This window comes from Archocentrus centrarchus, chromosome 1 (genome assembly GCF_007364275.1).
Source record: "Archocentrus centrarchus isolate MPI-CPG fArcCen1 chromosome 1, fArcCen1, whole genome shotgun sequence".
Classification (NCBI taxonomy): domain Eukaryota; kingdom Metazoa; phylum Chordata; class Actinopteri; order Cichliformes; family Cichlidae; genus Archocentrus; species Archocentrus centrarchus.
Window position 1 is genome coordinate 1,507,255 of NC_044346.1, and position 203,356 is coordinate 1,710,610.

General features: G+C 43.6%; 13 protein-coding genes and 2 pseudogenes across 15 annotated transcripts; 6 read left to right on the plus strand and 9 right to left on the minus strand.

Moving 5' to 3' along the window:
- Positions 1 to 7,828: 7,828 nt before the first annotated feature.
- LOC115789337 (E3 ubiquitin-protein ligase TRIM39-like) lies at positions 7,829 to 9,466 on the minus strand. Its single transcript, XM_030742715.1, has one exon. It carries the CDS (start codon positions 9,464 to 9,466, stop codon positions 7,829 to 7,831), a length of 1,638 nt encoding a protein of 545 aa, XP_030598575.1.
- Positions 9,467 to 18,957: 9,491 nt separating this feature from the next.
- LOC115789354 (zinc-binding protein A33-like) lies at positions 18,958 to 20,586 on the minus strand. Its single transcript, XM_030742737.1, has one exon. The coding sequence runs from the start codon at positions 20,584 to 20,586 to the stop codon at positions 18,958 to 18,960; it is 1,629 nt and encodes a 542-aa protein (XP_030598597.1).
- A 14,306-nt stretch (positions 20,587 to 34,892) lies between these two features.
- LOC115789386 (uncharacterized) lies at positions 34,893 to 44,740 on the minus strand (annotated as a pseudogene).
- Positions 44,741 to 47,993: 3,253 nt separating this feature from the next.
- On the minus strand, positions 47,994 to 49,868 carry LOC115789394 (E3 ubiquitin-protein ligase TRIM39-like). The gene has a single exon (XM_030742791.1). It carries the CDS (start codon positions 49,866 to 49,868, stop codon positions 48,420 to 48,422), a length of 1,449 nt encoding a protein of 482 aa, XP_030598651.1. The 3' UTR covers positions 47,994 to 48,419.
- Positions 49,869 to 57,185: 7,317 nt separating this feature from the next.
- Positions 57,186 to 59,772, minus strand: map1lc3c (microtubule-associated protein 1 light chain 3 gamma). Its single transcript, XM_030732196.1, has 4 exons — positions 59,645 to 59,772; positions 59,515 to 59,570; positions 59,331 to 59,437; positions 57,186 to 57,455 (listed from the first exon to the last, which is right to left on the minus strand). Exons 1-4 carry the CDS (start codon positions 59,703 to 59,705, stop codon positions 57,293 to 57,295), a joined length of 387 nt encoding a protein of 128 aa, XP_030588056.1. The 5' UTR covers positions 59,706 to 59,772; the 3' UTR covers positions 57,186 to 57,292.
- A 2,380-nt stretch (positions 59,773 to 62,152) lies between these two features.
- LOC115781951 (striatin-like) lies at positions 62,153 to 117,558 on the plus strand. Of its 2 annotated transcripts, XM_030731909.1 has the most exons (18): positions 62,153 to 62,536; positions 99,498 to 99,601; positions 101,077 to 101,150; positions 101,626 to 101,710; positions 104,704 to 104,874; positions 104,953 to 105,088; positions 106,213 to 106,375; positions 109,031 to 109,144; positions 110,365 to 110,508; positions 110,599 to 110,735; positions 111,002 to 111,177; positions 111,938 to 111,985; positions 112,187 to 112,308; positions 112,418 to 112,585; positions 112,934 to 113,074; positions 114,611 to 114,712; positions 114,824 to 114,910; positions 115,603 to 117,558. In XM_030731909.1, exons 1-18 carry the CDS (start codon positions 62,318 to 62,320, stop codon positions 115,770 to 115,772), a joined length of 2,361 nt encoding a protein of 786 aa, XP_030587769.1. In that variant the 5' UTR covers positions 62,153 to 62,317; the 3' UTR covers positions 115,773 to 117,558. The 2 variants fall into 2 exon arrangements, with proteins under 2 accessions (XP_030587769.1, XP_030587777.1); XM_030731917.1 differs by lacking the exon at positions 109,031 to 109,144.
- Positions 117,559 to 119,927: 2,369 nt separating this feature from the next.
- On the plus strand, positions 119,928 to 124,227 carry LOC115782041 (BTB/POZ domain-containing protein 3-like). The gene is made up of 4 exons (XM_030732025.1): positions 119,928 to 120,514; positions 120,851 to 120,941; positions 121,507 to 121,625; positions 121,706 to 124,227. Exons 1-4 carry the CDS (start codon positions 120,363 to 120,365, stop codon positions 122,736 to 122,738), a joined length of 1,395 nt encoding a protein of 464 aa, XP_030587885.1. The 5' UTR covers positions 119,928 to 120,362; the 3' UTR covers positions 122,739 to 124,227.
- A 2,674-nt stretch (positions 124,228 to 126,901) lies between these two features.
- On the plus strand, positions 126,902 to 134,164 carry acaa1 (acetyl-CoA acyltransferase 1). Its single transcript, XM_030732048.1, has 12 exons — positions 126,902 to 127,279; positions 128,138 to 128,231; positions 128,344 to 128,401; positions 128,480 to 128,559; positions 128,640 to 128,682; positions 129,513 to 129,611; positions 130,199 to 130,279; positions 130,806 to 130,996; positions 131,069 to 131,248; positions 132,401 to 132,456; positions 133,399 to 133,544; positions 133,645 to 134,164. The coding sequence occupies exons 1-12, from the start codon at positions 127,094 to 127,096 to the stop codon at positions 133,718 to 133,720; spliced, it is 1,290 nt and encodes a 429-aa protein (XP_030587908.1). The 5' UTR covers positions 126,902 to 127,093; the 3' UTR covers positions 133,721 to 134,164.
- A 9,636-nt stretch (positions 134,165 to 143,800) lies between these two features.
- Positions 143,801 to 145,480, plus strand: LOC115789419 (E3 ubiquitin-protein ligase TRIM21-like; annotated as a pseudogene).
- Positions 145,481 to 150,317: 4,837 nt separating this feature from the next.
- ppp3r1b (protein phosphatase 3 (formerly 2B), regulatory s1ubunit B, alpha isoform, b) lies at positions 150,318 to 153,680 on the minus strand. Its single transcript, XM_030732139.1, has 5 exons — positions 153,586 to 153,680; positions 153,223 to 153,396; positions 152,821 to 152,880; positions 151,107 to 151,291; positions 150,318 to 150,593 (listed from the first exon to the last, which is right to left on the minus strand). Exons 1-5 carry the CDS (start codon positions 153,608 to 153,610, stop codon positions 150,546 to 150,548), a joined length of 492 nt encoding a protein of 163 aa, XP_030587999.1. The 5' UTR covers positions 153,611 to 153,680; the 3' UTR covers positions 150,318 to 150,545.
- Positions 153,681 to 154,957: 1,277 nt separating this feature from the next.
- Positions 154,958 to 157,642, plus strand: LOC115782018 (E3 ubiquitin-protein ligase TRIM21-like). The gene is made up of 2 exons (XM_030731990.1): positions 154,958 to 155,067; positions 155,993 to 157,642. The coding sequence occupies exon 2, from the start codon at positions 156,002 to 156,004 to the stop codon at positions 157,640 to 157,642; it is 1,641 nt and encodes a 546-aa protein (XP_030587850.1). The 5' UTR covers positions 154,958 to 155,067; positions 155,993 to 156,001.
- A 3,014-nt stretch (positions 157,643 to 160,656) lies between these two features.
- On the minus strand, positions 160,657 to 164,269 carry cnrip1a (cannabinoid receptor interacting protein 1a). 2 transcript variants are annotated; one of them, XM_030732161.1, is made up of 3 exons: positions 164,021 to 164,269; positions 163,156 to 163,262; positions 160,657 to 161,815 (listed from the first exon to the last, which is right to left on the minus strand). In XM_030732161.1, exons 1-3 carry the CDS (start codon positions 164,197 to 164,199, stop codon positions 161,652 to 161,654), a joined length of 450 nt encoding a protein of 149 aa, XP_030588021.1. In that variant the 5' UTR covers positions 164,200 to 164,269; the 3' UTR covers positions 160,657 to 161,651. The 2 variants fall into 2 exon arrangements, with proteins under 2 accessions (XP_030588021.1, XP_030588013.1); XM_030732153.1 differs by having other exon boundaries at positions 160,657 to 162,169; positions 163,118 to 163,262.
- A 674-nt stretch (positions 164,270 to 164,943) lies between these two features.
- Positions 164,944 to 167,509, minus strand: fbxo48 (F-box protein 48). Its single transcript, XM_030732174.1, has 3 exons — positions 167,394 to 167,509; positions 166,233 to 166,543; positions 164,944 to 165,304 (listed from the first exon to the last, which is right to left on the minus strand). The coding sequence occupies exons 2-3, from the start codon at positions 166,515 to 166,517 to the stop codon at positions 165,143 to 165,145; spliced, it is 447 nt and encodes a 148-aa protein (XP_030588034.1). The 5' UTR covers positions 166,518 to 166,543; positions 167,394 to 167,509; the 3' UTR covers positions 164,944 to 165,142.
- Positions 167,510 to 167,848: 339 nt separating this feature from the next.
- Positions 167,849 to 178,998, plus strand: aplf (aprataxin and PNKP like factor). The gene is made up of 11 exons (XM_030732012.1): positions 167,849 to 167,958; positions 168,101 to 168,236; positions 170,599 to 170,670; positions 172,670 to 172,833; positions 173,264 to 173,408; positions 174,803 to 174,932; positions 175,034 to 175,200; positions 175,288 to 175,565; positions 175,997 to 176,107; positions 176,572 to 176,618; positions 176,932 to 178,998. The coding sequence occupies exons 2-11, from the start codon at positions 168,144 to 168,146 to the stop codon at positions 177,132 to 177,134; spliced, it is 1,410 nt and encodes a 469-aa protein (XP_030587872.1). The 5' UTR covers positions 167,849 to 167,958; positions 168,101 to 168,143; the 3' UTR covers positions 177,135 to 178,998.
- Positions 178,999 to 182,033: 3,035 nt separating this feature from the next.
- prokr1a (prokineticin receptor 1a) lies at positions 182,034 to 188,516 on the minus strand. The gene is made up of 3 exons (XM_030742838.1): positions 188,492 to 188,516; positions 185,290 to 185,741; positions 182,034 to 182,718 (listed from the first exon to the last, which is right to left on the minus strand). Exons 2-3 carry the CDS (start codon positions 185,715 to 185,717, stop codon positions 182,034 to 182,036), a joined length of 1,113 nt encoding a protein of 370 aa, XP_030598698.1. The 5' UTR covers positions 185,718 to 185,741; positions 188,492 to 188,516.
- Positions 188,517 to 203,356: the final 14,840 nt, after the last annotated feature.

Consider the following 203,356-nt stretch of genomic DNA (forward strand, 5'->3'; position numbering starts at 1 on the left):
CCACCAAGCAGTCTAATTATGCCTGTGGTGGTTGTAATGGAAAATGTGTTTTTCAACTCTAATAACCTCTGTGTACCTCTTGGGTATGTAATTGTAATTTCCTTGTACAAAGACCGAGTGTGCGAAGATGAGGAACAACTAAAAATGTGAGCTGTGTCCAAGGTCATGACACAGGTTATTATCATGCTGATGCTACATGGTGGTGGGAACTCAAACTCCCCACAGCTAACAGAACAAGATCGTGTCCACACAGTGAGTACAAAGGAGCCCTTATTATTTTGCTCCTTGGTCAATGCCGGTGCAAAGACTGTTCATACTGTATTGATTTTTTTGCAAAGGTTTACGCTTTACTTTCTTTCCTTTTTTTTTTTTTTTTTAATAAAGCCTGTCATGTCTGGCAGTGTTTGCAAGCAGAATTGTGATCTGAATGCACTGTTGTGCCAAACATATTTATTCTTCCAAGATAAGCTCTATAGAGTCTCTATGAGCTTTTCTTGTTAATGTTTGTGTTTTTATTTTATTTATTTATTTATTTGTGTACATATACATTTAGTTCCAGTTGACAGGCTGAGGAAAAAAAAGAGAAAGAAAGAAAAAAAAAGGGAGAGAGAGAATGGGGAGAAGACAGAAAAAGAGGACAGGGCATCACTAAACTAACCAAAACAATTCAAATGCTGCAACTGCAAAAAAAAAAAGAAAAAAGACAACATACCAAAAAAAACAAAAAACAAAACAAGCAATGCCTAGAAAAATAACTATGTGGAAAAGGCACAACAAAATGAAGCATGATTGTATAAGAACAAAAATTTCATTATGCTGTGATTGCATTAGTGTCTGTGTCATGAAATGCACTTACCAACGAGGGCAGAAAGCTGCTGCTTCGCCCATAAGGAGCCAGAGGCAGGCAGAGAGGGACCCAGGAAATCCAAACCATCCGCAGCCCATCAAGAGCCACAAAAACCCGTGGCCGCACATTCCAGCGACAACCGCATGCCCACCTCAGCAGAGGGGAGAGGGAGGTCCCAGATGGAGCCCCTCCAGTCGAGGAGCAAGGGCCCCAGGGAATTCAAGGCAACAGGAAACCAGCCCCCCCAGAGGCCAGCCCCCAGTGCAGGCCGGCGGCAGGGCCCCAGGGCCCAGGTGCCCATGAACCACCCAACATACCGCAGACCCCCCCCCACGCCGGAGAAGCCCAAGCCGCCTTGGCCCACGGCCCCCAGGAGAGCAGGTCGACACCCACGCCGAAACATCCAGCCCGGCCCAGGAACCCCAAGGCGCCCACACCCCGGGGAGGCAGAGGACGTAGGAGCAACCAACAAGAAGCAGCCGGGAGGCAAGGCACAAGAAGGCCCAGACTCAGGTTCAGCCATGCACACACGTACGCACACACACACACACCCACATATGCTCATGCGCACACACACACACCCACACATGTGCACACATATACACACACACATCCCTATCTACAAGCATTCACCCACCCAAATACACCCACAAGGAATGTGATAAATGCACAAAGATGCACATTCATCCACATCTATCCACCCTCTGAAGCCAGGGCAAGTAGACACCACCCCCCACCCCCCCCCCCCACCCCCCCGGGCCAACAGCGACCCCAGGACGCTGCCAGCCTGGAACCCGAAGCCCCACCTGATTCCCACCCTGGGCGAGGTGCAGGAAACCTGGTTGTGGGATGGCCCACCCCACCCCACACCCAAATTATAAATGTTGAAGTGTATGTTTTCATGTTTGTGAATGCATGAAGTGTATAGGATGCAGTTAAAATTGAGGGGACAGCTGTGCCTCAAGCATCCAACTGCTGGCCGTCAGCGCTCAACCACACCACCCCCTCAAAGCCCTTAATGTCTAAAGTGCCATTAAAATTGGGGGGTGACAGTAGACAGGACCAGAGTGGGGCCACCTTAATAGCCCCCTCTCATCATCCCCTAGGTAGCATGCCTGCCCCCCAAGGTCCTATGTGTATCAGAATGTATTGTCACTTGTAATTTTGTTGTGTGCCTTGTGCGCACAATGACAATGAGTTGAATCTAACATCTAACATCTAATGGCTGTAATGCAATGAAAATGGAGAGGCAAGTGCAGCTACGGCCTGAGTTGGGAAAACAGAAAATGGTGCCCTGTCCACCCCAGCCACTTTACGACGGCCGCCCCCACCCCCCACGATGCAGGCACCCCAGAGCCCCAGAAGCGCTTTACTTTCAATAAATCTCAGAAAATCAGTTTGGTTTCAGAGCTTAATATTTTTTCCACCACAATCTTGGCGATGAATGGTGGGATTTCTCAAGTGACTTCTTCTCTGCTTTTGTGTTGATCCAGGAAAATCTGCAGGTGGACTCAACCAGCCTGAAAAGTGTTTACCTCTGAGCCAGTTATTGAGGAGACTTGCACCTGACAACCGGGAGCAGAGGGGGTCACCGCTGAAATCTCAATTGATAAAGAACTCAGAGTGGAGTGCGGGTGAGACCAACTTGATTTTCTGACTGTGTTATAATTTCAAGGACAAATAATTTAATTAAAATTTGGCATTGTTCTGTGTTTGGTAAGAGGGCCAGCCATTCAGAGAAAAGTTCTGTAAACATCTGCCAGACCCCAAAAAGGATAGTGAGGACTTTGTGGGGTCCAACTCGACTCTTTTCTGATGGAATTTAAATTAACAGCAACTGAGATAAAGACTGCTTGTTTGAAAGTGGAACAGACCATTTCATCAAAAGTCAACAACAGGTGGCCAGACAACAACACTGACCTCAACCTTGCAGGGGGACCAGCAGCATATAATAATATATAAATGCCAAAACCACACTGTGTAACAACTTCACCACTGCATAGTCATGGAGATTATACTTTTGCAAAGTATCTACCTGTATGGAACAGGAAAAAGAGACACACACGGACTATTTAAACTGCCTGATGGAAATACATTTAAAGCATGGATGGAGAGATGCCCCCAAATCACAAACTGGAAAATTCAACTGCAATATCACTTTGTAAAAGGAACTGAACTACAAACATGTACACAAGCATTATGTGCAACTGGATTTGGCACATCACAAACATGAACTGCTGTAGCATGTGGGAGAGGCAGACAGCAGCAGAGAGGTGGGGGGAGAAATACAGACGGCTGCTTTCATTGTGGAGACACAGGACACTGGATTAAGGATGATCCTGGAAAGGAGGAAACTGAGGCCAACTGACTCAGGGTGGAGGCTGAGAAGGGGAAGGGTCCTCGATCATCGCAACAAAAGGTAAAAGATGGAAATAAGACACACAAACAGAGAATGCTTTAACCAGCCTAGCGACAGACACAGACAGGCACACACACACACGCACACACACACACACACACACACACACACACACACACACACACACACACACACACACACACACACACACACACACACACACACACACTCACAGGCAATGAAGAACTGCTTACACTCATAAACATGGCCATATCTCTTTCATAAACTGAAAAACCTACTGTAACAGTCACTTGTTACCAAGTGCTTATCCACTGCTCACAGACACTTGCCACAACTAACTCTCCAGGTTGCAGGACAACAGGTTGACCTTCTAGTAGATTCTGGTGCTGCTGAATCAGTGACCAGTCAATAAACTTAGTGGTTGCTATATTAAAACTTTGAGATGTTTTCTAATGACTGAACAACAAAACAGACTTACAATGAGAAGACACTGATGGATCTTTTAAACATGCGTTCCTGTTGTCTCCGTGCCGTCCTGTCAACTTGTTGGGTGCAGATTTGATGTGTAAATTAGCTGATTGTTGATTATTGTTGATTATAACACAAGTGAAGAGAATGTTGTAAAAAGTTGAATACATGTCAGATTCACTGCCGTATGCATATGTGTGGAGATTGCAACAGACCTCTGATCTGATGAAACTCAACAACACACATCTGATTACATGAAATTTCATGTAATCAGATGTGTGTTGTTGAGTTTCATCAGATCAGACTCACTAAGCAGACTCACTAAGAGTGCGTGTGTTTGAGGGTGATAATGAACAGTTTGAGAAAACGTACAGGGAGAGGCAGGAAACTGAAATGGTATGGAAAGATAGTGTATGTTGAACAGAAGATAAATGTGCAGCCTTAAGTTTTGTTTAGTTATTTTTATTTATTTAATTTTTTTACAGTGTCCATGAAAACATTCCACGTATTTCTTTTCTAAAAGCTGAAGAAGAAGCAAATAATGTTTAACAGTGCACTGAAAGAAAACCTGTAAATTTTTATCCCTCCAGAGGGGCTGACACTGTTGCAGATGTCAGTGAATTAATGATCTGTTCTCCTTCTAAACAGGCCTGTGAGACTGACACAAAAGTGCTGTTGAACAGTAACAAGGTGAGCCTCTCCAAATTACAGTGGACATTGGAGAAACTCACTAATCTGGGAAACATGATCATGTCAGACGGTAAGTCCCTCTCTCCAAAAAGGATTGCAGCGATTCCAAAACCACAAACAGAAACAAATGATGAATTTTCCTGGCATGACGTCATATTGCTGCCAGTGGATACTCAACTATGCTGCGTGAGAGGCTCTACTGTCAGCAATGAGACATGGGAGGGGACTGACTCCATATAGCAGACTACAGTGGACTGTAGTCTGCTATATGGAGTCAAGTGCAGACTGCACCAACTCTAGGATTACCAAATCCTGGCAAACCATTCACCCAGACAGTGGACAGCAGGAGCACAGTGGCATATTTCTCATTCTACCTGGATTCAGTAGCAGCAGACCTTCTTCTTAACATGTGAGCAGTAACAGCAGCTAAAAACACTGTTCTAACTTCATATCACCTTGTGGGTTATTCAGACTTAATCCTTTTGCTGCCACATTCTGTGTCACTGATCTTCGAGAGCTAAAACTATGCGTATTAACGTTTTTTTGGTTATGGTATCAGATTGTATCAGTGGAAATACCAAATGTTACAGTTAAAAGATTCACTGTGGTTACTGAGGCAGATGGTGAACCTCAGCATTGTATAGCAGCTATTTCTGAAGTCTGTTCTCCCAGACCTGACCTGGAGCACCCACCACTGACTAACTCTGATCCGGTGGTCTGACTGTTTCATCTCCACCTATGGCACCACTGATGTGGGCACAGTAAAAGCAAATTGTAAATACCTTTGGGATGTTCACAACCGATACCATAGCAACATTGATAAGGTGCTGTGACATTGTTCCCGAAGCCCTGTTGCCATGTTCTTTTTAGAGAGAAGAGGTTTTCTCCTGAAACCCTTCCAAACAGTCCATACCTGTTCAGTCTTTTTCTAATTGTGCTGTCATGAACGTTAACATTTAACATGTTAATTAAGGCCTGTAGACTCTGAGATGGAGCTCTTGGTTTTTTGCAGGTTCTCTGATCATTGCACAGTCGTCTGAGCTTACATTTGCTGGAGTTCCCACTCCAAGGAAGACTGGTTATTATTGGATTACTAGTGAAGGTTAAAAATGATCTTCTTACAGCCTCTGACAGTGGACTCATCTCTGTGCTTGTTCTGTTGGACCCCAGCTTTTGAAACTATTGACTATAATATTTTATTACAGAGATTAGAGCATACTATAGGTATTAAAGGTACTGCACTGCAGTAGTTTGAATCATATTTAGCTAATAGACTCCAATTTGTTCATGTAAATGGGGAGTCTTCTTCACACACGAAGGTTAATTATGGAGTTCCACAGGGTTCTGTCCTAGAACCAATTTTATTTACATTATACATGCTCCACTTAGGCCGCATTATTAGAAAGCATTGCATAAATTTTCATTGTTATGCAGATGATACTCAGCTTTATCTATCCATAGCCAGATGACACACATCAATTAGTTAAACTGCAGGAATGTCTTAAAGACATTAAGGCCTGGATGACCTCTAATTTCCTGCTTCTAAATTCAGATAAAACTGAAGTTCTTGTTCTCGGCTCCACAAATCTTAGAAACATGGTGTCTAACCAGATACTTACTCTGGATGGCATTACTTTGGCCTCCAGTAACACTGTGAGAAATCTTGGAGTCATTTTTGACCAGGATATGTCCTTCAATGCACATATTAAACAAATATGTAGGACCGCTTTTTTGCATTTGTGCAATATTTCTAAAATTAGAAACATCCTTTCTCAGAGTGATGCTGAAAAGCTAATTCATACATTTATTACTTCTAGGGTGGACTATTGTAATTCATTATTTTCAGGCTGTCCTAAAAGCTCCCTGAAAAGCCTTCAGCTGATCCAAAATGCTGCAGCTAGAGTACTGACAGGGACTAGAAAGAGAGAGCAGATTTCTCCCATAGTGGCTTCTCTTCATTGGCTCCCTGTTAAATCTAACATAGAATTTAAATCCTTCTTTTCACATACAAGGTCTTCAATAATCAGGCACCATCTTATCTTAAAGACCTCACAGTATCATATCACCCCAACAGAGCACTTCCCTCTCAGACTGCTGGCTTACTTGTGGTTCCTCGGATACTTAAGAGTAGAATGGGAGGCAGAGCCTTCAGCTTTCAGGCCCCTCTTCTGTGAAACCAGCTTCCAGCTTGGATTCAGGAGACAGACACCCTCTCTATTTTTAAGATTAGGCTTAAAACTTTCCTTTATAATAAAGCTTATAGTTAGGGCTGGATCAGGTGACCCTGAACCACCCCTTAGTTATGGTGCTATAGGCCTATAGGCTGCTGAGGGTTCCCATAATGCACTGTTTCTTTTCATTCACCTTATTTACTTTGTACAATGCAGCCACTCCACTCTGCATTTAATCATTAATTGATATTAATCTCTGGCTCTCTTCCACAGCATGTCTTTTCTCTCCCCTCAGCCCAACAGGTCACGGCAGATGACCCCCCCTCCCTGAGCCTGGTTCTGCTGGAGGTTTCTTCCTGTTAAAAGGGAGTTTTTCCTTCCTGCTTTCACCAAGTGCTGCTCATAGGGGGTCGTTTTTGACTGTTGGGTTTTCTCTGTATTATTGTAGGGCCGTTACCTGCAATACAAAGCGCCTTGAGGTGACTGTTAGTTGTGATTTGGCGCTATATAAATAAAACTGAATTGAATTGAATAATTCAATGAATTTTTCTAGTTTAAATTAAAATACCCACAGTAATGCAAAGGGAAATACAAACCCTCCACAAAAATTTTTTATCAGGTTTTAAAAGCCAGTAAAAGGCATTTCTAGTCTTTGTGATCTAGCAATTTGTGGAGTATGATAACAATGGGTGGTATCTGCTGCAGTCTAATATCGGCACATAGAAAATTTGGGATGGGTGAGGCATGCGCTCTACTTAGTGCCCTTCTAGTTTTTCATGTGACAAATACAGATTACAGAGTTCTGCTTTAGTCGTAATCTGCTGTGAAGGAAATCTTTCAGGAATTCAACAGCTTTTATAAGTAGGATCATCAGATATTACAGGATTATGAACATTTATAATATTGTCATGTGTTTATTGTAGATGCCTCACAGTAATGCTTACAGACAGCTGTTACAGTTATTAAATCTGATTATTTGCATTTATTGTAAAATCTCGCAATCAAATTACATACTTGGTCCATCCACCAATTTTCATCCCCTTATCTTCTTCAGGGTGTGTGTGTGAGAGAGAGAGAAAGAGAGAGAGAGTTTGGTGGTTTAAACAGTTTCTCCTGGCATGTTTGTCATGATGGATCCATGACTGAGGGTCACAGGGGGAAGAGCTCCATGAAGTAATAGTGGGAAGATTAAAGAGTAAAACTTAAAATACTATTATAATACTATTATTATACTATAAAATAATATTTGTGATGCGTCATATTAAATTAACTTCAGATAGTCTGACTGACAGGACTGATGATCAGAGGAGCAGAGTTTTTACCATCTGCATTATAACCAGGATTGAAGAATGGGTGGAGTTCCTGAGTGAAGAAGCAGCCAGTAAAGGAGTAGATCAGAGCTGCAGCATCTACATCATAAAAGGAGACCAGACCCTCCTCATAATCTACAAACACCCCCACCTTCTCAGGAGCAGACTGAAGACTGAGAGAGACTGGTGGGTCATCAAGAGCTGTGTACTCATTTCCATCTTCCACCCCCAAAAGCCACAGACCTTCCTCAGGACTCCCTGTCATCTCTTTTTTCCTGCTGACTGACTCTCTCACCACTCCTAAAATCCAGTCAGTCTTTCCTTTAACCTGAACCTCAAAGTAAAACCTGCCTGAAGAGAAACTCTGAGTTCCTAAAACTAAAATATATTGTGTAAATCTCTTTGGATTGTCTGGAAGATTCTTCCAGACATCACCATGATTCACTTGTTTTCCATCATCAGACAGGATGAGTGCAGGATGTGCTGTATCAGGATCAAGAGTCACATCTACTGCATACTGCTGGACCTTCTTCAGCTCAGCCTCAGCAAGCAGGTTCTTCTTCTCTTTCCTGAGTCTCTCCTCCAGCTGAGCCACAGCTCTCACCACAGTCCCATCATATGATGGATGGACGCTAACCTTTGTCCAGTCTTTGGCGGGTGGAGCAACTTTCAGGGATGAGAAGCTTTGGAGGAGGTGGAGGTGGTCTTCAGAGTGTGAGAGCTGCTCCACATCAAATCTTCTCTCCATCAGCTCAGAGATTTCCTGTTCCAGATCTCTGATGAAACCTTCAGCCTGTTTCTCTGCTGTTTCCTGTTTGTCTTCGATCTCTTTTATGAGCTCCTTCGGGCCTCTCTCAGCAGACTCCATCAGAGCAGTGAAGACCTGAACACCTTCTGCTTTCTCTCTGTCTGCAGCATCTTTGCTCATCTTCACTGACTCTTTGATCTTCTTAATCTTCAGTCGTCTCTTCTGGATCATCTGCTGAATTCTAGCCTCTGTCTTCCTCAGATCTGCCTTCTTTCCTTCAGATTCTTCACTCAGAGGAATAAGCTCATGGTTCTTGTGGTCTAAAACAGAGCAGAGCACACAGACACATGTCTGGTCGGTCTTACAGAACAGCTCCAGAGGTTTGTTGTGTTTTGTACACATCCTGCTTTCCAGGTTGTCCACAGGCTCCATCAGCTGATATATGAGGCCTATCAGACATGCCAGACAGAGCAAACACCATGGCAGGCTGGACTTCAGAGTTTTCCATGATGAAAACATCTTAAAGGCTTTCTGAAACAGCAGCTTCCAGACAGAAGGAACTTCTTCTGGTTTGGCAGCTTCTTGGTCTGAGCTGTTGCCTTTCTGCTGAGCTTCATGTCTGAACTGAGCGACCATCTCAGAGATGAAGGTGTTGACTCTCAGCTTAGGTCTAGTGTCAAAAGTCTCTTTACACATGGGGCACTGACGTCTGGGATTAACATTCCAGTGCTGAGTGATGCATTTTTTACAGTAGTTGTGTCCACATGGTGTGCTGACTGGATCAGTGAACACATCCAGACAGATGGAGCACAGAAACTGATCTTCAGCTCGCAGATTGCTGGCAGCAGACATGTCTGCACCCTGAGAACAAAAGCCAGAATATAAAAGTTCAACTCTAAATATTTAAGTGGGTTAGAGAAATCAACATGTAACTGAAACATTGAGGTTAGGCACCAACAACAGAAAGTAGAAACAACAGGAAAGGCAAAGAGTGGAGAACAGCCCCGAGTGATGACACAACCGTTGTGTGTAGTTTAAAGGAAAAGAACATTTTCTTTCTCTGAGTTTTGGTTCTTGACTCCTGGAGTTTTAAGTGAGGCAATTTTACAGTAAACTTAATTGTTTTTTTGACAAGAGTTACTAGAAAGTGTCAGAAGTAAAAAGTGTTTGTTTTGTTTTATCACTCAGTAAACTAAATATTTCTGTTGTACTCACTGGTGTCTCCAAAGACTCAAAGACTGTGTTGACAACAGTCTTTGTAGTCCTTTAAATTTGTCAGAAAAAACAGAAACAGATTTGAGCTCGACTGCAGCTCTGCTGACTGACAAAAATGCTAAATGCTGTGAAGGCAGTGAAGAGAGACCTCTACACTGGAGACACCAAACAGCCTCTTCACAAACACATAGCACAGCATGTTTGGACCAGGAAGACAGATGGTTTGAAAGAAGAATAAAAAAAAAAAAACTATATTTCCACTGTGAACGACCATCATTGAACAGAGGAGGTGGATTATGACACCAATGTTCCCCACTCTATAATGCTGTCCTGAGCTCCCTCCCAGGTGCCTCATTCCCCACTCACAGCTTTGTTCAGGTGACCTCAATAGGTCACTTGATAGAATTGGGTGAAGGCCTAACTTGGTTTCACCCAAACCCACTGATTGTAATGACCCACACCTTCTTTCACACCTTGGTGCATGTGATTATGCACATGAACAATAGTGGGTCACAACCACCTCCAGGTAGGAACCCTCACTGGGGTTTAAATATCTGTGTCTTTCCACCTTTTGGTTTGAGAACTGAAGAAGCCTTTCAGATGAGAGGGAAACATCTTCAAGAAACTTAAAGAAGTCCAGTCGCCTTTTTCAAGCTCCAGAGATACTATGACCTGGATGACTGAGAACCTACACAGCCAACCTGATACAGTGTTTAAGATTTGGGGTTAAAAACATGGCTGTCTTCTCTTATATTTGCAAAATTAATTTTACTTTTAGTTAAACTTTGGAGCTGTTTTATCTGATTTCATCGTAGCAATCTCAGATTAAAGGCAGAAGACGTGTAATGAAGTGTGGAAACCCATATTTTAAGTCAATATTTACTCTTTATTCTAAAGTTTAATACTTGCTGTTCTATTGTTCATGCTAATTTGCAGTTTAAATAAACTTCAAGTCCATTTAATTTAGTCAGTATGGAATCTGTATGTAATATTTTAAGTAAGTGTAAAATTGATGAGCTGTACTCACCTGTGTTTGAGTCGGTTGTTGATTAAAAACAGATTACCTGAGTTTCATTTTCTTCAGACACAAACACAAAGATGAGTCTGACTGCAGCTCTGCTGTTCCTCTCACTAACCTTTAGTTTCATTTAACAAACCTGATGTTCAGCCTCGTCTTTCTGCAGACGGTCAGGTGACTCTCTCTCTCTCTCTCTCTCTTATCCATTGTCATTGTGCTGAACAGAGACACACCTGCAAGGTAACTGCAGGGCGGTGTCTCCCTCAGCATAAAGTCACCCGGGCTGCCTCTGCTTTCACCAGAACTTCAAATTATGGCATCGATCTGATACCAAGTAAAGACAGAGCCAGGGTTGCCAATACTGATGCTTTTACCTTATAAAGGCAGCTCATGTAGCAGACAGCAGTGCGTCATGATTTATGAAATGAATCATTAATTTGTCAAATCTGAAAACATTTAACGACCTCTAAATGACTGATTTTTGTTTTCAACTAAATTACAAAAACACAATAAAACACACCTTACAGCTGTGTTGTGTTTGGAGACCTAGGCCTGTACTGTGAAGCGAGTTCAGCATACCCCGGGTATCTCTCCACTATCTGGATTCACTGACTCTGACACTGGTGGTCATGGTCAGGGTTTCCCCTGCCTGGCCACGTCAAAGGGATGCTGTTGGCAGCATCTAAGCGATCTAAAAGAAGTGTTTCACGGGTCTTTAGTTCCACAGAAAAGGGTCCCTGTGAGCACCACCTACTCCTGAGATATTATGAGATAAAGAACATAATAAATACACCAGTAAAATCCAACACTGCTGTAAAAAAGGACACATGATTAATCTGGTGATTCAGCGCGCAGAACGGCAAAATAAACATTTTTATTCCAGTTAATTATTTTATTGCTGAGTCGCTCTCAGTGCTGCTGTTTATTTCTAAGGCGACAGCAGAGCTCTGAGACTTTAAATGTATTAAAGCTTCCTGTCCCACTGCTGACTCAACAGGTATTCTTGGCATGTGTGTCTGTTTCCAGCAGAGACTCAGCAGCAGGTTAGAATCAAGTAGAACAACATTTGATACAAATCACCAAATTAATACACACACATTCCTGTGACAAGGCGACACAGTTTGTGCTTCATTCAGGGAGAATAACCTCCTCCTGACAGCTTGAGGTTTTTTTAAACATAATATTCAGTGGGCTGAATATAATATGTGACCATCTGAATGCAGTCTATATGAAATCAGTCTCCTGAAGGAACAGTTAAGATGACCACTAACACTGAAGAACCAACATGAGTGATTACTGAAACATCACTTTCACCATCAAGTGAGCTGCCTGGTTATTTGCCTCTGAAAAGGCTGACAGTGACCTCTGACCTCTGTGCTGGGGCTCTGGGTCTGTCTGAGGGATTTCCTTCCTCCTGCTCGTTCCAGGACAAAGCTTTTTCTTTTTCGTGCTCTTTCACGTCTTTATATAAGTTGGTGGTGTTGCCACAGTAGAGAATTTCCTCCCAACACGCATCACTGTTTGCAGTGTTTTCATTTACAGCTGTAAAGTACCTCAGTGCCCCTGAGTCACCTGACCACAGACAACTAATCACAGCAGAGCAGGGAGCTAGGGGGCGGAGCAAAGTGTACCTGCAGGGGAGCAGGTGTTTGCACAGACGTGTCTGATTTCTGATTAACAGGAACGTACTGAACTTACAGGAGACAAACAAACTAAAGCATCAATCCTATCAAACTAGTATCAATCCAATACATTTGTTTTTTAGATCGATCTGCCTAAAACTACCCAGAAAGTGATGTCTCACTGGCAGTGACTTGTGGGTTTAACCCATGTGAGTTGGATCAGGGTTTGCAGCAGGTACAGGTAGGATGGATGCCTATCTCCTTTGGTTCTCTCACTTTAAATATCGTTTTTGTCGCGTACCCACAATTTTGTTTATAGTGTGGCTCTTAACTCCCAGCTATTGCAGAGAAAGCAGCTATATGATTATCAGCAGTTATGACACAGCATCCTTTCACACTGCTGATTGGCTTTGGAGACAGTATGTTTATCAGTCACTAATTGATAAATATACACTAATGTGCTCATTTTATTTTTAGGGCTCTGTCTCCCATGGCTGATGGTGTTTGATGCCTTCTGGCATTCCAACCACATTTAAAGATGGGATTATATAACTTTTGTATTTTAATTGTATAACACATACTTGCAAAACAGCTAATTTCTTTATTTTATATATAACCCCTTCATAAATCAAGTTGACTACAGTCTGTTTTCCAATATAAGCAAAGATATTGCACAGAGAAAACACACAGAAACACAGGAAATCACTTTCTGGCAGACCATCAGTTTTTGGCACAACACTAGCTCCCCTGAGCCCTGCAGCTACTGACAAGAAAAGGTCTGGAGCTGAGCTGCTGTGATTATATGAAGAAACTGTGAATTAGCAACACTGACAAGATTAAAACCACAGATCATTAAACATATTATTTGCCTCCAGCTTTCATTTATTTGTGGGGTTCATAAGGCAAACTACAGATGTCATTAACATTAAAAGAAAACTGAATCACTGAAAATCAGTAATTGTGTCTGTAGTCAAATACTTTAGCATACGGGACCCATAATGCCATCATCAAACCACATTTCTGAGACATACTGTACAGCTCTGCCTCACAACTGACGATTACAGCTCACCATGGCAGCTCCTGGAGGCACAATTTTAGCAGGTCACCAGGTTTGCACACAAACCTCGTGACCTCTACACCCATGACTGTAGTCTGGCTCACAATAACCTCATCGTCAAATTTGCTGACAACTCCACAGTGGTCGGACTCATCTTAAGGGGAGATGAGGCAGCCATCAGAGAGGAGGTCCTGAAGTTGACAGCTTGGTGTTCAGAGAACAACCTGCACTGAACACCATGAAAACCAAAGAGATCATCATTGACTTCAGGAAGCACAGGACTGACCCAGCCTCCCTCTACATCAACGGCGAGCATGTGGAGAGGATCCACACCTTCAGGTTTCTTGGTGTCCTCGTCTCTGCTGATCTCTCTTGGTCAGATAACATCACAGCTGTTATCAAAAAGGCTCAGCAGCGACTTCACTTCCTGAGGGTCCTCAGGAAGAACAACTTGGACTCAAACCTGCTGCTGACCTTCTACCTATCATCCATTGAGAGCCTGTTGACGTACTGTATCACAGTATGGTACGGCAGCTGCACTGAGGCAGACAGGGTCAGGCTTCAGAGGGTAGTCAAGACAGCACAGAGACTAGTTGGCTGCCCTCTCCCCTCCCTGATGGACATCTATACCTCCCGCTGCCTCAGCAGAGCCACAAACATCATCAAGGACAGCTCACACCCTGGCTTTGACCTGTTTGACCTGCTGCCCTCTGGCAGGAGCTACAGGAGCATCAAAGCCAGAACAAACAGACTCCAGAACAGTTTCTTCACCAAAGCAATCACCACCCTGAACTCTCACACTCACCCACTGTAACTGTGCAACACCCACATCTCTGTGCAATATTATATTATTCATACTGAACAATATCCATCACTCCTATATTGTGTAATATCCAATATTCATTCACTAAGTGCAATATTCACCATCTTCATTATTATATGTATACTCTTATTTTTTTTTTACAATGTATATTTTTTACACATTCTGTTTTATTTTATGTGTATTTTTAGAAGTTCTATTTTATATTTTTATAAAGTTTGACTTTCTATTGCATGGCACTGAACAGGAGTGGCCCTCCAATCTTATTGTACATTCTGTATAATGACAATAAAGGCTTTCTATTCTTTTCTGAATTGAAGTCACCCTGAACATCAAAGTGAAGAAATGGTGTGGCTGGCAAGTCTATTTTGCTGAAATTGTATTGCAGCAACTCAAAATGGTCCTCAGTAGTTTGTAGAGAACCACGGCATCAGACTTGGAGGTGCTGCTTCTCATTTCCAGTGCGAGCTGGAGGCCACCTCCTGATGAAGTCACCAGCACGACATCCTCCACAGAAAGCAGGTGGATGATGTGGGGCCAAGGCAGAAGCCTTGTGCCACTTGGTTATGCCTAAAAATTCTGTCCATAAAAATTCTGAACAGAATTGGTGAAAAAAGGCAGCCCTGGCGACTAACCCATTGGGGTTAGTCCAACTTATTTCCAGCAGTACGGACCAAGCTCTCGCAACGGTTATAGTGGGACTGAATGGCTCATAACAAGCCAGACACCTCATATTCTTGAAGAGCCTCGCATAAGATCTCTTGAGGGAGGTGCCCTCCCCAAGCCCACAAAACACAAGAAGATTGGTTGAGCAAACTCCCACATCCTCAAACTGAGCTGGTCCAGTGTTCCACAATGAGTGTTCCTCCTGAACCTAAGGTTTGCTTAACAGATGAACTCTCCTCTCCAGGACCCTGGTGTAGACCTTCCCAGGGAGGATGAGCACCACCCCAGTCTGCTAATTCAGTGGCCCTGCTGCAGATCTCTTGTTATAAAATATATAATTTTTAGTATAACTTACTTGGAACTTTCAGATTTAGATTTAGGTTTACATCATTGCACTAACTGCTCTGAGAGTAACATCATTTTAATCCTCTGTATCTCCTGCACATATGTGTTATTGATATTGACAGTGAAGATACTTTGACTTAAGAAAATGTGTGATAAAGATCAATATAAATGTGATAAATGGACTATATCGCTTTTCTACTTTAGCTGAGAACTCAAAGCACTTTATACAACAAGTTTGCACTCACACAAGCACTTCCTTCTACAGCTAAGTGCTTACTATCTAACATTCACACACGTTTATACCCCAACGGTTGCATCGGAGAGCAACTTGGGGTTCAGTATCTTGCCCAAGGATACTTTGGCATGCAGACTGGAGGAGCCAGGAATCAAACCACCAACCTTCTGATTAGTAGAATGGGCCACAGCCACCCCAATGCCAACAGTACCAGTCAAAAGTTTGCACACATTTGCCCATTCATGGGTAAGTGTGTCCAAACTTTTGACTGGTACTGTATGTCTGTGATAATGATGCTGATGGACATGCTATTGATGAAAGAATTAGAGATATTACAAGAATGGTTAACTTAGTTCCTGCACATCTGGATTTTCTTATTCGTTGTCCTCGTTATTTCCAGGCTGGGACTCTAATTTGTTGTGACTATGTGCTCCACTGTTAATTGTACTTATGACTCTGACTCTTCTTCTCTGTTGTGTAGTATCATGTTTTAGGTTGATGATGATGAGACTGATCATCCTCTTTTGGGTCAGTTAATTCAGATAATGCAGTTAATGCAGGTGCACTCAGCCTCAGAGTGACGGATCCTCAACCCCTGATTGGATTCCACCTCATTTTGATATATAGAATATAGATTATAAAGAATCTGAAAATTCAGTGTAAAATTGATGTATTATTTTTAGTTCTCCTTACTGATTGTTATACACGCAGGGTTGTCTGTGCTGTGAGAGAACATGTGATATGCTTTCTGTATGACTCACAGTGAGGGCCTTGGTTGAACCTGATTAGATTTTTAGGTCAGATGTTTAAAACTGTGTGATCAATAGATGATCAAATGGGGGGAATGTGATGGAAATTTTAAGATTCTACTGTTCTCTGTGTTAAGCTCACCTGACTGAATTAAAGGCTCCATACTATCATGTTTTGTCTTTATATAATCCTCTATTACAAGCTATACTCATCTGTACACATTATCCTTTGCACAGAATGTTCTGAATGTATTCTGTGACCATGGCGGGTAGATTCATTTAAATGATTCATTCATCTATCTATCTATCTATGTATCTATCTATATATCTATCTATCTATATATCCCCTTTTTCAAAGGCCAATTAAAACCTCACAAAGACAACCTGTTTGTGTAGATCAATTTATTTCAGATTTCCATAACACATTTAAGCATTCATCCTGCTGTAACCAGGTTTCTGTAAGGCAGAATTAATCAATATGTTGATCAATTATTAAATCATTTACTAACAGGGACTTGGAAGAGAGAGACTTAATGTTTAATAATCCACATTTAACTGATTTACTCTTTGGTGCAGTTGACGATGCTATATTGTTCTTTCTTTTTGAATTTTTATGCTTAAATAGCTTTTTGCTGATTTTAGCTTTGTCTTTTGGTGGTCTGCGAGCAGGCACCGACTCTATGGGGATGGGGTTTTGGGGGGATAACAGGAGGAGAGAAGCTGCAGAGGTGTGTAAGACTGCAGCTCTGCTTCCTGGTCTCAACCCTGGGTAGTCAGGTTTTATAATCCACTTGAAGTCTTCTCATTAGCAGTTACATCATTTATGATGCTCATACGCTTCATATAATAACTAGACAAATGTCAATACTTAATAATCATACACACTGCTATGCACTACAACCCACCTCAGGCTCATCTCTGTGATCTGGCCACATTTCAACACCTCCAGTGGCATTTATCCATTGCCTCTGAGAGAGGGCGCCATTGAACCATTAAACCTACAATTAACATGTTGTGGTTATTATGGCAAGTGGAATCCCACATACAACAGAGTGAGTTTTTCTCTTCAGCTCTCAGCAGAGACGGTCGCACTTTTCTTCTCTCCCCAGCTCTTCCTTTTTCCCCTGCTTTGCTGCTTTAGAGCGTCTCTTTACACAGCTTCCGAACTGGAATTTGTAATTATGGATCTGGTCAGCTGGTCTCTCTACACCATTGTTTTGATCAAATTTTCACCATGAGGAGATTGGGGGAAGGAGAACCTTATTCCCTCTTATCAATGGACATTCCAGCTGGCTACGTTATGGTTCCTGTGTGGTGTGGAAGATGACGTGCCTGGCCATATATGGAATACACACACATTTGACTTATTGACACTGGGGTTTCTCCTAATTGGACCTGGAGATACCTGGTTTGTTGTTGCAATTAAGGAAGTCTAGGCAGCTGTCTGGCCTTGGTAAGGCTGCTTATGATGGGAATGCAGGAAGGTAAAATGGACTAGTTCTTATATAGCGCTTTTCTACTCAGTATGAGCACTCAAAGCGCTTATACAACCTTATAAGGCTTATAAGGTACAGACTCAAACTCAGACTCTGTGTATCTGGAGCTGATTCGGAGGGGTAAGATCTTGGAGATGTATGTATCTGTTTCTGCACGGCGAAGGAACAAACCAAGAAGATTCGGATGAACTGGATTTTTTCGCCACAGCGGCCTTGAACTGCCACTTATCAAATTGTCTCCAGGATGTTTGTAAACAGATGCTCTACGCCCCCGCCGTCCCGTCTTCTTCTGACCTGTGTTGGACTGATCTCCCTGACCCTGATGAACTCTACATCTTATCAGAACTGTTAGCTGAGGAGGGAGTTTGAGTCAGCCCCACAGTTGATTTGATTTTTTCATATATCACAATAAAATTTGATACTCATTTATAAACAGTTACCATTGATTTCATTCATTTTCTTTTTCTATTTTAAATTAAAATGATCACATTAATGCAAAGTGAACTACAAACTTCCACAAAAGTCACACACATACAGTATACAATTCACATCTTTTTTTTCTAATTTTTTTTGCTGGATGCCATTAGGGTACATAAACAGATCTCATTTTTGTAAATAAGAATATAATTTTTTTTTACAGTTTTTGAAAGCCAAAAGAGATAGAGTATGACAACATTGGGTGTATCTACTGAAGTGTAATATCAGTACATAGAAAAGTTGGTGTGGGTGATGTATGCTCTCTACTAAGTGCCCTTCTAGTTTCTACCAAAGTTTTTCATGTGATAAATACAGATTACAGAGTTCTGCTTCAGTTGTAATCTGCTCTGAAGGAAATCTTTCAGGAATCCAACAATTTTTATATGTAGGATCATCAGATATTACAGGATTATAAACAGGATTTAAGCCCTGCGACAGGCTGGCAACCCTGTACGGGTCGCCAACACATACTCAGTATCTTTGTAAATGTTTCTAACAGCAAATTTTAAGGTTTGGTGGTTTGAACAGTTTCTCCTCACATTTCTCGTGACTGAGGGTCACAGGGGGAAGAGCTCCATGAGGTAATAGTGGGAAGATTAACGAGTAAAGCTAAAATATTTGTGATGCTTCATAATGATACACATCAGACACGGTGACTGAGAGGACTGATGATCAGAGGAGCAGAGTTTTGACCTTCATTATTGGGACCAGGACTGAAGTATGGGTGGAGTTTCTGAGTGAAAGAGCAGCCAGTAAAGGAGTAGATCAGAGCTGCAGCATCTACATCATAAAAGGAGACCAGACCCTCCTCATAATCCACAAACACCCCCACCTTCTCAGGAGCAGACTGAAGAGAGTGATGGACGGAAGGAGCATTAAAGTACCCATTTCCATTAATCATCAACATAAACCACAGACCATCCTGAGATCTGAGAGTGACTTCTCCCTTCCTTTTGATCGACTCTGTGGCCACTCCTAAAATCCAGTCAGTCTTTCCTTTAACCTGAACCTCAAAGTAAAATCTGCCTGAAGAGAAACTCCGCTTTCCTAAAACAGCAATGTAACGTGTAAATCTCTCTGGATTGTCTGGAAGTTTCTTCTTCTCATCCCCATGACTCACTTGTTTTCCATCATCAGACAGGATGAGTTCAGGATGTGCTGTATCAGGATCAAGAGTCACATCTACTGCATACTGCTGGACCCTCTTCAGCTCAGCCTCAAACAGCTTCCTTGTGTCTTTCCTAAGTCTCTCCTCCAGCTGAGCCACAGCTCTCACCACAGTCCCCTCATGTGATGGACGGACGCTGACCTTTGTCCAGTCCTTGGTGGGTGGAGCAGCTTTCAGAGATGAGAAGCTTTGGAGGAGGTGGAGGTGGTCTTCAGACTGTGAGAGCTGCTCCACCCCAGAGCTTCTCTCCATCAGCTCAGAGATTTCCTGTTCCAGATCTTTGATGAAACCTTCAGCCTGTTTCTCTGTTGTTTTCTGTTTGTCTTCGATCTCCTTTATGAGCTCCTTCGGGCCTCTCTCAGCAGACTCCACCAGAGCAGTGAAGACCTGAACACCTTCTGCTTTCTCTCTGTCTGCAGCATCTTTGCTCATCTTCACTGACTTTTTGATCTCCTCGATCTTCAGTCGTCTCTTCTGGATCATCTGCTGAATTCCAGCCTCTGTCTTCCTCAGATCTGCCTTCTTTCCTTCAGACTCTTCTCTCAGAGGAACAAACTCATGGTTCTTGTGGTCTAAAACAGAGCAGAGCACACAGACACATGTCTGGTCAGTCTTACAGAACAGCTCCAGAGGTTTGTTGTGTTTTGTACACATCCTTCCTTCCAGGTTTTTCACAGGCTCCAAGAGCTTATGTATTAGGCCTAACAGCAGGCTGAGCAAACACCACGGAAAGCTGGACTTCAGAGTTTTCTGTGATGAAAACATCTTAAAGGCTTTCTGAAACAGCAGCTTCCAGACAGAAGGAACTTCTCCTGGTTTGGCAGCTTCTTCATCTGAGCTGCTGCTGTTGCCTTTCTGCTGAGCTTCATGTCTGAACTGAGTGACCATCTCAGAGATGAAGGTGTTAACATGAAGTTCAGATCTTGGTATGAACATCTTGTTACATATGGGACACTGGCACCTAACATTAATATCCCAGTGCTGAGTGATGCAGGTTTTGCAGTAGTTGTGTCCACATGGTGTGCTGACGGGATCAGTGAACACATCCAGACAGATGGCGCACAGAAACTGATCTTCAGCTCGCAGATTGCTGGCAGCAGACATGTCTGCACCCTGAGAACAAAAGCCAGAATATAAAAGTTCAACTCTAAATATTTAAGTGGGTTAGAGAAATCAACATGTAACTGAAACATTGAGTTCAGGCACCAACAACAGAAAGTAGAAACAACAGGAAAGGCAAAGAGTGGAGAACAGCCCCGAGTGATGACACAACCGTTGTGTGTAGTTTAAAGGAAAAGAACATTTTCTTTCTCTGAGTTTTGGTTCTTGACTCCTGGAGTTTTAAGTGAGCCAATTTTACAGGAAACTTAATTGTTCTTTTGGCAAGAGTTACTAGAAAGTGTCAGAAGTAAAAACTGTGTCATGGCTGGCTGTGTGGTGGCAGGATTAAACCCCAGGATGCAGACTGAGACAGATCTGAGTTTGATTAGTGTTTATTAAGGACATGACAAGAAATACTAAATGTAAACAACTGGACTGAATGGGTGCCAGAACTAAACAGAAACCAATGGGCAGGGTGCCATACAGCAGCGAATCACTGATGACAATGCGACAATAAACAGACGCAGACTGAGAACTTACTGAGAAATACACACACAAGGTAATCAGGGAACAGGCAGCAGGTGAGGGGCACATCTGTACGTAATTAACCAAATGAGACAAGGGGAAGCAAAACCAAACTCAAAGCACCAATGAACAAAGGACTATCAAAGTAAAACAGGAAACAGACACAGGACAGAGACACAGGGGAGACAGGAACAAAGGCATACCTGTCAAGTCTCCCATTTTGGCAGGGAAACTCCTGTTTTTTACCCCTCTGTCCTGCCATGCACCAGTATTATTATTTTCCCGTAAATTTCCCATATATATAATCACATTACTCACATTAAATAGTTGGACTTCTGGACCTTGGCATCATGAAATTTTGTCAGACTTGACCTCTTTAAATTTTATTTGAATACCCCTGATCTAGGCTTTTTTACCTCTGTGAGATTATCTCACGTAGGCATGTTACAAATATTACTCCAAGCTGAGATCATGCAGCTATGTGTTAAAGCATGTGTTTAATTCGTTACTTATACTATCTTAATTAATCTGTCCAATTCAAACAGCGACCGTGCTTATCGCCCCTTAAATCTCTACATTTCTTACTCTGTATCTGGATAGTACCTGCCTGCAACGCCAAAGGCCTCCGCCAGGGGCGTCTGTCTGTCTTGCCCAGCAGCAGTACCTGACATTTAACTCTCCTCCTCGGTCCGCGTCATCATGCATGCCTCGTATTCAGTATTGTGATGTAGTTTGAGGTGTTTAACGAGGTTAGTTGTGTTGCCACCACTTCTCACTGTTTTCCCATAAACAGTTTCCGTCTTGGCTATTTGTGGAGCTGAAAGAGCTCCACACGTGACCATTTGCCATTGTGTCTATGTTTGAGTGAGTGAGTGAGAAGCAGCAGCACGCTTGGGCATCAATCCACATATCATTAGCCCAGACCTCGCTTCGACTCCACCCTCAAACCCCCGGACCTCACTTAAACACCGAGCCTGCCCACCCGCTCCCTCCGCTCCCATCCCCGGTCCTCGGGCCTTTATCAACCTTTGAGACAGCCGACAGCACAAGTTGGCCACAGGCCCAGATAAAGGAGGAGGGTTGAATCTAGCTGGCAGTCACACCCCAGTGTTTTCGTTAAATTTGATATTCTAACATTAAACAATTCGGGACAACATTGATTTATGTAATGTGGGTTTAGGCAAAGTTATTAAGTTATTTCATAAAGTTCATTTGTAGTTGTAAACATATTTAGGGTGTTTTTTCTTCACTTTTTGTCTCTCCAAAGATGTTATTGCTCTCTCCTACAGACTCGATTGCAAATACATGCAAATGACGTTTTATGCAAATTAGGTGATCATAGCGAATTCTAATTTTTATGTTTTGTTTTACCACTCACAATGAACCTGTCCTGGTCCTGGGCCTTTTTCCCAGCGTTTTCTGTTAGGTTCTGTTTTCACTGAGATTCTTGTTTCCCAATTTGCATGGTTTTAATTCTTTTTTCCTTATAGTTTATAAGTCCTGTTATTAAAGATATTTATATTGAATTCCTGTTTCCCTCTGTTCTTGTCTTCCCTACGTCCATGTCCCAGTGTCAGGTTTGTTCCTCGGTGTCATGCACTTGCCTTGTGTGTTTTGTTATTTAGTTTATTCCCAGCGTTGTGACAGCTACATCTCTGTCTCAGTATTTCCTTGTTTCCAGTTTGACTTTGTCAGTCTTAGCGTCATCTGCCTTGTATTTAGTTTTACTTCCTGGTCTTGTCAGTGTTTACTCTTTATTCTAAAGTTTAACACTTTAGAAAACGCTGTTCTATTGTCCATGCTAATTTGCAGTTTAAATAAACTTCATTGTTCAAGTCCATTGAAGTTAGTCAGTATGAAATCTTATGTAATATTTTAAGTAAGTGTAAAATTGATGAGCTGTACTCACCTGTGTTTGAGTCGGTTGTTGATTAAAAACAGATTACCTGAGTTTCATTTTCTTCAGACACAAACACAAAGATGAGTCTGACTGCAGCTCTGCTGTTCCTCTCACTAACCTTTAGTTTCATTTAACAAACCTGATGTTCAGCCTCGTCTTTCTGCAGACGGTCAGGTGACTCTCTCTCTCTCTCTCCACACTGTTATTGTGCTGAGCAGAGACACACCTGCAAGGTAACTGCAGGGCGGTGCAGTGTCTCCCTCAGCATAAAGTCATCCGGGCTTCCTTTGCTTTCCCCAGAACTGCAAATTATGGCATCGATCCGATACCAAGTAAAGACACGGACAGGATTGCCAATACCGATACTTTTAACTTATTAAGATAGATAGATAGATAGATAGATAGATAGATAGATAGATAGATAGATAGATAGATAGATAGATAGATAGATAGATAGATAGATAGATAGATAGATAGATAGATAGATAGATAGATAGATAGATAGATAGATAGATAGATAGATAGATAGATAGATAGATAGATAGATAGATTCAACTTTATTGTCATTGCACATGTCTCAAGTACATGTACTTTAAAAATGTTTAAACTGTTAAAACAGTTTGCATCCATGCAGAAGTGTTTTAGCAAAACTGAAAGTATACATATAATGCGTACATGGTATACTGTACAATATTGTTGTGAATGTGCCATGACTACAAGTACAGTATATACGGGCTATAACTGTGGTGAATGTACAGGCTGTGAACAGGATTATACATGTTACATATGTTCAAAGTCAAAGTGAACTTTATTGTCAATCAAACCATGTAATAATACATTACACAGAAAACTGAAATTCCGTTTCTCCAAACCCCAAAATGTGCAGTATTAAGAGCAAAAATGACACACAACTAAGCGTAAAAATCGAAGCATAGACTAAATATAAAACACTACTAGGCATAAAATGTAAATAAATAAATAAATATCAATAAATCACACAACATAAGACAGGCAGTGGGGATACAGTTTCTAGTCTAACACAGTGTACCAGAATGTAGTCAGCTTGAGGTATGTTACTCGAGTGCAGTGGGAATAGTACAGGTGTACAACAATACAAGTGCAATATGGCAAAGTGCAGAGTGCAGAATAGCAGAATGGAGATGAGTTTTAATAACATATGTGCATAAAAAGAGTATTTTGCAGACGTTGTGTCTGCCATTTACACAGTTTACTGGTCATTTCATGCGTGTTTTCATGAGTGAGTTGAGCAACCTGATGGCCTGTGGGACAAAGCTATTTCTGAGTCTGGTAGTCCTGCAGCACATACTGCTGTAGCGCTTGCCAGATGGTAGAAGGGTGAACAGTTTGTGTGAAGGGTGTGTGTGGTCTTTGATGATGTTGATGGCTCTTTTCTGGCAGCGGGACGAGTATAGGTCCTGGATGGAAGGTTGGGCTGATCTGGTGATCTTCTCTGCTGTTCTCACCACCCTCTGTAGGGCCTTCTGGTCAGCAACAGAGCAGCTGCCATACCAGACTGAGAGACTGCTGGTGAGGATGCTCTCAATGGCACCCCTGAAGAAGGTGGTGAATGCTGAAGGGGGGAGATTGGCTCTCCTCATCCTGCGTAAGAAGTGGAGGCGTTGTTGTGTTGCTGGTGTTGGTTGTCCATGTCAGGTCATCAGTGAGTTGCACCCCCAGGAACTTGGTGCTTTTCACTGATTCCACAGTACTGCCATTGATAGTGAGGGCTGTGTGTGGCTTGTGATTTTTCCTGAAGTCAACAATTATTTCCTTTGTTTTGTTGACATTGAGATGTAGATTGTTAATACCACACCAGTTGATGAGTTGGTGTACCTCCTCTCTGTAGGCTGAGTCGTCATCGTTGCTGATGAGACCCACTACTGTTGTGTCATCTGCAAACTTGATGATATGATTTGAGTTGTGTCTGGCACAGCAGTCATGAGTCATCAGTGTGAACAGCAGAGGACTCAGCACACATCCCTGGGGGACCCCAGTGTTCATGATGGTGGTCTGTGAGGAGTTTTTGCCAACTCTTACTGTGTGTGGTCAGTTGGTGAGAAAGTCTAGTAGCCAGTTGCAAAGCGGGGTGCTGATGCCTATAGCACTGAGTTTGTTTACCAGGTGTTGTGGAATGACAGTGTTGAAGGCAGAGCTGAAGTCAATGAATAGCATCCACACGCAGCTGTTTCTGTTCTCCAGGTGAGTCAGGCTGAGGTGGAGTGCTGTTGCTATGGCATCATTAGTGGAGCGCTTGGGACGGTATGCAAACTGGAGAGGGTCAAATGCGGTGGATAGGCTGGATGTAATATGAGCCTTGACCAGCCTTTCAAAGCACTTCATCATGATGGAAGTGAGTGCTATGGGCCGGTAGTCGTTCAGTGATGTGGCTGGAGACTTCTTGGGTAGCGGAATGATGGTGGTGGCTTTGAAGCATTCTGGTATGATGGCTTGGCTCAGAGAGGTGTTGAAGATGTCTGTGAGAACATCAGTAAGTGAGTCAGCACAGTCTCTAAGTATCAGGACCAGCAGCCTTCCTGGGGTTCACCTTTTGAAGGGTCCTCCTCACGTCAGCAGGGTCCAGTTGGAGTGTTGCATTGTCCAAACAGTGAATGGCTTTTGTTGGAGTGGTAGTGTTGTTTTCTTCAAAATGGCTGAAGGTGTTGAGTGAGTTTAGGAAGTCTGTGCTGTCCTTGCACAGTGGGGGTGTAGGCCTGTAGTCCGTTACTGACTGGATGCCTTGCCATACGCGTCTGGGGTCTTTTGTGTCAGTGAAGTGAGATTGGATTTTCTGACCATAGGCACGCTTGGCTGCTCTCACGCCCCGGTTCAAGTTGGCCCTAGCAGTTCTGAGAGCTTCTTTGTCCCCGGACTTGAAAGCAGTATTCCGTACTCTCAGCAGCTCACATACCTCCCTGGATGAACCAAGGTTTTACGTTTGCCCTTGTGGTGAAGTGTTTTATGACGGTCACATCTTCCATGCATTTGGATATGAATCCCGTTACAGACTCAGTGTATTCAGTTATGTTGACATGCTGGTTGGAAGTGGCAACCTCTCTGAAAACAGCCCAGTCTGTGCAGTCAAAACAGTCTTGGAGTGCTGAGGTAGCCCCCTCTGGCCAAATTCTGACCTGCTTCATAGATGGTTTGCTCCTTGTTAGCAGTGGTCTGTAAGCTGGAATTAGCATCACAGAAAGATGGTCTGAGTTTCCCGGGTGGGGGTGGGGAACAGCTCTGTATGTGTAACCCATGTTAAAATCTGACATAAAAAAGAATAAACAGTTGATTAAAAGTCTGTAGACAGAAAATAACGTCACTGCCCCTTTAAGGAACCAGCGTTACAGACGCAGCACCTGAGTGACGCTGCAGTACACAGACCGGAGGGAGAGAGCAGAGGAGGAGTCGGAGAGAAGAGCGGTGAAAAAAACATAATCTATCTGGTCGGGAACTGACGGGGATTTTATGAGAACTAAGCTACATCGGGTTTGGTCAGGTCTTTTGCTTGGTTGGAAGCTCGGTCGGAGCGAGGATTGGTTTGCCGTGTGCGGCGTGCACATTCACAGACGGGATTCAAGATGGCGAGCCAGACCCAGACCTTCAATTCATCTTCTCCATCGCATTAGGGAGGGATTCTCCTGCGTGTGGTGATTCGCTGCCGGAGCGGTAGGAATGTCAGGAACTAGTTCCAACTGAACTGACCAGAACTGAGAACTGATTGAATTATTATCCTTTTTGGACTGAGTCAAACTGAAGCTTTTCACTGAACTGAGTACCTGAATTTACATTTTGACTTGAACTTGAATTTAAAGTGCCATACTTTGATTTTCATATGTTTATGTGTCTGAATGTGAATTGAATAGTTGTGGTCCACTTTGATTTAATTGTGTTTGAAGGTATTTTTCTTACCTGTAAAAGAAAGGAGATTGAGTTAACTCAGGAAGAAAAATAGGAATCTTAAAATAAGCTAGGTGAACTAAAGAGCAAAAAGAAAGAGTGACATACTCTTTATTTTTTTCCTTTTCAATTATATTTGCCTCCTTATTAAGAACCTGCAGGGTAATTTTTGTTTTATGTATTGTATTTTATGTGTGTGTTTTTGCATTCAGTAAATTACCGGCCTGTTCCACTTAAAGTAGCGGTCTCTGGTGGTGTTATTCTTGCTCCCCACTCCTTAGAGCCTAGAACTGGTCCAGTGGCGCAGTTAGCGGTGTGACACCGGTGCTACATATGCCTGTTTAATGTTTGTGTAGACCTGGTCAAGAATGCTTTCTCCCCTAGTTGCAAAATCCACATATTTGTGATAGTGTGGGAGTACTGTCTTCAAATTGGCCTGATTGAAGTCACCCGCAATTATATAGGCACAGTCCGGGTTAGAGTCCTGCATTGAGCTCACAAACTGATACAGTGTAGTGCATCTTTTGTGTTCGCACTGGGTGGGATGTACACGGATGTAATATTGACGGCTGAAAATTCTCTTGGCAATGTTGTAATTTTCATATATATCTGGTGCATGTGCGTGTTCTTTTAAACGAAAAGGATTCAAATGACAACGGAATAAAAATCAATAACTTGAATTTAATCAGCCAAAAATCACACAAGTTACAGACCGGTCTGGGTGAGACTTGCAACCTATCTGAGCTAATACAAATCAGCTGGTTCAGGGCATGAATTCTGAACCCCTCTCTGGCTAAACCCAGACATGTAATTTTTGGTTAAAAACTGTGCAAGGGTGGTTCAGGCTGGTTCAGGCTGGTTCCCATCAGCTGTTGGTTTGGGGGACCTTGGATGTTCCCCTTATCGTTCTGTTTATCTCCTCAGGCGCCTGAGACGACCGTCGCCGCTCTGGCCAGCACTTTCTGGGATCTGTTATGAAAAACACAGAGACACAAAAGGCCTAGCCTGTTCTTGCTACAGCACAAAACAAAATGTACTTCTTCTCTGTTGATTAGCAACACTTTCTTCATTTCTCTCTTCTAAGATAATTTAATAAATTTGATTCAGCAAAGGCAGAAATGCGTAAGATGACTATGTCTGTGTAGATTCTCAGTTATCCAGGTCATAGTAGTCTCTGGAGCTTGAAAAAGGCGACTGGACTTCTTTTTGTTTCTTGAAGACGTTTCACCTCTCATCCGAAAGGCTTCTTCAGTTCTCAACCAAAAGGTGGAGAGACCCAGGTATTTAAACCCCTGTGGGTGTAGTCCCCTGGAGGTGGTTATGACCCTCTATTGATCATGTGCTTAAACACATGTGCCCAGGTGTGAAGGGGGCGTGGGTCATATTTAATCAGTGGTTTCAGTTGAAACCAATTTAGGACTCCGCTCCATTGTTTCCTGTGGCCTATTGAGGTCACTGGAACAAAGGTGTGAATGGGGGTTGGGACGTCTGGGAAGGGAGCTCAGGACAGCACTGTAAGCGGGGGAAAGTTGGTGACGTAATCCACCTCCTCTGTTCAATGATGGTTGTTCACAGTGGACATAGATGGCTTCTTTCACTCCTCTTTCAAACCATCTGTTTTCCCTGTCCAAAATGTGAACATTGGCATCCTCAAAAGAGTGCCCTTTTTCCTTCAGATGCAGATGTACTGCTGAATCTTGTCCTGTCGAGGTGGCTCTTCTATGTTGTGCCATTCGTTTGTGAAGAGGCTGTTTGGTTTCACCAATGTAGAGGTCCGAGCACTCTTCACTGCACTGAACAGCATACACTACATCGCTGATCTTGTGTTTGGCGGGTTTGTCCTTGGGATGAACCAGTTTTTGTCTTAGGGTGTGACTTGGTTTGAAGTATACTGAGATGTCATGCTTGGAGAAAATTCTTCTGAGTTTCTCTGACAAGCCTGACACATATGGGATGACAATGTTGTTCCTCTTGTCCTTCCCATTCTCTGTAGTTTGTGTTTGGCCTTCATTCCTGTGCATCTTAGCTGATTTGATGAAGGCCCAGTTGGGGTAACCGCATGTTTTGAGGGCTTTCTTAATGTGTGTGTGTTCCTTATGCTTCCCTTCTGCCTTAGAGGGAACACTTTCCGCACGGTGTTGTAGGGTCCTGATCACCCCAAGTTTGTGTTCCAGAGGGTGGTGGGAGTCAAAGAGGAGATACTGGTCTGTGTGTGTGGGCTTCCGGTAAACTTCAATGTTGAGGCTTCCATCTTCCTCGATAAGCACCGCACAGTCCAGGAATGGTAACTTGTTATCTCTGGTGTCCTCCCTGGTAAAACGTATGTATTTATCCACTGAGTTAATGTGACGAGTGAAGGCTTCTACTTCTTGGGTTTTGATTTTGACCCAGGTGTCATCTACATATCTGTACCAGTGGCTAGGTGCCTTCCCTTTGAAAGAACCAAGAGCTTTACTTTCCACTTCCTCCATGTAAAGGTTGGCTACAATGGGAGACACTGGGGAGCCCATGGCACATCCATGCTTCTGTCTGTAGAATCCATCATTGTATTTAAAATATGTTGTGGTAAGGCAGAGATCTAAAAGTGCACAAATCTGATCTGGGGTGAAGCTGGTTCTGTTCAGTAAGGAATCGTCTTCCTGTAGTCGTCTTCTGACGGTCTCCACTGCCTCAGTTGTAGGTATGCAAGTGAAAAGTGAAACCACATCAAAGGACACCATGGTTTCATCTGGATCCAGTACAAGATTCTGGACCTTGTTAGTAAAATCTGTAGAGTTTTCAATGTGGTGGGGTGTGATGCCAACAAGCGGTGATAAGATGGTGGCGAGGTGTTTGGAAATGTTGTAGGTGACCGAGTTTATACTGCTGATAATGGGTCGAAGTGGGACTCCTTCTTTGTGGATCTTTGGGAGTCCATAAATGCATGGAGTGGCTTCTCCAGGGTACAGGCGGTAGTAAGTGGGGCGGTCAATGGCTTTTTCCTTTTCAAGTTGTTGCAGGCAGCAAACAACTTTTTTCTTGTAGTTGCTTGTGGGATCACGTCTCAAGACCTCATAAGTATTGTTGTCACTGAGGAGTGTAGTAATTTTGTTGTGGTAATCCGATGAATTCAGCACAACCGTGCACCTCCCCTTGTCGGCTGGCAGTATGGTGATGTTTTGATCCTTGCTTAGGGCTGTGATGGCCTTCTTCTCCTGAATGGTGAGGTTGGATGGAGGAAGTCTTGCACTGGAGAGAGTGGCTGAAACTTTCATCCTGATCTGTTCTGCTACAGGATGAGAAAGTTTGTTATTTCTTATAGCGGTTTCTGTTGCTGTGATGAGGTCTACTATAGGAAGCTGTTGTGGGGCTATGGCAAAGTTGAGTCCTTTGGCTAGCACATTTTCTTCTGGTTTGGTGAGGACTCTGCAAACCAAGGCATACCATTCATCTGTTAACAAACAGGACGACACGATAAGCAATGGAAACCAAGGAAAGTGGGTGAAGAACCTATCAGACAGGGTCCTCACCAAACCAGAAGAAAATGTGCTAGCCAAAGGACTCAACTTTGCCATAGCCCCACAACAGCTTCCTATAGTAGACCTCATCACAGCAACAGAAACCGCTATAAGAAATAACAAACTTTCTCATCCTGTAGCAGAACAGATCAGGATGAAAGTTTCAGCCACTCTCTCCAGTGCAAGACTTCCTCCATCCAACCTCACCATTCAGGAGAAGAAGGCCATCACAGCCCTAAGCAAGGATCAAAACATCACCATACTGCCAGCCGACAAGGGGAGGTGCACGGTTGTGCTGAATTCATCGGATTACCACAACAAAATTACTACACTCCTCAGTGACAACAATACTTATGAGGTCTTGAGACGTGATCCCACAAGCAACTACAAGAAAAAAGTTGTTTGCTGCCTGCAACAACTTGAAAAGGAAAAAGCCATTGACCGCCCCACTTACTACCGCCTGTACCCTGGAGAAGCCACTCCATGCATTTATGGACTCCCAAAGATCCACAAAGAAGGAGTCCCACTTCGACCCATTATCAGCAGTATAAACTCGGTCACCTACAACATTTCCAAACACCTCGCCACCATCTTATCACCGCTTGTTGGCATCACACCCCACCACATTGAAAACTCTACAGATTTTACTAACAAGGTCCAGAATCTTGTACTGGATCCAGATGAAACCATGGTGTCCTTTGATGTGGTTTCACTTTTCACTTGCATACCTACAACTGAGGCAGTGGAGACCGTCAGAAGACGACTACAGGAAGACGATTCCTTACTGAACAGCACCAGCTTCACCCCAGATCAGATTTGTGCACTTTTAGATCTCTGCCTTACCACAACATATTTTAAATACAATGATGGATTCTACAGACAGAAGCATGGATGTGCCATGGGCTCCCCAGTGTCTCCCATTGTAGCCAACCTTTACATGGAGGAAGTGGAAAGTAAAGCTCTTGGTTCTTTCAAAGGGAAGGCACCTAGCCACTGGTACAGATATGTAGATGACACCTGGGTCAAAATCAAAACCCAAGAAGTAGAAGCCTTCACTCGTCACATTAACTCAGTGGATAAATACATACGTTTTACCAGGGAGGACACCAGAGATAACAAGTTACCATTCCTGGACTGTGCGGTGCTTATCGAGGAAGATGGAAGCCTCAACATTGAAGTTTACCGGAAGCCCACACACACAGACCAGTATCTCCTCTTTGACTCCCACCACCCTCTGGAACACAAACTTGGGGTGATCAGGACCCTACAACACCGTGCGGAAAGTGTTCCCTCTAAGGCAGAAGGGAAGCATAAGGAACACACACACATTAAGAAAGCCCTCAAAACATGCGGTTACCCCAACTGGGCCTTCATCAAATCAGCTAAGATGCACAGGAATGAAGGCCAAACACAAACTACAGAGAATGGGAAGGACAAGAGGAACAACATTGTCATCCCATATGTGTCAGGCTTGTCAGAGAAACTCAGAAGAATTTTCTCCAAGCATGACATCTCAGTATACTTCAAACCAAGTCACACCCTAAGACAAAAACTGGTTCATCCCAAGGACAAACCCGCCAAACACAAGATCAGCGATGTAGTGTATGCTGTTCAGTGCAGTGAAGAGTGCTCGGACCTCTACATTGGTGAAACCAAACAGCCTCTTCACAAACGAATGGCACAACATAGAAGAGCCACCTCGACAGGACAAGATTCAGCAGTACATCTGCATCTGAAGGAAAAAGGGCACTCTTTTGAGGATGCCAATGTTCACATTTTGGACAGGGAAAACAGATGGTTTGAAAGAGGAGTGAAAGAAGCCATCTATGTCCACTGTGAACAACCATCATTGAACAGAGGAGGTGGATTACGTCACCAACTTTCCCCCGCTTACAGTGCTGTCCTGAGCTCCCTTCCCAGACGTCCCAACCCCCATTCACACCTTTGTTCCAGTGACCTCAATAGGCCACAGGAAACAATGGAGCGGAGTCCTAAATTGGTTTCAACTGAAACCACTGATTAAATATGACCCACGCCCCCTTCACACCTGGGCACATGTGTTTAAGCACATGATCAATAGAGGGTCATAACCACCTCCAGGGGACTACACCCACAGGGCTTTAAATACCTGGGTCTCTCCACCATTTGGTTGAGAACTGAAGAAGCCTTTCGGATGAGAGGTGAAACGTCTTCAAGAAACAAAAAGAAGTCCAGTCGCCTTTTTCAAGCTCCAGAGAGTAAGATGACTATATTTGTGATTTTCATAAAATTACTTCCTTCAACTTCCCCTTTTGGCCTCAGGTCACCTGAGGCCAACCTTAGAAGCCAGTGCTTCCAGTGGCCAGAGGGTCATCATCCTCCTCACTGTCATCCCGTTCCTCCTGACCAAACACCGACATCTGATGAACAACCTGTCCTTCGGGTTCACGTCCTTCTATAACAGCAATAATACAACGAACACAACAACATCCACATACTATCAAAAAACCCAGTAGCAGAGCCAGAGAAACGAAGAGGGAGAGTGCCAGATCCTTCCAATTACCAAACCATGTACTGAGTAGGTCGTCCAGGGGATTTTCAATTCCAGCGTGGGAGGCCATGGTGTCACTCAGAGCTTTCAGGCCTTGCAGGGTGCGAGTCACTGAGCCGTCAGGTGCAGTGCTATTAGCAATCACTGTACAACATTGATCCCCAAACATGTGGCAGACGCCCCCTTCTTTGGCCAACAGCATGTCTAAGGCTAGTCTATTCTGAACTGCCATAAGTGAGGTTCCAGAAAGCTGCTCTGCCACTCCTCCTATTGCATCCCTCGAGAAATTGGATAGACGTTGCATGTTGTAATAGAGATAATTTATGCGATCCATATTTTTGTTGGGGGTGACAGGAAATAAGGCTGATATTAAAGGGAGATTTTCAAACCCTGCTGCTACCTGATTTGCCAATTTGTACTCATTTGGGACACCTCGAGGTATTCCAATTGTATCTATATAAGTGGGACCTGTTAAGTCCCAATTAGCACCTCTTTTACTCCTAATCTTGTCTAGGTTGGAGGCCTCGAGTGCTGTTATTATGGTTACAGGCTGATAAAGTCTGACCAGAGTGCACATACCTGACCATCCGGGAGGAAGGACATTCCTGAGTGTCACACCACCACAGTACCAGAACAGGTCCGCTCTAGACCAGACAAATTGGGAGCTGTTTTTCCAAGTTGTAACATCAATCAGACTCTCACACCACGTGTCATCTATCTGTCCTACAGTTGTATTTCCTCGTCTAGTTAAGCATGTGTAATTACCTGGGGTTGGAGTGAAGCCTGGAGGAGAAATTGTGTTACTGACTACTGGGTACAATTTTGAAAACTGAGCACAGCCTTTTGGATTTTTAGTGATGTGGAGTCCTAGAATGCAATGGAACCCCTTTGGGTCATCTTTGAGGTGCAGGGGAGCCGGTGCAGTCCTTAGGCCTAGCTGCTGCACAAGCTACACAAGGCGACCAATTATTTTCTTGTGCTGTGCTCACCAGCCAATCTAACCACAAGTTTCTATCAGCATAGCCAGTGGCTAAAGTTAGCGCCCCCTGTGGAGTTAATTTTGATAAGTCTACTTTCACTATCCCTTTCCCTACTGAGACTCCAGTCTCAATGTTACCTTTTTTTCCAAGTTTTTGGCCAGAACTTGATTTTGGGCTAGTCCTTTTTTCAGGGGCAATCAGATTGATTTTGATTAGGGCCTCGGGGTCTCTGCCTGAAACATCCACACCTATTGTTAAATATACGTCCTTTTTCCGTGACCGTCCTCTGAAACTATCTTGGGGGTTTTTAGTCAAATTTGAAAATGTGAATATCAATGTGTTTTTAGTTGGATCAGAGTTAGTTTGTCTTACCGGTTTGATCTTTGATACCTCAGAATTTTTCGTGATTGGGGCGGGGGTCCAGGGTCCCGTGTAGGCCCACACATGCTGCCATGAGGCACAGAACGTCTGACATCCCAGCCACCTGCAAGGCCACTCTTGTCTCCCACACATATCATCAATGTCAGGAGGTGCACAAAGATATACATCATAGCCATTCAACGCTGATGATTTTCCCCCCACAATCAATCACTGAACACAAATCAAAAATCCAAGCCACTTCAGTATTATAGGTGTTTCCCATATTAAAATAGGTAACACAATGACTATAATGACACAAGTTAATCCTGCGATCAGTTTCCAATTAAGCACTTGCATGATGAAGTGAAATCACAACTTAAGAAATTAAACTATGTCTTCAAATATTCTGACTATTCTGATTAAACTTGAGATTATGTAAAAATGAAAAAATAAATAAAAATAAAAATGAAGTGATAAACTCCTAACTGTCCCTTTTTTTTTTTTTTTTTTTAATTATGTCCTTCAATGGTTGGCAATACTGTCCTTGTATCGGGGCGAAACCTTCTCCCCGAGAGCGTTTAACCCTCACACCTTAGTCCATACCATTAGTCCTGCTGTCCAGCTGCGGTCACCTTGACCTGACTCCGGGTGTCCTTCAGTGTCCTGCTCGGTTCTGCTGCTGGAACACAATTACTCCAGTGATACCAAGTGTCACCTTTACCCTTTAACCTTACTGCGCATGTAGTGCGTTCGACCACTTGGTACGGTCCTTTCCACCTCAGCTCGGACCACTTCCTCTTGATGGCTTTGAGCCAAACCCACTCGCTCAAATGCGGTGTTCCTTCCTTGGTCTGGTCTCCTGGTTTGGCCTGTTTAGAGAAATCTGAGATAATACTCATTAACTGATCAAAGTATGGCTTATGTTTCAGAGAAAAAGCCTCTCCTCTGGAAACTCCTCCAGCAGCTGGACCTGGAAATTGCAAGCCATGAGTTAGTTCATATGCGGTAAATCCAGTACTCCTATTCACCTCACTTCTGACCCCTAGAAGAGCAATAGGTAATGCCTGAACCCAGGTCATTCCTGTTTGTGCACACACTTTAGCTAATTTGTCTTTTAATGTGCGATTCATCCTTTCCACTTTTCCTTGAGATTGAGGGTGATAAACACTTCCAAATGCATGTTTTAAACCCAATGCTTTTATAACTTGCTGCAAGTCTTTGTTTTTAAAGTGAGTTCCATTATCTGATCTGATTCTTTTTGGAAACCCGTGTCTTGGTGTATATTCACTGATCAAAAACTTCACCACTGATGCAGCATCTTCCCTTTGGTGGGGATGGCCTCTGGCCACGCTGTATATGCATCAACTGCCACCAAAAGGTACCTTTGACCTTTGACTCTTTCACCCATGTTCGTGAAGTCAATCACTACTTCCTATCTGGGCATTGGAGAAATAGGAAATTTGCCTTGATGAGGCTTCACTGTACTTTTTACATTATATACATCACAAACTGTACACTCCCTTACAAAATTCTCAACCATTGCTGGCAAATGCGGATGCCACCAATGGGTGCGTTTTCTCTCCATTTGTTGTTTTCCACAATGAGTTAGCCCGTGGGCCTCTTCTAACAGGCCCACGGCTAAGGAGGCCAGCAAAGCTGGTCTCCCATCAGGTGCTCTCCATACACCTTGGACTTGAGATGCCCCCCTTTCTTCCCAAACCGATTTTTCGTAAGGGGACGCCTTCTCCTGTTGTGTTTTTAAATACTCCACATCCAATTTAGGTAGCAGATCATACACTGTCATTTCAGCCTGAACCATCATGTACTGTGATGCGTAGCCAGCAGCCTGCTTAGCAGCCTTATCTGCTGCCTCATTTCCCTTCGCGATCCAACCTCCAGTTTTGTCATGTCCCTTACACTTGATTAATGCTACCTGTTTTGGTGCCTGCAATGCTTCAGCTAATCTTCGCACTTCCTTCTCATGTTTAATTGGAGCACCACTAGCTGTTCTGTAGCCTGCTCTTTCCCATTGGCTAAGTTCTACATGGACCACCCCACACACACATAAGCTGAGTCAGTGTAAATGTTTACAATTTTACCTGTTGCTTGTTGTAGGGCTGCTGTAAGAGCCAGGACCTCAGCCAGTTGGGCTGAAGGTTTCTCCATCACTCTTTCTGCTGTGACAGTTTCTATGTTGCCATCTGGGCGTTGCCTGATAACTGCATAGGCTGCTTTTAGCCCCTCTATCGGGTGTCTAAAACAGCAGCCATCTGTGAAAAAATTCTCTTCTGCATTGTCGATTTGTTGTCCTGTCAGGTCCGGTCTCACTTTGGTGTCTCTTTCTACTCTCTCCTCACACCTATGTGGTTCTCCTTCCCCTATTTGTTCAGTCAGGCGATGTTTGCTGCACTTAAGGTTTTCTCTAACCTATTTTGTCTCAGTGAAGACATGGTAAATGCTGCAGAGTTTACAAATGCCACAATGCTGTGTGTGGTGAGTACTGTTAGTGCATGTCCCATTACAATGTGTGCTGTTTTCTGTATCAGTTTGGCCACTCCTGCTGCATGTCTTGCACATGGTGGTTGTCTGATTTCTGTTGAGTCAAGTGCAACGCTAGTGTACATCAGTACCCCCCTTTTTCTGGAAAAGCACGCTGTCTGCCGTTCGTGCTTTAACAGAAACATCCAAGAAGAAGGGGTACTTATAATCTGGACAGGAAAGATCAGCAGCATGTGCCAAGAGTTGTTTCAAAGAAATAAAGGATTGTTCTGCTTCAAATGTCCAGTCAAGTTTTGCAGTGAGATTTCTCATGCCTTTTTCATTTACTAGGGCTCTGAGAGGGGCTGTGAGGTCACAATAGCCAAGAACATAGCTCCTGCTAAATCCTGTGAGACCCAGAAAAGAGAGCATGACTTTGACCGTTAGGGGCTTGGTGTGAGCCAAAATTGCATGTCTCTGAGCTGTTCTGCAAGGGGCAGACAGAAAAAAGCATTAGCCAAATCAATACAAGTGAACCACTGATGCTCTGGTGTAAGGGATGAAAGGGCTGTGTAAGGATTTGGAACTGGGACAGTTGGGGTGGTTATGATAGCATTAATTGCTCTAAGGTCATGTGCCATGCGATATTTTCCAGTGCCTTTTTTCTCAACTGGAAGAATCGGAGTATTCCAGCGAGATGTACAATATTCGAGCACTCCAGCCTTTAAGAGGCCATCTACAGTGTCAGAGATGCCCTCAACTGCCTGTGGTTTGTGCCTGTATTGTGGAATCCAAATAGGTTCACTAGTTTGATAGGTGAAGGTGACGTCAGGAGTGTTGGTACAATACCCGACGTCTTCTGGACCTGCTGACCATAGGTCAGGTGGAAGAGAGTCCGACAAAAATTGAGCTTGATCGTGATCTGTACGCTCCCGGCCGTGAGTCCTGGCCACATCCTCAGCTGTCAGTACAAAATTATCTTGTCCTGTATTAGCTATACGATAGGCCTTCATTGAAGGTGAATACTTGACCTGTGGGATCTGAGTGGTCAGCCAGTCTGTTGTTTCAGCTGCTCTTTTGCACATAGGACCCAATTCACGTGCTTCATGGTCCGCAGCAACCAGTAATGTAAGATGAGGCACAGCTGTGTCCTCCATCTTATACCACTGCAACTGTTCAGATGTTAAGTCAACCAGGGCGGCTACGCCCTCAGGACCAGCAATGATATCCGTAGATGTCATTGACCATGTTGCATCCTGCAGTTGTTGTGAGAAAGCTTCAAGATAAACATCATCATCCTGGCGATCATAATACAGGGTGACATGGTATGGGTCTGGAGGGGAAACGTAAGGGCGCAAAGCACGAAGCCACGGGGACCACGAGAGAAACCGTGAAAAAAAGACCACCTCCTTCAAGATCAGGCTGCAGAAGTCCCCAGTAGATCTTTGCCAGTGGGTTATAAGTTGGAGAGGTGTCAGCTTGAAGCATCATCTGAGTTGAAGACCAATGAGAGGTGAGGTGCAATTAGTGGAAAATCCATCTGGAAAAGTCACAATAATTCCACCTGGGCTGCATAAAATTGAAGCTCCACTTTTAGTCAGTAAATCACGACCCAGTAAATTAACTGGGCAAGACTGAGACACAACAAAAGAATGTTGATGTGTCTGATTAGCCAGCTTCACTGGCAGAGGATGAGTGACAGGCAGATCAAGTGGTTTTCCCGAGAATCCAATTACTGATACAGTGTCTTTAGATATGAAGTCTTTGTGCACAGCAGACGTCAAAGTAGAATATCTTGCTCCTGTGTCAACAAGAAAAGGCAGTTCAGTGTTTCCAGCCTTTATGTTCAGAAGAGGGTCTGCCAAAACCCCTTCTTGTGGCATTCCCGGGCCTCTTCAGTAGTAGTGTTGCTGTGGATATTGTCCACCTGGGGCAGCAGAGGGATTTGGTGCCTGATGAAAAGAAGCATTTGGATTTTGGCCAGCCTGTGGCGTTGGCACATATCCAGGGTCGTTGTGACCCAAAGCAGGACAGTAGATAGCCCAGTGTCCTTCACTCCCACAGTGGTAGCACGTATTATACCATTGCGACTGTCTCCCTCCAGAGGAGCCCTTCCCACGGCCCCTTCGAGAGCCACCGCGCGACCAAGGCCCAGCACCCCCACGCGAAGCGCCCCAGTCCATTCCACATCTCCTGTTACCAATAGCTGCCATTTGGAAGTTTTGGCTGTTTGCAAACGAATCCCCACCTGAATAAACCTGTTCTTGTGTCAATTTTGGACGCTGATGGGAATTGGGGTCTAGAAAATCAGGCCCATGTCCCAAAGTTGTGAGTGGTGTTGATTGATTTGCTGTAGAGATCACTGGGAATTGTAATTTACTCTTTTTGTCCATGCCCGATTTTCTCCTAGCCTCCTCTAGCTGTAGTTTCAACAACTGATTTTGTATTTTAGTCTCTTCCGCTTTTTCGTGACCATCCTGCTGTCTATATGTTTTCATATGGTGTGCCAAATGTCTGGACCAGGTTGCATCATCACAGCCGGGCAGATCAGGATTTTGCTGCATTTTACTTTGCACTTCTTTAGGTAAACCATCCATGGCTGTAGCTCAGTAGGTAGAGCAGGTCACCTACTGATTGGAAGGTCAGTGGTTCAATTTCTGGCTACTGCAGGCTGCGTGCCAATGTATCCTTGGGCAAGATACTTAACCCCAAGTTGCTCTCCGACCGTTCCATCGGAGTATGAATGTGAGTGAATGTTAGACGATTAAAGCATGGAAGTGCTTGTATGAATGCGTGTGCATGGGGTAAATGTGAACGTGTTGTGTAAGCGCTTTGAGTGCTCATTTCTGAGTAGAAAAGCGCTATATAAGAACTAGTCCATTTACCATTATTGCTTTTCTGAAGATGGAGTTTTGAAGTGGGTCATTACCAGAGGTGGCAAAAGTACTGACATTCTGTACTTAAGTAGAAGTACAAGTACTTGTGTTAAAAAATACTTTAGTAAAAGTCGAAGTACTGGTTCAACTTCTCTACTTAAGTAAAAGTAAAAAAGTACAGGCTCTGAAATGTACTCAAAGTAAGAAAGTAAAAGTAGTTCTTTGGAGGATGTTTCTACCTGCTATTTTTGTGTAAAACTAACCAAACCTCATTATATATTATTGTAATAATATAAAATAGTACATGAGAATACAAATGTTATTCCAATCTAAATTTTAATCCTAATGAATGCACTCAGCTTGAATCTGTTATGTAGGACACAAACTGTTAAAGGGAATTTAAACACAGCTCTGTTCTCTGTGTCCTCCATAGTAGAGGGTGACTGTGCCTCCACCTAAACACCAACATGAGGATACTCAGGGGTTACAGTGGGATTCAGAAGGTGGAGGAACCCTAAGATCAGCTGTAGTGGCTCTGCATGGGGAGAAGAATCACAGCTTTCTATTGTAGCTGCAGTAAATGATGTTAGTGTGCAGGCTGTGATCAGCTGACCTGCTGCTGCTGCTCTGAGGTTTACTGCTCTGTGTGGATGAAGTGAACTCACAAAGATGTAACCCAGTATTTCACAGCTCTCTGAGCTGATCTCCATCCCCTACACTGACAGCATACAGGCTGTAGAAATGTTGGATTCAGTAAATGAATCTCAGCATCAGCAGCTTTGATTCAAACTCATCTCTGCTGCACTGATGGAACCTGTAACTCTGACCATGAACACAAACACTGTGCTCCAGTCCAACACAGAGCTTTACTGTAAATACAGTACAACAAACTAACCTATTTATTACACACTAAACTGCAGTATTTTCATAGAATCTCTGAATTACACAAAGTCAGCATACTTCAGTTTGTTTTCACTCCTTACCTTTAAATCTAACCTCTCTTCTTCCTCTCCTGTCCTCTTTCTCCATCTCTGAGTGAACTTCTCTCTCTTTGCTCTCCCTGAAATACAGCAGCTCTTCTTTTAGCTAGCAGACACACTGTGTGACAAACTGCACACACTTTGTGTGTCTGCTGATATTTGTTGAGCATTTAGAAACGTTGCATTTACCTGCCACACGTTACTCCCTTCATGCTCGCTCCTCTTCAGTAGCGCTAGCTAAGCTGTTTGTGTGCCGCAGCGCAACTTACGGACTCGGTCCGGCCCGATTATAGCGCTATAAATGATACATTAATTATATGGGTTTGCGTATTTAATCCCTTTGTACGAGATAAGCCGGTGATGGAGGATACGCCAGTACGATTGTCTCTTATGTCTTATTATTCCTCCGTTTAGGCTCAGATCGTTTGATGTTTGACGGCGCACTGACCGGAAATAAAAACTTCTCTCTGACGTGTTAAAAAGTAACGAGTCTGTTTGAAAATGTAAGAAGTAGAAAGTACAGATACTTGTGTAAAAATGTAGGGAGTAAAAGTAAGAAGTACTCAGAAAAATAAATACTTAAGTAAAGTACAGATACCTGAAAAATCTACTTAAGTACAGTAACGAAGTATTTGTACTTCGTTACTTCCCACCTCTGGTCATTACCAGGATGTACACCTGTGGTATTAACCCAGGACTCTTGACAACGCATCAAAAATGAAGGAATGTCTTCTTTATTAGCAATCTCAAAAACCAAAGAATGTATGGCTCCAGAGGGCACTGGATATTTTGCTCACAATACAGTACCAAGCCCTGTAGCTACCTGGCTGAAAGGTGTAGCATGCGGTAAATCTATTGAGTCAGCTCGAGTTTCTATATCAGCTAACTCATGCTCTCCAATCTGTCTCCCCAAAACTCCACGCCAATATCCCAAAACCAAATTAAAACTCATTGTGTATTTGCTAAACATTTGCATCCACTTACTACCTCCTTCGGTGGGAGGGGGCATTTTGTCCACCACACAATTTAAATCAGTAAGAGTCCAATGGGTGTAAACTGGCTGCTGACCAGTTTGATATTGGAGCAGAGGAGCCATTATGCTTCCTCTGCCCCTAGCACATCTGCTCTTGTGACGTGAGTTATGTGTAAGAGGGCGTGAACCTGTGTGTGTGTGTGTTGCTTCACCTTCACTCCCTGCGTCTGCTGTTCTGCTGACTCTGCCTACCAACTGTACTTCCTCACCATCTCTCAGAAACCATTGCGGTTGCAGCTCATCAACATCCGGCCCGTCCGGGTCACTGTCTGCCTCTGTCTGCGCTTCAGCCTCAACTTTCAGAGTTTCTCTCTCTATTCTGGTTTTAAAAGGTGTACCCAAATTGGTTACAGGGGGCTTAGTAAAGGGTCCCTTTAACACAGAATCCACAGGGGCAGAAGGCACGACTGTTGTATTATCAACATCACCGTCGCCATCTGATTCACACAATACTGGATTAGCAGATAGCGACTCTACACAGGCAGCACTCGGCTTAGGGGATTCTTGTAACACTTGATGATTTGATTGAGCTTGTTTTAAAAGCTCTACTTGTTCCTGCAGTCATCTTGGGTGTGGAATCTACTTGAAGCTGACCCTCAATATGCAAAAGGGGCATTTGTGTACCCTTATTCAAACTTGCATTATAACATGGAGGTAACGGTGGGGCTGATGGTGGGGAAGTAGCTTTTAAAGCTTTCTTTTCCCGTCTGCTGGAGGGGACATCACAGCACATGTTGCCAAGTTTATGAAACACAGCGCGTATGGTATCAATATGCTGCTCCTCTTTTGACCATGACTTTTTACCTAATAAAGTTGGTGTAATTTTCCTGTGTTCTCTCAATCGGTTTTTAGCTTTAATTTCTTCCTCCATAAGTTTATTTTTCATTGCTCCGACAGAAGTAATCTTTGCATCTGCTAGGAACTCATCCCAAATAGTTTGCAAATCTCTTTTCATTTCTTCCTTTTTGGCTGCAACTTCCCCACTGACTAGCTGAGCCTTCATCGACTCCCAATGTACCAAAACATCATACTCGCCACCGTCAGCCATTCTCAGACAGTCAGACAATCACTCACTCACCCCCACACAAGCAAATGCAGCAGCAAATCAGCTTCAACCGCGCAGCGATCAGGCAATCAATCAATTAATAAATGCAACCCAGAGCAATTTCAACAAGTTACCAGTGCTTCTCCTTCTGTTGTTTTTTTTGTTTTTTGTTTTTTTTGTTTGTTTTTTTTAATTTATGTGTGTTTTACTGTTTTATTATGAAACTTATTTTGTTTTCTCTTCATTATATTTCTTTATCTTCTTTTATCTTCTAAGGCTTTAAATGGTTTTAGTTGCTTTTATGGAGTTCTGAAGTGAAGATTCTTATTAAGGAACCCTATAACCATAAGCTATTACGCTCGTCAACTTCTACCAGGAGTGCTATGTCTTTACGTGCGTTTGACCAACCTCTCTATACCGGGAGGACATTGGTAAAAAACAAATGGTCAGTTCACTTCAGAAAAACCAAACGCCCTCTAAACCTAAAAACCCCCTGAGAAGGGCACTCCTTTGGTCCACTGATCAGACGGCCCATGGGCTCCTCACCGTCCGACTCATTTTGCCTATATTTTCTTTACTCTGTTATAAACTCTTTTGCTTTAGTTTTTCTTGTTACTCTCTGTCTTATATATATACAAACACAAACTTGTGTGAGTTGGCTGCGATCTACACCGCTGCCTCTCTGACCACCAGTGACCACAAATTTAAACAATGCCAATATGCAGAATTTAGAAAGGTCTCTGCTTACCTCTTAGGTGGACGTCCAGGTCACTGATAGCCTCAAGGAGTCGGCACTGCCCCGCAGACCCTCGAAGCGGCGATTATCGGTTGCCAAAATACTCTTTATTTCCAAAGGACGGCAAAAAATCAAAATCCTGTTCGTTCCACGTCGGGGGTCACCATTTGTTGTAATTTTCATATAAATCTGGTGCATGTGCGTGTTCTTTTAAACGAAAAGGATTCAAACGACAACGGAATAAAAATCAATAACCTGAATTTAATCAGCCAAAAATCACACAAGTTACAGACCGGTCTGGGTGAGACTTGCAACCTATCTGAGCTAATACAAATCAGCTGGTTCAGGGCATGAAGTCTGAACCCCTCTCTGGCTAAGCCCAGACATATAATTTTTGGTTATCACATTTTATTACATCAATAAAAATATCTGAAAATGTGCAAGGGTGGTTCAGGCTGGTTCCCATCAGCTGTTGGTTTGGGGGACCTTGGATGTTCCCCTTATCGTTCTGTTTATCTCCTCAGGCGCCTGAGATGACCGTCGCCGCTCTGGCCAGCACTTTCTGGGATCTGTTATGAAAAACACAGAGACACAAAAGGCCTAGCCTGTTCTTGCTACAGCACAAAACAAAATGTACTTCTTCTGTTGATTAGCAACATTTTCTTCATTTCTCTCTTCTAAGATAATTTAATAAATTTGATTCAGCAAAGGCAGAAATGCATAAAATGATTATATTTGTGATTTTCATAAAATTACTTCCTTCAGCAAGTATACTGGACGGCATTTGACTGATAGAAATTCAATGTCCTCAGAACAGTGACTCGAGATAACTTTGCTGTTAGTACACCAGTTGTTACTGATGAAAATGCACACACCACCACCCCGAGATTTACCGCTGAGAGCGTGGCTCCTGTCCGCCCGGAAAGTTGTTAGCCCATCCACGTGGATGGCGCTGTCTGGAACGGCGTGATTAAGCCATATCTCAGTGAGGATGATGGCGCTGCAGTCTCTCACCTTTCTTTGTGTGATTAAATCCAATCTGAGGTAATCCATTTTGTTTTCCAGCAAATGAACGTTGGAGAGCAGAATTGAAGGAATTGCAGGTCTGTACGGTTTAGCCTTTAGCCCGGCACTGATACCTGCTCGACTGCCCCGCTTGTTGGGTCTAGCACACCGCTTGCGTCGTTTGCGATGCTTCCAGTGTCTGCCCCTGGCAGGGGTGAAGTCCACTGCTTTGCAGGCCCTTGGGTCTCGCCGGTGTAAAATGCCTAGCTCGCCGAGTACTTTGGAATCCAAGGCTAACATAACTCCGGAGAGATCATCTGAGAAATTGGAGTTTCGCAGTCTGAGTAGTAGGCTTCTGCTGTAGACTCTTCTTGTACAAGACGGAGACGTTTCAGACGACACATTTAACATAAAACGCACATCACTATCGGGAGCTGGAGATCTTGTTCAACCTGTTTGTTTATTTGAGATAAATATAAAATATTATAATAATTATATTATTAAATTATTATTATCAAATTATTAAATAATATAATAAATATAAAAAAATGTTACAGATTAATATAAGTATGTGCCAGTTGTTCAGTTATGGACGGCTGAGAGTGGTTGTGTGTGTGTGTGTGTGTGTGTGTGTGTGTGTGTGTGTGTGTGTGTGTGTGTGTGTGTGTGTGTGTGTGTGTGCGCGTGCGTGCGTGTGTATGCTCAGTCTATGATTGTTTATGTGGTTCAGATGTCAGGAAGCATAGTGGGGAAGAAGCTGTTCTGGTACCTGGTGGTCTTTGTCCGGAGGCTCCTATAGCGCCTCCCAGAGGGCAGGAGGGTGAAGAGTCCGTGTGCTGGGTGACTGGAGTCTTTGATGATTTTCCTAGCCCTTTTCAGACACCGCTTCCTGTAGATGTCCTCTATGGCAGGAAGTGGTGCTCCGGTGATGCGCTGGGCGGTTTTCACCACCCTCTGCAACACCTTCCGGTCTGAGGCAGAGCAGTTCCCGTACCAGACTGTGATACAGTTGGTCAGGATGCTCTCGATGGTACAGCAGTAGAAGTTCACCACGATGTCTGGGGACAGATGGTTCTTCCTCAAAGTCCTCAGGAGGAAGAGGCACTGGTGAGCCTTCATGACCAACTTGGAACAGCTGGTTGTCCAGGTAAGATCCTCGGAGATGTGGACTCCCAGGAACATGAGAAGGCAGCTTATGTAGCAGACAGCAGTGCGTCATGATTTATAAGATGAATCATTAATTTGCCAAATCTGAAAACATTTAATGACCACTAAATCACTGATTTTTAATAATTACTCAACAGAATAAAACACCTTACAGCTGTGTTGTGAAACTGGATTTTTATTTTTTTTTTTTTGAGACCTGGGCCCTGTAATGTGAAGCGAGTTCAGCATATCCCGGGTATCTCTCCATTATCTGGATTCACTAACTCTGACACTGGTGGTCATGGTCAGGGTTTCCCCTGCCTGGCCACGGTAAAGGGATGCTGTTGGCAGCATAGACATATATACATAGACGCCGCATTGAGCGCTGACTCGTACCTCAGAGGCGCATCAAAACTCAAACACGCAATGGTGGAGGAGAGCAGCCAAAAAGTTTGAAATAGTACTGTTTGTGTGACACAAAATAAACTTTTAAGATGTTTTCAGGTGAGAATGTAAATGTGTAAACCTCAAATATCAGCTCGTTTTATCAAGATATCGTTTAATTGCAAAAAGTGCTCTCACGTTTTCGGAGCTGTCCGTTGCCGCTGCTCTACCAGCAGCTCGTCTCCCTAGCTGTCAGATGACCGGGCTATCAAGGCTCTCTATACCTGGAGAGAGGACCTGACTCCCGGCACATCCTTTTGAAACCTTTGCTGGCTTTCTCCGCTGAGTGGAAGTTAAACACACAGATATAACTCACTCAGATGATCTCTAACAGCTGATGTTTGGTTTAACTCAGTGTTTCATTTGTTCCTGAGCAAATTGGTTTGGCTGAAATTACGCATCATAACTGGATAGTTTTATTCAACATTAATGTCTCACTTAATATAGTTGGAAGTTAATCATTAGCTCATCTGTATTCCTTGATGTTGAAATGTGTTATGATTGTTTTAACAGCTTATTTTGAATTCAAATTAAAGCACAAAAGGATCAAAAGTTTGGCTCCATTATATTAGCTTCTTTTCCACAGCTGTGCTTCGCATTGTCACGGTTACTAGACCACATGAGCTACACTGAGGTGAGGGCAGGCGACGCTGATATGAGGCCAAACCGTCCAATTTCACAACCGCTCACTTCCGGCCTTTGCGGTGGGCTGCGAAGGACCCGGTCTACATAGGCCAGGTCCTTGGAAGGATGCATCCCCTGAATTTGGACACAGCTAAAGAGCCGACAACATTTATATCTTTAAGTTTATAACTGCCCACTTGCCTTTGACCCCTCCTAAGTTACATAAAGTCTCAACCCGTAAATCTTAAACCCCAACCAATCACCTGTTGAGGCTCTCCCAACATTTATCCCACGTGGGCTAAAGAAACAAACGTCACCAGGGTACCTCAGTGATTTACAACAGCTCTGCCAGGTGTCATAATGAAGGATCTTCTTTCTATTGAAACCTCTGCTAAACTATGTTGCAAAAACACAGGTGGGTCTGCAGAACTTGGATCAGGTGACCCTGAACCATCCCTTAGTTATGCTGCTATAGGCCTAGGCTGCTGGGGGGTTCCCATAATGCACTGTTTCTTTTCATTCACCTTATTTACTTTGTTTATACTCCACTCTGCATTTAATCATTAGTTATTATTAATCTCTGGCTCTCTTCCACAGCATGTCTTTTCTCTCCCCCCAGGCCCAGCTGGTCGCAGCAGATGACTGCCCCTCCCTGAGCCTGGTTCTGCTGGAGGTTTCTTGCTGTTAAAAGGGAGTTTTTTCTTCCCACTGTCATCAAGTGCTTGTTCATAGGGGGTCGTTTTGACTGTTGGGTTTTCTCTGTAATTATTGTAGGGTCTTTACCTTACAATATAAAGTGTCTTGAGGTGATTGCTTGTTGTGATTTGGCGCTATATAAATAAAATTGAATTGTGTCGGCGAGTGGGGAAAAACGGTTAGAGACGTGAACAGGTTGGTGGTGTATCGGGGCTTCTGTTTAGGACTACGCTTCCTCCTCACTGTCACCAAGCCGGCCTGCTTTCTCAGCTGCTCGGGATCTGCTGGGGGGACCTAACAGCAGCTAAGCTACCTCAGTCTGCATTGACTACAGGGGTCTGGCTAGCTATAGGATTTTCCAGGGTGCGGAGCCGAGTCTCCAATTCATTGAGCCTGGCCTCCAAATCTACAAACAGTCTACATTGATTAAAAGTATGGTTACTGCTAAAGGAGGTGGACGAGAAACTAAACATCAGACACACAGAGCAGGAAAGTGCAGAAGGGACAGGAGAAGAAGCTGTTAGTTTTTCCTTCCCACTGTCACTAAGTGTTTGCTCACAGGGGGTCGTTTTAATGTTGGGTTTTCTCTGAAGGAAATTTTTCAGGAATCCAGCAGTTTATGTAGGATCATCAGATATTACAGGATTATGAACATTTGACATACTGTCACGTGTTTGTTGCACATGCCTCACAGTAATGCTTACAGATAGCTGTTACAGTTATTAAATCTGATTATTTGCATTTATTGTAAAATCTCATCATCAAATTACATACTCGGTCCATCCACCAAATTTCTTCCACTTATCCTTTTCAGAGTGTGGGGGGGCTGGAGCCTATCCCATCTGTCATAGGGCGAGAGGCAGGGTACAGGGTACAGGGTACAGGTCTCCAGCCTGTCACAGGGCAAATGCAAATTGGTTTCAGCAGTTTCTCCTCACGTTTGTCATGATGGATCCATGACTGAGGATCACAGGGGGAAGAGCTCCATGAAGTAATATTGGGAAGATTTAAAACTGTGAGTAAAACTCAAAATACAGCAAATATTAGTGATGCTTCATAATAATTCACATCAGACAGTGGGACTGACAGGACTGATGATCAGAGGAGCAGATATTTTACCGCTTTGACTAAGACCAGGAATGAAGAATGGGTGGAGTTTCTGAGTGAAGGAGCAGCCAGTAAAGGAGTAGATCAGTGCTGCAGCATCTACATCATAAAAGGAGACCAGACCCTCCTCATAATCCACAAACACCCCCACCTTCTCAGGAGCAGACTGAAGACTGAGAGAGACTGAAGGATCATCATAAGCTGTGTACTCATTTCCATCTCCCACCCCCAAAAGCCACAGACCTTCCTCAGGACTCCCTGTTATCTCTTCATTCCTGCTGATCGACTCTGTGGCCACTCCTAAAATCCAGTCAGTCCTTCCTTTAACCTGAACCTCAAAGTAAAACCTGCCTGAAGAGAAACTCTGAGTTCCTAAAACAGCAATATAATGTGTAAATCTCTCTGGGTTGTCTGGAAGATTATTCCAAACGTCCCCGTGATTCACTTGTTTTCCATCATCAGACAGGATGAGTGCAGGATTTGCTGTATCAGGATCAAGAGTCACATCTACTGCATACTGCTGGACCCTCTTCAACTCAGCCTCAGCAAGCAGCTTCTTCTTCTCTTTCCTGAGTCTCTCCTCCAGCTGAGCCACAGCTCTCACCACAGTCCCCTCATATGATGGATGGATGCTGACCTTTGTCCAGTCCTTGGTGGGTGGAGCAGCTTTCAGGGATGAGAAGCTTTGGAGGAGGTGGAGGTGGTCTTCAGAGTGTGAGAGCTGCTCCACCTCAGAGCTTCTCTTCATCAGCTCAGAGATTTCCTGTTCCAGATCTTTGATGAAACCTTCAGCCTGTTTCTCTGCTGTTTCCTGTTTGTCTTCGATCTCCTCTATGAGCTCCTTCAGGCCTCTCTCAGCAGACTCCATCAGAGCAGTGAAGACCTGAACACCTTCTGCTTTCTCTCTGTCTGCAGCATCTTTGCTCATCTTCACTGACTCTTTGATCTCCTCAATCTTCAGTCGTCTCTCCTGGATCATCTGCTGAATTCCAGCCTCTGTCTTCCTAAGTTGATATAGGCCTAACAGACATGCCAGACAGAGCAAACACCACGGCAGGCTGGTCTTCAGAGTTTTCCGTGATGAAAACATCTTAAAGGCTTCCTGAAACAGCAGCTTCCAGACAGAAGGAATTTCTCCTGGTTTGGCAGCTTCTTGGTCTGAGCTGTTGCCTTTCTGCTGAGCTTCATTTCTGAACTGAGCGACCATCTCAGAGATGAAGGTGTTGACTCTCAGCTGAGGTCTAATGTCAAAAGTCTCTTTACACATGGGGCACTGACATCTGGGATTAACATTCCAGTGCTGAGTGATGCAGGTTTTGCAGTAGTTGTGTCCACATGGTGTGCTGACTGGATCAGTGAACACATCCAGACAGATGGAACTGATCAGGCGGGCCGGCTCTGTGGTCGGCATGAAACCGGACTCTCTGCTGACAGTGGCAGAGAACTATGGACTACGGACAAACTACTTGACATTATGGATGATGCCAGTCAAATCTGCACACTGTCATCAGCAACCAGAGGAGCCTGTTCAGTGACAGACTGTTGCTTCACAAGTGTAGGACTAACAGGGGTGTGGGGGAGGAGCAGCAGCCTGAGCCTGACCACAAACACGAGGTAGTGTAACGCAATAATGGACAATAATGGGCAATATCAAGGTGCAATACCATATCTGTCAGACATTTTATATCTTCCTTTGTCATTGTTGTATCTTTGTTTATTATTTATCTATTTATTTATTTGCTTGTAAATTTCTGTATATTTCTGACTATATTTCTGCTTGTGTGTCTATAATGTAAAAATGCTACTGGAACTTTCATTTTGTGCAGTAGTTGTGTCCACATGGTGTGGTGACTGGATCAGTGAACACATCCAGACTTACAGAAACTGATCTTCAGATAAAAAGCAGTTGGCAGTCGACATGTCTGCACTCTGAGTGAGAAAAAAAAGAAACATTTTATTTATTTCAGATTTAGTTTTAGATTTAAAAAGAAAGAAAGAAATGTCATTGTTCTATTAGTGTGAATGTTGGCATTTTTGAATTATTCATGTTCTACTTTTAATGGATTTGGATGATTGAAAATAATCCAAATCCCACCATCAGGCAAAATATTTTCTGTTTGAAAAAAGCTAAATCACTGACATGATTGCTATGGCCACAAACCAGAATAGTCTCAGTGGTGATCCCAAACCTGGATCAATGGGAAGAGTTAAACCAGGAAGGGCATTTGGTGTAAAATCAAGTTAGTTAGGGCAGTTAGAGAATCAGGAAGTGAAGAAGATAAGTAAGGAAGAAGTGAGGGCAATGAAAAAGATGAAGAGGTGAAAGGCATTTGGTCCTCATAAGATAAACTCTTGGTTTCCCCACTCTGGTAGACCACACTGGTGACACTTCCCCTCCTGGTGTCTCTGGGGCAGGTTCCCTGTTGTCCACATGTCCCTCCAACTCTGTATCCTCCATAACACCCTCTGTTGGAGGTTCCTCCTGTATATCCTTAGGTGGTGATGAAACAGAAGACACCAACATTTGTGCTGGTTTTCGGGGTACAGATGGATGCGGTGCAATTTCCTGCTGCATGTCAGGCCGTCTCAGGCCTTTTCATCAGAGCTATCAGATTCATATTGTTTCTTTGTTGTGTGTCTGTCTGTGTCTTTGTGTTTCTCTTTTCCAGTGTACCTGACTCTGCTGATCTTGTTCCACAAGCAAATCATTCACAAGCAGGTTTGGATGCAGGACACAGAGGGTTTATCTCCTGGCTGTACTCTGGACACAGGCCCATCTCCAGCTTTCAACAATACGATATGATTCTCTTTTCCTGATAGGCACAGAGTTTAGATAGCCCACCTCTTGTTGCCCACCTCGCTCCTGGTTGCAATGCAATGCCTTTCATGTGCTGATCTTAATGCTTCCTCTCTTTTGCAGGACTTTGCACTGTTTTCTGAAACAATTTTACATGTTTCCTGCATGCTCAAAGCCCACTTATTGCATACTCCCATCTGGATAGTACAGGTTTTAAATCAAACATAAGAGAAGATATATTTATTGTCATTGCACAATACAATGAAATTTTGCTGGAGCCATCCTCCAGGTGGCAAAATAATAAATATTTTATAAGAGACAGAAAATAAGAAATATAAATAAAATAAATACAGGTATGATATTTACAGTGAGCAAAGGCAGGATAAACAGCAAATGAAAAATGTACTAAAGTGGTGCAGTGGATGTGTGAGGAGGTGGTCCATTGGGTTTGATATGGTCAGAGTCAGCAGTGTAACAGCTCTATAGAAGCTGTTTTTAGACCGATTCAGTCCAAAGCTGTGAGACTGTTTCAAACAGCAGCTCGATGTTTCTACAGTGGATCTGTGGCTACATGAGCACATTTCTATTGAGCCAGTGTGACTGTGATGAAATGAACAGCGTGAACTGAAGGAAATGTGATCAGCTGCACTCACCACTGTTGCTGAGAGAAACCTGATGGACTCCGGTGAATCTTCTTCTTTTAGAGACAAACAGCTTTGCAGCTGCTCTCAAACTTTTACTTTCACTTCTGGATTCTGACGTGGAAGCTCTCGTCTTTCACGTGTCGCTCCGCCTCTCCTGCAACTCGATCTGTCTGGGTTTGTTTCCTCCTCTGAGGAAGTTTGAACTTCACCCTCAGGCTGGTCGTTTCTGCACTGCTGACAGAAAAAAATAAAAGCATGACCTGAAGGACAGAAGTAATAAAGTGAGGGGTGTCTGCAGCACATGTTAAACACTGTATTTAGCTATAGAGCTGGAAAAAGCAAATGTTGGTAAAATGTGAAACAACAGCAAAAGAATAAAGTTAGATTGGAGGACTGAAGATGGAAAAACTAACAAAGAAAAAAGTGACTTGAGGACCTCGTATTAAAGTCCAGAAGAGAGCTGAAACAGAGGAGTTCATAGTCATCCATCTGTTTTCTTCTGCCCATTCAATTCAGGGCCATGGGGGGCTGGAGCTGTCAGAGTGTGGGAGGCAGGCATTTAGAATTACCAGCTAACCTAACCCCACCAACAGCATGTCATTGGACTGTAGAAGGAAGCCAGAGAGAACCCACACAGACACGAGGACAACATAGAAACTCCACACAGAAAGGTCAGATGGTGGATTTGAACCCAGGACCTTCTTGCTGTTAGGCAACAGTGCTAACCACCACACCCCAAGTTTATATACTTCTTTAAGTTTGTTTTCACTTTACAAATTTATGAATGTAACTCAGAAAAATTGGAGAACATTCTATAAATCATAGCCTTCGGTGGGGCCCTGCATTTGGAGCAAAAGACATCTTTGTTAAGCTCCGTCTTTTAACCTGGACACAAGTGCAGAGCACGGTGGTAAGGTTAAAGTTTTCATTCAGAATCAACACACCTTGTTCGGAGGGGGGGAGGAAGGGTGGGGGAAAACGCAGGGCGGCTACGGCGAGACGGCGACCGAACCAGCAGGAGGTGTGGGAAAGGGGAAGCGGGAGGCGGACGGGGCGGAAGGAGAGAGAGAGAGAGAGAGAGAGAGAGAGAGAGAGAGAGAGAGAAGAGATATATATATATATATATATATATATATATATATATTATATATATATATATATATATATATATATATCCTTTAAATTAAATCTGTATCATTAAGGAACATTGACAAGAATTTAATTGTCACTTTGCATCCCTTCTTCTTGAAGAGCACTCTCTATTCACTCTCTATTACATTCCCTGTCTCACCATAAAAGTCTATTTTCAGTGTAAATACTGCAGCTAAATAACACATGAGCTACATCCTCTTGGACTTGACACTCAGTATATAACCCATTGCTTTTCCCTATTAGCCTTTGTGCACTAGAACACCTGTGTGACCCAACCTTATTCTACTATATACAATCTCTTCCCTTCTGTTGAGACCTAGTGAAGTCGCCCTTGTCCCCCACACCTTATCTTGGATTTTAAGATAATGTCTGGCTGGCATCAGCTTGAAGGAAGCCTCCATCTCTTAAATCCAGGATCTTAATCAGCATGATATCCCACAGGTGAGGAAACCAGAGCAGGGACCACAGGCACTTGATTACAGGGATGGAGACCACTCCTTGGATCCCGACTCTAGTGGCATAGCCACAGAGTCTATGAACACACACACACACACACACACACAGAGGAGGAGGGGAGGAGGGAGGAGAAAGTGCAGACCGGTGATGAGGGAGGGGCCTGACAGTCTTTCTGTGACTTCTGTTTGGATTATTCCATAAATCATCAGCTCAGTTTTAAACTGCATTTTTTTTTCTTTTACTTTTTAATCATTAAATCTATTGGGGTTGATCTTTGCAACAGCCACAGAAAAATTGCACCATCAGAATTGCTTATAAAACTTCCTTTTAACGTTGCTGCTAGCCTGCCACCAGGTGGGAATTATATCACGCTACACCAGATTTGATTTATGGCTAAGGGTCAGTAAGTGCACAGATATATGCAGAAGCAGAGAGCGCTTATGCTTTCCACAGCACCTTAGCACTTAGTACTATCACAGACATCAGTCTCCACAAAGAGCCTTCTGTGGTTCTACATCCACCACCACGTGGAGCTACAGAAGTGATGACCTGAGCAAGGATGACCACACAAACAAGCAGACATTTGAAGTGACAATCATACTGCAGGGGAACTGCAGTCATTGTGAAGTGTGTCAGATCAGAGTTACAACAATGTGCCACTTTAACTTTTAATACAATTTATAATGAGGAGAGGTGTGGTTCCATAGGCAGTGATGTGTGTGAGACACCACTAAATATAGCAGACAACAACAACCACCAGTGAAAGTCATTTTTTTACATTGCATGCGTCATAGCTGGCAGTTTAGCCTGTGGGGATGCACCTGTTCCCATTATATGTGATGCAGTACTTGTTTAATTCTTTAAAACTGATCATTTGTTCAGTGTAAACTGTAATTTCATAGCCATCTATCCATCCATTTTATTCCGCTTATCCGGGTCTGGGTCATGGGGACAGAGAATACCAGACCTCCCTCTCCCCAGCCACCTCCTCCAGCTTATCTGGAGGAACACCAAGACATTCCCAGGCCAGCTGAGAGATATAATCTCTCCAGTGTGCTCTGGGTCTGGCCCCAGCCTCCTCCCAGAGGGGCATGCCCAGAACACCTCACCCAAGAGGTGCCCAGGAGGCATCCTAGTCAGATGCCTGAACCACCTCAACTGGCTCCTTTCAATGTTGGAGGAATAGCGGTATCCGTGATCTTGTTCTTTCTGTCATTACCCAAAGCTCATGACCACAGGTGAGGGTAGGTATGTAGATAGACAGATAAATTGACAAATCTCCCTCTTTGCCACGACGGACCTGTGCAGCACCCGCGTCACTGTAGAAGCAGCCCCGATCCATCTGTCAATCTCCCGCTCCCTTCTCCCGTCACTCCTGAACAAGACCCCGAGATACCTCCTCTTGGGGAAGCAACTCATCTCTGATGAAGCCAACAGGACAACATCATCCACAAAAAGCAGAGATGAGATTCTGAGGCCACCATCGCAGCAGCCTTCTTCCACTTGGCCATAAAAATTATGAACAGAATCTGTTACAGAGTCCACCACCCACCAGAAACAAGTCCAACTTATTGCCGGTAACGTGGACCAAACTTTCGCTGCAGTTGTACAGGGACTGAAAGGCACCCCATACTCCCACAGCACCCCACACAGCAGTCAAATGCCACAAAACACATGTATACTGGATGGGCAAATGAAACAAATGAGAAATGCAGTGAAGAGTGTTCGGACCCCTACATTGGAGAAGCCGACTTTTTGTCCTACAAGCTCCCAGTGAGGTCATATAAGGCGTTCATATCTTGTCTTCCTGCAGCTTTCTGAGCCTCTGTGGCCATCTTGTCGATATATGCCCTACCTGACAATTTTCTTGGTTTCCTTGCGCTTTGCCACATTTGTTGTTTCTGAGCTCTCTGAGAGCCAGTAATTGACAGGAGCGATCAGCAGAGGTGCAGCCTTTTTACCATCAGCATTATTGCAGGGATTGAAGAATGGGTGGAGTTTCTGAGTGAAGGAGCAGCCAGTAAAAGAGTAGATCAGAGCTGCAACATCTACATCATAAAAGGAGACCAGACCCTCCTCATAATCCACAAACACCCCCACCTTCTCAGGAGCAGACTGAAGACAGCGACAGATGTCAGGCCCAGCACGAGCTTTGTACTCATTTCTGTTTCTCGAACAGCCCAGAAACCATCCTGAGGTCTCAGAGGGATTTTCCCGTTCTTGTCAACTCATTCTCTGGCCACTCCACTACATACTGCTGGACCCTCTTCAGCTCAGCCTCAAACAGCTTCGTCTTCTCTTTCTGAATCTCTCCTCCAGCTGAACCACAGTCCCCCTCCAGATCTCTGATGAGACCTTCAGCCTGTTTCTCTGTTTCCTGTTTGTCTTCAATCTCTGTTATGAGCTCCAGGTGAGTCTCACAGTAGGAGGTCAGACACACCAGGCAGGACTTCAGGGCCTGAACTTCTGCTGGTTTGGCAGCTTGTTGCTCTGAGCTGCTGCTGCTGCTGGCTTTCTGCTGAGCTTCACGCCTGAACTGAGCGACCATCTCAGAGATGAAGGTGTTAACTTTCAACTGAGGTCTAGTGTCAAAAGTGTCTTTTTACCCATGGGACAGAGACAGCTCTCAATAACATGCTGGTGCTGAGTGATGCAGTTTTTGCAGAAGTTGAATTTCTTAAATCTCCACTTCAATCTTTCAGACACATCAGTGTGAAATTTCCTGTTTGAAGCTCTCAGGTTGTGTTAATGTTGGTGACTAAACAAATCTGATCAGCTGTACTCACCACTGAGTCAGTTAAGAACAGATGAACTCAGTTTAATATTTTATTTCCAGCCTCAAACACTGCAGTTCTGTTACTATCCTTCATTTCTGGAAACTGATGTTGACCTCCTGTTGCTCTGCCTGGTTTCCTCCTTCAGGTTCACATGATTACACACATCTGCATCATGTTTTAATGTCGAAGCTCCTTTAGTTTTTGAATTTTGTCGTTACGGCAGCTCAGTTTTCTAAACAGGTCAAACTTGAACATGTGATCTATTTACAGTCTACACTCTGCCTGTTGTGGCTTATTTACAGTTGTTATATCATACTTGACACTGAAATACATTTCACTTTACCCTGTGTAATTATGTACAATGTTAAATTCAGTGAATATTAATACTGCCAAATAATGTTCTGTCTTCATGTCTTTTAATTGCAGAGGATGTTGGTGCGTGCACAAATTCTGATGCTGTTATGCTGACCTCTGCTGGACACAGACAGGAACTACATCAGGCTTAAGCCAAATTATAGTCAGTGCCTGCAGTTCACAGCAAAAATCTGAGTTCATTTTAAATGAAAACCACACACACAAAAAGGTGAAACTTCAGGCCTCTGATCTGTGAACCCAGGTGGTGCAGTCACATGTCTGTCTAAAGTGTGGGGCCTCCTTTCAGAGGTTGAAATGCTAGTAAACTGAACAGGAAATACCAGAATTTACATAAGTTGATTTGGGGTGAGGGTGCAGTCACGTGACATTTCACTTTACTGAAGTCCATATGCCTGCATTTGCTTTGGTGCAACATCCAGCTGCATTTGCAGTCTCTGAACTCATGATCCTCCTGAACCATCAGTACTCATAAGCATCAACATATTTATTGGATCAATATAAAAAAAAAAATGCATCTCAGCCAATCAGCATGTAGAACAAATATTACAATATATACACACACTCTTTTGTATTTACAGCAGCTGGAGGCACACAGCCTGTAACAGGGAATAAAAGTCTGAAGCAGGATGAAGCTTCAGTGTCCAAACATCTCCTGCGAGGCGTAGGTCATGTAGAGGAAGCCGTCCTCATCCTGGTGGTCTTTGTACACCTGGGCCATGGTGAGAGACATGCTGGTCAGCCCGCTGTTGCTGATGAGCAGGTAGAAAGCCTGACTGGGCAGCAGCGCCATCCGATTCCTTAGAGGAAGACAAAGAAAAGAGGTGGCATTAATGAGAGTCACCCTGCAGGCTGTTAGCTGCAGCAGCACTGAAGTAAACCCAACACTGGTCTTCACTGTGAGATGAGCACGCGTCAGCAGTGTCCAGATTCCATTTATAATGCTGAGTATTTTAAGCATTTACGTTCACACTGGAGAGAAAAACCCACACAGGAAACTCAGCTAGAGCCCAACAACCTCAGCGTCGACTCAAAGCACAGACCAACTGAACAGGTCAAATCTTTAAATACAGGTTTTGTTGAATATTGATCACAATCAGAAACTAAAGCTTAATGTTCTGCGATTCACAATCCCTGTTTCAGTTCAACCATAAGTTACACAACTGTGAGCAAAATCTTGTCCACCTAAAGCAGCCACTTTCATCCTCAGGTGAAGTCAAACTGAACAGGGTGGAAGTACAGTGCAAAGCTTCATTAAATTAAAAAAAAAAAATTAAAGACATTAGTTTGGTCTAATTTTACAATCCATGTTTTACTGGGATATCTCCATGATTGAGCTAATTCTACTGGCATCTTAGCACTTCCAAATTAGAGATAAAAAGGCAGAAACCAGAGAGACAAGAGGATCAGGATTCAAATATTAAACATTTTAGTTTTGAGGCTATTAAAGTGACAGTAGTGTCTAATGCAAAAGCTGAAAGAGGTTTGCAAAGTGCAGCTTCTGCCTTTGTGTTCAGTTTCTGAGGATCATGTGAGTCAAACTGAGTTTGATGTTCTGATCATTTAGATTTTTATTTCACAGGTTTGACATCAGCCCTGATCTGATCCCTGATCAGATCAGAGCCAAATTACATGAAGTCACCATCAGTGAACCCGAGAGTTTGGACACCTGACGACGCTTCATGGACCAGAGAAATTACGTCACTGCAGCTTTCTGCTGCATCATCATGACAGCCACAAAATGTGGAAGTCCCCAGAAGTCTGCAGCAGTAACCCTGTCAGACTGTAAGAGCAGTAATAAATTTCAGTTTCCACTCTGCATGTTTAGCGTCATTGTTATGAGATCATTCAGATCTAAACCTGATCCTCTTTGAAACTTTTAGAAGGTCTTCAGTTTAAGATTTCCTCCAGTGGGTTTACAGCATGTTTCAGGAGCTCCATCCTCTGATATAAAGTTAGAGTTGATTTTTAAACCCTGCTCCTTTAACTGTTGCATATTCAGAACAGATTTAAAAGCATTTCTGTATTGACTGAAAGTCAGGAAGTGAGGCTCCAACTCATGAAGATAAACACTGATGTTCCAATCAGTGGAGCAGGTGTTTTTTGAAGGGTCACAGGGCTGAGACACCAAGCGTTTGTGCTCCTCAGACTACAGTAAATCCAGTTAAGCTCAGAAGACAATTACAAGTGAAAATTCAATGTTCCACAGACTCCTGCTGCAGAGACAGTGACTGGATGCAACAGCTGTGAGTAAATATGGAGCTCCTAGTTGTCTTTACCACTCGCCAGTCTGTGCTCCCCTTGTTCGGATCAAACCACTGATAAAGGGCCGGCACCGGCTGACAGTCCAGAGGGGTTCAGACTCCTGGCTCTACTGGAGGACTGCTGAAAAACTGACTTCAGAACAGCTCCCTCACTCCAGCCTGTGGACTGTCAGTTGCTGCGGCACAATCATGTCCAACAAAAACGGCCATTAAAAAGTGAGTTAACAAGATCCAAGTATCAAGGCTGGCTTTTATGGTCCTCAGCTGCTAATCAGATTTCATCCTTTATGCTCTCAAACACGTCCATCTGCAGTTCAGACACAACACCGAAAAACTGCACTCTGTAATAAAAAGCATCAGTGAAACACCAGCGCGCAGTCTGCAGTCGCTCTGGCCTCTTAGAGACCTTACCTGATGATGGTGACAAACTGGGTCATGGTGAGCTCATGCGGAACCAGGAACTTGGTTTTGTCCAGAGGAGGGAGATACTTTTCCTTGTCGTACCTCTCAATGATGACCTGCAAGGCGCAGTGAGCAGGTGAGAACAAGTAAAACCACCTTCACGGCCTCCGTGTGTGAGTCCCGATTCGCTTACCGGGATCTTGTTGGGGAACTTGGCCCTGATGCCCGCCACTTCTTGTTTCCTCACAGCTGTGAACAGAAGAGAAAACACTGAGCTTCGCTCTGACAGTTTCCTGCCTCCCGATCGTGTTTGTGCCATTTACCTAAGCTCTTCCTCAGCTTGAAGGGCTTGCTGTGCGGCTGGGTTTTCTCACGCGGAGGCATGGTGTGCGATGGCGCGCCGGTCCAGCGTGCGCGAAGCACCCGGCGGAGTTAAATAGAGAGCAGGGGCGGCTGCAGCGCATCAGCTGATTAGCACATGGCTGCAGTGAGCGCGTGAATCTGCGGGGTTTAATCAGGTTAGTGGCGCTCGGTATTCAAGCACAAGACAAAACAGTTAATCACCATGAAACAGAATGAACGACAGTAACTGCTTCATTTCCCTGGTTGCTGTGCAGTTAATACAAAAGTAATAAATACATTTAATTGACTGATGATTTATTTCTCTATCCAGTCTGCAGCATCCCACGACCAACTCCAAGGACCAAATTTGCCCAGCTCCACTCATCAGGGGCATCAGTGTAATTTAGAGTTGGTTTGGGGGTTTTTTGTTTGTTTTTTTTACTGTTTTCTTTGCGTCTTGTGTCGGGAAACCAACTAGTTTTGACCCTGTGTGGATCAGAGACATTCTAAATACATTCAAACTTCTGCACCTAATTCTTGTTTTAAAAGTCATTAAAGACGTTTGTTGTACAATCGTTCCACCCTGGAGGGGAAAAAAACTGTTCAAAGAAATCATTAAAAGCACAAAATTACCCTGAAATTCACGCCTGTGATGAGTGTATGTAAACATCTGAACACAGCTCTATCTATGTATGTATATCAGCTATTGTGCTTTTATCTTTTGTGGCTGAAATTAAGATTACACTTAAAATTTTAATCTGAGGTTTTTGGAATATTATGGTCAGTGTCTTAAACGCTATAAATCCTATGCCACTGAAATTTGGTGGGCAGCTTCCCCATTGTATTGTACTGCCTCACATATTCAAATGTGCTACCAAGTGCGCCACCATGTGGCGATGACCAAAAGCAGAAGACTGAGGATGCAATCAGCAGAAATGAGCTTCCTCTGAAGGCTGTCTGGGCTCTCCCTCGTGGAAATAGGGTGAGGAGCACATGGTGGAGCTGAAGTGGTTCAGCATCTGACTAAAATGTCTCTTACTTGAGGTGCTGCATGTATAACTGGGAGGAGTTTTCCTTCTAGGAGAGCTGGAGGCTGGGAGAGGGAGGTCTGAACATCTCTGGATATGCAGCTGCTCCTGAGACCCAGATTCAGGAAAGCAGAGGAAGGATGGATGGATGGATGGATGGATGGATGAGTTGTTGGATCACACATGTTTAGAGGGCTGGAGTTCTTAACAACTCATAACCTCTCCAAAGTGGCCCCAGCACTGTGCTGTCTTTAAGAGTTCAGTTGCCACAAAGACTGAAACCCACTATTTTTGTTTTAAGCTTTATTTAACCACAGAGTGAACTTCCCAAGGATAAGACTGTCTTTTGCAGGAGTCCTGATCAGACAATTAAGCACATTTTCCACGGGGGGGAAATGCAAACTCCACAAAGAAAGGAGCAGGACCGCCTTCAGCCCCTGCTGCTGTTTAAGAAACCAGTCTTTAAATGAGCTACGCAGAAACTTTTGAAATGATCTGTGTCTGAAAGCTTCATCTTCAAACTGACTGCTGTCAGGTAATGTGGTGGAGTGGTACTATCTGCAAGCTGTAGGCCTCCCACAGACACTGTAAAAACAAATATATTTCTAATAATTTTATGAGTTCAAAATTGTGTTTAAAACAGAAATCCAAAGTACTGCGAGCCTCATTATCATACCTGCATTTAATTTGAGTTCCTTATTGTGGGCTATAATATTTTGATTTTTTATTTATTGTGATCTCCCAGCTTTTAAAACCAATAATGTTTTTCTTCGCCTTCACCATCATCCAGGTAAACCGATGACGTGACAGGCGCTCTGCTTTACTTGGACCTTGCTCTGCCAATCGCCTGGCATCAGTCAATCATGTGAGAAAAATCAGTGCTGTAGGTGGGGCGAATCGGGGCCGACGTCATCGTCCAGGTGAGTCATGTTATTTCATGTCATCTGTAGAAATACACGTGGCTGTGCTTTCAAAATAAAAGAGTCTTAAACGCGGACCTGTTTGAATTTTAAGACCACTTTTAAGTGGCCTGAATTACTGGTTGTAAAAATGACTTGTTTTGTTAACTGATCACTATGACTTTCCAATCTATATTTTTTGTGCCTTTCCTGACCCTATATTATTTATTTAGTTATATTTATCTTTTGTGTTTGCTTGTTTTGATTGTCCTAATATTGGTCAAACCTAAAGTTAACATCAGTTTACGAATGGAGGATATTTTATGATTATACTGAATTTAATTCAAATCAACAGGACACTAATAAATGTATATTAAAACAAAAACATTTTTATTTTTAATTAAGAATTATTTTTCATATTTTATTAAACAACAATAATAATAATAATAATAATAATAATAATAATAATAATAATAATAATAATAATAATAATAATAATAATAATGCGTCGCTTCAGCTGTTATATTTTGAAAAGCCGGAGCGGATGCGGCTGTTGCGCTGGTTCCGGCAGCTCGGCACTCCGCTGCTGTGACAGCTGGCTCTGGCAGGAGCTGTGCGGTCGCGGGCTGAGGGCTGTTGATGGACTGTGTTTCCCTGCCGAGGATATTTCAGTGAAGCGGGTGTCAACACCGGACCCCAGCAGACCCGCATCCCTCCCGGTCCGGCCATGGACGAGCAGGCGGGCCCCGGTGTGTTCTTTAATAGCAGCGGCAGTTCGGGCTTACCCGGCGCAGGGAACGTTAAAGCTCCGCAGCCAGGGGACGGCGGCGGAGAGGCGGCTCGGGCTCAATACAGCATCCCGGGGATTTTACACTTTCTCCAGCATGAGTGGGCCCGCTTCGAGGTGGAGAGGGCCCAGTGGGAGGTGGAGCGGGCCGAACTGCAGGTAAGCCGCCACTCAGTCGCAGGAGTCTCTATTGTTTAGATTGCTAGCAGTACGGAGAGACGCTGTACCGAACTACATTGGAGAATGTAGAAATTTATAGAGAAATCAATTATCAGCAAATACACCGTATCAATAAAATAAGAGTTGTAGTTCAGTTTTAATACGAAGTGTTTGCTTTTTAATTCGGCATTAGTACAAACCAGTGTACCTCATGATTTTTGGTAGTATTTTAAACTTTTTGGAGGCTAGTGCTGTTTGCGTTTGTCTCGTGGTGCATGGAGCTCGGTACACAGAATGACGCACATTCATTAAGTAATGCAAAGTTATGTGTTTGTAAGGGTTTCCTCTCTAATCTTGTTATCGCCGAATGAAAGACCAGATCCAAGTGTTTCCAGAAATACTGCTCGATATTGTGTTTATTGTTTGTGTCCCAATGTCAAGCGAGAAAACACAGAATTGCGTAATATTTAAATGGCAGTTTCTCCTGATGTTGTGTTTATCGCACTCTTAGCTAAGCAGGCTAGCAGTGGATGAGATTTTAGTAATTACAGTCGGTGCTGTGTCTGTATGAGCAGCTACCGGTCCTATTAGTTGATGCGTGTGTTTAAAAATAATAATAATAATAAAACGCAATCAGGTCCAGTGCGTCTCTTCAGGTTTACCTGCGCGGGGCAAAGACAGACGTAGATCCATTATCGGACAGGCGGCGGTATTAATAATCAGTGCTTGCTTCGGTTTTAAGTGCTTTCCCGGATTCAGTTTATTCTGCCAAACCCCCCAGAGCCCGGACAATGACACGAGGGGGGGTGTCCCACAAAAATCAGTCTGCATATTCCGTTAAATGTGTCCGATAATGGATGCATACCGGCTACCTGACCGATAATGGGCGCATGCACGCTGCTTTTTCCGTGCGGTGCGTGATCCAGTTGAGTCACGAAACGTTTGTATACAGATTTATCAGCTGTAACCTTCAACCGAGAGCCTTGCAGGTGTTTTCCTTTCAGTTTGGCCTCAGCCTGTGTGGGACAGCACGCAGGTCCAGTTTCAGACCTCATAATCCTTGTTTGGGGGGGGGGGGGCTGTATACAGCGGTCATCCTCAGTTAAACATTTCAGTGACCTCTACTACAAAAGTGAGTAAAATTATTTCAAAAAGCACCACCAAAATATTTTCAGAATAAAATAAAAATGTAATTTATTGTAATAGTTTTCAGTGCTCTACATGGCTCAGTTTCTGTTTTTAGAATAGAATGCATTTATTGTCATTATACAGGATGTACAATGAGATTAGAGGAACCTTTTTAAGAAAGGAAGTGTGTCCAGAGAAAGCTTTTTACTAAATGATGCTTTACATTTCACCCTGGTTTAAATCCAAAGGTACCACATCAGCTCCGGCTGATATCTCTTCAGCACAGTGCAGATATGTTTTTGGATGTAACGTCATAGCGGTGGTTTCTTCACATTCTGCTGATTGCTTTAGTTCATTTTGAAGGTTTTAAACGCAAATTTTAAAATGAAGGCTCTCCTCTGTAAATATTTTAATAAGTATGTAGGTGCCTCAGTGACAGACAGCAGATTTTTTTGTGTCAGCTGCCTTTCCAGAGAGTTTCTCATCCTCAAACAGCTAAAATGTGTGAGCACATATACCTGAGATTACGCCCACACAGACAGAGAAACAGAGAAATGTGATTCCTTTGCTCATTTCTGAGAGTCATCCTACAAAACCAGTTAGATTAGCTTCATTTGCACAGCCTGTGGTTTGGCCCATGGCCTTCTCTTTCTTTTCACTCGCTCGCTCGAGTCATTTTGAATCAATGATCAGAATAGTCATATTTCCAAAGATTTCTGCTCCCTGTAGGTCTCCATCACATCACTTCATGTAAAAATGTGAAATGGAGCAAAGGACTTGGAGGACTTAATTGTTTTCTGTATAAAATCCAGGAATCAGTGAAAAGCAGCTGTTTTCACTGCTCACGCATCAGTGTGACATTAACTTTAGGAACCTTTAATATTATTAACTGTCCAAAACTCATAACTGGGCAACAATTAGCTTCCTCTCCAGATAGTCCCTCATCCTGTGGATGAACTGCAGCTGGTCACAGTCCTGCTTGTTCTTCTCTGCAGCCACAGTGAGCTCCATCCTGGCCAGCTCTGGTCAGTCTGTCCGATGGATGCTGTAGTGAACAGAGTGTTTTAAGCAAATACTATTTTCTATTTTTTCTATTTTCTATTTTAGCATTCTTGAGCCTGTGTCAGCTACTTAGTAATTCAGTGGAACACACAATACACCAATTTGTAAAATCAAATATACTGAAAAAATATGCTATGTTTATATACTATGTTTCCACACAGTTGTCTTTGGGCTCAGTCTGCTTTGGTTTTTTTTTCTTCCTTGGAAAAATCAATAAAAGTTTGTCATCAGGTTTGCTCTAAACTAGTGATGTTCCTGGCGACTAATTTCTCAGTTCATTAAGAGGATAAACAATTAGACTAATCGACTAGTCTAAACACTCAGATATCAAATTATTGATATATGAACGCTGCACGTTACACTCCAGACAACGGAGAACAAAAACAACAAAATAAATTGATGTTAAATCTATGAAAACGCGTTACTGTAAATGATGTTCACCCATCACTGAATATGAGAAAAATAACATTTGAAAAACAAATAAATTGCGACTTAAAAGTGCGGCTCGTTGTGCCGTGCATTATGAATGATACTCGTTGTTCTACAATTCGTGACACGCGTCGAAACAAAATCAATACAGTACAAACATCCGTTTCCTGATGGTGTCAGGGCTGCAGCTCCATCTGGTGGCAGATGACTGCATAACATGCAGAGATTGTTGGCTAAACCAATGGTTCTCAAATCCAGGCCTCGTGGCCCAGTGTCCTGCAGGTTTTAGATGTCTCTGCTTCAACACACCTGAGTCAAATATAGAAGTCATTAGCAGGACTCTGGAGAACCTGACTGCATACTGAGGAGGGAATTCAGCCATTTGATTCAGGCGTATTGGATCAGGGACACATCTAAAACCTTCAGGACACCGGGCCCCGAGGCCTGGATTTGAGAACCACTAGGCTAAAGTGAAGCCCTATCTTTCTTATAATGACTTTGAAGGAGTCAGTCATAACCTTATCATGACAGGACTGGATTATTGTAATTCTTTGTATGCAGGTTTACCACAGTCATCTCTTCATCAATGCTGCTGCTCGACTCTTAACAGGGACTAGAAAGCCTGAGCATATTCCTCCAGCTTTAGCTCCACTTCATTGGCTTGATTTTAGGATTGTTTTTAAGATTTGAAATGGGCTGGCACCTCTGTATTTGTCTAATCTTATTCATGTTCATATTCCTGTCAGAGCACTGAGGTCTGCCAATCAGATGATCCTAAAAATCCTCGATCTAGACTTAAAAATAGAGGTGACTGAGCTTTTTCAGTTGTTGTGCCGAGTCTCTGGAATGCCTTATCATTTCATATTAGAGCTGCTCGGACAGTTTCAGCATTTAAGGCTTTGCTCGAGACCCATTTCTGCTCTCTGGCTTTTAATTTGAGCTAATCTTCACATCTTGTATTTTATATATATTTTGTCTGGATTTTTGTTGGTTTATGTCTTGTCTTGTATGTATGGTATTTTTGGTTACCTGTGAACTTTCCACTGCGGCTGTTTAAATGTGCTACATAAATAGATTTGATATTGATATTGATGGAGCCATGCTTTCATATTATTTCAGCCAAATTCTGACTATACCGGGCAACAGTTTTCCCGCTGTTTGTTGTCCAATTTTGGTGAGTCTGTGTGAACCGTAGCCTCAGTTTCCTGTTCTTAGCTGAGTGGAACTTGTAGTACCAAGTGTGGCCTTCTGCTGCTCTAGCTCATATTCAAGGTTGGATGTTTTGTGCCTTCAGAGATGCTCTTCTGCATCTCTTGTTAAAACAAGTTGATATTTGAGCCACTGTTGACTGAATTTGAGCTCTGAGCAGTTCTCGTTTGATGTCGGACATCAGCAAGATGTTTTGCTGCTCACTGGATGTTTTCTCTTTTTCACACCATTCTCTGTAACACCTACAGATGGTTGTGCAGGAACATCCAAGTAGATCAGAAGTTTCTGAAAGCAGCCACACTCAGTCACAGTGAGCTACAGATCCACTGGAGTTAACAAGCATCAGGATATTACACACGCTCACTTTAAATACAGGTTTATCACCTGTCACTGGCTGAGTGATGCTTACCTTTGAAATTCATCTCTACAGTCACCAGTTACCTAGGTAACCACAGGTAACTGGTGACTGTTGAGGCCTCAAATTCTGAATGACGTTATGTAGAGCATTATTAGATTGTTTTAAATAATAGTTGTGTGTGTATGTATAACAAGACAACGCTCAAAAGTAAAAGTCATATCAAGAAAGTTAGAGTTGATTTTTTTTTTTTTTTTTTAATTCTTTTTTTTCTATAGTCCAAAATTGGGCAGTTATATAGTATTTGGCCCAGGTTAACAATAAGAATGAACATGGCAACAAAAATACTACTAATACTAATACTACTAATGCTACTATTATAAGAAGAATAATAGTAAAAGTAACAACAAAAATACTACTAACACTAGTGCTACTAATGCTACTACTACAAGAAGAAGAAGAATACTAAGAGTAATAGAACAAAAACAACAAAAATACTACTAATACTAATGCTACTACTATAAGAAGAAGAAGAATACTAAGAGTAATAGAACAAAAGCAACAAAAATACTACTAATACTAATGCTACTACTATAAGAAGAAGAAGAATACTAAGAGTAATAGAACAAAAACAACAAAAATACTACTAATACTAATGCTACTACTATAAGAAGAAGAAGAATACTAAAAATACTACAAATCTAATAATGAAAAGAATAAGAAAAGTATTGACAAGAATAGAAAGAAACCCCCTGTGAGCAGGGGAGGGGCAGTCATCTGCCGCGACTGGTAATTATCAACTAATTAATCAAACAAAAGCAAATAAACAAAAACCAAATAAGTAAGAAAAGAAAGAAAAGAGGCTAAGGGCCAGGCGTCTCGGCACGTGGTTGAGGTGTGCCTTGAGCTTGATTCTGCAGCCAGGGGTGCTGCAGCATCTGCTCTAAGGTGGCCCGCTCTCGTGGGTCTAGAGCTAAACATTGTTCCAGAAAGTTCTGGCAGTCTGATTAGAGAGAGGACAGAAAACAAAGCAAAGATCAGTAAACTGCAGCAATCCTTTGGAAATTGTAAGCAAAACATTTATACAGTGTCAGCACCAAAACACAGCTATTCTACCATTGTCTCACCTTGGGAGAGGTCACTGCTGAAAGAAATTTTCCCACGGAGGAACCTGGAGGTGGTGAAATAGTGGTCTTCATCCAGCATTTCGTAAAGCAGCGTGCCCAACTGCCAGACTGTGGTGGGGGCAGCCTCATACCGCCCACATATGTAAAACTCTGGAGGGGCGTACGCTGAGGTTCCTGCAATGCACAGACAGACAGGAAGGATGAGGAACAGGCTCAGACTGAAATCAAAACCATCACTCTGCAGAGCAACGGCTGAATCAAGGGCAGAAGCCTGATGTCATACCAAGGAAGCTGGTGAATGGCTTTTCTTGCACCGAGCAGCCGCATCCAAAGTCGATGACCCGCACTCGCAGGTCACCGGAGCTGGTCTCAAGGAGCAGATTTTCAGCCTTGATGTCGCGGTGAAAAACGCCTTTGTTGTGCATTTTTATGGCTGCATCCACCAGCTGCCTTGTGATGTTCTGAAACACAAAGGGGACAGTCAGAGAGCTGAAGAAGGGACTCCTTCCCGGCAGTGTGGTAACTATCAAACAAGCTCTGTGGAGCTTCTCTGGGCCGGACTTTAGTACCTTAGCAACTTCCTCCTTCAGGGGTCCACCACTATTCTCCATGTAGGTCAGCAGGCTCACACAGGGGACTGGTCTTTCCATCACCAGGAGGACCTCCTGGTCTAGGTCATACCAGTCCAGTATTGAAACTGCTGCAGAAGAACCTACTGACCCTGGACCACCTCCGACTTTCATCATGAGCAGAGCCTCCAGTGGGACCGTGGAGGTCTTCCCATTTACGACCTAAAGAAAAGAAAAGTGAGTGAGTGCGTGAGTTTTTCTGTCTGGTTTCCTCACAAACAGCAAAGCTACAGGAAGGTGAAACATGTTTGAATCACTCACCACTTGTTGATGCTCCACATCGTCTTTTTTGATGTGTTTGATGGCCACCTACAGATCAGTCAGGAGTACTTTGGTTAGTGCAGGGAATGGTGGCAACGTGCACGACATATAAGAATGTGTGCGTTATACTCACTGGTAAGTAGTCGGTCTTTCTTGTCCCAGCATAAACTGACCCGTAGCCTCCTTCTCCAAGCATGGTAACCTCTGTGTACTTTGCTTTGAAGCGAGCTGCACAAACACAGATACAGGTGTTACTGTTGTAAATAGGAAATGGGCCGGTTCTTATATAGTGCTTTTCTGCTCTGCTTGAGCACTCATAGCACTTTATACAGCCTGCCTCATCTCTAATCCCCCTCACTTGCTTACCTAAATGTGAATATGTAATGATGTTATCTTGAGATTAATAAAAAACTGGTTTCATATGTGAACTTAGAGAATTATGTGTTCCTTTTGTCCCATGCAGGATACAGCAGGAAACAGTTAAATTCAGACATGTTTGCACAACTAGAAATACTCTGGTTTATTTGAAGGAGCTGACAGGAAAGAGTGTGCAGAAGGAAGCACAAAAGCTGCACAATTGCTAGCTGTCAATTCTCACACTGGCTCACGTATCGTTAACATAACTTTACTTAAACAGAAAGGAAATCCCACAATATTCCTGTCATCTTCCGACTTCTTTGGATACATTCCACGACACATCAGTCGTACACGTTTGTGTCTGTGTATGTTAGCGCTTGCTAGTGTTGTTAAAGAGGGCGGCCATCATGTAAACATTTTGTGTCAGTAATAAAAAGTGTCCATCAGCTGCTGAGAAGCTCTGCTTCACATTTTAGAAAAGCACCTGGAAGCTAAACACGGCTCCAAAACAGAGTTGAGGAGGAGACTGATGCTGTGCTCCAACTCAGAAATGCTTGTTTGACTTCTGAAATGTTTGCATGTTTGTACTGCTGCTTACTGACCATCTGACCGCAACACTTTGAGCGCTGACACTGACGTCTGTTTGCATCAAATTACTATGATTACTATTAGTGAAAGAAATTCAGTGAGGGTAAATGTGGCAAGTGTTGATGGCAAAAGGCCTAAAACCTGCCGGCTAACAGAGAATTTGCAAACCTGACTAAACAATGCAAGCTTAAGCTCACTGTTACTGTCGATCACACTTTCAGTTTACCTCTGTCACAAGCAAATGGGAGGAATGCGTTCCCACTGCTTGGTACGGAAGCTGATGGACTGCTGCAGCCTGGGGAGGGGTCACGGGCGCGCTCCCTCTTTGCTGTCCCGGTAGTCTCTGATGCCGGCAGCTTCTCAGCTCCGTTGTGCTCCTTCCAATTAGCCCCCCTGATGGCGTCACTGGAAATTGTGCAGCTGGGTTCGCGCTTGAGCTTTTTTCCAGGCGTCCCCCTTTCGGTGCTGGCTGTCCTTTTCCGACCCTTTGCTGGCACAGCTTGGAATGCCAACGGAGCGAGCCCGCTGGCAAGCCTCTGCCATTTTTTGGGGGACTCTTGGCCTGTGTTGGCCTTCCTCTTTGCAGACATTCTGCAATGTTCTCCCAAGCTGGTGGTGGTACCACAGCTCTCTACAAATGAGACAAAGCCAGCTGTGATCAAGCTGCGTGTACTGCAGTGATTCCTCAAATCTATCATCAGACTGTGTCCAGGAAGTCTGGCTGATGTTCAGTGTCACCGAGTTTTAATGTTCAACATTTTAAAAATCTAAAATAAATCAATACAAAAATGAAGTCTGGAGAAAGACTGCAGTTTAGTTTGAGGCCTGTGACAGGACACAACCACCTGTCTGCAGTCACACATTCTACAGCACATCCAGCAGCACTGCGTTTACGCACGTGTACACTTACCCAGGTACTACACTTAAGGACAATTACGAGGAAATGACCTGGACAGAGACACTAAGGTGCTGCTTGGATGTAATTGTAAAATCAAACTAGTGCACACAAGTGTTTTTATTCTTTAACTTGAGTTGAACTGTGAACACAGGCCGTGGTAACGACACTTTAAACAGGTTACTGACTCTGACGGCCGAGCTGTGGAATCACAGCACCGTCATACTGCAAATAAACTGCATTTCATTAAAACGTGAAGAAGCTAGCCGTGAAAATACATTCGATCTGTTTCCAGTAACATTCAGAAGGTGGATCTTAAGACAAAAACAGAGGAATGCAGCTTACTGCAGTAAAACCAGGGAACATGAGCCTAACTGTAGAAAATACTTCAAATCATTTGCACTGAAAAACTTTTGAATGCACTGGCAGATTTTGAAGTTGTTTCTAAAAATCCAGATAAAAGGCTCCATATGAACTTTATGCATTGCATGAAAAGCAGCAGCTGACTCACCTGAGTTTCTCTGAGAGGCCGCAGGATGAAGGACGTTTCTGGTCTTAAAGAACATTTTGGACACATGTAAATTTTCCAAAAAGCAGCACCGCAAATATTCAGATGTTAGCTGATCTGATCTCACTGCAGAATGGCCGTGCAAGTGACCTGTGTGTTGACTTAACTGTCCAAGGTTCCATTCCGTCTCTCGGTGATGTCACTCTGATGTTCTTCTCTCACATTCTTCTCTCATGTCTTTCAATGAGACCAAAGAACAGGCTGAACATTCCAAAGTAAGATTTTTAGAATCTTTTATTAAAATCCATCCATTCACTTCCACTTATGCTGTTCAGGGTTGCATGGGGGGTGGAGCCTATCTCAGCTGACATAGGGCGAGAGGCAGGGTACACCTGTACAGGTCGCCAGCCTGTCGCAGGGCCAACACAGAGAGACAGACAGCCCTCCATCCATACTCTCATTCACACCCATGGACAATTTAGAGTAGCCAATTAACCTAACCCCAGTAAGTGCTGGTGATGTGAGAGGGAGGGGCCTGGGCCCAGGTGGAATCGAACCCAGCAGTGCTAACCACCGCGCCACCGTGCTGCCGTTATTTAAATCAATTAATTAATTATCAAAAGTTAAATCAAAACTCAAAAACATGTTGGTTTCCCTTTTCAAATGTATTACTGTGAATCCTCCATCACAGCCCCATGAGAACTGAGCCCATATAGAAATACTGTACATACAGTGTACCAATACTTAAACCCTCTTATGCCAACACCTTCCACCAACCTCAGTTATCTGGCCAACTTCCAATAGCATTACCATATCAACCAACACCTCAATCTGCTGACAGAGTTTTACTGTTTCTAAAATGTAAATGAATTGAAAATGGGACCCAGTTCACTCTGACACACTTACTCAGTTGGCTTCCTCTATCCTGGGGTTACAGGGCTGCTGGTTTGCTGTATTCTTCATGTCAACAAATCCTATCCAAAGACCCACTGAACAACAACGGGGAACAAGTATGACAAAGTTTCGAAACTTAGGCAATACCTGTTAATACACTGCTGCTTATGGCATTTTCATGTTATTTGTTATCAATACAAAAAATATAGAAAGTCCCCAGCCTCACAGTTCAACTGTATAACAACCATCAGCTGAAATACAACAAATAAAAATGGTACACACACAGTTAACACTTTCTATTCACTCCTAAAACTGATGTGAGGAAGCATTTCTCAGCATCTGTCATTTATATGTGCCAGTGTCAAAATGTTACAACTTTATTCTTCCTAATTTAAGAATTCCAAAGCACATTAGATAGCAATCTGATGGGACCTGCACAGAGCCAGTGATGTTCTGCAATGGAAATATTTCCAAATTAGAATGAACTGAAGATTTAGCTACACAAAGGGTGAACACACAGTAAACACTACACAGGAATAATGTTCCAGTCTACCTGCCATATCTTGTTCCTTCAGATCGTTTCTTTTTTTTAGCCCTTGAGCCTTTGTTGAGGCTGTTCCCCTCCATATATATGCTTTTAAAGTCTGTTGGGAAGCTCCAGTCCAATAAAGCATTTGCATGGCTCCCAGTGTTGTGAAACACTTCCACGCGCCTGAAGACGACTCCAACACCTTCCAGGTCATCTGTGGGTTCTGCATGTTCACGTTTCACGCGGAAACCTCATCACTGCAGCTTCTTGGTTGTCTTCAACATCCTTAAAAACAGAGCAAAAGAAGCTTTAGTCCAAACACGGGCACATCAGAACAAAACATGTAACACGTTCACCAATTCACCGTCCCTCCGGACAGCATTTGGTGAAGCTTTTTCACATCTGATATTAGCTGCTGTTGGTATGTTTGCATCTCTGGTCAATCGTGCACATAAAAAAGGTTTTTATTACAGAACCAAAATTGAAAAAATAAGCAGCACCATGGATATAAGCAGCAGGCTTTGACCACACAAGTACATGCAGCAAAACCTCTAGCAGTGGCACAAGTTTGTTTTTAATGCACTTTGATGCCTCTCTTTTCATTCAGATTATTTTTTTTTTTACATGTTCCTATGATATAGTAAAGATTGCAATATTTCAGCAATTAAAGGTTTAACAAACTTTGTGGGTGTGGTGGTTAGCACTGCTGCCTCACAGCTGGAAGGACAGCTAGAAGGTCTGGGTTCAAATCCACCTTGGCCTGAGCCAACACTGTGTGGAGTTGTTGTCTGGGTACTCCAGTTATCTCCCACAGTCCAAAGACATGCAGTTAGTGGGGTTAGGTTAATTGGTGACTCAGTGGTGAATTAGAAATTCTTTGTCATTTCTATGCAACAAATTTCTGTTTGTCAGCTCTCCTTTTCTTCACGGCAGCATATGAATTGGAACAAGATATAAATTGCACAAGCAATAAATAAAAAGAAGAACAAAAACAGAAACAAGAAAAGAACAACAAATATAAATATTCCTAATTGTAAATAGCAACAAAAATTAGGTAATACAGGCCTAAATGTCCATAAAGTGTGGATGTGGGTAAGGTGCAGAGTGTGAAGTCCAGTGGGAAGTCTATGCTCTGGCTTACAGCAGAGCTTTCACGGCTCTGTGGAAGAAACTGTGTTTGTCTTTCGGTGTGTGCCCTCATGACCCTGAACCTGCCAGAGGGGAGAGTGCCAAAAAGACATTGTCCAGGGTGTGTGTAATCCAACCTTTTTTTCAGCTCTTTTTGTCACTTGGGCAGAGTGAATTTGTTCCAGGGATGGGAGAGGGGCACCAATCACTGCAGGTCTTTTCTCTCCTCTGAGATGCTTCAGTTCACAGCTTCAGTTCTTTGAGGTTTGCAGCCTTCATGCCACCAAAGCATTCAGTCAGGCTGAGGTCTGGACTCTGACCGAACCGTTGCAGCACCTTCATTCTTGCTGCTGTGCTTGGGATCTTTGTCCTGTTGATGACCCAGTTTGGTCCAAGCTTCAGCTGTGGGACAGACGGCCTCACATGTGCCTCTAGAATATTTTGGTATACAGAGGAGTTCAGGTCACTCAGTGACTACAGAGAGCCCAAATCCTCAGCCCTCCTCCACCGTGCTGCTCTGAGGTGTTTGTGCTGATGTGCTGAGTTTGGTTTCCTCCAAACGTGCTGCAGTGCATTATGGACAAACATCTCCACTTCGGTCTCATTTGTTCCAGAAGTCTTGTGGTTTGTTCAGATGCAGCTTTGCAAACCATAGCTGTGATGCCATGTTCTTTTAGAGAGAAGAGGCTTCCTGCTGGTAACCTTTCAAACTAGCCATACTTGTTCAGTCTGTTCCTAATTTTAAAGAGTCTGCACAGGCCGAGATGGAGCTTCTGGGTTTGTTGCACTGAGCACAGCACGGTCTGAGCTTCGGGTGAATTTGCTGGGACTTCCACTCCTAGATTTTGGCACTGTGTTAACACACGAGAATGCTCCAGACCAGCACACTGTAAACATTTATCATCACAGTAACAGTGTTACAAACATCAGTAGCTGTAAACACTTATAAAAACATTTAAAATATATGCTGGTTTGATGCCTGCACCCTAAACATACATGAATGAGATGCATTAATTTAAAGAACTTTGCAAAAGGGCCATTTATGAAGTTATTTATGAAGATACGTGACCTATCACAGCAACGGGCGACCCACTCAATGTATATATGTCTTTGCTGCTAACTAAGAAAGCATGTTTGTCGCTGGGAGGTTTGATATTTGAGCACAGGAATGCAGAGCCAACAAGTTCTGTGTGGAAGTTTCAGTATTATTAAAAATGAACTCAAAGTGAGGTGCAATATAAACTGGGCCCAGGTAAAGCTAACATGTCACAGGTATGCAGCTCTTTATGAGCTGTTTGGTTTCTGACATTTCATTGAAGAATAGTCGTATAATTTCCAGCTAATATCAAATAAGAATGGCCGTTAATATGTGTGAACAGTCGCCCAAATAAAGGCTGTTTCCCTGTTTTATATTTGAGTACATGAACAAAAGTCTTATAATCTCATTTCACTCCTGATGAGTTCCTCAAACCTCTTTTAGGGGTGTTGGTGAATTTCTCCAAGCAGGAACAATTCTGTTTTTGGTTAAAAAAAAAAAAAGACTAAAATGATGAATATGATCATTTTTTCTGTGCCAGCTTTCTTTCTGTTCCTTCATATCTGCATTTGAATAATGTCATTCCCCTGATTTGCACTTTTATCCCATATTTTTGCTCTTTTTTTTGTTTTTAATCATGCTGATCAGAGTTTATCCCTGCTGCTCGATACGCGTTCAGCCTTTCCTCCCAGCTGATGTGGTGCAGGCTGGTGCAGAAAAGTTTTTTTTTTTTTGAACCCTGAGAACGATGCAGGGCAGTGAGTCAGACGCCTCTTATCTCACAGTGTGTAGGACGCTTTACGCTCTGTTATATAAGCTCGAGTCGTCATCATCTGCCGAGCTTCGCTGACAGCAAACGCACGAAGAGAATCACTTCCTGTGCGGCTCAGTTGGTGATATGTGGCATATCTGCACCATTTACCTTCACTTCCCCCCACCTCACCTCAACCAATCACACAGTGGCATTTCTTTGTGTCTCCCAGCTGTCTGAGGGGCTTTGCCGTTGAAAAGGACTGTGTGCCAACGATGTTCTCCATCCCCGTCTGATTTTTGATTTTCCTTCCCATTGAGGGGGGGGGGGGGGGTCAGTCAGAACGGAGCGGGACCGTGCCGGCTGGCCAAATCCATCTGTTCTGCTCCCCGGCAGGTTGCATGTCATTATAGGCTGAGATGGAGCGTGAGTGTCACTTCCTCTGAAGTAATCCTCCGCAGAGGAAAGGAGGAGGAAGCCAGCACACAAAAACAGGAGAGATTACTCATAATTTATTGTCCACAAACAGAGAGTGCTGTGTGAGGGAACGCTGCAGAAAAAGCAAAGGCAAGGGTTTTTTTTTTGTTTGTTTTGTTTTGTTTTTAAAGGGTCCATGCAGAAAATGTGCATCCAGTTAGTGCAGCTTTGAGTGATATTTTTCACTGGACATTTCATTACTTGTTTCTCATGATCTGTTTAGGGTAGCAGTCAAGGATGTTAAATTTAAGACTTCTGGACAGCAAGAATCATAATCATAGACTGCATGTTAAACAAAAAAAAAACAGTCAGAAAAGATGAGGAGGGAAAGTGTGAGTGTCCTCCACCTGTAAAACCATTCCTGATTGGGGGTTATCTCATTGTTGCCCCTCTAGGGCACCTGTTGTTACGTTCATAGTTTTTCCTGTTGGGAAAATTCAAATGGTCTCTGAAAGCTCAGAAATTGTGCTTCACACCCAGTCTGGGTTATTACAGTAATTGCTGCCAGAAGTCCAGAGATGGCGCGACATTTGAAATTCCTTGTTGGTCGTTGTTAAAGGGTTAACAACCCCCTCTGCTACTTACCTGACCAGACGAATATCTCAGAGGTTTAACTGACTTGATGCTAAACTCTAATTAAAAAGCGTGCTTTAAATTTTTTTTGAGCAGTGTAAAATTCAACCAGGTGAGTTTTTAAAGTTTTATTTTTCTGCTGTGGAGGCTGACTCTGTTCTGTTTTATGATTTTCAAAAACAATAAATTGATGATTATTTTGCTTGCAAAGATTTAAGGGACACTTTTCTGATCAGACAACAGCCAAAGTATTAACTGCTCACTAGAGAACAAAGTGACTCATGTTTAGATTTAGACTAAATGTGTTGAAATCACCTTAGAATTGAACGGACTCTCATATCAAGTGATCCTCATACCCAGTTTACATGTGTGATACCAACTTTCTCAGCCTGTCAGTGTTTACTGCCTCATCTGAAATGTGAGCAGAGCGTTGCTAATGCACTCACACGTGAGCCTCATTGAGCTAAATCGGACGGATGAAACCCAGGAATTTTCCTAAACTTGATTTGGCTCATCGGCATGACTGCCACAGTGGGCAGAGGCAGGCAGGATCACACCTTCGTCTTCCTCCTTTTAAGGCCTCTTTTGACAGAACATGAAACAGAGGCTGATGCCAGAGTGTAAAAATACATACAACCCAGCAGCAACCACGCCGGGCACATCGGTTAAACCGTTTAACTCCAGCATCCTCGTTCATCACGTGCTGCATACTGACACATTTTTGACACAGCCATCGTAAAGGAGTGGTTCTGACTCCACCGACACCGTCAGGGTTCTAGCCAGCAGTTGATTGCCTTGTGCTGTGCCATGATGAGGTCGTCTTGTCAGGCTGAGAATTTCACCAGTTCGCTATCAGAACTCTTCACTATCACTGCAATTAGGACGGGAGCATGCACTCGAGATCAGACTCTGGATTTTTTAAAAAAATTTTTTTCCTCTCTAGATCACTCCACTATAGGTGGATCTACCACCGGGCGCAGCCAATTTCATTCATAATGGCGACGTGCGATCTTGCGGGTTCTTTTCACGCTTGATTTTGTGGGGCTACAGCAAACAAAATGACAACTAGCATGAACACGAGGGGGAAGAGGAGGAAAAAGGGAGCTCAAAGGACAATTTCGGGCTTCCTATTAAACATAAAATCCTAGGAACCAGGAAGAGGTTTATAATGCCGTTATTCTACAAAAATGTTCCTCCATCCGTGTTCAGCCGCCTGCCTGTGTCGCAGTGGCAGCGGGTGCTGAACTACCTCTCAGGTCGTCTCCATCAAAAATATTCAAATATTGTGATCATTTCCACCTGATTGTGCTGCACCTGTGTTTACACATCACTTTGTGCTGTCTTAAGAATCACTTCCTGGTCGTGTTCACGGGGAGTTGGTCTCCTTGGATCAGGTTAGACCACCTCTCCCAGAACACAGAGGAACTCCGGGTCAGTGCGGATATTACTGTTGCTCAATTACACCTCAGAATAAAAAGTTGTTTTAATTCCCAGATGTCCTGCATCAGGGATGTGACACAGAGAAGTCAGATGTGAGCTCTGTGTATGTCACACACGCATCGCTCCGGCTCAGGAGGAAGTTGCCATTCAGCTTGTTTCCTGTCCGGCCTCCTCTATTTTTAAAAAAGGAAAAGGGAGGGAAAAAAAAAAAAGCACTGCTGTCTGGGCGACACACAGATGGAGGTGGAGTGAATGGAGAGCAAAGAGGTCAGCCGCCAGTTGATTAGAGTTAACAGTGCGGTTGATTGTGTATCTGATTGATTTTGGCATCGGACAGAATAATCAGCATCATCCCAGAGTCCACCCTCGTGTACCGCTGAAGTCTTAACTTGTCCAACCACAAAATATTAAAATTACAGTAGTTTAAGTCACATTTTAGGACCTTGAACTGCTGAATCTATTTTTTATTCTATCTATTTTCATTTTCATCTACATTCATTTCTAGAAACATTGGCCTGTTATTTATTCTGTGGAACAGCTAATCAGTTCACTAGTTTTTGGCGCCGTTGGTGACATAATCAGTACATTTAGAGTTTATTTACTGGAAGAGAAGGAGACGGCAGTTCTGGTGTTTTCTGACGAGTGCCAGTCGAGCTGGGCTGTGAGCACCTGTCCCAATAAAGGATGTCAGGACCTCAGGGATGCTGACAGTTTGGTCAGGGATGTGGACCTGCTGTAGGTCACTTTGTAGGACTCTTTCAGTGCTCCTCCTGCTCCTCTCACACAGAAGAGCAGATACTGGTCCTGCTGCTGAGTTGAAGCCTTTCTGTGGCCCTGTCCACCCTCTTCATGTAATGGCCTATTTCCTGGTATCTCCTCCACAGTCTGAGACTGTTTTGGGAGACACGGCAAACCTCCAGTTAGCTGGACGGGCCATCCTGGAGGAGCTGGACTGCATGTGCAGCCTGAATGAACTCCAGGTACTGGACAGCACAACACTCTGAGGCAACTGCCTGCTAAAGCATCCCCTTTTTTTGGGGGGGGTAGTGTCTGTCCTCCTGTTCCTGATGTTTGGTGAAGTAAATGCAAAGCAGTGCAGAGCTGATTTGAGCAGATCAGTGTGTTGTTAGAGAAAAGGCTGTCTGAATCAGGATCAGACTGATATCTGATCCAGGCCTTTTTTTTCTGTGTGAAAGGACTGAAATGATGAAGTAAAAATAACTTTATTGGCTAATTTTTGCAGCTCTACTCGAACCAATCCAGCGATCATTTAAAGCAGCCTTAACAGCAGTTACAGTTTCACTTGTATGACTGCTTTAACTTCAGTCTGACACTTACGTTGGTGATGTAAATTTTTTTTGGCTCCGTTCAGCTGACCATCCTCCAGCTGCACCTTTACTTATTTGACTTGTATGAAAGCAGCTGCTGTTTGAGGATTTCCTCAGAGTCAAACTCTCAGGCTGCAGGCGTGTCTTCATGTGGATCCAGGAAACAGGATCTTGAAAAGCTTCATCTTGTCCTCCCGCAGATTAACAGCTCACCTTTTGGCCTCCTCCCTCTTCGCTGGCTGAGTTTACATGAGGTCGTGTCCTTTGGGAGGGAAGTTTGGGAAAGATTCCTGTGTTTTACATCATCAGCGCGGCAGCTGTCAACCTTCTCTATCTGCTGCTTCTCTCATTCCTGCACACACCAGCTGTCTGAATCAACAAAACAGAGGCAAAGATCGTGTCTACATTTCTTCAGAGAGCATTAGTGAACCCTGCAGGCTGCTGTGCAGGAAAGTAATCTCAATAATGTGCAATAATGTGGGCGTGCGAAGGTTAAAAAAATACTGTGATTGTACAACACAGCCCTGTATATATAAAACCTCAGCTTTTAATCAACGTTAACAACAAATCATGGCTGAAGGTTTTTGCTTTTGCATTTTGACTCTTGCTAATCCATTCAGCAGGCTATATTAAGACTTGAGCCTTATTTCTAAGTGCTGGAGCTATAATGACAATAACTCTGATATAGCATGAGGGCAGCATTATTCTAGTTTTAAGGACATGAAACCAGCATCCTGCAACACCTCTACTACAGATTCTACAATCACCATCAGCGGAAGCTCCTGTTGGCCTCTTAGCCTGTCAGCAAACTGAACCAATTCATAAAAAATACATATCTTCTTCAGAATATATAGATTGGATTCAGGTTAGTTTGACTAAACTACATTTGAATGGGTTTGTCCTGATTTTATTTTACTTTTTTTTAAAACCATGTCGGCACTGCAGTTTATTTAACTCATCATGTTAAGTCTTAATTCCCTTTATTCTGGTTCAAAGTGAACATTCAGGGGGGGGCAGATAAAATACAGAAGCACTGAGACTTTATGTTAAAAAAATATATATATTAAAAATGAAATTTAAAGTTGACTCCCAGGTGGGGCTGCACAATTTTGCTTCCCACACTTACAGTGGGAAGCAAAATTGTGCAGCCCCACCTGGGAGTGAACTTTTTTCACATTTTGTCACCTTACAACCACAAACTTAAATGTATTTTATTGAGATTTTAAATGATGGACCAACACAAAGTAGCACATAATTGTGAAGTGGAATGAAAATCATACATGGTTTTCAAAACTTTAATCAAATAAAAATCTGAAAAGTGTTTTTAGGAGCTGCCCTTATAGATGAATAAACACTATTTATCTGCAAAGATGCATTAAGAGGAATGCAGCACAGTGTAAAAGTGAAAGCAGTGCCTGCCCAGCACATTCAGTTGGTCTTAGACATGGACTAAGACCAACCTACAGACTTTGGTCTGTTACCAGGTCAGCCGCTGCCTAACTAAGTTTAACTCATTTATACAAGTTTTGTTTCTGTTTTTTCTTTTTTTTTCTTATCTGTCTGAGTTAGTGATGCACTTCATGCTCCTCCACTCATCCACATCTGTTCGTTCTGCGATCATGCAATCCCAGCAAACATGGTAGAAACAGCAGTGTTATCTCACCAGTCAAAACCGGGCACTGTGTGACGGTAAAATCTGAGCTGTGGACGGGCGGATGCTGTTTCCTTATAGAAGAGAGGTCCAGTCAGACCTTCTCTTACGAAGTGAGAAATGTCTAAATAGTCACTAAATAGTTCTTGCACAGCCTTTTTTTTTTCTTTAAAGATTAAAAACAGGTTGAACCCATTTATGTTGCTGTAAGTCTGAGTTGTGCCCGGTGTGTTGCCTGATGGGCTGATCGTCTGTGGACGGTCACGGCCGTTGCCTCTCCACCCGTGATGTCAGCTTTATGAATATGAAATAACAGACGCACATTTGGCAGTCCTCCTGAGCTGACAGCTGTCTTTGTGTGCCCAAACGCACAAATCGAGGTCGAGCTTCACCTTTGGCGTGCGCACCATCGCTGCCGGAGCGTCGAGTCATTCTCCTGCTCTTATCTGTCCCCTGCCTTGTTTTTGCAGCTCATTTTCTGCTCTAATTAAATGATGATTCCACACACAGGTGTGTGTGTGTGTGTGTGTGTGTGTGTGTGTGTGTGTGTGTGTGTGTGTGTGTGTGTGTGTATGCATGCATGCATAGAATGAGTGCATGTCGGCTTGTGTGTGCACACAGTTTGACCCATCGTTCACATTTTTTATTAAGACAGAACGCGTCACTCACACCTGATTCTGTTCGTTTCCCTCACCAAACTTTGTCCCTGTGTTTTCGCTCTTAGCTCACGCAGGCTGATGTGGATGTATTGAATCCACTTGTTGTGGAGATCCGTAAGCAGCAGGTTTGCAAAGAACAAGAGAAGAGCAACATGAGTGGGCATGTTTTGCAGGACTGATGGAAGTCAGACACTGAAATCAGAGAGCTGCGCTAACTTCACATGCCGGACATGACTGTAAGGATCTGTTATCCCTGACTTCCTGTCCTGTCTGCTGTCCTCGGGTATACCTGGCGTGACTTTTCTGCAAGGCTCAGTCTCACGGCAGCAGGTGAACTGGTCCCGAGGAAACAATCTAAGTAGTGTCTTTCAATAGGAAGTGTATTTCATGTCAGATTAAAAGTTGTGGGTATTTTAAGGACTGCAGTGAGACTGTGTTATTCTGTAACGTCTGCTGTAGGCAGAAATCTTTAAATCTCACTCCTCTGATTCACACAGACACATAAAATGTCTTAACAAAGCAACAATTGCCGTGTTTCTTAGTGCTGCTGCAGGACAAAGCTCTGACTGGCCTGGTGGGTTTTTCTGATTTGATAAAAGCTGGCTTTGAGCCGTGTCAGAGCCTAACTGCACACATGGTGGGAAGGTTTAGTCGTGAATCTCACCCCGAGCAGCATCACTCGCTGCCTTTGTGTCTAAATAATGCAGCGGCAGGTTTCTGCTACTGCACGCATGAGAGGAGGCGAAGCTAAGTGTTTTATGTAACGCTGAGCCAGACCGTCCTGCCTTTAGCGCAGATGAGCTTCGACAACAACACTTCCTCTGCCTCTTTGTACTACAACAAAAACACTCCCCAGTCTGGATTCCTATAACGGTGTTTGTGTAAAGCTGCCATATGAGGAATGGCATGCACACCTGCTTGTTTTGCAGACGGGCGTTTACGAATGCCGCCCCGAGCCACGCCTCAGTGCTGCAACCGGGCTTTGTTTGAACAGGCCTTTGGCCAAGATTTCTCCTGACGGGAGCGCTCTCTGCTCTCAGGCGACATGCCGCAGCAGCAGCTCCACTGCAGGCAGAGCGACGCTGGCGTAAACATCAGATGATTACATTTACATTATCATCTGATGAACTGATCCTGTCACAGAAGGTCAGATGTCACCTCTCAGATAAACTTTGAGGTGTATGAACTTCTCTCTAGGGTCAGGATTAAATAAACTGTTAATGCAGTCTGTTATAGAGGCGTCTCACGATGTTTTCTTTCCATTTCATGTTAATGGTGTTGCTTTGTTGGTGCTGTGTTTAGGTTTCACAGTGGGTTTAGAAGACCTTGAATAAACCAGCATACATACTGGGATTTGGATATTTGCTCCCTCTTTACCTGATAAGGGCTCAGTCACACAAGGCTGCCTGGCAACCACCAGTCACTTGGGACAAATGTGGATTCTCCTTCCAGTTTGACGAGCGGTTGCTCGCTTTGGTTGCTAGCAGATTGCTGCAGTTCCCTTGCATGGAACTTGTCTGCAAACATTCACCACCTACTCTTTAAGCTGTAGTGAAAGTGTAAAAAAAAGTGCAACACAAGCTGGAAATGGAGAACATTCTCCTTGAGAGTTGTGCCTTTTGAAATGTGTTGTTTCAGCAGTCAGGCGCAACTTTTACTGTGAAGGTGAACGTTCGTATACAGAGAGGTCAGTGTCATCTATGCAAACTGCAGGCAGCTGTAGCAATCTATTAGCACCTAAAGCAATCACAGTGAGATTTTTGGTGCAGCAACCCATCTGCTAACCACTTGCCAACTGTTTGGGGAACATGCGTTTTTCCCTATAGCGACTGAAGTTTGCTAGGAGGTCACTGGCTGGTCTCTAAGCCTGTTCTTAGTAGATTGCATTGATCTTTACTGAAATGGACTGTTTACATTTTTGTTTCAAGATCAGTGCATTGATAGATCATCTGCAGGACCTTCACCTGGTTAGTAAATGCAGTCCTTAAAGTTTATTTCATTTTACCAAACAAAGACCCATCACACAATAAACCAGGCTAAAGGTAAAGTAGAATAATAGAGGTGCTCCTCCTTTTATTTATTTTTTTATTTTCTAAACTATATGAAGCAATAACATCATTGAAGTGAATTCTTTGGCCTCGGGAATTCCAAAGAGAAAATCTGGCATCACGATATCCTCACAGGGTTAACCTGCAGATTCAGCAGCCTGGGCTCCAGACAGATTCCTGCTCTTTATTATTTCTCTCCACTCAATGTCATTATCACCATCCTGAGGCTTCAGTGACCTTTGACCTCTGTTAGGTCAACACTGCTGACAGCTCTCAGTTGGCGGAAGAGGACCATCAGGTAGCAGGAAGCTGAGAAGTACCAGGAAGTGATGATGATGTTAAAACACACAGAAAAGTGCATCAGTGTGAAGAGAACATTTCTGGGTTCTCCTGCTTGCTTTGCAATCACATCAGTGCGCAATACACCCACTCTCTCTCTCTCACACACACACACACACACACACACACACACACACAAAAACACACACACACAAACACACACACAGCAGAGAGTGTGAGGAATGAGGATTGGCAGGCACACACACAGTGGAGTTTATAAGTGTCAAGCGTAGGTGGTAACTGCAGTGAAACACAGACACACACTCTGTGTGTGTGTGTGTGTGTGTGTTTTTGTGTGTGTGTGTGTGTGTGTGTGTGTGTGTGTGAGAGAGAGAGCGAGCAGGAATCCCAGCCTGCCTCAGACTCTGCTAAAGTTGGATTGTGGTAATGAGGGTGCTTATCTGGAGAGATGCTGGTTGTAATAATCTAATAAGTGATTTTAAAGAGCAGCAGACTCCCTCTGAGGGACTGAAGTGTTGTTGTTTATTTTCTTCTCCCTCCTCGTACCTGTGCATGTGGACCGGCTTCATCAGTAACAGTGATTAGAGTGAGATAAAAAAGAAATGGTCCCAGAGGGAGATTTAGTTAATGTTCAGTAATGGTCGTCTTATGCTCCTTTAAGAGCCTCTGTGTTTCTCAGGGGAGGAGCGAGCCACGGCTCAGTGCTGGAACTCCAGTTTGGCTCAAACTGCCACATTTCCTGCATCCCTGAGGGTGCAGAGGCTTCAGTAACTGCCTCACAGAGCCCACTTGGTGTTTGTCCTTCTGGGATGGAGGTCTGAAGAGCTTCTGCATTCAGCTTTTTACAAACAATTTAAAGAAGTCCACTCATGACTTGTAGGAAGCAGATGTCAGTTATCTTTGCTTTGTGCAATTACAGGATTTACTGATGGATAAAAATATTGTTTGACATTATATGGACGTAGTGTCATCTTAGCTAGTTGTGAAATGGAGATAGTTGCTGGCTAGATAACTCAGCTGCATGACATGATTCAGTTAGCCAGCTCATAATCATCTAAAAGTTGTTCTGGTTGTTCTGATAGAAAACCAGGCGTATTATATCAAATGTATGCATGAAAGCAACAGAACTGTATTTCATCACAACTTCTGCATTGTTTTTGACTCCTCATGATCACAACGCTGGAACCACCAAGAGGGTCATTTTGATCCTCAGCATTTCAAAAATCATATAAAAATCATCAGCCCTCATCTCATACCTCATAACTTGTCCTAAAATGGTTTATTCATCATGCATTCAATTTTTGGGTATGTGGGACAAAAAGGAAACAAAAAAAAAAACCACCATTTATACCTCAAACTGCTGAGCATGTTACAGTGACCCTGTAGAAACTGATTTAACTCCGGACTGTGCAGAGCAGCCAGGGAACCCCAGCTGAACTGAGCAGAGTGTGGAGAGCCAATCCGAGCAACTAAAGCGTGAAATCCAGAGCCGAGCAGCCCAATCGGACGGTTTCAGGCCTGAGGAGGTGAAGAGCTGCAGGTCCGGTCAAACGAGGGCGGGGTTGGACGGTGTGAAAAGCTTTCACTATTGTTCTTTTACAAAAACAAATGTATTACAGTGTGTTTCTTATTTTGCTGAAGCAGGCTGTGAGGCCGTTTTAAAATATGGGAAATGAACAGTTCAGTCCAGCGGTTCAAGCAGAAGAATTTAAACTGGCATCAACTGATGTTTTATTTTGGAAATGTCCAAAAACCTGAAACTGGGATCATGCTGGTACATTAGCAGCTTTCCAGATTCCTGTTCATTTTGTTGTAGATGTCCACAAAGGAAAACTTGAGTTTTCTAACAAGCAGCAAAAACCCAAAAACAAAGAGGATGCTGCCCTGCTTTCTCTCTCCAGATGTTCTCCAGTGAAGGTTTCCTATGGCACTTTGAACTCTCCTCCCTCTTTGTTCTGTTCATTCTTCCTCCTCCTCCTCCTCCTCCTCAGCTCCACTCTTCGAGGGATTGTGTTGTTCTAATTAAAGTCTCATCAGCTTCACAGCAGCATGTCTGTCTTTGACGCTCCCTGAGGGGAAGAGGCGAGTGCGCTTCGTCACGCCGTTACTCCTGTTCATCCCATCCAGCCCCTTCCCCCGTTTTGCTTTCTGTCTCTTGCTTGATCTCGCCTCCTCTGGGCATCATATCAGAGGACTTCTCATTTATTACCCCCTCTTCTCCTCCCTGCTTCCATCCAGCTCTTCTCCTCCTTTGTACAATCAGTCATGGAGTTTGGTGCTATGGTGATGCCAGCGGCGTGGGGTGCTCCAGTTTGCACCACCAAATCTTTGTGCAAAACAGAACTGAGGAGCAAGGATGATTGGGAGCTCATTACGGAACAATTGGAAGGAGGATTGGATTGTGGAGGCTTTGTTTTCCTCCTCGTTCCAAGCCCAGTTGGCTTCCACAAAAATCAGAGTGTTTCCAATCTTTGTGTTTCAGAAAAGTAGCTGAGGGAGGGAGTGAGGGACTCAGACCGTCTTCAGCTCATGAAGTGTCATTTATTTTACTTCAACTCAATAATGACAAAATTAAGTCACTTTAACCAGATTACCTCGGACCAATTAAAGAGTCTACATTTAAAAAAAAAAAAAAAGTCCAGCTGGGAGAGGGAGTGGTGTTAAGCCTGCTTAATTATGGCACCATTATTTAGTCAATTATTGCAGTCTTGATTAGTTAATACCATTATTCAGCAGCTTAACAAATGTGTGTATTGATAAAACAAATAACTAATGGAAGGAAAAGGAGGTGGGGGTGGTCTCACCTCCATAGAGACGGGACCCGACCAGCAGGTCCCTGCCAGCCAGCAGGCTCGGCCGAATGCTGCAGTTCTCGTTGAGGTGTTTGAGGTCACTGCTCACATGATCTGTGATGTCAGCACAGCCCGTAACCACTTTAATCCACGCTTGAGGCATTCTCTATTTTCTGCAGTCTGCTGATAAATGATAGGTGTCCCAACTTAGAAAAAATCTGTTTTATGGCTGAAAGAGAAATAAAAGAAGTCTCAACAAAGCAAAGAATGACAGTTTTGTGAAGAGCATCTCATCTTTGTACAGCTTCTCCCTCTGAGACATCCTGAGACATCAGCAAGGTCAACCCCACTGATAAAGTAGGTTTGAACTGAGCCCCCACTTCTCCAAAACCTCCTAGACTCTTTAGGGGAGCGTAACAACTGATTTGTTCAAACCGACTTTGAGGACCTTTTATGACTTTTTCTAGTTATAATTTTTCTTTCAGGAATATTCCCTTCAACCAGAGACCAGTGGGTTAAGCGACACTAGCAGCGCTCCTGTTGCGTCTTTCCTGTTGCTCCAGCATTGATACATAAATGAAATGTAGGTAGTGACTCGTGTGATTGTGCCAGCTTGAAACAACTGGGACGTGCACAAGAAGGCAAAAGTGTAGTGATGACCGTGCTGAGCATAAACTACCTGTTACGGAGAGCCGACAGCCGCTCCATATTTTTGTCGTACTCCGGGTGAGAGACCCTCGGCGATCTGAAGACAAAGGTGAGAGGTGGTCCTCCCACAAGATCCTGTCGATGCTTCGCCATAATTTTAACTTCCTCTACGACAAGTTTATTCATAAGTTCATTTATTCGTCTTGTCTCAAGCTGAGCTGAGTAAATGAGTTTACGGGTTATAGAGAGGGATGAAAGCACTGTTCTGTGAAGGAAAGAGGTGCAGTTGATTTTGTGTAGGGTAAGACAGAATGAGGGCTTCTTGGCCAAAGTGAAGGGAAAGGGTAAGCATTCAGTCCCAGTGGTCTTATTTTCTAATTGTGTGAAGCCATAGTGGTTAGCACTGTTCCCTCATAGCAAGAAGATCCTGGGTTCAAATCCACCACCTGGAGTTTGCGTGTTCTCCTCGTGTCTGAGTGGGTTTTCTCCAGGTACTCCGGCTTCCTCCCACAGTCCAAAGACATGCAGTTAGTGGGGTCCAGTATGACCCTGAATTGGATAAGTGGAAGAAGATGGATAGACCAAATTAAAAGGCAACATTGGCACATAGATTCAGTTTCATTTACATCTTATTTTAGTTTTTTTTTTTAACTTTGGTACCAAGTTGTTGCTAAAAATTGACACTAAGTGGCTTTTTGGCCTTTGTAATATGAACTTTATTGGCCACTGGCAGCTCCTGATCATGATCGTTGTCTTCATTATTGGTAGATGATGGATTTTTCCTGAAATCCGCAGTGACTGAGGAATCCTTCCGACTTTATCAAACTGACCACCCCCACGTCTCCCCTCTCACTCAGCAGCTTATCCTCTCCTCCACGCTCCCTCCTCGTCTCCTGGAGGAATAATCCCCTCACTGCTCCAGATTTAAGCAGCAGGACCCCCCCACCCCCCACCCCCACCCACACACACACACACACACACATCCGCTGTACCAGAATATTGTGCTTGCTCAATGCCTCGGCAGCGGGTGGGGGTCATTCACATTATGCAGTTTGAGGTGGGCTGCTGCTGATGGAGGTTAAATGGGGTTACAGAGGCTCAGAAGAGTGTGTGATGATACGGCTCTGTGACCTTTTCTCTTTCACATGGAGGATAATAAAGGAGCTGAAAACTCATTTCCTGTGACTCACATTCTCTTTGTAATTTTTAGATGGATTTCATTCTCTCTGCTCTCTAATACTTTTGGTTTCCAATCATTTCTAAGAACATAAACTTGCTAAAGCTTGAAACTGAATTTCATCACCTGCTGTTTGAATCTAGACACCAGTAAGGTCTCCAGGGAAGAACCAGTTTAAACGCACTCAATGAACTAAGCACAGACACCGTTGTTACCACACATCAACCTCTGAGGCTGAAACAGGAAGCTCCACAGCTGCAGTTCCTCTGCCGTCCAGCAGGGAGTCAGTCCCCACAGACTCCCATATTAAAACTTTTCCAGCAGGAATAAACATGTTTACAGCCCGATACAGAAACTGCTTTGGTCTCTGTGGCTAATTTTCCCCTTCATAACAGCTGTAGGGAGGAGGATGGTTTTATAACTCACCTGTTTAAATAAAGTTTGTATTATTAGGGGTGTGGCCTCTCTGACTGATAAGTGGATGGCGACACAAGTGGCTGTAGCTGCTAGCTGTCTGCTAGGCGTCACTTCAGCTAACTGGAGTCCCCGAAAATGACCTCTGAACCGTGTTTGGAGCCTTTTTTAATGAGATTATCTGACCAATAATATGGTGTGTGAGATTCTAGGATTTTAATTGAATGTTACCGAGCACTGATTAGCAGGTATCTGTGTCTGTGATTATTGCAGTTAGCTGAGTGTCTAGTGTTTATTCCACTGTCTCACATCAGTGGGACAGTCGAGCATCAGACCACATGCTCTAATCCTGCCCTGCTTTCTGGTCTTTGGTGACTCTAATGTGACCATAAACCCATCAGGAAAGTGTTTACTGAGGTCACTGACTTCTATCCAATCAGTCATCATTTTACATCCAGAGGCGTCGCCCCCTGCTGCTCATTAGAAAGGATGCAGGTTTAAGGCTTCACTATCAGACTTTAAAGCTTCATCCATATTTCATATATAGAGTCTGTGATGTGCAACAGACTCGTTTCTTTCAGACTCTGCAGCCTGTGAGGATTTGGAGATCTCGTTAGTGATCTGTTGATTTGTTCTGTGTGATGAGCTGCTCAGCTGTGCATCCACCCACGCTGCCTGTCCAGCAGGATGGAGGTGTTGCTTGTTTCTCACAGTATCTCTCAGAGGTGAAGACTGCAGCGGCACCTCAGGAGAGTATTGTGTGTGGGAATGTTCACTACTGGATATTGACTTTCTCCAGAAATTAGATCAGTTTTAGTAAACCGTCATCCCACAAGACTTAAGAGAAATTAATGGGCTTTATTCCATCCACCATATGGTAGAAACTAGAATATCTATTGATAGGCCTCCACTTTTAACTTGACTTTGCTTTCTTTTCTTTCTTTTACCATTTTCTACTTAATATTTTATGTGTGTATGGTATGTTTGAATAGTTAAAAAGGAGGAGGAGGAATGGAGGAATGGAGGAGGAAGAAATATGTTATTAAGAAGGAGCATCATTCACAGAACTTTTTCTTGTGTACCTCAGTTTTTGGGTCATGGTTCAGAGAAAGCCAAAGGCGTGCATGAAGTGACATTTTTCTCATTCATATATTAAAAATGAAAGCACAATTACAGCCTATAGCAGAGCAACTCAACTCTTAAAGTCAGAAAAACCTCAGAAAACAGTCCAAACTGAGGACGGCTGGAGCTGTACTGGAGAAAAGTGAGCAAAATCAGATGGCTTCATGGAAAGTTCTCATGAGCTTCACCACTGACGATGACCTGATTATGATTTTTAAGCTCCGGTAGATTCTGGCTTTGCATGACTGTAAAACAAGCCTGGTCAAAAGGTCACTTGACAACATTTTGGGATCAGATCAACAGTTCTGCCCACAGCTTTGGTTGGACTCATCAGAAGTTGTCCACAGAGTTGTCTGTTCCTTCAGCTAGAGGTAAAGGTCCAGCTCACCAAACTCTGCATCGAGTTTTCGCTGTGATTTTGTGAGTTTTACCTGCTGCGTGTGGAATCAGCAGTTGTTTGACAGGAAACAGCTTCGTGAAGCAGTTTTAGTTTCAGCTTATTAAGCAGCGGTTCATCATGAAGTGCGAGTGTGCACTTTGAAGGTTTCCACTGTGAAGCTCCACTGGGATCAACTCAAATCGTGTCCTCTCAGAAGATGATTTATTTCCCTTTTATTTTTAATTAGCACATAAAGAGTCGTTTTTCTTGGGGTAAATTTTATGAATGAAAGCAGCTCCTTCGAATTTTGACTCCCTCTCTGATCTGATCTGATCTGATCTGATGTGGAGCACCAACTCACTTCTAAAAATGAACTACAGGCTGATGGGAGCTTTGAAGAAATGGGTTACCCAGTTTGTAGAATAAAAGCTCCTCTGAGTGGCTGCACTTCCTGGCAGATGGCTTCATTTCAGGAGATGAAATATGAAATATATTTGGATTTGTTCCAGAAGGAGGTTTTTAGATGAGGCTTTATTTTGACTCTTAGCTCCTGAAACAGAACTCAAGATTTTACAGTTGTACCTGTAACCTCATCATTCAGGCAGCTCTCTGAGACTCACAGGAAAGGAAGTGCAGCCTGGCCATTTTAAAGTTTCTTTCATTTTTATTTTATATATCATAGAGTTATTCTATCAGCAATAATAAATTTTTTTAAAAAAGAGAAAATGACCAAATCCAATGAAATGCCCCAAATCAGCTGTGAGTCTTTCCTGTTATTTTATCCACAGTTTGATTTCATTCTTTGTTCACAACATATAAATAAGCTGCTCGTTGTTATTCCAAATAAGGACTGTACAGTTTTAGAAGGTCCACAGATTAAAAAATGTCACCACTGCAGAGAGTCGTTCCTGAATTCTAAAGAAAGAGTGGAAATTTCTCCCGAGAGAAAGATTTCCACTCCGAGCCGTTTGGAAACAGTTTTTTTTTTTAATTGATTTGCGTTTATCACAGTGGGCGATCAACTGCTGCCTACAACCCTGTACACCACACACACACACACACACACACACACACACACACACACACACAGATCCATGGCAAAATCTCTGCTGGTCGTTCTCTGACACTCGGGAGAAAAGATGAATACCGCGCTGGCTGAAAATGAGCACCTTCAGAACAGACGAGCCTTTTAAAGTTCTTGTAGTAAGTCCTCTTTTCTGTGTAGAGTCGTGGCCAAAAGTTTTGAGAATGACACAAAAATATTGTTTTTTACAAAGTTTGCTGCTTCAGTTTTTATGATACTCCAGAATGTTATGGCGAGTGATCAGTTGAATTGCAATTAATAACAAAGTCCTGTTTTTGCCATGAACCCCCCCCCCCCCCCCCCCCCCCCCCCCCAAAAAAAAAAAATTTCCACTGCATTTCAGCTTTGCCACAAAAAGACTTGCTGACATCATTTTGCTTGTTAACACAGGTGAGTGTTGATGAGGACGAGGGTCTGACTGAGTTAGAACAGCAAACTGGATCTTTTAAAAGGAGGGTGGTGCTTGAAATCATTGTTCTTCCTCTCTTAAACATGGTTACCTGCAAGGAAACACCTGCGGTCGTCATTGCTTTACATAAAAAGGGCTTCACAGGCAAGAATGTTGCTGCTAGTAAGATTTCACCTCAGTCAGCCATTTACCAGATCATCAAGAGCTTCAAGGAGAGGTTCAGTTGTTGTGAAGAAGGCTTCAGGGCGCCATAGAAAGTCCAGCACGCACCAGGACGGTCTCCTAAAGGTGATTCAGCTATGTGATCGGGGCACCACCAGTGCACAGCTTTCTCAGGAATGGCAGCAGTCAGGAGTGAATGCATCTGCACGCACAGTGAGGTGAAGACTTTTGGAGGATGGCCACTTCTCTCCAAGAGAAACATCAAGGATGGGCTGATACTGTGCAGAAAGTACAGGGACTGGACTGCTGAGGACTGAGTTAAGTCATTTTTTCTTATGAAACTACTTTCCGGCTGCTCGGTGCATCGGAAAAATGATTGTTTGGAGAAGAAAAGGTGAGTGCTACCGTCAGTCCTGTGTCATGCCAGCAGTAAAGCATCCTGAGACTATTCATGTGTGGGGTTGCTTCTCATCCAAGGGAGTGGGCTCGCTTACAATTTAGCCTAAGAACACAGTCATGAATAAAGTTGGCACCAAAACCTCGTCCAAGAGCAGCTTCTCCCAACCATCCAAGAACAATTTGGTGAAAAACAATGCCTTTCCCAGCATGATGGAGCACCGTGCCATAAGGCAAAGCCGTAACTAAGTGGTTTGAGGAACAAAACGTTTACATTATTATTATCTTAATCTCACTGAGAACTTGTGGTCACTCCCCAAGAGGTGAGTGGACAAACAAAACCCCACAAATTCTGGCAAACTCCAAGCGTTGATTATGCAGGAATGGCTGCCATCGGTCAGGATCTGGCACACAAATTGATTGACAGCATCCCGGGGCGAATTGCAGAGGTCTTGAAAAAGAAGGACCAACATCGCAAATATGTAATTGTCAATGAAAGCCTTTGAAACTTGTGCTTCAAATTATATTTCAGTATGTCGTGGAAACATCTGACTAAAAGATCTAAAAACACTGAAGCAGCAAACATCATTTTGAGAATGAGCAGAAACTTTTGGCCACAACTGCACAATTTAGGGGTCTGAACTCTGAACTTCTGAGTGACCTAAGTATGGGTTGCATACAGAAAGCAACTGGCAAATTAAAAGAAAATCTATGTAAAAATCAGCTATGTAAACACAGGCAGACGCACCCCAGCTTCATTAAGCCTGTAAATGACTGAGGACAGGGCTAACCACTGTGCCGCCGTGCTGCACTGTTACAAGTTAATGTAAAAATTTAGCTCACATTTCCTCTCAGCTTGCTTCCTTTGGTCTGAGTCACCGAAATGATGTAGAGAAACAAACAAACTGAAAATGGGTTACAAGAAGGTAAACGCCTGCACCACCTGCCGCAGAGGAAATCATTTGACCAGTGAAAACAAGTCTCCCGACGCCCTGCAGAGACAAAGCCGACAGACTCATGTGACTGAGGGCAGACTTCATGCTTTGTAAAGCAGGATTAGTGTAAAATAATTGTGTTAATTTGTCGTCATTTTCGGATTGGAGTGATTTGAGACATTGGATCAGTTTGTTGATCTCTTTGCTGTTGTATCTTCCTCTCTGACGGGTTGCCTGTAGTGGGGTTTAGATGTGTCGGCTGCAGGCAGAGAAAGGGTGGGAGTTTGTTCACAGCACAGTGTGCTTTCCATCCTGTTTAACGTATTCTTTCCATCAGATGGGTTTTCAGGCTAACTGGAGTGGAAACCGGAGTGAACGGCAGCGTGACTGAAGCAGAGAATGAGGGCGGTGTGAGGACGTCGGAGTGCTTTAACGGAAAGTTGGTGGGAAGGTGCTGCAGAGTGACCTCTGTAATCCATTTGTTTTACATTCAGCTGTCCTCGCGGCGAGCTGACGCCTGGCTGAAATGACATTCAGTAAAGTCTATAATTATCAGTAAAGACGCCCCCGACGGCCTTCCCACACAAAAGGCCCTCAAACATCCCACCGTCATCCTCAGACGCCATGGCAACAGACGAGCGAGTGTTAATCAGCTCTCATCTCCACATCTGCATCGTCAGTGTCAGTTTTACCTGAGCTCGGCTCCAACATGCTGGAGGTCATAGTGACTGAAGCTGACATTGGAGCTCAACTATATTAGAGAGAAGTGTGTGAATTCATCAGGTTTTTCACATACATTTCATAGATGAAGTTCATATAAGAGTGTGTGAGTTTTCTGACATGAGATTAATAATTATTAATATTTACTGTACTTGTGGTAAAGCAGCTTTTTTGGGAGATCTTTTCTCTCCAGTGGGGATGATCATTTATCTCACAGGTATAATTTCAGATGTTGTGAAAACATGCTGGAGATTTTCTGTCTGTTGGTTCTTCTGGGAACACCTCAGTGTCCCTCTGGAAGAGCTGGAGTTCGGGGTGGGCTCTGCTTAGACTGTGACAGTGTGGATGTCTAAGCAGAGACCTCTCAGATGTCTGTTTGACCTTGAACACAGCAGCTGTCCCCAAGCAGCCACTGGCAGTGTAATCGGGCTTTATTGATTCTCAGCACCCTTACAGATTATTGGCAGATTTCCAGAGACAAAAACATTCCTGCAGTTCCGGATCTTCAGCCAGATCCCGGGCTCATTTTCAGAATGAAGCTTCCTGTTGTCGTCTCACTGAGATGCAGATGCAGTCAGTAGCCTCAAGTGATGAGTGACCCAGTTCGACTGTTTGACATGAATGAAGCGCTCTACTTCCTCTCTCTGTGTGTGTGTGTGTGTGTGTGTGTGTGTGTGTGTGTGTGTGTGTGTGTGTGTGTGTGTGTGTGTGTGTGTGTGTGTGTGTGTGTTTGCAAACATTTTAACAGTGTAAAACAGCAGCGTCGTCCAGTCAGCTCAGACTCAAACACTGAAACATGAAGTTTGGAGTGGAAGCGATTTGCTCGCAACTCCTTTCATCAGTCGACAGAAACACTGAAACGTATTTGTTTAAATGTTGTTTTGGGGTAAGAAAAACTTTGAAAGCTAACATTCCTACAAAAGGACGCTGCATGAAATGGAAATGGAAAATAATAGAATTCACTGAAAGACCAAATTCATTTGAAAACAATCACAGACAACATGCCAGAGGCTGAAACTGATAAATGTCTCATAAATATCTGCTCATAGCAAAATATTTCAGTGGAGTTGTTCTAGCAGCGTGTTTCCACTGAAAGTTTCCTTAATTTGGGGTTTCAGCCGCTCAGCAGTCGGGTTCACAGTGGGTGTTCACACGTGTTCTCAGTGGGTGAAGGTCTGGATGCTGCTCTGAACAGACTGCTGGTAACAAGCTGGATGCTCCCGCTTGTCTTTAACGCGGAGGACTCACTGTTCATGATTTCCAAAAAGAATCTCAGCTTCTGATTGGTCAGAGCGCAGCAGAGTTTCCCCACTCGGTCCATCTTAAATGAGCTCGGGCTCAGACGGCAGCGGTGTTTCTGGATGTTGTCCCTGTGTTGGTTCTTTTGCATCGCAGAGTCTGAGCTTCCTGTGTGGTTGCAGGGATGAGCTGCGTTCTCTGCTGGTGGTTCTCAGGAGTGTTCCTGAGCCCGTGAACACCTGACCCGAACGCCACCAACATCCAGCCGCTCTGCAGCTGCTCCCTGTGTGCACAGACTTCAGATTCACTGAAGCTTTTATAGCGACATGTGGCGACTGCTCACTGCAGTGCAGTGTTGAACCCCATCCCCATATTTACTTCTCAAACACTGAGTCTCTCTGGGAACATCTGTTTACACCCAGTCTCAGTAGCACGGGCACATGAAGCAAAGTTACAGTTCGGTTTTCACTGTTTGGGTTGAAGGCAGCTGGACTTCTTTTTAGGTTCTTGAAGACCAAAAGGCGTCTTCAGCTGATGGGGGCGTTCACGTGACTTTTCCACATCTGCAGTCGCTGCTGTCTGAGTCCGCACAGCTTTACCTGTCCAGCAACAGCAGCTAGCAGCATGTTCTTCTTCTCCTGTTCTTTAAAGGTGGTTGGAAGCGTTTAGGTGGATTGTTGCCACTTTCAGGTGACAGGAAGCCGCCGCAGGTGACAACCCCAACCTTCCCTCTAACCCGAGCAGTCAGAACAAATCGTTTCTATTGTTCTCCCGTGTGTTTGCAATCAGGGAACAAAATAATGCATAAAAAACAGCTGCTAGCTTACATGTCAGAGGGTTAAAACAAAACCCAAACAGAAAAAGTTATTATTTAATATTTTAATGACTACTTTAATATTTAAAAATCATCCCTCATTACTGATTATCCTCACTGGCTGTTAGATTTTTTTTTTTTAGCATAATACAAATGTTCCAGGTTGCACATATTTATAAAGACATGGAAACCTCGGCCTTTATTAAAGCTTGTGATGATATGAGGAGTCTTAGTGATTTACTCTCTGCGAGGGCTGCAGAGCCGACGCTTCTCTGCAGGAATCCACTCAGTCAGTGCTGTAGTCATTAATGCCTCTGAATGCGCTTCATAGCTCCTTTAATACCTTTTGGCTGAAGGAGTCAGCTGACAAAGGGAAAAAGTCGCTGCGGTTCTTCTGCCAGCTGGATGTGTTTGCTGTGAGCGCTCATATTAAATATAACAGCTGACCTGTTTTTGAAGCGACTGTACACACAAACAAACGTCAGCGCGAGGAGGAGAGGGCGGGAAGGCGGAGGAGGCTGAATGTCGGCGGTGTCGGGGGAGGTTTGAGGGTGACGTCAGCACTGATATCGTGGATCCAGCAGGGTAACAGCTGGGTCCCTGCATGCAGTGCCTGCAGCTCACAAACACTCAGCAAACTCTAAAACAAGCTCACGGTCACAGTCAAGGACGCACACTGAGACTCTAAAGACATTTCATTTTATTCACTGTTAACTGATGCAGGATGTTGCCCTAACCACAGAACACTACTTTGTGCATCATTCTGCATTTGTTGATGACAGTACCTTCATTTAGTCTTTTATTAACCCGTTTAAATGGTGTTACGTGAACGGAGCCCAGCAGAACTTTGAGATGATCTTATCAGTGACATCTTTAACTGATGTGATTGTCTTTATGTTTGCATGCTTCTTGGGGGACAAGACTTACTCGACCATCCTGTTCAGATATATTCACTTCTGATTCTCCAAGACGATGCTGCTGAGTTATCCACTAATGCTAACCGGCTTGGTTATCAGAGACCGTAACGTAATACACACACAGACACAGATACCTGCTTATTAGTAACATCCAGATAACATCCCAGAATGTCACTCGTTAAACTGGAGCTCCACCTTTTTGGACGGTCTGTTAGTCCAATGATGCACAGCAGTCATACTATTGGTCAGATAATTACATTAAAAATGCTCCAAAAGACTCCAACAGTACAAACACGGTTCAGAGGTCCAGTTCAAGCGTAGCAGACAGCTAGCAGCTACAGCCACTCGTGTCGCCATTCACCCCTCAGTTATGAAGGAGGAAATTATCTACAGAGACCAAAGCAGTTCCTGCATCAGGCTGTAAACATGGGAGTCTGTGGGGACTGACTCACTGTGGTGCCTCTGCTGGACTGCAGAGGAACTGCAGCTGTAATATACCCGATCCAAGTCTGTGGTTGGACCACGCTGCATAACTTGACCTCCACCACAGGTTGGTCACATGTCATCTGTTCCCACGCTGCCGCCTCATGTTCACATCTGCAGAGTGTCCAGAGGAGACATTAAGCCGGATCAGAGGCAGAGTGGTGGGGTGTTAGTCGGTCACAAGTCTCCCATCAGTCCTTTTCTCCAGATCCACGCTGAACCTGCAGGCACCCAGTCAGCCTGTCCCATTTCCCAGGAGGCTTTGGGGCCCTCAGAGCTCAGGATGTGGGTCAGTCAGTTTCTGTGTTATACAGAAACTGACTGATCAGTCTATCAGGTGCTGCTCACTTCATTCTGAGTGACCATGTTGAATCAGATTTAGTTGTTTATGGCTGCTGATCCGTGTTCATGCTGCAGGACTGAAGGCACTGATATGTTGGTGTTATTTTAGATTTCACAGTCCTGCTCCCCCCTCAGACAAATCAGTGTCCAAAAACCCACCAAACCAACGCCATCATCGCTGCTGCTGCTTCCCATTCAGTCCACTCTCTGAGCTGAGCAGCAAATTAAAGCTAAATGCAAACAGAATCAGACTGGATGGAAGTTTAATGATATCTGTGCTAAACTGCATCATGACCAGCTGAGAACATTTGGAGCATCAGGAACCAAAAACAGGCCAAAGCAGACCCAGGGCTGCTGAGCAGCTAGAATCCTCTATCAGACAGAACGGGACAACATTCCTCTCCAAAGTCCAGCAGCTGCTCTCCTCAGTTCCCAGACATTTACAGACTGATGTTAAAGCAGAGGTGATGCTGCACAGCAGGAAACACAGACCTGTAACAAGTTCTTGGAGCTCAAAATTAACTCAGATTTTTTTCTTAAAATGATGCATTTTCTCAGTTGAAACATTTGATATGTTTTCTATGTTCTGTTGTGAATAAAATCTGGGTTTATGAGATTTGGAAATCAATTAAATTCAGTTTTTATTTACATTTTATACAGAGACTCAACTTTCCTGGAATTTGGGATTCATTATTATCAGGCTGTCCTAAAAGCTCCCTGAAAAGCTTTCAGCTGATCCAAAATGCTGCAGCTAGAGTACTGACAGGGACTAGAAAGAGAGAGCAGATTTCTCCCATATTGGCTTCTCTTCATTGGCTCCCTGTTAAATGAAGAATAGAATTTAAAATCTGTCTCCTCACATACAAGGTCTTGAATAATCAGGCCCCATCTTATCTTAAAGACCTCATAGTACCATATCACCCCAATAGAGCACCTGGCTCTCAGACTGCTGGCTTACTCATGGTTCCTAGGATACTTAAGAGTAGAATGGTTCTTCCTTCTCATCATTGTGAAGTGCTGTTCATAGACCTGCTGATCATTGGAGTTTTCTCTCTAATACTGTAGAGTCTTACAGTATGGAGCTTGCTGAGGTGACTGCTGTTGTGATTTGGTGCGGTTATAAACAAAACTGAATTTTTTTTTTTTTTTGTCTTTTTAATGGCCATTTTGTGTCTCTTTATTGCTTTTGTGTGTCTTTGTGGTCCTGTTACTTTCCTTTCTGATTGTTGTTTTTATGTCTGTTCCCAGCAGAGTCCTTCACTAATCCGTTCACACTCATCTTCACCGTGTTTAATAAAGACTAGATGTCTTTACGGAAACCTCAGGAGGTCCATAATCTCATCCCCGCTCTCTCTTAGTTTGCTTTGGGGGTGTTTGTGTGTGTGTGTGTGCGTGTGTGTTTGGCCTCATTCAATTAACTGAACTTTGCTGTTTAATCAAACACACAGCAGGGATTGAATCTGGATGTCTGGCGCTGTAGAATATGTTAGAAAATGAAGTTTAAACCTTCTTCCTGCTCTTTTCTGCGGGATCGCCTTCATTCGGAGTTTCCTCTGTTTGCTGCAGGCTCAGATCGCCTTCCTGCAGGGTGAGAGGCGGGGCCAGGAGAACCTGAAGAAGGACCTGGTGAGACGAATCAAGATGCTGGAGTACGCTCTCAAGCAGGAGAGGTGAGACACTCAGCCCCCAGACCCCGAGTCTGCCCCATAATGGGGCCACGTGACGACAGACCTATATATGAAATATCTGGTTTTTCGTGTACATCTTTAAATTGCTGCTAAACTTAAGCTTGACTTTTTGGTCATCCATTTTAGCAAAATCAAGCCACAGCGCTGACTTCTTACGAGTAAAAGATAAATAAACGTGAGCATTAGATAAGCGATCAGCCATAAAAACACAGGGTGAACGCTTCTGCTCAGATGAAACCAGCAACATCTGTCGTCCAAGCAGCGAGAGTTCGGTCGCACACATTTATCAGACGATTGCCTGTTGACCCTGAGGCTGCAGCCAGCAACTGTCATCATGAAGCAACTTGTGCTTAAATGTGTGAACTAGATTCTACCGTCTGAACTTTGCTGAAATGTTTCACTCAGAACTGAAATATGAAGATTAACCTCGTCAAAAAGAGACTGAAGTACCCTAAAGCCGCTCTTGGTGTTTATTCCTCTGTTTAGTTGCGGTGATCAGTATAGTTGCAGGAGTTTCCATGTTTAGTTGCTGAAGTTGCTATAGGAGTTGCAGGTGTTGCACTTTTAGTTGCTACAGTTGCTGCATTAGTTGCAGAGTTTGTTTAGTTGCCGGTGTTGGTGTACTGTTTGCTTTAGTTTGTGGTTGCTCTGAGTGTGTGTGTGTGTGTGTGTGTGTGCCTTCAGTGCTGGTTTAAATCTAATTAAATCTTAAATCAGTCTGTTGGTGTGAAATTGATCGTTGTGCCTCAAAGAGCAGTTTATGGAATTATTGGTTATTAATTGTCTGCTCCTCTGAGCGAGTGACTCATGGTCACGATGCTGCTAACAGGCGCGTTTGAAGAGGGGGGGTTATGGTAAATGGTAAATGGACTAGTTCTTATATAGCGCTTTTCTACTCAGTATGAGCACTCAAAGCGCTATTACAACATGTTTACATTCACCCATGCACTCCCATTCATACAAGCACTTCCATATGTACTAAGCTAAGTGCTTTTTAATTAACTATCATTCACACACATTCATACTCCGACGGGACGGTCGGAGAGCAACTTGGGGTTAAGTATCTTGCCCAAGGATACATTGGCATGTAGCCTGGAGTAGCCAGGAATCGAACCGCTGACCTTCTGATCAGTAGGTGACCTGCTCTACCTACTGAGCTACAGCCACCCCTGTCATGGGGGAAAGGTCATGAACCTTTAATTCAGCGCCCTTTGGAATCAGTTTAAAACTTAAGATGCTGCATTCAGGGACAGTGCAGGAACTCTGTAAAATTAGTTTTACTGTGAATAATCCTGGAGACAAGATTATATTTCCTCTCTGTAGCAGAGTTTTTATTGTTACTTCTTTATTATAAGGTGCTTTATGAAAAGCTGGTGTGGTCAAAGAGTGAGTTAAATAAAGACATTCGTGTGTGTGTGTGTGTGTGTGTGTGTGTGTGTGTGTGTCTACATCCTCAGGGCCAAATACCATAAGCTGAAATATGGAACTGAGTTGAATCAGGGAGAAATCAACCCACCGAGTTATGATTCAGGTAAGAAGTGCTTTTCCTTTCTTCTATTTTTTTTCTCCATCTTAGAAAAAGTTCAGCATCATGTTCGGTCAGAGGAACGACAGTCACAGTGTAACGTTTAAAATGACACTAAGCTGTCAGAAATTCACACACTACACAAGGAAATCCATAATACACTTCATGAAAGCGTAATAAAAAAATAAAATCCAGTATGAGATGCACTGGAGCCTACAGAGTCGCCCCCTGCTGGCCACCAGCATTAAAAAAATTCTCACACTGGCACTTTCTGCTAAGAGAAACCTCTCTGCTGCCACCCTGTGGACACACCCAATCAAAACTTTTATTCAGACATACATTTCATATGGGAACATGCGAGGTTACCCGGGAGGAGTGGGAGGATGTGGCTGGGGAGAGGGACATCTGCAGTGTGACGCTTTGGGAATTCATGAATGGACGGACAGAAACACGGATGTAACGTCTTCTGTGTGTGTTTCAGACGACGGGAACGACAACGAGACTCCAAGTCCTCCAAACAGCAGCCATCAGCTCAGCTGGAAACAAGGACGCCAGCTGCTCAGGCAGTGAGTGTACACACACACACACACACACACACACGCCCTCTGTGTCACGGGACAGCAGGGTCTGTGTGTTTTTAAATGTGTCACAGAGCAAAAAGCAGAAAGCAGCAGAGTCAAGCTTCTTAATAGAGATTAACACTTGTAATGGGAATCAAACACACTAATCCGCTGAGCCCAGTGTGTGTGTGTGTGTGTGTGTGTGTGTGTGTGTGTGTGTGTGTGTGTGTGTGTGTGGTGAAAAAATATGCTGTAAATTGGAAATGAGAGACTCTAAAGAACAATTTATAGCAGAAAGACAAAAACAGCGAAACCAGAACCTTGACCACAGGCTGTGACGAGTTCACTGTCTGTAATAATAGTAGGAAAGTCCAGAATCTGTGGTTAGTTTACTGTCTGAAGAAACAGCAGGAAAATTAAACATTTCTGGTTAGTTTGCTTTTTTATTACTGTGTGAGTTAAAGGTCTTGGATCATGTTAGAAAAGCCTGGCGGGTGTCCCTGTCACTTGGTTTTCAGCAGCAGGCGTAGGTGTGCTCAGGCTACAATAAAAGTGTCAAACAGCTTTGATCAAATGTTAGAAACAGACCGTCTCTCTCCGGTCTTTGCAGCCCTGCGGTGCTGATCCGTCACTCTGGCCTTGAAACAAACTACCTGCCATACTTTTGTCACCCTGCCTTTTCACTCAGTTCCTCAGACTCGTACATGTGTGCAGCTCTGTGCGTGTCTGTGTGAGCGTTTGTGGTGACAGTGAATGGAGGATTGTGTGGAGGCATCAATCCTCCTGCGATCGCAGAGGCTGGTACAGACGGGAGGGAGGGATGGAGGGAGGCTGAACTCTGTGAGCAAACACACTGGATGTTATTCAGGATCAACCACACTGATTAAACGCTGCTCTCAGGTCAGCAGGGTCGTGCCTCGGTGGTGTCCTGGGTGGAGGTACAGTACGGAGATTTAAGTTGGAACTTTTTGGGAGTTTAGAGAAGTTTTGTTTGGTTCTGACTCAGTAAGTACAAAGAGATTTGTTCCAGCTGTGGGCAGCATTTGTGAGCTTGCATCGTTCTTTGCACAACTCTAAAATCCTCCAGAAAAGGTTTGAACTTGAACTAACATCCATTTTTCGCCTGCTTTGACTTTACAGATTCAAAATCTCACAAATAAACACAAGCAGCATCTTATTTAGCTGCACAGTAAGGTTTTTTAATTCATGTTTGTGTTGGTTTTTATGCTCACAGACTCTGAACTGCTCTGAGAATCTGTCTGGTTTTATAAACTGTTGTGTTGCCCTTTAATGGTGCTGCTCCATTCATGTAATTGTGGTGTTGTGTAGCTCAGTGGGTACAGCAAGGCACCGCTGCTGCAGGAAGAGACTGAAGATGATGTTTTATTTAGGAGCCCTCTAAAGATCAGGCTGACTTGGTTTTTCCTTCCTTCTAATCCAGATGAAGAGTTGGTTTGTTGGTCCAGGTCTCTCTCACTGCTAGTTAAGGAAGAGGCTGCAGATAGACGAGAGATGATGTGACCCTTTATCGATCTCTGGCAGCTGGTTGACCTCCAACTGTGGTAGATCTGGCTGTTTGAAACTGCGGTGTTTCTACAGAGATGTGACACAAACAGAGAGCAGCTTTCTGAGAGTTGGTCCTGCAGTCAAAGTGCCAGCTTTAGCTTTTAAACATGCTTACATCCTGATACAGAAACTGCTTTGGTCTCTGTGGCTCATTTCCCCCTGACGAGGTGAGGTGGATGGTGACACAGGCGGCTGTAGCTGCTAGCTGTCTGCCAGGCTTCACCTCAGTTAACTGGAGTCCCTGAACTGGACCTCTGGACCGTGTTTGTGCTGTTGGAGCCTTTTGGAGCATTTTTAATGCAGTTATCTGACCAATAATATGGCTGCTGTGCACTTCATTGGACTAACAGACCATCCCAGAAGGCAGCGCTCCAGTTTGCTGAGTGAAATTCTGGGATTTTATTGGGATGTTACTGATTAGCAGGAATCAGCATCTGTGTGCGAGGCTCCCATATGATCTGTGGAGATTCACAGACTTGTGCTTCAGCTGTTGAAATGCATGATGTTATTATGAAGGAACCCGGTGGATTCTTCACCTGCAGCGTTGGTGCACCATCGCTCCAGCTGGTCGTAGCAGATGTCAGAGCTCTCTGAAGCTATCGGAAGTTTTTCCTGTTAAAGTGCAGTTTCTTCTCCCATCATTGGCAAATTGTTGATTCATCGGGTTTCTCTCTGTTATCTCACAGAAACAACAAATGCTCTCTTGTTGGCTGCAAGAACAAACCCGAGAGACTTTATGCTGGAACTGAGGAACTGCTTTTATAAAGGAATAATCTATTTTTTAAACATAGAAATAATATATTTTTGGTTCAGTCTTCTTCAGACACATGATTACAATGTGTTTCACAACATGGTTACAAACTGCACATCAGCAAAATATGAGGATACATATCTCAACATACTTCTGTATATCCAGCTATCATTGCTGGAATTAAAAGGGCATGCGACTAAAATAAGAGACTCTTTATGAAAAAACTCACTTACACAAATGAGTTTCCTCACATTTAGCCGACGTCACAGGCTGTGGATCCAAAGGTTAGTCAGTTACTGTCGTCATTTCTTGACGGTGTAGTGGTAACATCGTCTTCAGCAGGAGGTTCTCGTTCAAACTGCTTTTGTTACCTGTCAGCTGCTCATTTAATGTAACTGTTGCTGAAATGTGAAATCTGCTCTCTCGTGTCCTGCTTCCATCTCCCTGAACTGTGATCCACACTTGGAGCCTGCTGGTGGAAGCTGTAATGTCTGAAGGGCGTTCAGGTAGCGATTGAGCTGGAAACTTATGTTTTGTAAGCGAGGTATGAACTGATCTGCGGTTTTGCAGAATTGTCAGTGGTCTCGTAAAAAGCCTGTGAGAATGGCTGTCAGGTCCAGGTTAACCTCGTGGTTGTTGTCGTTCCTTCAGAAGCTCTCGCTGACCCCATTTCCTGTCTCAGATACCTGCAGGAGGTCGGATACACGGACACCATCCTGGATGTGAAGTCTCAGAGGGTGAGGGCGCTGCTCGGTCTCCCCGGAGACTCAGGAGACAAACCATCAGAGAAGAAAACCGAGCCGATGGTCAACGGCACCGAGCCGTCCTCGCTGAAGGACAGCGGCATGGTCAGGTACGGCACGAGGCGGTGAAGACAGCCACGGAAAACAGCAAAGCTTACATCATTAAAACAAACCCGTTTTCCCTGCAGTAAACCTGACATGTCTGATTCGGCCACCGTGTTGGAGGCCTTCAAGTTCATCGAGAGCGCCGCAGCAGAGTTCAGCGACGAGGACGAGGAGGAGGACAGCGAAGGGAGGGACAAAACCATCCTGGACTTGGCTGCAGTAAGAAGCTAACACACTTTGATTTCACTTTCTTTCAGGTGCACCTCCAATGAAATGTGTAATGTGGGAAAGATTACTTCCATTTTGTGTAACTTTGACAGATATTTTGTGGGTTAATCAAGTAATCATTTAGTGTGCTGATTGAAATGTGAAAAACTGGTGAGAAAATTGCATTCGCAGTTTGAGTCCACAGGGATGATTTCTGTCTGCTTCCCACTGAGTTTAAAACATGAAAAACTAGAAAACTTTTCATATCCGGAGGATGTCAGCTGATTAACTCACCCGTCAGCTTACTGATTCGTCTCTAGTGTGAGAGCACAGAAATAACTGTCTGCGTGGCTCCTTATCTTACAAACACAATCAGATCGCAGCTGTTTTTTTGTTTTTGTTTTTGCACTAATAATTGAGAAATTTCTGCCGTTTATCTGACCTGCACCAGGCTGTGGTGTGTTTCTGGAGACCCGAGTGCGTGCAGAGCGAATCTGAGTTAAGTGTAACCCTCATGGCTCCCTGGTGGATCATTTATAGCCTTCATTTTCACAGCGACAAGCTGAAAAGTTTATAAATAAAGTTTTGTCAGCTTTTTTTTCCTGTCCTGCTGTGCTGGAAATAGTGGATGTTAAGTTCATTCCCGTTTCTGACTGACGTGTGGTCGACGGGTAAGTGGGCGCAGCAGAAAATACGCAAGAAAATGTCTGAAAGGGTGAATTATATACTTCTTAACGAGTCAGTCAAAACTTAGCAGATCATAGATTTAGCATTTTACCCAACGTTAGCAGAGGTACCTTGGCTATTTCTCTGCTAGCAAGAGACCTGGTGTTTATTAAGCTGGAGATTCGATACACAGGACCCGACGAACGGTTTGGTTAGGGTGACTTTTGGAGTATCTGCAGTAGTTGGAGCTCTTTTTTTTTTTTTTTTTTCGTGATTTGCCACCCCACAGTCAACCAGTGGTTGCTGCCTGGTGTCTGGGCCTGTGTGACCGGGGCCTTGCTGGCTTCATGTATGTGAAGCAGAAATCTGTAAATAGCAGCTATAAAAACAGGTTACAGTGACTATGCAACATATGCTGCTCATCTTCTTGATCTTCTGATGCACTTTCTTCATTTTATACTTTTGCACAGATGGTGAGAAAGAAACAGTCGTCAACCCCGTCTTCCACGACCTCTGACCTCAGTGATGATCCCGACACAGAGGACGCGCTGAAGGGTTTCGATTTCTTGGCGAGTCCAGATGAGCTGGACGGATCACCCGAGTCCAGGAGTGCGGAGGACAGCGGAGAGTGGGGTGAGTGAGCTCATATACGACCTCCTATGGCTCAGGAGGTAGAGTAGGTCCTGTACTAATCTGAAGGTTGGTGGTTCAATCCCTGGCTGCTCCAGTCTGCAAGTATCCTTGGGCAAGATTTGAACCCTGAGTTGCTCCAGATGTATTCATTGGAGTGTGAATGTTGTATAAAGCACTGAGTGCTCAAGTAGAGTAGAAAAACGCTATATAGGAACATTTACCATTTAATATATAAACACAAAAACTAAGGAAATGTGTTTGGTCGATTGTTTCTTTGTTGTAATGATGCTTCTTGGCACTGAATCTTTGGACAATTGGAAAGCCTGTTTATTTCCCTTTTAGTGGAGAATGCATTTGTGGGTTGAGCAGCAGAGTTGGGTAAGGGGGTTGCGCCCATGGTAAAACTTGCCTGGTGTATGGTTCTTCCACATGCTACTGACGTCTATGTGACGTCAATCAGTCAATCAAATAAGCTCCACCAAACCAGAGTTTATAGCAGAATAAGCTGTTTGGCATTGGCAGAGAAGATTTGGCCAGTTTTCCATGAGCACAACCCACATACTCAACTCTGCTGCTCAACACACAAATGCATTTTCCTTACAAATGTGGCTCCACTTAAAGGGAAATTAACAGGCTTTCTAACTATATAAGATTCAATGCCAGGAGGCATTATTACAACACAGACATGACTGACCAAACACACATTGTCTTACTTTTTTTGCTAAGTGTATATGTTTTTTTCCTAAAACATAAAAAATGAATTAAAGGAATTTGGTTTAAGTTTTAACCACAATGTTAAAGAAAGGAATTGAACAGCATTGCTGCCTCACATGTTTTTATTGACTCTTTACAGCTCATGTGAAACTTAAAGTAAGAGGATCCAGAATGTAAAGCATGAGGTTCTGTGACAGTAAATCAAACGGCGTCCTGAGCGACAGCGCCGGCCTCTGTAAAATAACGCTGCCCCCGGTGACCTGCCGTCCTCTCTGTTTACATAAAGAAACCCTTTTTCTGCTGTTACTAAGCAACACGTTCAGTGTCATTCGGCCAATGACAGAAAGCTCCCCCACGCACTTCGTGATTCAACACTTCACAGTCCAGATAGTTGTAAAGGAGTGCTGACTCAGCGCAGCAGGTCTCACCACGATCCTCTGTGTTCACGGCCTCAAAAGCCACAGAAGAAAAGAAGGAAAATGGAGCTTTTTCAGCTTTCAATGGCATCTGAATTTGGAAAAATGTTTGATCTATGAAACAGCCTTTAAACTGTGATAATGAAGCCAGCTGAGCGCAGATAAAACCGTTTGGTTGCTTTCTGCTCCGTTAGGAAACAGATTTGTCCTCCGTCCCCCAGGCCACCTTTCTTTCAGCTCGCCGTTATCGTGGCAGCCGTCACTGCTGCACATTTGTCATCTGTGGAGCTGCTCGTGTGGCCTTTGACCATCTGCAGATTATTTTTATCCCCATTTCAGCTCTCAGGAAAAGTCTGAGGCATTTTTCTGATTCAGCCTTCCTAAAACAGAACATAAAGCAGAACACTCATCTCCATTTATCATCACACTTACGGGGAAAACTGCGCCCCCTGCAGCTGAGGAGACTAACAGCAGCAGTGCAGGCCTGCAGATGCTGACACACAGATGTAACAGCCGGCTTCTTTTGTGAATCCTTTTAAAATATCATAAACAGAAAAAATGTTAACAACTGAAGCATGCACAGGAAAGAGTAATACCCTGAAACCAGATTATCGTGTAGTAACAATGGGGCGCTTCCTAAATCTAAAGCTAAAAGAAATCCAGCCAATTACATTTAGATTAATAAATGTGCAAATCTGCAGATTATATTCATGTTTTGTGCTTTAATGACTAAATATTAGTGTTAAATGCTGGCTGAGGAAAGGGTGACCTCTGGGTTTTTGACTGAAATGTTCATTTTTTACTTTTTTCCAATCAATGAACTTTGAACTGTTCAAAGTTTCTTATCAAAAGCAGCTACATTTGAAATATGATGTTACTGAGTTGGGACGGTGCTGGTTATTAAAACCGTTAAATAAAAGCATTTTCTGTCTGCCAGGTGAAAGTCATTCACTGTCTCCCACCTGACACCCCCACAATCGGCTGATTGTTTTCTGTGGTAGCTTTATTTTTTTTACCTTCGTACTACAGATTTAGTGTTTCAGGGCCTCGAAGTACACAGCAGTGGGTGGAAATCTGGAGCTTTTAGTTTTCCCAGCATTTTTTTTTAGCCCTCATAACTTGATGAAAACAGATTTGCACCTGAAATCTACCTTTGAACTACAACCAGATGAACTTTGCACTCACTGCAGTGAGCATCAGTGTGATGGAGCCACCACAGTCTGCATAAACTGCAGCAGAAACCAGCACTGGTACATTCTGGGTAAACTGGGATCAGTGGCTGCTCCTCTATACCAACAGTTAGATAACAGAACCTTCATCCAGCTGTGATTCTTTTACCCTCCAGTCCATGTCTGAGTTTCCAAACCGGTGGTTAGATTGTCTGTGGAGGCTCTGACGGTTACATTGGTGGATTTGAACTGTAGTGCATCCAGACACTTACAACAAGTTTCTGCCCCACCTTCCTCCCCCTCCCCCTCCCCTTCCCCTTTCTCCCCTTCCTCCTCCTCCTCCTGCCGGCCTGTAGAGAAGGAAGAGCAGTCTCCTCTGGGTGAAATGGCCTGGGACGTGGACCAGGGACTGATAGCCCAGCTCAAGGAGCAGTACAGGAAGGAACGCAAGGGCAAGAAGGGGGTGAAGAGTAAGTCCTGTAGCAGGCCTGTGCTTCATCCTCCCTCCTCACCCTCTTTTACTTTTTGTTCCCCTCACTCTGGTGTTTTTCCTCACCTCGTTGTCTTTGTGTTCCTCTTCCTGTAACATTAAACCATTTATTCTTTTCTCTGTTTCAGCTTTTTTTTTTCTCTCCTCAAAAAGCCTTCAGTCCTGTAAATGTTCCTCTTTGTGTCAGATGCATCTTTAGTGATTTTAGATGAAGGCTTTGAGCTTTGTGAAAACTTTTTAAGAGGAAACTTTTGTTAGGAACTCTTGTTGGAGGAGTAGCTGGCAGCTACAGCCGCCTGTATCACCACCTGTCAGTCAAAAAGGCCACGCCCGTAATAATGCAAACTTTAAGCATTAATCCAATTTAAACAGGTGAGTTATAGAATCATCATTACAGCTGTTATGAAGGAGAAATTAGCTGTCATCATGTTTATTTCTGCTGGAAAGTTTTAACATGGGAGTCTATGGGGACTGACTCACTGCTGGCGCCTCTGCTGGACTGCAGAGGAACTGCAGCTGACCTCTGAGCTGAAACAGTGACTGCTCAGAGAAGCAGCAAATACTGGTGGTCATCAGCTAATGATGTGTGGAAGTCTGGCTGTATTGGCGAATAGTTGGGTCTTGTTGCTGTGTTGGATGTAATATAAGTCTAACAAGACAGCCAGAATGCTTTTAAAATTCAAATTATTTGAAGGAAACATTGTTAACTTATAGCTTTGATTGTGATCTGGACACAGGGCCCTCCACGGGATGATTTTTTTTTTTCCTTTTTTGTTCATTTCATTCTGATTATCTTCAGTTTGTAGCTGCTGTTGGTCTCCTGCACCCTCACACAGATGCAGTCTGATCCTTATTAAAGCATCTGTGTAGAACTGAACAGAAAGTATTCCGGTTAAAGACATCGCTGATGTTATTACTTTTACTCTAAAGATGGCAGTGGTTGTGGATTTCTGACTCGTGAGCATCGATGTGTTCCTGTTATGTTTTTCTTCATGCTCGTGCACTTCTTTGTTTCTCTGCTTTGATTTGCCTTCGATGCCCTGCAGAGCTGCTGCTGCAGCTGCTCCTTCTTTCCATCTCAACTGTTTCAGATTTTCATTTTTCATCTCGCCCCCAAACATCTTTTCTTCACATCGTTCTCCTTCCTCTGTGTCCCTGTTCCCTTCTCACCATCTCTCGCCCTTTTTCCTCTTCCTGCAGGACCAAACCGGTCTAAACTCCAGGACATGCTGGCTAACCTGCGGGAAACGGAGGAGCTCCCCTCCATGCAGCCGACCGTGACGCCTCCCTCCCGGCCAAGCGTACCCAGGCTGAACGAGCACGAAGTCGGACGCCCTGATGACGGTAGCTCCCCCTCCCTCTCAGCCCGTGAATCACCTGTGGCTGGACATGAATGTTCAAACTCAGCTTCTGCTGCCTGTTTCCTTCCTGCAGAGGCGATGACCTTCCTGCCGTCGTCTGGGAAGTCATTCATTCTGGGCCGAGTGGACGAGGCGGTTTCTAATGAGCTCGGACTGGGAGAACTGGCCGGGCTGACTGTCGCCAACGAGGCCGAAGGCCTGATGTATGACGTGAGTATTTATTAACCTGTTAGAGGCGCCTTTCAGGCCACGCAGCCTCATGGTCATATCCTCAGAAAGAAAAGGTGAAGATGGATCAAAAAGAGCGACTACAAACTGCCCAAAGGAGAGAGAAACATTTCACTCATCTTTTTCTGTGTGGTTTGTATTTTAAATGTGAATTTTTCAGATGGTTCTTGCACTAAACATTTAGGGGTGGCACCCTGATGTGATTCTAACCTCTCCGAAAACTTAACAAGACCTTTTCCCGCCCTCAGATCGCCAACAACAAAGATGCCCTGAGGAAAACGTGGAACCCGAAGTTCACCCTGCGGAGCCACTTTGACTCGGTCCGGAGTCTGGCCTTCCACCCACTGGAGCCGGTTCTGGTCACCGCCTCCGAGGATCACACCCTCAAACTGTGGAACCTCCAGAAGACGGCGCCCGCCAAGAAGTGAGACTACACATTTCACTCATACGTATTAAAAAATAAAAAGATAAACATGCTTTTTTTTTTTTTTTTTTAACCCTGCATACCTGAAGTGGAAAGCTGCTCTGAGCGTTAACCACTCTGCTCCTCAAACACTTCAGCTTTAATGTAACAAAGCTTTGCATGAGTCACAGTTCAAACTAATCCTCCTTTATCTGATTCTGGGCCTTGTTTTATTCTCTAACTCCTCCTGTTTTAAGCAAACTTTCCTCTGATTGGCTGCCCCTCACAAGCAGCAGTTGGGCGGGGCCTCTGTACTCATTCAATAACTGAATAAACAATAACACAAGAACTGTGTGCAGCTCAGTGTTCGGAGCAGCCTGAGCTGTCGTCTCACATCGATTACGTGAATGAGTTCACAGTTCGGCCTGATGGTGGCGGTGTTGCCTCGCTGTGATGCTACTGGTTTATTTCCACAGCAGCGTGATGCTGCAGCTCCCAGGTCGGAGGTTGAGTGCAGACGTAACTGAGTTAGTTAGCAGAACCAGAGCTTAAAATTACAAACGGTGAAAGATGGTTTTCCAGAACGAATTTCCAGCTCGTGAAGATTTCAGACTCAAAGCAGCCACAGTTTAGGAGCTGATGGAAGCACGGACAGTTTTTAGTCTGTCCTGAATCAGAACAGATCCAGATCATCTTTCACAAAAATGGAAACTGCTTATTTTTCTTCTCACGCTCGGCTGCAGAGAAGCACCGCTCTCATCTCTCTGCTTGAACCCTGCAGGTGTGCCGCTTTGGACGTGGAGCCCATCTACACATTCAGAGCCCACAGGTGAGATCCTGTCGGAGAGCTTTCACAAATTCAGTTCATTAACCTTTGCTCATGTCAGCAAACTAATCTGATATTCAGCATATCCTGATATATCTGGATTATTACCAGGAAAGAAAAAGTTTCTCACTTCATTAATCCCATAAATTAAGTCATTTTGTGATCAGTTTGGATAATAATAATAATTTCTTCTTGGCCCGGTAGCGGTGCCGTCCTGTGTGTCACCATGAGCTCCAGCGGTGAGCAGTGCTTCAGTGGGGGGGTGGACGGCACCATTCAGAGCTGGAACACCCCCAACCCCAACATCGACCCCTACGACTCATACGGTACGGCCCAATTTATCCTAGCACGCCTTTTCACGATGATTTCTTTATTTACATTACGTTTTCTTGATGTGAGAATTTGGTCTTATTTTCTACGTCCTCGTTGCTGCAGAGCCGTCTGTCCTGAGGGGGGCGCTGTGTGGTCACACAGACGCAGTGTGGGGTCTGGTCTATGGCTCAGCTCACCACCGCCTCCTCTCCTGCTCGGCCGATGGCACGGTCCGGCTGTGGAACGCCGCCGACACCTCGCCGTGTCTCGCCATTTTCAATGAGAGAGGAGGTGAGAACATCTGTGAGAGAACATCTCCGGTCACCACCAGTCACAGCGTTTTATTAAGGAGGGTTAAATGTTGGGATTAAAGGAGGCGCATTACACTGATTTACTTTTCTGAGGGAAGGTTTGGGGTGAACTCTGCTGCAGCCATCCTCTCTCTGTAGCAGAGATGGCTGCAGCATGCAGGGGGTTCTGAAGGGAGGGGGTCAGCATTTACTTCATTAAAGCTTTAGTTACTCATCAATCAGATGGAGGAGTTTAAGTATCTCGGGCTCTTTTCTCTTCAAAGCCTTTTTGTTGTTGCTTTTGAATGGATTTGTAGCAGGCTGTGCTGAGTCTCTGCTTCTCTCTCAGAGCTCGGCGTTCCGACCTCTGTGGACCTGGTGAGCAGCGAGCCGGCTCACATGGTGACGTCCTTCAGCACCGGACACATCGGACTCTTCAACATGGAGACGCAGCAGCTCGTCCTGAAGCTGGAGTCCGCTGGTCCTCCAGGTACCACCGCAAACTCAGCGAGTATTTACAGGATGATTACAACCCCGCTTCCCAAACAGTCGAGTCTCTGTGAGAAATGTAAATAAAAACTGAATGCAATCATTTCCAAATCTCATAAACCCAGATTTTATTCACAATGGAACATAGAAAACATATCAAATGTTCCAAATGAGAAAATGCACCATTTTAAGAAAAAATCTGAGTTAATTTTGAGCTCCAAGAGGCTGTTACAGGTCTGTGTTTCCCGCTGTGCAGCATTCCCTCTGCATCTGGGAACTGAGGAGAGCAGCTGCTGGACTTTAGGAGAGGAATGTTGTCCCGTTCTGTCTGATAGAGGATTCTAGCTGCTCAGCAGTCCTGGGTCTGCTTTGTCCTGGTTTTGGTTCCTGATGCTCCAAATGTTCTCAGCTGGTCAAAGGTCTGGACTGCAGGTCAGTTCAGCACCCGGACTCTTCTACTACGAAGCTGTGCTGCCGGAATAGCTGCAGGATGCAGTTTAGCATCATCCTGCTGAAATATGAAGGCCTTCCCTGAAGAAGACGTCTGGATGGGAGCACATGCTGCTCTGAAACCTGGATTTACCTTTCAGCACTGATGGAGCCTTTCCAGATGTGCCAGCTGCCAGTTCCACTGATGCACCCCCATACCATCAGAGAGGCAGGTTTTGAACTGAGCTGATAACAGCCGAATGGTCTCGCTGTTGTTTAGTCCATGTTTGGATTTGTCTGACCTCAGAACAGTTTCCACTTTGCCTCAGTCCATTTTAATGAGCTTTGACTGTTTCTAGATCAGATTCACAGACGGCTTCTTTTTTCACCTGCATCTGTGGATGGCACGCTGAGCTGTGCTCAGTGATTTCAGGACAGAATCAGACCTGTTTTTACTGCAGTGCTGCCTGAAGATCAGAGTTTACAGCCTCGTCCCTGCACACAGAGATTTCTCCTCTGAATCTTCTCATGATATTATTACTGTACATGATGAGATATCTAAAGTATTCACAATTTTACATTGAGGAACATTATTCTGAAATTGTTCCAGAACTTATAGACAGTTTGTTGCAGGTTGGTGAACCTCTGCCCAGCTTTATAGAGTTTCTCAGAATAAAGATGCTTTTTTATATCCAATCATGTTACTGACCTGTCATCAGCTGTCAGCATATTAGTTTCTGAGATTTGGAAATCATTGTATTCTCATTTTATTTACATTTTACACAGAGACCTTTATTTGTGCTGCAGGTCGTCCTCAGGCTGAGTTTGAGTCGTGCAGTTAGAAACAGGCTGCTGCTGTTTTTAGGCCCAAAGGTTTGTGAATCAGGTTTAACAACGAACAGACAAGTCTGAGCGTTCTGGCCAACGACTCCAAAAGACTTTCCTCTGTCCAGATTCAGACCAGCTTCAGCTCGGAGGCTCCTCACCTGAGCGTCCATGGCTCATTCTCAGCGTGATGTCACAGGAAGTTGTTTGCAGCTGATGGACTGAAGGTTTCAGGGATTTACTGCTAATGTTTTCTGTCTTTCTCACATCCGCCTCCATGCAGAAGCTCCCTGCAAGATCAACAAAGTGCTGAGCCATCCCACGCTGCCAATCACCATCACTGCTCAGGAGGACCGGCACATCCAGTTCTTCGATAACAACACAGGTACGGTGTGAGGAGTCTGCGAGGACGTCCTCTGGACGAGTTTTGTCAGCACTGAAAGTCTTTGAGCGTGTTTCGGTTCTTCTGTTGACTTGAATGTGTTTCAAACTGAAGGTAAACTGATCCACTCCATGGTCGCACACCTGGACTCTGTCACAAGTCTGGCTGTGGATCCAAACGGACTTTACCTCATGTCTGGAAGTAAGTCCCATCCACACACCCTCTATCACCCCCTCACACCCCATAATACGATCAGATGTTTTAAGGACACGTCTGATTTTAAACTTTGTCTTTTCTCAGCCCGCCATCTTCAGCCAGCCTGGTGCAGGCTGCGCTGACTCGTCACATTTCTAGTCTCAAAGCTCTTCACACTACAAGTCACCGTCTCCACGTCTTCACTGTCTCCACTTCCTCCTTTTTTAATAAGAGTAACAAGAGTTTGCTTATTGGTCACAGCTGAGCCAATCACAGCATCAGAAAATCCACACATGCAGGCAGGAAACATCTATTTGTGATGGCGATGAATAAAGTGAAGCTCGTGGAGATAAAACAAAAAATATATTCATGAGAAATTAATGCCTTTGTTCAGGTGTTGAATTTATGTAGTTTTATTCTATTTTAAGCCTTTTTATTAATTCTGTTAACATTTAACTTCATCTGATTTACAGTTACAGCTATTTAAATTTTTAGTGCATAATTTTAGGTTCTGCTTTGTTACATTTTGCTGCGTGATGAGTGTTGTATGAGTAAAGTTGGCTTTATTGACAGATTGCAGGTTAACGGTCGTGGCGGCGCGCCCCTCGCTCCTCCTCTGTCCTGCAAAGATGGATGCCTGTGTTTACGGTGTGTGCTCCGTCCTGATTGGCTCTCTCTCTGTGTCTCCTTCCTGTCAGGTCACGACTGCTCGATCCGTCTGTGGAACATGGAGAGTAAAACCTGCATCCAGGAGTTCACCGCACATCGGAAGAAGTTTGAGGAGTCCATCCACGACGTGGCGTTCCATCCCACCAAGTGCTACATCGGCAGCGCCGGGGCCGACGCGCTCGCCAAAGTCTTCGTATGACCTGAATCTGGTCAGCTGACCGCGGAGCGTTGCGGAGAGGGAACGCCCTGACGCACCCGGCGTTTTTTGGACAGATGGAGGCGGTCGTTTCCTCTTCTGAAGGCGACCCGACCGTCCCCTTTAAGGTTCTTCTTGTGTAAATCCCCACCCCACCCCACCGGACTCAGGCTGGCCCGGGTCCACGAAACAAACCAACCTCGGCATGAATGAGTGAATGAAAGGAAGAAAAGGATTTAACACAGGAGGCCGCGGCACTTTCCCCTCAAGCTGGAATCGTTTTCTTTCTCTAACAGGTCCAACCTCACGTGTCGCTCATCAACCCCGAACTCACCGCAGCCGTCTGTCGAGTTTCTCATCGTAACGTGCCTTTTTTCTTCAGAGCATACTTTCTTTAAGAGGATTGGAAGATTTGAGAGCAGCAGAAGACAAGCCGTCAGAGCTGGAGAGGACTCCGTGCGGAGCGGAGGCCATTCAGTCGACAAGCAGCCAAATTGAACCCTGAGAGGACCTCAGTTTGGGGATTTTTAGTCTCTCCTGTCTGAAGCTGTGTGCGCAGCCTGAAGAACACAACTTCATTAATCAGACTGTGACAGCCAAATTACTAAAAATGACAGTTTGAAAAGTGGGGAGATCCGAACTGCCCGCTTCCTGGATCTTTGTCCCGGCAGGCGTCGCCATCTTTAAAGATCATTCTGCAGTTACGCTAAAGTCACAACGTCCGCCTCTGCTGCAGAGTCAGGGAGACGAGCGCTTCAAGTTAGACTGATGGTTTTTGCTCGAGAACGTGAATTTTCACGCTGGTGGTTTCTCACAGACCTCACAGGAATTTCTCCTACAGTTCGAAACACACACAGAGTTCATTTTGACTTTCAGTTCAGTGTAAGAAGAGATCAACTCTGGGTTCCCCACAAAGTCTGAAAGCTCCCGTTTAAATGAAAACATGCTGTGGGCACCAACGAGCTGTCCAGCTGACGCTGACCTCAGGGCAGAGCCGGCACACGCCGCAGAGGTTGGATCTCTCGGCTGGTTTGGGAACACTTGTGTGGAGGTTGTGGAGGAAGTGGCTGGATGAACTATCATAAGTGCATTATTGACATCATATCAGTGCATCATTTTTAAAACGTGAAACCCGACTTCTGTCTAAAACACAAGTTTCTGTCGTACTGTTTGCCACATAAAAATGAATTAAAAGTTTCACAGTTACAAAGACCGAGCTGCTGGGACGAGTTTATAGAAGATCGGCATGAATTATCCCAAACACAACCTGCAGCAGCAGAACTGGAAGTAGGAGCACACAGGTCAGATCAAACTGCCGGATAAGGTGGAGATTACTCCAAAGACGACAATGTGTAAAAAATAAAGAACAATAAAAGATTAAAACGACCGCAGCGTCACAAACTGAAGGCTGACTGAATCCCCGCTGCGGTCTGTGGTGGAGAGGCCAGCGTGGACCCCAAACACATTCATGACCTCACCTGCAGTCCCGGCATGAACCGGGAAGGGCAGAATCAGCCTCCCAGATGGCGCCACCTGCTGGGAGCTCCAGGAACCGGAGCTGCTGCTGATGGATCAGCTGTGATTTTTTCCTCTGCTTTAGGCTCCTCCCCCTCCTCTTCCTCACAGGTTGTTCAGTTTGGCTGCTTTTCCATGTGTGACCCCCGCAGCAGAGCTTTCCCCTCCGGAAATCAGGCAGATCCGCCCGGATCCCTCTGACTAATCCCGACACATGTTGTTTCTAACGCTAATAAGCTTGTTGTAGGACACCTGAGTAACACCTGTGCCCCCCCCCCCCCCCCCCCCCCCCCCCCACGCTTTCTAAGCCCACCGCCTGGAGAAACTGTATTTTGAGTAATTCTTCTGATTTTGAGCGATTTCCTAGTTTTTTAAAGACTCTTTGTGCTGGCTGTGGAACGCAGGTAGATCTTTTTTTATTCAGTTTTACTTGAAAAGTGGCGTTTGTTCTTTCTGGGGTTTTTCTGCTGGTGTTTTAACGACTTCACTGCATCTCATTTTTCTTTTTAACCAAATGATCATCTCAGAACTGCAGCTGCTGTCCCGTCTCTGTCAGCATGTACAAAGGGTTAACGCGTGTGTACAGTTTTTAAGTATTAAAGCAAATCTATTTATTAACTGGTGTAAAGAGTGTATTTAGGGCAGATTTTAAGTTGTCGGTGAGCAGAAAGATCAAACTTCTCGTGTTTGTATTTCCTGTAAAACTGTGGAAACTGAGTGGAGTCTGGTCTGTACAGAAACGTGAGTGAACGCTTCCTTTAAAAAGCTCCTTATTGATGATTTTCTGTGTTAGAGGCTGTTTTGAAAAGTTTTGTCTGTGATATGAGCAGAGAATCAGGCTACTTCCTGTTTAGATTCCAAAATAAGAGCTTATCCACAGGAGTCAGCTGATTTCCACATTAAAATGAAGCAGTTCAACTTATTTTTGGTTTGTTTCATAAAAGGAAGTTGTGGAAGTTTTCAAACCTCACTGCCGCATCCCTTTTATTTCATCTACACTAAAATAAATTCTCTAAAAAAAAAAAACTCCATCCAGCTTGCTGTTCTTAGAGCCTCTGCACCTCACAGTTACCTCCAAATCCTTCCTGGGCAGCTCCAACACGGATGGTTACGGAAGTTCATGGATGACAAAATGTTTGGAATGCAAAGAAAATTCAAAGGGAAGAAACGAGTCCTTTGCTGGCGCTCGGTTTGTGTCAGTTACAGTAACAAACATACACATGTAACCACACATCAGGATGTTTCTGCATTTTCTATTGTGTTCGTCAAGAGTGCACACCTTTAATTACACCCACCAATGACAGCTGGAGACTTAAATCACAGATGGTTTATAAAAGAAAGAGGTGGAGCCAAAACATCTGGATCGCCCCCTGCTGGGTGGCAGACTGGACGTGATTAAACCCTAAAAGAACCACGTTTGGTTTCTGGCACAAAGTTTTATAAGTTTATGAATAAAGGAGTCAGTGAGCCGATAAACGACGCTGTGAGAGGCGCCACCAATGTAGACAAACTGTGTGTGTGTGTGTGTGTGTGTGTGTGTGTGTGTGTGTGTCCATGATGAGGAACAACACTGAGCTGATGATCCACATTTGAAGAGGTTACAAAAGTGTGTGTGACATAACGTAACCTACCGAATAATAAATCCAATATTGAATAAAGCAACACAGCATTAAACTTAGTTTGGCATTTTATTCAACAAATAAACATGTGTACTATAAATTTATTTATAGTTTGGGAAATTAAAGGTCTGATTTTTGCTGCTGAGAGCTCCATGATTCGGTTCAGCATTTCTTCAGGGTTCAGAAATCTAATCAAGATTTTAACTGATTTGTGCCTTTTTTTTTTATCATGAAGGTGCAGCTCGCTCTGACGCTATTACGACTCATCTGTTAAGCTGAGAATCCGTTTTGCTCTTTCACAGCAAGTTTTGTCAGCAGCATTCTTTGGTACATCATGTTCAGCTGGATCAGTGGATGAACTGACTGCTGTCAGCTTACATCTGAGAATTTCACTGTTTAAATTTCACTCAGCTCATTGTGGAGATCATCAAGCTTCCTCTAATCATTTCACCTCCTCGGAGTCTTTCCAAAGCTGCTGAGGAGGAAACCTGCAGCGAGGACAGCCGGACTCTCAGTGCAGGCTCGTGGCATCTTTAGTGGAGCAAACGCAGATTAGAGCCTGAGATTTGTAAAAGTGCAGATTAAAAACCACAATCCACAAATAATAAAAACTTCTTTAACAGGAGCTGTTGTCCAGTGAAAGTCTTTGACATCAGCGTCTCTCCTGCAGCTTCAGAGGCTGCAGATAAAAGTTCAGCCTGGCCGGTGGAGCTGCTGGTGTTGCACATACAGGTGCGTTTCTCCATGTGGGGGAGTGACGGGTTCATTAGGCACAATAAAGGATGATGCTGCATATTATTGTGCTCATCTGTGGGTTTATTACTGATTTATTTTATACACTGGATATTGGTTATCAAAGGTTTGGGGTGCTGTGTGTGAGCAACAGTTAAAACATTTTTAAACTGCGCGGGGGAAAGTTTTAAACCTGAGCGCTCGTCCGCCAGGTGTCGCTGACGCACCTTCAAGCTGGTTTTCCATCAGTCTATAACAACCGAAGAAGAAGTGACGCACAGTACGTGGAGCTGCTGCTCTCTGATTGGCTGGTGGGCCTACGCTCTTGCTGGTAAACAGTTGCTCTACTAAACTCCAAAAAGCAAAAATAGGATTTTTATCAAGCGGAAATTATAAGAAACATACCCGTGTGAGGTTACAGTGAGTGTAAACCGACTGATTTAACAAACGGCGGAAGTTTGGGAGCGACATGAAGTCCGTGAAGCAGCGAACGGCTCCGTTAGCTTAGCATAAACATGCTAAAACAAGCAGCCGATGAGGAACTTAAAAGCCGAGTTTTGACTACAGACTCCGGGCGTTGCTTCCTGCCGCAGAGTTTTCATTTGTTGTCTGTAACGAGCCGTGCTGATGTCCGCTGAGCGCAGATAAGATCCTCCAGATTTTAAGCGGACTCTGGTTCATCTTCCCGCGGCTGCCATGCGCCGGCCCGTGGTCTGACTGCAGGACGATGGCTGCGGAGCTGTTTCCCACCAAGAAGCCGGTCCCGGCCGCCTCCGTGCAGCAGTACCAGCAGCAGAACCTTACCAACAACAACACCAGCAGCAGCACCGCGCAGGGCTGCTGCAACTGGCAGGGCCTGTATCCCACCATCCGAGAAAGGTGGGTGTAGGCCGAGCTCCGGTCTCACAGAGAAGCAGCCAAAAAGATGTTTAAAAAATGTTTTAAAATGATATTCAGCCCGATCTGTGATATTCCAGCAGCTGTGGCACAGGTCTTTGAGCCACAGAAACGAGTTCTGGGTCCAAAGCTTAGTTTATCCATCATCCAGGCCTTTCCTGTTAGAGGTGCTCTCAGATACCTGAAGGCAGCATCTCCTCACGGTTTATTTCAATCTGAAGATCATGAGTGAGGCGGCCTGAACACAGGCTGCGTCTGCTTTGGTGAATTTTCGTGTTTTTTATGACCTGACCCCAGAAAACTGCTGTGATGTTGTAGGAATTCAGTCATGTACAACAATGAGATGATGGCAGACGTTCACTTTGTGGTGGGACCACCAGGAGGGACACAGCGAGTCCCCGGACACAAGGTAACACAGACGCATTCCACCTGCACAAAACTGCACAACAGTGTTCAGTTTCAGAGCTGCGCAGATTCACTCCAGCCTGCAGTCACAGCTTTAAGCCTGTTTGCTCCTCACCTGCAGACCTGCTCAGCACTCGGAGCCGTCTAAGGACAGATATAAATAAGGACAGATGTGTTCGCATGGTTCTGGTTGAAGGCTGTCAGCTGATTTCTGCACAGTGTGGAGTTGATCGGTAGTTTGTAGCTCATGAAAGGCTGTTACAGTTTAACAGAGGCTGTGTTTACGTGGAGTTGAATATTCTAAAGATTTGAGAGCAACGCAGTACCTGATGCAACAAACAGCCGATGACTGTCACGCCTTCAAAGAGCTGAAAAGACGTGGCTGAGATTTAAAAAACAATACCTGCTTTAGGAGACAAATATATTCATCTTTACTGTTTGTGTCAATGCATGTGAACGCCAGGCTGTTAAATCACTCAGGAAGTTGAGACTCGTTTCTCAGCTTTAATCTGTGTTTAAAGTGTAAATCTTGACTCTGACATGGCCCTCGTGTTCCTCTGCTCCGGCAGTACGTCCTGGCTGTCGGCAGCTCCGTGTTCCACGCCATGTTCTATGGCGAGCTGGCCGAGGATCAGGATGAGATCCGTATCCCAGATGTAGAACCACCATCCTTCCTCGCCATGTTGAAGTACGTTGATATTTGATGCATTTAACTCGTTATACCATTAGCAGACCGCTGACCTGTAACCGTTGTTTCTGCCTCCACAGGTACATCTACTGTGATGAGATTGATCTTTGCGCCGACACGGTGCTCGCCACCCTCTACGCTGCCAAGAAGTACATTGTACCTCACCTTGCGCGAGCCTGTGTCAACTTCCTGGAGACCAGCCTGAGCGCAAAGAACGCCTGCGTGCTGCTGTCACAGAGCTGCCTGTTTGAGGAGCCCGACCTGACGCAGCGCTGCTGGGAGGTGATCGACGCGCAGGCCGAGCTCGCGCTGCGCTCTGAAGGCTTTTGTGACATCGACACCCAGACGCTGGAGAGTATCCTGCAGCGGGAGACGCTCAACGCCAAAGAGATGGTGGTGTTTGAGGCGGCACTGAACTGGGCCGAGGCAGAGTGCCAGAGACAGGATCTGCCGCCAACTATTGAGAACAAGCGCCTGGTTCTGGGGAAGGCCATCTACTTGATCCGCATCCCCACTATGGCGCTGGAGGACTTCGCCAATGGTGCGGCCCAATCTGGTGTGCTCACACTCAACGAGACCAACGACATCTTCTTGTGGTATACAGCCGCCAAGAAGCCAGATCTCCTGTTCTGCACCAAACCGCGTAAAGGCCTGTCCCCTCAGCGCTGCCACCGCTTCCAGTCCTGTGCCTACAGGAGCAACCAGTGGCGGTACAGAGGCCGCTGCGACAGCATCCAGTTTGCCGTCGACAAGCGCGTCTTCATCGCTGGCTTTGGCCTGTACGGCTCCAGCTGTGGCTCGGCCGAATACAGTGCCAAGATTGAGCTGAAGCGCCAGGGTGTGCCACTGGCACAACGTCTCATCAAGTACTTCTCCGACGGCTCGAGCAGCACCTTCCCCGTCTGGTTCGATTACCCGGTGCAGATCGAGCCGGACACCTTCTACACTGCCAGCGTGGTGCTGGACGGCAATGAACTCAGCTACTTCGGCCAGGAGGGCATGACCGAGGTGCAGTGTGGGAAAGTGACCTTCCAGTTCCAGTGCTCCTCGGACAGCACCAACGGCACCGGCGTACAGGGAGGCCAGATCCCCGAGCTCATCTTCTACGCCTGATGGGCGGGACAGAGGGCGCCGCAGAGATTGCTGCTTCACTGCCATGTTGACTTTAAACTGTGGAGTTCTCAGGAAGCTGCCGGAGCAGTGACGGACTCTTAAGCCTCAAAGACAAAATGCAGACGGCTCAGTGGAAATGTGAAGAAACAACTCAAAGACTGAACCTGAACCTCACATTCCTCCAACACTGCCTTTGTTCATGATGTTTTCCAGTTTCTCTTCGTTAAGTTTGAATTAGAAAAAGAACATCACTGTAAAACTCAAATGAAGGCATCAAACACCATGTTTGATAGAAATCCTGATTTCCAAGCAAACAGGAGGAGAAGGTGCACTTTGTTGGGGACTATTTTCAGCGGTGGATTAATCCACAGGTATCATCAAACTTTATATTTGACATTACACTAAAAACACCTGTGCAATCATCTGGGGGTTTTTTTGTTTGTTTTTTAAGTCTTCTGTAACTCTATCGATCATAGCTATTGATTAAATACAAACGATCAAAGATATTCAAGTAACCAGATTAAAGCAGGGAGTCTCTAAAAGTAGAGAAGCGTCTGTTTGCTTTTAAAATGAAATTATGATAGTCTGCTTGATTGAAACACTAATAAAAATATTTTATTACTCGCGGAGGACGTCGGAGCCGGTGGAGAGAGTGAGAGCTTTGACCTCATAAATAAAACAGATGATTAATCAGACATGGGGGGGTTTAACGTGGTCAGCAGGAGATGGTTCCTGCGTTTCAGTGCTCATTCATAAGCTCAGAGACTATAGCTGCGAGTAAGAGGAGACCAGATCGTTTTCAGGTCACATTGGAGATTTCAATGAGGAAAAAATCATGTTAAAGTTTTCCACTAAGCTCCACACAACTCTGCAAAATCCTAAAATTCTGCTCCAGATAGTTGAGGTTTGACCTTGGAGTTAAATTTTTGCTCTCATTCTTTAAGATCCCTTTTTTATTTTTTATTTTATTTTACTGGATTCTTGGGGGGAAAAAAAAAAAAAAACAGGAGGCTAGAGGTGCTCTCTGTAGTTACCATCTGGCCCAGCGGGGGGCAGCATATTTTCATTTTAACGTTTTTTTTTTTGTTTGTTTGTTTCTTTTCTCACCCGACCGGCATTTCCTCACAGCATTACCACTCTTTATTATAGTTAAATACAGGCTGCATGGAATCGCTGCACCCTCTTGTGGTACACAGTGGTATTACAGGAAAGAGTTCAGCTGACTTAAGCTGATCTCGCTCCAACACAACACATGCGCGCTGTGGACACACACACACTCTTCTCATCCTGCGGTGTCTTTACCTCATATAAGAAGGTTTTAAACAATTTTTTAATGGGAGATTTTCTAAAATGTACCTGTTACTGTGGGCAGCACGGTGGTTAGCACTGCTGCCTCACAGTTAGAATAACATCTGGAAGGTCTAGGTTTGATTCCACCTTGGCCCAGGCCTCTCCCTCTCTCTGTGTGGAGTTTGCATGTTCTTCCCGTGTCTGCGTGGATTTCCTCCCACAGTCCAAAGACATGCAGTTACTGGGGTTAATTGGTGATTCTAAATAGCCCATAGGTGTGAGTGTGAAAGGTTGTCTGCCTCTCTGTGTTGGCCCTGCGACAGGCTGGCGACCTGTACAGGGTGTACCCTGCCTCTCGCCCTATGACAGCTGGGATAGGCTCCAGCCCCCCCGAGACCCTGAACAGGATGAGCGGAAGTGAATGGATGGATGGTACCTATTACTGTCTACAGTAAACATCCATGTTCTGAGATTATAAGAGGTGTAAATTTGACATAAATTTATGACAGTAAAGCCTCAACTTTGAGGGAAGAAATCGAAATGTTTAATTTTGGTCATGTGACTTCTGCCATTTGGTAGAATCACACACACACACACCCGTGTTGTACACCCACAGACGTACGGTGTGAGGGTCGGCTTCAGTCACGTGATGGCAGATTAATCGTGGCTCTCTGCAGATGCTTCAAGGCCGCCAGCCACGCACGCATCCTCCAAACGACCCTCAGAGCTCCACTCGTCTGCGGGTTCGTAGTGGTCGGGGTGTAGTCCAGCGTGTGGGTCAGCACACAAAAATTTGCATTTTTCTGGAAATTTACCACCTCAGTGCCAGAATATCCAGGGTTTTTTTCCTTGGAAAATGAGCCCCCACCCCTTTCTTTATTCTGGAGCAGAGCTTTGGGATTTTTCAGGAATGTCAAGAATTCTTCCAAACATGGGCTGGGAGGACCGGGAGGACTGGGTGAGCAGCGTCTCTGAAGGTTTTCAGTTTGTTGCCTTAAAGAACACGTTTGAATTTAATCATGAAAACCTGTAAAACTCAATTTTTTAATATTCCTGCTGTTCATGAAGGAATCATGGAAGTTTTATTTTGTGCGCACTGATGTTCGTCACATTCCTGATTTTCTGCCTCTAATTTCTTTGAGTCCTCATTTAAAGGGATATTTCACTCAAAGCACCTGTTATTTTAACTCTGTATTCCTGTTTTTTTGTTTTTGTTTTTTAAAGATCCTCAGACATCCTGGGCTCTTATTTTGAAAACCATCATCTTTGTACCTGTTTCATTGTTTTTTTGTTGGCGGTGTGTACATGTATTTCTGTGACTGACACTCCTCTTCCTCCTCTTCTTCATGTAATCTCTTTGAAAATGGACGACAAACTGTGTGTTTATCTGATTGTAAACGAAGAAAATGTTGATTTTTGTTTCCTGTCGTCTGTTTCAGCCAGAATGTGCAGTGAGTGTGCAGCGGCCTTATCGATGTGTTGTTCCTGTGACACATTTGGAAATAAAAGCATTGACTGATTTCTCTGAATCTGTTTGTGTGAAAACCTCAGATGGAAGAAATGATTTCAGCGAGTCTGAGAATAAAACGGATGGAAAAGACAAATTTTATATTCACATGGAATAAAATGCAAATAAAATCAAAATTTTCCTGAACTTCATTTAATTTAGTACCTGATTCATTATTAATAATAATACAATTATTTCCACCACAGAGGCAAGTACTTCTTTCTAGACAAGTTAAAACATCTGAAAAGCATGTGGACTAACTGCTGCACAGCTGTGTCAAAAATTTTAATCCAGTAACATAAAAACATCAGGATCATTCTGCACATTTTCATTTTAACACTGTGACATAAATAAATTCTTGTCTGAATTTTCATTATGATAACATGATTCATGAACGTTTTTCCCTTTATGAGTTTTCATCATCAGTCAAGTATTTCAGAGATGTTTACAGGGAAACATTGTCCCGGTCTATATTTTATTCATTGAAGTAACAAAAAAAAGTTACAAAATATTCTATTAAATAAACCCTCAGTGCAAATGTCTGCAATTCATTCTGCTCATGCAGAATTAATTATTAATATTATCATTAATTAATCATTTAGTGAGTTATTTACTTGTGGTTTACAGATCCAGTGTGTCAGCTGTAGCCGCTGGTTCCATTCCCAGTGTGTGGAGATGGAAACAGAGCAGCTCCAACGTGCTCAGGATTCAGTGGAATTGCGTTCTTTGCCTATAAGTCCACAGAATAAGAAACACTTCTGAGACAACATAATTGTTATAAAACAGTTCTATCTATTGTTTTCCTCCTCTGTTGAAATTGTAACTCAGACAGTTGTGTCTCTTATAAAAGTATTCCTGTAAATGCACTTTAAAATATTAGAATTACAATACTGTAATTTGAGTGGCTCTTGCTTATATATCGCCTATACTGTACAGTTCTGTGAGACATAAGTCACCAGAGGTACAGTGGAGGTCAACCTGAGTAGGAATCAAGTTAAAGAGTTGCGTCACCTTGAATAGCATTCCTGTAAAGACATGGCTTTTATCCTTTCATTGTTTCCCAAACTACACATTTATGTGAAATACAGCTTTCCACAGGCAGAGTTGGGAGAGTTTGGAGTCAATCTGCATTGAAATGCATTAAATGTTTTGTCACCTTTTGAACGATTTGTATGAGTTTAACATTTTTTATAGTGTGTAATGTAAGGATGATCAATTTGCAATATAGCAAAACCTAAAACTGCACGAGAAGAAGACTGCTTCTTGTTGTTCTTCTTCTGACGTTTCTGGGTCCCTCGGCACCTGTACTGTATAAACTAGAAGAAAAGCGCAGCAAAATTCTACGTGCGGCGGGTTTGACTGTGAATTCGCATAGGAGGGCTCGCTTGACCGCAGTGCTGCTGTAAGCTCAGCAGCAGCGCTCTGTTTGTCCCTCCGCAGCTCCCGTCCTCACTTTGTAAACCCGGATGTTATTGGAGCAGATTCGGGGCTCAGAGTCCAGAGTCCAAACAGGAGTTCCGAACCGCTCCGGGAATCTCCTCACAGCTCCGCCGCCGTCATGCACAGGCTGAAGATCATTTCCGGACACTTGAGTCCCGGCGGCCCTTCGGGCTTCAGGCGGGACTTACGGAGGTGGGAGTGCGGCTCTGCGGCAGCGGCGGGGGGGCGCGTCTTACCAGACGACGTGGTGGTGGTTCACGGCCGGAGGACCGCAATCGGAAAGGCCAAGAGAGGAGGCTTTAAGGTGGGTGCAGGTTACCTGCCAGCTGTGGCGAAGGTGAGGGGCGAAGTTTACCGAGTTTAACCGAAATGGAGCCGCAGGAACCAATCGCGCTTTACGACTGTATTTATGGTAATTTTTTAGACCTTTTAAACTGCAGCTCAGAGGAAATTTAAAATATACGATTTTCATACACTTGATCATTTATTGTGATTTGATATTAGTTTTTACCTTAGCATATTTATTGTGTATTTTTTGTTATGGTGCCATGCTTTATTTAAGCAGTCTGTTGTTTCACTTCATTTATATACACACTGTATTTACTGTCTATAGCTGAACTGAGACTTTTGGGTTTTGTATTTGAGTTAAAAAGTAAAAGTTTTGAGATGGATTCTGAAACCTGTGTTTGGAATTTATTTTTGATGTCATGAATGTTAAAGTTGATCCCTGGCAGGTTACTGTCTGTCAGACTGATACATGTTAGGATAGGATACGGGATAGGGTACAGGATAGGATACATGTTAGCATCCAGGATAGGATACATGTTAGCATCCAGGTAACTGTGTATTAAAGGTGTCAGTGTCAGCTGGAGTTCTGCAGAGGCTGCTCAGGATGATCCATGTCCTACAGTCACAGAGCCAGCTGTCCTGATCAGTTTATTTGGTGTGTTGGTGTCTTAGTAATAATATTTGTAAGTCACAACATTAAAAAGTGCACACTGAGACTAAAAGTCACATTCTGAGCGTGTTCTGCTGGATCGGCCTGTCGGTGCGTGCTGGGATTTTGGGTGCAGGCCTGAATCTTTGCTGGGTTAAACTTGGTTTTTCTTTGGTTTAAGTGAACCACAGTACTGACTGAATTGAACCCTTCCTGTGCCCGCAGGACACCACACCTGACGAGCTGCTGAGCACCGTGATGTCAGCAGTGCTGAAGGACGTTGGACTGTCACCTGACCAGCTGGGAGACGTCTGCGTAGGTGAGAAGGAAAAAGTCATCTCTGTCCTTCCTGTCTGCTTTGCTGTGTCTCAGCTGATGCACCTGTCTGTACGTGGATGACGTCAGGTGGTTTTGTACCTATGTGTGTGCAGGTAACGTGCTGCAGCCCGGCGCCGGTGCTCTGATGGCCCGAGTGGCTCACTTCCTCAGGTGAGTCTGAAGCCTCTGACACGCTTGGTGGTTTCTCACCATTTGTTTGTGCTCTTCACCACTCTGTCCTCCTTTCAGCGGCTTCCCTGAGTCGGTTCCCGTCTACACGGTGAACAGGCAGTGCTCCTCCGGCCTGCAGGCTCTCTTCAACATAGCAGGTAAGACTGGAGCGCTCCGACGAATCAGACCTCTGAGTTTTTACCTCAGTGATCGATTTCTGACCTGTCTGTGCCATCAGGAGCCATCAGGAGCAGAGCCATCGACCTGGGCCTCGCCTGCGGGTGGGTTTACCTCTCCATCCAGATGTTTTTAAAAAGTGGTTCAAATGAAGCTGAGAGTCATAAAAATATGAATCATATTTTCCTGTAAACAGGTGAAGTCTTCTATATTTAAACACATCAGAAATAAGCACACAATCAAAATTACAGCATTTTCTTACTGGTGGCTGCAGAGGTATGGAAGCCCATTCCTGCCAAAATTGGTAGTTAAAAGGTCAATTAGTAAATGATTTTAAAACGTCAAAAGTTTGATTTCTTTATTTAAAGGAATGTAATTGTTTTTTAAGTCAAATTTAAGAGCCAGTAAGTTTAATTTAAAAAGTAAAATTACAGGTTATAAATAATTTGATGTAAATCATTTTGAACTTTAATCTCATTTTGACATTAACATCTTAAACTGTGACATGAAAATAAAATGTATTATTGCATAAAACAAAAATGGATAAAACATAAATTTAAAATGTCATGAACAATGAATATTTATGAGAAAAAAGTAAGAATTACAAATTTAATTGATTTTAAATAAAAAAAAATGATTAAGGCTCAAATCAGACTTTATTTTTTGAATAATTAAAGTAGAATTTGTATCTCAAAATTTGACTGAAATCATAATTTTGACTTTTTAAAATGTAAAAATGTGGCTGTACCGTAACTATAAGTTTAATCCGTTTTACTTTTATTCATGTGTTTTCTTTTATTGTTTAATAACCCTGAGAGGATTACATCATACCTGCATGGTGTGAATAAAGGAGAATAAAGCAATAATAGCAGAGTATAAACACAGTCTGTGTGACGCGCTGACAGAAATGATGCGTTTCCTGTTTGCGTTGCAGCGTGGAGAGCATGTCGCTGCGGGGGATCGGTAACCCGGGCGACCTGAGCTCCAGGCTGGTGGACAACGACAAGGCCCGAGACTGCATCATTCCCATGGGGTGAGAGCGGGATGACGGGGGGGCGGTGGGGTTAAAGATTCCCCTGATCCAGAGTTTTAAAACTTTACATTTATTTCTTATAATCACGTCATGATTCACAGAAAGTAACATCATCATAATCCTCGACGTGGTCAGCATCTGTAAACATAAAACTGATTTGAATCTTTGTGTTTTTGGCACCAAAATATTGTGTTAATCACAGATTTGAGATCATCACAGTTTCAGCCTTGTTGTTGTGCTTTCAGAATTTATTATTCAGGATTTCATTAGACAGAAATTTAAAATCATTTAAATGGATGTTTGTTAAAATCCAAAAACTAGTTTAATCAATTTCTGATCCTTAATCTGTTTACAGAATTTATCCTGAAGTGATTAAAAAAATTCATAATCTCATAAAGTGTGTAACATCAATGCTGACGTGCCTGATAAAATCCCAAATTCCTATTTTTATTAGATTAAAAAAAAAAAACAGCTGACCGTAAAATTAATCTACAGATCAATTGTAATTAATAAACTGATTTTTTTTATTGCATTGCTGATTTTATATTTTCTTTATTGTAACGTCTTGTGTGCGTTTGTTTCTGCAGCATCACCTCCGAGAACGTCGCGGAGAGGTTTGGAGTCTCCAGAGAAAAGCAGGATGCCTTCGCTCTCAGTTCTCAGCAGAAGTAAAAACATTTTTATTTTCCGACTGCGTCTCATCTGTAAAATAAAAACATTTCCAGCTTCATGTTGTTGCTCCTGCACTCGTCTCGAGCAGCTTCACATGAAATAATTCTTTATCTGCAGCCGCTCGCTTCGTCCTTTGTGTGGGACAGGCTGCTTTAGCTCCTCCCCCTTTACGGCCACCCACCTTTAGGATAACTTTGTTCTGATTGGCTGCCCCTTGTAAGCTTCTATCCCTCCTTTCTGACATCACAGAGACTGAAGAGCAGAAAAAAATGAGTGAGTGTTTAGAGCAGTCTGAGTTTTTGTCCTCATTATTTGAGACTTTGGTCATGTTTAATATAAACATCCATCACTAGAACAGGAAGTGAGGAGCAGCTTGAGGACCTGATGCTTTGACCTTATTAAAGAGGTCAGGGAGGCTGTTTTCATCTGGGTTTAATTCCAGATAAATGGATGCACACTTCATGAGGCTAAAATCAAGGTATGTTTCCACGGCAGCTGAATGTCGGTCCTTCCTGCACGCAGGGCGGCTCGGGCGCAGAGCTCGGGTCTGTTCGACCGGGAGATCGTTCCCGTCACCACCAAGTTTGTGGACGACGAGGGCAAAGAGCGCCAGGTGACGGTCAGCAAAGACGAGGGCGTCAGACCGGGAACGACGCTGGCGGGACTCGCTAAACTTCGGCCGGCCTTCAAACCCGACGGCAGCACCACAGCAGGTCAGAGTTCAGGCAGAGCTGTGGAATGAATCCCGCTCAGCAGTCAGAAGCTCACGTGCTCGTTTGTCTCAGGTAACTCCAGCCAGGTGAGCGACGGGGCGGCGGCTGTGCTGATTGGCCGCAGGTCTGCTGTCGAGGCTCTGGGTCTGCCGGTGCTGGGAGTCCTGAGGGCCAGCGCAGTGGTGGGCGTCCCTCCTGACGTGATGGGCATTGGACCAGCGTATGCCATCCCTGCAGCTCTGCAGCAGGCTGGTAAGAAGTGTTTGTACCTGCCTTCATTAGGGGCGTGGCCTCTTTAGCTGACAGGTGGACAGCGACACATGATTTTAAAGGTCCCATATCCTCTTTAAGATGTATTGATGGTCTCGAATGTTCACTGAATGCACACTTAAAGTATCGCTGCAGACCTGAAGGAGGCGCTTCTTCCAAGTTTCTCTTTGAGTATTAACGTTGTTTCAAATCCAGATGAATTCTGAGTCTTTGTTTTTCACAGCGTCTGTTTCAGCGCTGCAGAGCGGCCGGGCTCGAGTTGGCGGGTTTTCTCTGTGGTTTATGGGACAAGTTGAAGTCAGTATATCATACTTGTGCTATCTGACTGCAGGAACAGAAAAATGTATCCATGAGAGCAGATTAATTGTGAACTGGGTTGGATTAAAATGAAGGATGGGTGAGTGTAGAGAGGAGCAAATGTAAACAGCAGCTGAGTTTAACGGCACTCAAGCTGAGAATGCGACATGAAGACAATCTCACACACACACACACACACACACACACACACACACACAACACTGCTGTGTCTGTGATGAAGCAGCCCGTCCACACACACACTGACCTTTGACCTCCTGCTGAATGTGTACATTTGCTCACTTCCAAAGAAATGAACAGGCTCTTATTAGTTTAATTTGACTGAAGAGAGAATAGAACCAAAAATCCATAAAAAAGTTGATTTGCATGTAACTGAGCGCCGTCATGCAGCATTTTCTGATATTTTAAAGGAGCTGTTTTGTTCCTGTTACGCCCTCCAGGCGCCACTGAGCCGGTGGGACGTGCCTCTGGGGACGCGGCGATGTTTAACTGAGCCTAAATCAGCATTTACAGCCACGTGAACTGACTGATGCAGCAGCAGGCGCTCTGCCGACAGCAGCTTAAGCCCCAGAAACACTTCAAATACTTTAGACTCAGCCTGCAGTTAAACTGGAGGTGGTTTTGCTGCTGACCGTCCACACTCTACACAGAAACAGGGGAAATTTTCACTGGTGTGTAAATCTGGGAGGTGGGCCTCATCTTACCTGTGAAGGTGGACTTTCAGGTTGTGGGACCTTTAAAGGGAATACCTGCCTCTGACACTGAAGTCCAGGTGTGTCAGTTTGTGCAACACCTTTGAATGCATGTTTTTCTCTTCAGGACTCACTGTGGCTGATATCGATGTGTTTGAAATTAACGAGGCCTTCGCGAGTCAGGTGAGTTCCACAGACCTCAGAGCAGTTTGGACAGGTGAAACTTTTTTCAGTAAGGATGGGATTTGGTAGGTCATGCAGAACCTGAAGGACACTGAACTGTGAACCAGTCATGCAGATAAAATCAGTCAGTTTAGAATTTCGGCTGGCTGGAAGAAGATCTTTCAGGTCTCCGTGTGGTCCACGGTTTCTTCACCTTCAATAATAGAGCGCCCTCTGCTGGTTTTCAGCAGCAGTACAGGCTCACGTCGAGATTCGTTTACATTTTTCCTTCCTGTTTTCCTGTTGTGAACCACATTGAGGTGGACGCCACAGGAGCTTAAAGGATCCTTTTGTAATTACTCTGCAACCGTTACCTAACGCCTCTGCCAGCAGGGGGCAGCATTTGGACTGTAATGCTTTCACAGCAAGTCAAATGTGGGTGTGTTAAAAGGTTTCATATTTTCCCAAGAACTTTTGCCTTCTGTCAGTCTGCCATTGTAAATAAAAATCTGTTTAAATTAAATAAAGGTTACGCTAACTAATATTTAAATGCAAGAATTTAACCTTTCAAGCTCTCAGTTATTTTCTATTATTGTTATTATTGGACATTCTGTCTGAAAATGAGAGGAAACAAACCCAGAATCTAATCAGGAACCCTGAAAACAGACTTCAGTTTTCCAGATTTAACCACAAACTGAGACAGCAGGAGGAAATCAGGTGGGCAGTCAGTCACTTTAACTCACATCATAAACTTTTGTGGGAAAGGAAACAGTTCAGGAAATAAAGTGTCTTTTATTTCCTGAACTGTTCCTTTCTTCGGTTTTCTGGTCTCCAGTCTTTGCCTTATTTAGTTGCTGCTGCTTGTTCTTTAAATAAAGTTTATTAGAGATTATTCCACAAGCTTTGGCCCCACCTCAGTCTTCCTGGTGAAGATAACCTGTGGTGTTCTTTCCTGCCTCTCAGGCGGTGTACTGCGTGGAGAAGCTGGGGATCCCGCCGGAGAAGGTGAATCCTAACGGCGGCGCTATCGCTCTGGGTCACCCTCTGGGCTGCACCGGCGCCCGGCAGGTGGTGACGCTGCTTAACGAGCTCAGACGCAGAGGCAGGAGGTCGGTGTGCTGCGCAACCCCCCCCCCCCCCCCCTCGTCCCCCTCCTCCCTGTGTGTTTGAAAAGGTGTTTTCAGTGTCGCCCTCTCGTGTTCTCTGCAGGGCGTACGGCGTCGTGTCCATGTGCATCGGGACCGGGATGGGAGCTGCTGCTGTCTTTGAATACCCCGGACCGTAGCGGCTCACGCAGCATCAGGATCATCACGAGATCAGAGATTAATGTCTGAAAGGCCTCTGAGAGCTTCCACAGTCACATAAAACAGTGGATCCTGTCTGAAGTGTTAAACTGTCAGATCACTTCAGGCTGCAGCTGATTAAGTGCCTTTGATTCCATCATCAAACCTGATGATCCATCAGGAAATCAGCAAAGATGAATAACTTAGTTTCTATAGTAACGCCTGCTAACTGTAACTGAGCTGCTCAGCATGTCTATGACATCATCATCATGTCAGCTCAGCTTCGTTCTTCTGCTCTCAGGTGTGCAGTTACCTGCTCTCTCAGCTGCTGTAAACGCTGTCAGTGCTGCTGTGACCCTGAAGGAGGGATCCAAACTAATAACTGTCTTTGTAATTCCCTTAATCGCATTCTGTGAAACATGAATAATAAAACATTTTTCACATGATCTGATTCAGCTCCTCCTCCTTTCAGGCTGGACTCCTGCTGCACAGACACTCGTAACACTGTTAAGAATTGACAGCAGATCTTGTGTGATCTTCTCAAACTGACCTGGCAGCTGTTTCCAACATCTGCATGAGCTGCTGCTCCTCCCGAGCCTGAAGCTGACACACTCACACTGAGCCTCATTTTCCCGTCTCTTCCCCGCTGCTTCCTGTTTCCCACCTGAGTGGGTCTAAACCTGATGCACAGGTGCTGCAGCAGCAGGTCACCCAGATGTGGCCCGCACACCATAAACCATAAACATTTGAACAGTGAAACCATTTTTGTAACTTTGCCTCCAAATAGCAGCAGTTCCTCTGGACCTTTATGTAAAGTTATCAGTTCACCATCAACAGATTTGTCAGTCAAACCATTCAGAGGTGGTTGAAGTGCAGCTTTAATTCAAGAGCTTTAACAAAAAGTCTGCATTAACCGTTTACATTTTTACACACAGTCCTCCATAATCAGGAGCTCAAATGTAAATAAACTGAGCAACGAGCAGTTTGACCTGGTGAGCCCATGAAGATGCTTGGTTTAAACATCAGCGCTGATCAGACTCCATCTGTGGGCTGCAGCAGAGACTCTGAGGAAGCAGGAAATACAATGAGCATCTGAAAGAGTCCAGAAATGAATCCTTTCTCCAACACTGGTGAGCACAGATGATGTGCACGCTGTCTGAAAGTCCACACCAAAGACAGTCCTCTGTCTGTGGCAGGAGCTAGATCTGTGACACTGCTGAAGCTGTGAAGGATGAAATAAGTCCATCAGGGTTTCTCTCCTTCTTTAAGCTTTATTTTCAACACTACAGCAACAATAGAAGAAGACACAATAGGACAGAACGTGGACACACAGCCCCAGTTCTAAAAAGGTTGTGCTGAGTGTATTCAACACACACACAAGTGGGGACTCTGTCAGAGTGGATGAAGCATGGGCAGCATGTAAAACAAACTTTAATTTTTATAATTCCCAAAGCTTAAAATTGCAGCTTCTGCCAAAATGTTTGCATTAAAGAGATGTGAGCATTGATGTGACCTTATCAAGTGATAATTGGCTGGTGCATTTTTAATATCAAACACTTCTTTCTTTCTTTTGAAAGGAGGCTTTAGCCGCTCTGAGTGACAGGGAGTAAAACCAGCTGCTGGTTTCATTCATAACAAAAGCTCCCTCTGCAGGAGCTGCAGACGTTTGTCACCAGCATGATTTATTCTGAGTTCTCTGTCTTTGATGTTGTGACTGATTCATTTGTACGTGTTTCAGTGTCTGTCTGGGTCCTCGGTGCTGGTTCGGTTCTGACAGGAGGCGCTCAGAGAGCTGACCTGAGGGAGAGATCAGGGAGAGATCAGCCAGCGCTGATCCCATCATTGATCAGATTTGCTGTTTGGACTGGAACCCTGCTGAGCGTGTGCTGCAGCTCAGGCATGCTGCTGAGCAGAGGACATACTGCATGTTTCCATGCTGAAGACACTCGGCAGGATAATGAGTTTGTGAGCACACCAAGAAACACCAGACTGCTTGGATTCGGTCACATGTTTAGGCCATAAAGCGGATTTTAATGTTTTAACAGTTCTGATGGTGATGTTGTTTTGAAAGCTCTCCGAGTCTGATGTGTCTCACCTCAGTGAGCTCTGCAGTAAACAGGAGAACATGAAGGAAACAAACTTAAAATGATCCAACATTTTCCTGCTCAGGTCTGAGAAAACTGAGCTGCAATAAAGTGTGTGTGTGTGTGTGTGTGTGTGTGTGTGTGTGTGTGTGTGTGTGTGTGTGTGTGTGTGTGTGTGTGTGTGCGCGCAGGGGTGAAAGTAAGCCGGTGTTGTGCCAAAAAGTGATTGTCTGCCATAAAGTGATTTTTGATGTTTCTATGTGCTTTTATGCATAATGTCTTTGCTTATATTGGTGAATAGAGCGTAGTCAATAGGATTTATGAAGGGCTTAAATATAAAATGAAGAAATGACCTGTTTTTCAATTATGTTTATGACTCTGCATTATTGCACGTACATTATAATAAATCCAGTCCTCTTTGGTCACTTAAAATATCTTTATAGAGTGTAATGTTATATTTGTTCTGATTTCTGCTGCTCTCTTGGTCAGATTTCTCTTTAAAATCTGACCGATCACAGTTTTTACCCTGATAAATAAAGAATATATAAAAGTCGCTGCCAAAAACTGATTACAGCATCTACCTTGTGACAGAAATGTTGTTTCTTACTCAAAATTACTTGATATCATTCACGAAAGATATGTTTGACATATTTTTCACAGATTAAAGGTCAGCAAGTCATTTACACAGTTTAAATACGGGCAATCATTTTCTGGCGATCACTTTTTGGCAGACGATCACTTTTTGGCACAACACCGGTACGGTCCGGTACTGCGTACCACTAAAAGATTCTGCGCCGGTACTGCGTACCGGCAAGAGCTCGTGCGGCTGTCTGCTGTAAAGCCGTCATTCAGAACCGGTCACGGCTGCACTTTGGGTCAGAATACATCCGTTAGCAATAAGCAGTCTAAAACACGACTTAATCAGTTAATAAATTGCTTTTTTTTCTCATTTCAAATTGTTTCTGAACTGTTCATGCTGTGCTGGAGCCTCAATTCTGCAGCTTCTCTCCCCTCAGAGATCGAGGCTTTCATCAATGGACAGCCACGTCCCATAAGCGGGATGGAGCATTGTACATGATAGGCCGCTAGACCCTCCTGTTTTGATTGACGCCTCATTCAGCCAATCATGTAACTTGCTGCACCAAACTCAACAGAAAAGCTACGTGACGCCCCCTGGTTATTATTGGCTCTGGAAAACCGATTTCTTAATGTGATTGGCCGAATGAGGTGTCAATCAAAAGGGGAGGGTCTATCCTTCCATATAAAATGCACCGCATACATGTGTTTTCCAGAGCCAACAATAACCAGAAAGCGTAGTTTTTTCAGGTGATTTTGGTTGGGCTAGTTACCAGGTTAAAATGTTCACCGCTACGTTTAATGTCGGTCTGCTTTTTACAAACTCTCTCAATTAAAAGCAAAGAGAGATTAACTAATTGTGTTTCATGTTATTCTGCTCAATTTCAAAAACACAGCACAGTTCAAAAACACTGCTTATAACCAGAGATTTCATTTACGCTGCACGAGAGCGCATTCAGCTCCAAAACACAGTGGATGCCAAGAGGATTGGGGTTTGAGAAAGTTTGGTGGTTATTTAATTTCCAGAAGTTTTGAATTGGTGGAGAGAGCCAGAATGCATGGAGGTGGTCATCAGTTGTGTTAAGTGTACAGCATGAGCAAACTTCTCAGTTCCTTAACAACAAAAATATTTTTCACATTGTCAAGTGATTCTACTTTCTGCCTTATCCATATTATATATATATATATATATATATATATATATATATATATATATATATATATATATATTATGGAATGCTGTTTAGGAAATATAATATATATATATATATATATATATATATATATATATATATATATATATATATATATATATATTAAAATGAGATTCTGAATATATAGAATGAAACTTGAATATATTGAATGAAAGTCTGAATATATGGAATGAACTCTGAATATATTGAATGAAAGTCTGAATATATTGAATGAAAGTCTGAATATATTGAATGAAAACTGACGTCACGGAAGCTCTTGCGCCATCTAGTGTTTTCGTTACGTAAAGCACATAATGTCGCTACAAGAAATGACACTATGAGTCAGTCTGCAGGGAATTTAGTGGCAGAAATCCTAAATAATGAGTAGCTAATTAACACCCTGGCAAATGCATGAACTGGCCAACATAATGCTAGCAGCAGTGTTCCTAATCATGCTACTGATGAAGAGTTTTATTCAGTGAATCTCTCAGGTCAGACAGCTCCTGCGTATCAAGCTAACAATAAGCAGAACATGCCTTCCACGTCCACATCTCAGATTCTAGACAGGGCCTGTTGTTGTGGAGGGTGCCTGTGCATGTTCTGCGTAATGTTAGCTTGCATGCAGGAGCTGTCTGACCTGAGAGGTTCGCTGCATTTGTTCTTCCACGATGAAACAGTGAAGATAAACTGCAGATTGACTCATAGTGCCGCTTCTTGTAGCGACATTATGCGCTTTACGTAATGAAAACACTAGATGGCGCTTCCGTGACCTCAGCTTTCATTCAATATATTCAGACTTTCATTCAATATATTCAGAGTTCATTGTATATATTCAGACTTTCGTTCAATATATTCAGATTTTCATTCAATATATTCAGAGTTCATTCATTATATTCATGTTTCATTCAATATATTCAGACTCTTATTTTAATATATATATATATAATAATTTCCTAAATGGCATTCCATAATATATATATATATATATATATATATATATATATATATATATATATATATATATATATATATATATATATATTTTTTTTTTTTTTTTTTTTTTTGTTATAGTACCGGCAAAATTTAAAACTACTTTCACCCCTGAGTATATATAAAAACATTGACACAGATACTTTCTTTTTTTTTATTTTTTTTTTTATTATTTTAAATTTGGGCTCAGTGTCCTAGAAATCATATTTATATACAACCAAACGTGACTCAGCAAATATGTTTTAAATGGATGATTCCTCACTTTGTGACAGTGAACTGTCACGATTGTGAGGAGTCATCCATTTACATATTTGCTGAGTCTGAAATTTAATGCCAGTGAACTGAACAGTGGTTGGTTTAAAGAGCCCCCCAACAATCAGAAGATCCCTTCTGAGCAAGCTCTTGGCGACAGTGGGGAGTTGTATGTAAATGTGATTTTTAGGACAATAAATCAGCTTTTTAGGACGAATTTCTGGTGAACAGCCGAAGGAACCAATTGCGCTTCTTCTTCTTCTTCTTCTTTTTAGGTTCCTCTGGCACAGTTGTAGGTTGTTCCTCAAGCTTGTCCACCTTGGAAATAAGGATGTCCTCTTTATCTTGTCCTGTTTGTAAAGACTCCTGCAAAGATTTTAAAGTTCCCAGAAGTGAGTCTCCTTTTCCTTCCTTTCCTTGCTCTGTGTGGGAAGCATGAAGGTCCTTGTCGGTAGAGGGCTGGGATTTTAACTCATTATTTTCCGACTGGAATCTCTCTCTCTGCTGTCTGTTTTGAGCAGCCTGTTCTTCCAGTTGCCTCTGAGCTTCATGGAGCTGCTGCAGGAGCTGTTGGGTCTCCGTGGCTTGGCTGGAAGGCTCTGCACACAGTTCTGCAGCGGGGTGGCTTCTTTGTTCCTGCAGGTTGTTGATAATATTCCCCAGTTTGGCATTGGTGGGATTCCTGTCTGTAACAGTGACTGTATCACTGTTGTTCTCTGGCTTCACACCACAAGCCTTTGCCAGCTGTTTTTTCAGATTATTAATTGTTTTCTCTGAATTTGTTTTATGGCGGCTAAAATGCTTTTGAAGCACAGTCATCTGAAACTCGCATTGTGCAGCCTTGTCAAAGGCAGCTACCCATTTCTGATGAAGTTCTTCCACTTTATTCTCAGATTTCTGCAGCAGGTATTTGAGATCATTAATCTCTGCCGTTGCTTTTACTGTGAAGTAGTGGTAACTCTGGTAAAGCTGCTCCAACTGAGACTTGTATTGTGAACCCTCAGCAGTGGAAGCTACCCATTTCCGCTGAAGATCGTACACCTGATCCTGGGATTCCTGCAGTTGCTGTTTCAGAGCTGTGATCTCCTTCCATGTATTATACGGGACTCTGTCCCGATTGGGTCTAAAATTGGGATTAGGCCCATGATGTTGTGTCCCTGCATTAGGCCTGGGATTTTGGCTTCTGGGACTTGCATTTTCATGCGTCTGCATGTTTCTTGCTTTTGGTGTGACAACAGTTTGCTTTTGTGCGTCTGTCATTGTAGATGCTTCGGAGTTTTGTCGTCTGGGGATTTGTTCTAAGTTGTTAAGCGTCTGCCTTCCTTTGGGTCTGACAATCGTCTTGTTTTGCAGTTGGAGTTTAACTAAATCTGGCTGAACCTCAGGTCTACTTATAGCCACTTACATCAAAGACTTGTGACATCATCTCTTTATTTGATGTGTTCTGGAATGAATCTCTTTTGATGTGATTCTATATTCCTTTCAAAATAAAATGCCCACAGACCTACTATTTAAAAAAGGCTTTTATTTTGTAGTATATGTTGAATTGCCACATTGAAAGCCACTCTACCAGAATTCTAGTTAAAATCAAACCATAACACTCAATAATTGTTTTTAAACAAACCTAACCAAAGTAGAAGAAGACTGTTTAGTTTAAAAGAAATAAAGATTCAGACATCAGAGAGATTCTTAGTCATAATAACTTCTATCATAATATAAACTAGGAAATATAGAAAACATTTAGGATCTAGTGACAGATATTTATCCAGTATCCAGTGAGCAGCATATGTGCTTCATTGTTACTGTTTGTGTGGACAGGGCTGCTTTTAGGCCAGCTTGGTGTTTTTGACTGGAGGAGAAAATACTCTGTATTTATCTACAAATGCAGTTTCATTGCTGAAGCTAAGAAACAACAGACAGACTGACACTGACAGAGGCTGACTCACTCTTACTGTCATAGTCAGTGCAGCATAGAATTTGCCATTATACAGAATGTACAGTGAGATTCTATGGTGGCACAATCACCATAGAGATAGCATAACATATTAATATTCAAACTCTCTGTGTCTCTCTCTATGTCTCTCTCTCTCTCTCTCTGTCTCTCTCTCTCTTTCTCTATGTCTCTCTCTCTCTGTCTCTCTCTCTCTCTCTCTCTCTCTGTGTCTCTCTATGTCTCTCTCTCTCTGTCTCTCTCTCTCTCTCTCTCTCTCTGTGTCTCTCTATGTCTCTCTCTCTCTGTCTCTCTCTCTCTCTCTATGTCTCTCTCTATGTCTCTCTCTCTGTCTCTCTCTCTCTCTCTCTATGTCTCTCTCTCTCTGTCTCTCTCTCTCTCTCTATGTCTCTCTCTCTCTGTCTCTCTCTGTCTCTCTCTATGTCTCTCTGTCTCTCTCTCTGTCTCTCTCTCTCTCTCTCTCTATGTCTCTCTCTCTCTGTCTCTCTCTCTCTCTCTCTATGTCTCTCTCTCTCTGTCTCTCTCTATGTCTCTCTCTCTCTCTCTCTGTCTCTCTCTCTCTCTCTCTATGTCTCTCTCTCTCTGTTTCTCTCTCTCTCTCTCTGTCTCTCTCTCTCTGTCTCTCTCTGTCTCTCTCTATGTCTCTCTCTCTCTCTCTCTCTCTCTCTCTCTCTCTCTCTCTCTCTCTCTCTCTCTCTCTCTCTCTATGCCTCTCTCTCTGTCTCTCGCTCCTGGCTGTCGCTTACCCACTTAGTTGCCATGGAAACAATAAAGATGTACTTATAACCCTGCATTTAAGCTTAGTTTAATAAATAGTGACACAGTAATTTCATGCTGTTAATGTGAACTTGGATTTAAAGGTTACAACCTGAAAAAGACCAGAGGATTTCTTTTTAATATCCTGGCATGTAAAACCTTGAACATCATGTCCATGTGTGCCTCCATCCCATCCTGAGTACGCTCTTCAGTCATACCTGGACTCTGACACTCTTGATCAGCCAGGTAAGTGGCTACTTTTTTCATGTTTGTTCAATGCACCATGGATTTTATTCATATTTATATGGACACATGCTGTTTTAAAGAAGATCTCAACACTGTCGTACCTTCATACTGGACGAGTAATTGGATCAGTTCAGTCTTTTTCACAAAAAATGTGGAAATGGAAAAAGTTTTTGAAGGTTTAACAGTGTGTCTTTGTGTGCATTGGGCTTTATCTGTTATTTTCTTCTTAATTAACCATAAGCCGTTGTTGGTTGTAAAATGTAAGTAAGCCAGCTTTCATTTCTCATGTATTGTACCATATTTTTTACAGTGAATTTCTGGCAACCACAGCTGCCAGTATTTTACCATAAAGATCATTTTTGCAGTAAGATACTGTAATATATCACACAGTTGTATTGTGATTTTCATCGAGAAAGACTGTAATTAGGTTTACCTTTTGTTTTGTTTTTATAATGTTTACTGTAAACAGGTTTATATTATCACTGAATTTAAATGGCGAGGCTCTGGCAACAACAGCTGCCAGTATCTTACAGAAAAACAGGACTTTCTTTTACAGTGTGTGTGTGTGTGTGTGTGTGTGTGTCTGACTGTTGCACGGACTGTTTTTCGTTACCTGTACAGGAGATAAATGCTGTGAATATTTCAGTTTTTAAAGTATAATTCCTGCTCTTGCTATTGTATTGGACCCGGAGATGGTCCCACGCGTGAGACCGCTGCTGCTGCAGGATAAAGCCCAGTATAGGGGTCTACGCACGCGCATATTACTTTATTTTAAAGCAGTAGGACTTTTCAATGAGAGCTCAACAAATATCAGCAAACACACGAACTGCTTGTAGGCTGTTTGACTCTGTGCAGGTACAGCTAGGAGAACATGAGTGTGGTCTTACTCTGAGGGGCAGAGGGTTGCAGAGATGTTGGATCATTTTCATCCGTGGGGCCATTTTTACACTAATTTCTCTCAGATCTGTCTGAAGCTGCTTCTAGAAGTTTCTGCTAGGAGTCCTCAGCTTTAAGTGAAGGTGATGATTCAGTTTTATTGTCTCTTTACCACAGAGCCAGCCCAAGGGTTCAATGGGCCTTAAACAGTAACTGGGGCCCCCACCCCCAGCTACACCCACCACCTATCTCTGTACCACCAGTATTAACTCTGTTGTCTGATTGGTTGGTTGGAAATGGTTGTGTTAGATGCACATTGTGTTTTGTGTGCTTCTGCAGCATTTTTCTACTTGCTGGTGCTTTAAGTTTTAGTGTGTTTGAGCCACCGTGTAACAGTGAACTGGAACGTAATAAACCAGCACACAATGCGTTTGCAAAGCAAGTTAACAATTTTAATCAGTTTTGAAGAGCAAATGTAAAAACAGACAAAAGCAAATGAATAGAAATGTAAACAGGAAAACCCAATAGCTCTACCTTCCTTAGAACCAAAACATTCAAGTATCCCTAGCAGTACAACATATTACTTGTTTTTTGGATTATTTTTTTTTGCTGCATTTATGCACCACTGCAGCACAGTCATGACTAAAGCCTGGTCAGTGCTCTGCTTATGGTTTATTTACTGAGTCACAAATACACAACAGCGGCAGCACAGATTAAAATCTTTACAGTTTTACTGCTGTTCACAGTAACTGCCGCCATCTTGGATTGCTGACTCTGCGTTGGTGCAGTTGCTCCAACTTTCCAAGGTGGAAGTCCAAGTTGAGGGGGTGTTAATAAATAGGGCATGTTACAAAATATTCATTAGGAAAGGTGCTTTCACCTGCAGAGGATGGATTGAGGTTTTTTGTTTTTTTACTGCTCATGTCAGGTTTATTAAATGCTAATGTTGATCTGAGAGAATCGATCATTTCTCCACCAAACTTGTAGAGATAAAATTTCTACATCAGATTGGTGTCACACGTGGGTTCTTTGTCTGTTTCTGTTGCTGGAACCTGAACTCACAGTCAGGCTTTGATATTTCTAAACTGCTTAGAAAATATTTATTTCGAAAATAACTTTTCACAATTTGACTTTTTTTTTTCTCCCCAGGGTGCAGACATGTCTGCTGCCAACAGTCTGCAAGCTGAAGATCAGTTTCTGTGCTCCATCTGTCTGGATGTGTTCACCGATCCAGTCACCACATCATGTGGACACAACTACTGCAAAAAATGCATCACTCAGCACTGGGATGTTAGTGAGAAGTACCTGTGCCCCATGTTTAAAGAGCCTTTCCTCACTAGACCTGAGCTGAGGGTCAACACCTTCATCTCTGAGATGGTCGCTCAGTTCAGACATGAAGCTCAGCAGAAAGCCAGCAGCAGCAGCTTAAAGTAACAAGCTCTCAAACCAGCAGAAGTTCTCTGTGATGTCTGCACTGGAACCAAACTGAAGGCCCTGAAGTCCTGCCTGGTGTGTCTGACCTCCTACTGTCAGACTCACCTGGAGCCTCATCTGACAGTGAAAGGTCTGAAAAGACATCAGCTGATGGAGCCTGTGGAGAACCTGGAAGGCAGGATTTGTACGAAGCACGATAAACATCTGGAGCTGTTCTGTAAGACCGACCAGACATGTGTCTGTGTGCTCTGCTCTGTTTTAGACCACAAGAACCATGAGTTTGTTTCTCTGAGAGAAGAATCTGAAGGAAAGAAGGCAGAGCTGAGGGAGACAGAGGCTGGAATTCAGCAGATGATCCAGAAGAGACGACTGAAGATCGAGGAGATCAAAGAGTCAGTGAAGATGAGCAAAGATGCTGCAGACAGAGAGAAAGGAGAAGGTGTTCAGGTCTTCACTGCTCTGATGGAGTCTGCTGAGAGAGGCCTGAAGGAGCTCATAAAGGAGATCGAAGACAAACAGGAAACAGCAGAGAAACAGGCTGAAGGTTTCATCAAAGATCTGGAACAGGAAATCTCTGAGCTGATGGAGAGAAGCTCTGAGGTGGAGCACCTCTCACACTCTGAAGACCACCTCCACCTCCTCCAAAGCTTCTCATCTCTGACTCTGAAAGCTGCTCCACCCACCAAGGACTGGACAGAGGTCGGCGTTCATCCATCATCATATGAGGGGACTGTGGTGAGAGCTGTGGCTCAGCTGGGGGAGAGACTGAGAAATGACATCAAGAAGCTGTTTGAGGCTGAGCTGAAGAAGGTCCAGCAGTATGCAGTAGATGTGACGCTTGATCCTGATACAGCAACTCCTTATCTCATCCTGTCTGATGATGGGAAGAGAGTGCACTGTGGTGAGGTTTGGAATAATCTTCCAGACAACCCAAGGAGATTTACTTGTTATCCAGATGTTTTAGGAACTCAGAGTTTCTCTTCAGGCAGATTTTACTTTGAGGTTCAGGTTAAAGGAAAGACTGACTGGACTTTAGGAGTGGCCACAGAGCCGATCAACAGGAAGGGAGAAGTCACAGTGAGTCCTCAGAATGGTTACTGGACTGTGTGGCTGAGAAATGGAAATGAGTACAAAGCTCTTGATGCCACTCCAGCCTATCTGTGTCTTCAGTCTGGCCCTAAGAAGGTGGGGGTGTTTGTGGACTATGAGGAGGGTCTGGTCTCCTTTTATGATGTAGATGCTGCAGCTCTGATCTACTCCTTTACTGGCTGCTCCTTCACTCAGGAACTCCACCCATTCTTCAGTCCTGGTCTTCATGCAGGTGGTAAAAACTCTGCACGTCTGATCATCTCTCCTGTCACTCAAACTGAGTGTTTCAAAGACTGCTTCTATATGAAGAAGTGATTTTTATTTTATTTTTTTATTGAACACATGTACATATTTAGTGACAATAATGTGCTGTTTAATCTGATTACTGTTAGGACTGACTTGCACCTTATTGTTAGAGTTCCTTTAACTGATGTCCCCTGTTGCACAGGTGTGGTGCCTTAATAATTTAATGCATCAGTATGCATTAAATATATTTCATTAAAATAGTTGATGTTAAAGTTTAGTTCAGGAATAAAAACAATTTGCCTTTAAAATATGGAGGATACAACATGTGTTATGGTTATAAAAACAAAGTTTGATTTAGGGTAAGATAACTGAGCCAGTTTTCGTTTAGTGAAAACGGAGAACAGTGGAATAAAATTCAGTGACATTTCTAAATCTGTGATTGTAACAAATGCAAACTAATAACTGAAGGTGAAACGGTGTAACGGATTTGATCACATAATAAAACCCTGGTTTGCACATCAGCAGGTTTCCTGACTCTCAGTTTACAGCTGTAAATCTAAAGATTGAACAGTTGCAGGTTTGCAGCATGTGAGACAACAGTGAAAGCCAGACCGTGTTTCCTGAGACTTCTTCATAAAAGCCTTGTTACGGTTCACCAACAGAGAGCAACAGTAAACACCGAGGCTCATATCAAGGGTATTAAACAACTGTGATTACTGAAGAGGCTGCTCTCTTTGCTGTGAAGCCCTCATGCATATGAAGTCAACTCACATGCGTGAGGCAGGTCGTCTGATTGTTGGGTTTTCTCTGCATTGTTGTAAACTCTTTAGCTTAAAATATAAAGCACCTTGAGGTGACTGTTGTGATTTGGTGATAATTAAAATTGAATTTAATTGAACATCTGGCTGTATAGCTGGATTTATACTCATAGGGGTCTTTCACAAGTAGCATTTTAGATGGATTTTTTAGACTTTTTTATTTTGGTTATTAGAATAGAATGCCTTTTATTTGTCATTATACAGAGATTGGATGAGATTGGAGATATTAGCTAGAGCTCAGACTGGTACACCCACCCCCTCAGCCCCCATGAAGATGTTATGGAGGGCGAAATTAGCTCTACAGACCAAAGCAGTTTCTGTATTAAGCTGTAAACGTGTTTATTTCTGCTGTAAAGTTCTAACATGGGAGTCTATGTGGGCTGGCACCTCTGCTGGACTGTGGAGGAACTGCAGCTTTTGGTGTTTCCTCTGAAGCTGCACAGTGGGTGAAATCACACCTACAGTTTATTATCAAAGAAAAGTACAATGATATATGAAATATAACATATAAGCTCTGTTAGATCATATTTCTTTTAGCTGTTTTCATATGTTAACAGACATATTCCATATTTTTTTTTAACTTTGCCTTTGTGGATTTTGCCCTGAAAATGTGGGTGCATGAAGCGCATCAATTACATATCAGTCACAAGTTCTGTAAGTTATTGTTGCGTTTCTTTTGGACAAACATTTTATAGACAATTTTTGAGGAGAAAACAGCTTGAAAAAATGTTGAAATCCATATGAAAACCACTGGAAACTGATATTTTGTGGGAATATAAATATAATATGTAAAATATATTTAAAAAAAATAGATTTTTAGGTTGTTAACATGAACAGAACTAGAGAAAATTTCAAACCCAAAGACAAGACAAGTGGAAAATTGTTATATTATAGGTTTTGTAGGTTGTAGTCTCAGGATCCTCTTTTATTTCAAGCCTGGTAATTTAATACAGAGTGTGATTAATGATAATTACAGACAATAGTAATTGAGAATGTCAAAAAAAAAAAGTTTCTTTTTAATTGATTTTCCTAAAAATGAAGCCAGAAAAACAGACTAATGCCTTAATCATCTCAAATTGAGGCGTTATATGCAAATGATGTTTAATATATTTATTAGTGGTTGTTATTCTCATTGATGATTGCTGTCAAATTTCAAGAAAAAGTTCCTATGAGAAACCAAGTTTTACTGAAACCTTAAAAAGAAAAGTTAGAATAAGTGCTTGTGAATATTTTCTGACACACAGCTGATCTGAGCACACAAGACAAACCAAAAAGAATTGAAAACCTCTTTATGAAAATACATGATAAAATAAAAGTACCTGGTTTACAGTTTTGTGCATTCACATTTATTTATTTGGCAGATTTGTTTATAACCATGATTTGAATGATTATAAGAAATGGGAACATTGATTGTTTTGGATTTTGAATATGTGAACAAATTGAAGATTATTATAATAAAGCAAACTTTGAAGAAAACAATCCAGAAAGGTAATAATAAAAAGAGTAAGTTTGCCTTTCCATAGTGTTCACATTTCTACAGATACGCTGAATATAAATAATGTTAAGGAGGGATTTATAATAGAGCAGGTGTTCACTACATGGGCTTTACAAGTTACTCTAAAAAGAAATTTTAACAATGTGAAGTTCAACATGATCCACAAGCAATCTAAGACCTAAGAGATGAAACTGTTAACTAACAACACAGACAACAGCAGTGGTGGTTCCAGGAGACTGGACTCCCATCAGAGTTATTAATAAAGAAACCCTGGTGCAGTTCAAGGTGAGAAGAGTCATACCAAGCCCTCCTGACCCGGCTGACAGCTCTAAAGGTTCCACGTGACGCTCTGTAAGAAGGTCCAACATCTGGTAATAAAAAGTGAACTGAACCCATCACCTCTGTGTCCAAGTCTGGCCCAGGGGGAGTGACAACAACAGGAGTACGCCCTGATGTGGGGAGCAGTAGGCCATAGGTGTGCCCTGTCACAGGGTACCAGTGAAGAACACATCAGTGGACTGAAGGGGAAAAGGAACTCTCAGAGAAACAATTGGTCACCATAATCATATTGCAGTATCAGCATTTTCAGTATTCTGACTCATAATCTATTTTGTTAATCTATCATGGATAGGCCACAATCATGGCACCTGATCAGGAGGCTATAATCCACTTCTTGTTTCTTGTAACACTAATTATTGCTGTTCCTATAATATGGCATGAGGTCTAAGAAGGGAAACACCATGAATTCAACAAGACGACCACAGACAACAATTCTGCAGTGAGCTGAGTAAAAGGTCAACAAGGGACGATGGTGTGAGTATGACCTCTGACCTCTGAATATTTTGTTAAAGATTTAGTCTATGACAGAACAGTAATCACATCAGACTCACTTTACCTTTGATTTTTGTTGCTTCACTGCACTACATGATGGTTATATTCAAAACAAGACCAACAAAATTACACAGAATGCAAAATAAATAAATAAAGTCATAGAAATAAAGTAATCAAGGTTTCTCTTACTAACAAAGCTAATTATAGTTTTCAGATTGGTCAAAGAATACTGGGAAGCATCCCAAGAGACTAATGATTGAACATATTACAATCCCCCGTGAGTAACATAATTCTTGAGAAAAAAAAAGATTTTTAAAAAGTTGTAACTGCAAGACAGAGCCTATATCTAAGATATGATTATACGTTTTCATTACTTTTGATATTTACCTGATATTTACATGTATCATTTTATAATATTTTCAATATTTTAAATCATGGGAAATAGTTTGACAGTGTTGTTTAAGACAGCTAAGGGCCAATACATTATCTGTGAGCTACTGTATCTCCTGTAGATTAGGTTATTAAAAGCAAAGTTAACAGTGCTACAAAGTACAAATGCTATAGCCATGAGATGCACTGGGAAGGTATTATGAATAAAACTAATAAATATGAATGTAATGCTCTGTGTTTTATGTATTTTATGCATTTGTTCAACATCTCAGGCATGATTTCATAGAAGTGGAAGGGCACCACTTGTTTACACTGCACTCTTTGCTAGTATGTACTTTAAATCAATATGATCAAGAATAGCAATGTTTTGACTCTTCGCACTTTGCACAATGTGGAAAGGTTGCATGTTGTGATAGATAACAAGGTCATAACTCTTTTGTTATTGCATGGCTCACTAATCCTGAAGAATTAAACCAATCTTGAATTGTTTGTATATAATTATAACCCCCCACCCACCCTTTTTTAATTTTACTTAAAAAAAATAAACTAACTACCTCATGTTATTTTTTCTTTACTGGTACCTCAGATTTTACTGAAGGCAAGATGGTTGAGAAAAAAAACTCTACCATACACCGTCACACTAGGTAGCTTTGGAGGAGCAGATGAAATGGGCAAGAAAACTGCGATTGAAAATGTAAAATATATTTTGATCATAGCAGGATTCTCACAGGTAACAGTCATAGATGTCTTTTCAAAAAAGATTTATATGTGCTCTTTGAAGAGAAAAAAACTGCTGCACATGTGATGAGTCCTTCAAGTTCCCAAAAGAAAAAAAAGAGAACAAACAGGAAATAATAAGGGGCATTTAAAGGCATTTTAACAATAGTTTTAAAGTTTTGAAGAAGAAACACAATATATATATTTGCCACAGCCAGTGACCTCAAAGCATCTGTAATTGAATAATCCTTGAAATCATGAATGTGGTACTACCAGTAATGATTCCCAGTTACACCAGTGAGAAGTCACTAAAGTTAATATTGAATCAGTGTGTAACTTTGCCAAAACACTGTCAGACTGCCCCGAGTCACACTAACTGTCAGAATCCTTGAAGCACGGGGCGAGGAGGAGGAGTAGCAGCAATCTTCCACTCCAGCTGATTAAAAAAAGATCCAGAGAGAATTTTAATTCATTTGAAACTCTGACTCTTAGCCTTGTTCACCCTAATTGGAAAATTAAAACCTGTTTTATTTGTTATTTTCTATTGTCCACCTGGTCCTTACTCAGAGTTTCTGTCTGATTTAGTGCTCGGTACTCAAATTTCAGACTGAAATTTGAGGTCAACAATTTTAATGTCTAACACGCTGGGAAGAAATGTGTACATGTTCATTTTATTTTATTATCATACAGAGAAACAGTACAATAATATATGAAATATAACATTATACAAGCTCTATTAGATCAGATTTTTTTAAGCTGTCTTCATATGTAAACAGACACATTAGTTAACTTAACTGTTGTAGCTTTTGTATTAAAAAAAAATCAAGTTAAAAATGTTTTAAAAATGTTTAAAACAAACAGTCCAAACTCAGTCCAACGGCTCTCAGATGTCCACCACCATCTTTTTGTGAATGTCCATTCCACTGACGACCTGCAGGGTACAACAGGAAGTGAGGTCACACATTTCTCCTTCGTGTTTTTTGACTGAAGTGAATCTGAAAACAGGGCTGGCCTGCAGCATCTAACAGAATGACAGGAAAGCTACACGACTCCAGAAGCTCCACCATTTGGGACCAGACTAAAACACGAACATCTGAATGTGTCCAACACTCTGAGAAGATATGTTCAGGTATACGGTACATTTTTTCCATCAAAGATAAGCATGGTGATGCAGCGGTTACATGCTGGGTGCTTAGGAGAGCCTGAATGATTGTCTGTGTCTCTGTGTCAGCTCTATGACAGCTCTGTGGCAGCCCCCCACAACCCTGAACTGGATAATTGCAAGAAAACAGATTAAGGAAGAGTCCAAGACTTATAACAACAAATGAGTTGAATTAGAATGTAATTTGATTACAGTGACATGTTACTTTTTCTGATTTCTGTCTTTTCAGACTCCAGTTCGACTGCAGGTGGTGAGAAAAGAAGCTGAGTTATGAAAACTCACCGCACAGAACTCCTCAAAGGAGATCCTGCCGTCTCCGTCTTTGTCAGCGTTCAGGATGGTTTTGTCGACAATCTGCTGCAGCTGCGTGTCCTTCAGGTTGCTGCCCACCATCATCTTCAGGACCTGGAAGAGTTCTCCGTTGGAGATGTAGCCATCCTTGTCCATGTCATAGATCCTGAAGGCAACTGAGCTCAGAGCAGAAACACAGAGATAACATGAAGGATAGTTTCCTCATTTCTGTAATATGTGCCTCCTCATCTCCTCCGTCCTCCTGCCTGTGACCTGAAGTCATTGTCAGTGCTCCATGGTGAAGATGGTCTCAGCTCCTCAAATGCATCTGAAGGAGAGAGGAGGGAGGAGACTGCAGAAGGAGCTACAACAGAGGGTGCACAGGTCCATCTTCCATCTTCAGATATGAAAGAGGTGTGGCTACAGCTAGAATAACCAAACCACAGAGGGAGGAGCATTCTTTAAAACTCATCCTTGAAACACCTGCTGTGTCTCCTCACTGTCTTTCATGCATCTCTAGTGGGGAGACTAAGACACGAGGGGAGGCACTGAAAATGTGTAAAAGTGTATGATTTAGTTTGTTGACTCAATACATGCAGCTAACAGGAATTTCTGCTCTTCATATCATCAACATCTGCTCACAAACCAAAAACAGTCATAAAGAAAACAAAAAACTTTTGCTGGCTGGTGTCAGCAGCTGATGTGGCCTAGACTGAGTACAGTCATGTATACAACCTTACAGCTTCCAGAGGAATGAAGAGGGTAAGTAAGAATATCCAGGTGCTGCTAATCAATTGATTTGATTGATCATAAGCAGATGTGAGCAGCTCTATAAAAGCAGAAGTTTTGTCAGTTTGCATCCAGCTGTGTGTTAACACAATGCCACAGTCTTCCCAGGAGTGGACGTCCCAGGAAATTCATGCCAAGCTCAAACAAATATGGTTTGTTTGGCAGGGCTGCAGCAGGAAGCTTCTTCTGGCTAAAAGAACATGGTAGCACAGCTCAGGTTTGCAAAGCTGCATCTGAACGAACCACAAGACTCGTGGAACAAACGAGACCAAAGTGGAGATGTTTGTCCATAATGCACTGCAGCATGTTTGGAGGAAACCAAACTCAGGACAAACACCTCAGAGCAGCTGTCAGCACGGTGGAGGAGGTTTGTTGCGGACTTGAACACAGTGTTTCAGTGTCTCCCACAGATTTGGGCTCTGATGGTGGAGTGATGTTTGAATGTGTTTATGTTCAGATGAAGATATTTGAATGATTTCTGGAGCCCGACAGTGATACACTGATAGCAAGTAACGTACAAGTACCAGACTTTGGTGCGCTGTTTATGATAATACCAGTATTATATTATATTATACTGTATGGAAGAATGAAATTGATTTCAATTTTTAAATTCCCCGCAGTGAGCAGGAAGTTGATTAAGAATAAATGTGTTCCTGAGAATCAGTTTTCTCTATTTTACTCATCAGGCAAAGAAAAACAAATTTAGCAGAGAACCCCTCACTGTCTGTGCACAGAGGCATGTGTAGCTCTGTTTTCCAGAGATCTGATTGGTTAGTAGGCACTGGTTGTGTATGTGTTGTGTTGATCTGTTATCTCAGATGTAACCTGCTCAGGAGCAGAAAACATGAACCACCTTCATTAAACCTGAAGGGTCCCGATCTGAGCCCCAAACCTGCATCTTAGGACAGACACTTACAGCGCAGCCTCTGCTCTTTGTCCCCTTTGACGCTGAACTGAAAGACTCCTTCAATGAACTCTGTGGGAAAGAAAAATCATCACAATCAGTTCAAACCAAACTGCTCATATAGAAATGCTGTTTAAGTAACATTACAGGCCGAAGAACAAGAAGTTCAAAAAGGTTCTCGTTACAAAAGCTTAGAGGTAAGACTATGATTATCTCTCCTCGGGTCCCTGAATCTGTTAATCGTGTTAACTGATTGATATATTTAGTCAGCAGATCAGCGACGATATAAATGTGACTTTTACTGGACTTAGTAACTGAATTATGGGTAATATTAGTGACTGTTGAACTGCTTCTGTGTGATATTAACAAAGTTTTAATTGCTGACCCACAGCTGTTCAGTTTTTGTAAAAACACCTTTAAAGTCGACTTCCCCGTTTTCATCGGTGTCCAATATGTCGATGACTCGCTGCACCAGGGGATTCTGCTGGAGCTCCGGCAGGGACATGAACTCCTCCACGCTCAGGGACCCGGAGTCATCCAGGTCGAGTTTCTTAAATCTCCTTCCCAGCCTCTTAATCTCATCAGCGTCTGAAATGAAACACAGAGTTATTCACACACACAGAGGAGCCGGTTTCCAGGAGGAGATCACATGAACAGAGGCTGGCCAGTCTGTCAGCTCTACCTGCAGAGTTCAGGACACACAGCAGTTTAAACACCTGTCGTCCACCTGTGTCTCACTTCCTCCCTCTTCTGCCTTCAGAGAGACTGCAAACTTACCGGCTTCCTGCTTCGTGCCGGCCATGGCTGCTTGCTGGGCTTCACTGCAGTAATGCTTGTGCTGCAGGAGCTCCCGGTGCCTCGCTCTAAGCCCTAACACCAGGTCATGTGACAACTCTCTCAACACTAATCACTCTGCTAATGAGCACGAACAGCAGGAACACGGCAGCCCTGCGTTGCCCTGTTCCTCTGAATTTCCTCTCAGGAGATGATCTCATGTACGGATTTAACACTTTAAAATAAATCATATCTAATGAAATAAAGAAGCTTTGAAATGTGAAGATGTAGGGGGAAAAAAGTCTTCATGCATAATTATTATTTTACCTTATTGGAAATGTCCCAAAAGAGACACAAGGTAGTTATCACTACAACTCTGAGTCTGAACTCTGAACTTCAGGTCCTGATTACGTTTTTGAAAATCCCCAAAGGGTCTGCAACACAGAGGGTCTCAGGATCTGGCCAAAGTTTGAATTGGTTCATTACAAAAGTGCAACTTCCAAAAAGGCATCCAGTTGGTACTGGATCAATACTTTAGCTTCAGTTTCCCTCCTCTGTGTTGCTCCCTTTCATCAAAAGGCAGACATATTTGTGCAGACGCTGCTCCTCTCACGCATGCAGACTTTACTCCTCCTCCATTGTTGTGCGGTCACATGACTCAGCAACACTGAGCAGACACGTGTGGGCTGCAGAGAGAGAAAGAGGAGCATCCTGTGGATAATTTACAGCTGCAGATGAAAACACTGCAAACAGAGGTGTGTGTGTATGAAGGCTGCTCGCTACTGTGGCAACACCAGTGATTTATACAAACACATGAAAACTGTGAAGCAGAGTTTTCCTCAGTATGAGCAGCAAAAGAAGCGACGAGAGGAAGACAGAAGGTACTCAGATAGATCCTGACCACAGCACAGAGGTCAGAGGTCACTGACAGAGTCCTTCCAGAGAGGCAATGAACATGTAGGTAGCTCACACACCACTGTGATCGGTCATCATAGACTTTAGGAGATTGATTACCTTTAAACTATATTCAGATGTACAAATATAACAGCGATGCTGCTCTGAGTTTTTCTGTTTTTCAAAAGGATAAAATAAAAGTTGATTTAACCGCAGTTCTGATCATTTTATTGCATTTATTGGGCTGCAGAGAAGTTTACAGTCAAAACTTTCTGATCTCGGGGCTTGAAAAGCTCCCGCTTTGCCATAAAATACTCTCCAAACAAAGGTCATCTCCTTCTTATCACCCGAGACCCTCGTTACTGTGTGAACTTTATCCACACACCACACCTCACTCCTCCAGCCAAAGTGTGCTCTAATGCCACCTTTGCTCCTTGTTTAGTATAAATCATAAATTCACAGATCAGAAGGCGGAAACAGACTCTGATAGACAGCTGCAGCCGAGTCCTGCTTGTCTCTAAATGAAGATTCCCAGCAGAGTTTTCACAGGAATATTAAACTGTTATCATCGAGCAGTCCTAAACAGCACCGGTGAGTACAGATGATCACGTTCACGCTGTTTTAAAGGTGAGTCGTGCTGTCTGTGGCAGGAATTAGAACTGTGACGCTGCTGAAGCTGGTGAGCTTTTCTGTTTTTTTAACAGGATCAAATGAGCGCTGATTTAACAGCAGCTCTGATCAGACTGCATTTGGTGGACAGGGAAAAGGAAGTTTACGGGAAAATCTTTCCTCGCTGATCTCTGAAAAAGCTCCCCGCTCAGTGCCTGACACACCTGCAGGGAGAGGCGGAGCTTCAGAGTCCATCGGGTTTCTCTCAGCAACAGTGGTGAAAGCAGCTGATCATCTTGTTTCCACACAAATCTTCAGCTGACTCTGTTCATTTCTTGCTGACTCCTCACAGTCACACTGGTTCAGTAGAAATCTGCTCATGTAGCCACAGATCCACTGCAGAAACATATTATGATGAAGTAATCTGACATGTCCTCGTATGGTTCCTCCCTATGTTCTAAATCCTCCTCAAATATAAAAAAGTGTCTCCTGCTGAATCTCCTCCATCATCACCTCTGAGCATTAATAACTTGAAATAAACTGCTGAGTGTTTTCCTTTTTTTCATTCATGCTGTGTTTCTGTAGAGCTCAGTTATGGTTCGTCTTTCTGTCAGTCCTCCCTGAAGTTTCCATAACTCACTGAATTGTCATCATGTGGTTGTTGGTCCCAGCTGAGTGAGTCAGTTCTTCTCAGCAGGTTTGATCATTCAGAGGGTTGAACAGTTTGAGCTGCTTGTCACTCTGCTTTTACGACAATATAAATGCCATCACAGCAGAGCAGTAATAACTCAAAACTGCTGATAGACACATATAACTACAATCATAACACTTCATTCTTTTTTTTTTATAAAATATGAAGTTTAAATTTAATTTTAAATAAAATGTGTTTCTTGTCCTTCTCCCTCAGGGTGCAGACATGTCTGCTGCCAGCAATCTGCGAGCTGAAGATCAGTTTCTGTGCTCCATCTGTCTGGATGTGTTCACTGATCCAGTCACCACATCATGTGGACACAACTTCTGCAAGAAATGCATCACTCAGCACTGGAATATTAATGTTAGGTACCAGTGTCCCAAGTGTAACAACGTGTTCAAGACAAGACCCGAATTTCATCTTAACACCTTCATCTCTGAGATGGTCGCTCAGTTCAGACATGAAGCTCAGCAGAAAGCCAGCAGCAGCAGCTCAGAGCAACAAGCTCCCAAACCAGCAGAAGTTCTCTGTGACGTCTGCACTGGAACCAAACTGAAGGCCCTGAAGTCCTGCCTGGTGTGTCTGACCTCCTACTGTCAGACTCACCTGGAGCCTCATCTGACAGTGAAAGGTCTGAAAAGACATCAGCTGATGGAGCCTGCAGAGAACCTGGAAAGCAGGATGTGTACAAAGCACGATAAACCTCTGGAGCTGTTCTGCAAGACCAACCAGACATGTGTCTGTGTGCTCTGCTCTGTTTTAGACCACAAGAACCATGAGTTTGTTCCTCTGAGAGAAGAGTCTGAAGGAAAGAAGGCAGAGCTGAGGAAGACAGAGGCTGGAATTCAGCAGATGATCCAGAAGAGACGACTGAAGATCGAGGAGGTCAAAGAGTCAGTGAAGATGAGCAAAGATGCTGCAGACAGAGAGAAAGCAGAAGGTGTTCAGGTCTTCACTGCTCTGATGGAGTCTGCTGAGAGAGGCCTGAAGGAGCTCATAAAGGAGATCGAAGACAAACAGGAAACAGCAGAGAAACAGGCTGAAGGTTTCATCAAAGATCTGGAACAGGAAATCTCTGAGCTGATGGAGAGAAGCTCTGAGGTGGAGCAGCTCTCACAGTCTGAAGACCACCTCCACCTCCTCCAAAGCTTCTCATCTCTGAAAGCTGCTCCACCCACCAAGGACTGGACAAAGGTCAGCGTCCGTCCAGCACATGAGGGGACTGTGGTGAGAGCTGTGGCTCAGCTGGAGGAGAGACTCAGGAAAGAGAAGAAGAAGCTGCTTGAGGCTAAGCTGAAGAAGGTCCAGCAGTATGCAGTAGATGTGACTCTTGATCCTGATACAGCAAATCCTTATCTCATCCTGTCTGATGATGGGAAGAGAGTGAATCATGAGAGTGAGAAGAAGAAACTTCGAGACAATCCAGAGAGATTTTCTTACTGTGTTTGTGTTTTAGGAACTCAGAGTTTCTCTTCAGGCAGATTTTACTTTGAGGTTCAGGTTAAAGGAAAGACTGACTGGGATTTAGGAGTGGCCACAGAGTCGAGCAAAAGGAAGGGAAACATCAGACTGACTCCTCAGGATGGTTTCTGGACTGTGTGGCTGAGAAATGAAAATGAGTACACAGCTTGTGCTGTTCCTCCAGTCTCCCTCTGTCTTCAGTCTGCTCCTGAGAAGGTGGGGCTGTTTGTGGATTATGAGGAGGGTCTGGTTTCCTTTTATGATGTAGATGCTGCAGCTCTGATCTACTCCTTTACTGGCTGCTCCTTCACTCAGGAACTCCATCCATACTTCAGTCCTGGTCTTTATCATGGTGGTAAAAACTCTGCTCCTCTGATTATCTGTCCTGTCAATCACACTCAGTAAAAATGTATTTGATTTATTTTATATGGCACATCTCATTGACTCACATTTATACACACTTCCTGTGTGTAAGTGCTTTCTGTCTCACTTTCTAGCTCCAATCAAGGCATCTGGAGCAACTCGGAGCTCAGCAACTTGCCCAAGGATGCTTTGGCATACAGGGATCAAACCATCAACCTTACTATTAGTAGATGACCTGCTCTACCCACAGATCCACAGCCACCCCATTGTGTTACAGCACATTATTACCACTGACATGCTGTTGACGCCTTTAACTGATGTGCTCTCTTAAACGGGCACCCCATTAAATACATTTGATGCAAAAAGCTGACTCAGGTATTGTGTTGTTCCTAATATGCAACAATCATCCAAAAGTAGTAACAAAAAAGAAGCTGACACTTCATTTAACAATCTGCAGAACACAATGTGTGTTCATAAAGAGGTTTGGGTTAGAGTAACTTCTGCTATCTGACAAGGTCTCGTTTGAAAGCAGTGTTTAGTATTTTAGTGAAAACTGACAATAAATAAATGATCAAATAAAATCTGTAAATATGTAATTGTAACAAATGCAAACTGAAAATGAACCGGTGGTGATGGTGAAACGGTGTGACACGGACTGAACAGTGATTTGATGGTTTGATCACAGAATGAAATCGTGGTTCACAGGATTTCCTGTTCCAGTTTAAATCTAAAGACTGAACAGCTGCAGGTTTGCAGTGTGTTAGACCACAGTGAAAACCAGACTGTGTTTTTTCTTCATGATAAAAGCCTTGTTATGGTTCACCAACAGAGAGCAGAACAGTGAACACTGAGGCTCATATCAGAGGTGTTAAACTACTCTGACTACTGCTCTGTTTGCTGTGAGTCCCTCATGCATGTGAAGCCAACTCCACTAATGATTAAACTACCGTCTACATAAATAATCACTTACTTTAAATAACATGTTTAATCATAAATGAGATCTATGAGGTTTGACTTGACACTCTGAATCTGAAGGATTTAAATCCTTCTGCCTGAATCTGCCAGATTTAAACTATTTGCTCATCACACATTCCTCGAGGGCCAATGCCTGCTTGACATTCCGGATCCCTGGGGCCTATAGAAGCAAGTTCAAAATATCCAGGATGCCGTTCCCTTATCTGGCTCCACTTATCCAAACATTAATCGCTCTAAGCAGTCCCACAGTTATCAAGTACTCAGAGTTTGCCAATCTAGCTACAAGCAGGGGTTAAAGTAGGATTTGGCTGGTAGGGGAGCCCTAATATCAGGTGTATTAGTGCAGCGTGGGAAAAAATAATAGAAAAAAATTCACGCTGCGATTTCTTTTGTGAGCTGCAGTGAATTTTTCTTTGAGTACAGGCTGTGATCTGATGTTCACTGCATGCACATTGTGGATTCAGCCAACTGAAATAAACAGAATATGAGCAGTTACATGAGTTATGTGGCTTATTTCCAACCCCCGGACAATATAAAGCTAGTGTAAAAGGTAGAATTCAGTGAGTTAATCTAATCAGCATCATCAACTTGAATATGAATTTGAAATAAATGTCAAGATGGCAGGAAATCATGGCAGTGTGCGGGTGTACCGGCTTGGTTACGGAAGACTCCACACACACCATCAGTACCAATCAAATCTTCCAATCAATTTTATCTGAATTTAGAAGCAGGAAATTAGAGGTCAACTTCAATTCAATTCAGTTTTATTTATATAGCACCAAATCACAACAAACACTCTAGTAAAAGTAAAAAAGTAGCCCTGTGGAGGACATTTCTTCCAGCTATGTTTGTGCAAAGCTAACTGAACCTGCTATATTAATGTAATAATAAAACAATGTTACTACATGAGAATACAAACATTATTTCAATCTCAATTTTAATCCTAATGATTGAGCTCAGCTTGAACACTAGAACATGAGCTGGGAAAAAGAGAGCACTTTTGGAAAGCTCTAGTTTCTGTTATGGATGTGGTAGACTCTACAACAGAGTCACCCCCTAAATGTCAAGAGTGACTCTGCTGTACAGGAAAATGAGGACAGTCAGGGATTACACTGGGATTCAGCAGGTGGGGGGACCCTGAGATCGGTTGTAGGGGCTCAGTGGCTCATTTTTCAGGCCCCTCTTCTGTGGAACCAGCTCCCAGCTTGGATTCAGGAGACAGACACCCTCTCTATTTTTAAGATTAGGCTTAAAACTTTCCTTTATGATAAAGTTTAAAGTTATAGCTGGATCAGGTGACCCTGAACCACCCCTTAGTCACGCTGCAATGGGCCAAGGAGGCTGGGGTGGTTCCTATAATGCACCGAGCACTCCACTCCCCTCTTTTCACTCTTCATTCACCTCTTTTTACTCTGCATTTATTCATTAATTATTATTAATCTCTGGCTCTCTTCCACAGCATGTCCTGTCTCTCTCCCCTCAGTCCAACCGGTCACAGATGACTGCCCCTCCCTGAGCCTGGTTCTGTTGGAGGTTTCTTCCTGTTAAAAGGGAGTTTTTCCTTCCCACTGTCACCAAGTGCTGCTCATACGGGGTCGTTTCAACTGTTGGGTTTTCTCTGTAATTATTGTTGGGTCTGGGACTCTTCCCATAAAGGGGAGAGAAAGGGCGAAATGTTGATTGGAGAGACAGGAAGTAAGAGGACTGCGGAGTACGGGAGCAGCTGGTTGATACTGATTTGAATTGGAGCCCTCAGCTGGAGAAAAACACACCTTTAAATCTGTTACCTGGCCTGGCTGGTTCAGTTTTTAAACTAATCTAGTTTTATTGGAAGAGCCTGGGGGCTCAGGGAGTCTCAAGAGGAAAAGTCCACTGTGCAGTTAGGAGGGGGCCAGCGTGATAAAAGCAGAGCAAACTTTTTCAGCGGCAGAAACGAGCTTCGGTGGGATGCTGAGTTTGTGTGGAGAAAGTGTCAGCTGTACGGTAGTATGAAAGCTCTTTAACTCTGGCTGTTTTTCTATTTCGAAGCATGCAGAGAAATACTGCATATTATTCCAGGGAAGCAGCAGTCAAAGCCCCACTGGTTCTGTATAGCAGTTTATTCACAGACACACTTTATACTCCTCAGTTCAAGACGTAACAAAACAGCAAGTTTCAGGCATCGAGACATCTTAACAAAGGAACAAACAGACAGATCGTATTTGGCAAAAAAAAAAGAATCCAGTCATGCACTTGGAGAGAAACCAGAAAAATATTCAGCAGCACAAACAAAAAGTGAAGCACTTACAGCCGGCGAGAAAAAGCACAGAGTCTGAATGAGAAAACTGAAGCACTCGCCTCCTCAGAGGGGTTTCAAGGCTCAAAGGATTACTCCGCCGCTGGAAATAGTCCACGTGGACGCTCCAGAAAGTGTCCCTCGAGCTTTTATTGTGAAGGACCAGCACTCAGACCGGTGAAACTCGTTTCTGCTGCTGGAAATGACTGAACCGAAAACTGCAGCATACAGACCGTTTAAGGAGGAATTCTCCTTTAAATAACACAAAAAATGAGACATAAGAAATTTAAGAACATTTACGGTGATGTTCATCATCTCATCTGCCCTCTCTTCTCTCAGACCTTCACGCAGGTAACACATAAGATAAAATAGTTCAGGTGTTTCCCACGCTGCTCTTCAGTCTGAGCGGTTTCAGTGTTAAAGGAACAGTCAGAAGAGTTTTCCAGAGACCGAAGAGAAGATGGAGACGTCTTTCAAGTCTGTGCATCGAGTACAGAAGGTGTTTAGCCTAGACTAGGAGCAGGGCGAACCTGCTGGCCTAGCTCCATCACAGCTGAGCAAATGAGCTGCAAACAGGCCCACGCCTGTCTGTGCCTCCTGAACACAAACTGGTGGGAATTTCAGGAGACGTGGATCAGCAGTTAAAACATGACTATTGTGATTGCAGCTGCAAACTACTGAGTGTCTGAGTCCTGGAGAAAGTGGAAGCTCAGCTCTGAATCTGGACCGGGCACACAGACTTGAAACGAGCATCAACCTTCTTCGGATCACAAACCGTCTGGTTGTTCCTCTAACTTTGCTTTAAAGCTGCAACTTTTCAAGAAGAAATTCATGTTCAGGTTGATGAAAGGAAGACACCCACACAGGAAGGGAGTGCCCCTCTCTTTCAGTCCGATTGTTTGCTGTCATTTTGCTTTCATTTGGTGTTGAACTTCTGAAAGCAGCTGAGAAGCTAAATTCACTCTGTTGAATGCAGCTTTAAAGGTGAAACCCGCCCTCACGCAGAGCAGCATGGCAAAGAACACAAACAGCAGACCGCCGCCGACCGGACGCCCGCCTTCAGGAGGCGCCGTGTGTTACTGTGACACTGATGTTCAAAGGCAGTCCCGGTCTTGTGCGACTGAGGTCCTCCGATCGGCGCTCGCTGGGTGGAGTCAGTTGAAGGACTCCTTGTTGATCCACATCAGGGTCCGCGTCTCGTTGGGCTTGCACTCGTAGTCGATGCTGCTGAACTTGTTGCCGAACTGGCAGTGCTCCCTCTTGTAGTAGTTGTAGTATTTGACCTGCCACACCGTCTCAAACGAGCCCGCCTTGTTAAACTGCACAGAGAGCAGAACAGAGAGCTTCGTGTTTTTAACGAGGCTAATTTATCTTTTACGCAGACTGGACCAATGAGTCAGACAGTGTGCACGCTGATGTCATCTGCTGACAGAAAACCTCGTTAACGCACCAGCTGACAGATCTTAAAGTGTTTGGACCATTAAATCTGTTACTGGTTGACAGCAACATCCGTTTAAGGCTGCACTGTGCTGAGCATACACCTGTGTAGTGGTCACATGGACACTTGGGTGACACCACCACCTTAAAAGTACTCAATGGGCTACTAAAAATGTAGATGCGCAAAGGTTCACTCAGTATTTAACGAACCTGAATACACACTCTCCCCTTTATTCTCTCTTCTAATGATCGTACGCAGAGATCAGAAACAGATGATGTGGTTAAGATGTTCTAACGTGTTAAATATCAAGTTTCTGTCCTTAGCTTTAAGGCTGCACATCCGTCCTTAAAGCTAAGGACAGAAACAGTGGAGGTCCTCTTTAAGCTTTCTTTCTCTTTCCTGACTGAGTGCCCAAACTCAGCATCAGTCACACAAAAGGCAGCGCAATGGGTTAACGGCCACTAGAGGGCACCAAAAGCCCACAAATAGCGTTACATTACCAGGGGGCACCTGGTGGTACAAAGTGGTATTACACGAAAGTACATGAGGGTACTGGTGTCAGTTTGGTTTCCACACACAGGTGCAGTTATTTCTTCACATTCTGCTGCTTGCTCGAAGATTTTAAAGCATTTTTAAAGTCAGGAACTTCCAAAGAGTACCTGTGATCTTATTAACCATTCACGAGTCCAGAGGCTCCTCCACTTCCTAAAATCAAACTCTGAGTTACTGCCGAGGGTTAAAAGTGGTCCACGTGCTTTGAGTGAGGCTGTTCTCTCAGCTAGTTTCCATTTAAAGATGATGTACCATACTCTGGTTCTTCTGATCTCACCTCTATGCTGACTTGGACAGGCTGCCGGTCTCCACTCTTGGTGTGGGGGACGCCCTCGGTGTCGTACTGACCGTAGTAAACCACCGAATCCTCATCCCTGGACTGTTGCTCCAGCGGGAAAACGATGCCCCCGATGTTCATGTTGCTGTGAGGAAGACGAGGCCAAAGAGCGAGACTTTAATGATGACAGTGCACGTGCATGCAGACAGATGATGTCGCCATCATCAAGCTCATTAAAGCTGCATTTTCAGACTGTTATTAAATCTATACCATTATTAACACAGGGGCTGTCCATGACTGTGGATAAGAACATTGAACATTTTTATCAGTTGTGATATTTTGTCTCCACCATTGTTAAACAATCTGATGAGCAGCGGTGAGCTGAGTGTGATCAGTGGGACTGAATGAGAGCATCATGCTCTGAGCCATTCAAAATCCTCTGCAGGCAAACTCGTTTTCAACAGCTGCCCTCTACAGGGACCCAGGCCACACTTTGGGAATCACTGTCTTACACACACACACACACACACACACACACACATATATATATGACCCCTATCTGCACAAATAGCTGACAATACTTCTGTATATTGACTTGTAATCAATTATTTTTACATGGTTTTTTTTTTTGTTGTTGTTTTTTAATTAACCCCTTTATTCCCGCACTGAACGCGTCATTTCCTTTAAACATCACCGGTGACGGTGAGCCGGACTCCGCCCTGCCGAGCCGACCTGAGCCACGTGATCTCCGTATGATTTATTCAGCAGGTGTGTATGCTGCGGCCTGCAGCAGGAGCAGCAGCCTGCCCCTCTCTGCGCTTCATTGTCACCTCCTCTCAAACATTTTATCATTTCACGCACATGCGCGCTGGCCTGCTGCAGACAGGTCACTGATGTCCTTACGTGGCTTCGACGTTTCCAGGCTTCATCACCACCTCGATCTTGTACTTGGAGCCCGTGAGCAGCTTAATGGTCCGGCTCTGGCCGAACCGGGTCCCGTCCACCTTGAAGAAGACCGGGCCCTCGTTGGGCTGGATCCGCAGGGCGATGGAGATGTTGATGATCGAGGGGACGTCGTCCATGACTCCGCTGTCGGTCCCGAGCTCACGGAGGGGGAAGCGAATGGATGATGAGGATGCTGAGAAAGGACCAGAATCAAGCTGCAGGCTCGCACGGCTTCCGGTGACAGTTGCTTTCAAAATAAAAGACTGGAGCAAAAAAAAAAAAAAAACACAAATGTAGTCCGCGGGGCAGAAAACCAGAGGAGGAAAAATAAATACACGTTAAATACATACATTCAGGTTCATGGTCAAGGTGGAAGCTGCAGGTGCGTGATCGTAAGAAAATAACTACCTGTATCAGGTGTGTTGTATCTTTTTTGTGCTTCATTTCAGCAAAGGTCATATCTGTGCACCCTCCATCAGACCTCCACCTTTAGCATGAGGTCAAATTAGAGAAACGAGAGCAGCCCAAAGCTTCCTCGGGATAAAAATGTTTTAGCACCTGTGCAGGTAAAACACTCCCCCTGTTGGCGAAAGTGTTAGCAAGGTTTTGTAGGTGGTCACTACAATGTCCCTGTGCGTCAGCCTCTGTCACCTGCAGCATGTTAGCTGTACTTTAGATTTTCTTAACTCTATTGGTTTTAATATCAGATTTATATATTCACCTGCCTGCAGCCATATTTCTTTCTCTGTGAATCTGTGACATCTTCAGTGTTTGCACCATTTTACACTGAATATTTTTGCTGTGCTTCACAGTAGAAACTGTGATGCATTCAGCATGTAAAATAACGAGTCCACAGAAACACGATGAACCTCACAAAGACGGTTTATTGGTTCATATTTACATTTAAAAAAGAAATTATTTTTTTTAAAGTTTTTCATTTTGTTTCTCCATAATTTTTCTTACAAAAATTTAAAAATATGTACAAATGTCTGCGTTTCTTGTGAAACACAAACTGCAGAGGGTATATATTAGCGTTAAAAATCAGAAGTGCTCCAGGTGCTTCGATAAATCTGAATGCCGTCATCGATGCAGCTCAGCCTGCAGGATTTCCCCCCAGGTCTCAGCATCCAGTGGCATCAGCTTCCTGTCCCTCAGTTCATCTGCCGACCTCACGTGGCTGAACCGTCCAATCAGCCAGTCTCTCTTCACACAGCTGCGTATGTAGTTCCTCACCAGGGTGACCTGCAGACAGGAAACAGGATGCTGTCAGAGGTGAGCTTCTGTTTCATGGTGCTGGTTTTGGAGGAAACATTTAAAGCCTTCAATAAAGCCAGCACAGTTTTTACTGGCTAAACTGAAACCAGGGAGTTTTTAATAGCACAAGTAAAATAAAACAGTGTGTAAAACTCAGTGCACGGTGAGACTTCAACTGTGGTTTTCCATTTGACCCTCCAGATATTCCCACTTTTTAAAGTGGGAATGTCTTCAGTCTGTGTGCAGATATGTATCTAGCATCATTTTTTGAGGAACTTAAAACCTGAATATGAAAAAACAGAACAAAAAAAAAAAAAAAAAAAAAAAAAAGCACTTTCATCCATCTTCAGTTTGATATTCCCCAGGTGTGACACCAAGGATCAAATCCAAATGAACTTTATTAAAAAGCACAAGTTTCTGTGAATATTATTTCCCAAAATTTGTGATGTTCTTTTATTTTTTGGAATATTCAGGCTTTAATCTGTGAAAAACACTAAGCTAATGTGAGAACCTGGACAGCAAATCTCAGTCCTGACCTGCAAACTGGTTTCTACAGACCTCCAAACCTGCTGTCAGAGATCACACCTCCTCCAAGCTCCACATTCACCGAGCCAGATCAGATATTTACCCTCAAACACCTAAAGGACTGAGTGCCACCAGTTTCTACATAATGGACCCTCAAAAAACATGCTGGAGAAACACCTAGGACTCCCCGACCTTCATCCTTTAAAAGATTTTTGGCGCAAACTAATGACAGCAGGGAACTGAAATTTTGTATAATTCCTGTTTCTAAGTGGATCGTTCCCCTGGAAATTAGTCAGACAAATCTGAGATTTTTTTTTTTTTTTTTTTTTTTTTTTAAATGTGATGTGTTGACATGAAGCACCGCAGCCAGTTTCTCAGAGGATGAGCTGACCTTCCAGGTGAGGCCGTGTCTCCGGTCACTGTCCACCTCCCTCTGGCAGATGGCTCGGACAAGCAAGCACTGCTTCTTCCACAGCTGCTCGCTCTGCTCGATGATCTGATGCCACAGCCTGCAGGTCTGAGCCGCGCTGCACAGGCTCGCCGCGTCCAGCTCGCCGAAAATCCTCACACTCATTTCTGTCGGCAGCATCTCTGCAAAGTTTCGAGGTGGGGTCAGGACGGGGCTTCCTTCACAGAGAAAAAACACTGGTGGAGTCCTCCCAAGCTCATGCTGCATAATAGAGACAGACTGAGTGGAAGAGCCTGAGGAAAGAGCAAACAATGATGGAGAAATGATTCTGGCCAAAAACGTCGTAAGAGCTTCACACTTTACTGGTTCACCTAAAAAGGCTTCAGCCAAAAATCGCTTAACTCGGAGCTGATGTGAAGATAAATCACAGTTAACGTGTGAGACTCTTAAAGACATTTCAAAAGAGGAAGAATGGTTTTCTTAGAAATCTTTTCCAGTAAAATAATTACATCACAGACACAACATGACTAATGAAACATTAAAGGACAAAAAAAGAGACAAATAAAAGCTTTAAAATAAGACAGGACGGGATTGTGTGAATGTGAGTGTGAAAGCTTGTCTGTCTCTCTGTGTTGGCCCTGCGACAGGCTGGCGACCTGTACAGGTGCACCCTGCCTCTCGCACTATGACAGCTGGGATAGGCTCCAGTCCCCACGCGACCCTGAACAGGATAAGCGGAAGAAAATGGATGGCTGGGATTGTGAGACGTGAATGAACTAGAAGGATGTGAATGATCACGGGAGGCCCCTTTACGAAAGGAGCCTCAACGCGAACCGAAAGTGAAACAAAGCACCGATTCCATCAGGAGGCTTCCACCCGAACACTAACTGCTTCCTCTTTTCTTGAGCACAGGTTAAAAATTCTCTTTTGGCCCCATGCGTGAATTTTTACAACAAAATCACGTTTCTCTGCCGTGACCCGGAGACCCTCCCCTGCTAACGGCTAAAGGCTCCTGAAAAACCTCTGCAGCCGCCTCGTTTTCAGCCCAAACATCGCTCCTGTAACGGGAACGACCGACGTGCACGTGTCCCCGTCTGTCTGATAGAAAGCCGGCAGTGTGCGGGCTAAAACTCGGTCTCTTACCTCCGGGGGGATCCCTGACAGCTGACACACGTTTAAATGTCCTAACGGATGTTTACAAACGCAGGATACGTCAGCGTAAATTGATCGTTGGCGCATGCGTACAAGGCTCACAGTCCGTTATTCAAATACATTTAAAAACAATAAAAAACTTTTTTCCTTAATTTTCAAATAGTAAAATTAACCATAAAGTATTTTTAACTATGCATTTTCAAAATGTTGAATGATAGCGTCAATATCTTTTGATTTTTTATTGTTGTTGCTTTAATTTAAGATTAAATGCTTTGATAATGTAAAAGCATGCATCGTTTTTAAAGATATGCCGAATGTACGATATATATATATATATATATATCTGTATATACATATGCATGAAAACCTTTGTCTAATTTTAGAAATTAAAAGACTTTTAAATAAACCGGAAGGATGAATCGGGAGATTCAGGGCGGAGTCACAGACGTAGTGCGCAGGCTCCGTTGCATCCCGGAAGGTTTGAACCGTGTAGCCGAGTTAAAGGTGCGAGGTGTCAGCGCTGCGGCTCGGTTTCAGTCCAGGTTCACCTGCACAGGTGGGCACAGCTGGGACGTTTACCGCCTCTCCCCTTTAAAGCGCAAACATGAGTGCGAGAAGATGCTTTTTAACCGGAAGCCGTTTGAATCCTCTCCCAGAACTTCCTGACCATGAAGGTGCTGCTCTGTGTTTTCATCCAGGTGCTTCCAGCCGAGGTGTTGCTGCGTCCGCTCCGCTGAGCTGATGTCCGGCTTCGACCTGGTTCCGGTGGACGGCGGGGGTCCGGTCCACCTGCCGCCCGGAGAGACGCTGCTAGGCCGGGGCCCGTTCCTGGGAGTGAGTCCTGCTCCTTCTTGAGCCCAGAGATAATGATGATGATGATGTCAGTGCAGGTTATTTACTGGCTGGAAAACGTTTATTTCCGCGCATGGAAAAAACGCAGAAACCATAACAAGTCACGTGGTTCGGTGACTTCAGGCAGGTTTGGCACCAAACACGTTTTAAATGATCAGAAAGGAGCTAATCAATGACAAAGTGATTAAAAACGTGACAAACACCACCACGTGGATTTTTTTCTTTTTTTTCTTTGGATTGATCTGCCTTTGTAGAAAGAGGCGGAGCTTCATGAGCTTGCACATTGAACTTTGAACCTCTTGCTGTTGGGTGACTCCCTCCTGCTTGTGACCTAAGCTACTTAAAATGAGCTGAGATCAAGAAGGACACAGGTGGCTGTTCATGTGTGTCCTGTTACCTTCAGGTGTGTGTGGCCACAGCTGGAATGTAGCACTGTGCAAAATTCTTGAGCCACCCCTCATTTCTTTGTTTGCCTCAGTTTTAAAAGTGGTCTTCTCTGGAGACATTGGCTGCTTTTTCACTCATTTTCAGTCTGGTCCTCGTACCCGACCATTTCTGTTTGTTAAGTCTGTGAACTCTGACCTGTGAATCATTCAAGCAGAGATACATAAGGCAAGTTAGCAAAGTGTTCCCATTTCTTTACCTGAATCAATGAAAAATGCCAAAGAGAACACAAACTGACAGCATAAAATAGGATTGTTGCACCAGCGAGGTCATTCCCAAAAACTCTGCAGCAGATGAACAGGACCTGAAAGTCACGTCCTTAAGAAATAGGAACAAATCCAGCAAAGAGCTGACACAGGACCTGAGAGATGGATGTGGACCTTCAGCTGATCTACTGTTCACTGAAGCCTCATCACAAATGGTGTTAGTGGAAGGGAAGCTGTTCTTAAGGAAGGGAAACAGGGAAGAAAGGCTGAGGTCTGCCACATTACTCAAGAACTGCACTGAAAATCAGCAGCAGCAGGTCTGATGGAGGGATGAATCTGTCAGTATCTATGGAGGAGGTCAGGAGAGAGGTGGAACAATGTCTGTCTGCAGCTGTCTATGAAACACTGTGGAGGCTCTGTCACGGTTTGGGCTGCTCTTCAGCCAGTGGTGTTGGAAACTGATGGAGTTATGAATTCAGAAAAGTACCATCAGATTTTGATCCACCATGAAATACCATCTGGAAAGCATCTGATTGCTTTAATTTTTCAGCATGACAATCATCCTAAACACACTGTCAGTGCAGTAAAAGCAACCCTGGATAGAAAAGCACACAGTGGAACACCATCAGTCATGGATTGGCCTCCCCAGAGCCCGGATCTCAACATTACTGAAGCAGTGTGGGATCATCCCGACAGAACAAAGGGCAGAAACATCCAAAGAAGAGCTTTGAATGTCCTTCAAAAAGCCTGGAGAACGATTCCTGAAGACTGCTTAAAGAAATGACAGGAAGCTGCCACACAGAGTTCAGACTGTGTGAAAAATAAAGGCGGTCACACCAAATATTCACTTCCAAGCTTGTTAGAATTGTCCAGACTCTGCTTTGGTCTCATACACTGCATATCCCTGTACGTTTGCATGTTTCCCATTTTCCAAGCAAAATATAAAAAATTGAAGGGTGGCTCGAGGCTTTTGCACAGTACTATGTGCAAACCACGGAGGGAGGAGGACTCCTTAGACTTCTCATCCTTATTATTTGCGATGATCTCACTTTGTACCCTTAAAAAGCAACCCTTGATATGACCTCTCAGAATAAGGACACTGGCCTTTTTCAGGTTAACGAAAAAAGGTTGAAAACATTTGCAGTCAGAAAGGTGTGAAAATGATGATACTTTATTATTGATCCCACAATGGGGAAATTACAGTTAACAGAACACCCATCCAAGAAGACAAACAAACAAACATGGGGAGATAGGTGAACTGTGGCCATGCTGCCCCCCTTCTGGAGGCGTTGCCATTAAAAAGACAGAAACAATAGTGAAAACATATAGGGATGAGTGAGGAAAAAAATCATCTCATACTTTGTATGCATACACAGTATAAGGTTACAAAATAAAATGATTTTGTGTGTGATTGTATTCCAGATGTTAATCCTGCACTCTGCTAAAGCAGCTTTGCATGAATCACAGCTCAAAATAATGCTTCTTTAGTGTATACGGGGCCTTGCTGCACGTTTCTGTGTTATTTTTCTTTCTTTGTACGGAGTTTCTAAAACTGAGAAGTTATGTAGCTTCACTGGGCTCTATATCCTGAAGCTCAGTTCTTACATTTTTACTAATATCTGTCATTTATTTAGACTAATGCTGAATGGATTAAGATGTGTGTAAATCTGGTCCTGCCTTGTTTTTTGTCTCAGATCAGTGATAAGAGAGTTTCCCGACACCATGGGCTGCTGGAGAACCTGAACGGAGAGCTGCGACTCAAACCTGTACGTTTGCCCATCTCACTTTTAAAAAGCTTCTCATGCTGGGATATCTATGCCTGCTCCTAGCATGAGGATTTTAACCTGAATGTGAAGAATTTAAATTTTCACCACCATGGGGCGATGTTTAACAATTGGGGGTTTTAGCATTTGACATTCCATTTTAGTCCGAACCCCATTTCGTCAACCTTAAACCTTTCCCACGCCACACACTGGCTCACAGCTCCCTCCTGTGGTAAATGGACTAGTTCTTATATAGTGCTTTACTACTCAGTCTGAGCACTCAAAGCGCTTATACAACAAGTTTACATTTACCCCATTCACACCAGCACTTCCATGATTAACTAAGCTAAGTTCTTTTTATTATCTAACATTCACTCAGATTCACACTCCGCTTGTGTCGGAGTATCTTGCCCAGGAATCGAACCGCTGACCTTCCGATCAGTAGGTGACCCGCTCTACCTCCTGAGCTACACGTGTCCTGAGTTCATTTACGTTTCTATTTGCAAAGCGTGCTTCAGAATGACAGATGCAGGGATTGGAGACCAACTGATATCGGATTTGTAAGACTAATATCTATTTGGTGAGTTTGAAAAATAATATCGGGTGATATCAGATTTCAAACTCACCAAATAGATTTTCTTTCAGACACGCAAAACATAAACAGATCTCCCGTTTGCACTTTTGTAACATGCAGTTATTTATTTACTCATTCACGCTCTGCCCACTTCGGCTCAAATCAGCTGGTTTGCATGTTTGTGGCGTTCCAAACAGGTGTTGCCAACAGGGAAGCTGCAGAGTGCCCTCTGGCGGACAGAATTTGCAACATCAGCACTCATAACATGGTTGAATAGAATAGAGTAGAATAGAATAGAATACCTTTATTTGTCATTATACAGAATGTACAATGAGATTGGAGAAAGTTGGCCTGGTTAAAGTCTCCTCGATAATGTGAACACCATCGGGGAGGGCCCACTGCTGTTCATTAATGGTGTCCAGCAGGAGAGAGAGCGCCATGTTAACATTAGCGTCAGGTGGAATTTCCGTGGCTGTGACAATCACTACTGTGAGCTCTCTAGGCAGAAAAAAAAAGGCCGACATCTTACAGACATGTACTCGAGGTCTGGGGAACAATGTTTGTCGATGATTGTTCCGTTGTTACACCAGCACTCGTGCACATAGGACGCTGTTTCTCCCGTCTCTCTGTCTTAAGTGTCTTTTATCGGCCATTATAAATGCTGATGCAGATATCTGCAAATGTTTAATATCGGTCGGGCTGTAAGAAGCCATCTTTCCTGCTTCTGTTTAGATTTTTACTTATTATTAAATTATTTTTAGTTTTTTTAGATGTTGTTTTATTTTTAGATTTTTTTTTAATTATTAGTTTCTTTTTTTGCAGCTCCTTTTAATTGAATCTTTTTTTATTAGTTTTTGTATTTATTTGCACTCTTTCTTTTGTGTAATTTTTTTTATTGAGATCATATTTGATTTTGTTGTATTGAGCTTTTCTATTTTATTCAAACTCTTCTGCTTTCAGTCACTTTAACAAACTAATTTCTCTAATTTTGGCATAAATAAAATTTATCAGCAGCTGCTTCAAAACTGTTTCCACCTTTTTGCACCTTCTGCTTAACAACATGCAGATGACGCCAAACCATAAAGGCTCAAATGAAAGAGAAAAATGTATTATTAAATATAGAAGTATAATTGTCTTCCTTTACTCAGTAGAAATACCTTAAATTCATGTTTTATATTAAAGAAATCCCCCTGTCCAGTTAACCTCTCAACCCTGAAGGAAACAGTAAAACTCCTGTAACCATGTTTGATTTTATTAACAGTGAAATAGCAGCAGCTCCTAAAAACAGGCTCAAAGCTGCTGAGAAGTCTGAGCTCAGGTTTTTGAGCAGCGTCCCCACAGCAGGGGGCGCTGCTGTGAGGAGAGAAGTTTGCATTTAGGCTTAAAAAGTGACAGCTTGGTTTAACCTCCCATTGTTTCAATCCTCAGACGCACCTGAACCCCTGCTTTGTTCAGTCGTCCCCCACCGATGACCCTCGACCTCTGGAGAAAGGTTCCTGGCACATCCTTCATCACGGAGACTTCTTCTCTCTGCTGCCAGATCGGTTTATGTACCAGGTGGTGTCTGTGGGCGGAGACGAGCAGAATCCCAGGTACTTCTGATGTCTGAAAAACGCTGCTTTCTATGTTGGTGTTGGTGGAGACAAAGACGCAGATCATCTCGGTGAATAATGAGGCTGCGCGCGTGGTAACGAGAGCTCTTTTGTCTCTGCAGGCTGAGCCGTGTGGGGTTGAACGCTCAGTCAGAAGCAGGCATTAGGCACAAGTAGATTTACTTGTTATTGGGGCTTCGGCCATCTTTTGTCTGCGAGCTGTCGTGCTCTCCATTGTCCTGCTGTTTGAAGCTCGCATCAAACAGACACTCGAGCGAATGTTAATGCTCATCGGCTCATGTAAAATTCATGCTGAGATTCCAGCTCGCAGCATTATGGTCTCACATTAAAAGTTTTCCACAAGAAATTCTCTGTGGGAGGAAAGGTTCACATTTATCTCCATCAAATGTCACCCCCCACCCCCCAACAGGAACAGCCAGATGTTTGAAGAAGAAGAGGAGGCACTTCCTGTTCCTCCTCAGCCAGCTGTGGTTCCAGCTCCAGCAGCCCGACTAAACCAGGAGGAGACAGCAGAGAAAGAGGAGGAGGAGGAGGCTGAGAGGCGTTTGAAACAGGTTGGCTGAGTTTTTATGAGGGGGGGGGGGGGGGCTGCTGGAGAAAAAGATGTTGGACTCGTCAGTGGGCGGGGCCAATCTGGAGTCGTGGTTCCATTTTTAAAGACTGCAGAGTTCAATGTGATATGAGCATTGTTTAGAAAAATAAAATAAAGTTCTTAAATATAGTTACAAAATACATTCAAACAGTAACAATGAAAATTTAAAGTACAACAAATAAAAGCAAAGCTGCGGGATAATGTGACAGGTCACAGGAAGGTCACAGTGAGCTTTGATTTAAAGTAGATCCTGAGTTTGCTGACCTCAGAAAACATTTCATTTGTCATGAGGTCCATGAGGTGCGAGCAGATCTGGTGCTACTTCCAGCTGCTCCCTGCTTAAGTGTGGGAGCATTTCTGGAAGCGTGACTGTAGGACCTTCGTCATTTGTGAAAGCAAAGCTCAGTACGATCACTCCCAGATTACGAGCAGAGTGCCTGATGATCCAGGGTCAGGGCTGCATATATATGCGAATAAAGATCTGGAAACGTTGAGTTGAAAGACGTTTTGTGACATCCAGTATTTAACGTCAGAGAGAAGCCACAAGATATAAGATTTTATTTAAGTCACTACGCAAACATAATGGTGGAAATCAGCCCTGCGTTTAGGCAGGTAGAGATTAAAATGGGACCGAGGATTGAGCTCTGAGGAACGCCATGCGAGAGGCCGAGGATGAGGAGGAAAGGATCTGTTATGTTATAGTCAGCTGAATCAAATCCAGGAGACGAGTTAGACCTCAGAGTCAGCAGCTAGCAGGGGTTTTTACTGATGTTTCATTCCTGTTTAAAGCAGGTGTTGAAGATGACTGAGCAGAGATGTAGCTGACTTTTACCTCATACTACCCTGAAACAAGTCCTGAATTTCCAGCTAATTTCCTGGAAAGTTCTGGAAATGTCCTCATTAAATAAAAATCGGTTGCTGTTTAGCTGTAAAGTGCAGGATTTTTCCTTTAAAAAAAATCCTTCTCCTCATCACATTTCTCATGCACGTAGAAATGGTTGTGTTGCTCTGTAGATCTCACAGTTCGCACGACAGTGACTTTAAAACAGAGGCCGTAAAAATGAGTCGTTAAACCATCAACTGTACTTTAGTAATGATGATCTAATAGGCAGATGTCACCTGACATTTTCTTCAGTTTTAGTGGGAACAAACTTGAAGTTTGGACTAAAGGAACAGTTTGAGCTCTGAGACTCAAAACGTTTCGCTGGCTATAGTTTAAAATATTGAGTGAGTGTCTGAGAAATCTACCTGCTGATTAGCTGAAAGTAGCACAAGCTGTGGTCCACTTCACATGGATGACAGCGTGGAAGTGAGCAGCCAATCGGTGAAGCTGTTTTCTTGTTTCGTTTCTCGCAGGGAGACTTGGTGGGATCAGTGAAGGAGGATCAGCGAGACGCCGCTACATCTGTGGCCAGGAAAAGACTTTTACCTGCATGGATGCTGGCAGCTGTACCTGCTTCAAAGGGTCCGCCCTCCACGCCAAAAGGTAACGAGGACCGTTTCTGTCCCTTTGCCTGCAGGAGGCGCTGTTTCTGATTCTGTTATTTATTGTTTGAGCTTCTTTTTCCCCTCAAAATGTCTGTTTAGTTCAGAGTAGCAGACCTACAGCGCCGTCACCTGCCATTAAACGAGCAGCCGTCACCCAGGCCACACCCACAGCAACCTCCTCACCTGAGGAGGGGCTCAGTGAGGAGGAGGAGAAGAGGCCGAGGAAGAAGAGGAGAAAAATGGGTGATGATGAAGAAAAACCTCAGGTGACAGCTGAGTTTTCGAACATGTTTTCAGGTTTAGTTTTAAATTCTGCGTCCTGACCTCAGAGAGTAACTTTCTCTGACTTTCAGGACGTCCCCCCAGGCGATCCTGACCCCCGGCATCCGAGTAAACCGAGCAGGTCTGAGGGCCGCAGCCATTCCGACAGCTTCCCCATGGAGGTGGAGGCCGAGGAAAAAGGAAACGCCTCAGCGTGGATGTCAGAAAGCAGAGAGCCCGAGAAGTCTGAAAACAACCAAACGTCTAAACGAGCCGAGTCCATCGGGTCGAACGGAAGCTCGACGTCTGGCCCCGCCCCGTCCAAAGCCAGAGTCAGAACGCCGTGTCCGTACGGGAAGGACTGCTACAGGTACCCCCGCTCAGAGAAACACATCAAAGTTAATAGACTGAATTCATTAAAGTCCTGCTGAGAGCTTTTACTTTGATGCATCTCATTTTCCTCTGAAGACGAGCTGAAGTGCACTCGAGCTGATGAAGAGAGCCAAAAGCCTCTCAAACCCCCCCCCCTTCATCATCTCAGAGACCACTGCTCGCTCGCTCTGAATCTCTGATCATTCTTTAGATTTCACTTTCAGGAATATTTTTGAAACAAGAAAGAAAATTTTCATTTCATTTGAAACCAGCAGTGCGAAAAAGGGCCCTCCTGCATGTCCCAGTGTGGCCCTGGTGGTTTAAATGTTTAGAAGCTGTAAACGTGGTGAATGAGCGAGTGGCTGCAGGTGACCATCCTGCAGAGGTGGATTTCAGACCCTTCATCTTCTCCATGCTCGTGTTTTCCAGGAAGAACCCGCTTCACTTCCAGGAGTGCAGTCACCCCGGGGACAGCGACTACGAGGAGGAGGAGGAGGAGGCAGACAAACCCGAGTGTCCCTATGGCACAGACTGCTACAGGTCAGGCCTCTGAGATGAAAGGAAACCTGAGGGCTCTCTGAGGACCTGCTGCTGAGAAACAGCTGGATTCATTTCAGCAGGAAGTCCTCAGAGGCTCTAAAATGTCTTTAACTTTCAGGATCAGGAGGTAACAGTTATAACAGATCAGTGTTGTATTAAAATGTATTTATGCAGTTATATTCAGACGGCAGGTTTCATAGATCCAGATTCCTCACACAATGATTTATGAGCTGTGTCGGGGTTATTTATTTATTTAATGCACGTGTTTCTGCATGTGACCGTCAAACACACTGATGAGCGTTGTGTTCCTCAGAGCAGCGTTTGCATTTCGATGGTTGACGCTTGGCTCGCTGTCTCGGCGCAGAAACCTCTGATTAAACAGACTCGGCCGCTTTGAGTATTTTCAACCCTCGCACCTGTGTTTTCTAACGTGAACTCTGATGTAAACTTGGTTTCCTCTGCAGGAAAAATCCTCTTCACAGGAAGGAATACAAACACACAAAGAAACCAGGTACACACACATTTAAATGCATTAATATATGAAAGCAAAAACCCTTTTTGGGTGATTTTTGAACTTGTGCACTTTGAGTTGTTACCTCCCAAATGAAGCCTCATGCAAACATTTTGGCCTCAGAGTTTGTCTGATAGAAGCTTTTCCACTCAGGTGTGTCGTGCAGGTGAAGTAAATCAAACAGGTGATAATAAATGAAAAGGGCTGAAACCTGCTTCTCAAAGATTTGCTGCAGTAGAAAATTAGAAACTGAAGCTAAATCTTCTTGTCGGCGTTTCCTCCTGTGACTCACTCACGTTAAATCATCCTGCAGCTCGCACTACTCGTCAGGTCGCCAAAAAGGCTCCTGATGACGAGGAGGACGAGGATGAGTACGAGGACAGCTTCATTAATGACGACAGCGAGGACGTGGGCGATGACTCAGACTACGTCCCTCCTGACTCAGACGACAGCGGCAAGGAGGACATCAAAGGGCTGCAGAAGGAGGCTAAGGCCTTCCTGAAGAAGAGGAAGTAGGTGAGAACAAGGACGCAGAGCACTGCGACCGTGATGTTTGATGATGTCATCCTCAAACAAACCAAAAAATAAAGTTAGCTGAGGTTCAATACAGTGGCTCACGTTCAGTAACGACATCAGGCTGTCCACAAATTAAGGTTTTCACATTAAAAGTCCTGCTGCTCTTTATAGGTGGGCTTTAAATGTACAGCAAAGAAGAAAGCAGTATGAAAGTCTGCTGTTTCTTCTTTACTCTTTGAAACCTTGACTGTGTTATTTTTCACATTAAAGGTCCCACAGCCTTTGGTTGGGAGGCTTTTAATGTGAAAAACATTAAAAACACAGAAGAAACGCTGTTGTATTTCCTGTTGTTTCTACTTGACTGTGCTGTGATAAGCAAGGGCCCCGCGTTTTTCAGGTTAAAAGTCTCGCAGTCTCCCTGTTATGGCCAGGCTTTTAAAGTGGAAAAAAGTCTTCATTAATAAGGAGTAAGATGATGAGTGATAAGGCACATCCATGTAATTTTTCAAATTAAAGGTCTTGCACGCTTTTAATATGAAAAGTTTTAATGTGGAAAAACTTGGCTTTGCATCAGTCAGTACAAAACAGAAACAAGTGGAGGGACCTAAATGATCTTTGCATACTCTCTCATGTGCTTCGTTTTATTTTTTTTTTCCAAATTAAAAGTCTTATAGGTAGACATTTATGTGAAAAATATCTGGATGTCTTCATAGTCAGGATCAGTATAGAAGAAATAATTCTAAGATCAATAATTGTGCTGTCGCATTTCCTTTTGCCGTCCTCGTGGTCAATGGTAAGCTCCAGCTATGTTTTTGTCAGATTAAAAGTCTCATTTTTATTCTTTTAAATATTCATTTAGCTATAGCAGCCTAGTTTTTGCTTTAATGTGAAAAGGAGAGGAATATGACAGTAGAATAATAAAACATTAAGAGTCAGAAACTTCTGCTTCTGTGGTTCTGATCAATGTCAGTCTGTGCTTTTTCAAAATAAAAGTAATTTTTGTTTAGGCTTTTAATTTGAAAAGTGGTCACAATGGAGAACCTTTTATCACACCATGTTTCTTCTAATGAAAAATTTTCATTCTTTTCAAAATAAAAGTTCCATTAAAAGGAGTGCTGCAGGACTTTTAATGCACAAGGGATTTCTGCCGTTGTATTTCCTGTTCTAATTTGTCCTACATTATCTTACTTTATTATTTCTACTTTATTGCCACTTGCCCATGTATTTTCAGATTAAAAGGCTTGTAGGCCTCTCTTTTATATTTGTTAAATATAGGTTTACTTTTGCTTTTATTGTGAAAACAGGAGGGATATTAGAAAAATAGTAAAACATTAATAGAGTCACAGAGTTGTTTCTGCGGGCCTGATCAATGTCAACGTCTGCACTTTTTCAAAAAAAAAAAAAAAAATCTAAGGAGTCCTGCAGGACTTTTAATGTGAAAGGGATTTATTTTTGGTTGTTGGGATGCAGTCGAAGGTGTGATGGGGCGGGTTTTTGTGGTGGACTGGTGCATTTATGAAGCCCATAAATATCCAAATGTCAGTAACACTAAAAATAAAAGCTGGGTGTGAGTGCGGCCGTGGATCAGGTCCTCAGCTGGTCGGAGCCTCTGCGTCACCTCCACCAAAGGAGGCCGAGCAGAGACCTGCTGACTCTGAGCTCTGAGGGTTTATTTTTATTTTTTTTAGCCTCCTGCTGCCAAAATTCAAGCTTTTTGTGCCTTTAAATAAAATCTGTGCTGTTTACGGGTGATTCTGGATTTCTGAACCACTAAATGTCTGAAACTGGAAATTATCTGTTTGTGTGCGTCAGGAATATAAAGCCTTTAGTTATTTTTTTATTAGATGATTTTAAACTTGTTAGACTGGGTTTTTTTTAATTAAATATATAAAACCAAACAGTGGTCTCTCCTTTCTTGGTTCATACGATGCTAAACCGGGATGAAGGCAGCAGAGCGTTAACCTGCCACCAACCAAAGAAACCATTACGTTACACTTCCTGTTGATGAGTCAAAGGAAACTCCTGTGATCGCTGCATTTTTACGATTCAAGACACCAAATGGGAAGTATTTTTGTCTTCTTCAGCTTCTCAGGAATCTTTCCACCAGTTTTAAAGCTTTTACAGGTTCTCCTGTTTGCAAAAAACTGCTGAGCAGTTCCATCTTGTTTGTTTGATTTAAAAATCCTCTGTGGGGGTGTGCGGAGGCAAAATGCCAAGAATCATGTCTTCGTGCAAACACTTATGGCTCTAAATGTATTTTCTTACCCTTTCATAGAACAAAATGTTATTGTTATGATAGTATAAACACTCCCTGGCCAACAAAAGTCACCCTCTGATATTTCATTGAATGACATTTTGCTCTGATGACATTCAATAAGCTTGTGTCGCCACATTTATCCAGAGTCATTTTTCATTCTTGTATTGATGAGAGTCAGACTGCTGTGTAAAATCTCCTCCAGCACATCCCAAAAACTCTCTTTGGGGTCGATGCTCTCGCTCCCTGAACCACTCCTTTCCACCCGTCACCCTGAAACACGGTGAATCTGGACTCAGACCACATGACCTTTGGTCCAGTCTTTATGCTCCCAGTAAATCTAAGCCCTTCTCCCAGAGTAGCCTCACTGATGAGTGCTTTTCTTAAAGCTGCTCTTTAGTCCCAATCCTGAGTTTTTTCCACATTGTGTGTGTGTGGAAATATTCTTACCTTCAGTATAAACCACAGCTGTGACTTCTCCTGTTTTTTGATTTCACCAAAGCTCAAAGTGATCTCCAATAACGGTCATTCAAGATTTATTCCGCCCACGCTTCTTCCTCTGAGGTGATGGTTCTTGTCTATCCCTCCAAGTTAATTTCACATTGGACAGTTATTAAAGCAGTTTTAGTCATTTCAGCTTCTCCTTCTTTGCTTGGTGAGGCCGCCTCAGGATATGTCTTCAGATATGGTTGTTGAAGCACTGAGAAGCTACTCGCTGCATCCGTGAGGATGAAACAACCTGCTGCCAGCTCACATTAATCACTGGGGTGGAAGGCTCTCACCTGTGTGCTCAGTTCAGTTCAGGTGTTTTTTTTATTGGTCATGCAGTAAATATTAAAATATGTGTAACCACGAGTGCACCCCCAACATGAGCACACAGCAAAGACAGTGTAAATCAGCAGAGAGCAGACTGGAATGAGTCATTGTTCATTTTCATTGTTGCTAAGCAGGTTTTAAAACAGCCAAATTCACCCTCCAAAGCTGTGACACAACACCACAACAGCACCAAAGATCAGACTGTCAGAAAGGCACTGATGCGTTGATGTGTTGAAGTATTGATTCGGTGGTGTTACAGAGGATGCTGGCGGGCTGTGATCCTTGTGTCTGAAGCTCCTGCGTGAACATAAATGAGAGACCAGCTGAGACGCTCTGAGGTCTTGGCTGCATGCTGATCGGCTCTAATGAGGGCAGAAATGATAGCAGAGGCGGAACTGATGAGCCCTCAGGAGGTGAAGTTCAGCCTAAAGATCAGTCCACCCACACAGAGAGCACACACTGAGGTACAAAACTGCCTCTGAAAGCTGCACGAACCTCAACCACCCACCATTAAAGGTTTCACCTCTTGTTCTGTGCTATGAGTTTAAAAATGCACCTTTATTTGACATGAATAAGTGCAGAGAAATCGCACAATGCACACACAGCCTGCTGCACTGCAATCAGTCTGAAGTGGCTGAAATCCATAGAAGAAGGAGTGTGCTAAACACCTTCTCGCCCTTCAGGTGAGAGTGAAAGGTCCTTGCCCCAAATTCTGCGGTGATTTCACTTTTTCGTCTCCTTACTGCACTTTGTGTGAAGTATCAATCATTTTATTATTTCACTTTAATTTAGGCCCCTGACCACTATGAAGGGTTACTCATGACTTCTTCCTGAGGCTTCGCTTCGACCTTTGTGGCTGCTGCCTTGCTCAAACTGACCGATTTCAGACAAGTTACCAGCTAATGCTAGTTAGCAAGACTTCCTGCAATGAAGTGCACAGCAGCCATATTATTGGTCAGATAACTGCATTAAAAATGCTCCAAAAGGCTCCAACAGCACAAACACAGTCCAGAGGTCCAGTTCAGGGACTCCAAGCCTAGCACACAGCTAGCAGCACAGCCACCTGTGGCACCATCCACCTGTCAAAGAGGCCACGCCCCTAATAATGCAAACTTTATTTTAACAGGTGAGCTATACCCCATACAGCTGTTATGATGGGAAATTAGCCATAGATGCAGTTGCTCTTTAAATAATAACTGCTCTTTTCTCTCCTTATGTACACATCAACATTAAGAGAAACATTATGATACAAACAGCTGGGAATTATAAAGTGGAAAGGAAAAAACAGGATCAGAAAATGTCTCCATCTACGATGCAGATTCGCTAACACGCCACAGTACCGGAGCACAGCTGCCACGTTCTGCTACTGCTGGTTCCCGGCTTCCTTCAGCTCAGAGTCTCTGTGCTGATCAGCCAAAGAACCAAATCTCAAAATACTCATGCAGGCGATTTACCAGCGCCCAAATGTTTGTACCAGAAATATCTTCTGTGTTCGAGCCATCAGCAGCATTTATCGGATAAGGTCCTGGTCCATCAGGAAGGAGGGACTTTTTGAGACCTGGTGCTGAAGGTTTAGTTCCTGAGTTCCTCCAAATGTTCTTGATTCCTGTGATGTAGATGGATATTTGTTCAGTGGTTCATTGGTAAGAGTGTCATCTCTGGTACGTCCTTGTTATTCCATTTGTAGATTCTTGAATGGCTTTTTCTTGACCAGAGGGGGAATCCCACAGTGTACCAACACGGTCTCAAAAATCAGCTTCTGAACTGTTTTTGGTTTTCTCGTCAGGTGACTTCATCTTTTATCTCTCTGAAAAAGCTTGAGCTCTATCTTAGCTGACCTCCTCCGTCACTCGGAGGGAGGATGTCCGTGCCTCCCCTTCATACAGTGACTTGGTGGCCACGAAGCTCACCAGCCTCAGAGGAAACTTTACTGACTTATTCAGGTGTTTGCTGTTGTTTCGGACGCTCACAAAGCAGAGAGTGTTGATGATCCCATTGCTCATGGCGATGCACTCAATGATGTAGAAGGCCACCAGGGAGTTCCTGTCCCTGGAGATGAGGGTGGGGTAAAAGTCCCGCACCAGGGTGAAGCCGTAATACGGCGCCCAGCACAGGATGTAGGCCATCAGGACCAGAATCAGCACCACCACCGTCCTTCTGCGCTTCTGGAGTCTCTTGCGGATCTGCTGCGTCTGGAAACCTGGAACATCTTTAAACCACAGCTCCCTGGAGATGTGGGTGTAGCAGATGACCATGACAGACACGGGGCCCACGAACTGCAGAGCAAAGATGAGGAGGAAGTAAGAACGGTAGTAAACCTGCTGGTCCACGGGCCATATCTGAGCGCAGAAGGTCTTGTGGGCACGACCTTCCTGGTGCGGGTATGTCGTCTCTGAGGCCATGTAGGCAGAGGGGATGGAGATGAAGATGGGGACGAGCCAGACCGTCAGGATCACACAGTATGCCGTCTGATGCTTCATACGAGGCCTCAGAGGGTGCAGGATCGCCATGTACCTGCAGACACAGAAGAAACAACCAGCTCAGGTTGGTTTTCATGTTCTTCACACTGACACCTTTTGGTTTCTGGACTCCACTTTTCAAGCCAAAAGTATTTTTTTTAATTACCATCTGCAAAATGTTTTCAACTTTTATTGGGTCATTCCATATTAAATCAGTCGATTGTTCAAAAGTTCTCAGTTTGATGTGTGTGAGGTTGGTGTTATTTTGAGGGACTCACTGTTAGAAGATGAGCCCAGAGCTGTCTCCTGTATTTAAGTCATGAGGGCTCAAAAATGCAGGAAAAACAGTCAAAAAGCACCAAATTTGAACCCCTTTGTGCTTTAAGGGCCTATAACTGACAGGTGTTTTAGCTCAGAGGTTTTACCTTTTTAATCAATGAGAATGTGTTTGCAATGGTTAAATAAAGGTCACGCTGACTGCAGCATCTGGAACATGTTAATGTGGGAGACATTAGAGGAACTGCAGCTTTTGGTGCTTCAATGTTGCTTTCTTATAAATTTGAGTCATTTTGTGGGAAAGCTGAAGTTCTTACAGCAGTTGTGCCATGGTTGCTGTCACCACAGACTGCAGGTGAGAGTCTGATTGCTTCTGATCTATGAGCTCGTCTTTGTTTCGGCTGCAGTGAACAAAGATGCGCTGAAGCCTTCGTCTTTTATGAAGGCAGAGCTCCTTTTTTCTGCCTCTAAAAGCTTTAGATACATGTTTCTTTGCTGGTATTTCTGCCTCAATGGATAAAATTTACTCAATGGAAGCTCAGTTTCTTTCGAATGTCTCCCCCTGGGCTGGTCTTTCAATTCAGGCTGTTAATCAGTTTCAGGGGAGGCGAGCTTTGATGTAAGCGCCTGCGCCTCCGTTTGGAAGCAAACCAGGAAGCTTGTTTCTTGGATTTGATGGATTCTGCTGTTATCAGCTGCAGAAGTGTTTGTACCCTTGAGCTGAGGAGGACTCGAGCTGGCACACTGCCACATGTTTGGACGTGTTTATTCCCATAATAACGAGGAAACTGGAGCCACTTTGCTGTGCGCAGACACACAGGGATTAGCATCTCTCCACAGAAGCTCTTTGGAAATGTTAACAGCTGTCAGCCAGGCGTGATAAATGAAACAAGGAGAACTGCTGGTCTCAAAGTGAGAGCTGCAGCTGGTGACCAATTACACTCTGAAACGCAGGAGCTGCTGTTGTTGTAGCACAATGTAAATCATCTCCGTCAGCTGGTGCTCAGAGTCCCGAGGTCTACATTAAACTGTGTTTGATGTGGAGCCACCGTCAGGTTCCTGCACACCGTCACCTGCCTCGCTGCTGCTACTGCTGCTACATGTCCAGGCCATATATCGACTCAGAGAGTTTATTTAATCAGGTTTCTTGCTGTGATTGAGCTAGTGTCTTCAAAAGACACCAAGAATCATTCATGCTTAAGCTCAAGCACAACTAAAGCCAGACAACAAGAATCATTCATGGAGACGGTTAAAAAAGACTGATGAAAACATCAGAAGATTAAATTAAGATTAAAAGAATCCAGCTGGAGGGCAGATTGATGATCGTTCCTTCTAAAAGATGCACCATTCAATTTGAATGCTATTCAGTTTGATTTATATATCCTCTAATCACAACAAAAAGTCACCTCAAGTCGCTTTGTATTGTAAGGTCAAGACTTTCTCTGGAGTCCAGGTCTGAAAAATTGAGCCTTATACCTGCATCCTGTCTAATGTCCAGCAGGGGGCGACTCCCCTGGTCTAACTGAATGTTGTCCAAACTGTCCTGTGTTCAATATGCCACAATGAAGTGTCCCTCATTGTTTTGACCGATATGAATGTAATAGTGAACAGTCACTGGGCTGCCATTGCTGTCCATTTAGGGGCATCTGGACTTTGGACTTTGGACTTAAAGACCGGAGTCAGGAAGGGGCAGGAAGTGGGGCGGATTCAGGGTATGCAGTGTCCCGCGCTCAGATCTTCGTCAGTAGTTGATGCGTCCACCTTTCAGCCACACAGTGGATATTTAAGATTTAAAGAAAATGACATTTAAGGTTTAAATTTAACATAGATGTGAGTTTGGAAACTTTTAGGGTTTTTTAGATGAATGTCAGTCTGAATCTTGTTGGCTGTTAGGATGTGGGGTTCATCACTGAAAAACATTATTTGTAATAATTTCAAAGAGAAGTGGACCTGACCTATCCTGCTCAATACTTTATTCTTGGACTCTGATAAAACAGCTTTGCATCCTAATTTATCCTGGAGTCCCGCTTTATGCAGCCTCCCTGTGCATCCTGTCTGAAACAAGCCCTTTTAGCGCCTCCTTTCAGTCAACTTTCCTCTCATTGGTCAGCTTCTGGAAGCCCACTGAGAGGCAGCGCTGTATAAAGAATTTCAAATTTAAATATTGGAAACCAAGTTTAGAGTTTGAGCTTTTGGCTTAATGTGAACATTCAACACTTCTGCACCACAGTTCCTTTACCCATAATCCTCTCACACATCAGATCAGCTCAGAGAGAATATTTATGCATCAAACCAAAAGAAGCACAAATTGAACCTCTGTGCTGGAAAACTGAGTGGGAGGTGACCCCACCTGTCCACAGCGATGGCCAGCAGAGCATTGGTGGACACATAGAGCGAGACGGTGCGCAGGTAGTTGGTGGAGGCGCAGAGCAGCAGGCCATGGTCCCATGACAGCTGCTTCACCACGTAGTAGTCCAGCAGGAAGGGGCAGCAGATCACCGCCACCAGCACGTCTGACACGGCCAGGTTGGCAATGAGCAGGTTGGTCAGGTTTCTGAGCTGCTTGTAGCGGGCCAGGCTGGCGATGAAGAGGCAGTTCCCCACCCCGCAGACCAGCATGATGCCCACCAGCACTGCGCCGATGATGATCGTGGCCACGAAGAAGGCTCGGCCCTGCGTGGTGTCCGGGGTCTCACCTAGTGGAACCTCGTAGTCCAGCATGTCACCGGCCAGGAAGTAGTCAGTCAGAGCTGAGCTGCTGTTGGTCGAGTTGGCCATTTTGGATCAAGTCAGCATGATCGTCTGCAGGGTGGAGAAAAGAAGGCAGGTGTCAGCATTTGAACTGTGGGAGGGGCTAAAATTCACATTCAGACCAATCAAAAGACTTTTCTCTCATGTGGCACTCGGTACTCGTTTCATCTGGAAGCTGCTCTGGTAAAACTATCATGAAGGTTATTAGAACGAGGATGGTTGTCACGGTTATAGTAATAATGAGGGTCGTGGTTGCAGGTGACCATAGTCGACCCACCCAAAAAGCTGCAGTTCCTCTAATGTCCACCTGAGGTTGGCTATAATCCTCACAGACTTCCATGTTGAAAACGTCCAACCAAATAATTTCTAAGCACCCAAATTTTGTGGGGTGAACATTTTCCTTCATGTTTTTATTAGAAGGAGTCGAGTCAATAGATATAGTTCCATTTTTAGATGCTTTGCAGTTTTCTATTCTCGTAAATTAATAACATCTGCTAACGGTGCCATCGAAGGAGGACGTCCTTCCTAGATCATTAACCGACCAATCGGCACACGTTAGCAGAACGCTTGCACTTCGTGGTCAAAGTCAGCTTCCCTGTGAGAACAACTGAAGGACATTTGCATCGTTGTCAATTTTTGGAAAATAAGATAAAAAGTTTTTCTGTGGAAGCAGCTGGAAAAAATTCAGCTGCCCCTCCAGCTGAATTACAGCTTCTGTACACTGGTATTAACAGGAAGTGGAATGAACTTGTATAACAGAGCGCCCCCTTTAGGCCAGCCTGTGTTTTACCACCCTGTACAGGGTGTACCCTGCCTCTCGCCCTGTGGCAGCTGGGATAGGCTCCAGCCCCCCTGCAACAATGAAAAGAATAAGCAGAAGTGAATGGATGGACTGTCATGACTTCTTTCCCAGCATGCCTGTGTCACTGTAGGTGGAGGGTGTGTTTGGCCGCTCAGGGTGGATATTGGTGTGGAGCAGCTGTTAGATTCAGCCGCAGGTTGGGGAATGTTGCATCTCAGCTCTGAAAGACACAGGAGCGTCTCACCAAAGCGCCTCGTGAGTCACATCATTATTATTTCTGATGCAAGGATTAACCCTTTAGCACAGCTGCACAGCGCCCTGTGGGAACATTTCTGCTGGTGTCACACAGATTTTTAGCTGATGCTTTTCAAATGTTTCTCATGTTATTGATTTGTGGGTTTAATCAGACACAGTAGATTGCTTGGCTAAGAAACACACACAGCAGGTACAATTTAAAGCACTCTTAACTCATGTAATATAATATCTAAGAATTTCACATTAAACAGCATTGTTTTCACCTCTGCTTGTTTTTTTAGTGCCCATGATAATTTAAAGATTATAGATTTCATGTTTTTGTGTGTTTTCTGCCTGATGTTTTGTTTGTCATTTTCTTTCTGATTCATTGACTCTTTAACTGTAATAATTATATTTTGATAATAATAATAATAAGAAGAATTTCAATAAATGGATCTGTATGGAAGTATTGTTATACCCCCCCCCCCCCAAAAAAAATAGACTAGAAAAGATATTCCACAAAATAAAATGAAAGATGTTTAATGCATATAATTCAGGTTAATGTGTCCAGATGAACTAGAGACGGGCTGTACTGAAGTGTAACACCAGTTTGTACCACAGGAGGGAGCAGTGAGGCAGCGTAACCTTAATTCTAATTACGATGGCGAGCTGACAAAGGGTAGGACTGAAAAAAAAACAAACAACATTTTAACACTGCAGCAGGTTAAATGCTGCTCCCTGCTGGTGAAAGCTTGAGTTACAGTTTGCCGGTGGTAATTACGAAAAGTACCTTTAATGTTTAGGCTGAATCTGGCTAACTGGATACTGGTTATTATTTTCTTGATAAATTGGTTGCTTGGGTTTCTTAAACAATAAGATACTGAGAAATAATAATAATTAAATAATTAAAATGGAAAATATTTAAAGTGGGGAAATTTAGCTGTAAAAATATCATAAAAATAAAGGGATTCCCTGCCAATCAATAAATCAATGTAAAAATGTAATGTGATACCAACTGTACCTGAAAGAAGGGAAGCTTCATATTTTCAAGTTTCATATGTTTTGTTTAGAAAACATGACTTTTGTTTCCAAAATCATAGTGTCAGATAAATGCAGAAAATATAAAGTAGCATCAAATAAGGAAAATTAGACTTCAGCAGCTGGCAAATTCTAATAAATTCCTTCTTTTACTGTCACTGATATTTCAGACCATGTAATTGGATTGTTTGTTAGAATGAAAAATGACTTCTGCACGCTCCAGTCCACCATGTGAACCTCAGTCTGACCGCATGGCTGAAACCTTTTTGCCTCCACAGCAGATTCAAAATGAAGTGTTAACCTTTTCTGGGGCTTTTGGCCCCTGAATTCACCCCTGGACCTCCTGAGCTGCAATAAAGCTCAGCAGCAGTAATAAACACACACACACACACACACACACACACACACACACACACACACACACACACACACACACACACACACACACACACACACACACAGAGTTTCTGCTCTCACAGATTAAAACGCACTGACAGAAGATGCAGCTTCTGAGCCCACATACAGATTTTAAAGCTGTGCAGCATGAAAACACTTCACAGAGAATCTGAACAAAGTTTCAAAGAGTAAATCTGAATCCATCTGCATTCCTCCTGGATTAAAACATCAATCTAACAGATAAATAAATCTGTTAGATTTATTGCATATAATAAATCAGCTGATAGGAAAGTGAACTATAAAAAGCTGCAAAAGTGTTTTGAATACAGACCTGAAGCAGCTTTCTTCTCCGCTCTGCTCCGCTGAATGAAAAGAAGAAGAGTGCGAGCAGCAGGCGCGCACCCGACGAACAGCGATCCACCTCCTCCACCCCCACCCCCCACATCTGAGAGGGAAAACCTGTTTGCTGCTCCTCACTTATTTAACCAGAATCTGACAGATTTTAAAGCAGCTGCTCCTTCAGCAGCAATAAACTGATCAGTGATGACATGCCAATAATCATTAATCAACAACTGCAATGCAGATATGGGGTCTGTGCAGATGCTGCAAATGATGAAGAGCTCGTCTTCATCATACTCCGAATGCCTACAGGATGTAAAGTGACTCCACTGACACCGGCCACAACATTAAAACCACCGACAGATGGAAAAGTTTTCATGTTTTTCTCACGCAGCACGATTTAGGAACCAAGTGTGACTCTAGTGTGACTGCCAATGAGGACTTCATAAAAGTACCAAAACCTGCAGTTCCTCTGCCATCCAGCAGAGGCGCCAGCAGTGAGTCAGTCCCCATTGACATTATTAAAACTTTCCAGCAAGGGGGGAGGGGGGCTCTTTCTATATCTCACCTGTTTAAGTAAAGTTTGCATTACTAGCGTGGCCTCTTTGACTGACAGGTGGATGGTGACACAGGTGGCTGTAGCTGCTAGCTGTCTGCAAGGCTTCACCCTGAACTGGACCTCTGGACTGTGTTTGTGCTGCTGGAGCCTTTTGGAGCATTTTTGATGAGATTATCTGACCAGTAATATGGTGAACGAGATTCTAGGATTTTAATTGGATGTTTCCGAGCACTGATTAGCAGGTATCTGCAGAGAGAGAGAACGTCAGAAAGTTGAGTTACAGTGGTATGCATAAGTTTGGGCACCCTTGTCATTTTATTGATTTGAATACCTTTAGCACTAATTATTGGAACACTAAATTTGTTTCGTATAAGCTCACTGACCCTTGACCTACATACACCGGTGAATCCAATTATGAGAAAGGGTTAAGGTGGCCAATTGCAAGTGTTTCTCCTCTTTGCATCTTCTCTGAAGAAGCATCAACATGGGCACAGTTCTAGTTAAGGCCTGAAGTGGCCAAGAAAAATCTCAGATAGGCAGAAGAGAAGGATGGTGAGAACAGTCAGAGCAGCTCCAAAGACCTACAACATCATCTTGCTGCAGATGGTGTCACTGTGCATCATTCAACTATTCAGCGCACTTTGCACAAGGAGCGGCTGTATGTGAGAGTAATGCAGAAGAAGCCTTTTCTGCACACACGCCACAAACAGAGTCTCTTGAGGTTTGCTAAAGCACATTTGGACAAACCAGCTTCATTTTGGAATAAGGTGCTGTGGACTGATGAAACTAAAACTGAGTTATTTGGACATAACAAGGGGCGGTATGCATGGTGGAAAAAGAACACAGCATTCCAAGACAAACACTTGGTACCCACAGTGAAATGTGGTGGTGGTTCCATCATGCTGTGGGGCTGTGGGGCCAGTGCAGGTACTGGGAATCTTGTTAAAGTTGAGGGTCGCATGGATTAAAGTCAATATCACCAGATTCTTGAGAACAATGTTCAAGAATCAGCAACAAAGTTGAAGTTGTGCCGGGGCTGGAAACTTCAACAAGACAATGACCCCAAACACTGCTCAGAATCTACTGAGGCGTTCATGCAGAGGAACAAGTACAACGTTCTGGAACGACCATCTCAGTCCCAGACCTGAATATTATGCTCAGAAACCATCAAACCTGACTGAACTGGAGATGTTTTGTAAAGAAGAATGGTCCAAAATACCTTCAACCAGAATCCAGACTCTCACTGGAAGCTATAGGAAGCATTTAGATTCTGTTATTTCTGCAAAAGGAGGATCTACTAAATATTGATGTCATTTTTCTGTTGGGGTGACCAAACTTTTGCACCTGCCTAATTTTGTTTAAATAATTATTGCACACTTTCTGTAAATCCTATAAACTTCATTTCACTTCTCAAATATCACCGTGTTCACCTGCTATATGATATATTTAACTGAACCTGCTGATCTGAACAACCAATGAGTTATAAAGTAAAATCATGAAAATTATCTGGGTGCCCAAACTTTTGCATACCACTGTAGCTCATAGGAAAACAAATGAGTGTAAGTGGTTATGAATTCAGGTTCTCGTCTCATTGGATTATCATTTCAAAGTAAAGAAGCTTTGGTTGTTTTATTTAGATATAAAAGATCATCTAAAACAGTCAAAGACGCACGTCCAGCAGATGTTGTGTCTTTAAATTCGGCACAGGTTTTTTTATTCTTTGAGAAAGACCCAGATATTACTCTTAATAAAAGTACTTACTAAAAATACTCTCACTTGTCCCACGAGTCCAACACATTTTCTGCACATTTACATTTGCATGTGGACAGTAAGGACGTGTCTGTGCTGTGAGGCATGGGCAGACGTTTGCTTGGCTGTTTCTGCAGATCAAAAGGAGAGAAATGAGCCGCTCTGTGACTGACCCGGTGACTCCATTAAAAGCAGCGGCCTCTGAACGCAGAGAGCCGGCAGTGAGATCATCACGCAGCTCATAAACCTGCAGTCATCTCTGGTTTCTCTGCTTTGATGCTGCCTGTGATGAACCTGATGAGACACCGGCAGGACCTCAGAGAGCAGCTTGGAAGCATCAGACGGTTTCATAAACACACCATGCTAACAGCGCACAAACACATCCATCATTCGTTTCCAGGGACTCTGCGGCAATGAGGAAAACCAGACTGACTCCAGATCTGACCTGAGGTTTCTTTAGAGTCACGTCAGGCTCTGAGTGGCTGTAATCATTCATACAGAGGTCCCTGATAAACACCTGGACCACCAAAGCTTCTCAGAGGAACACGGATGCCTGAATCCACTCAATCCAGTCGTTCTTGGAGGATTTTCTTTTTTTTCCTTTTCCTTGGAGGATTTCCTTTTTTTTCCTCTTCCTTGGAGGATTTTCAGTGTGATGCCCTACATGGACTCTGAATGATCATGCCCTATTTTATCTCCTCCTTGTGTCTTTCCTTCTGTTTTCCTGATAATTCTCTCTCTGTGTCCCATCAGCTAATTCGTCACTCAGATCTTCACAGCTTTGCTTCCCTTTCTGGCGCCTCAGTGATTCTCCCATGCATGACCTGCTGCCAGTTTTGAGGATTTTGGGGTGTTTTTTTTGATCAACTTTAACCATTAAAACTGAGTCTGAAGTGAGGTTTATCCATGGCAGAACAGTCTTTCAGTCCTTTCTGTGTCCGGGTCGGGTGACATTTCTTGTTTTGAGTCCATTTATGCTGCAGGCTCCACTCCGTGCCTGTCTGGCAGTTCCTCTAAGCTTCAGCTTTGTGGCCTTAATCCCCCCAGAACCTAAAGACTTTCCTGGTTGTTGTCACTAGTTGGCTTCATTTATGGTCAGAACTATGACTATCTTTAGACATCTGATTTTTGTAACCTACTCGAATGGACATGAATGCTCCCTCAGGATGGAGAGGGGCTGGAAGGAAGTTCAGGTATGTCTTTCTCAGGAGTGATGGGAAGGGGGAGTATAAGGTGGACCAGTGGATTGTTGTGGTGTCAGCAGTAATGTGGGCGTACCAGACAGTGTGGTGAAGAAAGAGCTGAGCCCATGTGATTTACCTACCCATCTACATTCCAACCTTCACCTGTGGTCAGGAGATCGGGGTAATGACTGAAAGAGGAAGGTCACAAATAGTGAAGTGAGTTTCCTCCATACGGTGTCTGAGCTCTCCTTGAGACAGGATGAGGATCTCAGAATAGAACCACTGCTCCTCCATGTCCAAAGGTGCCAGCTGAGGTGTTTCGGGCCTCCTGGATGGCCCCCTTTTGAGGTTTTCTGGGTACGCCCAACTCAGAGGAGACCCTGGAGTAGACCCAGAACCTGCTGGAGAGATAATAGATCACCAAATAAGTGGAAGGAAATGGATGGATGGATTTTAATTCATTTTTCCAGGCAAAAGTCCCAGCATCACCTCTTTGGCCACTAAACATCACTTTCATCCATCCATCCACAGTCCACGCTTGCTTCTCATAACCTTGTTCTTTTCGGGTGTTTCATTCAGGCCACATCTCACAGAGTTTTTTTTCTGTTGTGCATTTTTCTACTTTCATGGTGCATTCCTGTTTGAGTTTGCTGCCCTGATGATTTGAAGTCTTCCGTGAACTGCCTGCATTTTTTCCCAACATCTGAGCTCCACTTGTAGGCATATTGAAAACTCCACAGACTTTACCAGCTAGGCCATAATCTTGCACTGAATCCAGAGGAAACCATTGTGTCCTTTGATGTGGTTTCGCTTTTCACTTGCATAACTGCAACAGAGACAGTGGAGACCGTCAGAAAACAACTACAGGAAGACGACTCCTTACAAAACAGAACCAGCTTTACACCAGATCAGATTTCCACACTGGCAGATCTCTGCCTTCCCACAACATATTTCAAATACAACGATGGTTTCTACAGACAAAAGCATGGATGCGCCTTCGGCTCCCCAGTGTCACCCACTGTAGCCAACCATGGAGGAAGTGGAACGTAAAGCTCTCGGCTCCTTCAAAGGGATAGCACCTAGCCACTGGTACAGATATGTGGATGATACCTGGCTCAGAATCAATAGGTCACTAGACTTCACCCAAAACCACTGATTGTAATGACTCTCACCTCCTTTCACACTTTGGCACATGCGATTATGCACATGAAAAGAAGTGAGTCACAACCACTTTCCGGGGGACAACCCCCACTGAGGTTTAAATACCTGGGTCTCGCCTCTTTCTGGTTTGAGAACTCAAGAAGCCTTTCGGATGAGAGGTGAAACATCTTCAAGAAACTTAAAGAAGTCCTGTAAATGACCCCAGTGCATAATGTCTTAAACGTTATAAGGTTTGCAATACGTATTTGTTATTCTAGCTGTTCAGTCGTTTCCTGTAAAGACGGATGTTTTATTTTGAAAAGGAAAGAACTCTTCACATGTGATGTCGAAAGGTAATGAAAGGCGTAGCATACAGCAGTGTAAGCTAAAGGATTGACAGGAGAGGCAAACAAAGTAAGGAGAAATCGGGAGAGTAAACAAGGAGTTTAGCTTCAGCTGAAAGATGGCAACAAGGTAAAAATTATATGCATCATATGTGTCAATCGTTTCAGTTTGTCATACGATATTTGTTACATTTTGTTGCTAATAGTTTAATGTACTATGCCTTTGTTGTTTATCATTCATTCATTCAGCTCTTACGTTGGTCTGTATGTAATATAAGCTGAAGAATAAAGGACAGAGACCATCAGTTCAGGCTTACGTTTTCTTCAGCTAGAAGCTACAGTAAGAGCTTGACCACCCGACGCACGCCACTTGACGGAGTGACAAGATCTCAAGGTGCACGACTATGATGGCCAGTAGGTGGCAGCAAGTGGTCTGAAAACAAAGGCGATAAAGGAAAAAAGAGGCTACACGGAAAATGGACAACACACAAGCTTCATCTGTGAGTCCTGAGGACATTAATGAACAGATTGTTTGTTTACAAAGGGAAATTCAAGATCACAAAGACCTGCTTCAAAATGCAACTGAAAAAACAAGGCAAGAAATAAAAGAAACAATTGACTCTAAAGAGAAAATGCTGGCAGATCTACAGTCTCAAGTCCAAAGCACTACAGATGAACCTCACCGTTCTGAACGCACCAGAATACCAACAGAAAAAATGCTTGCTTATCAAACAGAAGAAGTAAGTAAAAAACAAAAAAGACTCATCACCTTATATGAACAGTGGAAAATACAAGTACGTGAAGCAAGAGAAAAACTAAAATCAGACACAACTGAAGAACACCTGTCATCACTTGCAGACATTTTAGAAAAGGGAAAGGATGACATAATGAAACTCTACACTGACATAAGAGGTCATGTAGCTCCAACAGTCAATTTGAGACAAAAAATTGATGCATGCGAAGCTGTAACTAGTGACATCATCAAAATCATATATAAGAGACTAACTGGTGTTGATGGAGATTTTGATGCTGAATATGAAAGATGTCGTTTACGCGAGCTGCTAGATCGTGACTATGCGCTCTCCATTTATGGTTCCACTGCAGCACAATCCAGTAACACACATCACTCCTCAGCTTCATATATCGCATCAAAACGGGCTGATGCAGCAGCAGAACTGGCAGCAAAAGAAGCTGAATACAACATCGCGCTAGAGGAAAGAAAGCAAAGAGGAAAGATAAAGGCTTTAGAAGAGCAACACAAGAGAGAACTTGAAATCCAAAGATCCGAATTGGAGCGTCTGCAAGCTGAAAGGGAAGTGGAAGCAGCTCGAGCGAGATTGGAAGCTTATGACAGAGAAATACTGCAAATTAGTGATGTCCAGTCAGTCAAAGGTGAGCAGAGGAGCCCAGATTCTGTCCCTCAGCCTTCTGCATCACACTCACCTAACATATCCACGTCATCTGCATCTCCTGCAGTTGCTCAACTAGCACAAGCCGTCCAGGACAGTATAACACTGAGCAGACTTCCCATGCCAGAACCAACAGTATTCAGTGGCGAGCCAATCCATTTTATTGAATGGAAAACCTCCTTTATGTCACTGATAGACCAAAAGGGTATTTCTGCTGCTGATAAACTTTATTACTTGAAAAAATATGTCACTGGCCCCGCTCGCAAGTGCCTGGAAGGCACCTTCTTTAGAAATGATGAAGAAGCTTACCAAGATGCCTGGAAAAAACTTAATCAACGATATGGTCAGGCATTTGTTATTCAAAGAGCATTTAGAGAGAAGCTATCCAACTGGCCAAAGTTACAATCCAAAGATCCTGAGGGATTAAGGAACTTTGCCGACTTTGTAAATGCCTGCCTGCTAGCCATGCCTCATGTAAAAGGTTTGGAAATACTGAACGACTGTGAGGAAAATCAAAAACTGACACAAAAACTTCCTGACTGGGCAGCTGCCAGATGGAACCGCCATGTTACAAAGGCCTTAATGGAAGGCAAAGAGTTTCCCAGTCTCAGTGACTTTGCTGCATTTCTGTTGCTGGAAGCAGAAATTGCCTGCAACCCAATCACGTCCATCTCTGCTCTCCATTCATCCGAGTCACGCAGTGATAGAGGGAACTTGAAGGACACAAAAAGAAACAAGGCAAGTGTCTTTAACACCAAAACACATGAACACTGCGACGAGACACTAACCAGATCCAACTGGGGCTCACCATGCACACTGTGCCAAAACTCACATCCACTCCACAAGTGTCCACACTTTATGAAACGGTCACTAGCAGAGAGAAGGACATATGTGAAGGACAATAAGCTGTGTTATGGCTGTTTGAAGCAAGGCCACAGTGCAAGGGACTGTCGATGCCGCCTCACATGTGACACTTGTTTGAAAAGGCACCCTACCTGCCTTCATGATGACGGTTACATCAAAGACACAAAGGGAGAAAGGCACGTGAGTGTAGAAAATGCATCACAAAGCAATATATCAGAGATAACCACTGCTGTGTCACTCAATGTTGCTAGAGATGGACAGACTGCCAGTACTTCAATGATTGTGCCAGTGTGGGTGTCATCTAATGCAAACCCATATAACGAAAAACTTGTCTATGCCTTATTAGACACTCAAAGCGACACTGCTTTCATTGATCAAGAACTGTGTCATGAGCTTCAAGTGGGTGCATGTCCAGTGAAACTGAAACTAACCACTATGATGGGAGAAAACGTAATTATAAACAGTGAAAGGGTGGCTGGCATCCGTGTGAGAGGCTACAGCTCTGCAACGCACATTCAACTGCCTCCTGCATACACAAAGGATCATATACCTGCCAATCGTGAACACATACCAACCCAGGAAACGGTAAAACGCTGGAGTCACCTATCACCAATCATAGACAAAATCCCACCCCTCCTCAGTTGTGAAGTAGGACTCCTGATAGGCTACAACTGCCCCAGAGCACTGGCACCCAGACAAGTGATACTCGGCAAAGAAAATGAGCCCTATGCTGTTCAAACAGATTTGGGGTGGAGCATAGTTGGTGGTCTAGCTCCGCACTTTGAGACAGACATGATGAACAGCCTCTGCCATCGTGTTGCCATAAAGGAGATCCCTCCTATGACTCCCTTGGATGCAATACGTGCATTAGAAAGTGATTTCAGGGAAGTCAATGGAAATGATAAAACAGTGTCTCAAGCAGAACTCATTTTCCTTGACAAACTCAGAGACGCCATAAGAAAAAATGAGACGGGGCATTATGAAATGCCATTACCCTTTAAGGAAAGACCATACATGCCTGACAACAGACAACTCGCAGAGATCCGACTCAACCACCTCAAAAGGAAATTCTCCCGAGATGAAAAATACAAGATTGATTACGTCAAGTACATGAATGACATCATCAAGAGAGGTGAGGCAGAAGAAGTGCAGGATGATGGACTTTCTGGTGAAAAGTGGTACATACCACACCATGGTATTTATCACAAAAAGAAACCTGAAAACTTGCGTGTCGTGTTTGACTGCTCAGCTAAGTATAAAGGAACCAGTCTTAATGAGCACCTTCTGTCCGGACCAGACATGCTAAATAATCTAACTGGTGTCCTTTTACGCTTCAGACAGTATCAAACAGCATTAACGTGTGACATAGAGAAAATGTACCATCAATTTCAGGTCCAAAATAGTGATCGCAACTACCTCCGCTTTTTGTGGTGGAAAAATGGAGACCTAAGCGCACAGCCACAAGAATACAGGATGACAGTACATCTCTTTGGTGCTGCATCCTCCCCAGGATGTGCAAACTATGGGCTAAAACACCTAGCCAAAGAGAACAGCCTTGTGTATCCACTAGGTTCTCAGTTCATAGCCAGAGACTTTTATGTAGATGATGGAGTCACGAGTGTGCAGACAGTGGACGAGGGCATGCAGCTGGCACAGGAGGCACGTGAACTGTGTGCTAAAGGTGGACTCAGGCTTCACAAGTTTGCGTCAAACGACAGTTCTGTCTTAAACAGCTTACCAGCATCGGAACGAGCAACAAATGTAAGAACAAAGGATCTTGCCTTTAGTGAAACACAAACAGAGAGAGCATTAGGTATTCACTGGTGCATAAAAAAGGACTGCTTCACATTCAGCATTGCACAGAAGGACCAACCTGCTACACGGCGTGGGATATTATCCACTGTAGCATCCATATATGACCCACTAGGATTTATCGCCCCCTATCTTCTCAGTGGAAAAATAATTTTGCAAGAGATGTGCCGTCAAGGCACAGGATGGGATGACCCACTACCCCAACATTTGAAACCACAGTGGGAGCAATGGAGGATGGACCTTGTCAATCTGGAGAAAGTAAGGATAGCCAGATGTTACATGCCTGAAAACTTTGGGCAGGTGGTGAAAAGGGAACTGCATCATTTTTCAGATGCAAGCACCACTGGGTATGGGCAGTGCTCCTACCTGAGATTTTTGAATGAGAAGGGAGATGCTCATTGTGCCTTCATCATGGGAAAATCTCGTGTGTCTCCTTCAAAGATCACCACCATCCCAAGGCTGGAATTGACAGCAGCAGCTGTCTCAGTCACAGTGAGTAACCTGTTCAGAGAAGAGCTGACTTATGACAATGTGGAAGAGTTCTTCTGGACAGACTCTAAAGTTGTTTTAGGATACATAAACAACGAAGCAAGGCGTTTTCACACCTTTGTTGCAAACAGGGTGCAAAAGATACGCAATAGCACAAGTCCGCAGCAGTGGTTTTATGTCCCCACCAGTGAAAACCCTGCAGACAATGCATCCAGGGGAACAACAATAAAGGAACTGCTATCATCCAGATGGCTCATGGGTCCCAAGTTCCTGTGGCAAAGGGTAATATACCCTCCAGCAAAGGAAAGCATGGAACTCCCAATCGGAGACCCAGAAGTTAAGAAAGCTCAAACGTTGCAAACAAAGGGTATGGAGTGTTGGAGTCTTGCTAATCGCCTGGTAAGATTTTCATCCTGGTCTCATGCTGTTAGCGCGGTGGCACGTCTCAGACGACGACTCCTAAAGGACAAATCAGATGCACACTCCACTGTAAGTGAGCGACAAGATGCAGAACTTGTGATCATTAGAGACCTACAAAGACAAGCATACCAGGAAGAAATGATGACACTAAGCAAAGGAAATCCTTTACCGAGAAGCAATAAGCTATACCATCTCGATGTCTTTTTGGACAGAGATGACGTGCTCAAGGTGGGAGGAAGACTACGGTGGTCAGCCCTTCCTAGTTCATTTAAGCATCCAACAATCATTCCCAGAGAGCATCACGTCACAAAGCTGATAATAGCTCACCATCATGAAAGGATCAAACACCAGGGCAGAGGCTTTACTATCAATGAAATTCGGGCCAATGGCTATTGGATCCCAAAAATGAGTCAAGCTGTTTCACTCTACATTCGCCAGTGTGTGATCTGTCGGAAACTGAGGAGACCTGTGGAAGGACAGAGAATGAGTGATCTTCCTAGAGAACGGGTAGAGCCCTCGCCACCCTTCAGCTATTGTGGCATGGATTGTTTTGGCCCATTCACGACTAAACAGGGACGTAAGGAACAAAAAAGATACGGAGTGCTCTTTACATGCTTCAGCTCTCGTGCCATCCACATTGAGATGCTAGACGATATGTCAACTGATGCTCTCATCAACGGTCTGCGTTGCTTTATTGCACTGCGAGGCTCAGTCAGACAAATTAAGTGTGACCAGGGAACCAATTTTGTAGGTGCCAAAAATGAACTGAATGTAGCTCTACAGGAAGTCGACACTAAGAGAGTGGTAACCTTCCTTGCAGAATACCAATGTGATTTTGCCTTTAATGCACCTCATGCTAGTCATGCTGGTGGAGTATGGGAGCGACAGATAAGGACTGTAAAAAGTGTTCTCAACTCCACGCTTTCACTCACTCCTGGTAGGCTCAATGATGCTTCTCTAAGGACTCTATTGTATGAAGCTATGACAATCGTAAACAGTCGTCCTCTTACAACAGACAATCTGAATGATCCAAATAGCTTGGAACCACTAACCCCTAACCATCTCATCACCATGAAAGCGAATGTTGCATTACCTCCTCCTGGCAAATTTGTCAGAGAGGACTTGTATGGAAGAAAACGATGGCGCCAAGTGCAGTACTTGGCAGAACAGTTTTGGAGCCGTTGGAGAAAAGAGTATCTCCACAACATCATGATCAGACAGCGATGGCATGCACCCAAGAGAAACCTTCAAGTGGGTGACATAGTTATGGACACTAAGGAAATGCAGTCAAGATCTTCATGGAGACTTGGAAGAGTGTCAGAGACTGTATCAGATAGGGATGGACTCGTAAGGAAAGTCAAAATGGTAGTAGGTGATAGATATCTAAACAAAAGAGGTAAGCGCATAAACAAAATGTCTGTTGTGGAACGTCCTGTTCACAAGCTGGTTCTCATACTGGAAAGTTCCTAAGTCAAAGAATGTCTACAGTGTATGTAGTGTTATGAAAATGGTTGTTCTCATGAGGAAATCATTTGTGTTTGAGAAGTTGTGTACAAACACTAAATAATTTGGTGGGAGTGTAAATGACCCCAGTGCATAATGTCTTAAACGTTATAAGGTTTGCAATACGTATTTGTTATTCTAGCTGTTCAGTCGTTTCCTGTAAAGACGGATGTTTTATTTTGAAAAGGAAAGAACTCTTCACATGTGATGTCGAAAGGTAATGAAAGGCGTAGCATACAGCAGTGTAAGCTAAAGGATTGACAGGAGAGGCAAACAAAGTAAGGAGAAATCGGGAGAGTAAACAAGGAGTTTAGCTTCAGCTGAAAGATGGCAACAAGGTAAAAATTATATGCATCATATGTGTCAATCGTTTCAGTTTGTCATACGATATTTGTTACATTTTGTTGCTAATAGTTTAATGTACTATGCCTTTGTTGTTTATCATTCATTCATTCAGCTCTTACGTTGGTCTGTATGTAATATAAGCTGAAGAATAAAGGACAGAGACCATCAGTTCAGGCTTACGTTTTCTTCAGCTAGAAGCTACAAGTCCAGTCACCTTTTTTTAAGCTCCAGAGACTACTATGACCTGGATGACTGAGAACCTACACAGACATATTATTATTATTATTATGATTATTATTTATAAGTAATAAAAAATTAAGCTGACCAAGAAGCACCTTAAATCTGCGTTCTATCTGAAGGCCACCAGATGGCGACCGAGAAGAAGAAGTCTGCAGGAGCAGCTTTCTGACCTCTGACCTCTGTAACCACCTTGCAGCTGAGTTTATGGGCTCCTTCACTCATTTCATGTCGCACTCAATAAAAGATGTTTTATAAATCTTGGTCATACCATGTTTGAGAATGAAGGATTGTATTAACTAATGAGTGTGCGGTTTTATATAGAGGCCTGCCCTTTGCAATCAAGATGGCAAAGGTGGACATGCACATCTCAAGGCTTCAAATCAGGACTTCATAAAAAAACCTGCAGGTGATGTCGCAGCAACCACGTCCATCTTTTATATGCAGCAAAATGTAACCAAAACCTTCACCACCAGGGGGCAGAGCTGAACAGGTGGGTGTGTTATGACATCTTATTCATTTTTCTTTTCAGCCCTCCCACCATTTCCTGAAGAGGCTTTAGCCTTTTTTTCAGGCCACCGTTTTAAATAAGATCGACTCACCTGTTTAAATAAATAAACTGACACGCTGCACCATCCTGTGGAACAAAATGGTATTACACAGAAGTACAGCGTGGCCCCAGTTTAACTCCAGCTGATGTCCCTGCAGCATAACACATACCGTCGATGCTTTAGACATAAAGAGTACTTTACCAACTTCGGATCGCTTTAGTTCATTATGGACACAATTAATTTTAAACAGTAATTTACGAGAAATATTTTCTATATAAGAAATCCAGCAGCACCACACACTTTCTTGCCTCCAGCCTCTTCTGTTGCTTATTTATTAACGTGACTGTCATATTTATCAGAGTACAAAGAATAAAAATAATTTGCATGCGTTTGCCATCCAGGGTGAAATATTTCCTCATGTTTATCTCAGCGTGACTGTTGCTCTCTGCTCGCTTCTGTTTATGCACTCGGACATTTCTTTTGATTCATTTTCCTGCAACCGGCAAAGAGCCAGATGAATGTGTCAGGATAAATTAAAGCAGCGAGTGGGTGTAAAACCCTTCGCTGCCATATTTCACTGCTCACAGGCTGGGGAATCATCTGCTGGAAACTCAGGATGAAACATAAAAACAAACCAGCAGAGAGAAGATGGCAGCCCGGTGGTGCCTTTTCATCTTTAGGTGGTGTATGTGATTCAGTCACACGTAAAGCAGGCAGCTGGGTTAAGGCTAATTAGTGTGTTTTTGTCTAATTAATGTTCCTAAAATCACAAATAACCTCCATTTTTTTTCACTGTCACCTAATTTCTGTCTAAATTTAAGATCCACATGCTTCATCTTCCTCCAGCAGTCAATGTTTTCCTGATGAGTCTGAGCTCATCACAGCGACACACAGTGACATCACAGCTGCGGGTGCACATCTCGCTTTGGTGGTTCTCACAGCGAAGCCCAGCTATACAAGCAGGTCGGTGATCAGAGCAGGAGCTCAGAGGGAGACGCTCTAACAGAAGAAATGATGAGACGTTCTGCAGAAGCAATCACTTTGGGGTGACGATGTCCTGATTGCTGCGGGACCCCAAGCACATCTCCTCCCTCGTTTCTGCAGTGCTGCAGCGTGTCATCACATCCCTTAGTCTGTTTCATCCTCCCTGTGCTCTTTTTCTCTTCTGTCTGTTCTCTTCTCCTTCCCCTCACCCTCCAATGTGTCAGAGCAGATGGCTGCCCCTCCCTGGTTCTGCTGGAGGTTTCTTCCAAAGCGAGTTTTTTTCTTCCCACCGTCGCCAGGTGCTGCTCAGAGGGTGAAAGTTGAGGCTTCAAATTTCACACTTTCAAACCAGTGGCTGGCCATCTCTTATATACAGTCTGTGCTTATTAGAGAACTTCAAACAAATGCTCCATGTATCAGTGATCTTCAGACAGCCTGCACTGTGAGCCTGAGCAATGAAAACAAAACTCTGATCAGATCATCCAGTGAAACTCAGTCTGAAGCCTCTTCAGAGCATCCAGTCGCCTCTACCAGTCGATCCCAATCCCTCTGAGTTACACCAGTTACTCCTCCCATCCCATAAACCTTGGCAGTGAGCTCTGCGGGAATTAACAGCCCACATCACATGAAGCACTGATGCGCTGATGGCCGATCAATAACGCTCCTGTGCTCAGAGATACGAGCTAAAAACAAAAGTGATGCATCGCTGTCAGCTCACAGGTCAGACAGGTGGAAACATGAAAGTGACTGAAATGGATCTAAAACAGCTCAGTACATGTTTAAATCACAGTTTGAATGAAAATCATCATGTCGACATGCAGGACCCAGGTGGAAAAACCTTACTGCTCATTTCTAGCTCCTTATCTTTATTCTCTGGCTCCACTAGAACAGCTCTGTTAGTCCAGAATAATCCTTCTTTCTCTCATACTGGGCCTCCGTTGCTTTAGATCCACCCACTTAAACAACTTTCTTCTTATTGGCTGACCCCTCTTAGCAAAAGCTTTGAATAGCAGGTGGTGGACCGTCAGATGACCGTATAAGGACATCAGCTCTGTGACATCATAATGATCCAAGACTAGAAAAAACTGAGTGTTAGAGCAGCCTGGATTTTAGCTAATTTCCTCCTTCATAACAGCTGTACAGGCACAGATCTTTATATAACTCACCTGTTTAAATAAAGTGTGCATTATTAGGGGCGTGGCCTCTTTAACTGACAGGTGGATGGTGACACAGGTGGCTATAGCTGCTAGTCGTGCGCTAGGCTTCA

Bases quoted from the DNA above. Each gene is read 5' to 3' on its own strand.
- LOC115789394 (XM_030742791.1), bottom strand. From the start codon at position 49,868: ATGCCGACCACAGAGCCGGCCCGCCTGATCAGTTCCATCTGTCTGGAT.
- LOC115782041 (XM_030732025.1), top strand. From the start codon at position 120,363: ATGGCTGCGGAGCTGTTTCCCACCAAGAAGCCGGTCCCGGCCGCCTCC. The intron at 120,942-121,506 runs GTAACACAGACG...CTGCTCCGGCAG, and splicing joins AGCGAGTCCCCGGACACAAG to TACGTCCTGGCTGTCGGCAG. The intron at 121,626-121,705 runs GTACGTTGATAT...CTGCCTCCACAG, and splicing joins TCCTTCCTCGCCATGTTGAA to GTACATCTACTGTGATGAGA.
- map1lc3c (XM_030732196.1), bottom strand. From the start codon at position 59,705: ATGCCTCCGCGTGAGAAAACCCAGCCGCACAGCAAGCCCTTCAAGCTG. The intron at 59,571-59,644 runs GTAAATGGCACA...TTCTGTTCACAG, and splicing joins CAAGCTGAGGAAGAGCTTAG to CTGTGAGGAAACAAGAAGTG. The intron at 57,456-59,330 runs GTAAGGTCTCTA...TCTTCCTCTAAG, and splicing joins CAGTTTGTCACCATCATCAG to GAATCGGATGGCGCTGCTGC.
- ppp3r1b (XM_030732139.1), bottom strand. From the start codon at position 153,610: ATGGCCGGCACGAAGCAGGAAGCCG. The intron at 152,881-153,222 runs GTGTTTTTACAA...TCTTTCCCACAG, and splicing joins CGGGGAAGTCGACTTTAAAG to AGTTCATTGAAGGAGTCTTT. The intron at 150,594-151,106 runs GTGAGTTTTCAT...TGTACCCTGCAG, and splicing joins CCTTTGAGGAGTTCTGTGCG to GTCGTCAGTGGAATGGACAT.
- LOC115782018 (XM_030731990.1), top strand. From the start codon at position 156,002: ATGTCTGCTGCCAGCAATCTGCGAGCTGAAGATCAGTTTCTGTGCTCC.
- prokr1a (XM_030742838.1), bottom strand. From the start codon at position 185,717: ATGGCCAACTCGACCAACAGCAGCTCAGCTCTGACTGACTACTTCCTG. The intron at 182,719-185,289 runs GTGGGGTCACCT...CTGTGTCTGCAG, and splicing joins CTGGCCATCGCTGTGGACAG to GTACATGGCGATCCTGCACC.
- fbxo48 (XM_030732174.1), bottom strand. From the start codon at position 166,517: ATGCAGCATGAGCTTGGGAGGACTCCACCAGTGTTTTTTCTCTGTGAA. The intron at 165,305-166,232 runs GTCAGCTCATCC...TCCTGTCTGCAG, and splicing joins GACACGGCCTCACCTGGAAG to GTCACCCTGGTGAGGAACTA.
- cnrip1a (XM_030732153.1), bottom strand. From the start codon at position 164,199: ATGGACGACGTCCCCTCGATCATCAACATCTCCATCGCCCTGCGGATC. The intron at 163,263-164,020 runs GTAAGGACATCA...TCTTCCTCACAG, and splicing joins CCTGGAAACGTCGAAGCCAC to CAACATGAACATCGGGGGCA. The intron at 162,170-163,117 runs GTGAGATCAGAA...CTCTCTGTGCAG, and splicing joins CTGTCCAAGTCAGCATAGAG to TTTAACAAGGCGGGCTCGTT.
- LOC115789354 (XM_030742737.1), bottom strand. From the start codon at position 20,586: ATGTCTGCTGCCAGCAATCTGCGAGCTGAAGATCAGTTTCTGTGCGCC.
- aplf (XM_030732012.1), top strand. From the start codon at position 168,144: ATGTCCGGCTTCGACCTGGTTCCGGTGGACGGCGGGGGTCCGGTCCAC. The intron at 175,201-175,287 runs GTGACAGCTGAG...TCTGACTTTCAG, and splicing joins ATGATGAAGAAAAACCTCAG to GACGTCCCCCCAGGCGATCC. The intron at 176,108-176,571 runs GTCAGGCCTCTG...TTTCCTCTGCAG, and splicing joins TATGGCACAGACTGCTACAG to GAAAAATCCTCTTCACAGGA.
- LOC115789337 (XM_030742715.1), bottom strand. From the start codon at position 9,466: ATGTCTGCTGCCAGCAATCTGCGAGCTGAAGATCAGTTTCTGTGCTCC.
- LOC115781951 (XM_030731909.1), top strand. From the start codon at position 62,318: ATGGACGAGCAGGCGGGCCCCGGTGTGTTCTTTAATAGCAGCGGCAGT. The intron at 62,537-99,497 runs GTAAGCCGCCAC...TGTTTGCTGCAG, and splicing joins TGGAGCGGGCCGAACTGCAG to GCTCAGATCGCCTTCCTGCA. The intron at 110,736-111,001 runs GTGAGTATTTAT...TCCCGCCCTCAG, and splicing joins CCGAAGGCCTGATGTATGAC to ATCGCCAACAACAAAGATGC.
- acaa1 (XM_030732048.1), top strand. From the start codon at position 127,094: ATGCACAGGCTGAAGATCATTTCCGGACACTTGAGTCCCGGCGGCCCT. The intron at 128,683-129,512 runs GTGGGTTTACCT...TTTGCGTTGCAG, and splicing joins GACCTGGGCCTCGCCTGCGG to CGTGGAGAGCATGTCGCTGC. The intron at 131,249-132,400 runs GTAAGAAGTGTT...TTTTCTCTTCAG, and splicing joins TGCAGCTCTGCAGCAGGCTG to GACTCACTGTGGCTGATATC.